The 232,660-nt window shown below is 38.2% G+C and overlaps 2 protein-coding genes and 1 long non-coding RNA gene across 6 annotated transcripts; 1 reads left to right on the forward strand and 2 right to left on the reverse strand.

Moving 5' to 3' along the window:
• Nucleotides 1–12,430: 12,430 nt before the first annotated feature.
• Nucleotides 12,431–59,675, reverse strand: WNT2 (Wnt family member 2). Of its 2 annotated transcripts, none has more exons than XM_055283786.2 (5): nucleotides 59,113–59,675; nucleotides 56,766–56,992; nucleotides 51,276–51,553; nucleotides 33,873–34,137; nucleotides 12,431–14,187 (listed from the first exon to the last, which is right to left on the reverse strand). In XM_055283786.2, the coding sequence occupies exons 1-5, from the start codon at nucleotides 59,193–59,195 to the stop codon at nucleotides 13,958–13,960; spliced, it is 1,083 nt and encodes a 360-aa protein (XP_055139761.1). In that variant the 5' UTR covers nucleotides 59,196–59,675; the 3' UTR covers nucleotides 12,431–13,957. The 2 variants fall into 2 exon arrangements, with proteins under 2 accessions (XP_055139761.1, XP_063498234.1); XM_063642164.1 differs by lacking the exon at nucleotides 59,113–59,675 and adding an exon at nucleotides 57,138–57,170.
• Nucleotides 59,164–224,831, forward strand: LOC134737038 (uncharacterized). Its single transcript, XR_010121586.1, has 3 exons — nucleotides 59,164–59,220; nucleotides 218,814–218,898; nucleotides 224,766–224,831. It is a non-coding gene; the product is annotated as an uncharacterized lncRNA (long non-coding RNA).
• ASZ1 (ankyrin repeat, SAM and basic leucine zipper domain containing 1) lies at nucleotides 105,798–170,914 on the reverse strand. Of its 3 annotated transcripts, none has more exons than XM_055283783.2 (13): nucleotides 170,674–170,914; nucleotides 170,155–170,254; nucleotides 165,562–165,684; nucleotides 163,473–163,584; nucleotides 128,804–128,915; nucleotides 127,829–127,963; nucleotides 126,082–126,206; nucleotides 125,160–125,235; nucleotides 124,105–124,161; nucleotides 123,031–123,140; nucleotides 111,073–111,178; nucleotides 109,813–109,926; nucleotides 105,798–106,238 (listed from the first exon to the last, which is right to left on the reverse strand). In XM_055283783.2, the coding sequence occupies exons 1-13, from the start codon at nucleotides 170,776–170,778 to the stop codon at nucleotides 106,086–106,088; spliced, it is 1,428 nt and encodes a 475-aa protein (XP_055139758.1). In that variant the 5' UTR covers nucleotides 170,779–170,914; the 3' UTR covers nucleotides 105,798–106,085. The 3 variants fall into 3 exon arrangements, with proteins under 3 accessions (XP_055139758.1, XP_055139759.1, XP_055139760.1); XM_055283784.2 differs by having other exon boundaries at nucleotides 109,813–109,914; nucleotides 170,674–170,821; XM_055283785.2 differs by lacking the exon at nucleotides 165,562–165,684 and having other exon boundaries at nucleotides 170,674–170,821.
• Nucleotides 224,832–232,660: the final 7,829 nt, after the last annotated feature.

Raw genomic sequence — 232,660 nt, forward strand, 5'->3', positions numbered from 1 at the left:
AGAATAGAGAATAGAAGGGCCAGTATAACTCCTAGTTTATTAGGAATGGATTGTAAGATTGCATGATCTTCCTATACTGCTCAAAATAATCTCTTACATGTTGTTCTTCAATGTCTTCCTTAATGCCACAAAGATCTTTTTCATAGGTAACTGGGCACCTGGTCTTTGGTAAAATTTTAAAAAAATATCCCTCTTTGATTTCACAACTCTTCCACCACTTTGTGTGGACTTCCAATCATGACTGAATCTGCTTGCACCACCGTGGCATATATGGCAAACCTAAAGATTCTGGAGTGCTTAGTGTGTGCAACTTTCATTACCACACAATCTGTGTGCATTTCCCATTACTGAAAATGGCTCTTCCGTCTCTTATGATTATTTTAATGAAGAGCTTCTGCAGTTCTTCGGGCTCTTTAGGACACTGACTAAGACATGACTGCAACAGGAGGAGACTTTAACTGTGTTTACTCCGTTGTGGCCACAGGCAGAAAATCACAGAGTTTTTCATATCAGTGGTTATATTTTTAATTTCTGGGTAATTCCTTCCTTCCCTCCCTCCCTTCCTCCCTCCCTCCGTCCCTCCCTTCCTTCCCTCCCTCCTCCCTCCCTCCTGCCTCCCTCCCTCCCTCCCTTTTTTTTTTTTTTCAAGGTCTTGCTCTGTCACCCAGGCTAGAGTGTAGTAGTGCAAACATAGCTCACTGCAGCCTTGACCTCCAGGGCTCAAGCAATCCTTCTGCCTCAGCCCCCTCAAGGAGCTGGTACTACAGGTGCATGCCAAAACACCTGGCTGATTTTTGTACTTTTTTTTTTTTTATAGAAATGGGGTGTCGCCATGTTGCCCAGGTTGGTCTTGACTCTTGAGCTCAAGCGATTTGCCTGTCTCAACTTCCCGAAGTTCTGGGATTACAGGCGTGAGCCACCACACCTGGCCCTGGGTGTTCTCTTTCAAACATCTTTTAGCTTAATCTTTTTTCTTTTTCTTTTTCTTTTCTTTTCTTATATTTTTATTTTTTTATTTTTTTTTGAGACTGAGTCTTGCTCTGTTGCCCAGGCTGGAGTGCAGTGGCGGGATCTCGGCTCATTACAACCTCTGCCTTCTGAGTTCAAGCAATTCTCCTGTCTCAGCCCGGCTAATTTTTGTATTCTTGTTAATTCGACCTGTGTAATCAAGTATTAGGCAGCGGCTTGGAGAAAATTCTTAAATTATGACTCATACCATGTCTAAGTTGATACATAATATTTTAGAACCATCATCAACTGTGGATGGATTCTCTACATGACAGAGAAAGCAGATTTTTCGTGACCAGAAGTCTCATATTTTCTGCAAGAATCTAAAAACTATTTTATTTCATTTTTTGAGACTGAGTTTCACTCTTGTCACCCAGGCTGGAGTGGAATGGTGCCATCTTGGATCACTGCAACCTCTGCCTCCTGGGTTCAAGCAATTCTCTTGCCTCAGTCTCTCAAGTAGCTGGGATTGCAGGCACCTGCTACCATGCCCAGCTAATTTTTGCATTTTTAATAGAGATGCCATTTTGCCATGTTGGCCAGGCTGGTCTTGAACTCCTGACCTCAGGTGATTTGCACACCTCAGCTCCCAAAGTGCTGGAATTACAGGTGTGAGCCACCACGCCTGGCCAATCTTTTTTCTTTAAATATTATGTACGTTATTTATGTATTGTTCATTTTTAATTTTATGGTTCTAAACAGATTTATTTATATAATCTGTCTGTAATAATTTTATTATCTAATATTCTTGGGAGTCTAAGTTTATGATTTGTTTGTTCTATGACTGTTCATCATGGTGGCTTATTTTGTGGTGTGTTTTGTAATTTTGAATTATGAACTCAGGTTTGGTGAAATTTTTATCTGTGGGAATCCCCTTCAACCTGGTTAAAAATGTGAGCTTCAGGGAGGTTTTGCCTTTGCATCTGCTCAATCTAGAAAGTATTTAAAGGTTGATTTCTTAACTAAACAATTCCTGGCATATACAAATTATGTAAATTCTAACATCAGAATAAGGTGAGAAGAGGATGTCAGCTGTAAATGGTCAGAGGACACATTTTCTCTACTACAATTCTATTTTACAACAGACTAGTTCCTTGCTGATTCCCTGTGGTTGTGGTCAGGTTTTTCCTTTATTAAATACATAGCTCTTTGAAGAGTCTGACTTTAACCTTATTTCCTACACCAGCATAGTCTTCAAAACCCAAACATCTAAACAGAAACATTAGTCAACTTCTATTGGGGTACCGAATCTTGGGTTTTCAGCTTTCTCTTCATTTTGGTCTTTGGAGCTTTCCTATATTAGAGACTGAAGGTTGGGAGACTTCACTTATACATTTCAAAAGATGTTTATTTTACTTTATGCAAAATTTCTAGGCATTTGTAGCCAGGGGCTTTTTTGAGAAATATTTGGTTTGCCGTATTACCAGAAATATTTATGTCTCATTTATTTCATTTATCTTATCCTATGGTGTTTCCCAAACACTAGGGAAAAATGTTTGGCAGATTGTAAATTGTACCAGATATTTGTTGAATAAATAATTGTTGAATTAAGGAATAAAGCTGGATAACATCCACATATTTTAGAAGAAATTTTCAGAAGATAGATTCTTAACTCCAGGCAGCAGCAGTAAGGATGGGAATTTTAGGCACTGTTCAAGGACAATGAAAGGAAAACGATATTTGGAGATGAGTTGTTCCCTGTCATGGGTGTTAATATATTCTACCTAGGGGTCTGATTCTGCTGTAGTTGCTATTAGGAAAAAGGCTTACATGTCCAAGGAATAGAAAAATTTCCTTTGGCCATCATCTCACTCTATTTATTGCTCCAAAAGAATGAATCATTTGAATACAATAAAAGTTGATTAAAAAAAAAGAAAGAATCAAATTCTAGGAAGGATTAAACTCCCTAGATTTTATTTACTTATTTGAAGTACCACCTTCTTCATGATCTCACATTCCTTAACAGCTTTCTCACAGATTAAAATGCATATCTAGGGACAGTTTTTTTCCCCATGATGAATAAACGTGAGTGTAAATCTATTCCATATACTTTTAGAATAATTACAATAAAAACTCTCCACCCTCTCCTCTGACCCCTTGTTTAAGATTTCATTTATACAAAGATTCCCTCACTTGCCTTCACCCCTCAGATATTCATGTGAGGACTTGTCCTTGGTTCCCCTACTTTCTGAACAGGTTTCCCTTTCATTAATTTGGCCACCATCAGAAACAACCCCAATCACAAGTTTAGACTAAGTGACCAGTCAATTGGAGATCAATTGGACGTCAGTGCTGGGAACCTATGTTCATCCCTGCTGGACTGTTTCTAGATTAGAAGGTGTATTAGTCTGTTTTCACTCTGTTGATAAAGACATACCTGAGACTGGGTAATTCATAAAGAAAAAGAGGTTTAATGGACTTACAGTTCCACATGGCTGGGGAGGCCTCATAATCATGGTGGAAGGCAAAAGGCAAGTCTTACATGATGGCAGGCAAGAGAGAATGAGAACCAAGTGAAAAGGGAAACCCCTTATAAAACCATCAGATTTCATGAGACTTATTCACTACCATGAGAACAGTATGGGGGAAACCGCCCCCACAATTCAATTATCTCCCACAGGGTACCTCCCACAACACATGGGAATTATGGGAGCTGTAATTCAAGATGAGATTTGGGTGAGGACACAGCCAAATCATATCAGAAGGGGAGAGTTACCTTTTGTTTCTAGAAGCATTATCCAATAATCTAGTATTGTATAAATCTTCCCAGTTTGCTTTATGAAGAGAAAGAACACCCATACTTCATGTTAAAGGAGGCAAAAATCTTATCATTAATAGATGCCAATATCATATTTGTATGTACTTTTTGCCTTTAAAATATTTTAAAATACATCGTTCCATTTGAAAGCAATTCTGAAAAATATTTCTTAGACATTGTTGCTAAGAAAATTCTTCCTTCTTCAATGAGAGGGCAAGATTACTATGAAAAATATTTTTTAAATTATTGACATGTTAATTCAACCTGAGTAATCAAGCATTAGGCAGAGGCTTGGAGAAAACTCTTAAATTATGATTCATACCATGTCTAAATTGACACATAATATTTTAGAACCATCATCAACTATGGACTGACTCTCTACATGACAGAGAAAGCAGGTTTCTCATGACCAGAAATCTCAGATTTTCTGCAAGAATCTAAAAACTATTTTATTTTATTTTTTAAGACTGAGTTTCACTCTTGTCATCTAGGCTAGAGTAGAATGGTGCCATCTTGGCTCACTGCAACCTCTGCCTCCCGGGTTCAAGTGATTCTCTTGCCTCAGCCCCTTGAGTAGCTGGGATTGCAGCACCTGCTACTATTCCCAGCTAATTTTTGTATTTTTAGTAGAGATAGTGTTTCACCATGTTGGCCAGGCTGGTCTTGAACTCCTGACCTCAGGTGATCTGCCCACCTTGGCCTCCCAAAGTGCTGGGATTACAGGCGTGAGCCACTGTGCCTGGCTTATTTTATTTTAAGGAAAAATGCTTGTTGTGTACAATTCAAAGTTACTTTCTGGTAGAGTTATGTTCAGTATGTACCTACATGTGATTTGCTATCTAAATGTCATATAAATTAAATAAAAATCATAGAAATATTTTGGCCATCCATGCATCCTCTTTTTTGCTTAGAGAATATGATCATTGCCGGGCGCGGTGGCTCACGCTTGTAATCCCAGCACTTTGGGAGGCCGAGGCGGGCGGATCACGAGGTCAGGAGATCGAGACCACGGTGAAACCCCGTCTCTACTAAAAATACGAAAAGTTAGCCGGGCGTGGTGGCGGGCGCCTGTAGTCCCAGCTACTCGGAGAGGCTGAGGCAGGAGAATGGCGTGAACCCAGGAGGCGGAGCTTGCAGTGAGCCGAGATCGCGCCACTGCACTCCAGCCTGGGCAACAGAGCGAGACTCCGTCTCAAAAAAAAAAAAAAAAAAAAAAAAAAAAAAAGAGAATATGATCATTGAACTGGTCAATAGCCAGTTGGACGAATACTCATTGAGTTCTAATCACAGGGAGCTCTGGTATACTAGAAAGGACACTGGAGTGAGAGTTAGAAGACAAATACTTGAGTTCAGGCTGTGCCTCTTATATGCTTATAAGTCTTTTATTACCTGGAGCAAATTACCATATCTGAAACTTGCCTCATCTCAATATCCATATCTAAGGGTGGTTCTAAGCACCAAATCCAATCCAAGTACTTTACGAAGTGCTTGTCAAGTAAAAGGAAAGGTGTTTGGTGTTAGTCCTTCCAGAAGGTTCTGAGCAAGTGTATGTCTGTCTTAGTCACCATTACATTTCCAGTACATAGCACAGTGGTTGACTCACAGGAGATGCTCAATACAGCCTTACTGAATGAATAATAACTGTTCTTCCCTGAAGATGATTCAGAGTGTCTTGCTCATATCACAGTTTGAATAATGAAGTTTCTTTTGTTTTCCCATGAATAACATCCGGAGGTTGGAATAAATAATCTGCAAAGTTCCTTCCAAATGTGACATTCTGTGATGCCAGGAATTTTCACTCTCGGGATCCTGAAGTGTCATGTAAACTCACTGCTCTGTTGAAGTCCCATATCCGTATGACAGAACAATAATAATTTTCAGAAACTGTTTAATTATCTGTCTACAATATGTAGACCAGAGAAATCATCTTGACTTGCTCATTCTGTTGGTTCAGAAAAATTAAAAGAAATTTGCCAATGAATAGTTAATAGCCAAAGGAAATATTCAAATTCATTTGTCTGTATAGACAGTCTGCTGAGTAATTCTTACTCCAGTTACTAAATCCTGTAGAAGAGGAAAATTTCTCATCTGTGAATCATGATTCTCATAAAATCTCCAAGGGCTGGTGTAAATACTTTTAAAAACACAAGTGCTTATTATTTCATGAGAGTTGCTGAGAAGATAAGGTATTGTTTATAGTTACAGCAATATATAGGAAAATTAAACCCGTACTCCCTTCTCCTTCTACTTGTACTCTTAGGCTGGGAATATTTGTCTTGATTAAGCACGATTCCAAAATGACAATTCAGGGTTCAAGGCCTTTCATGAAGCCTTCATTACTATTGGAGAATAATGATCCCGGGGCAGATGCCAAAGATTATATGGGTGGGTAGACTTTTGGAGACACCGAGTCAGATTTTGTTTTCTGTTTTTCCTGCTATTTCTTCGGCTGGTGGGCGACCTCCACCTGTAACCTGAAGCACCTAAACATTTACAGATGGTTTTGCGATGCTCCCCAGCCTCTGCTTAAGTCACCAGTGTGAGCAGTCCATCTGAGTGAATCCTGGTTGCATCTTCGTCATTTAATTATTTGAACTGGGTTTACGGGCAGTAATGTGATTCCTCTCGTCTGTGGAACTTAGGAAAGCCTACAATGCTATTAAAAGAGGACTGGGTGAACTGCCTGGGGAAATCCAGGGCCTATGATTCAATTACAGGGGCTTTCACGGGGTCAGTCACTACCCGGAAATTACAAAATCAAGTTAAGGGTCCAAAAATAGTCTGCATGTTAAATTGATCATGTTGATCAGATTTTAATCATGCTCTTATCTAGAACTAGATAATACCATGAAGGAACAGATCACAAGCTCTTTGTTCATCCAAGCGGTTCTTGTCTGGTCGTTACTTCATTGGGCAGCATAAAATATAAATTCAGTTTTGCCCATGAATTGTCATGGCAAAGACAAGCTTTCTGATTACTTCTGTCAGTCAGTTGTCAACTGCCCCAAATTCTCCAGCCAGCTGGGGTTACCCTTCTTTTTTTCTTTGAGACAGTGTCTCCCCCAGTTACCCAAGCTGGAGTGCAGTGGTGCAATCTCGGCTCACTGCAACCTCTGCCTCCCAGGTTCAAACGACTCTTCTGTCTCAGCCTCCTGAATAGCTGGGATTACAGGCTTGTGCTACCATGTCCGGTTAATTTTTGTATTTTTAGTAGAGACAGGATTTCACCATGTTGGCCAGGCTGGTCTCAAACTTCTGACATCAAGTGATCTGCCTGCCTTGTCCTCTCAAAGTGCTGGGATTACAGGCATGAGCCACTGTGCCCAGCCTAGGGTTACCCTTCTTGTTGTCCACCACCCACACTGTTGTTTTTTTTTTTTCTGCACTCTACTTCATTTTACCTCCGGCGTGTGCTGCCCCTTTCCCACCCTTTACTGGCACACATTAGACAGTATTTCAGTTTGTTCTCTGCTAAAATATCAGGTGGACCACACCAAGGGTACATGTGGTGGGGCAACTGGCAGTGAGGAGGGGGGTTTCAATGAACAAACTGCAAATGAGACCCATCCTGACCTTAAACTTGAAATTCTCTCTCTTCACTTGAAACCCAGACTTTCCTCATTTTGCAGGGTCTCCTCCTCATTATTACTCTCCCTGCCGATTATCTTGAGCAACTCAAAAGTGTTTAATTATTTGCTGCAGAGGTCTACTGTTCTCACTCCTCCACCTTTCCGGGCATATGTATCTTGGGGATTTGGGGTTTTCTGTTTTTGTTTTTCCCACTGAGAGTATTGTGAAACTGAAGAATTCCTAAGGACTCTGCCTCCAGCTTCTAAAACCACATTATTGTTTCTCCTTGTTACCCTTCCATGCTTTGTCTGATTCCCCACAGTTAATGCCCATCCTAGAAACCCAGGAGCCTCACGCTTGCACAGACTCCAGGGACACACAGTGCGGGTCTACAGGAGCTTCCAGTCAAGTCTTAGCCTTTCTTATTCTGCCCCATGATGCTGAGGGGTTTCACAACTACCCCTTTTCCTAAAGATTCCTTCCTAGCAAGCCTGACACATTAATACTAAGAAGGAATCCCGTTCAACTAATGTTCCTGATGAGGTGTTCCTAACCGAAAGTGGCTTGCATTTTAATAGAGGGCTTAACCCAAAGTGTTAGACCAGTGGTTCTCAACTGGGAACAATTTCACTCTCACCCCTCCTTCCTTTCCTGGGGAACATTTGGCAATGTCTGGAGACATTTTTGGTTGTCACAGCAGAGTCAAGGGAGTTACTTCTGGCATATAGTGGTGGGGGTAGAGACTAGGGTTGCTTCTAAACATCCTACAATGTGTAGGACAGCCCTCTCACTCAAGAAGTTAGCAAACAGGAAAATTTCATTGACAATTTCATTGACAATTTCAGGGCAAAAATATTTGGGGGGAGATGTCCTTTGAAAAACACACACAGACACATGAATCATTACCCCTTTTTATTTTAATTTTTTAAGATATAGGGTCTTTCTGTATTGCCCAGGCTTGAGAGAAATGGCACCATCATAGCCCTCTGTAGCCTCGAACACCTGGGCTCAAGTCATCCTCCCACCTCAGCCTCCTAAGTAGCTAGAACTACAGGTGTGTGCCATCACGCCCAGCTAATTTTATTTTATTTGTATTTTATTTTGTAAAATTTTATTTTATTTTATTTTAATAGCAAGACAGGGGTCTTGCTATTTTGCCCAGGCTGGTCTTAAACTCCTGGCCTTAAGTGATCCTCCTGCTTTGGTCTCCTAAAGTGCTAGCATTACAGACATGAGCCACCACACCCGGCCACTCTCTCTTTTTCAGATCATCTAAGTAGGTGTGGTAGTTTTCAGATGGGTGGATGGAATCCTAGAGGGACAGCATGCAGTCTAACCACGGGGCTACAATACGGTGCTTGAAGTGCAGAACCCGTGCCTTAGTCAGCCAGGTCGCCCCAAAATATAGCTCATCCGGGAGGAAAAAGTGGGGAGGGTGGACTTCCTTTTCAGAGGAGAGTTTATTCCCATTTTCTGAGCTTTTACTGCTTGATAGAAGTAGCCCCCAAAATCAGGATGCACAGACAAGGGATGCTCCATGTTTCTCACCAAGCAGAGAAAATGCTATTTCAGCCCAGAGTCAGCACTTACAGGGAACGCAATAATTTGAGAAGTTGATGGGAGTGAGTTAGCTGCTAAGGAAAGACATCAAATGTATTAACACTGACAAAACATGCTAACATCAAGAGAGGGCAAGCACTCAGATTGGTGCACACAGGAAAACACAGGGCGAAAATGTGGCATAATTTCTCAATTTTTAACCTAAGTCTTACCCATCAACTCACAAGAATAGCTATCAGTGAGGCAAGTCAATTGCCTTCCCTGAACATCTTTACAAACTTGAAAGATGCCTCTTGATTGAGTTGTTTGAAGTATGGTCCTGAGAAAAGACAAGGGAATAGTTCCCATAACCTGCAGGGACTTCTTTTCACCAGTGGGTTTGGCAAGACTACCATGAGTTTAAAATAACAGAGTTAACACTGAAAATTCACTTTATTATGTTTACAGAAAATGTAGACTTGTAAATAACAATAGTTCTTTGTAACAATCTGCACGACACTTTTATTAGCTAGTGGAAGTGGGAGGTTTGGTTAAACAGGAATCCACGTGAATATTGGGGGGAAGAAAGCTAGAGCTGGAACAACTATGATTTAAAAAAATAATAACCATGTTGGGTTTTGCAAACCACCTGTCACCTTGCTGATCCCCAGAAAAATGTAAAGAACAATCTCATGGATGAGTGAAAATTTTCTCTGCCTAGATAAGGAGAAGGTCAAAAGACGCACAGCTTAGCTGTCAGCTCGCACCAGCAGATTGCTTTTCAGAGGTTCAGTGTGGACCTGACAAAAGCTATTTACCAGCTTTGGAACTGGCAAGGTTTATTTGTTGAGTACAACTCTTGCTCTTAAGATAAGGAAACCCATGTTGAAGTACAGTAAATAGACACAAAAGAATGGTTCTGGTCCACTGGACACCCCTCTGAGCCTTTATTTTGAGAGTCGGCAAGAGGAGAGATGAATGTTTTTCAGCTGAGCGAGACAACAGCCCCGGGCCAGCTTTTAATAACCCAGAAGTAATAACAATACCCCAGCCTGAACAAGCCGGCCAGGAGAGCGCATGCACGGTCATGTTGTCCGCTTCGGAGACAGCCCTGCTTTAGGTCTGTTAGAGTTGATGTGAGGTTCCTTCATAAATTAATATGGCCTAGAAACGTCGATGTGAAACTGGATTTTCTGACTTTAAAGCTACCTTCTTTGAAAAAGAAATGTAATGCCTGATTTTTTTTTCAGACTTTGTAATAATTCTAGTTAAAAAAAGAATACAGTTGTGACCATTTCAAAACACCTCTTGAAATTAATATTGGCTGCCTGGAACAGAGCTACACAATAGGTGTGGACAATCTGAGCCATGGCTTCGGTCCCTGAGCCCAGTGGGCCTCATGATGGCTCAGGAAGTAGGTGCTGAATGTAGGGACAGGGAAATGACAGCAGGAAGAAATGTGGGGGTTACCAACAAAAGCAGAAAAAGCCACCGGCCCCCACCCCCCATTTTGTTTAAGAGACATAGTCTCACTCTGTCACCCAGGCTGGAGTGCGATGGCGCTATCTCTGCTCACTGCAACCTCCACCTCCTGGGTTCAAGTGATTCTCCTGCCTCAGCCTCCTGAGTAGCTGGGATTACAGGCGCCCACCACCATGCCCGGGTAATTTTTGTATTTTTAGTAGAGACGGGGTTTCACCATGTTGGTCAGGCTAGTCTCAAACTCCTGACCTCAAGTGATCCACTCGCCTTGGCCTCCCAAAGTGCTGGGGTTACAGGCGTGAGCCACTGTGCCCGGCCTGGAAAAAGCCACTGCCCTTGATCACCAAGCTTGGCCAGTCACCTGGCAAAAGTTAGCAAGTTCTTTCCCTCTCACGTCCTCTCCCATCATCTGGTCCCACCCAGATGCCACATGATAGATCCCTCTTTTCAGGTGTTTATTTCAATCTGGTGATACCTGGAGAAGGGAGAGCAGATAGCATTCTGGGGTGCCCTACGCCTCTCCTGCTTCCATTCTGAGACATCTGTAGTCCAGTAACATGCCAGAGCTCTCTCTCATCCCTGAGGGGCACAGAGCCAGAGCTTAGTGTGGTCACGGCACTGGGGACTAGTGTGCTTGAGCTTAAGCCACTTGAGTGGATAAATCGATCTCTTAAGGCAGAGCATTAACTCTTTCAGGCCTTGGGGGGCTACCCAAGATGCTGAAACTGAATGCACATTGACAAAGTGTGTTCCGAGAATACAGACAAATATCAGTCAGCACCATGAACCAACTTATAGAACCAAATCTGTTGAAGAAAACAACTCATATGCTCAGTCTCAGGGTCACGTGCAGATTATATCTTTATTGTAGAAAACTCCAGTGAACTAGTCTATGTCCTATTGTGGGAACTTTTTCAGATAGTGTAGAAAATTAATGGACATTATCTTGGACCTAGAAAACTTCAATTTATAATAAGATTTTAATAAAGAGGGAATTTATAAGGGGATTTCCCAATTATTTCGTTTTGGCTAATTTGTGCCATATATTCCCCTTAAAAGCCTCAGATAATTCAGAGTTTCAGTGTATTTCAGGTTCCTGGAATACTGATCCTTTACCAAGCTCTAAGGCAAAGGAGTTTAAAATTATCTTCATTTGTTTTGTAATTTTTTCCCCAAACAATAGACATTTCCTTTTTCAGAAGTAAATGCCAGTATCAATATTTCATTCTCTTTTTTTTCCCTCCTCAGTGGCAGGACCCACTGCCACTTGGTGATGGTTGCCATAATCTCCCTTATGGATTAGGACAATTTATGTAGGTTCCTACGTGGATATGCCTTGTCCCCTTGCTACTTACCAGGAGGGATATATGTCAGCATAAAAACAATGTCAGATCTAAACATCCTGGGCATAAAAAAAGCAGCAAACACCCCATTGGAAGCTAAAATTATTTAAAATCCACTGAGTTAATTCTGGGAGAAACTAGTTTCATTTAATGGATAAAGTCCTACACTATCTCAAACACTCAGAGTGTGGTCCTATTTATGATGGAGCATTGGGCACTGCCTGATATGTGCACTGATCCCTTCGCCTCTCTTGGTCTCAATTTCCCAAACTGAAGGAAGCTGAGATGTCTCCTAAGATACTTTCCAATTTGAAACACAGCCTGGATTGATGATTTCACAGTTCATCTAGCAGGAGGAAGGGCTGATGGCTGTGGGACCCCCATGGAAGTGCCTTCGCACTCTCCTGAATTCACACCAACCTTCAGTGTGACTGAAGACTGAGCAGCTGCCCACGTGCCTGGCCTTCTTCACACCAAGCTCAGAGCAGCTACTGTCATTCCACTGTTCCCACCATCCAAATCCATAGAATAAAAGGAGGAAAGAGAAACTTTGAAAAAGTTAGACAACAATTTGGGGGTTTGGGAATGAGGGAAAGGGGATGAATTCTGACATTTTTAAGAGGGCTGGAGGCAAATGTCAACTATGACAAAGTACTCTGGTGGGTTGTTTCCCACGAGTCTCAGTCTAAATGGCCTTACTGTACAGTATTAAAGAATGAGGAAGCACCAATAATTTGATACCAGATGCATGTAATGAAATATCCTGTTAATGTAGCACTGTAAGGAAGTCATATACAGAATAAGAACCAAATTTTTCAAGAAGACGAGAAGTAGCTATTTCACCTTTCTTTCATTTAATATAAAAAAATGGTGCAGGCAGCCTCTCCATTTTCCCTGAATGTCATCTTTTGGCTGATGGCAGAAGCCAACCACTATTTGCATACTGATGCTCCCATAATTACAGTTGAGTCCCTTAAACATAGTCTCCAAGTTATGACTTGTTTGCAATATAATATAGCAGGGTTACCAACTTTATAAGCAATGCTATGTGTCATTTGCTTTAGGCTACAGTAGCACATCATCTTGTAAGCATCAAATAAATACAATTAAATATGACAGGTCTTTAAACTGGGCTTGAAGGGTGATGGGCATTAGCAGACGGCGGACATGGCCGACTTCTTTCAGGCATCTGCTTATTGTAAGGTCGCCCAGGCATGAGTTAGCTCTGGAAACCTCTCTGTCAGCATTTTAGTTCACCAATCTTGTATCCCCAAAATTTTCATCCTTCAAGTCATTTCAGTTATGAGATTCCATGGGTCACATGCATAATATGAGATAGGAATTTTATTCTCCCTTTTTTTCTTGATCTGTACAGATATATTTCTGATATTCCATCCACTACATTATTTTCCACCACATTCACCCAATAGTTACAGAATATTGCCAGACCATTCATCTTCTTTTTAATTCCCTTCAGATTCTAAGTGAGAAGGAACTCTCATTCCCTAAAGATTTTTTTATATCAAGGGGACAGTAATGCAAAGCAATCCCTTTCTGAGGCTTTTGCTCTTACAAAGATACAACACACCACAGTACCAAAGGACACATGTCCCCACCTTGTTACATCAGATTTTAATATGGCAATAAATGCCTTGAAAAATACACATTTTAAACTTAAAAGGGTATTGAAAGCCATTCTTCTCCAGGTAATTACCAATTACCCCTAGGAGTGGTAGCTGTAAAATCACTTCATCAGACAAAAGTCTTGGTCTTTTCAAAAATTAAAGTTAAGTCAGGGGCAGTTGATTCTGCTTTCTTTACTGTTCCCATCTGAGAGAAGTATGGAATTTCTTAATTGGGACCATTTGTGGGAAGACATTGAGAAAGCTCCTTTGAGACACTTTTTTTTCTGCTTGGCCAACTGCTCTAGAAAGAAGAAAAGTCGAGGTGGGTAGAGACAGTGGTCTGGGCCCACCACCCTCCCGGTTGAACAGCCTGTCATGCTATTTCCAAAGAGAACTCACCAGGAAGGGAGATGACTGCAAAACACCAGGAGATGGATAGAATAGGGTAGGCTTTAGGTGCAGCATGTGGCCCCCCATCCTGGGGCCCCCAGGGAGGAAGAGGGGGCTTCTGTTGAGACAAAGGCCACATGCCTTAGGAAATATCCCCCCAGAAAGAACCCGAAGGTCCAGTGTTCTTGCAGATCCAATGGAGTCCTTGTAGAAGGGAAGGTGGATGGTGACGTCTGCTGGGGTCATGTAGGGGTTGTCCAGTCAGCGTTCTTGGGGGCCTTGCATGTGTGCACGTCCAGAGCTTCCAGGCAGTCCTGACAGCGCACAGCGCAGCACCAGTGGAACTTACACCCACACTTCGTCATCCGGGTAACATGGGAGGTGTCGTAGCCTCTCCCACAGCACATGACTTCGCAGCTGTCCATGCCCCGGGAAGTCAGGTTGCACACACGGCCTGCTGTACCCAGGGAGCCTGGAAGACAAGCCAGGGAGTGTTACTGAAAAGGTCTGGGTGGAATCCAATATGCCTCCAGAGGAGGAGTCACGAGGTCCATCCTCTAGGACAGAGCCCTGACCCTCTCTCCCTACAGCCTCATGCCATGTGTGCAAATCCCATTATGCCAGCTGCAGAGAGTGCAGTGGTGCTGAGAGGGCCGAGTCCCAAAAAGGTGATCATGAAACTTTGGATTTCCTTAGACACCCTGAATCCAGCTCTCCCACTTCTGAGTTGGATCGACTTTTCAGATTATCCTTACCCAGCCTTGAATTTAAGGATCCTTGATCGAGCAGAGCCAGATCAGAATAAAAGAAGGATCTATCCTGGCTCCGTCTCCCTGCGTCAAACCACATTAAGGAAGCAGTGTCCAAGGTTAGCTCTCTTGAAATTTGTCAGGGCATGGAGCCCTCAAAGGGAGGGAATTTTATCTCCCTAGACCTGATTACACTGGCTTATTAGAAAGGGAATAGAACTCTGGTTCTGAAGAGGAGACGTGGGCATCATTTGTGTGAGACCCTGGGGAAGGAGAAAGGCCCCACCAGGTTTATCATATTAACTGTCTCTCCTGCTACAGTTTAGCAGGACATGTAGATGTGTGTGAGGTCCCGGGTGAAGCCAGGATTCAAGGCCTTCAATAAACAAAATTGGCATAGAAAATCTGCTAGGAATTACCAATGGAACATTGTCTTAGTTAATCAGGGTGATGTTTGCTAAATGGCAATCCATATTTAGGTATTTGTTTCTGAAAAATAATTTTAAAGCTAGAAAGCCTATTCATTTACTCTACTCTTGAGGACGCACTTAATAATTTTAAAGCTAGAAAGCCTATTCATTTACTCTACTTTGGGGACGCACTCAGAATTCTTTTATAAGCACATTATCAGACAACAGAACAAAGCGTGGTAGACATTTTGGGAGAGTATGCTTGGCTTAGCATGATCCTTTCTACTTCCTCCCCCACATAGATGGGCACCTGGCAGCCATGTTGTATAACATCACCCTGCTCACTGGTGACCAATGATTGGACCAGGGGCAGTCACCTGACTTATGCTGGGCCAATCAGGTAAATTGCCTGTTGATTTGTGATTTTGACAGAGATGGTCACTATTGCCACTTAAAAACTCAGTTGCTGTTGGCAGCTGTACACCATGGTGAGGTCTGTGGACGCGAGGAGGTCCACAGAAAAATAGAAATGAAGCAAATGTACAGTGACAGTGAAGATAAGACATGGAAAGAAATGCTGCCCAGATCCTGAACTATTTTCTGGTTCTGCTTCCATTTCTTCCTGAGGCATGACTGCATTCCAACATTTGAGTTCCTAGAGACTCTGTATCCTTATAAGAAGCTTCCCCTTGTGGCTTAAACTGTCCCAGTTTTATTGCTTGCTATCAACAATCCTACCTAATTGATAAACCTAGAGAAGCTAAACTCTTATTTAAAAAACAAAACAAAACAACTTATATCAGGATGAAAAAGACAGTGACTTAATTCATTTTTAGTTTCTCCATCATTTAACTAGGAATGTCTTCCTTTTGATATCTCGACAATGCCTCGTGACTGTCTCTCTGTTTATCACAGTCTGCTCTGTGTTGGAATTATCTACAGAAATGTCATGTTGCCCTGCCTGTTCAGGATGACCAGGGAAGCAGCAAGGTTCAAGCAGGGCACGGGGTCAAGAAGAGGAGAGGGTGGGGCAGCGCTTGGTCAGAATGATTGGCGGCAGAGAGCAGGAAGACTGGCCGGGGAACTTCATGAGGACAGGAAGGATGGCAAAAGGCCGGGGTCAGGGTGGAGGGTGGGTCAGCCAGGGATGGCTCCGAGCCTGCATCGTGCTGAAGAAGCATGGGGTTAGAAGAGGCAGCAGCTCAGCTTGGATTCCAGGCAGCCATCAGGACAGTCCTCAAAATTTACTGATTATGCAGAAAAGACTCACTGCCAAATGCTGCCTCTTCACAGCACACCCATTATTTCATTCAGTAAACATTTAGTGAACACAAACATGTGTAAGACACTGTGCCAGCTGCTTGGGGCTTGGGGGACAAGGGAGAATAAAATAAATAGGACCAAGTTCCTATTCTCAGTGAACCCTCTATATGGCGCAGAGTTAAATATGTAAAGAGATACTTCCACTACTTTGGGTTGTTTGATTTGCTAAGGACCTACTGTAACCCACAGTACAGTCATGTGCAAAGCACCACAGCAAAGAGAGCTCAAAGGCAGTCAAATGAGGTTATTTGGAGCTTGGACAATCAGGGTTCAAATCCTAGATTTGCCATGTATCAACTGTGTGGCCTTGGGCAAGTTACTTAAACTTGTTAAGCTTCAGTTTCCTCCTGTGCAAAACTGGAATAAAAATAGTTCTTTCATCATAGAGCTTTTGGTGAGAACATAATGAGATAATGCATGAAAGTTCCTGGCATAAAATAAGCTCAATAAATGTTAACTATCCATGTCTTCATCTAGCAAGTGTTTATTGAGTGACTACTATGTGCTAGGCACAGTTCTGTGAACATGGGATATATCAGAGAACAAAAATGAAGATCCTGCCCTCAGGAGCTTATGTTCTAAGGGCATGAGCCAAGCATATTATAATAATGATATTTCTTGGTATTAATAGTAGCAAATAGGATCCATCAACTGCAGTTTTACAGAGGAGGTAGCATTAGAGATAGGTGTAAAGGATGTAGAAGATTTGCAGGTAAAGAACGGGGTAAACAGCAACCTGGGCAAGATAGAACCTTCTGGCAGAAATTCTGAGGGCAAGTTCACAAAAGACTGCTGATTCAGGGAGGGTATTAGGGACAATGAGCACAGAAAGGGAGGCCGGAGCAACAGGTTAAAGGGTCTGTTGTTGTTGTTTGAGACAAGGTCTCCTTCTGTCACCCAGGCTCGAGGGCAGTGGCACGAACACGGCTCACTAGAGCCTCGACCTCCTGGGCTCAAGGGATTCTCCCACGTGAGCCTCTCAAGTAGCTGGGACTACAGGCACACATGACCCCATCCGGCTAATTTTTGTATCTTCTATGGAGACAGGGTCTTGCCATGTTGCCCAGGCTGGTCTCAAACGCCTCGACTCAAGTGATCCTCCTGTTTGACCCCCACCAAAGTGCTGGGATTACAGGCGTGCCTCACACGCCTGGCCTAAAGGGTCTTTATGCCATGCCGCAGTTTGCTTTTTATTACAAGGTGGGTGGTGGACCTGTCTAGACCTTTAATTCTGAAAACTATGTCGCGAAGGTAAGTCTGGAAGAGCAGCTTAGGGCAGGGAGGAGGGCTGTTGGAACAGTCTAGACAAGAGACATTGAGTGAAGAAACAAGCAGGACAAATACATGATTGGCTGAAGAGGGTAAACCACTAGAACTTGATGACTCATCGAATTAAGGAGTAGAGGGAGTGTCAAGTAGGAAAAGACTAAAAAAAAAGTTAATTTGGCTGCTCACCGAGGAGGTAACTGGCGCCCTCGATGACAGTAGTTTCAGTGGATGATATAGATGAATGTGGTGGAGGAGAGGACATGGGGACAGCGAGTGTAGGTAAAGTTTTCAAGAGGCTTGGTGATGAAGAGGACGAAAGACAGCAGGGCCGAGAGTGGTGATGAGAGCAAGGGTGGGACTTTAAGATTGTTTTAGGCCATTAAGTTTTCTGGTGGTAGGTTTTGCAGCAGTAGATATCTGCACAAGGTTTTCATTTCAGATTAGGTTTTCATGTACATAAAGTACAAAAATGGGAAAAACTAGTCATTGCTATTAAAGTCAGGGAGCTGATTTTCCTTGGGGAATAGAGAAAAAGAGCGTGCAACATGCCTCTGGAATAGTGGGCCCCTTCAGTTTCTTGATCTGGGCACAGGTCATGTGGGTGTGTCCATTTGTGAAAATTCATTGTGCTGTACACATGGAATGTGGGCACTTTTCTGCATTTCACATTTCAATAACAAGAAGAAGGTGGTAGAGGAAGAAGAGAAGGGGAGGGAGGAGAAGGAAGAAGGGGAAGAGGAAGAAGGGAAAGAGGAAGAGGAGGAGGAAGACAAAGAGGAGGAGGAAGAGGAGAAAGAGGAGGAGAAGGAGGAGAAAGAGGAGGAGAGGGAGGAGGGGGAGGAGGAGAAAGAAGAAAAAGGAGGAGGGGGAGGAGGAGAAAGAAGAAAAAGGAAGAGGAGGAGGAAGAGAAGGAGGAAGCAATGGTGGCATGTGCCAAGGCCAGGAAACAAGCAAAGCTCCGCAACTTGTGAGGAGCAGGAAAGTGTTCCCTGTGGCTGGTATACAGTACTCAAAGGGGAGAGTGTCAGGAGATGAGGCTGGAGTGGTGAGGGGAAGCTGTGTTGGGAATGGTCAAGGGGTTTAAACTTGAACTTGAGGGCAACAGAATGCAATTAAGGGCTTTCACACAAAAGGGCAACATGTTCTGATTTGTGTTTCAGAAGGATCTCCAAGGGTGTGGGGCTGGAATGAAGTGGAGGGGGCTGGAGTGAGGACAAGAAGACAAGTTAGAGACCAATGCAGACTCTGGGCAGGACATGAGCGGCCTGGATTAAGACAGTGGTAGTGGGAATTGGAGCGGTTACTAGAGTCAAGAGAAGGTGAGGAGGCAGGACCTGTGGGACACGGTGACTGAGTGGAGACTGGGGGAGGATGAGAAAAGTCAAGAAGGTTTCTCAGGTTCTGGCCTGAGTGACTGTTGGTGCTATTAATTCCCTGACGTGGGGGACACTTGGTTAGGGGTCAGCTTAGAGAAAAGGTAATGAATTCAGTTTTCAACAGGTTTAGTTCGCTGTGACTGTGGGGCATTCAGGTAGAAATGTTTGCTGAAAATACTCTCTGGGACTCTGGAGAGAGGTGGGCATGAAAACTCAGGTTTAGAAATCTTTTGCACAGTGGTGGTAACTGAAGCCACGGGTGTGAATTAGACCCCCAGTGGGTGTGAAAAGTGCTCTCACTTGGCATCCCAGAAGTGACTCTTAATTTTTACTTTTTTGTTATTGTCCATATGCCCTGAGCAGCAGTAAACATTCTTCCCTTCTATTGATCTGTATTTATCAAAATGAGAATACCGTACCATGCATTAGAATTCTTTATCTGCCGTAGGGCTTTGGGCTTAAGGGGGCCAGGATAAGGAGGTGAAGTGCCTCGTTCCTGACTCAGACTGTCGGTCTTTCACTGAAATCTAACGTGGTGGTCTTTCTTTCCTGAGTGGCTTACAGCCTAACGAGGTTTGAGCTTGTGGTCTGACTCAGCCTTCTGTACTGGTCATGGTGTCTTTTGTCCCCCATATGCAGAAAACCGAACCAGACTGTCTGAACAGAAGGATTGCTCAGTGTAGTGACCTCAACACCATCAGAACTCAGAGAGAGGAGCAGACAAAGCTATGACAATTGACAAAAGCTGAACTCAGAAGTGGTTTCAGTAAAGGGAACAAAGATTCTGGCAATGAGATGTCTCAGTAGTTCCATGTTCGGTTATAAAATGCTGGAAAACACAATCTGAACATGCCACTCTCCACCAGCTGCCCAAACAGGGCATAATGAGGGCCCAGAAGATGGAAAATGAGAGAGGGTTTTTGAGGATTGAGAGCCACTGATGAGAGAACAGCAGGGAGGTCGCAGCCTGGGGCTGTGACGGGCCCCCCTGAGGCATCAGGGGCACCAAGGAATGGGCCAACTGGGAGGGGAAGGGTGGTCCCTGCAGCTGGAAGGGAGGATGAGGCTGCCTAGTGATGGATGACAAATTGGCCCTGTTTGGGGGTTTGGATCTAATTAGATTTAATGACAGGCTGTAGGGCAGAAGGGCAGTTTTGACACTTGCTGTCATTTTAGCAGAACATAGAGCCATTTCATAAAAACCCTGAAAAGAGCATTTCCAGAGTGTAGAATCTATACAAAATCGCTGGCATTACTTCCCCTTAACGAATTACAATAAAGACTCATTATTATCAATAGCAGTAGGGCCATACTGTTCCATTGGTCTTTCCAAAACAGAAAGCATCACCATTATGTTTCCAATAAAATATAAGAACCAAGAGTATGCAGGCCGGGCGTGGTGGCTCACGCCTGTAATCCTAGCACTTTGGGAGGCCAAGGTGGGTGGATCATGAGGTCAGGAGTTCAAGACTAGCCTGACAAAGAATGTGAAATCCCATCTCTACTAAAAAAAAATACAAAAAAATTAGCCGGGTGTGGTGACGCGTGCCTGTAATCCCAGCTACTTGAGAGGCTGAGGCAGAAGAATTGCTTGAACCCAGGAGGCAGAGGTTGCAGTGAGCTGAGAACGCGCCACTGCACTCCAGCCTGGCAACAGAGCGAGACTCCTTCTCAAAAAAAAAAAAAAAAAAAAAAGAAAGAAAGAACCAAGAGTATGTGTGTGTGTGTTTTAGTGAAAAGGAGCCACTGACTTTTACCATCTGCCTATTTGTTTAGTTCTAAATCTTTGGGACACATACTTTTAGATGTTTTTTCTCAAATAATATACCAACTTGTTAACTGAGTCACTCACCCTTGCTTGGGCCACAACAGGAACCACTGGGGAAACAAACCCAGCTACATCTATCAGCCTTAATCCCATAAGGGTGAGTTTTCACATTTTCCAAGCTGAATGGAGTGAAAGTTCATTCATCCTTTCTCACTTTTTTTTTTTCTCATTCCTTCTTCTTCTTTCTTCCTTTCCCTCTATCTTCTTTTCACTCTCTTTCTTTTCTTTCTGTTCACAACTGGAGCCAATATTTATGGAGCACTTATGTGAGCTAGGCCCCATGCTAAGCATTTTGCCTACATTATCTAATTTAATTCTCATAAGCTTATAAGGAAGGTACTATTATTATCACCATTTTGGAAATGAGGAAATGGAGATTCAGGAAGATTAAGTAACTTGCCCAAGATCACACAGGCAGCTGGTGGCAAGGACAAGATTTGCAAGCAGGCTTGCCTGACTCTAGAGCTCAAGCTCTTGACAGTTGTGACATTCTGCCCCTTTGCTGAGTGCCCAGTCCTGGTGCCCGGCCAGGCACCAGAAAGCAGCCTGCTTTATAACATTATGTGACCAGTGCAGCAGCATCTTTCCCGTACTCTCTTCTAATTCTTTTATCAAATGAGTAACTTGCAAAGGTCCTGACTTGTAACTTTTTGGGGAGAGGGCCTTTTTCTTCAGCTCGTGATATACTGTAGACAATTAAAACACATAAAGTTATATAAGAAACTGAAAAAAGGCTGGGTTAACATGGTGTCAGTTGCTCATGCTGCATGTTTCCTATACTAATATTCCTACTGGATGCCTGTAACCTTTAAGAGAAATGAGAATAATTTGTTTGCAATGCCAGGATGTATGTCTCCAAATTATGTGTGCCCTCAAGGTGGTTTTAATATATCACTCATGTGGCCAAGGCCGAGGACATTGAGCCCTCTCTAGGCAGAACCTTCTGGTTCAGGGAAGCCAATAGCATCAATTTGTATCTCATCAAGAGTATAATTACTCAGTCTGATCATCTACCTAACTCTTCATACTTCATTTGAAGATTCTCTGAGCCATTTCCAACAACCATCTTGATCTTCATAGGACAAATATTTGTACCACGCTGTATCTACAAAACAAGTGTAGCTGGCTCTTAAAAATACTCCAAAAGAGACATTTTAAAAATAGTTTCAATTACTGATCCTATCATTAGAGTCTCCCAAATTGATACTTTAAAAGGATAAACATATATTTGGATGCTTCACATTTAACATGTTTGTTCTACAAATTCATTCATATTGGTTTATAATGTTATTTCTTATTGCAGTTTGATTTACATAGTTCACCTAAGAGGAAAGTGACAAGTTGGAAATTCATTTCTCTGACTTCCTTTTGCTTTATATTTGTGAAGTGTCCCCAGGATGTGTGGCCTGCCTGAGTCCAGAGCCCAACCCCCAGACACAGAAGGTTGCAGACTAGAAACTTCTTGTCATCTTTATACCAAACAATTGTGAGATCATCGTCCTAAACCCAGTGTCTGTAAGATCCAGGCAGAGTCGTTAAGGTTTGGCAATGTCTGTGCTGTGGGAAGGAGCTGCTTCCAGCCAGATGGAACTTTTGCTTGCCCATATGTATTGTCCTCTTCCCGACTCTCACAAGAGCTCACAAATGCATAAGATTAAAAAAAGGACAAAGAATTGGAGTTTCTAAATCACATAAGTTTGGGACCATGTAACACTTTTGGTGGGGCAATGCCAAGGGAACTTTACAGAATTGAGCATCCCATCTCTAGAGCTATAAAATTAATAATGGAGTCAGGGTTCCCAGTGTAAAAACATTTCTGTCTCCACTAACATGCATTTTGCTGACAGCAGAGGAGGAACAGAGGGGTTTTTGCTAATAGTTCCCAGACCTATACCTCTGGGACCTGGAGGAAGGGCTCCCTCCTCTCTCAGTCTCCCTCTCTCTCTCTCTCTCTCCACCCTTCTCTCCCTACTCTCTCTCTGTCTCTATCTCTCCCTCTCCTCCTCACCTCCTTCTCCCCCCATCCCCTCTCTCTGGATAGGCCTGTGTCTGGAAATTCCTGCCACTCCAGGATGACAGAGGCCCATATGTTGACTATTAGGGCATAAAGCAAGATTCACTTAAGCCTGTCATCCAATAGGCTGTTTCTCCTCTGGTTGACTTACATGTTGTCATTAATGACACAGATTTATTGAGGGAACAAAAGTATGTTAAAGAGCAAATGTTAGAGACCGCACATTCATCCACTGGTCAGGCTCACCCCTTCCTCACATTTGGACTGCACAGCTTAAGCTACATAGGAAAGACAGTATCTTCACTTAGATGATTTTATTCAGTGTTTTCATAAGTTAGAAAAGTTTGACTGGCACAGGAAAGCATGTCCCATTAAATTAGCAAATCTTATAATGGAATTAAAGTTGTTGTGGTCAGACTCTGTGAGGCTTTCCATAGCCTACTCAAAGCTATTTCCCACTGTCCTCCACCTGTGCCTGCTAACTAGGGTATCTCTTCACTGTCCCACTGAGGTGACTTTCTGATGTCACAGTCATGTAGACCGTTTCCTCATAAGAGTTACTCTCGGCCAGGCACGGTGGCTCATGGCTCATGCCTGTAATCCCAGCACTTTGGGAGGCCAAGGCAGGCGAATCACAAGGTCACGAGATCGAGACCATCTTGGCCAACATGGTGAAACCCTGTCCCTACTAAAAATACAAAAATTAGCTGGGCGTGGTGGCGTGCCTGTAGTCCCAGCTACTCGGGAGGCTGAGGCAGGAGAATCGCTTGAACCCAGGAGGGGGAGGTTGCAGTGAGCCAAGGTCGTGCCACTGTACTCCAGCCTGGGCAACAGAGCGAGACTCTGTTTCAAAACAAAAACAAAAACAAAAAGTTACTCTCATCTGCTGCATTGGCCTTTCCTGTAACTCCTTCCATCAGAAGTCTTCCCATCCTTCCAGATTCAGGCCTACTTCAGCATTTTCTGTACAGCACTTTCGGTCTGCCAGCCCAGCTAACCTCCTTCATTAGGCCTGTAATGCACATCATGCCACAGGGCTCATGCACTGTTTGGAAATATTTGATCATTTTTCATGCATCTTGTCTCCCCAGGGACAGGGGTTGGGTCTTATGCTTTCTTCTATATACTGTGTAGTGCTCAGGTGGTCAACACATACGTGCTGATTTATTAAATATTACATTAAAAATAGTGTCTTAAAAATTTAGATCAGGGCTGGGTGTGGTGGCTCATGCTTGTAATATCAGCACTTTGGGAGGTCAAGGTGGGCAGATCACTTGAGGTCAGGAGTTCAAGACCAGCCTGGCCAACATGGTGAAACCCCATCTCTACTAAAAATACAAAAATTAGTTGGCTGTGGTGGTGGGCACCTGTAATCCCAGCTACTTGGGAGGCTGAGGCAGGAGAATCGTTTGAACCCAGAAGGCAGAGGTTACAGTGAGCTGAGATTGGGCCATTGTACTCCAGCCTAGGTGACAGAGCAAGACTCCGTCTCAGGGAAAAGAAAAAAAAAAAATTAAGATCAGCCTTCCTTTTGCCTGATGAGGGCACATTTCTCCAGGGACTGGTCACCCAGTCTTCAGGCACCATGGTGGCAGCAGACCAGCTAAACCTTGGCTCTGTTCAAATGATCTTGCTTGGTATATGGAAAACACATACCAAAAACGTGGCGCATTTTTAAATGATAGAAATTAAAAATGACAAGAAAGTTTGTGGTATCAATTTAAGGTTCTGTTATTGCAAACTTAATTAAATTTAGTTAATAATTAATTCATTCACTTACTGAATCAAAGGAACCTAAGAAATTGTTAGATGAAACAGCCATTTCTTAAGGGACCCAGAGAAGTTAATTTGCCCATTAGTCCAATTGGAGAAATAGTAATATGCAGCAATCTGTAGCACCAAAGTCTCCTTATAGATCACACAGGCCTCTTTCCCTAATAATATGAAATTTGCATATCTTTAAAAAAGAGATTTACCAGTACAAAATAGGTGTCATGGGGAAAGCTTAAATGGAGTAAGCAAATTTGTTATTTTAAAGTATTTTAACGTCATCCTTTTGTTTGCAACACATTTAATTGGTAATTCGAAATAAGTAGTTTCTATTTCCAAAATACAAAGATAAAAGGACATTTATTTGGTAAAGTATTTGTCAGTAGTTCAAACTATGTCAAAAAATTAGAAATAAGAAAATAAACTTTTTTTCCTGAAAAAAAGTATCTTTTTTTAAGAAAAAGAATCATTTTTTCAGTATTCACAATTCAATCTGATTACCACTGTCAATTCAAATTAGGGCACATTCTAGTGTATCCTAAAAATATAGTAATTCTACTAAGTTTGTATTTTAAAAATAACACAGATTTATAGATTATGCCTACAACATCAAAGAGCATTGGATGTGAAAACTATTTTTGCTGTGTTAATATGAGAATTAGGAACTACTCAGGGAGGCCACTGATAGTAGTGAGTGAAAAATGCCCCTCCAAGAGTAAAAGAACTGAGTCTCTGCTGCCAGCTGCCAGTTAAAAGTGATAGATATAGTCTGCTGATGCATTTGTTCACTTGAGACTTTTTTTTCTTTTTTCTTTTTTTTTGAGACAGAGTCTCGCTCTGTCGCCCAGGCTGGAGTGCAGTGGCGCAATCTCGGCTCACTGCAAGCTCCGCCTCCCAGGTTCACGCCATTCTCCTGCCTCAGCCTCCCAAGTAGCTGGGACTACAGGCGCCCACCACTACGCCCGGCTAATTTTTTTGTATTTTTAGTAGAGACAGGGTTTCACTGTGTTAGCCAGGATGGTCTCGATCTCCTGACCTCGTGATCCTCCTGCCTCGGCCTCTCAAAGTGCTGGTATTACAGGCGTGAGCCACCGTGCCCGGCCCACTTGAAACTTTTTATCTCCAGGGGAATAGCTAGGCAAGCAACATCTGAAGCTCCATAAATGCCTCATGAATGTGCCTGAATATGAGGAAAAATTCCATTGGACACTTAAGCTTAAATGGGAATTTTCATAGGCTGTGAGTTAAAAGCTAAGCAGTGCTGGGTGGAGACGTGCTTAGTAATCCCCTTCAAAGGAACCACGTTATCTTTAAGCTATGAAGCAGCACTAACACACAGAAGAATGCAGCTAATCTTATGAAACTATTTTATGTTTTTTTATAATTTGCCATTCAATTCACTTCAACACATGTTTGTGTACTAGGAGTTGGGGAACTAGTGAGCAAGGCAGATACAGTTCCTGCCGTCACAGGATCCTCAGTGGACTCCAATGGTACAGGCAGGTCACAAACACATGTTTATACAAATTCCCTATACACACTGTGGCACATGCTGTGCACAAAAGAACATAGCTCTGTTTGGATCTAGCAGTTGGTAGTGAGGATGGAGAAGCAGATAGGTCCTTGACACATTTAAGAGGTCCCAGTGGTACCCGGGATGATGGAGGTGACAAGGAAGGAGTGTAAGGAATGACTCGCAGGTTTATGCTTGACCCCGGAAGTGCGTGGCAGGCAGTACCATTTTCTGAGATGAGGAGGGCTGGGGGAAAACAAGTTTCAGGGAACGGGGCAAATCAGGAGTCTAGTTTTGAGCAGAAGCAGGTTGATATAATTGTATGAAATCTGGGTGAAGCTGTCAAGCAGGGAATTGGATACAGGATGATGGTACAGAAGGCAGACTAGGACAGGGACAGCATTTAAAACCATAGAAACGGAGAGACCAAACCAGGGAGAAGGTACAGAGAGAGAGCAAAGAGGGTTCAGACAGCCTGGAAGATCTTCAAAATTTGGAGAAGGAGAAACTAGCAACTGAAATCAGAAAGGACCAGTTAAGAGTTTGAAAAGAGGGCTCAATGGATGGTAATTAATACTAATTCTACAGCATCATCAATAACTACCCATGAAAATGGTGACTTATAAGCCTCAGTGAAACATTTTTTTCTACAATTCTCTTCTGGTCTAGCTATCTTAGCACCTTTTAGATATCAATTCATGAATTTCTATAAGTCTCAAAGCAGAGGGAGATGAATAACTTATTCTTTACCTTGTCAAAATGACATATGTAAGATAAGACCTTGTAACAGAGCAATGCAACAAGGACTGAAACCTAAACACCACCACTTTCCTGCCCCAGTGTGAGGGTTCTCCAGCACCTAGACCGTGTCCCAGTGCCTGGCTACTGCTTCAAGGACCACGAAGTCGATGGCACCATGAGAGTAAGGACTGAGTCTGTTTTCCTCAACCCCGCATTCCCAGTGATTATAGGAGGGTCTGGCACATAGGAGGATCTCAATGAATGTGCAGTGAAGAAATGAGGGAACTGCACATATTAGTATCTAAGTAAGATCCACCCATTGCTATTGGCTGACATATTTTTAATCATGTTTAATCATTAAAAACATGTTCCCTTGCTTTTAATCAGCTGGTGGGACACAATCCCAGCATTCATGAGCTTCTGCAAAGTAGGCCACACCACTGGGCATGAGAGAACACCAGTCTCTGAAAACCATGATTGGGATTGTGTACCCATGGGTTCTGAGTTCTGTTTGCCAAATATGATTTATGTGCGGGAAAAATGTGATACCTCGGTGCTTACACCATTCACAGCCTGGAGTTGTCAACTGGGCTTTTGGGTTTTTTGCAGGCAACAAATTAAACAATGAGCTCCGTTTGTTTTTTGAACTTGACTGGAGAAGAGGTGGAGGGTGGCTTGTTTCCTGCAGTGTGAGAGGAGACCTCAGGGTGACCTCTGGCCCAGGTCAGGGTTTTTACATCATAACTAGTGAAAGTGGCCTGTGATTAGGTGCAGACGCATTCTCTGGAGGGGAGAGCGGCAGCATTCCTTAGTTACAGATGAACCTATCTCTACCTTAAGGGCTTCTTTGATTTACAGATGCCTGGAGCAGTAACCAGAGTAGATAACTATAGAGCCACCAGGATACTCATCCCAGACAGTCCAGCTTCCAAGATCTAGCCTCCAATTTGGCCTGCAAAATGTCACATGCACAACATCACACGGTTGTACGTACTCTTCAATTCTGAGCTGCATGGGGGGAGTAATTATAGTTGAACCTCAGAGCACTCACTTTCTTCAATTGAAGACTAAAGGAAAATGTCTTTTGCTGTTGTTCTTGCCATAATAATATCTTCCTTAATTGGTTTTTAAGCTTACTATTTCTTTTCTCTTTTTTTTTGAGATAGTTTCACTCTTGTTGCCCAGGCTGGAGTGCAATGGTGCAATCTTGGCTCACCACAACCTCCGCCTCCCAGGTTCAAGCAGTTCTCCTGACTCAGCCTCCCGAGTAGCTGGGATTACAGGCATGCGCCACCACGCCTGGCTAATTTTGTATTTTTAGTAGAGACGGGGTTTGTCCATGTTGGTCAGGTTGGTCTCGAACTCCCAAACTCAGGTGAGCCGCCCTCCTCGGCCTCCCAAAGTGCTGGGATTACAGGCATGAGCCACTGCACCCGGCCAGTTTACTATTTCTTAGGAGCAATCAAAGGCATTGACACTTTTGAAAATCTGAGGGGCTTGTAATTGAAAAGGGCTTCAAGGCAACCTAACCAAAATGTGAGTGAAGCTTTATTCTGATTACTTTTGACCTCCCTTCTTTGTGGGCACCTCACCCCATAAAGTTCCCATGTCCTCATGCTGCCTCTTCATCACACAGGACCTACTCCTAACCACACTCACACACACACACACACACACTGGGACGTAAGTGGCACAGTGAGAAAGGTATGGATTTTTGTTGTTTTGTTTTTATTCTAACTTACAGGCCATGCCATCTTGGGCAAGTTAAGTAACTTTTTGGAACCTCACTTTCCTTCTCTATAAATGAGGTAATTGCCTTGAAGAGTCAGAGAATATGCACATAAGGTGTGTAGCACAGGGCCTGACTCGCAGCAGGAACTCAACAAATGTTCTCGCATCCTTCTCCAGCTAGGTCTGTCCCCATCCAGGAATAACCTGGGGTCTCAACTCTGCAATTTTTCTCATCAAAGTTCACTAGCCTGGTAGCGTTATTTCAGGACTTCTCTAGAGGCTGACTTGGTAACTGCTGTCAGCAAAAGCTTTGATGGCTGAAATAATTTTGTTTATTTGCAGTCAAAGAGGGTTCCTGAGGATGCTGGCCTAGAAGTGAAAGAATGACTCTCTTACACTGGGCAAGCCATGGTGGGAGATGTTTTTTGGGAGAGGTTTATTTAGAGTTATCTAGTTTTCCTTAGCAAGAAATCAGGTACTCAAAAAAAAACAAAAAAACAACAACAAAAAAAACTCATGTCTCCCTGAATTTCTTCTTGCCTAATAATTAGGGAAAATTAGGAATCATAGGCTACCTAAATCACTGATTTTTCAAACTTTGAGGTGTTTAAGTTTGAAAAGCTTGCAGAGGCAGCACCAGTGGACTCAGCCACTTGGGAGGCTGAGGTGGGAGGATCACCTGAGTTCAGGAGTCAGAGCCTGCAGTGAGCCATGATGGTGCCACTGCAGTCTGGGCAACAGAGCAATAAAAAAATTAAAATGATGAAAAACAGAAAAACTTATATAATTTCGGGAACAGCTCCCTAAGATGCTGGTTCAATAGGTTTCTGAAGAGCCATTTCCTTTGGAAAAAAGTAGACCAGACCTGTAGACTGCATCAGTTGCACAAACCTAATTGATAAAACAAGCCAGCTCACATCAGTCAACAAGCTACCTTGGACAGGAAGCAGTTGCTGACCAGCAAGAGTAAAGCCAGTCAGTTCCAAATACTGATTCCCTAATAATGTTCAACCTGCTCACCACCATCGCTTCCCCAGTGCTGGCAAGTAGAAGGCGCCCACTAAGTTGAATATTAAATGTGCATGATTTAAAAACAAAAGCAATGATGGAAAGCAAAGAAAGAGGCAAAACCAAACAAAACAACCGCAACAAAGTAGAGTGAGCAGTATGCGATGTAATGTCAGGAAGGGTTAATGCTGATTTTAAAAGAGAAAATGAAAAACAAGAAATTCTATATTAATTACTTGATTTAAATTTGACTGCAAACTTTTGACTTGTTTTGGAGCCTGGCTATCCCAGGATGATAGCCCATTTTGAACATCTGAGAGTTTCGTTTACCAGAAAACAGGCCTTTCCTAATGCAATAGGATTTTTAGCACGGTGGGGTTGGGGGGCCTTGGTAGTGTCCTTCCTCAATAATGTGTGCATGCTGGTGGCTCTTCAGTGCAGACTGAGAAGATGACACACTGACCCAACACCTTCATTTGGAGAAGAGAGAGGCTCCCACATCCCACTGAGTTAAAGGCAGAAAGCCCCCTTCTTACAGGTCTTAGATTCTCTGTTACACCCCCTGCCTCTACTAACCAGAGGTTAGAGGACACTCCAGGATGACTCTGTTCTCTCCAGGATGACTGACTTGCTAGAGCACATGCTACAGAAGTTTCTAGTAGAAAATGGCCAGGATAAAACCTCAACTTCATTTATTTTTTATTTTTTAGAGATGGGGTCTCTCACTATGTTACCCAGGCTGAGTTTGAACTCCTGGCCTCAAGTGATCCTCCCGCCTCAGTCTCCCAAGGTGCTGAGATTATAGGCGTGAGCCATCGTGCCTGGCCAAGCCTCATCTTTAAAAAGCCGTTGGTCACATAACCAAGAGCAAGACCCTCAGCAGCCATATGGGTGGAAGCGGGTTTTCTCAGATAAAACCTGCATCTCATACATCTCATACATGTGGCTAATTGCATATGACTCCAAATATATACACTAAAAAATTTTTTAACTATCTGGACTTGTGCTTACATAATATCAAATATCCTAAACCATATTTTTACTAAAATAATCATCTGATGGTCAACAGAATTAAAAAGAAATATTGCAAGGTTTGCATCAACCACTTTGGCATTTTCTTAGGCTCAGCCAAAAAGGACATTAACTAAGTACAGTTCAAATAATTTATAAATAATCTAGGAATCTTACTGGAAATCTGATCCAATACATTGGAACTGGCAACTAAAAAAAAAAAAAGATTAGGGTAGATCTTGGTTAATCAACACCAACTGAGAACTAATTTCATATTTTTTAAAGTCAGATAAGCTAAAATTTGTCTAAGACAGAAGATAGATAAGAGAGAAAATAAGTTATATAGCTTCCTTCAGAAAGCCAGTACCTGCAGCTGTGTGCAGCGAGAGGCAGAGTAAAATGGTTGTTGAAAAGACAGCCACAGCCATGTGCGGTGGCTCACGCCTGTAATCCCAGCACTTTGGGAGGCTGAGGCAGGTGGATCACTTGAGGTCAGGAGTTCGAGACCAGCCTGGCCAACATGGTGAAACCCCGTTTCTACTGAAAATACAAAAATTACCCAGTCGTGGTGGCTCATGCCTGTAATCCCAGCTATTCAGGAGGCTGAGGCAGGAGAATCGCTTGAACCTGGGAGGTGGAGGTTGCAGTGAGCCAAGATCGTGCCACTGCACTCCAGCCTTGGTGACAGAGCAAGACTCTCAAAAAAAGAAAAAAGAAAGAAAGATAAGACAGCCAGGGCTGGGTACAGTGGCTCACGCCTGTAATCCCAGCACTTTGAAGGCTGAGGCAGGTGGATTACCTGAGGTCAGGAGTTTGAGACCAGCCTGGCCAACATGGTGAAACCCCATCTCTACTAAAAATACAAAAATTAGCCGGGCGTGGTGACACATGCCTGTAATCCCAGCTACTCAGGAGGCTGAGGCAGGAGAATTGCTTGAGCCCAGGAGGCAGAGGTTGCAGTGAGCCAAAATTGTGCCACTGCACTCCAGCCTGGCCAACAGAGCGAGACTGTCTCAAAAAAAGAAAAGAGAAGAGAAGAGGAGACGAAACGAGACAAGACAAGACAGTCAGGCTCAGGTTTAAGTCCCTGCTCTGCCTCTTACTAACCACAAGTGGGTAGGGAAAATCTTTAACCTCTTAGAGCTTCAGTTTCTGAAAGAGTTGAAAAAGCAGAGTACGCAAGAATAACTTAGTAACTTGAAGAAGCAGCAGGGATTAGATTCAGAATCACCTCTGTGGGGTAAAAAAAATATATGGTCTATATTTCATTGACAAAAAATGTCATACCTGTTATACCTAAGGCAGTACATATTCCTCAGGTACACCAGCCTGCTTCCCTGTGCAAACTGCTTCAATCCAAAGAACCAGAAAAGACATGCTGGGGAAGAGGGTCCTCTTATATTTGAAATAAGGTTTTTGCTCCCCAAGGCCTTTTCACATATGTGTTCTTGGAGGCAGGCAGGGGCAAGTGTCTAATGGGTCAAAGCACAGGCCAAGGGATCAGACATCCACCCTCTCCTACTAGTGAGATCGTGAGCAGATCATTCACTTTTCTATCTGTACAATGGAGAAGGTGATATCTAGGGTTGCTTATCTGACTTAAAAATAAGATGTGAATGTGGTTCTTGGTTGATGTTGATCATCTAGGAGCCACCTCTTATTCAATTTTTTTTGGTTAGTAACAAGTTTCAATGTATTGCTGTCATAGGGCTGCTGTAAGGATCCTACTGTGAGGATAAAATAAGACCATGTGTGCAAGGATCTCAGCCCAGTACCCAGTGCACAGGAGTCAATGCATAGGACTTCAATGATCAAGACAGCAGCACCTCCATGCTCAGTGTGAGGAGGCTGAGGTTAAACAGCTAGTGACTGGTAGAGGGGGGTCAGACCCCTGGGACAATCCTGTATCCAAGCACAGGTTTCATGGTGATTTGGCTATAACTTTGGCCTGACAGGTAGGATGACTTGTTAGAGGTCCCAAAGTGTGTCAGGAATGCAGTGAGGCACAGCATCTGGTCCTCTGTTCAGTTGTCATTAATCCCTGGGCTGCATGTAGCAACCTGGTCAAATGCTGCAGAGAACTAGCTCATCAAACCATGAAGGCAATTCAACCACTCAGGGGCAAAAAAAGGCTTTGGCTTCCTTGTGACATTCCCTGGTAACCTTGCCTCTTGGTCAATCTAATTGACAGCTGGCTGCCATCCATACCATTTTATTGGTGCCTCTGCAATTGTTTTGAAATTTAAAAAAATCAGACACTAAGAGGATTTTTTTTCTGATAATGAATTCCTTTGCATTCTACCAGGTCTTAGAAATTGACTTGGGCTGTGGACTCCCATCACCTCTTATGAATTTAGACTTGTACTCATTCTTATTTTGCACTAGAATCTTTACAAAGAATGAGCTAAACCTGGAGCTCAGGGTTGATCAGGAGGAGTGAGAGGTAGAGCATGAACATGTGTAAACCAGATAGGTGGGACAGCTGCGGTGTTGAGGCTGACAGCTGTTCTTTGAGGGATGGAGAAGGTACCATCTGGAAGGGAATGGTGTGGCTTTAATAAATGAAGGGCCTCTGACACAGCCTTTATTATACACTGCCCACCTATAGCCAAGAGAGTGGGGATAAATTCTTGCTTTTTATCTTTGGCAATTTCTAAGGCATATTGAAAAGGGCAGGGAAGGTGAAGTAGGGCGGATTTCAGAAGAGTCTAAATTTAAAGCCCTGGGACCATTTTCCACAGTCACAGTGGTGGAATTTAATGTATCGTGCTCTCAGCTTCAGGATCACATGAAAGATGCTGGGCTGCTCTCCCTAGTGTGCATAGTCCACTAACTAGGAATCTGCCGAAGCTGAAGAATTTTGCTAATCTGCATATCTTGTCTTTTTGCCCCGTACATTGTGGGGTTTCAATTTCTCCAGAATCTGTGCACTGTCAATCCATTTCTCCAGCTGCTTAGGAGAGCTCTCTGTGCAGTTTCTTTTCTTTTCTTTATTCTTTTTTGGAGATGGAGTTCACTCTGTCACCCAGGCTGGAGTGCAGTGGTGCGATCTCAGCTCACTGCAACCTCTGTCTCCTGGGCTCAAGCGATCCTCCCACCTCAGCCTCCTGAGGAGCTGGACCACAGATGCGCACTCAGCTAATTTTTTGCATTTTTGGTAGAGATAGAGTTTCACCATGTTGCCCAGGCTTTTCTCGAACTCCTGAGCTCAAGCAATCTGACCGTCGCGGCCTCCCAAAGTGCTGGGATTACAGGCGCCACCGCGCCCGGCCCTGTGCAGTTTCAATAAGAATGATAAGGATCATGAGCTTCGAACCTAAAGAGAGCAGGCTGAAAATACAGAACCTCATTTAAATTGTGGAGTATCAACTGTTGAAAGAATTAGGTGCTATGAAGAAAGTCTTTGGAACTTACCTGCCTCTCGGTCCCTGATACAGTAGTCTGGAGAATTCTCGAAGTACACGAGGTCATTTTTTGTTGGCTTCTTAAACCTCTCGTTAGCCACAGTGAAACCTGTGCCATCCTGGTTCATGACCACCTGGATGGCCCCATTGTACTTCCTCCAGAGATAATCGCCCGTTTTCCTGAAGTCGGCCATGGCCAGCCAGCATGTCCTGAGAGTACATGAGCCGCTCACCCCGTGGCACTTGCACTCTTGTTTCAAGAACCGCTTTACAGCCTGCCGAAAAAGACAGGGGCAAGTTCAGTGAGGTGGCTTCGAGCAGGTGACACATGCTACAACTCTCCTTACCTCCCAGCAATCCAGAAATGACTCTCAGGATGCTGGATCCTGGGGCGAGTGACTGGGAGATGTTGAAGCATTGCTTGTCACTTGTTAGCCACATTAGCCACCTGCCTTGACTGCAGCAGGCAGGGACAGTGGGTGGAGAGGGGAGGGATATCACCTAACTGTGTACCCCCCTGGCTATCAGTATAACAGAAACCTCACTATTTAACAGGGCATGTGGCCAGTTAGAAGAGTGAGAGATTGAATTATTTTCTAAATAAATAGAGCTTTATTATATTAAAAATGTATACTATCCGATTAATGCTGTCCAGTTTAAAATAAAATAATATAAAAATGTATGCTATTATGCAAATTAAATTAACAAAATAACTGCTAAGTCCGAATCCTTCAATAAACCAATCATAGTAATTGTACTACAGCAATCCTGTGCTACTGTATTTATTTTGCAGATGGCCAAGAAGCAAGGCTGAGAGAGGTGGCAGCACTCGCCCAAAGTTACCCAGCCAGGAAAAGACAGAGCCAGGCTGTACTGCAAAGTCAGTTAGTGACCCTGAGGCTGACAGTAACTTGGGGAGATTCAACTTAGTTGACAGGGGTGGGTTTGCTCTGATCTTTCTTAGAGAAGAAGCAAAGGAAACTGGGACAAGCTCATCTCGGCTGGCTCCCAATACGGAGACCCCTTTTCTGTGGGTGCGAGGCATGTGGAGAGGAGAGGGGACAGGTGGGCCTGAAACTTCCAGGGAAGCTTCTGTTTTGTTTTCATGAGCCAGCAGAGCTGCACTTTCCCCAAAGCAATTTGGTGAGAGTTATCCTGCCCTGGCCCATTTTCTCCTTTGCTCACCCAAGTGAACAGATTATTAGCACTCATGGTCCTCACAACTTTGATCTACTGCTCTTCCCATGGTATAGGTGAGGAACCAGGGATGGGGAAGGCAGGTGACTTGCCCAAGCTCAGTAATAGGAATTCACTCCCACTCTCCCCAGGTCGGGCCTTGACACTAGGTGTTTTTCCCACTTTACCCCCACCTCCGTTGTGGATGGGGCACCCACTGCATTTGAAATCTATCCTCCTCAGCACGAGCCAGCCCTGGAGGGCAAGGATGGAGAAGTGAGCAGGAAGCATGTGCTTAGCTTGGCTCTCCCAGTTACAGGGACCTGGGCATCTTTAAAGGATGTCTTAGAATGAACTTCCTCTTCGGAATTACACTGCCCCATGCACCCCACCCCCATCTTTATATTATGAGTGTTTGGTAGGAGGCTCACAGGATGGCCTGGATGGCAGACCTCTGCCACAGACACAACCCTGGGAGTGCCATCTGGGCTCCACCACTCTGCCCCATGTGGCTCTCACCTGTCCAGGAGCTGTCCCTCCTAAGATCTTGGAAAGCACCACACAAAACTCACTCCACATCAAGTACTTAGGAATTAAATATGAATGCTCATTCTTCCAAGTTTATTCTTTTTAAATCTAGGTTATTTAATCATAAGTAATATTCCTAGCTATTAAAATGACAGGAAATATTACAGCTCCTCCTCTTCTTTCTTTCTTTCTTTTTTTTTTTGAGACAGAATCTCACCCTGCTGTCCAGGCTGGAGTGCAGTGGTGTGACTGTAGCTCACTGCAGCCTTGAACTCCTGGGCTCAGGTGATCCTCCTGCCTCAGCCTCCTGCATAGCTAGGACTACAGGTGCATGCCACCATGCCCAGCTAATTTTTAAAAATGTTTTGTAGAGATAGGGGGTCTCACTGTGTTGCTGGGGCTGGTCCCTAAGTCTTGAGTTCAAGTAATCTTCCCATCTCAGCCTCTCAAAATGGTGAGGGATGATAGCTGTGAGCCAATGCATCTGGTCTGCCCTCCCTTTCTAGTATTGAATTTCCAGATAGTAAACTTCAAAACTGATATTTTTACATAATTAATTGGAGAATTTGCATATCAATTTAAAAATGGATCTTAAAAATAACATTATAAATCCTTAAAAAAATATGGTGGTAACAGACAGGATCATCTGTGCAACCTCCTCCCTTCCTTGCTAACAGTTTTTGTTCAGGTGTTGGGCAGCCTTGTGTTACGAAGGACTCCTGACCCCAGAGTAGTCTAAATCGCTAATAGTAATTTCACCGTCTTGCCACTAATTTTTTTCCAGCTTGGAGCATGTGCTGACTCAGTTTGGGCCAATCCTATGATAGGAGAAATCTCTTAGGAGTCTTGTAAAAAATGTTTTTTCACTCTTTATTTTTTATTTATCTATTTTGTTTTTGAGACTGTGTCTTGCTCTGTCGCCAGGCTGGAGTGCAGTGGTGCGATCTTAGCTCACTGCAACCTCTGCCTCCCTGGTTCAAGCGATTCTCCTGCCTCAGCCTCCTGAGTAGCTGGGACTACAGGTGCGGGTCACCACGACTGGCTAAGTTTTGTATTTTTAGTAGAGATGAGGTTTCACCATGTTGGCCAGGATGGTCTCAATCTCTTGATCTTGTGATCCGCCTGCCTCGGCCTCCCAAAGTGCTGGGATTACAGGCGTGAGCCACCGCACCTGGCCATGTTTCTTCACTCTTTGAAAGAGACACGTGACGGGGGAGCATGGTGGCTTATGCCTGTAATCCCAGCACTTTGGGAGGCTGAGGCAGGAGGATCACTTGATCCCAGGAGTTCAAGAACAGCCTGGGCAACATAGAGAGACTCCGTTTTTACAAAAAAAGAAAAAACTAGCCAGAGGTGGTGGCACATGCCTATGGTCTCAGCTACTCGGGAGGCTGAGGTGGGAGGATCGCTTGAGTCTGGTGTTAGAGGCTGCAGTAAGCGATGATTGCATCACTGTACTCCAGCCTGGGTGACAGAGTGAGACCTTGTCTCAAAAATAACATAATAAAATAAAAAAGGCACATAAGGAGAAATACCTCGTTTCTGTCTCTAGATGCTGGTTTCTGTAGCAGCCTCTCTGCAAAATGAGGGCAGCAATGCCGACAGGCAGCAAGCTGCAGGCACACTTGACAGATGTGAAGATCTGGGTCCTGAGGATGCTGCTGAGCTGCTTGATGAGCCCGCTTTGGACCTGCCCTACGCCAGACTTTTTGTGATCCAAGTTAGTAAACTTTCCTCTTTTTTTTTAGTGCCTTTGGGATCTGTTACTTGTAGCAGAAAGTATTTCAACAGGTACCATGGTCACTTCTTGGTTGTGGATTAATGACAGGCTTTATCTGACAATTAACCTGGGAGGAAACTGAGACAGCGTCTCTAGTATTGGGCTTGCTCACGTCTGCAGCACCCACTGTTAACGCATAGCGCGTTCAGTGCTCAATCGGAGTTTGGGGCTACCTTCATCTCTTCTATGTACTGGGTTTGCAGACTTGAAATTCAAACCCTTAACCTCGAAGTGGACAAAACTGTACTCAATCAGAGAGGCAGAGGGAAGGGGATGTAAGCTGACGCAGCATGTTTTCAAGAGTTAACTGAGGTAAGAGTAAGGATATGAGGGCAAGAAACTCACAACGAGGATTCCTAGTTTAGAACAACTCCAGTATTCAAATGTTATATAGCATGATAACAATAACAACCACGTATTGAGTGAGTGCTTAACTATGTGTCAGGCTCCACACCGAGTGGTTTACACACATTATTTAATTATCACCATCAGGCAAAGTAAGTTATCATTCCCATTCTATGCTTATGAAAACCAGGGCTCTGCAAGGAAAGGAAAATCCCTGGTCACCCAGCTATTTAGAGGTAGAACAAAGATGTGAATCTCAGATCTGTGCTATTTCTAAAAACACTTAAAATTCTACTATAAATCACATTGTGATTTTGAATTATGATTTGAATTGTGATTTTGAATTATGCATTCTGTTTCCCTCCATTCTTTTTTTTTTTTTTTTGAGACAGAGTCTCCCTCTTGTCGCCCAGGCTGGAGTGCAATGGTGCGATCTCAGCTCACTGCAACCTCCACCTCCTGGGTTCAAGTGATTCTTCTGCCTCAGCCTCCTGAGTAGCTGGGATTACAGGTGCATGCCACCATGCCTCGCTATTTTTTTGTATTTTTAGTAGAGACAGGGTTTCTCCATGTTGGTCAGGCTGGTCCTCAGGTGATCCATCCGCCTCGGCCTCCCAAAGTGCTAGAATTACAGGCGTGAGCCACCGTGCCCGTCCGCCTCCATTCTTTTGAGTAATCAAGAATTGACTTAAAATATTACATACCTATTATAATAGGGCAGAGGAGGAAGAAGAAGTAGAGAGAGAAATAATGGGGGATTACATTGCATCTTCCAAACTAATCATTAAAAATTTATTAGACAATTCACAGAAGAAATACAAAGTACTAACAAAAGGACAAAAAGGTGTTCCACTTATTAGTAATTGGAGAAATGCAAACTGAAATAATACACCTTTTTTTGCCTAGCAAAAATAGTAAAAATGTCAATTTTTTAAATTTTAAGAATAAAAAAATAGTAAAATAGTAAAAAGACTTTGGTGTTAGTAAGAGTCCAGGGGAAGAGATGCTTTAACAAACCATTGGTGGTGGAGTATAGCGATCCATCATTTAAATGAAGAGTGTTTTTGCAATACCTGCAAAAATGTTAAATGTACGTATCCTTGACCTGGTGATTCCACCCTGGAAACATCTGCACAAGCTTGGAAGGATACACACCCACATGGATCTTCATGCAGCTATTGCATAATTAGTAACAGCAAAATATGAGGAAAAACCCAAATGACATCAGTAGGAAAACGGCTAAGCAAATTATGGTATATGCTTAATAATGGAATATTATGTGGTCTCTGAACAATGAAGTAGGTCAGTCTTATAGGTAGGAAAGAAAGTCAAGTGATAAAAGCAAAATGCAGAACAATATATGTGGTATGATCCACTTTTTAAAGGCCTGCATATGTATGTATAGCTGGCAGAAAAAGGGAAAAAAAGTTCTTTTACAATCTGGCTACAGTTTGAGGGATTTCATGGTCTTGAAAGAGGGGGGAAACAAAAAGGGCGAAATTACTCCACATAGTAAAATAACAGGAATTTGAGGCTTTCTTCCTGGCAGCTGGAGAGGGCAGGTCAGTGGGTGTCACTCCTGGCTACATATTCAAATCACCTGGGGATCATTTCCAGCCTCTCCCCAGACTGGGTGAATCAGAACCTAGGGTGGATGTGAAGCCTGGGCCTTGAAGGTACTTGTGGTTCCTCAGTTGATTGATTCTAATATGCAGTCAGGGTTCAGAATCATCCAGACCCAGGGATGCAGAGGAGAAGGTGAGAAACCCCTGCACCGTGGCGGGAGTCTGGGGCCTATGGAGGGTTACAGCGGTGAAGAATTCCTGCGGCAGAAGCTGGCATTACATTTCTAAGAACGGGGAAATCGTTATTCAATTAGAGATTGTTTCCTACCCTATGCCACCAAGACATCAGAATCTCGAGGAAAATGTGTCACCAGTGACAATCTCTGCTAGTGCTGCTTTGGAGGGAATGAAAGATGGGTGGTGGCCAGTGTCCAACCCAAATACCAATGGATCAATGGATAGCCACACCAGAGCAACAGGCTATAGCGGCAGGATACTCCCCCTGGGGTCTTCGGAGGCACTGGGCAAGGAGCTTGGTTGGGGTGGGAGGGCGGTTTCCCATGCACAGCCGCTGATGGTGGGACTGGAGACATTTTATTTGGATGATAAAAGAGTGAGTGACTAAAGTCGAGGACCTCTGTTCTGTAACTGTAAGTAAATTTTGATTCTAAAATTTTAAAACAATAAACATCTACATAATATTATTAACTGCACAGCCAAGAACTGTGCCAGGATTGCAGTTCATTATCTCTGATCCAAGATCACAAACCTTCGTATCAATGAAGGATGTTCTTAAAGTGAAGTTGGGTGTTTTCTCGTTCTATTTGCTACCAATTGCATTGGCTATCACCTCATGTTTTCCACCCTCACCATTGTTCCACCTGCTCGTCACTTCTCCTCATTTCCTGGGGGCAGCCACAGTCTTCCGTCCTCTTGTGCCAGCCAGGACTGGCTGCACAGCTCAGACCTAATGTCATGCACTGCTAGCCTGGACACGCTGTATCCTAGATGCCATGTTTTCTCTTTGGATGTATTCCTCTGAATAACTCCTTTAAGGTGGATGCATTTTCTGAATTCTTGCATGTCTGACATGTCTTCAGTCAGCCTTCACACTTGATTAATAGCTTGGCTGGGTATAGAATTCTGGATTTAAGACTTTGAAAGTATATCTCCACAGGCTTTTGGCTTCTAATGTTGCAGATGGGAAGTCTGATATGGGAAGTCTGGTGGATTCTTTGAAAATGGATTTGTTCTTATTTTCATTTTACTTTGTATTTTTTCCCCTATGAAAGCTCCCAGAATCATTCCCTTATTCTTGGGTTCTGAAATATCACAATATTATTCACTATTAATCTTGTTCAGCACTCAGCAGGCCCTTTCAATCCTCTCCTCCATATATATATATATATTTTTTGAGACAGAGTTTCACTCTTGTTGGCCAGGCTGGAGTGCAATGGCGAGATCTCTGCTCACTGCAACTCCACCCGCCGGGTTCAAGCGACTCTCCTGCCTCAGCCTCCCAAGTAGCTGGGATTACAGGCGTCCGCCACCAGGCCCAGCTAATTTTTGTATTTTTAGTAAAGACAGGGTTTCACCATGTTGTCCAGGCTGATCTTGAACTCCTGACCTCAGGTGATCCACCCGCCTCGGCTTCCCAAAGTGCTGGGATTACAGGCGTGAGCCACTGCACCTGGTCATTTTTTTCTTTTTTAATGGCATTCTAATTAGCCGGTTGCCAAATTTTGGAATTGGTCCTCTATGTCACTTATGTTTTCTCTCATCTGTTTTCAATACTTTCTTCCCAATTTCTTGAGGAAGAAATTCCATCAGAGTAACACTCCTTGCTCTTTCCACCCCCTTACTCATGTCTCCCCAGAGGAAGATAAATGATTCGTCCAACTGGTAAGTTTAGAGGAAGGAGCAGGGCTTGTGTGCCTGGGTTCTTTCTCTTTGGGGATCTGGTAGCCTGTGGAAATGAGCTGTGATAAGCTCCTACCATCTAGCATGTGGCTCCCTTGCTGCAGGGGCTCTGAGGGCCAGCCTGTGGCAGGTGAGTCTGCCTGGCTCAGGGTTGGGCTGCTCGGGAGCTCTTTGCTTCCAGGCCGCGTCTTCTAGGGCGCATTTTCTTCAATCACGAAACTGACACTTTTAGTCCATCCATTTGTCCATTTTTCAGTTGGTTTCAAACTCAAGTGGAAAAGAGCGGGGGACGTTTATGGACCTCCTTAAACATTTATCTTTTGGGCTTTTTGATGTACTTTCTGAGAGGTTTATTTGGCTTTCTCTTCCAGATTCTTTCTTTTTCTCTAATCGTCACTTTTTTAAAGCTTCCATTCTTATTTGTGGGTGTCAATATCATGTTTCTGTGAGGAGACTGATTAGGCTATAAAAAAGTTCTTTTATCCTTGAATTACTGCTTTTTCTCCTGGAGTAATTTTCCTGCAATTTATTTGTCTTTTTCTTTCACGCTGCTGTATTGAATCTAATATATGATAATCCTTGGACAGTCTCTTCATATTTAAGAATGAAGTAGTAAAAAGGCATTTAGGAACTCTGGTTGTAGAGGTGGGGCTTGTGGACCAAAAAATGTTGCTTTCTGGTGAGTTGGCAGGGCAATGACTATTTTTTTGAGATGAGCTCTTGCTGTATTGCCCAGGCTGGAGTGCAGTGACTATTCATAGGCACCATAATAGGGCACTACAGCCTTGAACTCCTGGGCTCAAGTGATCCTCCTACCTCCACTTCCCAAATAGTTGGGACTACAGGCAGGTGCCACTGCACCCAGGACACTGGCTCTTATGCTGAGGACTCTTACTCCAGAAAGCCTGGGATGTTAAATGCCAGACTTCCCCGGAGTTCTGCTCATGGGGAGAAGGGAGGGGTTGGGGTTTCCTATTCCATCGATGGAATTTTCAGTTATTCCCAATTTTCAGGCCTATGTGTCTCTCCAGGGCTTAGTTATATCTGAGGCATTCTCAGGGCTTCTTCCCTCCCATGTTGGCAGTTGCCCCATTTGCTTTTATTCTTCTAGACTGTGGCTTGTCCATCCTTCTTTATGAGCTACAATCTATTCATTTGCTTTCCACTTTCCAGAAATTCATTAAGCTCTTTCATTTCTTTTACTATTCTTATTATTGTCAATTTAAACCATTTTTTTCTATTACTATAATTTTAATGAAATTTGGGAGGAAGAGGGGAAACAGTACATGTCCCATTCACATCCTTGAGTCAGTTTGCACTTTGAAATGTTCTGGAAGGAGACAAGGACTGTGAGGGGAGAAAACGGTCCCAATTTCTGATACACGTTTCTGCACTGCTCAAGCTGTTGCTTTTGATACTATGTGCAAGCAATGCTTTTACAATGGGAAGAGAAAGAACTAGAATAAGAATCAACTACAATGACTTGCTGCCTCTCGCTAATGTGGGATACTGAAAGCTTCCTTCAGAACCTCAAGGCCATAGCCCATGACACAGTCACATCCTGGTTTCTATTTTGTCTCTTGAATCTTTCCTGAAAAGTCTCTTGTTCTACTTCCTTCTTCTTTGATTCTTAATGCAGGTCGCTGTCAAGATTCCATTTTCAGCCTTCTCGTATGCTCCTGTTCTCAATTCTCCCAGCCCCCATGGTTCTTAATATCACCAACTGGCCAGCACAATTCTTAATCAGTCCCCACTCCTCCCCATGTGCCTTAATCCCATCTAAGTTTTACTCCGTGGCATCCTGTCAATAAATAAATACTTGTTCATGTGACATGGCTATGCTAAAAAAGTAGTTTTTTGATAACTTCTACCTATGGACAGCAGGACTCTTTTGGTATTTAGCTTCATAGAAACCATTTTTAGCTTAATATATAACTATTCTCGACAAAAACTCTTCAATAGGCTCATAACTGCTTCAGTGCTAAAATCTTAGCAGATTTTTTTATGTGGCCCTTCATTTTTTATTTATTTTGAGCATTTTAAGCCTTTGACCTGCAGAGGCTATTTTCTAATTTTAAAATTTAAGAAACTTCTATTTTTTAATGTTCTTTTTTTCTTTTAAACAAACTTCTAGATATTAGCATTCTATACCAGATGCAGAAGTCTGTTTAAAAAAAAGAGCTATGGAAGAAGAAATTACATGCATTGTGTAAGCTAGAACAATTCTATTTTATATTTCTCTGCTCTAACTTTGTGTCAGAGTATAATACTGAGGCATCACATTCTTTAAGTTCTTACCATATATCAAACCATGCTAAACACTTTATATTCACTATTTTATTTAGTCCGCACTACCACGTAAGGTATATACTATTATTATCCCATTTTATAGATAAGGATATTGAAACACCCAGGAGTAGAGGAGCTTGCCCTAGATCTCACAGGCTGTAAGTGAGATAACCCAGGCAGGCACGATATAAGCCAAGCCTGTCTGACACCAAAGTCGACATCACTCTGCTGGTGTTTTTCATATTAGGGTTTGCCAATCTCTGGGGCTCATGTTCCTTGGATTCGGTGAGTTCTATAAGCTTTTACACTTAGTGTTTGCATATCTAATTATAGTCTAAAAGGAATTATATTGCCAGTTATAAAGACAAACTTCTCCTAAGGAAGTTTTGGTTTCTTAAGTCAGTTCTTCTGAAGACTGAGCCCAAGCAGCCCTTACAGTGTCTTTGTAAAACTTCTTTGCAGAACATGAGAATTTTTTTCTTGTAGGTACCTGCATTTTGCAAAGTTTATGAACCCTGTGTCATGTCATATTGATTTTCTTCCTATCAGAAAGAAGGCAGTCCATTTTATGCTGTGTGAAATATTTGCCAACTTAACAACTTGTCTGAGAAATCCTAGTTAGAATTTATTTTAGGTACCCATATACTGTGTTTTCACTAAATTATTTAGTTAAACTTGAGCATTTGAAGAAGTGTTAGTACTTCACTTTTTAGTTGGGTATATTCTACAAAGTCACTAATATATTTCTGGTTCTATATCAGTTTTCCTGAGGGAAACTCTCATTAAAAACATATTATTTAATTTTCAGCTGCTGGCTTGAAGCCAAGTACATTTATTAACAATTGAATCCTTTTGACAGGTCCACATCTCTAAGATACAAGTTACTGAAAATTGGGCCAACTCATACCTTTTAAACATACACACTCTGGAACTAAGAAAAAAATATTTGTTAAAAACTGTGCAGCTGATTTGCTTATGCAAACATTTATGAACTGAAATAAGACATTGCGATTTCTTGAGCACTGTCATTCTTTAAAAACAGTGACTGTGGGTGGGCTTAGCTAGAAAATATAAGGTGTGGAATTCACATATGTGGAATTCAAGAACATTACCATTGACTAACCATATATATAATAATTCTTATTGACTAATGAGGCAAGTCTAAAAAACATTTTCCACTAATAATAGAACTTTACATGGAACTGTAACAATTTTGTTAAGAGTTATTCCCTGTCTTGGGACTTGACTTCTGGTTAGTTTTTGATTCATATGATAAATAAAGATCTCTAATATCAAGCACATATTATTTTGGGGTCCAACAAGACAGAGGTGAGGTTGGCAGAACTGATATAACTTTTAAAAATGCTTTCCATTTTATGAACTAAGGAGACCAGTAAGTATAGAAATACCTACTAAGTGAAATTTATGCCCCATAAAGATGCTCAGGATTGTTGAAGGGAGGGTCAGGATGAATAGAAGGTTAAAGCAACGTGGCTCTGCAGTTCAGTATGGCTTTGGCATTTTCTTTCCTATTGATACTCCCTGCTTTCTAAGAGTGTGATTTCTTTGTCATCATGCCCCAGTTCTCTTAGGTCAGACCCATTATTTGTTTACTATTATTTATTTTAAGTGGCATCAAGGGATCAATTTTTTAAAGTCTTGGCCAGGCACAGTGGCTCATGCCTGTAATCCTAGCGCTTTGGGAGGCCATGGCAGGAGGATCACTTGGGCCCAGGAGTTTCAGACCACCCTGGGCAACATAGTAAGACCCTGTCTCTACGAAACGTAAAAAAAAAAAAAATTAGTCAAGCACAGTGGCATATGCCTGTAGTCTGAGCTGCTTGGGAGGCTGAGGTGGGAGGATCACTTGAGCCCTGTGCAGTGAGTCATGATTGGACTACTGCACACTCCAGCTTGGGTGACAGGGTGAGACCCTGTCTCAAAAAAAATTTTTTTTAAAGTCTTTGTTAGAATTTAGATTTGCTTGCTTGTAAAGTTTTACTTACATGTACTACAATATCCACTTCTGTTTACTTTGAAGGCACTTTCTGTAGGTGGAACTTAGAAGTATCTGGTCTGTCCCAGCGCCCAGGTAGGCCATGCTCAGGGGCAGGCCCTAGTGCTCCACAGCACTGACCTTCGGTGGTGCTTGTTTAGATAGCAAGTGAAACTAGAAATTTTGGACCCCCTCACCCTCTGAGCTTCTCCATAGAAAATACAGGATGCCAAGTCAAGTTTGAATTTTAGATGATTTCAGTGAGCAAACATATTCAATTTAGTTGCTGATTCTGGCCACCCTGCTAAACCTCAGTCTCCTCATATGCAAACTGTGTATAATAATGATACCTACCCCTGAGGCTTGCTTACCACCTGGTGTATATGCATAAGTATTTTATTTTATATGGCAACCCTAGTTTGGTAACTTGTGCAAGATTTTGCTCAAGTATTAGAGCCAGTTTTCTGATGCCAGGGCCTCATCCTCCATAATGCCTTAATCAAGAACTCCTAAACTAAGAGCTCCCAATGAGTAGAGGAGCCAATAATAACATTAACTATCGTGTTGAAAATGTAAATATCAACAGTTGCCATATGCTAATTTTTTAATATTAATAAATACCCAGAAGCTTACCATATCAGTACTTATATGTATATTTAAGGCTAAAAATAAAATTCAAAGAGATGCAAATTTCTCACAATTTTCCTAGTAAATCTATTTTTTTTGATATGGGATCTCACTATGTTGCCCAAGCTGGTCTCAAACTCCTGAGCTGAAGTGATCCTCCCACCTCAGCCTCCCCAGTAGCTGGGATTACAGTTGCATGCCACCTTGCCCAGTTAATTTTTTAAGTCATGAACTCAAACATATTACAGAAGGTTTGAACTTTGATAGCTATCACTCTTTCAAAGTGGACTCTAGAGAAATTAACAAATGCATGAAAATTAAACTTAAATATTTAATTTTCTCTCCCACTGTTCAATGCCTTCCTCTTGTCTTCCCAGTGGCAGCCAAATGTCTCTGCACAGTATTTGAGACTCTCCAGGCCGGGTGCCGTGGCTCAAGGCCTGTAATCCTAGCACTTTGAGAGGACAAGTTGGGCAGATCCCTTGAGCCCGGGAGTTCAACACCAGCCTGGGCAACATGGCGAAAGCTCATCTCTACCAAAAAACAAACAAACAAGAAACACCCCAAATTAGTCAGGCATGGTGGCATGTGCCTGTAGTCCCGGCTACTGAGACAGGTGGGAGGATTGCTTGAGCCCAGGAGGTCCAGGCTGCAGTGAGCCGAGATTGCGCCATGGCACTCCAGCCTGGGTAACAAAGCGAGACCCTGTCTCAAAAAAAAAAAAAAAAAAAAAGGACTCCCCAGATCTGGCTGGGACTCAAATTTCAAATTTTCAGCCTCAGTTCCTATTAACTCTCAGTCTTGAACTCCACCCTAGAGTTCTTGTATTCCTCAACTTTATGATACACTTCCTGCTCCAATATCTGTCTTTGTCTTGAAGTCCCTTCATCCTGGAAAGTGCTTTCCCTATCTCAACCATGGGAAATCTTTTATCTCCAGCTCAAACACCCAGTTCTTTTTATGATACAACCATTATCTCCTCAGCTAACTGGCCCTGTGGCTGATTATGTTATTATACCACATAGCATTGCTTGCCTTGCAATTGTATTAGTCTTGTCTCCTTGACTAAAATTTAGTTTCTTATGGTCAGGGGCTGCTTTGTTTTATTCTTTTCCACATTGATTTAGTACCAAAACCGATGCCTTTCCCAAAGTAATTCCTTAATAAAATAACTGTTGAACCAAAGTTAGTCCCAAAATACAAGAACAGAACTCTGAAAGTTGCAGTGCCATTTGTTGAAATTTTGCAAATCCTCCAAAAAGAAGAATAAGTTGGTTTGGGTGTGCTCACAATGGCTGGCAGTTAGGTTTTCGGCACTTAAAACAACTTTTCCTTGTTGTTAAAAACCGATACACATTCATTTTAGAGAATGTGTGAAGACACACACAAAGAAAAAAAAAATCATCAGTAAACTACCTTCCAAAGGTAGTAGCTGCTGGTTTTTCCCCTGTACATATAGAAATATTGTTTGTTTTCTCAGAAATTCTCAACAAAGGCAATATGGAAATGTAGACGAGGGCACATGGGACAACAGGAGCGGATGTGAACTCCCAGGATCTAGTACTTCATGATTCTATGACCCTGCTTTAGTCTCTCCATCCCTCTCAGGCCCAGTTGCTCATCTGAAAAGTAGAAATATGAATACTATTTTTTATTCCTACAGGGGTTTTGGAAATATCAAATTATAAAACATTTGACAGTATTTCATAAATTAAAAAATACTATATGCCTGGTTTTATTAGTGTGTTAACTGAATAGAAGATGACTCTGTAGATAGATGGAGTGATCAGATTGAATCCTAAATAATAATTTCAGCTGGATGGACTTCTGCCTAGCTCCGTTACCTGAGTTACGAATAATCTTAACTTCACAAAAGGGAAAGGAACTTTTATTAAGCATCTATTACTGCCAGGTTCTGTGCTATGTGCCTTACACTTGTCTTCCCGTAGCACCACAAAATGCCCTTTCATACATGAGAAAAACCGAGATTCAATGAGCAAAGCCACTGGTAATGTAAGGTTAAAACAAAGGTGCATCTGATTTGAAGTCCCGTGTTCTTTTCTACTTTTAAGTTAGAGGCACCTTTTAGGGAAAGTATTTTCATGAAATGCCTCTTATTCTTATGGAAATTGCTACTCTTATAGAAACTTTCAGAGTGATGGAAGGGCAGTAAGATTGGAAACATGAGTTATTTTGATACAAATTCCTTAGGAACATTTAAAGAAGTTGTGATTATTTCATTATTTCATCTTAGAAGAAACAGTGAACTAACTTTTTTGTTTGTTTGTTTGTTTTGTTTTTTTGAGACAGGGTCTCGTGCTGTGACCCAGGCTGGAATGCTGTGGTGTGATCAAGACTCACTGCAGCCTCAACCTCCCTGGCTCACGTGATCCTCCCACCTCAGCCTCTTGAGTATAGCTGGGAATAGTAGCTGAATAGCTGTGGTAGTAGCACTGCCACACTTGGCTAATTTTTTGTATTTTTCTGTAGAGACAGGGTTTCACCATGTTGCCCAGGCTGGAAGAGTGGACAAATTTAAAAGGTGCTTGTTTGCAAGCTCATCAAAGGAAATAAATGGCAGATATTGACCTTTTGCATGTAATTTACCTAAAAGTATCTTAAAATGTAATTTGGAAGTTTTTATAGCATGGCTTCTTTAGACCTAAACAGAGCTGCTGAAGGATGCTATAGAATTTCCTTCTTGATAGAATATTTGTTTTGAACAACACAGGCTTATCTTTTTAGTACTTATTCATAGTCCTAATTCGAGGTGGAAAACTAGACTCGATCAAGGACGAGCACTTAAGTAAACATGGAAGAAAAAAATCATTATAAATTCTGCTGAAACTGTGATTAAATGATATAGCACAGAGGATCTAAAATGACATTACAGTACAGAGACACATGAGGGTGCTCTAACCAACTGCTATAGTAAATAAATTGTTCAAATATTGGGGAAAAATTAAGGCCCGTTGTGAATGGCAGTGATGAATTCTGACTTTTAACATTAGCTTAACAGAGCAATCTTAGAATAGATGGTTTTAAAAAAAATGAAACATATTGCTCTCCCCTACCCCTCCCAGTTTAAAAAGTAGATGTTCATATTGGCCAATTTGGAAAATGCTGAAAAGCACAAAGAAGAAGAAAAAAAGTGGACTGATGTTACCATCAGCCCTGGGAAGTGGGGGCTTTCTAGAGCCTTAGAGCCAAGCCAGTTGGAGGCTTAGCTCAGGAGGCCTGCCTTCAAACAAGCCCAGCCTGTTCTCATTTTGATTCCACAGACCTTCTGCTAGTACAAAGGGGGAGTAGAGACTGGGGGTCTAATGACCGCAAGAAGAGAATTAGAGACGCATGTTTATCTCAATACATTTACTCTCATTAAAGTTCATATTCACTGACATCATGCATCTCCTTGAAAAAGTCTGCCCACCCACCATTAATTAAAGCCACATTTTAAAAAGTCAGTGTGTGCACTTTTATTCCAATCAAAAGTAGCCTCCTAAGTTTTGCAGAGCAGGCAGGAGAATATCTGAGGCCTGACAGCTGTTCACCTCTACATGGTGAAGAATCATGTGATTTACATTAAAAGTTGTGTTTATTCAGGGCCTAAAATATAATAGCTATGATCTATTGTCTTGAAGAGTTGAAACATTCGACATCTAATGACCTATTTAGTGAAATTAACATTTATTTTGATAAGTCAATATTCTTTTGGATACAATATCTTTCATCTTTCCAAATAGAGAAATCTAACTATATACCCTGTTTGAACAATTAAGCAGCACACTCCTATCAAAGTCACCACACTTTATAACTTATACATGCACTATCAATGTTAGGACAAAGGTCAGTGTAAATTTTTTTATCCAAATCATTGCACAAACAGTAATTACCAATAGTTGTAGGATTGCACAACCATCGTCTATTTTCTTGGCAGTCGTGACTGTAAGTTCATAAATTCATGAAAATTAGGAATGTTGATTTTTAAAGTTCAAGAAAGGTACTATTTGTAAACAGTTCAGGTCACACTCATGTTATACCATGTGCTAAGCAAGAGTTCTTTCCTTCCAACTTCCTTTAAATGAGATTTGTTCTCTCCAGGAGCCTAGTAAAGGGGTTTTCATCCATTCTTTTCTATTATTTTTCCTATTAAAGCCCCCCCAGGGACCTTTCAATTTTATGCTGATCTTTCTTTATATATTAATATCAAACACATTTTTATGTTGTGTTGATAAAAGACAAATTATGGTTATCTCTTCCTACTGGCAATTAGATTATTCTAGAATAGTTCAGAACAAATATTTGATTCACCCAGCCAGTTAATGCTTTCCACACAAAAGCATCAAGTACAGCATTAAATTATCTAGTTATTCTGGTCATACCACCGTACCAAAAGACATGGGTCATCAATGGGTCTGAACATTGGCATTGAAATGGTTTAATCCTAGGGTAAAGCACCCCTGGACTAGGTGTTGAAACCTAACTTTCTAGTCCTTTCTACTAACTTCCTTGTGACCTTGAGTACCTTGAGGGCTTCAATTTCCTCATTTAACAAATGGTGGTTAGAGGGTGTACACTGAGTGGAGCCCAAGAAGTTAATGAGGTCTAGAGGAGAAGGGCCCAGAATATCCTTTGGGGATCATGTCTTCCCCTCGTCCACTTACTTATCCAGCATCAGAAACAACAAGGTGGGGCTTTTATGAGTGAGACTTGGGTCAGGTTCCCAAAGAGGGCATCCCTAAATCTAGAGGAAGCCAACAAACCATGCTTGGTGAGTTGTTTTCATGATACATGTAAGAAAAGATGCTCTGGGTCTTTATATCCCTTGGATATAAGCATTCAGTGTACCATTGCTATGTGGGATGAAGCACTATCCTAACCCACAGATCATATCTTCTGCTTAAATGATAGTGTCCAGAGAGACCATAAAAGACTTGAATCAACACAATGCCAAACACAATGGGTGGACTCCTTCAACTAGCTGTAGGAAGGAAGATGGAGTGTGGTTGGGAATATTTCAACCTAGTTGTTAGTATTCTTCAGAGCCAACAGCTAATGGCTGGGGGACAGTAGGAAGTTATGACTACACAGCATTTTATCAATTCTAGGAAAGTTTAAGAGAAACTCTGCCTAAGTGGTTTATAAAGCCATGCAGCCTACAAAATGAGCACCGTTGCATTTCCATACCTTCCTGCCAGCTCTGTTGTTGTGAAGATTCATCAGGGCTCTGGCATCCTTTCCTTTCCTTTCCTTTGCATCCACAAATGCGCGGGCAAACTTGATCCCATAGTCAATGTTATCACTGCAGCCACCCCAATCAAAAATGCCCTTGCTGTCCTTGGCGCTTCCCATCTTCTTTGGATCACAGGAACAGGATTTTACTTCTCCTTGGCTACAGGCCCTGGTGATGGCAAATACAACTCCAGCTGAGGAGATGGCATAAACAAAGGCAGATTCCCGACTACCTGAAACAAAAATGCTTTTCTTAAAAGTGGTCCGGTAGCACTATTTCTGAATAACTTTCATATGATAATTGTTTAATACTTGCTCTGTTTCAGACAACCTTTGCCACTAGACAACAAGGTACTGATATTCTTGAAGGGTTCTTTCCTAGAGCCCAGGCTCTTTCTTTAATATGAACCATCTCCATCTAATATAGGTTTTTGTCAATTTAGATATCTGTGTGGCAGCTCTTCTTAAATAAGCAGTATCAAAGAAAAAGATGGCCTTGCCCAGCTCCTGGCTTCACATTAGTCTCAAACACAGGCTTGCCCTGTTTCAACAGAGAGCTCTAGATATCCTAGAAGAGAGGAGCAGAGCATCTCTAGGCCTTTTTCTTTACAGTCTGAATGCTACAATTCTATCATTCCACAATATAGTTGGGTACTCATGACACCACAGCTTTCCTCAAAAAATCCTTCCAAACCTCCAGGACTTACTGAAGATACTCATATGCATTTAAATTATTGAGAATGAAATACTGAATTCAAAGAAATCTAGGGACTAAGGTGGGAAGAGAATTCTGGCAGTAACCAGCCCCTTGCATTAACACTGGCGAGCTTGGGCTTGGCATTGACTTTCATAAGTAATTGAGAGATTGCTGAAGGCAATATGCAATATCCTTGAGTTACATACTATATGTCTAACTATTAAGGTGAATTTACTTTCTTCTGGAACACCTGCACTAATCACTGGTATTGGGTAAAAGACAGTGAAAAGTTTTTCTTTGGTTTTTCTGGAAGGAAACAAATTTACCGCCTATAATTAGACTTGGGCAAGAACCCTTTGGGGTGCTTTCTTAGAATTGTTCTTTATTAGAGCACAGGCTACTTTCACTTACAGGCTGAAAGGTACATATTTCAGTGCAATAACTACATTAAATTATTTTAATAATCTGTAGTAACTCATAACACGGTGTCGTGGTATAGTGACAGATATAAGGCTCTTTAGGGTCCATGTGCACCTCATTTTTCAAGTGGAGCTGTATTTCATTGTTATTAGCATGCCCTTTTATTAATGGTGCTGCGGCAAATATATTAACAATCAAAATAGAAGCTGGATAACCTAATGCCAATGCAAGGCAGAAAACAGAGAACCATTCGGTGATTCAATATGTCAAGAGGAGTGTGACTTTTTGAACCACACAGCTGGGAGAGCAAACCACCTTTTCGCACTGAAGCCCTGCTTGTTTCCGTTTGTCATTCAGTGTTAAAATTTATTATACATCCCTTGCAATATTTGCTCTGCTAGTCTCATTATTAAAAATCAGGAAATCATATCTGCACCATATTAAATGGCACTTACCTCAGCCTTCAGAAAATATTTACCCCCCAAACCTCTAACCATCAAAAAAGGAATCAATCATGCCCTGTAGTTAGGTAAAATCAATTATATGACTATTTGCCACAGGTAGCAGATAGTGCTCTCCAGAGGGAAATATGATGGTTATAAGAGCTGTTTTAAAGAGTCCCAGCTTATACTATATAGATCACAGATATTCTAAATGGAATTGAGAAGTTTTGTAAAAGAAGGCGACTGATACATGCTAATGTGACTTAATCTCAGGTAGTGGCTTTCAGATAAATAAAACTTTTATTATATCCATTTTACAATTTAAGAAAATACCTTTTCCATAGTTACCCCATTTATCTTCTAAAGCTTGGTTTGGGATTTAGAAGCCAGCGCCCATGTTTAGAGAGATCACATAGGGGAGGAAATTCCCAAAAGCTTAAGGATGTAGCACTAGTCTTATTTTTTAAGAAGAAAGAAGAGACATTTTATGAGGTGGTCTATTATAGGAAAGGCATGGAAGATGGGGATGATAGCATATCAGGTAACCAGACAGTATTTTTGAAAGCAACAAGAGAAATAAATTGTCTAGGTGCAGAATTCATCCTGGTATAACTTGGAAACAATTACATTAACTTGTTGACTGAAAGAAAACAAATCACAATCTGCTTCATTTCAGAAATAATTTCCAAAGCAAAAATACAACTTTTCTAAATATTTGTCATTTATTATTCAAACACATTACTAAATAGCTAGATGTTCCTTTATTTAAATTAAAAATTTAGCACATTGACTGGTTTTTCATTTTAACTCCAGATGGTTTGGTACCGTGTAGATATAGCCCTAAAATGTTTTCAGTTAAGTGTTTAGATGAATCACTAAAATGTTATGTGTGAAGTAGTAGCACATTTCAAGAGCTGGCTTTGTAACAAAACAAATTTTGATCTTGGGCCTCTTCTTAGAAAGATCCTTTTTAAAGCTATCACAAAATGAAACAAAATCCAGATCTAAGTGGTGACATCTATATTTCCTAATGTGTTGCTATTGAAGTTTCTCTAATTTTTGTATGTAGATAAATCAAGCAATGTCTATTAAGTACATAGGCACAGTTTTTATTTGGGGTAGAGAGACTGTTACTTAGGAAGGCAAAACTCTAGAAGCTAGGGTTTCTTGAAGGTTGTGGATTGTTCAATTCTCTTTAAAGTATTTGCTTTATAACAAATATTTATAAGGATGAGAGCTAATTACCTTTGTGTTTTCTAAGGCTAATTCTAGAATTTTGGAGGTGTATTCTTGCAGGAATATTTTTAGATTTGCTAGTTCTGTCCTTGTTTCTCTGCCTGTGACTGGTAACTGTCTGTTGAATGAGTAAATTACAAATGTTTCTAAAAATTGTACTGTCTTACTCTGACTCTCTAAAGCCAAACAGACAAATGTTCTCCATTTCTCTATGACCATGGGACATTTTGGTAATTTTATGTTCTTCTTATAAATGGTCTTGCCCTTTGCCTTTCCTATTCATCTATGAGCATATTTAGGTATCCACAACTCTAAGATGTAACTTTTTCTCCAAGCAACTAATTGTAGAAATCTTTGGATAGCTTCATTGGAATTTCTTGATTATTTCCAGGATAAGCTGCTTTAGGCCAAATTCAGCCCTCCCATAACCAACACAAAATCATCACTGACAGTCACAAGAGTTTGCATAAATGTCTGAGCAGGAACCTGGCCTTCTGTGAAGAATGGAAAGAAATGATGTAGCATGAGTGGTTTAAGTTCTGAGTACTTTGGCAAAGTATTCTGCTTCATCTGAAAAAAATCTGAAGGAAGTACAAGTTAGAATCTCTTATTTACCTGAGGCCTAGACTAATTTAAACTAGTTCTGTTTCCTCCAGTCCTGTCATCCAGGCTGGAGTGCAGTGGCAATATGTTGGCTCGCTGCAACCTCCTCCTCCCAGGTTCAAGTGATTTTCATGCCTCAGCCTCCCAAGTAGCTAGGATTAAGGGCATGTACCACCACGCCCATGGGGTTTCGCCATGTTGGCCAGGCTGGTCTCGAACTCCTGGCCTCAAGTGATCTGCCCACCTCAGTCTCCCAAAGTGCTGGGATTATAGGAGTGAGCCTGGCTGTTACCTCTAGTTCTAACCTCCTTCCTGTCAGCAATTCTACAGCTCTGAAGAAAATAATAGTGTCAAGATTAAGTTACAGTATTTTATAAATGAATCCCCAGCTTTGGTGGATATATTTTCTTTAGGATCAGTGGTCAATATTGCTTCCTTTCATATGTGATCTAAAGGTTTTATTCAAATATGTAGACATCTTAATAGATCCAGAGATGATTATTTCATAAATGAGATGTACATCTAATTTGAAATCATTGCAAAATGGTTGTAAGCACTTTGAAAAAAATCCCGATATGTTTTAAACACTGAGAGCCATGCATAATATATCCAAAGATTACTCGTGCTAGATATTTGCAAACTCTCTTTAACAAGGTCCAGTTTCTTTAATTGATTCACTGGCAAGATAATCTAGGTGAAGTCTTAAAATTCCATGAAGCTGAAATTTATTATTAACCTTTCAAAAATTTGCGATGTCATATCGAAACTCCAAAAGGAATGCAGAAGAATATAGTTCTTAAACTAGAGAATAAAATTGCAGAATATCGCAGTAAATTAACTTTAGGGATACTCTAAGAATGAGAGTACTACGCCCTTGGGGGATTTTAAAGACATTCAGTTATGCATTTGGCCTCATAAAACCCTAGGGCTGTGATGATTACATGATAGAAACACCCTCTGTTAAGCATTACCAAGTGCACAGTCCGGATGATTTTCTTAGGAATTGGGGGGGTAGGCAAAAACAAGTATAAAGTTTCCTATTTTGGGGGTTTGCACATAAACTGCTGTGTTTTCAGTCAGATTTTCTAATAGCAAATGGACTGTGGTGTTTCTTGGAGAGTGCTAATAATGCCAGGTTAGCAGATGGGTATTATTTGAAAATGAAATATGATTTTCAATTAATTTGCTTTGATTGTGTCCTAGCTAGTGAGCTACTTTCCATATTCAGAACTTTTAAGAAGTTTACTATGTAATTAGAAAATGTTTACGGTTCCTGCTAAGGAAGAAAAAATCCTCTATGTATTCATGTTTCCCACCTCTATCCTCCATAGCTATCCTTATTGCTTAAAATGTAGCTGGAAAATAATAGGTACCCACTACAAGTTTATCCACTCATTCATCATAATGAATGAACAGGGCCTGCAATGCACAAGGCACCAAGCAAGGTGCAGGGAATATAGATTAGTTTCTGCCCTTATAGAACTTACAATCTGTTGGTAGGAAAAATGTTGAATTTAGACACAGAGTGACCCAAGGCTGAGTAGCTGAATGGAAGGTGAAAAGTGGTGAGTAGAGATTTGTCTCTGCTTCTTAATATCACTTACGTGGTGTTTTTGCAATACTGATAATCCTTTGCTGAGAAAAGATTTGAAGATTCTATCCTGATGATCTGCTCAAATTCTTCTGGGGGAAGCCCCAGAAAGCCAAGGAAAAAGTCAAAAGAGACTTGTGGCTCCTCCCTCTCGTCTCTTAGAGACGAAATCTGAACCTGGAGGATGTGCCCTATTGGAATGATGGACAGAGCAAAGAATGAAAAGACAATAGGCTGGGGTTCTACTTCTTCCTTTTAATTCACCTCTTACGGCCTCTAGACATGTTCCTTGATTTCTCTAGTCCTCACCTGTAAAACAGGGACAATGACGCCCAACAGAACAAACTTCTGATGGAATAAAATGCAATAGAAGATAAGCAGGGTCTCTGAAGATGGAGTGAGGGAGCTGTGCATGAGTGGAGAGCCACAGGGCTGGGTGAAGGCAGGAGACTTACTTCGGAGTAGGACCCTGCCAAAGAGGCTGTGATCCCTGTCCAGGGTGTTGCAATTCCAGCGGTGCTGGCGGAACTGGTACTGGCATTCCGCTGTCCACTCGGCCACGCCCTGGCTAATGGCACGCATCACATCTGGATGTCGGTGACACAGCTGCCGCTGGCTGCTCACCAGGCCTGGCACATTATCGCACATCACCCTGGAGGAGCCACCTGTAGCTCTCATGTACCTATAAGGGACCAACCAACACAGAGGTGAGGGCAACGTGAACAGGGAGGCCTGGCTCGGTGTTCCTGGGAGACTAAGGGTTCAAAGCACTTTTCAAATATGAATTCTTTATCCTTCTGGTGATATTAGAAAGCAAGGGTATTTACTTTTTATTTTAGTGGAGAAACAGGCAAGGCAGGCAGGCATAGTGAGTGATCTTGCAGAAGTCATCCCCAAAATGCTGTGATGACTGTCTGTTGGACACGAAGCTAGGTCCACCAGATGATGCTCTGGGCAGGGGGACAGAGGCAAGGTTGGCATTTGGGGAAGTGAATGACGGGTAAGAAGCAACGTGTCTTGCGGAGAATGTGTGGAAGACTGTTCTCAAGAAGGCTCAGATCTCAGTGACACAATGTGTCTGGACTTGGCTTTGAGGGAAGCTGACCTTAGAAGCTCTTCATTCCCATTATTTGACAGAATGTCTTAAAAACTGTCTGTATCTGTCTAATCAACACCTGCTGGTATCTGATGTTACACTCTCCTCACAGACAGGCTGTTCTTTCCTTACTGAAGAGCCTTTTAAATATTTCCATTTTGTAGCTCGTTTTGGCTTTTATAAAGATCCTTTGGAAAAAATTCTTTCTATTGTTATTAAGGACACTAAATGTTTGGAAGAATCAAACAGTGTTATAGCTCCATAAAGTACTTTTTGAAAAGAAACTTTAACAAAAAATTACATCATCATCTCTACCCAGATGTTCTCTATTAGTCGTGAAATGTTTAGAAAGGTACCTTTTATATAACCCAAGCTGCCATAGGTGTCTTTTGAAGCGATCAAACAAGGAGAATGTCTTTTTCTTGTATTTTCATTATTTTATATGATCATAAAATCGTTACAGCTGTGACTTCCAAAAAATATATTTAAGTGACAGCTGAGAGACAATGTGACAAAAAGCCTGAGCAATAAATAATGTTTATACACCCATGGAAACAGAAATAGTCATTTTATTGAAAAATGGTCAGTCTGATAAATCAATCTTTGATCCTGTGTCAGCAATGTCAAGGCTAAACGCCTCCCTGTTCAAAGCCGGCTTAGGAAGGAATTGAACTACTCTTCCCATCAGCACATTGCCTTGCTCCTTTGAAGAGCTCCAGTGTCTTCCTTAAAATTTCTCTGCTCTAGTCTGTACTTTAGCTGAGACCCCTTACCAGATTCTTTAAAAATTAGCCCACGATAACGGGTCTCTCTGAATCAATATTTTAATATCTGTTCTGAAACTTTTAGGTGCAAGGAAATTACAGGGCTATCAACTCTATCTCTTTCCAAGACCAGAAAGTTAGCAGACGGAGAAGAGTTTCTAGATAGGGAGGGAATCTGCCTTTGGAACTTTTAGCGACCTGGTATGGTTCAACATTCCATCACTATGCAAAAATAAATAAATAAATTGCAGACCAACGTACAAAGGAAAGCAGCAAAGTTACTCTTTGCGGGGACGGCTGTGAACAAGGTAACATCTTAGAGACAGACCCCAGGGTCTGTAGCTTTGCATTAAAGCCATAGTCTCTAACTGGAGGCAGCAAAATGTTCTTCCGCCCCACTGGGGTGAACCTGGAATGTGGAAGGACGGGAAATAATACAAAATCACACGCTTTAGGTTCTACAACTCCTGACTGGCTGAGTTGGCCCGTCGACTTACCTTGAGGCAGTTTTGGCTAGGTGGGGGCTTGGGGCAGGGGAGGCGGTTGTAGTTTTCAAGGTGAATTTACACACACACACACACACACACACACACACACACACACACACGTCTGTGCTAGAGCTGGAGACCAGGCTAGCACGTCTCTCAACAGGATAAGAAATTGGCTGATTTTGCTGTCGCTCAGCTGGATCCAAATAAACCAAACATCGGAGCTCTCATTTGAGGGGGAATGTGGTTTTATCGAGTTGTCAAAGCTGAAATGATCTTCTGGGAAAAGAGAAGGGGCTCACCATGGGGCGATAAGAGGGCAGTAGCCAGGGTTCGGGCCCGAATCCGAGACTGCTGCGGCCGCGGGGGAACGCAGCCAGGAAGGGTCTATGTGGCCAATGCGGTCCCCACTCCGATCTCCAAAATCCCCCCGCGCCCGTGCGCGTGGACTTACCACCATGAAGAGTTGACCTCGGGGGTGAGCCAGGTCAAGAGCAGAGGGAGCCAGAGCCAGATTCCACCGAGAGGGGCGTTCATATTAACCCCCTTGCGTCTGCATCAGGTCAGACTCCGTGTGCGGGCGCCATGCGTGCCCAGAGCAGAAGCGCTCAGCTCCGGGAGCGCCTCGTCACGGCCGCCGGCGCCTCGCCGCGCCCCCGCCCCCCGCTCGCGTCTGCGGCGAGTGGCGAGACTCGCTGATAAAGTTTCAAACGATGGGCCCGGCGAGCGATAAAGGCCAGCCCGGGCCGCCTCGCCCACAGCCCAATTCCCCAGGCGCAGCGAGCGCCTGCAGCCCGAAAGCTCTGCGCGCCTCCCGCGCGCCCCTGGCCGCTGTGCTCCGCTCCGGGCGCAGCCGAGGGAGGGGGTGCTGCGCCTGACGGGGGTGGGGAGAAACGCGGGGTTTTAGACACGGGTGCATGAAATGATGGCAAGAGATGTCTGGGGATGAGGTGAGGCGGCGAAGGGGGAACACCTCTGCATGGTTACGAGCACACGAGAATACAGGAACCTTTAGGGAAGCTCCAGGCCAAAAAGCATCCGTGGGCTCTAGGAGCGCGCGTTCCGGATTGCGGAGGCCGTCCGTTGGCAAACAAGTCCCTGAGCGTGCAGTGTGGGGAAACGAGGAAGGGGGCCGGGGGATAAGAAGATTACTATGCATGGGATACAAGAATCCAGAGATGATTCTCAACTCATTGCTTCGCTTCTCTCCCTGACGCTGGGATGAAGAGCTAGCACTTGTAAATTTGGAGCTGCCGCGTCTATGCAGGGCAAGGTTAGGGAGGGGCCAGGCCTCTGCGAAATGACCTGTTGGCTTTGATTCCTTGGTGCAGGGCTTAAATACAGAGCCCATAGGGAGGGGAACTTGGAGGGTCCATGACCCTGGGGACCTAACCCAGCAGTATCTGCCAAAGCACCCAGGAAAGATGCAGTTTTTACGCACACTCAGCTCCTCTCCCGAGCTGCGGAGCGCAAAAGATCACATAGAGAGGAACCGAGGCAGCCAGGCGTTCGCCGGGGGTGTGCGCCCTTGCACCTCCTGCCGCCCGGGCGCTTAGCCTGGGCGCCTTGTGTAGGTTAAGGGACCCTCGGTCCTGGACCTGGGCCCCCGCCCAGCCAAGAGAGAGGTGCTCGGGCCCGCGGGTGGAGCATTTTGAGCAGTAGCTGGCTTGTAGCCGCGCCGTTTATCACCGGAAAGGAAGGAAGACCAGGAACTCGTGGCGGCCGTGAACTGTTCCATTGCTCTTTTCCTGGGGCGGAGGGACTCGCTGCCCGCCCGAGGAGCGTGCTCTGGGGAATAGAGTGTGCGCCTGTGTGTATGTGTGGGAGGCGAATTGTTCGCAGGGCGTGGGGGAGGGGGTGCCGCCCAGATTGGAAGGACGGGCTCTCCCTCTCTCCAGCCCACCCTCGGGCCTGGGCTGGCCAGAGCGTCAGCTCTCGCCGGCAGCGAGCGCGGTGAGAGGCTGGACGAGGCGAAGCTCAGAGACGCCAAAAACCTGAAAGATGCTGTCATCGCCACCCCCTTCCCCCACGCTGGTCCCTGGCAGGTCCAGCCCCTCCCAGGCTGACCCAGATACATCCCCGTTTGGGTCCGGAAAGGGAGGGGAGGGAAACAAGCACCGCGCCACCCACGACTCGGGAAGAGCAGGGCTCCTCGCCAGGGCCGCTCCGTATCGCTGGGCCGCGACCCAGGGAAGTTCTGCTTGGTCTGCGTCGGTCGGGCGGGAGGTGCAGGGAGGGCGCGTGGGGCGGCAGGCGGCGGGGCGGGGGAGCGTTTCTGCTCGCCGTGTGTGCACGCCGGCCATGGGGAAGGTATGATAGGCACCAAAGAGCAACACGTCTCTCATGTACTTCCATGCTTATGCTCACAAACCTCCTTCCCCCGTGAAGCAGGGGAATAAACTAAAGCTTACCTCCACCCTTCTTTGTCTGGCATTTTCCTGAAGTAAATCCAGACACTTGGGAAAGAAAAGGTGGTTGGCTCCGAGGAACCATAAACATTGCCAAAATTTAACTTCTACCTGAATAAAGTAGGAGTGTGGATGTGCATGTTGGGAAAGGTAGGCAGTTGTATGATTCTTTCATGGAGATTACGATGTGAAACCACCTAAAAAACTCCAACTCAAGTTCCACCCATCTCAGCACATCGTGTCCTCACAGCTAAGGGGTGTTAGAAGTACGTGGAATGTGACCATCAGCTTACAGGCCCTTGCTCTCCGCCCAGGGAATTAGTGAGTGGCCAGGAGACCTGCCCTTCAGTTGATGGTGAGGCCAGTGGAATGACCTAAACCTGAAACAGACCTCCTGGAAAAGAAATGGACCATCCCCAAAAGCTAATTAAATCCACGCCAGAGAACTTCATCCTGGGGCAGGAGGAGGAGGAGTGCCACATGTCTCGCAGAGAAGAAATTGGTTTTGGTGAAAGGCAAAAGGCTGAAAATGTTCGAGTGAAGCTAAATCCAGATGTGAAAAAGGGGTCCACACAAACACCCCTTCCTGACCTGTCTAGAGGCCATCTGGACTCAATGACTTGTCTCTTCCAGATCTATGATTCCATTTCCCTCCCATTCTCTACCCCTTTCACTTATGAACCATTACTTAGCCCCAGCATAACTTATTTTCCTGCTAAGAAGGCCTTTACTCCCTCCTTGTCTGTACCTATTCTCTCGATGGACCCCTTCACTTTGAAGATAAGGTGTTCACTAGTAGACGTAGTTAGGAAATGCTCAAGAAAATTAGGAGGAAAGAAGGTTACAGCAAACCTTACTTCTTTTACAATCAAAACCACCATCCTAAAGAAGAGTTAATAAATAATGAAGTAAATTGCATATGACTTCAGCCTAGCTATAGCAGATGATGAGGTAAGGAAAGAAAGGGTCAGAGTGTCTTTAGATTTATTAATTTAAACATCTGATTTTTGATTTATTCAATGAGATATCTCAGAATTGACTGTAAAATTCATTTACAGTATACAGAACCCAATTCTCTTTCTGGAGCTTAATGTTAGTTTGCTTGTAACTTCGGTATAGCACTGTAGCCAAATGAGTCAGTCTATTTTCTTAGTTAGATCCATTGTTTGTCTAATCTCCCAGGGCAGTCAGTGTAAGAGAACTCATTTACAACTGAGCCATCTCCACCCTTTAAAAATGGAGAGTTACTTCTCAACCAAATAGTCATTTGTCTTCCAGTCTGAACTGGCTTCCTCCTTAGGCAATGACTCCTAAGATAGCCACTCACTAACCAAAGGATAAGTTATAGTATCAATCATTTAAATCTCAGTGTGCCTTTAAATTAATGTGCACCAAAGTCTTTTGCTTCCAGCCATGAGTGAGTAACAAGTATCTGAGTAGCTCTCCTTTTCAGGTATTGGACAGTAGGCCCCACATGGCTGTGGTCCTTGAGAGAAGGGAAACACATTAGGTTTGCTCCACAACTATCCTACAATTGTCCAGGTTTTTCTGCTGAAGAGAAAAACATTTTTCTAGAATGTAGGAAGGTAGAACACAGGCAAGGCAGTAGTTTCAGTTAAGGAGGAAGAGACTGGAGTTCTGGGCTGTTGAAGCAGCTGAAATTTCTGAAGATAGGTAGCTATGGAACAGGGACTCCCCCACAAGTCTACGTGGAGATTCACCACAGTCCTTGGCCAACAGCTAGGCTGAATATGACATGACAAAACTCTGCAAGGCCTAACAGAGATTACATGCTGCATGTAGTGCATTGTTGAGAGACATTGGAGTTCCATCACCGCAGGGCAGAGCGACCTCACTGAGCACATCAGGGATTCAACTGAGATGCTGAAAAGGTCTTACCTTAAAAGCAATAGTCAGGCTAAAAAGCATGTCTTAGAGCAAAAATCAAAATGTTGTTTCTCCATAGCACATACTATAACAAAGAATAATAAGAAATCAGACAGGACCAGGGAAATTTATAAGAATGAAACAATACCCATTAAAAAAAAACATGATACAGACTCCCTACAGTGGATAATTAACAATAAAAAATTTAATAGGCTGGACACGATGGTACATGTCTAGAGTCCCAGCCACTTGGGAAGCTGGGAGGATCGCTTGAGTCCAGGAGTTCAAAACCAGCACAGAGAAACATAGCAAGACTCTGTTTCTAAACAAATCAATGAACAAACCCAACAAACAAATATGGACAAGTGAAAAACACACAAAAGTGACCTATACTTAAGAGAAAGCAGTCAATAGAAACTGATCCTGAGATGGCCCAGATATAGGAGGAATTGGTAGGAAAGAAATTTTTAAAATAACTATTATAAATATGTTCAGGTATTTAAAGGAAAATAGAATGAATAAGTGGACAATGAACAAATAGAGAATCTCAGCAGAAAAATGGAAGCCAAAAGAAAGAAATGAAAATTTGAAACCCATTAGTACAGTTATCTAATCTGCAAAATTTGTGCTTCCTGAAATGGAATTCCAGAAAGAAAGCAGAAAGAAAATGGGGCAAAAAAATATTTTGGAAATAATGCCCCAAATTTGGCCCAGATGATGGAAAACATAAATTTACCAATCTAAGAAAGGTGGAAAATCCTCAAAAGAATAAATGCTCAGCATATCACACTGGCACACATCAAACTATTTAAAGCCATAGATGAAAAATCTCTAAAGCAGTCAAAGGAAAAAGATACATTAAATATAGGAGAACAAGAATATTAATTACATCTGGCTTCTTATCAGCAACAATGGAAGTCAGAAGACAATGGAATGACATCTACAGCATGCTAAAAGAAAAAAAAAAGTCCACATAGAAATCTATAATCAGTGAAAATACCTTCTGAAAATGAAGTGGAACTCTTCTCTTGCTTTTTCTTCACTTAATCTTAGGAATAAGAGCCACATTGCATGAATAAGAGCAAAATGAAAACAGAGCAGCCTGAATAAAGCCTAAAGCCATCCCTAGAAAGGATCAAGATTTCCCAGTGGTACTTTTTTGCTATCCAAAAGAAAACTCCACCCCCCTCCCTTTTTTTTTGTTAGAGTCTTGCTCTGTTGCCCAGGCTGGAGTGCAGTGGCATGATCTCAGCTCACTGCAACCTCTGCCTCCCTGGTTCAAGCAATTCTCCCTGCCTCAGCCTCCTGAGCAGCTTGGGATGACAGGTGTCCACCACCATGCCTGGCTAATATTTTTATTTTTCAGTAGAGACGTGGTTTCGCCATGTTGGCCAGGCTGGTCTTCAACTCCTGACCTCAGGTGATCTGCCCACCTTGGCCTCCCAAAGTGGTGGGATTACAGGTGTGAGCCACCACACCCGGCCAACTCCACCTTCCTTAAAGAAACATAATATCATTCAGGATCTCCACAAGTTTTCAGCAAATTAAAAATTATTTTTTAAAACCCCAAACAAAACAAAACCTAGGAAAAAAAAGCAACAGAAAATAGAAATGGACCCACAGGTAATTTAGAGTTCTGATTTATCTGAGAGGGACTCCAAAATAATTAAAAAAATTTAAAAAAAAAAAAAAACAGACAATTTTAAGAGAGAGTTGGAATCCAGGCAGAAGACTTAACTAAAAATCCAGGACTAGAGAGAGGAGAACAGAAGCAGTGACTGCAAGTAAGAATTAGATAGATGGGTTGAGGATCCATCTATAATCAGCAGAACAGTAGATTAGTAAGCCAGAAGAGAGGTCGATATGAAATATCCAGATTAATGCACAGAGAGTATTAAAAGGATAGAAAATATATAAAAGAAAAAGATAAATATGATAGAGTGAAAAGGTCTAAACTAACTGCAATTGGAGATCTAGATGAAGAAGAGAGAATGGGACTAAAGAAATATTTGAATAACTACCAATTGAGAATTTTCCAAAACTGATGGAAGAAATCAAACTACATATTCAAAAAAACCCTACAAACTTGTAGCAGGTTAAATACAGAGAAAACTATGTTCAGGCACATCACGCATACATTTCTGACAAAGGCAAAAAGAAAATATTAAAAGCTGCCAGATGGGGAAAAACATTAATTTGAGGGGAGAAATCACAAGATATGGCTGACTTTTCAACAGAAACTATGGAAATCAGAAGATGGTAGAATGGCATCTTTAGAAAAGAGGTGGAGTGGAGAAGGATACTCTCAACTTGGAATTCTATAGTCATTGCAAAGATTCTTAAAAAATTAAGACAAGATAAAGATGCTTTCAAATAAAAGATAAGAAAATCCCTTATTAGCAGAGTTGATGATAAATATTAAGCCAGTTATTTAAGCTGAAGGACAATGATCCCAGATGGAATTATGGAATCAGAGTCCCCTGCTGGTTTTTGTGTTAGTGATGTCATATATTTTCTTCTACATATTTTAAACTTTTAAAAGATATCATAATCATTGTTTTAATTATCAATACTATTTTATATTTTTCTATTAATTTACCTTTCTCAATATTCATATCCCTTTTTGCAATTCCATAATTCCATCTGGGCTCATTTTAAGTACTACTGAATGGTGGTGAGTTTCCCATTTTGCTTTTCTTCTGCTATCCTGAAGCCTGGACACAAGGCAGCAAAACCGTGAAGTGGGAGCTGGCATGGACAAAGAGGCATACAGGAAAGGTATTCAAGTAGTGTGGAAGAGATTTCTAACATACTCATAGTGTGTGGGAGAAGTTCCCTGGGCTCCTCCCTTTTAATTCTTTCACATTCCACACCCCTAGCAAACCTATGTCAATGTTGGCAGCAGTGACAACAGCAGCAGTGAGAGCCCATAGGTGCTTAAAACTCTGAGAGATGGGGAACTTTCTCTCCAGAGGAACTGTGTTCCCAAAAAGATGAGATGAAATTCCATAGCTTTTTTTTCCCCCTCTTTCCTTCTGCTGTGTGGTCCTAGACATGGGTGTAGTACATACAGGAAATGTATGGCAGAGTGAGACAACTAAAGCCGAAGTTTCTGGCCAGAGGACCAAAAAGAGGAATCCTTGAAAATCAGAAAGTACTTAGGTAGTCAGGGGGAATGAGAATCTTGGGAAAGCCATCATATAAAGTTGTATGTGAAGTACTGTGCTTACCCTCTAAGTTATGTACATGTGGATTTGCCCCTAATAATCGTATCAAAAACTTTGAGAATGGAACTATGGGATAGACCACAATCCAGGTCCAAGACAAGACAATGGGTTTTACACATGAGACAGGCATGAATAGCATTACAAAGCCTTTGAAAACTGAACTAACATCAGAACCAGAACCCACACAAGGCTGGTCGGAATTTGTGGCCTGAACCCAATTAGGTTGATCAATCATATGTTGAAACAAGAATATCAACATTCCACATAGATGGGATTTAAACAAGACGCAGAGTCTCTTAACATTCTATTCTGGATGTCCAGGATACAAGAAAAATTACTTAGTATACAAAGAACTAGGAAAATTGCAACTCAAATAGAAAAAGACAATCAGGAGACACTACTGCCTAGATGACAAAGATGTTGAAATTATCAAAGACTTAAAATCAGCTATTATAAAAATTCTTCAAGAAGTAAGGATGAATACTCTTGAAACAAATGGATAATATAATGTCTCAGTAAATAAACAAAAAATTTAAAGAGGAAATACATGGAAATTTTAGAACTGAAAAATTTATTTACTGAAAAATCTATCTCAGTGGATAGGGGTGATAATAAAATGGAGATGACAGAGAAAGGTGTGAACGAACTTGAAAATAGATCAGTGGAAGTTATCTAATCTTAACAGCAGAGGAAAAAAATATTGAAAAGAAATGAAGAGATCCTCGGGAAATCTCTGGAATAATACTCCAAGTTGCCACACTGTGTCACTGGAATCCAAGAAAGAGAGGGGAAACAGTCCACTGCAGCAAAAAATATTTGCAGAAATGGTTAAATACTTAATAAATTTGGCCAAAGGTATAGACCTAGAGATTCAAAAAGCTCAGCAAATCCAAAGAGGATACCTCCAAATAAATTAATGCTGAGATACATAAAAATAAAATTGCTGAAAACTAAAGGCAAAGACAAAGTCTCGTAAACAGACAAATACAAATGATGCACTACTTATGGAGAACAAAGGGGAATGATGATTTAAATGACTTTAGATTTCTCATCACAAATTATGAAAGCAGAAGAAAGTGGAACATTTTTTTAAAGCACTGATAAAAAGAACCATCAGCCCAGAATTCTATAATAACAAAGAAAATATCCTTAGTGAAAGTGAAATAAAGACATTCTCAGATGAAGGAAAACAAAGACAATTCATTGTCAGTAGACCTGTTCTAAAAGGCTTGCTAAAGGAATTTCTTCAGACAAAAAAGAAATGATATAAAAAGGAAACCTGTAAAATATGAAGGAAAGAGAAATGGTAAATATTGAATGAAAGTTACAGACTCTTCTAGTCCTCTCCAGTTCTTTAAGAGGCAGAAAAGAGGAAACAGGATTGAAAAACCAAGATAACACACAGAAAACAAATAATTAAATGATACACTTAAATCCAAACATACCCATAATTATATAAAACATGCATGGTCCAAACACAATTTTTTTCAAAATTGATGTATTCATTATAATAAACATAAAATTCAGGAACAACAATAGTAGGTGGTATTTGGTAATAGAAATGAGACTTAAAAAATAGAAGTGGTATAAACAGGAAAATGGGCAATAATGCAGTTAGAACCATGAGACATCATTAATACTAAACCACAATCTATGAAGAGAGGAGGTAAATGAAAGAGTGATAGCTGAGTTTAAAATGAGATATTACCACCTACCAACCAGAATAACTAAAATTTTATCAATCAATCTGACAATTCCAACAGTTAAGATATGGAACAAATGAAACTGTCACTCCTTGCTAGTTGAAGTAAAAGTGGTAAAACCACTTCGGAAAACTGACAGAATCTACAAACTCTGACTACATGCATTCATATTGTTTAACAAGTCCACTCTAATTATATACTCAACCAAAATGCAAACACAACAATTTTAATACAGAGATTTTCTGAATGGATAAAAACACAAGTATATGCTGTCTACAAGACATTCACTTCAAATACAATTATACAGGTAGGTAAAAAGGAGAAGTACACAAAAAGATAAATGACACACACACTAATTAAAAGGAAGGCAAAGTTGATATATCAATATCAAAGCAGATATCTAAGCAAAATAAAAGTTACCTAGGATAATGAGGAAACAAACATAATGATAAAATGGTCAATTCACCAAGAAGACATACTGTCCCTAAATGTGTATAGACCAAACAACAGACCTTCAAAACATACGAAGCAAAAATTTGACAGAACTGAGAGAAAAAATCAGACAAATGCACAATTACAGTTAGAGATGTCAACATTCCTCACTCAGTAATTGATAGAACAAATAGAAAAATCAGGAAGCTACAGAGAAACTCAACAACACCATCAACCAATTGCTTGGAAACTAAGCAATATATTTCTAATAATCTTTAGATCATAAAAGATGTCTCAAGGGGTGTTAGAAAATATTTAAACTGAATAAAAATGCATTATTGTAAAACTATATTTAATATAGATTCTAATAAGTCAAGAATACATATTGTAATCTCCTGGGTAACCACTAAAAACTAACAAAATATATAACTATTCCAGTTTTCTGTTGCTGTATAACAAACCACTCCAAAACTTAGCACTTCAAAACATCAATTTATTACTGTATTTCATAGTTCTGTGCGTTGACCATACTTAGCTTGGTGGTTCATGCTTGGGATCCTTGATATCATTTCAGGGGTTGCAGCTGGGACTGGATTCATCTGAAAGATTGACTGGGCGGGAGGTCCCATGAGGCTTTTTAACTCATATATCTTGCAGCTGTCATCCTCTTGATGGCCTGGACTTCTTACGTGCTGGCATAGGACTCCAGGATGAAGGAGGTAAAAGTTGCCAAACTAGTTAAGAACTACACCTGGATCTCATCAAAGCCATTGCAGGACCTGCCCAGATGCAAGAGATTGAGAAGTAAACTCTGCTTCTTGATAGGAGAGTAACAAAGTAACACTAAAGGAGAACATGTAGCAATAGAAAATGTTATTGTTGCCGTCTCTGGAAAACAGTCTTCTACAGTCTTCCCTTTGGACACAACAATTCACATTCCTTCCATGGGCAAAATAAACCCACTCTCTCTCCCAAGTCCCCTAAAGTCTTATTCCAATATGGCATTGGCTTGAAGTCCAGGACCTTGTCATCTAAATCAATTACAAATGCAGCTAAGGCTCCTCAGGTGCTGATCCTAAAATCTTTATGAAAATGCAATAGGCATAGAACAGTCATCACAGTTTTGGAGAAAAACAACTTGGGAGATTAACATTATGAGATATCAAGCTTACTTACTATAAACTGTAATAATTAGGGGAAGGTGATATGGCACAAGAATAGTCAAATAGGCAAATGAAACCTAATAAGAGTGCAAAAATAGACCCATATACAGGACCAACTTCATTTTCAGCAAAAGTGCCAAGCAATTTAATGAGGAAGAAAGGAGAATGATTAAAGTTTTCCCATTTCTAATTTTAAGGGAAAAAGTTAGAGCTACTACTTCCCTTTAGACTTTCCATCTGGTATTATGTTAAAATTTTAAGGATCATCACTAAAAAGAATTTAAAAAGGATGTAAATGTATAATCTAACAAAAAAAATGGAGGGGGAATAAAAAAACAAACTCCATACATTCAGTGGAAAGAAAGTAGGAAAGGAGAAGAGCTTAAAAGGAGGGCAGAAGGGATGGTAGAGATAAACGCAAATATACCAATAATCAAAATAAATGTAAATGAGTTGAACTTTCCATCTCTATTCAAAGACAGGGATTGGAATATTGGTTTCCCTTTAAACCAAGTTATATGTTATTCAAAGAGATATTAGAACTTAAGGACACAGAAAGGATGAAAGTATAACTATCTTAGAATCAGACAAATTAGATATTAAGGCAAAAACATTAGTAGAGATAAAAAGATTGATGATATCATGATACAGATACAATTCACCTGGAAGACAACAATAATTTTAATTTCACCTAACAATACAGTCTCAAATATTCATACCAAAAATGAACAGAAATATTAGGTTAAACAGACAAATCCATTACCTTAGTGAGAATTTTAACTCATCTTTCTCAGTAATTGACTGTATCAGTTTGCTTTTGGTAAGTAATACACCACCCCAAAATTTAGATACTTAAAACAGCAATCACTTGTTAGCTCATTATATTGTGGGTCAGAAATTTAAACTGGGTTCATCTGGGTAATTCCTCTGTTGATCTTCACTAGGGCCATGTATGTTTGATGGCATTGCTCACATGTCTATGAGTTTACTGGAGTGATAGATATCTGGCCCATATTTATCCCATTATCTGTTAAGTTAATGGACCTTGTTCATGTGGTGGAAGATCAGAAAAGTAGCAAGGAAACAAATGTTAATGCACAAGCATTTTGCAAGCCTTTGCTTGCATCACATTTGCTAACGTCCCACTGGCTGAAAAAGGTCACATGACCAACCTGGATGCAAAGTGTGGAAGAAGAGTTTCCATTTTTTTTTGATGCACCTGCTATCTCATTTCAAGGGTATAGATTCAGGTGGGAAAAGATTTTGTAACCATTTTTATAGTCTACATATTGATAGAGCAAGAAGACAAAAAAATTAGTAAGGCTCTAAGAAGTTTTGAACTATACAAAAAGTTTTGTATGCTTTATATATAAAACTTGTACTCTACAATTAGAAAATATAAAATCTTTTAAAATGGACATAATACACCTATAAAAAATTAATAATATACAAAGCTACAAAACTATTCTCAGCAAAAAAACAAAGAACTGCTCTTTTATAAACCCCATTTTCAGGCCAAAACTCAGTTAAGCTAGGAATTAGTTACAAGATAACTTTTTAAAAAGTGTATTTAGAAATTTTTTAATGTTTCTTAAAAATTAATTGATCAAAACAGAATTCATAATAGGAATTATAAAATATTTTGAATACAAAATATTGGGAAGACTGTGTCATAATTTATGAGATATAGCTAAAGTGATATTTAGATAAAAATTCTAGCTTTAAATGTTTACATTAGAAAACATGGACAACGTAAACTAATGAGTTGTGCACATTAAGTTAGAAAAAGAACAACGGAATAAACTCAGGAAAGCAGAAGGAAGAAAGTGAAAAAGAACATAAAGTAATGAAATAGGAAACACAGATTCATTAGAAAGTTTCTATAAAAACAAATGCTAGTCTTTGAAAAGATTAATAGACATGTCTCTTACAAGACGAATACAGAAACAATGACAAAGGCATACACGGTTAAGAAAAAAGGAGAAGAATTACAGATTCAGTAAGATTTGTAAATTAGAGACCCTGAACTCATTTAAACAAAACCAAATAAAGACAATATAAGAAAAAAATATTTATGAATCTAGCTGCAACTATAAGAAATAAAATATGATAAAACCATGTGTGTATATAAATCATGGTCAAGGAATTAAAGAATACTTCAACAGTTTAAAAAATCTGCCAATAAAACACCATAGTGTCTGCAGGGAAAAAAATTGAAAATCTTTCAATGTCATTTAATACATAAATACTTTTGAAAGGGAAAAATATGATTATTCCAAAATATGCAGAAAAAATGTTTGATAAAATTCAACAGTTGACATGAATTGTATTTTTTTTAAGAAAAACTTTTTACACAACAGCAATATAGGAGAATAATTTTTTTTTGTGTGTGTGAAGTTTTGCTCTTGTCGCCCAGGCTGGAGTGCAGTGGCACGTTCTTGGCTTACTGCAATCTCTGCCTGTTGGGTTCCACGATTTTCCTGTCTCAGCCTCCCGAGTAGCTGGGATTACAGGCGCCCGCCTCTCGGCCTAGCTAATTTTTGTATTTTTTAGTAGAGGTGGGGTTTCACCATGTAGGCCATGGCTGGTCTCAAACTCCTGACCTCAGGTGATCCACCCGCCTTGGCCTCCCAAAGTGCTGGGATTACAGGTGTGAGCCACCGTGCCCAGCCAAAAACTTTTTTAATAATTGAAAGAAAAGTAACAGACTTACAGCAAATGTATCTTATTTAATAATGAAATATTATAAGTATCTTCAAAGTTACAAAACATGAACATCCATTATCACCACTATTATGAACTATGGTACTGAGATTCTAAAACGTTATGATAATAAAGAAATATGAATTACAAGAAATGCAAAAGGAAAATTTTTATTATTTGCAGATGATGTGAACATGTACATGAAAAACCTAAAAGTATTAAAGAACAAGACTATTAGAATAAACTAGTCATGGTACTATGCACCTGGAGTCTCAGCTACTCAGGAGGTTGAGGTGGGTGGCTTGCTTGAGCCCAGAAGTTCAAGGCCAGCCTGGGCAACACAATGAGACCCTATCTCTTCATAAACTCTTAATATATTGGCAGCAAATAGATGAATGGAATAGAATGTGAAATTCAGAAACAGATCCACAAGTACATTAGAAATTAGGTGTAGGAAATAGGCACCACTTCAAATCAAGGGGAAATGATGGATTATTCAATAATGGTGCTATGAAAATTGGCTCACAATAAGGAAAGAAATGCTATTAGATGACTTTCATACTGTGCACAAAAATAATTTTCAGATATATTAAGGACCAAAATATGAAAAGTAAAACTTTAATACAGGAGAAAATATAGGTAGATATTTTAAAGGTTTTAGTAACAAAAAACACCAATGGCAAAAGGTAAGCAGTAGATAGGAGATATTTCAACATATGTAACAGATGCAGATAAGTATTTCAAATATTTAAAGTACTGAAAGTCAACAAGAAAAAGACAATCCAGTAGAAAAATAGGCAAATGATAGTAAAAAGCAATTTCTAGGGGAAAAAGTTTATATAGAGAGATGCTCAATCTCACTTGTAATCAGAAAAGTACAAAATGAAGCAAAAAAATCAACTATGTTGAATCCATCAGATAGAAGAAAATTTAAGTCAGTTAATATTATGTGTTGGCAGGTGTGGGGGTAGTGAACACTCTTGTGCACTGCTAGTAAGTCTGTAAATTAATATAGCCTCCTTGAAGAGGAATATAGTGGTGATGCAGTCAAGCTCTCCTCTGGAAACAGATGGAGGATAATTCAAGGAGGTTTGATTTACAAAGAGACTATGAAGATGTGAGCAGAGGAACTGTTACCACCTCCAGACCCAAAGGGACAAGGAGAAGGAGTAAAGGTTCATGGAACCCAGAAAGGGAAAATCCTGTAGAGATTGCTTTGAGAGGAGCAGTGCTCTTTGGTTGAGGCACACAGCACAAGAAATCTTGTAGGAGGGAGCTGGTGAATAAATACCTAGACTGCACTCTCCCTCAGATATTCTGCTGGGGTTCCTCATTGGATAAACCCAACCAGGAGCTGAAGGGCCCATTGATATAGTTCATAGAGTCAGCCTCCCAGGGCGGGGTAGGATGGAGAAACGAAGACTCTGAAGGGGCAAACAGAAGATAACTGGCAACATCAGTAGGTAACGAATTGAAAATATTTGTGCCCTACAACTAGCTATTCCATTGCTAAATATAGTTAAAGATATTTTGTTATGCAAAAGGACACATGTACGTATGCATAGTACAATACTGTTGAGAAGAATAAGTGAAAAATAACTCAAAATTTTATCAGTGAGGGAATAGAGAGGTAAAATATGGGATAAACATGTGATGGCTTACTGTGGAGCAGTTACATGGAATTAATTACATCTTCACTTTTTACATGAATGAATCTGAAAACATGTTGATGGAAAAAGTAAAGAACAGAATGAAGCAACATTAGTATAACCCCATATTAGTTGGGAGTGTCTTTAGCACCACTGACAGAAAACTTAGCCACAGTTGCCTAATCATATAGGGGTTTACTCTTCTCATGCTAAATGAAGTCCAGAGGTAGACTATCCAGAGCTGGTGCAGCTGCTCTAGGATATATACAAGGAGGGTTCTTTCTGTCTCACTGTTCTTAGTGTATGGCTCCATCTTATGGCTTTGAGGTATTTAGTAACAGCCCCAATGCTTAAAATGGAACATTTCAGTTTATTTAGCAATTCTATTAACCTGGGCGTTTCCATGTCTTTAGTATTAGTTTTCAAATAGACTTGAAGTAAGTAAATACTTTTAAAATCAGGTGAATTCAAATCAAGAAGAAGCTGAGAAAATATGTATATCTCAAGTGCATAACCTCTGGTGCCCATGATGGTATGTAAAATGTCTCAGGAAGATGAGGTCCTCTGTGTGACTTGGGGGGGTGAAAGTGTAGGTAGGTGTTAGGATAAGTACCAAGTAGACAATCTGAACAAGATTGAGTCACGTACATTTCCACACCGCCACCAATCTTCATCTATGGAACAATAACAATGTAATTTCTAGTTCTCTCCATTATCACAAGAGGGTTTAATAAGTTTGGCTTTATATACAGTGGTTTCTGCTTCTAACCTGCAACTGAGTGCACATCTTTGCATTTGAGTAGGTACAGTTTGTTGAAGAGGAAGAAGAGAAATAGAGGGAGTCTTCTGATAATTTATTCTCTATTTGACTATTATCTTGTGGATTCTGAATATGTCTGTGCCAGTTTAGATAATTTAAGTATTTTTAATTATGTCACTATATAATAGAAAATATTTCTTTCAAACAAAAATATGGCAATTTGAAAAATCTGACTCCTTTTCTCACACAGAGTATCACTTTTGGTGCAAGGCACTATAACATATGCTTTATTATGAATAACAACAGTAGAAATTATACTGACTACCATTTATTCAGTTTATACCATGTAGCAGGTATTGTAGAAAATCATTTATATGGCTTAGTTCACTTAATCCTTATAGCAACTTTATTTATTTTATTTAATAAGCTTATTATTATTATTATTATTGAGATGGAGTTTCGCTCTCATTGCCCAGGCTGGAGTGCAATGGCATGATCTTGGCTCACTGCAACCTCCGCCTTCTGGGTTCAAGTGATTCTCCTGCCTCAACCTCCTGAGTAGCTGGGATTACAGGCATGCACCACCACGCCCGGCTGATTTTGTATTTTTAGTAGAGATGGGGTTTCTCCATGTTGGTCAGGCTGGTCTCGAACTCCCAACCTCAGGTGATCCGCCCACCTCAGCCTCCCAAAGTGCTGGGATTACAGGTGTGAGCCACCGCACCCAGCCTAAATAAGCTTATTAAAATATAGGTTTGATTACATTAGCTAAATGACTGGCATATAGTAAATGTCCAATTAAAAGTGTTATTTTTAGTATAATTATTGCTATTTTATAGATGACATGGTAGATACATAAAGGGCTTAGGTAGTTTTCTGAAACCTGCATAGCTAGTAAGTGGTAGAGCTGAAATTGGTACTTGGATCTGTCTGGCTCCAAGTCTACATTAACTATAAAACTCTACAACAGCTTCTGTGACATCGCATTTAACACTTGAACAAAAACCCTAGCTCAGGATGATATTTATGTTTTGGATTAGGAAACTAGGTGTCATAGAAAATAATTATTAATAATAATCATTTTCTTCATGAACTATTCAAGGGCACTTCTGGTTGGTGACAGAGTTGGGTTCCCTGAGAAGAAAATCCTGGTGGAGATTAGTATATGGGACACATTAGGAAGTGCTCTGGAAAGCAATACTTGTGCAAGGAAAGGCAAGGAAATAGGATTAGGCAGAGGGAGAATATGGGGTGTGATGTCCTCTCAGTGAAGGCCTCAGCCCTCCCCACTGGGAGTTCTAAAGTGGGATTGTCTTTCAGAGTTGTCTTGAGTTGGGATGAGGGCCCCTGAAATTGGGGCCTTTCTATCCCTAAGTTGATCAGTCATTTCTGGGAATAGGAAATGCTATAGGGAACTCAGCTATCTTTGTCAGAGGAAACTCTCATAGAAAGCTGAGGGCTTAGGGCTGTCTGCTAACTGCACTCCAGCCCCTGGAGATAAGTCACTTATTCTTAAATGGAGATTTGGGAGCCACATCACACATCCACTTCAGTAAACAAAACTTTATTAAGAAAATAAATCTACTATTTTTCTTTCATCCTATGCTGGTATTCCCATTTTATTTAGAAAATGATGTGAGGACTTTGTATAATAACTAACCTTTTGTTTCCATATTTTAAATTCAATCTTGGTACAGCAGAGCTAACCATGTATGTTAATTGTAATATTACCACTAATATGACAGTTAATTATAATATTACCACCAACGTAACAGTTAATTATAATAACACAGCTAACTTAATAGTTTGTTTATTTATTTATTTATTTATTTATTTTATTTTTTTTTTTTGAGACAGAATCTTGCTCTGTTGCCCAGGCTGGAGTGCAGTGGCGCGATGTCGGCTCACTGCAAGCTCCGCCTCCCGGGTTCACGCCATTCTCCTGCCTCAGCCTCCCGAGTAGCTGGGACTACAGGCGCCCGCCACCATGCCCGGCTAATTTTTTTGTATTCTTAGTAGAGACGGGGCTTCACCGTGTTAGCCAGGATGGTCTCGATCTCCTGACCTCTTGATCTGCCCTCCTCGGCCTCCCAAAGTGCTGGGATTACAGGCGTGAGCTACCACGCCCAGCCTAACTTAATAGTTAATTGTAGTATTACCACTGAAAATTCTAGGTGTTTTCATACTCTGTATTGGGGTTATGAACTCCATATGCAACACCAAAAATTGTTTTAATTGAATGAATCTTGAATCCATGATGAGAAGTTGGTTTAAATCTGGCTTAACTCTCTTCTAAAATATTTCACAGATAGGGAACTTTGCCAGTTTTTCATTTGTAGCTGTTTACTTTGTAGGAGTGTTTGGTGGGAAGGTTATAGGTTGAGGTTTACCCCTACTCCTATAGGGAAAAGTAAGTGAATCCATCACTACACTCTCAACTGTAAAAAAAATTGTTAAAAAACAAAAACAAAAAAAATTTGACCACTCTCTCCAATGAAACAAAGTGTGTTTTTCTTTTTACAAAAGTTTACATCTTTAAATGATGCTAATCCTACCATTTCTCTTAATAGCAAAAATATTAAAAAAAATTTTTTTTTTTTTAGAGATTGGGTCTTACTCTGTTCCCCAGGATGGAGGGCAGTGGTGCAATCATAGCACACTGCAGCCTTGAACTCCTGGACTAAAGTAGTCCTCCCAGCTCAGCCTCCCGAATAGCTGGGACTACAGGCATGCACCACCATGTCTGGCTAATGTTTTTAATTTTTTTTTTTTAAAGAGATGAGGTCTTGATTATGTTGTTGCCCAGGCTGGTCTCTAATGCCTCGCCTCAAGGGATCCTCCTGCCTTTGTCTCCCAAACATTGGATTATAGGTATAAGCTACATGCCTGGCCTAAGTATTTAAATTTTCTGATCTCTGATCTCATATAAAAAATGTAATATATGGTTATAGTGCTTGCACATACTAAGCACTCAGTGATTGTTTAATGAATTAAAATGTCTTTATAAGTCAGCTTCCCAAAACTATTATTGCTGGCAACAGCCAAATATTAAGAATAACTCTCATAATAGGAATCTCTAAATGTGAGCTCAACAGGAAAATCACTTATGAGGGGTTCAGTTTTGTCTAAGCATCGATTCATGTACATAAAGCTCCTAATGGCTTTGTTCTAATTTTAAGAATTCCAAATCAGATCCATTTCTGAGGATGGCATTATTCTGATTAATTTAGTCAGGCTGATCATCTATTTTACAGATGAGGAAACCAAGACCCAGAGAATGCACAGCTAAAAACAACAGGGCTAGAATCTAGGATACCTCTGTTCTATCTCTAAATTTAGAGATAAGAGAGAAATTAGGGGTTGAGAAGGGACAGCATACAACAGCAGACATGGAACTCACAAAAGAAAAATAATAAAGAAGATTAAAGTGTTAGAAAGATACCAGAAAGGAAGCAAATTCATGGAAACAATCATAAAATATCTGTTGAGAAGAAGGTGAAAAATACTGTCTACTGAAATAAGTTCAGAGATAGTGCCATTCTTGAAAATGTCTTCATTTACTCTCCCTCCAAAAATGTTATACAGTATTAAAAACTTGTTAATTTAATATAAAATATTGAGAAGATAATCTGAATTCACAGGTAAAGAAATATAATATAGCATTGCTCAAATGGTTTAAAATTAGTTTTTCTAATAACTAATGAATGGTGTCACGTAAGTGCAGTATAACATTTTTATTGGCACTTAAAATAAATTTATTACTCACTAGTGGGTATGCCGAAAAGAAAATATCCACCAAAATTCCACCCCCACAGAGATAAAAACGATTATATATTAATCAGTGACAGAGTGACTTGGAGTGCAAAACAGAAATCATCATGGCTATCTGTGTTCTGAAAGATTAACTATCATCATAGTGTTAAGATCAAAAAAAGGTTGGCACAAAACTTCCCCCCCCAAAAAAAAAAACCTCAGTTTTGATTCCATTCCTTGAAATTGTGGCTGGATTCATTTTTTTCTCATTCTACTTTCTTAGTATTTTTTTAATTTTAATTTTTTATTTCAGTAGGTTTTTTGGGAACAGGTGGTATTTGGTTACATGGATGAGTTCTTTAGTGGTGATTTCTGAGACTTTGGTGCACCCATCACTTGAGCAGTGTACACTGTACCCAATGTATAGTCTTTTATTCCTCATCCCCCTTCCACCCTTTTCCCTGAGTCCCCAAAGTCCACCTTTGTGTCCTCATAGCTTAGCTACCACTTATGAGTGAGAATATATGATGTTTGGTTTTCCATTCCTGAGTTACTTCACTTAGAACAATGGTCTCCAGTTCCATCCAGGTTGCTGCGAAGGCCATTATTTCATTCCTTTTTATGGCTGAGTAGTATTCCATGGTATATCTATACCACATTTCCTTTATCCATTTGTTGATTGATGGGCATTTGGGCTGGTTCCATGATTTTGAAATTGCAGATTTTCACACTGCTATAAACATGCATGTGCAAGTATCTTTTTCATATGACTTCTTTTTCTCTGGGTAGACACCCAGTAGTGGGATTGCTGGATCAAATGGTAGATCTACTTTTAGTTCTTTAAAGAATCTCCACACTGTTTTCCATAGTGGTTGTACTAGTTTACATTCCCACCAGCAGTGTAAAAGTGTTCACTTTTCACCACATCCACGTCAGCATCTATTTTTTTTATTTTTTGATTATGGCCATTCTTGCAGGAGTAAGATGGTATTGCATGTGGTTTTGATTTGCATTTCCTTAATCATTAGTGATATTGAGCATTTTTTCATGTTTGTTGGCCATTTGTACATCTTCTCTTGAGAATTGTCTATTCATATCCATAGCCCACTTTTTGATGTGATTGTTTGTTTTTCTCTTGCTAATTTGTGAGTTCCTTGTAGATTCTGGATATTAGTCCTTTGTCAGATGCATAGTTTGCAAAGATTTTCGTTAACTCTATGGGTTGTCTGTTTACTCTGCTGGTTATTTATTCTGCTGTGCAGAAGCTTTTTAGTTTAATTAAGTCCCATCTGTTTATCTTTGTTTTTGTTGCATTTGCCTTTGGGTTCTTGGTCATGAAGCCTTTGCCTATGCCAATGTCTAGAAGGGTTTTTCTGATGTTATCTTCCAAAATTTTTATGGTTTCAGGTATTAGATTTAAGTTTTTCATCCATTTTGAGTTAATTTTTGTATAAGATGAGAGATGAGGATCCAGTTTTATTCTTTCACATGTGGCTTGCCAATTATCCCAGCACCATTTGTTGAATAGGGTGTCCTTTCCACACTTTATGGTTTTGTTTGCTTTGTCGAAGATCAGTTGGCTGTAAGTATTTGGCTTTATTTCTGGGTTCTCTATTCTGTTCCACTGGTCTATGTGACTATTTTTATACCAGTACCATGCTATTTTGGTAACTATAGCCTTATAGTATAAAGTTAAGTGATGCCTCCAGATTTGTTCTTTTTGCTTAGTCTTGCTTTGACTATGTGGGCTCTTTTTTGGTTCCATATGCATTTTTGGATTGTTTTTTCTAGTTCTGTAAGAATGATGGTGGTATTTTGATGGGAATTGCTCTGAATTTTTGGTTGCTTTTGGCAGTACGCTCATTTTCACATGAGCATGGAATATGTTTCCATTTGTTTGTGTCATCTATGATTTCTTTCAGCAGTATTCTGTAGTTTTCCTTGCAGAGGTCTTTTTACCTCCTTGGTTAGGTATATTCATAAGTATTTTATTTTTTTTTCCGGTAAAAAGGGTTGAGTTTTTTATTTGATTCTCAGCTTGGTCACTGCTGGTGTATAGCAGTGCTACTGATTTCCGTACATTCATTTTGTATCCCAAAACTTTACTGAACTCATTTATCAGTTCTAGGAGATTTTTTGATGAGCCTTTAGGATTTTCTAGATATGCAGTCATATCATTGGCAAACAGTAACAGTCTGACTTCCTCTTTACCAATTTGGATGCCCTTTATTTCTTTCTGTTGTCTGATTGCTCTGGCTAGGACTTTCAGTAGTTGGTTGAATAGAAGTGGTGAAAGTGAGTATCCTTGTCTTGTTCCAGTTCTCAGGGGGAAAGCTTTCAACTTTTCCCCATTCAGTATAATGTTGGCTGTGGTTTTGTCATAGATGGCTTTTATTACCTGAAGGCATGTGTCTTCTATGTTGATTTTACTGAAGGTTTTAATCATAAAAAGATGCTGGATTTTGTCAACTGCCTTTTCTGCATCTATTAAGGTTTTCTTTTTTAATTCTCTTTATGTGGTGTATCACATTTACTGACTTGTGTATGTTAAACCATCCCTGCATCCCTGGTATGAAATCCACTTGAACATGGTGGATTATCTTTTGGATATACTGTTGGATTCCATAGCTAGTATTTTGTTAAGCATTTTTACATCTATCTTCATCAGGGATATTGGTCTGTAGTTTTCTTTTTTTGTTATGTCCTTTCCTGGTTTTGGTATGAGGTTGATACTGGCTTCGTAGAATGATTTAGGGAAGATTCCCTCTTTCTCTATCTTTTCAAATAGTGTCAATAGGATTGGTACTTCATTGGATGAGGAGTGTCTTTGAATTTCTAATAGAATTCAGCTGTGAATCCATCTGGTCCTGGATTTTTTTTTTTGTTGGCAATTTTGTAATTACCATTTCAATCTTGCTGCTTGTTATTGGTCTGTTCAGAGTTTTTATTTCTTCCTGGTTTAATCTAGGAGGGTTGTATATTTCCAGTTATTTATCCTGGAAGGTGTTCAGTTTAGCCTCGAATGATATTTTGTATTTCTGTGATACTGGTTGTAATATCTCCTATTTCATTTCTAATTGAGCTTATTTGGATCTTCTCTCTTTTTTCTTGGTTAATCTCACGAATGGCCTATCAATTTTATTTATCTTTTCAAAGAACCAGCTTTTTGTTTCATTTATCTTTTGCATTTTTTTGTCTGTTTCAACTTCATTTAGTTCTGCTCTGATCTTGGATATTTCTTTTCTTTTGCTGGATTTGGGTTTGTTTGTTGATGAATAGAATGTATATTCTGCAGTTGTTGGTTAGAATGTTCTGTAAATATCTGTGAAATCCATTTATTCTAGGGTATAGTTTAAGTCCATTGTTTCTGTGTTGACTTTCTGTCTTGATGACCTGTCTAGTGCTGTCAGTGGAGTATTGAATTCTCCCACTATTATTGTATTGCTGTCTATCTAATTTCTTAGATCTGGTAGTAATTGTTTCATAAATTTGGGAGCTCCAGTGTTAGGTGCATATATATTTAGGATGTGATATTTTCCTGTTGGACTAGTCCATTTATTATTATATAATGTCCTTCATTGTCTTTTTAAACTATTGTTGCTTTAAGGCCTGTTTTGTCTAAGAATGGCTACTCCTGCTTGTTTTTGGTGTCAGTTGCGTGGAATGTCTTTTTCCACCCCTTTACCTTAAGTTTATGTGAGTCTTCGTGTGTCAGGTGAGTCTCTTGAAGATAGCAGATACTTGGTTGGTGAATTCTTATGCATTCTACCATTCTGTATCTTTTAAGTGGAGCATTTGGGCCATTTACATTCAATGTTAGTTTTGAGAAGTGAAGTACTATTCTATTCATCATACTAGTTGGTGCCTCAGTACCTTGTTTTTGTTTTCATTGTGTTATTGTTTTATAGGTCCTGTGAGATTTATGCTTTAAGGAGGTTCTATTTTGGTGCAGTATGAGGATTGGTTTCATGATTTAGAGCTCCTTTTAGCAGTTCTTGTAGTGCTGGCTTGGTAGTGGTGAATTCTCTCAGCATATGTTCATCTGAAAAAAAAAAAAACTATCTTTCCTTTATTTATGAAGCTTAATTTCCCTGTATGCAAAATTCTTGGCTGATAATTGTTTTGTTTAAGGAGGCTAAAGACAGTATCCCAATTCCTTTAGCTTCTAGGGTTTCTGCTGAGAAATCTACGTTAATCTGATAGGTTTTCCTTTCTAGGTTACCTGATGCTTTTGCCTCACAGCTCTTAAGATTATTTCCTTCGTTTGACTTTTGATAACCTGATGACTATGTGCCTAGCTGATGATCTTTTTGTGATGAATTTCCTGGGTGTTTTTGAACTTATTGTATTTAGATGTCTAGATCTCTGCAAGGCCAGGGAAATTTTCCTCGATTATTCCTTCAAATATGTTTTCCAAACTATTAGATTTCTCTTCTTCCTCAGGAATACCAGTTATTCTTAGGTTTGGTTGTTTAACATAATCCCAACTTCTTGGAGGCCTTTGTCGATTTTTTGTCTTTGTTTTTGTCAGATTGGGTTAATTCAAAATCCTTGTCTTTGAGCTCTGAAGTTCTTTCTTCTACTTGTTTGATTCTATTACTGAGATTTTCCAGTGTGTTTTGCATTTCTCTGAGTGTGTCCTTCATTTCCAGAAGTTGTGATTGATTTTTATGATGTTATCTGTTTCTCTGGAGATTTTTTCTGTCCATATCCTGTATTAATTTTTTGATTTAAGTTAGTACTCACTTTTCTCTAGTGTCTCCTTGAATAGCTTAATAATTGACCTTCTGAATTGTTTTTCTGGCAATTCAGAGACTTATTCTTGGTTTGGATCCATTGCTGTTGAGCTAGTGTGATCTTTTGGGGATGTTAAAGAATTATTTTTCTGGTTCCTTTTCATTTGGGTAGACAATGTCAGAGGGAAGATCCGGGGCTCAAGGGCTATTGTTCAGATTCTTTTGTCCTACGGGGTGCTCCCTTGATGTGGCACTCTCCCTCTTCCCCTGGATATGGGGCTACCTGAGAGCTGAACTGCAGCTCTAGCCACCCAGTGGAGCTACTGGGCTCCAGGCTTGTACCGAGGAGTGTCTGCAAAGAGTCCTGTGACGTGATCTGTCTTCAGGTCTTTCAGCAGTGAATACAACACCTGCTCCGGTGGATGTAGCAGGGGAGTGACATGGACTCTGTGTGGGTCCGTGATTGTAGTTTTGTTTAGTGCCCTGGTTTTGTGTTGGTTGGCCTCTAGCCAGGAGGTGGTGCTTTCAAGACAGCATCAGCTGCCATAGTATAAGGAGGATATAAGCTTGCCCTAGGGTGACCTGGATAAGTATTTGGGTTTCTCAGGTGGTGGGCCGAGCCATAGAACTCCCAAGAGATTATGCCCTTTGTCTTCGGCTAGCAGGACAGGTAGAGAAAGACCATTAGGAGACCATAAGGGTTAGGTGTGTCTGAGCTCAGACTCTTTGGGTGGGGCTTGCTGTGGCTGCTGTAAGGGATGGGGGTGTGTTTTTCAGGCTGATGTAGTTACATTCCCAGGGCGATTATGGCTGCCTCTGCTGCATCATATAAATTGCCAGGGAAGTGGGGGAAAGCCGGTAGTGACAGGCCTTACCCAGCTCCCATGCAGCCTGAAAGGCCAGTCTCACTCCCACTGTGCCCCTCCAACAGCACCAAGTTTATTTCCAGGCAGTCAGTGAGCAGGGCTGAGAACTTGCCCCAAGCTACAAGCCTCCCTGCTGAAAAAGCAAGCGGGACTTTCAGATTTCACACCTCTCCACCTGCTGTGGTTTCTGTGCTCATATCTGCACTCCCCATGCACCCCCTCCCCCAGATTCTATCCAGGAAACTTTGTGTTTTGTCAAAATTGTTACAAAGTTCAGCTGGAAGTTTCCTTCTCCCTGTGGTCTTTCCCCAGTGCCACTGGGAGTCCTCCCCAAGGACCCCTGTGAGACAGTCAGGAATGGCTTCCCTGGGAACTGAGAGTGCCCACAGGGCTCTTCCTGCTGCTTCCTCTACCCCTATATTTCGCTCGGTTCCCTAAATTAGTCTCAGCTCCACGTAAGGTCAAATCCTTCTCCTGTGATCTGGACCTTCAAGCTCCCCAGTAAGGACGTGTGTTCTGGGGAAGACATCCCCTTCTCACACTTCGGGCACTCACAGTTTTTTTGGACATTTCACAGAGCCTGCAGCAGCAAGCTGCTTCCTTAAGAGGGTCTGTGGATTCTCTTGGCTTTCTTGGTATGTTCCTGTGGTAGTTCTTGGAGCAAAAGTTTATGATGTGTGTCTCCACATGCTGCTATGTCCATCCAAGAGGAAGCTGCAATTTAGCCCTGCCTCCTACCTGCCATTTTTCCCTGCTATCCCCTGGATTCATTTTGGACTGATACCCTTTTAGACATTTAAATCTTGTTTCCTATATTTAATAAATATAATTCATCTAAATTAGGTATTACTGGAAATACCTTCCACAGGAAAGCCTTCAAAATTAACAGTGTAGCCTTGCTTTATGTATCATTTATCTAGCCCTAATGTAATCTTGTCAAACCTAGATGGTCTTTTCCTTTTGCTTCAAATAGACTTTAGGTGCTCTTAAAATTTTCAGCATCCTAGAGTACTAACCTAAATTTTCAGCATCCTATAATGTTAACTTAAAGCTTATAGAAAAGATACATAGCTGGTGTTTCTGGCTTTTAAAAAAGAATCGTGCACAGCATTCTGGGGTAAGCTCTATACTAAGAACAAAGCAGATACCCCAGAAATACTGATTAAAGAGTTTTACTGCCAGGATGGTAGTATGATGAATGTCATAAATGCACTCCCCAGAGAAACAAGCAAAGCTGGAGAAAACTATAAAAATGCAACCATTTAAAGTCTTTGGAAAATGTCCCAAGGACACAGAGCAAATGCGGAAACATTTATTCAAGAAAATCTACTAAAACTCAGCACAAACAATGAGACTGTAGCACTTGAAGCCATGATCCACTGTCACCATATCCCCAGCCCCAAGCCAAAACAGCTTAGCAGAAGCTCCACTCTGGATGGATATGGTCCAGAAGATGAGCTCCCTCTCCTCCTCAGCTCCCAAACAAGTGCTACCATATCTCACCTGAAGCAGCAGCCTACCAGCATTTCTTATCCCCTTTGACTCAAATGTGAAGTGACCACATTCTGGTGAGTATGGCTGAGAGGTTGAGGGATCTCTCCTTTCACTGAGCCCCATAGGATGGGGACTCTTCCCCCAGACAAAGAAGGCTGAGAATACTAAGGCCCAGGATATTAAGACCCTGAATTCCTTCACCCCGCTTGCTGAAAGGCAGAGGTTCCATGCTGTGAGAAGCAAACCAAGAAGACCAGAGGCTACTGCTCCACCCAGCACCTGGAATAGTGGCTCAGAGATTCTGCCCATGATAAGAAGCAGTCCCTAAGAAAAAAGTGGCTCAAAAGCTCTCCCCAAAGGAACTGACTTTATGTAAAACAGAATGTGTGGAAATTCAAGCCTAAGGACACTCTGGAAAACAATAGCTCCTCTTAATTAGGAACAAGTTAAATTCTAGGCCAGCTAGTTTACCATAGAGAACCCCAGGGAAAGAGACAACTAAGAAGGGTCCCCTTGGGGTCAGAATACACCTCAGAGGCTGGCCTTAAAAACTACTTCTGTCCAGTTTTAATTCTATCAGAATACAGAGTAATTTATTCCCTAAGCTATGTCAAAAACAATAGAGCAATTTTCCAGTAATTAGTGGAGCCTAAGGGCTGGGTGTAACACACAGTGAGCCACACAGCCTAGAAGGAAGATTAGAGAAACAAGCAGTTTAAAAGAGCCCTGCTAAAAACCACTGTCATCCCAGGGTCACTATATATGCCCAAGACTGCTCTCTCTGAGAAGAAACATCAAGGACTTCACAATTTGGGGTAAGTAGACTTCACTAATATAGTCCAGCCAAATCACTAAACAAAGAAACAAGCAAACAACTCCTTGTGGGGAGGGAAAGAATAATCAGTATCTAGAATTGCTAGAATATATAACCTAAATATCCAGTTTTCAACAAAAATTATGAGACATGCGAAGAAATAGGAAAGACTGATCCACACATAAGAAAAAGAGTAGGCAACAGAAACTAACTGTGAGAGGGGCTAAATGTCATATTTAACAAAGACTTCAATGAAGCCATTATAAATATGTTCAAAGAACTGAACGAAACCATGGTTAAGGAAGTAAAGAAAGGTATGAAGAAAATGTCTTATCATAGAGAATATCAATAAAAAGAAATCATAAAAAAACCCAAAAGGGAATTCTGAAATTGAAAAAAGTACAATAAATGAAATGTAAAAATTCGTTACAATGGCTCAACAGTCAGTTTGAACTGGCAGAAAAAAGAATCAGTGAACTCGAAGATAAATGAAAAGATAATATAATCTGAAAAGGAGAGTGAAAATAGAATGACGAGAAATAAAAAGAGTCTCAGAGAAACCTGGGACACTTTTGGGTATACCAACATTGGTATAATGGAATGACCAGAAGGTGAGGAGAAAGAAGAAGAAAGAGAAAAAAACATTAAAAAAAAAATGGCTGCAAAGTTCCCACATTTGATGAAAAACATTAATCTACACATCCAAAAAGCTCTGTGAACTCCAGCTAGGATACATGCACAGGTCCATGTGGGGGCTAAAAAGCAGTGGGATGGCATATTTAAAGTGCTGAAAAGAAAACTCTAAAGACCTGTCAATCAAGAATCCTATATCTAGCAAAACTTTCTTTCAACAACAAAAACAAAGTCATTTCCAGATAAACAAAAACTGGAAGAATTCATTGTTAGCAGACCTACCTTATCAGAAATATTAAACAAAGTTTTTAAGAGAAAGTAAACCCAGATAGTTCTCTAAATCTGTTACTTGTGGCAGGTATCTGAGTTACCAGCAGCATATCCATATGTGTCCACGGTAACTTCAAGTCTTGCCTCCTTGGAAGACAGAATTTGATTGAGGAGCATAAAGCGGAAAAAGGGACTGAGGCAAGTTTCAGAGCAGGAGTGGAATTTTATTAAAAAGGCTTTAGAACAGGAAAGAAATGAAAGAACACTTGGGAGAGATCCAAGTGGGTGTCTTGGAGAACAAGTGCAGTGCCTAACCATGATCCTAGGACTTTATAGGCTGCCATCTTGCACCCTTTTCCTGTGATTCTGCCCTTAGTATAGGCTGCCCACATGTGCAGTGCCCCCCCCACCCCCTTACCTCTAGGAAGTGAGCACGTACAGTGTGTTCAGGAAATTATATGCATGCCCATCTGAGGCCTTCCTCCCATTTCTGGTGTAGTGCCCCCAAAGGTCATACTTCACCATTTTGTCTTTTAATATGCATGCCCAGGAAGTTGCTTTTCCTTGGTGTCTGCATTCAATTAACACTTTAATGTTAACAGCTGTAGATCATCAGGAGATTGTCTCTCCCTGGAGCCCTGGTGCCAGCTGCCAAATTAGAATTATTGTTTTCAGAGAGGCAGTGTGGTAATTGTCAAACCATCACCTGACTTTCCTAGTGGGTCAGGGAGAAGAGCCTTCTCTTGTCTCGCTAATGTCTATATAACTACTGTAACAAATCCACACAAAAAATACAAAATGGTAAAGGTATCTATGTAATTATAAAAGATAGCATAACTGCTTATTTCTTTCTTCTCTTAATGGTTTGAAAAGCTATTGTATATATCAATGTGTATACAATTGCATTGTTGAGCCTATGATGGATAGAAGTGTATTATATTTGAAAATAAGAGAACAGCAGAAGTCAGAGGGAGCAGGGTTGTATTAGAGTAAGAAAATAACAACAGATGGTAACTTGAACCCACAGGAACAAAAGAAGAGAACCAGAAATGGCAAATATGAGTGTAAATATAACAAATTCTAAATACAAATTTGCTCATATTTCTGTTCTCAACTTCTTTAGTAACGTGAAATTATGTAAAGTAATAATTACAATACTATAATATTGGGTCAGTAACTTAAATAATTGTAATAGACATTATAATAATTCAAGATGAAGGACGGAAGAGAGCTATACAAGAGTAACATTTCTATATCTCACTCAAATTAAGTTAGTATAAATCTAAAGTAGATTGTTATAAGATGTATATGGTAAGTCCTAAAGCAACTTCCAAGAAAATAACTTGAAATATAGTTCTAAAAAATCACCAGAGGAACTAAAATGTTACATTGGAAAATATTCACTTAATGTAAAAGAAAGCTGTAAAAGAGAAATAAAGAAACAGAAAATATAACAAACATATAGAAAACAAAAAGTATAATGGCATGTGAATCCAACTATGCCGATAATAACATTAAATGTGAGTAGATTAAAAAATTTAATTAACAAGCAGATTGTCAGACTGGATTAAAAAAACCCTCAATATCTACTAATATGTTCTTTATAGAAGACACACCAGAAATTCAAAGATATAAACAGGTTGAAAGAAAAAGGATGATAAAAGATACACCATGATGCAAATAGCAACCATAAGAAATCAATAGTGTCTATACTATCAGACAAAATAGACTTAAAGACAAAAAAAAGTCACTACTAATAAAGAGGATCTTTTTATAATGATAAAAGGATCAATCCATCCAGAAGACATAGCAATTATATATAAAAATAACAACAGAGTCCCAAAATAACGTGAGACAAATGATGACAGAAATGAAGGAAGGAATAGTTAACTGAACAATAATAGCTGAAAACTTCAATGCCCCATTTTCAATAATGAACAGAACAACTGGGCGGAAGATCAACTTCTATCTGGAAATAGAAGACTTGAACAACACTATATACAACTATATACAAACTGGACCTAACAGACATTTACAGAATATGTCATCCAACAATAGCAGAACACACATTCTTCTCAAGCACACATGGACTATTCTACAAGATAGACCATACGTATGCTAGGTCATAAAACAAGTTTCAATAAATTTAAAAGGATGGCAATCAGACAAAACACGTTTTCTGATCACAATAAAGTAAAACTCGAAATTAATATCTATAAGGAAGTTTGGGAAATTAACAAATATGTGGAAGTTAACATACTCTTAAAAGTACCAGGCGTGGTGGTCCACACCTGTAATCCCAGCACTTTGGGAGGCCAAGGCGGATGGATCAGAAGGTCAGGAGATCGAGACCATCCTGGCCAACATGGTGAAACCTCGTCTCTACTAAAAATACAAAAATTAGCTGGGCATGGTGGAGCATGCCTGTAATCCCAGCTACTTGGGAGGCTGAGGCAGAAGAATCGCTTGAACCTGGGAGTCGGAAGTTGCAGTGAGCTGAGATCGTGCCACTGCACTGCAGCCTAGTGACAGAGCAAGACTCCATCTCCAAAAAAAAAAAAAGAAAAAGAAAAAAAAAGAACCAATGGGTCAAGGAAGAAATCACTGGAAAAATTAGAAAATAAGATGAATAGAAATGAACACATAATATACAAATACAGGATGCTTCTAAAGCAGTGCTTACAAGGAGATTTATAGTGTTAAACATAAATGTTGAAAAAGATCAAATGTCCCAAGTCAACAACTTAACTTTTTATCTTGAGACAATGGAAAAAAGAATATATAATAAGGATTAAAGCAGTAATTAAATAAATGAATAATAAGAATAAAGCAAGTCTCCATAGCCAAATGTTGTTCTTTAAAAAGATCAACAAAATAGAAAAACTGTTAGCTAGACTGACCTAAACAAAGGAAGAGAAAAGACTCAAAATATTAAAATCAGAAATGAAAGATGTTACTATCAACCTTACAGAAAGAATTACAAGGAAATACTATGAACCTTATGCCAACAAATTAGATAATGTAGATGAAACAGAAAAACTCCCAGAAAGACAAAAACTTCTGAAATTGACTCAAGAAGAAATGAAATGCTGAAATAGACATAAGAAATTGAATTAGTAACAAAAAACTTCCCACACAGAAAAACGCAGGCCTAGATGGCCTTACTGGTAAATACTATCAAATGTTTAAAGAAGAATGAATACCAATTTCTTCATGAACTCTTCCAAAAAACAAGAGGGAACATTTTTTTTAACTCATTCTATTAGTTATTATCCTGATAAAACCAGATAAAGACATTATAAGAAAACTACAGATTAGTATTACTTGTGAATATAGATGGAAAAATCCTCAACAAAATACCAGAAAATCAAATCCAGCAATATTTAGAAAGAATTAAACACCATGGCCAAGAGGGATTTCTCCCAAGAATGCAAGACTGGTAACACCAAATCGATAGACTAAAGGACAAAACTGCATGATTATGGGAATAGATGTAAAAACATTTGGCAAAATTCAACATGCATTCATGATAAAAGCACTCAACAAATTAGCAACAGAGAGGGATTTCCTCAAACTTATAAAAAGCATTTATGAAAAACCCACGGCTCACATAATACTTGATGGTGAAAGACTGAATCCTTTCCCTCTAAGATCAGGTATAAGACAAGGATGTTTGCTTTTGTTACTTCTATCTATTTAACATTGTACTGCAGGGTCTAGCCAGGGCAATTAGGCCTTAATGAAAGGCATGGAGATTGTAAAAGAAGAAGTAAAATTATGTCTATTTGCAGAGAATGTGATTTTTTTTTTTTTTTTTTTTTTGAGACGGAGTCTCGCTCTGTCGCCCAGGCTGGAGTGCAATGGCGCGATCTCGGCTCACTGCAAGCTTCGCCTCCCGGGTTCACGCCATTCTCCTGCCTCAGCCTCTCCGAGTAGCTGGGACTACAGGCGCCCGCCACCACGCCCGGCTAATTTTTTGTATTTTTTAGTAGAGACGGGGTTTCACGGTGGTCTCGATCTCCTGACCTCGTGATCCGCCCGCCTCGGCCTCCCAAAGTCCTGGGATTACAAGCATGAGCCACCGCGCCCGGCCAGAGAATGTGATTTTGCATACAGAAAATCCTAATAAGTCTGCCAAAAAACTATTAGAAATAATAAGTTCAACAGGGCTGCAGGAATCAAGACAAATATACAATAATTAATTGTATTTCTGTATAGTAGCAATGAGCAAACTGAACATGAGCTTAAGAAAACAATAGCATAAGAAAAACATGCTTAGGAATACATTTGACATAAGAAGAGCAAAATTTATACCCTGGAAAGTATAAAACATTGCTGAAAGAAATTAAAGATCTAAATAAATGGACAGACATCCATGTTCATGGATCAGATGATTTAATATTAAGATGGCAATGCTCCCCAAATTGATCTACAAATTCAATGCACTCTTTATCAAAATCCCACATTTATGTAATGTCAACTAATCTTCAGTGAAGGGTGCCAAGACAGTTCAATGGGGAAAAGTACAGTCTCTGCAACAAATGATGCTGGGACAACTGAATATCTACCTGCCAAAGAACGAAGTTGAACCTCTTCTTCATACCGTATTTAAAAATTAACTCTAAATGGATCAGTGATCTAAATATAAGAGCTAAAACTATAAAAATCTTAGAAGACAACACGTATAAATCTCGTGGTCTTAGATCTGGCAATGGATTCTAACATATGACATAAGAAGCTCAAACAACAGGAGAAAACAAATTAGACATCTTCCAAAGAAAATAATTTCTCATCAAAAGACATTATTAAGAAAGTGAAAGGAAAGCCTACGGAATGGGAGAAAATATTTGCAAATCATATGAGGGTCTAGTATCCAGAATAAAGAACACTTATAACTAAATAAGACAACGCAACTAAAAAATGGGCATAGGACTTGAATCGACATTTCTCCAAAGAAGATATACAACTGGCCAATACGCACAGGAAAAAATGCTCATTAGCCACCAGAAAAATGCAAATCAAAACCACAGTGAGAGAACACTTCACATCCACTAGGACGGAAATAATAAAAAAGACAGATAAATGGCAAGGATGTGGAAAAATTAGAACCTTCACACACAGTGGGTAAAAAATGTAACATAGTGCAGCTACTTTGGAAAAGTTCTGCAGTTTCTCAAATGGTCTTATAGAGTCATCATATGAGCCCACAATTCTACTCCTAGGTATATATCTAAGAGAAATGAAGACATGTTCACAGGGCAAAATGGAAAACAACCCAAATGTTCATCAATTGATGAATGGATAAATGTAATATATGCGTACAATGAAATACTCAGCATAAAAATTAATGAAGTACTGATACATACTAAAACAGGGATGAAGTTTGAAAACATTATACTCAGTGAAAAAAGTCAGTCACAAAGGACCACATATTGTATGATTCCATTTATATGAAATGGCCAGAAATGACAAATCCATAAACAGAAAGTATATTAGTGGTTTCCTAGGGCTGGGTGGGGTTGGGGATGATGGATAAGGAGTAAGGGGTTTCTTTTTGGGGTACTGAAAATGTTCTAAAATTGATTTTGGTTATGGATAGAAAACTGTAATAGATCAGAATCCATTGACTTGTATGCTTTCAATGAATGAATTATCTCAAGAAAGCTTTTAAAACAAAACATCAAATGTGAACAAATACAAGATCAAATGTACATTTTTTTTTTAAGACAGGGTCTCACTCTGTTGCCCAGGCTGGAGTGCAGTGGCACAATCTCACCTCACTGCAACCTCTGCCTCCTAAATTCAAGTGATTCTCCTGCCTCAGCCTCCTGAGTAGCTAGGATTACAGGTGTGCACCACCACACCTGGCTAATTTTTGTAGTTTTAGTAGACACGGTTTCACCATGCTGCCCCAGTTGGTCTCAAACTCCTGACCTCAAGTGATCCATCTGCCTTGGCATCCCAAAGTGCTGGGATTACAGGCATGAGCCACTGCCCAGCCAAGTGTACAGTTTTATAGTGTAGTCACAGGGCACACTGCACTATGAAATATGATGTTTCAGTCAATGATGCAGGAATATCTGATGGTGGTCCCATAACATTATAATGGAACTGAAAAATTCTTATCGCCTAGTGGAATCATGGCCATTGTAACACTCTAGTGCAATGCATTACTCACGTGTTTGTGGTGGTGATGGTGTAAACAAACCTACTATGCTGCCAGTCATATAAAAGTCTAGCACATACATTATGTACAGGACATAATACTTGATAATAATAAACTATGTTAATGGTTTATGTATTTACTAAACTTTAAATCATTATTTAAGTGTACTCCTTTTACTTATTAAAAAATAACTGTAAAATAGCTCAGGCAGATCCTTCAGGAATTATTTCAGAAGGCACTGTTATTACAGATGACAGCTGCATGCATGTAATTACCCTTGAAGACCTTCCAGTGGGACAGAATGTGGAGGTAGAAGACAGTGATATTGATGGTCCTGACTTTGTGTAGGCCTAGGCTAATGTGTGTATGTTTGTGTCTTAGGTTTTAACAAAGAAGTTTAAAAATTAAAAAAACAAATGCATACTTTTAAAAATAGAGAAGAGCTCATAGAATAAGAATATAAAGAAAATACTTTTGTACAATTGTACAATATGTTTTGTGTTTCAAGTTGAATGTTTTACAAATAACCTGTTTTAAAAAATTAAGTTTATAAAGTAAAAATGTTACAGTAAGCTAAGGTTTATTTATTATTGAAGAAAAGTATTTAAAAATAAATTTAGTGTAGCCTAAGTGCACAGTGTTTATAATGTCTACAGTAGTATACAGCGATGTCTTAGGCTTTAATATTTACTAGCCACTTACTCACTGACTCACCCAGAGCAACTTCCAGTCCTGCAAGCTTCATTCATGGTAAGTACCCTATACAGGTGTACCATTTTTATCTTTTTTTAAAAATTATTATTATACTTTAAGTTTTAGGGTACATGTGCACAATCTGCAGGTTTGTTACATATGTATCCATGTGCCATGTTGGTGTGCTGCACCCATTAATTCGTCATTTAGCATTAGGTATATCTCCTAATGCTGTCCCTCCCCGCTCCCCACACCCCACAACAGTCTCTGGAGTGTGATGTTCCCCTTCCTGTGTCCATGTGTTCTCATTGTTCAATTCCCACCTATGAGTGAGAACATGCAGTGTTTGGTTTTTTGTCCTTGCGATAGTTTACTGAGAATGATGGTTTCCAGTTTCATCCATGTCCCTACAAAGGATATGAACTCATCATTTTTTATGGTTTCATAATATTCCATGGTGTATATGTGCCACATTTTCTTAATCCAGTCTATGGTTGTTGGACATTTGGGTTGGTTCCAAGTCTTTGCTATTGTGAATAGTGCCGCAATGAACATACGTGTGCATATGTCTTTATAGCAGCATGATTTATAGTTCTTTGGGTATATACCCAGTAATGGGATTGCTGGGTCAAATGGTATTTCTAGTTCTAGATCCCTGAGGAATCACAACACTGACTTCCACAATGGTTGAACTAGTTTACAGTCCCACCAACAGTGTAAAAGTGTTCCTATTTCTCCACATCCTCTCCAGCACCTGTTGTTTCCCGACTTTTTAATGATGGCCATTCTAACTGGTGTGAGATGGTATCTCATTGTGGTTTTGATTTGCATTTCTCTGATGGCCAGTGATGATGAGCAGTTTTTCATGTGTTTTTTGGCTGCATAAATGTCTTCTTTTGAGAGTGTCTGTTCATGTCCTTTGCCCACTTTTTGATGGGGTTGTTTGTTTTTTTCTTGTAAATTTGTTTGAGTTCATTGTAGATTCTGGATATTAGCCCTTTGTCAGATGAGTAGGTTGCAAAATTTTCTCCCATTTTGTAGGTTGCCTGTTCACTCTGATGGTAGTTTCTTTTGCCGTGCAGAAGCTCTTTAGTTTAATTAGATCCCATTTGTCAATTTTGGCTTTTGTTGCCATTGCTTTTGGTGTTTTAGACATGAAGTCCTCGCCCATGCCTATGTCCTGAATGGTATTGCCTAGGTTTTCTTCTAGGGTTTTTATGGTTTTAGGTCTAACATGTAAGTCTTTAATCCATCTTGAATTAGTTTTTGTATAAGGTGTAAGGAAGGGATCCAGTTTCAGCTTTCTACATATGGCTAGCCAGTTTTCCCAGCACCATTTATTAAATAGGGAATCCTTATCCCATTGCTTGTTTCTGTCAGGTTTGTCAAAGATCAGATAGTTGTAGATATGCAGCATTATTTCTGAGGGCTCTGTTCTGTTCCATTGATCTATATCTCTGTTTTGGTACCAGTACCATGCTGTTTTGGTTACTGTAGCCTTGTAGTATAGTTTGCAATCAGGTAGCATGATGCCTCCAGCTTTGTTCTTTTGGCTTAGGATTGACTTGGTGATGCGGGTTCTTTTTTGGTTCCATATGAACTTTAAAGTAGTTTTTTTCCAATTCTGTGAAGAAAGTCATTGGTAGCTTGATGGGGATGGCATTGAATCTATAAATTACCTTGGGCAGTATGGCCATTTTCACGATATTGATTCTTCCTACCCATGAGCATGGAATGTTCTTCCATTTTTTTGTATCGTCTTTTATTTCATTGAGCAGTGGTTTGTAGTTCTCCTTGAAGAGCTCCTTCACATCCCTTGTAAGTTGGATTCCTAGGTATTTTATTCTCTTTGAAGCAATTGTGAATGGGAGTTCACTCATGACTTGGCTCTCTGTTTGTCTGTTATTGGTGTACAAGAATGCTTGTGATTTTTGTACATTGATTTTGTATCCTGAGACTTTGCTGAAGTTGCTTATCAGCTTAAGGAGATTTTGGGATGAGACGATGGGGTTTTCTAGTTATACAATCATGTCATCTGCAAACAGGGACAATTTGACTTCCTCTTTTCCTAATTGAATACCCTTTATTTCCTTCTCCTGCCTGATTGCCCTGGCCAGAACTTCCAACACTATGTTGAATAGGAGTGGTGAGAGAGGGCATCCCTGTCTTGTGCCAGTTTTCAAAGGGAATGCTTCCAGTTTTTGCCCATTCAGTATGATATTGGCTGTGGGTTTGTCATAGATAGCTCTTATTATTTTGAGATACGTCCCATCAATACCTAATTTATTGAGAGTTTTTAGCATGAAGTGTTGTTAAATTTTGTCAAAGGCCTTTTCTGCATCTAGTGAGATAATCATGTGGTTTTTGTCTTTGGTTTTGTTTATATGCTGGATTACATTTACTGATTTGCATATGTTGAACCAGCCTTGCATCCCAGGGATGAAGCCCACTTGATCATGGTGGATAAGCTTTTTGATGTGCTGCTGGATTCAGTTTGCCAGTATTTTATTGAGGATTTTTGCATCAATGTTCATCAAGGATATTGATCTGAAATTCTCTTTTATGGTTGTGTCTCTGCCAGGCTTTGGTATCAGGATGATGCTGGCCTCATAAAATGTGTTAGGGAGGATTCCCTCTTTTTCTATCAATTGGAATAGTTTCAGAAGGAATGCTACCAGCTCCTTCTTGTACCTCTTGTAGAATTCAGCTGTGAATCCGTCAGGTCCTGGACTCTTTTTGGTTGGTAAGCTGTTGATTATTGCCACAATTTCAGAGCTTGTTACTGGTCTATTCAGAGATTCAACTTCTTCCTGGTTTAGTCTTGGGAGGGTGTATTTGTCGAGAAATTTATCCGTTTCTTCTAGACTTTCTAGTTTATTTGCATAGAGGTGTTTGTAGTATTCTCTGATGGTAGATTGTATTTCTGTGGAATCGGTGGTGATATCCCCTTTATCATTTTTTATTGCATCTATTTGATTCTTCTCTCTTTTCTTCATTAGTCTTGCTAGTGGTCTATCAATTTTGTTGATCTTTTCAAAAAACCAGCTCCTGGATTCATTAATTTTTTGAAGGGTTTTTTGTGTCTCTATTTCCTTCAGTTCTGCTCTGATTTTAGTTATTTCTTGCCTTCTGGTAGCTTTCAAATGTGTTTGCTCTTGCTTTTCTAGTTCTTTTAATTGTGATGTTAGGGTGTCAATTTTGGATCTTTCCTGCTTTCTCTTGTGGGCATTTAGTGCTATAAATTTCCCTCTACACACTGCTTTGAATGTGTCCCAGAGATTCTGGTATGTTGTGTCTTTGTTCTCATTGATTTCAAAGAACATCTTTATTTCTGCCTTCATTTCATTATGTACCCAGTAGTCATTCTGGAGCAGGTTGTTCAGTTTCCATGTAGTTGAGTGGTTTTGAGTGAGTTTCTTAATCCTGAGTTCTACTTTGATTGCACTGTGGTCTGAGAGACAGTCTGTTATAATTTCTGTTCTTTTACATTTGCTGAGGAGAGCTTTACTTCCAACTATGTGGTCAATTTTGGAATAGGTGTGGTGTGGTGCTGAAAAAAATATATATTCTGTTGATTTGGGGTGGAGAGTTCTGTAGATGTCTATTAGGTCCACTTGGTGCAGAGCTGAGTTCAATTCCTGGGTATCCTTGTTAACTTTCTGTCTCATTGATCTGTCTAATGTTGACAGTGGGGTGTTAAAATCTCCCATTATTATTGTGTGGGAGTCTAAGTCTCTTTGTAGGTCACTCAGGACTTGCTTTATGAATCTGGGTGCTCCTGTATTGGGTGCATATATATTTAGGATACTTAGCTCTTCTTGTTGAATTGATCCCTTTACCATTATGTAATGGCCTTCTTGGCCTTTTTTGATCTTTGTTGGTTTAAAGTCTATTTTATCAGAGACTAGGATTGCAAACCCTGTCTTTTTTTGTTTTCCATTTGCTTGGTAGATCTTCCTCCATCCCTGTATTTTGACTCTATGTGTGTCTCTGCACATGAGATGGGTTTCCTGAATAGAGCACACTGATGGGTCTTGACTCCTTATCCAATTTGCCAGTCTGTGTCTTTTAATTGGAGCATTTAGCCCATTTACATTTAAAGTTAATATTGTTATGTGTGAATTTGATCCTGTCATTATGATGTTAGCTGGTTATTTTGCTCATTAGTTGATGCAGTTTCTTCCTAGCCTCAATGGCCTTTACAACTTGGCATGTTTTTGCAGTGGCTGGTACTAGTTGTTCCTTTCTATGTTTAGTGCTTCCTTCAGGAGCTCTTTTAGGGCAGGCCTGGTGGTAACAAAATCTCTCAGCATTTGCTTGTCTGTAAAGTATTTTATTTCTCCTCCACTTATGAAGCTTAGTTTGGCTGGATATGAAATTCTGGGTTGAAAATTCTTTTCTTTAAGAATTTTGAATATTGGCCCCCACTCTCTTCTGACTTGTAGAGTTTCTTCCGAGAGATCAGCTGTTAGTCTGATGGGCTTCCGTTTGTGGGTAACCCGACCTTTGTCTCTGGCTGCCCTTAACATTTTTTCCTTCATTTCAACTTTGGTGAATGTGACAATTATGTGTCTTGGGGTTGCTCTTCTCAAGGAGTATCTTTCTGGCATTCTCTGTATATCCTGAATCTGAATGTTGGCTTGCCTTGCTAGATTGGGGAAGTTCTCCTGGATAATATTTTGCAGAGTGTTTTCCAACTTGGTTCCATTCTCCCCGTCACTTTCAGGTACACCAATCAGATGTAGGTTTGGTCTTTTCACATAGTCCCATATTTCTTGGAAGCTTTGTTCATTTCTTTTTATTCTTTTTTCTCTAAACTTCCCTTCTCTCTTCATTTCATTCATTTCATCTTCCATCGCTGATACCCTTTCTTCCAGTTGATCGCATCGGCTACTGAGGCTTCTGTATTCTTCACGTAGTTCTCGAAACTTGGCTTTCAGCTCCATCAGCTCCTTTAAGCACTTCTCTGCATTGGTCATTTCAGTTATACATTTGTCCAATTTTTTTTCAAAGTTTTTAACTTCTTTGCCATTGGTTTGAATTTCCTCCTGTAGCTCGGAGTAGTTTGATCATCTGAAGCCTCCTTTTCTCAACTCATCAAAGTCATTCTCTGTCCAGCTTTGTTCCATTGCTGGTGAGGAACTGCGTTCCTTTGGAGGAGGAGGGGCACTCTGCTTTTTAGAGTTTCCAGTTTTTCTGCTCTGTTTTCTCCCCATCTTTGTAATTTTTTCTACTTTTGATCTTTGATGATGGTGATGTACAGATGGGTTTTTGGTGTGGGTGTCCTTTGTGTTTGTTAGTTTTCCTTCTAACAGACAGGACCCTCAGCTGCAGGTCTGTTGGAGTTTGCTAGAGGTCCACTCCAGACCCTGTTTGCCTGGGTGTCAGCAGCGGTGGCTGCAGAACAGCAGATTTTCGTGAACCGCAAATTCAGCTGTCTGATTGTTCCTCTGGAAGTTTTGTCTCAGAGGACTACCCAGCTGTGTGAGGTGTCAGTCTGCCCCTACTAGGGGGTGCCTCCCAATTAGGCTGCTCGGGGGTCAGGGACCCACTTTAGGAGGCAGTCTGCCCATTCTGAGATCTCCAGCTGGGTGCTGGGAGAACTACTGCTCTCTTCAAAGCTGTCAGACAGGGATATTGAAGTCTGCAGAGGTTACTGCTGACTTTTTGTTTGCCTGTGCCCTGCCCCCAGAGGTGGAGCCTACAGAGGCAGGCAGGCCTCCTTGAGCTGTGCTGGTCTCCACCCAGTTCAAGCTTCCTGGCTGCTTTGTTTACCTAAGCAAGCCTGGGCAATAGTGGGCACCCCTCCCCCAGCCTCGCTGCCGCCTTGCAGTTTGATCTCAGACTGCTGTACTAGCAATCAGTGAGACTCCCTGGGCATAGGACCCTCTGAGCCAGGTGCAGGACACAATCTCCTGATGTTCCGTTTTCCAAGCCTGTTGGAAAAGTGCAGTATTAGGGTGGGAGTGATCCAATTTTCCAGGTGCCGTCTGTCACCCCTTTCTTTGACTAGGAAAGGGAACTCCCTGACCCCTTGCGCTTCCCGAGTGAGACAATGCCTCGCCCTGCTTTGGCTGGGCTTACGCAGGGTGCGCTAAACCGACTGTCCTGCACCCACCATTTGGCACTCCCTAGTGAGATGAACCCAGTACCTCAGATGGAAATGCAGAAATCACCCGTCTTCTGCGTCGCTCAGGCTGGGAGCTATAGACAGGAGCTGTTCCTATTCGGCCATCTTGGCTCCACCCCCCATTTTTATCTTTTATATTGTATTTTTACTGTACCTTTTGTATGTTTAGATATGTTTTGATACAAATACCATTGTCTTACTTGCCCAAAATATTCAGTACAGTAACATGCTGTACAGGGTAGTCTAGGAGCACCATAAAGCCTAGATGTGTAGCAGGCTATACCTCTAGGTTTGTTTAAATACACTCTATGATGTTTGCACAATGACAGAATTGCCTAACGATGCATTCTCAGAATGTATCCCCATCTTTAAGTGATGTATGATTGCATTTACTATTTTTAAATATTTTAATTTGCAAATCTTTATAAAGTATTCTTTATTCTTACACTTTATAACCTTGTTTGCTGTTTATCAAAAATGTGATAAACTTGCTCATATTAATGGTCTTCTAATTCCAAATTTACTATCTTACATGAAAACTATCCTTACTAATACCAGATTTTAAAACTCTCTTAATTTCTCTTTAAATTTATTTTAAAGAGTTTTTTTTCAATAATATCTACAATTAAACTTGTTTTCAAACTTAGGTTGTAGAGTAGGCATTTTATAGTTGGTTTTTTCATAATATACTTTTGTTAATATGCCAATTTTTTACCTCTTGAAATCTTGGAATTTTGGGGCTTGAAATTGTACATATCATTGAATTTTTATGTATATACTCAAGCAACTCCTGGACAGATCAAGAAAAAATATTTCCAGTATCCTTCTTTCCCAGTCAATACCTACTTCTCAGACCTAGCTACTACCATCACTTCTATAAGTTTTGCCATAAATAACATTTCCCTATTTTGAACTTATGTATAAATTCATAATATGTATGAAATTTTGTGTTTGGCTTCTTTTGCTCAGTGTTATATCTGTCCGATTTGCCCATGTTTTTGTGTGTAGTCATAGTTTGTTCTTTTTTATTACTATGCAGTATTCCATTGTCCAACTATTGTGTTATTTATCTGTTGCAGTTTTGGGCTATTAATAAACCTAATGTGAACATTCCTGTACATGTCTTTCTGGGGAAGTGTGAACTCATTTCTCTAGGGCATATATTCAGAAGAACTGCTGGGTCATCAAGAAAACATGTTTAGTTTTAATAGATACTGCCAAATGGTTTTCCAAAATGGTTTTTCCACTCTGTGGTTTAAACTAGTAATGTATGAGTTTCAAGTACTTTATCCCTACTACCACTTGGTGTCATTCTTTTTAAATTTTAGTCTTTTTGATGAGTGTGTAATGGTATATTTCATGGTGGTTTTAATTTACATTTCCCTGCTGACTAATGCTGTTGACCATCCTCTGGGCCAAATTTGGCCCATGGGTTGAAGGATGCTGACCCGTGCTCTTGCCTAGCCTCACTGGCCACTCTTTAATTTCCTTTCCTGATTTTTCCTGTCTCCCTTCCTTGGAATTTTGGTATCCTAGGATTTACTCTTCTTTGTCTACATTATTCCCTTAGGGATCCAGTCAGGTCTTCTTATCTCTAAAGTGACAACACCCAAGTTTTTATCTTCTGCCTGTGTCTCTCTCCTCTGAATTTCTGACTAAAATACTCTGATTATTATAAATTACTCCCTTCTCATCTCTCCTAATTGTTTTTGTCTTCTCAGAGACTTCCTTATTTCGGTAAATGGCAACTCCATTCTTCTGGTTGCTCAAGCCAAAAAGCTTGAAGTTATCTTTGACTATTGCTTTTCACTTAGAACTCACATTCAACCTGTTAAGTAAATCCTATTGGTTCTATCTTAAAAATGTGTCTTGAATTCAACTGCTTTCACTTTCCAATGTTAATTCAAGCTACCATCCTCTTGCACCTGGAATATTGCAGCAGCTTCCTAACTAGTCTCACAGCATCCACACTGGTGCCTCTAGTCCATTTAAAAATAACAGTACAGGCCGGGTGCAGTGGCTCATGCGTGTAATCCCAGCACTTTGGGAGGCCGAGGTGGGCGGATCACAAGGTCAGGAGTTCAAGACCAGCCTGGTCAATATGGTGAAACCCTGTCTCTACTAAAAATATGAAAAAAAATAGCCAGGTGTGGTGGCGGGCACCTGCAATCCCAGCTACTTGGGAGGCTGAGGCAGGAGAATTGCTGAACTCGGGAGGCGGAGGTTTCAGTGAGCCAAGATCATGCCACTGCACTCCAGCCTGGGTAACACAGCGAGACTCCATTTCAAAAATAAATAAATACATAAAAATAAAAAAAAAAACAGCACATTTTATTGCTATAGTGATATTTGTACCTCATGGTTTTTGTTCTGGAATAGTTTTCCCCCAGATATCTGTATGGCTTACTCTCTAATCCTTTATGTTCTCAAAAGTTCTGAAGTTTGAGACATCTTCTCTGACCACTCAAAGTACTACTTCTACCCTGAACTTCCTATTTCCTTTTGTCTTGTCTTCATAGCACTTATCACATCTAATATCTTATGCTTTATCTGTTGGCTTATTTCCATTAGAAGGTAAGTTCCACGAGGGCAGGGATAATCGATTTCCCAACATCTAGAAAAATGCCTGACGCATAAGTGCTCAGTAAATATGTGAGTGGATGAATGGATGAGTGCTGGAAAGAGCATGGGACTTGAAGTTAAACTGACTGGATTAAAATCCCAGCTTTCTTATTAGCAGTGTGAATTTCAACAATTTACTTCAACTGTCTCTGAAACTAATTTTCTGTAAAATAGGAATATATACCTCATGGCCCTGGCCTATGAATTAAATGTACCATTTATGAAGTGTTTGCCATATATTAGGCATTCAAATGGTAATCTGTCCATCTCTGTCCTGAGACTAAGAAACCATAATAGTTCTTTACAGTATAATCAGTTTATTTTTGAACACTTCTTTTTTTCAAAAGAAAAAGTTGCAGAAATGTAAGTTTGAAGTCACAATGCAGTTTTTTTTTTCAAAAGCAACTTGGAAAAAATAATCTATGAAATAAATATCAATATATAAATACTGTAATAACCCAATAGAGAAAAATAATGTATTTTAAAATGAACTGTGAAACTACAGTACGCAGAATACAGGGCTTTTAATTCTTTTTTTTTTTATTTTATTTTAATTTTATTATTATTATACTTTAAGTTTTAGGGTACCTGTGCACAACGTGCAGGTTTGTTACATATGTATACATGTGCCATGTTTGTGTGCTGCACCCATTAACTCATCAGAAAGCAAAAAATATTTCAAGTGTGTTTAAAATAATTGAGTAAAAAAAAAAAAGAACCCAATTAAGATAGGAAATAATAAAGGTGGAAATGAAATAAAAATTTTAAAATGTAGTTGACCAATAAACCCAAAAGCTGATTATTTGAAAATATTAACAAAATTAATAAATCTCTACCTAGATTATCAGGATTAAAAGAGCCTCACATTTGTAACTCTGTGACATTAGACTGAGGTCTGTAAACTATAGGTTGGTGGGCCAAATCCAGGCAACACCTGTTTTTGTAAATAAAGTTCTATTGTACCAAAGCCACATTCATTCATTTATGTACTGTATATGTATATAGCTGCTTTTGTGCTATAACAGCAGAGTTAAGAAATTTTGACAGAGACCACATGTCTTGCAAAGTCTAAAATATTTACTATCTGGACCTTTACAAAAAAATGTTTGCTGACCTCTTAACTAGAGGAAACCCAGTATGCAAGTTCTTTTTAAAAAAATGATTCTATTTCCCAGGGAAATAAGAAGCATGGCCATTATTTTAAGAACGAGATGTGGAGGTCTCAGAAGTTTGAGGAAAGAGCAGCGCAAAATAGTTATCTGGTAAAAAGGTTACTGAATGTATCAGAGAAATGTAATAAGTGTACCAGAGAAATGTAGTAAGATTGACAAAGAGCACTAAACACATCACTTAAGAATAGTGGCAAGATGGAACAAGTAAGCATGCTTCTCTTTGAAAGATACTTACATCCTTAAAATACATTATTTGTGTTCCAGAGTTGGTTCTAAAGATATAGGAGCATTTTCTAACTCAGATTAATTTAAAATTAAACACCAACTAATTTTAAAAAAGGTTTACTACTTTCAAGTGCATAGAATTAAAACTCAGTTGACAACATTTGTATCTGTGGTTCAGGGAAGTCTCTAAGGGAGACTTACTTTAAATCCTCTTCTTGTTTGAAGAAGAGAAGAAAAATGATTTATACTGAGTTATGTGTTACAAAAGAATGGATATTCCAGAAGCAATAAATGCCTCCTTTCCCGCAAAAAGCACTGTAATCAGGTGAAATAATCAGAGTAGGAAGAGACTTATGCTCTAGATGAAATAACCAATTTTAAATTACATGAAAAATAATAATTCTATTGATACTTTACCCATAGAATTAACTTCACTAATCACAACAATGCTGCTGTACTTATTCTCAATCTGTAATCTAAAAATAACACTGTATTTATCATGGAAATAAAAAATCACCATTTTATGGACTTCTGTGACAAATCCTTTTGGAAAGCAAATATTTTATAAATTCACATCTTCACAGTTTGTCCTAATATTTGCGAGATGGTTTGGTTTTGTCAGAAGAAAAAAAATAGTGACCTACCCAGCCAATAGAAGAAATATCATTATCTTTAAGATGAACTGAGGTGAAAAAGACCATCTAAATAGATAATCTGATAGTATGTCATTTTCTGACAGTGCTTTTTTATTTTTAAAAAAAGGAAACTAAAACTAAGATTTATTAAATGTTTTCTGTTTACCCAAGCACTGTGCTGGCTGGGAGTGAAACACCGTATGTGTTAAAAGAAGTACCTTTAGAACTTCTAAGACTCATTTAAATGAGGAAATATCAGCAAAAAAATATGCCTTGCTATTTAGCAGTTAGGTTAAAATATGGCCAATTCTCAAGAAAAGAATGATTGAAATCTTGTGGTTTTGGTATAAGCAAGAGCAGAAACTGCTACTAATTATAGGTCCTTATAATGTTCTTCCTTTCCACAATTCTTTATCTTTGCTTTGTGTACTTCTCAAAGAACTGTAGATCAACTGCATCTGTTTAAGTATGGCACTAAGTCAGGCAAGATTTAAATACTATATTCTCTGCTAAATTGGGCCTGCCTTTTTATTAACTTCACTTTAAAAATCTGAATATCATGTTTGATTTTGAAAAATAAATCTTACTTTAGATATGCTAAATGATATGTCAAATGCCATTCACTTTTATAACATTCCTAAGAATGTTATATAGTATGTATGTTCCCCAAAGTGTTTTACATAAAAAATTCCAATGTATTTTGTACTTTCAACACTAGTCTCTAATTTTTTGCTGTTTTAATTTGTATTTAAAATACTTTTCCTAAGGATTTAATCCACATTCAAAACTTTAACATTTTACCTTTATCCTTTGTATTCTCTCAGATACTTTCAAAATTAACAATTTCCTCATAATGTAATATAACAAAAAAATCCAATAAAAATCCTTATTATGTAATAATGGAGGGGGGAAAAAAGAAATAAAAGAAAGCTCAATTTATGAACACTTTACAAATTCTGTACGATTCACTATGACAAATGAACACACTTTAAAAAATGTCAAGGTATTAGTTCTAACTTTAATTTTGAATGTGATTTACATACGATCAAGCCAAAAAATTACTTATACTTTACTGCCTAATCACAATTAATATAAACATAACAAATTGTATTTATAAGTCAAAGTAACAAACCACTTTTTTAAAAAAAATCTCCACATTGTCAAAATTTTTCCTATGGAATATTGGCAAAGAATGTAAAGTTATATTGTGCCGCAAATAGTTAAAAGCAATGATTTTTGGATGGTTCAATAAGATGTGTATATATAACTTAAAACAAATATTTGGGTTATTTTCTCTGGAAAGTTAGCTTGCAGATGAAAAGAAGAAAACCGAATCCGCATACTGTAATAGCTGTCCTCTTCAAAATTCTACTATTCCATGTAGATACTTCTTCCCTTAATTGTATATGAGTTGGATCATTTTCCCGTTCATTTTGCAACTAATATTTAGTATGGAAAAAGAAAAGAGTTACTGTACAATACATTAATAAAACATTTTGATTTAAAAAATATCATAATATCCATGTTAATTCAATTCACTTGATTTAGACGTAGGCAACTCAAGATTCCCATGGGAGATTTAAAGTAAACATACATGTCTGAAAGACAGTCTTTCATTAGCATACCATTACTGTAAATTATTAGTTTTACATTAAAAATACATACTTTCATAGATGATCACATTTTAAAATGGTGTTTTTATGTCATGAGACAAAGTAAATTTAAAGTTTCTGTTATACGGAATGACAATTGATATTGATTTGCTTGTGCATTAAATATTAACATCTTATAAAAAAGTGAATCATTATTATAGCAAACCTAAAACATGAAATTTAGCAAAAACGAGAAGATCAGATGCTACTGGTAGAAACTTAATAATTTATTTAAATATAATTGTAGTAACAAATGTCAACAAAAACTTAAGTGGCTCTTTTAGTAATTCTCAGCAATGAAAGTATAGTACCCAGTCAGTTTATAAATTCCCACAAATACAAATTTCTTGCTTAAGAAGCTCCCTTCTCCCCTACCTACTGTGTGTGTGTGCTCAGTCTGTGTGTATCTGTGTGTGTGTGTTTCTGTGAGAGACAGAGAGAGAGAGACAGAGAGAGAAGGGGGAAGTGAGAGAGAGAGAAAAGGCTTAAAGAGGGAGGGCTGAGAGGAGAGGGATGGCTTTTGGGGGTGGGGCAGGAGAGAAAATAAGCAGAAACCAAAGATCCTTGAAAGATAAAAAGAATCAGGCACATTTATAGAGTGATATTTACTAGAAACATCCTGTGCTGGAGTGATGACATAAATACTTTCAACATCAGCAGGAATAATGAATTCCAAATTCTACAGTGTAAATATTTAATTAAAAAGCTTGCAAAATTAATTTTAAATTTATAGCAGAAAACCAGACTCCAATGCCAATCTCATTAATACCATATTCTTGGTCTAACTTCCAAATGGCTTCATTCAGCAACAGATTCCTTTTTGACACTGATGCTCCATTTACTGAATCCTGAGACAGTCATTCCTTTTATTAACCAATTACTTAGAATGACCCTTTCTGACAGGAGCCTGTCAGTGTGTTGGCTTGAAAGAGAGTGATGTGGTGTTAAAGTCTAGTCTTGACCTCTCCCACCCTCTCTCTTTGTTACCTCCATACACTTATCTGTGATAACTCATGTTTCTTAAAAAAAAAAAAATCCCTTCAATTATTATTGGTAAACTCTGAAATAATACAAGCTTAACAGGCGTGATGGTGTATTTCCAAATCTGGAAGCCTTCATAATTCCCTAAATCAAATCTCATTATGATGATTACTACTTGTACAAGACTAATCTGGAAAAACCAACCCACTAGCTTGCTCCAAAATTAAGACTTCCTTGCCCAAAGAACTGTATTTGCCATTATTATAAACTAATACATGTTTTCAAGGGTAGTTCTTATATAGAAATGCATAAATTCTAAATAGAGAAGGGTCACAGGAAAAAGGTCTTCTATTTAGCTAAAGAACAATGAAAATTCTCTTAACAGGTATGCATTATTAAAATAAATATTATGGTACCTGATTGAATTGTGTATACTTTAGAGTCAGTCAGTTTCTATAGCAAAGTTTCTTAATTTCACTCATTTAAAAAAATATGGTTTTCTAATTTCATTTTAATTCTATACACACACCCTTACCCCTCACCCCCATGTTTTTAGTTCATCTTGGAGAAACCAAATTAGTAAATAACCCTGAAGCAAATATGTTTTAGGAAATTTCCTACACTAAACATTAAAGGGTGATGTTTTGCAAGAAGTATCTTTATACATATGCTTCTAAACTTCCCTGGGATACCCATGAAAAATAGCATGTTTAAGTAGAATCAGTTCCTTTCCTTTGATTCTTCTAGATGAGATATAATTTTTGGGTCGTCAGCAAGTTCAGGATGTAGCTTGTGTAGCACAGGTGCCTGACATATAGCAGGCAGTCTTATGTTTGTTGAATGAATAAATGTCAGAGACAATACAATTTCTAAGATGCCTTTTTTCTTTGGAAATAAATTATTTTCTACAAGAATTCTGAAATATAGTGCTCATTTCCCCATTTAAAATGCCCTTTCCCAGCTATTATTTTGTATAATAGAATTTGCTTCACAACTTTCTTCTCACTTTAAAAGACTCCTTTTGGGCCAGGCGCAATGGCGCACACCTGTAATCTCAGCACACTCGGAGGCCGAGGCAGGCGGATCACTTGACATCAGGAGTTTGAGACCAGCCTGGCCAACATGGTGAAACCTCATCTCTATTAAAAATACAAAAATTAGCTGGGTGTGGTGGTGCATGCCTGTAGTCCCAGCTACTCAGGAGGCTGAGGCAGGAGAATTGCTTGAATCTGGAAGGCAGAGGTTGCAGTGAGCCAAGATCGCACCACTGCACTCCAGCCTGGGCAATGGAATGAGACTCAGTATCAAAAAAGAAAAAAAAAAGACTCCTTTTAACACATTAATAGCTAGAATGACAATTTATTAATACTTGGAACATGTATAAAATCTATTTTGAAGAAAAGAATTTTTTTGATAAAATATTAATGAAAATGTTCAATGAATTTATGGGTTGAGGCTATATAAATAATGTATAATCTAACCTTCAAATCAGATATTTCACAGAAGCTTTACAGACATCAAATTTATTTATTAAACAGATAAAGAGCTCGTGAGCTCTTTGGTCGACTGGAAGTGTTTTTCTTTATTATCCACCTCCAACAAAGGTTCCCATTCCAACAGCTTAGATTTTGTTATAGCCAATTTTTTTAAAGTGGAAAAATCACCTGTCCTTAAATACAGATACATATTTTTTATATATTGTAAAAAACCAGAACCAAAGAAGTCCATACTCTTTAGAAAACAGTTAAATTATAAAAATATTACAGAGAGTCTGAACAATTACAGGGGTATTTCATCCACAATCGTGTCTCTTTAACAGAACCAATAAATACTTCATTTATTTTATCTGTAAATTTACATGTAAGTAATAACGTACAAATATAATTTCATATATTTAGCTGATATTGAATTTTCATTATTTTTTAACTGCCTATTATTATAACAATTGGTATAGCATAATTTATTAAGTTATTATCCCAGTATAGAATACTTATGGTACATATAATTTGGGATAAAATACTATCAAAAGATACAAATTTTTAATAGTACTTGGCACATCCTGCCAAACTGTTTTTGAAAGGGCTTGTGTTCTCACATAAGAATATCAGTTTGGTGAACTCTAACTAGAAATTGGTAGTGATACATTTTTCCCTGCTAATTGAAAAGATAAAAATGACATATTCTTCTTTTAGTATGCATTTCTTTAATGGCCAACAAAGTCTGTTTCCTATGTATATTTCTTCCTTTGGAAACTGTCCTTTTTCCCACTTGTCTAAGTGTTCCATTTGTTGCTCTTACCAGAATTGCTTCATTGTCTAACACCTTTTGCTGTAAATCATTTCCCGTCGTTTTTCCCCTCCTTTTAATGTTAAATACATACCTTTTGAATTAGGTCTTTTAGTTTGCAGACCTCTTCACTCAAATCTTCAACATTATTAACTAATTCTTCACAAACTGAAGTAAAATTCCGGGGAGAAGCCCACTCCAGTGTTATCTGTTAATATTTTCAAAAGTTCAACATTAAATAATGGAAATAACTTTCTACAACTTCATATCCACAAAGATTATACAACATTCTTAAACATTAGATTATATAATTGAAAGGCATTTTTTTGTTTAGGATAAATACTGACACCAAAAATAAGTAATTTTATAAAACTATAATCAAATGGGCTTGCCAAATGCATTTCCTGAATATATGTATATATAACTTTCTATATGGAGATTAATATTAGTAATAACATTTATGATGAACAAATCAGTTCATGAAGGTTTTAAAAATGATGATTCTCATATTAATTGATGTTATATAAAAATCACTGGAAAACAAGTGCATCAAAAAATTTTCACTAAGACAAACAGCTAAAACCTAATCACATGAAATAAGCTGCTTTTGCAGGCCACTTACACTTTTTCTTTCTTTTTTTTGAGAAAGTGTCTTGTTCCACTGCCCAGGCTGGAGTGCAGTGGTGCAATCATGGCTCACTGCTGCCTCAACCTCTTGGGCTCAAGTGATCCTCCTGCCTCAGCCTCCTGAATAGCTAGGACCACAGGTGCATGCCATCATGCCCAGCTAATTTTCAGCTAGGACTAGAGGCACATGCTATCATGCGCAGCTAATTTTTAAAAATTCTTTGTAGAGACAGGGTATCACCATGTTGCTTAGGCTGGTCTCAAACTCCTGGCCTCAAGCAATTCTCCCACCTGGGCCTCCCAAAGTGTTGGGATGACAGATATGAGCCACCATGCCTGGCCACTTACACTCTTCCTATTCTAAATTTATTAAAAAATATTTTATTGATACGCTTTTTAAATAACACACTGTTTTGTTTCCATTTTCACTTGGGTCTCCTGTCACTTTATATTTTAAACAAGAACACATGGTAAATTCAATACATGGATCAGTTTAATTTTTGGTCTGACTTATTTTCTTTTTCTTGAGGGCAAGAATACAAAGTTTTAAAATTAGTATGTAAAGGAGTAATATTAAACAAATTGACTTATTTAGATCTTATGTGATTTTGCAGAACAAACGATATAATTTCAGCAAATCCGTACTATTTATTGAATTATCATGAACTTATCTGGAATGTTCTTCAGTGTTCATACTTTTCTTCACTTAATAACTTTTGTAGAATACCTTTTGAGAATTTACAGGTAACTCAGTAATAACATTCTGTACAGCTGTTATTAAATGGCCACACTGTTTATTTAATTTGAGAAGAAAGTTGAGGAACTCATCACCACTAAAGAAAGGAAACAAACAAACAAGCAGGAATTACTAATAAGAGCAATTTATTTCATTCTACTAAGCTAGTTACTGAAAATCTAGTCATAAAATTAGATTCTTCCAAAAGAATTCATGGAATAGCTAATACAGATTAGGTACTGAAACAGGCACTGATTATAAAAGAAAAACAAACCTCCAATCCCGAGGATCTTAAAGTTCAGGATAAGATGCAGATATACAATTACAGCTTTATTATTTACAGGAACACATGAAAGAGGAAGATAAAATAACCAATATTTGAGTAGCTACTATGTGAAGACACTGCACTAGTTATTTTACATTTGTTATTTCTTTTGATTTTTCCTAACAACCCCTATAGGATAGATGTTGTTAATACTATTTTATAGTGGAGACATCTAAAATTCAGGGGGAATGAATTTAATATCACATGAGAAGGAGGGAGTAGGGAATTAGAAATGCTTTACAGAGATAATACTTGAATTGAGTCTGTGGTTGAAGAAAAAGTTTGCCAAGTAGGTAAGGAAGAGATTCTGGATAAAGAGAATAGCAGGTGCAAGAGTACAGGGGTAAAGGTCATTAAAGTGTAATTAAAACACAAATTATTGAAAAGTAGTAAGAGAAAAGGCTGGATATAACCATTTATTAAAAGAACTTTTGTGTCAGCATAAGGAATTGAATTTTACCTTTCTGATGATGTAGAGTTACTAGGAGATTTTTAACAGGAAATTTGAACATTAGACTTTTAGACTTTTAAATGAGAATGTTTATTTGGAGAGTGGTGTGGATAAAAGGAACACAAAAATAGAAGCAGAATAATCAGGCAACTAACAGAGAAATGCATCCAAGAGATGATGAAGGAAAACTTAAACTAAGGATCTGGCAGTGGCAGTCTTACTGTGGGAAGGAGGTAGAGCAATGGCTTGAGAAACCTTTAGGAGAATAAACTGAAAAACTTGGTGATGGATTGTACGTAATGGAAGAATCTACGATGATTCTCAGTTTTTCTTGGTTTCTATGGAAGGCAGTGCCGCCAAGCAAGGAATTGAATTTGGTGGTGCATGGTGGGGAAAACAGTGGGATAAAAGAAAACATTATGGCATAATAATTAAGAACACAGGCTCTTGAGTCAAGAGTCAATGTGAGTTTGGATTCAGCTTCCACACTTATTAACTTTAGGATTTTGGGCAAGAATAATCTTTTTTTTTTTTTTTTTTTTTTTTTGGAGATGGAGTCTTGCTCTGTCACCCAGGCTGGAGTGCAGTGGCGCAATCTCGGCTCACTGCAAGCTCCGCCTCCCAGGTTCACGCCATTCTCCTGCCTCAGCCTCCCCAGTAGCTGGGACTACAGGCACCCGCCACCATGCCCAGCTAATTTTTTATATTTTTAGTAGAGACGGGGTTTCTCTGTGTCAGCCAGGATGGTCTTGATCTCCTGACCTCGTGATCCGCCTGCCTTGGCCTCCCAAAGTGCTGGGATTACAGGCGTGAGCCACCGTGCCCGGCCAAGAATAATCTTAAGCCAAATATTTCCATATCTCTAGAATGGAGACAGTAGGACTCAAGAAGACAATGTACATAAAGTACCTAGGATCGTGCCTAGTACATAGCTGGTGTTCAAGCAAACATAATTATGATGACTGCAATGGTGAGGAGACATGCGGGTGGCAACAACCAGTAAGTGGTAGAAAATGGGGGTCTTGCAAGGGCATTTATTCTGGGCTCTAAAGACTCATGAAGATAGATACAATTCAGAGTTGGTGAACCTCAATGTGAAAAATATACATCTTTATTTTCACTAACCTCTAACCAAGATTCAGTCTTTCCTTCAATTGTGAAGGTAGCACAAACACAGTAGTATTAGAGATGTCACCAACAGAAATCAAAACTATGATCATGAAGAAGACCATAGGACATACCATGAAGAAGGGAGTGTTGATAGGGGTGGAACAGAAAAGCCACTAAAGGAAATATAGCCTGAGAAGTAGAAGAAAATCAGTAGTTAAGAGTTGTTATGAATGGCAATGAAGGGGATGGATTCAAAGGAGAAAAGATTAAGCACATTAAGTATACTGATTTTGGCAATGAGAAAACATTGGTGACTAGATTAGCTTCAGTGGCAGAAGCCAGTTTACAGTAGAAACAACGAAGAAACTTAACCCAACAGAAAAGTTGGTCAAGGCTATTTGAACAGAGAATTCAGAGAAAAAGAAAGAAACAAAATTTGAATGGATAACAAATATGGGAATACAATAACCATAAGATGCCACATCCTAGCAGAATGACAAAAATTAAGTAGATCATTAATATCAAGAGTTGACAAGTGTATTAGATGACCTTTCTGGGGAGTCCTTTAACAGTATCTACTGAAATAAAAATACAACAAAAACTACTATTATTGGACCAAAGGTAATTGTGTGTGTGTGTGTGTGTGTGTGTGTGTGCGTGTATGTGTTTGTGTGTGTGTGAGACAGAGTCTTGCTCTGTTGCCCAGGCTGGAGTGCAGTGGTGCGAGGCTCACTGTAACCTCTGCTCCTGAGTTCAAGTGATTCTCGTGCCTCAGCCACCTGTGTAGTTGGGATTACAGGTGTGCACCACCACGCCCAGCTAATTTTTGTATTTTTAGTAGAGATGGGGTTTCACCATGTTGGCCTGGCTCGCCTCGAACTCCTGGCCTCATGTGATCAACCTGCCTCAGCCTCCCAAAGTGCTAAGATTATAGGTGTGAGCCACCATCCTAGCCCCCAAAGGATACTTCTAAGCCCATACAGAAATTCTTATTTGTAGAAGTTTTGACTACATACTATACAAAGTTTCTTACACCATTTCTAGAAGGAAAGGTTATGAAAAGCAAGCAATGTCAGCCTCCAGTGAAAATAATAGCAAACTTCTAAGATACATTACTGGGATGTATATAGTATTTTCATTAAAGACAAGTCTATTCTCTTAGCTATTAGGCTGAAAAAAATGAACGATTTCACTTTAACAGTTTTATAAAATATAAACTTTATATACATAATACATATAATCAAGTGACTTAGAATAAAAAGTACCTGATGGTTGCTTTCAACAAGCAAACCTAAAATTAAAAAATGTAGGAAAACTCTTGTTCTATTTAGCAATAAGTATTCATAGAACCATTTTCAAAAAAGATGTAATTCTTCTTTATTCTATTTTCTTTCTGATCTTTACTCTAGAAAACACAGAACTTAGGGTATATGACACATTTCTGCCAAAGCAACAGCAGTGATTACTTGTATTTTGTTTCCATGTACTATTTATATAAGTACACTTGTAACTTAGATTTCAGTGTTCTTTAAATATTCAAATTTTATTTATCAAGAAAAAGAATAACTACTGAATGAGTAATTCACTAATGACATATATATTTAATTTATGACCTCAAGGAAATTAAGATCCATTGAGAATTATCATTTGAAGTATCAACTGATAGCAGGTATGTAATTTTAGACAGGTGATTCACAAATATATATGCAGAATATAAATTTATCAGCTCTTAAGATAGTAAGACTGAGTTCAAAATAAGCAAATTTTATTAGTAGCAAAATTAGTCTTAATGAATGAAAGGAAAATATATACCTTTCTTGTGACATATAATTTTCAGAGACACTGAATATGGATGGACAAGTTGTACAAAACAAAACTCTACAGTGTGTCATTTACACTATGTGAATGGTGCCTCTCCATCACAGCTGTACAGTATACAACCTACACAACTTTCTATGGCAGGCCTGATAACTTTGTGCTTATTTAAAAAATTCAAAATAAGCAGATATGACATAGGTATAGTAGACTGCATTATTTGATCAAATTCTCATGTCTTTTCTACTGAGCTAACTAGTACCAGTCCCCCGATCCCTGTCAGGGGACTATAATTCATGCCCCAGTGACATGAGGCCTGACCACATGACTTGCTTTAGCAAATAAAATATGATTGGAAGTTACTGTGTAACTTTTGAACAGAAGCTTCAAGAGCCACTGAATGATCCTGCCGTCTCTCTCTTCCCTTTCCCATGAGAGCAGTATGTCCCAGGTTGAGACTGTTCCTCCAGCCTACTCTCAGAATGACAAGATCACTGTTGCTGACCCATGATATAGATGATCAGGAAATTAAGTCTGTTATTATAAGTGACTGACATTTAGAAATTATTTGTTACTACAGCATAACATAGTATAAGCGAACTAAAACAACAGGCCATTTAAAAAATTTGAAGTCAAGTACTAAGATAAAATTTACACTTTAAATAAAGGTATTATAAGCAAAGGTATTATGTGCTCACTGTAGAATATCTGAAAAAAATTAAAATCATCAACAATCTTACTACTCACAGACAATTGACTGGTACTATTTTCTCTCAGAATATTTTCTTAAAATACACATTTTCTTCCAGTGTTTTTCCTATGGATATATATAACTGACATTGTGCTTCACATGACCTTGTATATTGTGCCTTTTATAATTATCATGAGTATTTTCCCATGACATTAAGTTTCAAAATAATTTTAATGATAAAACAATAATTATATTGATGCAATGGAATTTAACCATTTTCCTGATGTTCAGTATTTAGGGTTTCCAATTTTAGAATGTCTATAAATAACAGGGGTGAACAATACACTTTTACATAACATCTTAACAACTATATAGATTTTTTGGGGTGGAGCAGTTTCCTTGATGGACATAGTTTTGAGATGTTTCTGACACCTTCAAGTGGATGTCAGTTAGCTCAGACAAAGAGTCTAAACAGGAACAGTTAAAAATTTCAAATGTGAATGAAAATTTATTATTTCTGTTCAAAATATCTAAAATTAGCAACAGAATGGATATTAACATTTTAAATTGCACTCTTTATTTTTTTAAGAGAGTCTTGCTATGTTGCCGAGGCTGGCCTTGAACTCCTGGGTTCAAGTTACCCTCTTGTCTCAGCCTCTCAAGTAGATGGGACTACAGGCATACCCCACTGCACTGGCTTTAAATTGCATACTTTAATTCTGCAAACATACTAAGGCAGAAAAAAGTAAATGCAGTGTGTGTATGCATTGTTGTAACAGATTATTTTAGAAGATTTTGACACATAGAAGAAAACTATCTTAAAATAAATCAGTAAATTGTTGAAGTCACATTACCAGGAGATTATAATCAATCAGTTCAACTTTTCCTGCTGTTAGTTTTCTTATGACTTAGTGACTAATTTCTTCTTTAAAGAATGACTTTGAACAAATGGCAAGTAAAACCTTTTCCATAACAGCATGTAAACAAAGTCTGTGATTTAATAACAAGGTCAAATTCCTGGAATATATGTCTGCCAGTTTCATTTTTTTAAAAAAATTCAGTAGCTTTTAATAAGTGAACCGTTCAGGATTCTGCACATTCTTTACATTTATTAAATCCCATAAAGTAAATTCATATAGGCAACCCTGCCATCATACAAATAAGTTATATAAAAACATTTAATTTGCAAGTCAGTCATTTAGAACTTAGAATATTCCTTCATAGAAACAATAATAAAAAAAAGCAAGAAAATGAACAATGATATTTAAGAAGGTGTGCTGATTTTTAAGTCCTCTCAATTGAAATCCTTCACAATGCATTTAAATATTTAAGAGCTATTATGTTATTCTGAAACAATGATGAGACATTATTTTAAATATAGATCTTGCTGTAATATGGAGATATATTAAGGAAGAAGAATGGACAAATGGGAATAGGGAATTTTAATATGGGGAATGTTTATAATTTAAGCTGTGTAATAAAGTTTTTAAGAAATTAGGATCATCTATATTATTTCCTGGAATACTTCTCTGAACTCCAAAATAATGTGGAAATCTATTGTTTGTATGTTTAATTAATGTTTATCATAATTACAATATTAGTTTTAGTCTACTAGTGATAATACCATTGCATTTGCAAGTATAGGATATAATTCATTAACTCATTTATCCACATATTCAATAAAATTTGTCTACACAGTCATGTCCCAGGCAATGGATAACATGGTTAATATATACACCAAGCTCCTTAGGTCATTCTGATAACTTAGCCAGGTAAGGGAACCACTAGCATAAATCATGGTTACGAACCATAATATGTTTTAAAAGCATATATGTAGAAACCAAGTCTCTACTAACATGTAAGGTACTTTTATGTTAGATATATAATCCTCATTTGTAAAATTATTTTAGGGAAAAAATCAAACTGGAATACATTGAAATAAAAAACAGTATTTGTATTAGTAGAAAAATAAAATGATCGTGATACTCTTAAATCAACTAAAAAAAGAAAACTTAGAAAATAATACTAAGCTGGTATTAAAAGTAAGATTAGAGGAAATTGAGGAAATAGAAAAATATTTGTGAAGATTTCTTACAGGGAACTTCTATGTACTTTTAAAAGCTCTAGAGGCAAAAAATTTGATTTGTCCTCTGTACAGGTATTATTCCTATTCTTAGTCCCTGTGATAATGGTTACTTTCGGACTCATATGAAACTAAAAGAAGAAAGGAAGAGAGTTTCCTAAGCAATAAAAGAACAGAAAAACTGAGTTAAAAGAAGCTTACATAAGCAAGAGACTGGGTAAAATTTGTAATTAACCGGACCAAGTGCAATGAGAGGTAGAAAGTGGGGAAAAACATTTGGTGCACAAATCCTCAAAGTTGGGGAGAGAAAACCATTGTAAAAGAAAAAAGAATTTCATAGGCTGGTTATAAGGTGGTGTTGCTAAGTGACATAATTTCAAAATTATCTAGTTGGTGGAATGAAAACAATTATTATAGGTTATTTCGGATTATAACATCTAGGTGAAAATTACTGAAAAGACAATCATATAATCAAAAAGGTGGAAGAGGCCTTACAGGGTTTGTATTCTATGATATGGTTAAATTCTTTCCATAAGCAAAAATCTCTAGAAGTAGGTATTATATACAATAAAACTGTTATCTTATTTATTCCAGACATTATATTTCTATTAATGCAGCCTAACAGTGCAAGCTTTCCATAACTAGTCATGTGACACTGTTAACCTAAACTAAATTAATAATAAACTTAAAAACTCTTAATGATTCTTCATGTATATTAAGTCCCATCCTATAGTAATACAGTTAATCTTAGACTTTCCATTTATCCTTATTAAAGTTAACTCTATTAATTTTTGGGGGATTTGCTTCAACATGCCAAAGCCTTTAAAATCTTAATTCTCTGTATCTCCATCTAGCCACCAGTCACATGTAGCTACCGAACCCTTGAAATCATCCAGTGTATATTCTCTGACCATAACAGAATCAAACTGGAAATTGATAACAGAAAAATCTCCAAACATGTGGACATTAAACACCATACACCATGGGTTGTTTAGATAATCCATGGGTCAAAGAGGAAGTCTCAAAGAAAATAAAAATATACATAGAAGTGAATGAAAATGATACACACAATGTATCACAATTTGTGGAATGCAACTAAAGCAGTGCTGAGAGGGAAATGTAAAAGACTAAATGTTTACATAAGAAAAAAGTCTCAAAAATGATCTAGATTTCTGCCTCAAGAATCTAGAAAAAGAGCAAAATAAATTCAAAGTGAGCAGAAGGAAGAAAATAGTAAGAATAACAGCAGAAATCAATGACACTAAAAGCAAAAACAATAGAGAAAAGTTACTGAAACAATAAGAGCAGGTTCTTTGAAAAAAAATGCATAAACCTCTAGCAAGACTAACAGAGATAAAAAGAGAAAAGACAGAAATCACCAATATAAAGAATGAAAAGGGGTATTATAACAGATCCCACAGCCATCCAAAGAGTAGCTGGAAATACTAGGGGCAACTTTTGGCTAAATTAGAAAAAATGAACCAAGTCCTTGAAAAACCACACATTACCAAAACTCAGCTAAAGTAAAACAGATATAACTTGAATAATCCTATGACCATTAAATAAATCAAATTGTAATTTAAAAGCTTCCCCCACAAAATATCCAGGTTCAGATGGTTTCACTGGAGAAATCTACAGAATGTTTAAAGAAAAGTTAACGTCAATTCTACACAATCTCTTACAGAAAATAAAAGGAGACGGAATACATTCCAATACATTTTGTGAGGCCAGTATTGTCCTGATACCAAAACCAGACAAAATACAAAACAGAAACTTACAGAGCAATATTTATCATGAGCTTAGATACAAAAATTCTTAGCAAAATACTGGCAAATCAAATCCAACAATGCATAAAAAGAATAATAACCCACAACCATATGGGATGAATCCAGGTATGCAAGGTTGGTTCAATAGTTAAAAATCTAACAAAGTAACCATATCAACAGGCTAAAGAAAAAAGTCATATGGTCATACCAGTTGGGATAGAAAAAGCATTTGAAAAAATTCCACAACCATTCATGATAAAAACTTTTAGAAAAATGAATAGCACATAACTTCCCCAATCTCATAAAAAGAATCTTCAAAAAACCTATAGCTAACATCACAGTTAATTAATAGTAAAAAAGTGCATGGTTTTCTTCTGAGATTGGGAAGAAGGCAAGAATGTCCACTATCTACCACTCTTATCCAACATAATACTGGAAGTCTTACCCACTGCCATGAGGGAAGAAAAAAGGTATACAAATGTGAAAGGAAAAAATTAACCTCTTTTTGCAGACTACATGATTATCTAAATAGGAAATCTCAAATGATCTACAAAAAGCCTCCTAGAACTAATAACTGAGTTCAGTAAGGTGGAAATGTACAGTCGAGACACAAAAATCAATTGCACATGGAAACAAATAAAAAGAGAAATACCATTGGCAATTGTGCCAAAGAAAATGAAATACTTAGGTATAAATCTAATGAAATATGCATGAGATCTGTATGATGAAAATGACAAAACGCTGATGAAAGAAAACAAAGAAGGTCAGAAATGGTGGCTCGGGTTTGTAATCCCAGTACTTAGGGAGCCAAGGTGGGAGGATCACTTGAACCTAGGAGTTTGAGACCAACTGTGGCAACAAAGTGGAGACTCTGTTTCTACAAAAAATTTTAAAAATTAGCCAGGCATGGTGGTGCATGCCAGTGGTCTCCCCTACTCAGGAGGCTCAGGTGGGAGGATCACCTGAGCCCAGGAATTTGAGGTTGCAGTGAGCCCTCATTGTGCCATTGTTCTCCAACCTGGGTGACAGGGTGAGACCCGGTCTCAAAAAATATATTTAAAAAAAATAAAACCTAAAACTTTTAGAGATATCTGTGTTTATGAATTAGTAGAATTAACATAGCTAAATGTCAATTATACCTAAATTAATCAATAGGATTCATGGAATTACCACCACAATCTCATAAAGGTTTTTTGTAGACATAGAAAAGCTTTATCTAAAATGTATATGGAAAGAAAAAGGCTCTAGCATAGCCAAGATGATTTTGAAAAAGAACAAAATGAGAGGAATCACTCTTTCTGATATTAAGGCTTACCATATAGTTAGAGTAATCAAGACGTGGTACTTTCAGAGGGATAGACACATAAAGAACCCAGAATAGAGAACCCAGATTATACCCACACAAATATGCCCAATTAATTTTTGACATACAATCAAAAGCAATTCAATGGGGGAGGAACACCATTTTCAATAAATAGTGCTGGAGGAATTAGCCATCCCCAGGTGAAAAAAAAAATGAACCTCAGCCTAAACCTCATAACTTTACAAAAATGAACTCAAAATGTATCATGGACTTAACTGTAAAACTATAAAACTTCCAGGAAAAAAGCATAGGAGAAAATCTTTGAGACCTAATTTCTTTAAGAAAATTTCTGTTCTTTAACTTGATACTAAAAATATGCCAAAAGTACTGTTCTGTAAAGGGAAAATTTGGTAACTTAGACCTCATCAAAATAAAAGTTTTTGCTCTGTGAAAGACACCATTAAGAGGATGAAAAGAAAAATTACAGAGTTGGGAAAAATATTTACAAATCACATATCCAACAAAATATTTGAATGTAGATAACTCCCAAAACTCAACATTAAAAAACAATTAATCCAACATAAAATGGGCAAAAGATATTGTTAGAATTTCACCACAAAAAGTACACATACGGCAAATAAGATATAAAAGGCTGTTTGACATCATTAGCTATTAGTAAGTGCAAATAAAAACACAACAAGCTATTACTGTATACCCATCAGAAATGGCTAAAAAAAATCATGCTAACACCAAATGCTTGTGAGGATGGAGAGCAAACTGGATCACTCATACACTTGCTAGAAATATAAAACAGTACTGCCATTCTGGAAAACAGTTGGGCAGTTTTAAAATATACTAAATATGCAACCACTGTACAACCTAACAATTGTCCTCTTTGGCATTTATCCCAGAGAAAGAAAATGTATTTTCTAACAGAATCTTGTAGATGAATGTTCATAGCAGTTTTATTTGGAATAGCTAAAAACTAAAATCTACTCAAATGTTCTTCAATGGATAAATGGTTAAACAAACTGTGGTATATACATACCATGGAATACTACTCAGCAATAAAAAGGAATTAACTATTGTACTGATACATGCAACAACTTTGATGAACCTCAAGAAAATTAGGATGATTGAAAAAAGTTAATCTCAAAAGGATATATACTGTATGATTCTATTTATATAATATTCATGAAATAACATCATTAAAAAGATGGAGAACAAATTATTGGCTGCTAGGAGTTGGGATGGGGAGAAGGTTAGATGTGGCTATAAAGGGGTATTATGAGAGAGCCCTGTGTTAAGTACATTGAACACGGAAGTAGTTACATGAAGCTATAAATGTGATAAAATTATATATATATACACACACAAATGAGTGCATAACACATGAAATATGAGTAAGCCTTATGGGTCGTACCAATGTAAATTTTCTGGTTTTGATATTGTCCTACAGTTATAAAAGATACTAATACTGGGAAACACTAGGTAAAAAATGCATAGGACTTCCCTGTGTCTCTCTTTGAAATGTCCCAAGAATCTATATTTCAAAAAATTAAAAAAAATCATTTATTGCTCTATAATATATTAATAAAATCAAATATTATTTTCAAAATAGATTTGGGATTTTTTTTTTTTTTTTTTATTTGAGACGGAGTCTCGCTCTGTCGCCCAGGCTGGAGTGCAGTGGCGCGATCTCGGCTCACTGCAAGCTCCGCCTCCTGGGTTCACGCCATTCTCCTGCCTCAGCCTCTCCGAGTAGCTGGGACTACAGGCACCCGCCACCACGCCCGGCTAATTTTTTTGTATTTTTAGTAGAGACGGGGTTTCACCGTGGTCTCGATCTCCTGACCTCGTGATCCGCCCACCTCGGCCTCCCAAAGTGCTGGGATTACAAGCGTGAGCCACCGCGCCCGGCTAGATTTGGGATTATTAATCATTGCTTGACAAGTTTATAATATTGGAAATGAAGTTTACATCTCATACAGTAAAGCTGAAAATAGAACTGAGCTACATGAGACATGTTTTCTTATTGCCCTAAGTGAAAATATTACTACTTTGAATTTTCAGTTTAACCTCTAAAATGATTTTTAAAGGTATACTATAAAAAGCATGGGATTGTTTGTAAGGTTCAATTTAGCAAGACGCAATGAAAAAAATAAAACAAAAATATTTCTATGTGAGTTAACAAGAAGACATATTGTTTGCTTCTTGGTAAATGACTTTATAAAAATTGACTTTACAAAGCACATCTAATTTCAGAACATAGTATCTTCCAAAATCTATTACCCTGGGAAAATGATGGTATCAAGTAAAATGACTCAGACATTATGAAAATTAAACTAAAAAGAACAATTGGTTCTTAACACTATTAATAATGTGAACAAATAAGTTAATTTTACCTGATTTCCAACTTTGTCTCTTCAGATAGCTCTCCAAATTGTATCTCTTCTACCTGTAGTTCTTTAAGAGCAGCCAGAATTTTCTGCTGGTCTTTACTGGTAATTCCATTCTAAGCAGAAACAATTTTAAGGTACAGTAAGTTAGTTATACTTGAGTAATTTAAAACTCAAAATCGCTAAAGATATTTTCTTGATGAATTCACATCTTGAAAAAATAGGCATCTATTGGAAAAATAACACATTTCTAAAAAATATATGTTTTTCTTATAACTGTGATTGATGTTAGTTACAGCATTAGAATATTGAGATATATAATAATTATACTCAATTTTTTTGCAATACATAACTATGATGGACTCCCAAAACAAATTACTAGAACTTAATATGTAATATTTCAAAAAAACACAGTAAAACAAAATTTCCTTCGAATTTTTATTTAAAATATTATCAGTGATAAATGAGAATTAAGCCCTATCTTTGTTTGTATTCTACCTTTAGTGTTAAACTAAATTTTCTATACTGAATTTAGTTTTGTAGTATGCTTACTGATTTTTAGTGATATTAAAAATGTCAAGTTTCCAATGTGGTCATGCAGTCAGATCACTGCTTTTTACATATCCTATTTATAAAAGTGTCTCTAATACATCCTGCAGCTATATGTTATTAGATAATACTAGACTGCAAAATAAAAGGTCTCAGTTCTGAGAACCAAACAAAAGGCTTGGGAGACATGTGTTAATACCCATATACATAAAAAAACCATCTCTTATTTGTAAGTGCCCCATTTTACAAATCTATTTCACATTTGAAACTGAAGGATCACTTTTAGCTGAGATGTCATGACAATCTGAAAAAAAAAAAACACCCAAACTGTAAGTCATTACATGTTCTTAAAGTAACTTAACACTAACACAAGATTTTAGATATGGTTATCCATAATCATATCTAATCAAGGACACAGTAAAAGATCAATCTTTTGTCTGTAGCCCTAGCATTTTAAAAAGAGAGAAGAAAAGGATGCACAATTTTAAAAACATCAAACAATATATTGGAATTTTTGAAATTGATACTAACCTTTGTAAATTCATCTTCCCTCATGGTCAAAAGGTGTCTTAACGTTATATCCCTTTCCTGTATAAAAGGAAAAAAAAGGCCACCTTTCCATATAATTAAAATGGTAGAAGGAGAAGTAGGCAAACGTTCATAAGTTAGTTACTTGCTTCACTCTCAAGCAAATTCCAATTTTCTAGAGGGGACAGGATATATAGATATAGAATTATGCTATTGAGTAGAGAGTAGTGAGTATCATAATAACTATATTCACCTAAAAAGTATAAATATAGCTAGTTTTCCAGATTCAAATGATTACCATTCATATTTGCTTACAAGAAAAGCAGTTCTATAAAATTTAGCAGAAATTATGTTTTATGAATATTTTAAATTTCTGACTGTATCACATTAAACCATCATGTAGTTTTACTCAAGATTTCTCCAAATAGGGAGACATTTCAAGATTATACAATGAAGCACAACTCTGAAATATTTTAACAGAATGTGCACACTCCCAAGAGGAGTCTATCTTAAATAGTGCTTTACTGCTTCAGTATCCCCGCCTAGCTGATAACAACTGTCATGGACTCAAACCCTATAATGTATGCTTAAAACACCCAGACAGTGCTTGGCATATGATCTGATTTAACCTTCATGACAACCCTACACTAGGTATTATTATCCTTATGAAGAAAATGAGATATTTAAGTCACACATTTCAGTGATTAAACATTAGAGCAAGAATCTGATACCAGGTGTGTTTGGTTTAAAATCATGCCCCTCCAAAATTCTACTCAAGAAGATGAGCAACTACAGAAACAAACTAAGGGCTCAGGTGTATATGAAGGTTAGACAGTGGGTAAAAACTGTTTAATCTCAGATTCTAATTTATGTAAATTTCTAGAATAATACATTTTTGAAATGTTTTTCAGAAATTTGAAATCGGGATGTACTACAAATTATGGTGAAAAGTAAATTGGCAGTTATTCATAGACATGTTTATGAATTAATATCTAATGTTATATAACCAACAAATTAACATATATGCATAACTCACTGTAGGTTATATAAGATCTTACCTTTAGTAAATCTGTCATATGTTCAAGTCCAAGACCATGTAAAAATACTTCCAGATCTCCAAATGCTGTATATGAACTGTATACATTTATAGCAATGTCAATTTCAGAGCAGAGTATAAATGCACAAATGATAAATATATATTTATATTGCAAGAGAATATGAATAATAATGAATTTATGTAGAATATATTTTCAATCTGCACACCAGACCTATGCTATATCAAAGGAATAAGTAAGGTTTTGTGATTGAAGATATATGAGAAGTATAACTCATCTTTCCCCAAAATGAAAATATATGCCAGTATGTACTCCTTGCGAAATTTCTGCACATAAAAATCTCCTCAGCCTGGTACAGTAACATACACCTACATGTAGTCCCAGCTACTTGGGAGGCTGTGGCAGAAGAACTGCTTGAGCCCAGGTGTTTGAGGCAAAAACACCCACAAAAAACAAAAAACGAAAAAAACCCACATCTCTTTAATTGCAGTAAGTAAAATGTAAGTAACTTTAAATGGGGTAAGGAGAGAATTATTTTTGGCCGTGTACTGAACAGCGGTGTTCTGGGGGGAAAAGTGTATCTTTAATTTTAGCTTATAAAATTAGACCTGTACTAAAAATAATTAGAAAACAAGGTGTTACACTGTTTGAACACTAATATAATTCCAGAACCTTTTAAAAATAGATTTTATTGTTGATCTCTTACTTAAAGTTTACATTTAAAGTTATTAGCATTAGTGTTAGTATATAAAAACGAATAAAAATTTTCTAAAATTCTGGAGAACACTAAAAACCCAGACATTTAAAAATGCTTGTAAACATTTAAAATATCATATATTTTAAATAAGTCACCACATTTACTACAATAAAATATACACAAATTTTACTTATAGGTATTCTGTTGAACTAAAACATGCTATATTACCTAAAAATGTGATCTTTTTCTCTATCAGAATCTGTTGTCAATATTTTACAAATAGTGTCTTCTTTAGTTAGCTGTTGAAGTTTTCCTTCCAATGGATTTAAAGTAAAAGAAAGTAAGTTGAAGATCTGAAAAAAGTTAACATCATTCAAATATAATTAACATTGCATACTGTAACTTACACTTAAAAGAAACCGAACATACGATTATCTCATATCCAGAAAAGAAATTTTAGCAACTAAGTGGGACAGATGTTTCCCAATTTACTACCCTGACAACAACTTTTAAAAAAATGATATATCACAGTTGTATGTATTTTGGGGGGTACATGCGATATTTTGATACACATATACAATGTATAATAAACAAATCAGGATAATTGGGATATCAAGTAAGTGCTTCCTTGACCTATAATAATCAGAAAAGAAAAAAGTACATCTAATTCAAAATAGTAATAATTAAAGGAAGACAGTAATTAATATTTTTGGTAAGATATATAGCAAAACTAAAAATTCCATTTGGATAAATGACTCAGATTAAATATTAAGATAGTACTTTAAAAACATTGCTAAGTGGGAAGAGAGTAATGAGCATGACTAAATGTATACAAATCCTAACTGAACACCTCAAAAAGATATGGTGAAATTCCTGAGTTTTAAAATCTAACCTCTTAGGAAGTCAAGGTTATATCGCATAATCAGCCAAAATACAAGATCAAATCTCATTTCAATAAATGATTTATGATTCAAAATAACCTTTGATGTTCATAAACTTCTTATGTCAAGTTTGGTGTCACCTACTCTACATTTAACAATGTAATAACATAATTTTAAGTTTTTAAATTTTCAAAGTTTAGAAGAAAAATGGTAGATTCCTTTTTGAAGTTCTACAAGGCTGTAGTGATTACTGTTTACCCTGTAATAATTCTGAAAATATTAGAATAATATTTGGAAAATGATAGCCATGTTTATCAGGTTGCTTAAAAGGTTAGAGGAAGTTACTTTATATGCAGTAAAAGTGGCGTGGTTTGAAGATTACATGACGGAATCTTTGGAATTTTACATGCTTTCAAATTCGGGAACTCAGTGTTACAAACTCTTGAACTAAACAACTTAGTTTTATAATTGTACTATACTTGATCCTTGCTTAGAAGTTACAGACTTGTGGCTAAAGCTTTAATCTTCAGACCAAAAGTTTATATTGGTAAAGTAATTTAATGTATGGCAAGTATTTATTATTGAGTTTAACATCTGAATGACAGATTATACATCCAGGTATATTATCACTTTATCGTAAGCCCCGTCACACATATAAGAGTAAATGTTGCTTAAAGAATTTAATTTTTAATTGTTTAATACATTAATTAAACTTACAAAAGAATGTTTGAGTTACATGTTCAAACCGGCATTTTACTAGCTTTCACTAAATTACTTTTAAAATTTGGGACCAGTTTAAAATGTTTAAATAGTATATTACAATTTTATTCCTGGGCCCAGAATAAGATTTTATTACTCTTTCATAGAGCTTTTAAATTACTATATTATAAGTGCCTCTTGTTTTGTAGAAGATGAATACTCTAGCAAAATAAAGTTCTCATTACCTGGCTGAAGGAAAGATACATATTTAAACATTTAATAATTGCCAGATACACTATAATTACACTTTTAATTCTAACAAAATAATACAAACGTTCTACAAATGATAATGTGATATGCTACAAAAAATAAGTTTAATATGTACAGAAGGATACCTCATGATGTTTGTTTCTTTTTGCAATCTCACTTGGCATCTTTCCATCTTTGGTTTGTAGCATTTTATTAGCTCCAAGTTCAAGCAACTTCAAAACTATATTTTTATGACCCTGACGTGCTGCCCACGTTAAAGCCTGTAAGTAGGGGGAAAAAGAAGATTGTTTAAAGAGAAGGAGTGTATATAAGACAGACAGGAAAAGTTTTCAACAGTATTTATGACACAATAAAAAAGAGAACAGTTAATTAATGGAATGATGCAATCTCTTCATTTTACAATATAATGTAAATATATTTCCAAAGCTGTAATTGCAAAGCTGACTGCAAAGCTCATTGATTTTTTAAAACCAGTGTTTTATACAATTAACTGATGTTATGGAATAAAATTATTTATTTGCCAATCACTGAAGGGTTTTCTACAAAAAGAATTCTTATGTATATTTTAGAGCCCAGATTTTGCTGTGTGTTACAATTTTTTTTTTTTTTTTAATCAAGAGTAAGGACTACAAGAGTCAGTTAATTCCTCATTTCTATTTCTTTTCTTTTTTTTTTTTGAGACGGAGTTTCGCTCTTGTTGCCCAGGCTGAAGTGCAGTGGTGCAATCCTGGCTCACTGCAACCTCTGCCTCTCGGGTTCAAGCGATTCTCTTGCCTCAGCCTCCTGAGTAGCTGGGATTAAAGGCACGTGCCACTATGCCTGGCTAATTTTTTGTATTTTTTAGTAGAGACGGGGTTTCACCATGTTGGCCAGGCTGGTCTCAAATTCCTAACCTTAAGTGATCCGCCCGCCTTGGCCTCCCAAAGTGCAGGGATTACAGGTGTGAGCCACCATGCCCTTCTATTTCAACTGTTGCTTTTTTTCCACCAGAGAGCAATTATATTCCAGGCCTTTTGTAATTATTACTTCTTAAAATTCTTTTTTCGTAGATTACTGATAATAACAGAAACAAAAAGAAACATTGTAAAAATGTTTCTCACAGTGTAACCATTCTCATCCTGGGTATTAACTTCTGCTCCATGAGCAACAAGGAGAGCAACAACCTGGGTGTGACCATCTCGAGCAGCATACATGATTGGGGTCATAAGTCTCCTAAGGAGGAGGAAGAAAGGAAACATTTGTGTTAATGCTGCTGTTAATCTCTCATTTTCATTAATTTAACCATACACAATACCACCAGTACTGCTTTGAAAACAAAAAGAAATGAAAGCTTTTGCTAAATCAGGTGATTTAAAAATCCAATCTTCCTGCAAATAAGTACAAGTGAAAGAGATGACACTTTTAAAGTGCTGAATGCTTACACAGCACCCTCTAGTGAAGAAATGTATTAAAAAATACATGAAATAAGCCATGCTTTCTACTATGAAGTTTCACTAATATACATATTCATCTAGAAAATTATCAGAGTACCCACACTATGCTTATGCTAGGAATATAGTAATGAATGACACAAATAAGATCCCTGCCCTCAAAGGATTTGCTAATACTAAATGCTTATTACATTTTATTTAGAGGATTGCTGAAACAAAAACGTAAATTTAAAAACTTTATTCCTTAATGTATTCTATTATGATTCTACTTTGGTCTGAGACTGAAAGAATTTTATTCTGACTGGGAGACTTACTATATATAATCAGAAAAGAGGTAAGTCCAATAGATTAACCAGCTTAATATTCTCCTAAGAGTACTTTCTGGGAGAGGATAGTGATTTGTCTGTAGTTTACCATTTCCCAAAATTAGAGATTCAATCCTTCTACTCCTGGAAGTTAGTCAGCTTCTGGGCCTGTTCCAAGGACACCAGATTTTATCAGCTCTACTTGGGCTGAACATAATAACATCATGGTCTGCTTTAAAGGAGGTATGAGACTCTGAGCCCAATTTTCCTGAGTTGTCCTCAAGATCTGATTTATACACAAAGAACTTTGGAAAAGAAAAATAAATAATTTCAGAGTTCCATGTTTTGATCTTACCAAGAAAGTTTTTATTGGTTATTCACATTACATATACAACCTACAAATAGACTATTTCTCTGTAAGGTTTGTTAGCATAAGGTATACCCTGAAATCTGATCACTTCACACCTATGTCCTTATTAGCACAATTCATATATATCTGTTTCTTCTATTTCATGGTATAATTTGAATGTTTTATGTGAAATTATATGCTAATGCAGTTGTAAAACATTGCCTCCTCTACCTTGAATATCTCTTATGTAGTGGCTTCATTAGATAGACAATCTTTATGAAGTAAAGATTGAATTTCCTGGATAACTTAAGCAAACATAAAAAATATATACAACTGGCCAGGTGTGGTGGCTCAGGCCTGTAATCTTACCACTTGGGGGACTGAGGCAGGTGGATTGCTTGAATCCAGGAGTTCGAGACCAGCCTGGGCAACAGAGGAAAGCCCTGCCTCTACCTCTACTTAAAATACAAAAAAAAAAAAAAAAAAAAAAAAAAATTAGCTGGGTGTGGTTGTGCACAACTGTAATCCCAGCTACTTCAGATGTGGGAGAATCACCTGAGCCTGGGGGGTCAAGGCTTCAGTGAGTCGAAATCGTGCCACTGCACTCCAGCCTAGGCAACCAGAGTGAGACCCTGTCTCAACAACAACAACAACAACAAAGCCATAAGAAACCCCTACATACACACACACGTGGCAACAACAAATTATTTGAATTAACTAACCATTCGAATTCAAATTCTTCATTACATCTAAATCCGAACTGTTGATGTCTCATCTCCACTGCACTTACCCCCATAATAACCCAAATCGGCTCCTCTCAGTCTTCCCTATTTCATAAAGCCACCATTAACCACATTACTCAGGCTTAAGACTAGGCATAATTCATGACTCTTCTCTGTCATTCCAAGTACAAGTCACTGGCAGCTCCTATTAGCCCTACCTTCATAATCTGCTTCTGATCACTTCTCATCACCTCATTAGCCACTGCAGTCGTCCAAGACAACATCATCTTTCTCTGACTTATATTACTGCCATAGTCTCATAACTGCTCTCCTCCATGCTTCCATTCTTGGCCACTTACAGTTTATTGTCTTTGAAAATGCCAAGATCTCCCCTTTGCAGGAACTGTGCAAGTGCTCTTCCCTGTCCCAAGATTTTCATATTGCTAACTCCTTATTTTTATACAGATCCTTATGATGAGAAGATCAATAAAATTTTCAAACCTCTAGCTAGACTGATTAAGCAAAAAAGAGAGAAGAAACAAGTTACTAGTATCAGGAACAAGAGAAGTAACATCAGTACAGATTATCCAGATTTTAGAAGTATGAGGAAGTATTATGAACAAATTTATGCCAATAAATTAGTTTAGATGAAATGGATACATTTCTCAAAATACACAAACTACCACAGCTCACTCAAAAAGAAATAACCTGAATAGCCCTAGACGTATTTTTTAAAAACTTAATTAGTAATTATAAATTAAATTAAATTTTCCACAAAGAAAACAGCCGGCCAGATGGCTTCACTGGTGAATTCTACAAAACAGTTAATGAAAACAACATCAATTCTAAACAAACTCAACCAGTAAACTGAAGAGGAGAAGACGCTTCCCAACTCATTCTATGAAGCACAAATTACTCTTATACCAAAACCAGAGGGTGCCATTATAAGGAAAGAAAACTATAAACCAATAATCTTCACTGAAAATAAAAATGTTTTTAACAAATTTTAACAGAATCCAAAAACACATAAAAAGGTTAATACATCATGACTACGGGCAATTATCCTAGGAATGCAAGGCTGGTTTGATATTTGAAACATCAATCAATATAATGTACCATATTAACAAACTAAAAATGAAAAAAATCCTCAACAAATGCAGAATGAGTATTTTACAAAATCCAACATTTATTTCTAACAAAAACACTCAGCAACGTAGGAATAGATGAGAACTTCCTCAACCTGACAAAAGCATCTATGGAAAATTTACAGTTAACATCATATTTAATGGTGAAAGAGTACTTTCCCCCAACATCAGAAACAAGACAAGGATGTCTGCTCTCACATTTCTACCTAACATTGTATTGGAAGTTCTAGCCAGTGGAATAAGACAAGGAAAAAAAGAAAAATGGTAGGCCTCCAGATGGGAAAAAAAGCAAAATTGTCTATTCACAGACAGCATGATGTATATAGAAAACCTGATGGACTCCACAAAAAAAGTACTAGAATGAATGAATTTGGCAAGGTTATCGCATTCAAGAGAAATATTTAAAAAATCAATTGTATTTCTTCATACTAGCAATGAACAACATGAAATGAAAATAAAACAATACAACTTATAGTAAAAATACAAAAGCCAGGAAATCTATTGCTGTTTATTAGAAATGCACCCAATATTTGCATATATGCATACATAAATACACAGTGATGGTGATGTACTTGAATATATCTGACTTACAGTTGTCTAAGTAACAATTTGGATCCAGAAGTCTTTTTTTTTTTTTTTTTTTAAGATTCAGGAGGTACACGTTAAGGTTGGTTAATGGGTATATTGTGTGTTGCTGAGGATGAGGTTTGGTCTTCTATTAATCCCACCACCCAAGTAGTGAACATAGTACCTAATAGGTAGTTTTTCAACCCTTGACCCCTCCTTGCCTCCTCCCTTTTGGATTCCCTAGTGTCTATTTTTAACTGAGCATCCCAGCCTCAAAATGCATTTTAAAACTTTTTTTCCTTTCTTGTTTTCAGCTTTGAAACATATTTTGAAATGCTTTGTTTCTACTTTTCCCACCAGGCACTTCAATGAACAGTGCTTCTTATGTAATTATGTGCTTGCTCAGGTAATCCAGGGGCCAATTTTGAAACAAACCAGGCAGAGAGATACAGCTCCCACTTAGGGGTAGTTATGAACAGTTAGCCTACCACTACCAGGCCAAAGTCAGGATGAAGCAAACCAGACCTTTGGGACAGACAATTTCTCAAGATAACCATTGAAACAAGTCATGTAGACCTACACCCTTGGGCAACACTCTTGCATATTTCCCACACCTTTTCCGTCTTAAACCCCTTTATTTAGCCCAAAAAGTTGGAATGGTCTTTTGAAGGCATGAGCCTGGCCATCCTCCAATTGCTAGCATTTGATAAATAAACTTACTTTCCTTTCACCACATCTCATTTCTCCTATTCTTGGTTTATGGGCAGCCAGCAGCTGGACTTGAGCAAGTTACCTATTGTTTTCATCTTTATATGCATGTGTACCCAATGGGTAGCTCCGACTGATAAGTGAGAACATGTGGTATTCGGTTTCCTTTTTTCTTTAGTTTTCTATTTCTACATTAATTCATTTAGGATAATGGCTTCCAGCTGCATGTGTGCTGCTGCAAAGGACATGGTTTCTTTTTTATGGCTGTATAGTATTCCATGGTCTATATGTGGCATATTTTCTTTATCCACTCTTGAGTTGATGGGCACATAGGCTGGTTCTATATCTTTGTAACAGTGGGTTTTTTTTTTTTTTTTTGAGACAGGGTTGTACTGTCACACAGGCTGTAGTGCAGTGGTACAATCATGGCTCACCGCAGCCTCAACCTCCCAAGCCCAAGCAATTCTTCCACCTTAGCCTCCCAGGTAGCTGAGACCACAGGCATGTGTCACCACACCTGGCTAAATTTTTTATTTTTGTAGAGATGGAGCCTCTGTATGTTGTCCGGCTGGTCTCGAACTCTTGGCCTCTAGCGAGCCTCCCAGCTAGGCCTCCCAAAGGGCTGGGATTATAGGCATGAGCCACCATGCCCAGCTGCTATTGTGAATAGTGCTGTGATAAACATAATGAGTGCAGTGTCTTTTTGGTAGAATGGTTTATTTTCCTTTGGGTATATACTCAGTAATGGGATGGCTGGGTCAAGTGGTAATTCTAGTTTTAGTTCTTTGAGAAATCTCCAAACTGTTTTCCACAGTGGTTTAACTAATTTACATTCTGCCAGCAGTGTACATGTTTCCCTTATCTCTGCAGCTTCACCAACATGTTATTTTTTGACTTTAAATTAATTTATTTTTTTGAGAAGAAGCCTCACTCTGTCACCTAGGCTGGAGTGCAGTGGCGCAATCTTGGCTCACTGCAACATCTGCCTCCTGGGTTCAAGCGATTCTCCTGCCTCAGCCTCCCAAGTAGCTGGGATTACAGGCGCCTGCCACTGCACCTGGCTAATTTTTGTATTTTTAGTAGACACTGGGTTTCACCATCTTGGCCAGGCTGGTCTTGACCTCCTAACTTTGGAATCCACCTGCCTTGGCCTCCCAAAGTGCTGGGATTACAGGTGTGAGCCACTGTGCCCGGCCTGACTTTTTAATAATAGCCATTCTGATGGGTGTGAGATGGTATCTCATTGTGGTTTTGATTTGCATCTCTGATGAGTAGTGATGTTGAGTACTTTTTCATGTTTCTTGACTGCTTGTATGTCTTTTTTTTTTTTTTTTTTTTTTTTTGAGAAGTGACTGTTTATGTCCTTTGCCTACTTTTTAATGAGGTTATTTTTCTTATGGATTTAAGTTCCTTATAGAGCCTGGATATTCATTTAGTCCTTTGTTGGATGCATAGTTTGCAAATATTTTCTCCCATTCTGCTGATAGTTTCTTTTGCTGTGAAGAAGCTCTTTAGTTTAATTAGGCTCCACTTGTCAGATTTTGTTTTTGTTGCATTTGCTTTTGAGAACTTAGTCATAAATTATTTGCATAGGCTAAGGTCCAGAAGAGCATTTCCTAGTTTTTCTTCTAGGATTTTTGTAGTTTGAAGTCTTGCATTTAAGTCTTTAATCCATCTTGAATTGATTTCTGCATATGGTAAGAGGTAGGGATCCAGTTTCATTCTTCTCCATATGGGTATCCAGTTTTCCCAGTGCCATTTACTGAATAGGGTATCATTTCCCCATTGTTTATTTTTGTTGACTTTGTTGAAGATCAGTTGGTTGTTGGTGTGGGTTCTCTATTATGTTCCGTTGGTCTACATGTCTATGTCTGTACCTGTACAATACTGTTTTGATTACTGCAGCCTTTTAGTATAGCTTGAAGTCAAGTAATGTGATGCCTTTGTTCTTTTTGCTTAGAATTGCTTTGGCTATTCAGGTTCTTTTTCGGTTTCATATTTTTTTTTCTTATTTTTTGAGACAGAGTCTCACTCTGTTGCCAGGCCGGAGTGCAGTGGCATGATCTCGGGTCAATGCAACATCCGCCTCCTGGGTTGAAGTGATTTTCCCGCCTCAGCCTCCCGAGTAGCTGGGAGTACAGGCGTGCACCAAGGCCCAGCAAATTTTTGTATTTTTAGTAGAGACAGAGTTTCACCATGTTTGTCAGGCTGGTCTCCAACTCCTGCCGTCAGGTGATCTGTCTGCCCTCTGCCTCCCAAAGTGCTGGGGTTACAGGCGTGAGCCACTGTGCCCGGCCTCATATGACTTTTAGAATAGTTTTTCCTAATTCTGTGAAAAATGACATTGGTCATTTGATAGGAATCACACTGAATCTGTAGATTGCTTTGGGCAATACAGATATTTTAGTGATAATGCATGCAGTTTTCCAATCTGTGATCACGGAATTCTTTTTCATTTGTTTGTCATTTATAATTTCTTTCAGCAGTGCTTTTCAGTTCTCCTGTAGAGATCTTTTACCTTCTTTTTACCTAGATGTATTCCTAGGTATTTTAATTATTTTATTTTTTGCAGTTCTTGTAAATGGAATTGCATTCTTGATTTGGTTCTTAGCTTGAACATTATTGGTATAGAGAAATGCTTCTGATTTTTGTGCATTGATTTAGTATCCCGAGACTTTACTAAAGTCATTTAACAGAGGTCTATGGAGTCTTCCGGGGGAAATCTTTAGGGTTTTCTAGGTATAGAATAATACAATAAGCAAAGGCATTTTTAAACATTAATAATACCATACTGTTCATACAATGTTTTAATTTGCCAATAAATGAATTTAAAATTATTTTTCTTCTGAGGAAATTTCCTCTGTGCTTTGTTTGAATCACACAAGTTCTGATATAAAGGCCTTGTATTGTCACTTTTACCAGTTCTATTTTAATTAATCCAGAAATTACCAGAAATTATTAAGATATGTCTTTATTTTTTTTTTTTTTTGAGATGGAGTCTCACTCTGTCGCCCAGGCTGGAGTGCAGTGGCACAATCTCTGCTTACTGCAACCTCTGCCTCCCAGGTTCAAGCAATTCTCCTGCCTCAGCCTTCTGAGTAGCTGGAACTACAGGCGCATGCCACCATGCCTGGCTAATTTTTTTGTATTTTTAGTAGAGATGGATTTCACCACGCTGGCCAGGTTGGTCTCAAACTCCTAACCTCAGGTGATCCGCGCAGCTCAGTCTCCCAAAGTGCTGGAATTACAAGCATAAACAACTGTGCCTAGCCGGGTATCATAAAAAAAAAATTCTTGAAAGACTTTCTTTGTGGTCTACAACATAACTTCTGTTGAAAATAATCCATGCATGTAAATTATGTTAAAGTCAGAATTCTAGGTAAATAGCAACTAGATAATCTTGTTGATTGTATTATTCTGTATCTTTATTTTTTGTCTAATCTGTTTTTCTAAGAGATATACTAAAGTCTTCAAATATGATTATGGATTTTCCATTCCTTTTTTTAGTTCTACTGGTTTTTGTTCTGTGTATTTAAAAGCCATATATATTAAAACTATCTTGTTAAATTGTTGCTTCTATCAATATCATTTTCTCTTTGGTCCCTTAAGTAATGTTTGCCTTGCATTTTATTTACTACCCTAGGGGTATTTTTTTGTCTTGATATTTACCAGGTATAAATATTTGCTGAATAAATGGCATTTAAAAAATCATTTTATTTATTTTCCACTCTAATGTAATGTTTTATTTTTAGGTGTGACTTCACTGGATTTTGCTTTTAGCCAACATGAGAGTTACTATTACTTTAATAAGTGAATTTAACCGATTATATTACTTTTCTTATGGACTTATTTCTGACATTTTTGCACTTTCTGTTTATCATGCGTCCATAATAAATACATGTTTCCATGTCTCCTTGGACATGGAATCACCTTGTTAGATTGATCAAGTTCCCTTAGTTTCACTCCCACCCACTCGATCTGAAAGCTTTTAATTTCATTATTTTCTTCAAGTACAGTACTTACTTTTAAGTCCTCTCCTCTCCAACACGCTTATCCTTACTATTCAACAGAGAGAAAAGTTAATAAATAACTATACATAGTTTCATGAGAAAAGAGATGTTTACTTTTATGTTGCTTCATTCTCTCCTCAGCTACTAGAACACCAAACTTATTATATGATGGAAATTTAATACAAATTTATCATAAATACTCTCCCCCACCCTGGCCCCCCCCTTTTTAGGAGACAGGGTCTTGCTCTGTCACTTGGGCTACAGTGCAATGGCATCATCATAGCTCATTGCAGCCTTGACCTCCTGGGCTCAAGCCATCCTTCCACCTCAGCCTCCTGAGTAGCTAGGACTACAGGTGTGCACCACCATGCCTGGCTAATTTTTAAAATTTCTGTTGCCCAGGTTGGTCTCAAACTCCTGTGCTCAAGCAGTCCTCCTACCTTGGCCTCCCAAAGTACTGGGATTACAGTGGTGAGCCAAGCCTGGCCAAGATGGTCATTTCTTGATAGGAATTTTCTTGATATGTAAATAATCTCTTCTGTAGTTAACTTTTAGGATTTTTGCCTTCATTCTTAATGTTCTGAAGTTTATTGTGATGTGTCTACATATTTTAATTAAAAATATATATATATTTATCTATTTGTATATAAATCTTTTATTCAGTGATTCTTTCAATCCTATCAATTTGTCTTCAGTTGGGAAACACTCTTGGTCTTTATTGCTTCAAATATAGTCTATCTTCCATTTTCTCCTGTGGAATTATTGTTTGACAGATGTTAGGACTTCTGGAAAGGTTCTCCATGTCTCTACCTTTCCTTTATACTTTCCATTTCTTTAGCCCTTTGTGTTGTATTCTTGGACATTTCCTCACCTCTATCTTCTAGTCCACTACTCAGCTCTTCAGATGAGTCCCATCTACTCTTCTACCTCTTCTACACAAATACTTAGTTTTAATATTCAATAGTTCCTTTTTTCATAATTCACTGTGCTTGTTTTTTCATTTATATTGTTATTTTGTGAAGGCAAATCCCTCTTTTATTGTTCAGGAATAAAGGCCTTTTTAGATTCCTCTATTTTTCCCACTTTCTCTAGTTTGAGTCACTCTTTTGTTGAATTTGTTGTCCCTGTTTCATGACACCTAAATTCCTCAGACTTTGGTGATTTTTGGTTGTGCACCTACCTTCTGGTCTATGGCAAAGGCCCCCAAACACAGAAGACAAAATAACCTTGTCTATCAGTAATGCAGATTTTAGGTATTGCTAGAGTTTCTCATCTGTTTCTTTCTTTGGCGAGTTACTCTTTTTCCATTCCAGATATAACTTTTTTGTTTCAAAAATAACTTTATCAAAATATTTTAATACTTTTATATCTAAAGCTTTCTGTGGAAGGGCAAGACTTTAGCATATTCTCAGTTTAAGAGCTTGAATTCATAAGCCTATTTTTCCAAAAATTCTTTTTTTGGTCATGATTTTCTTCCAGAATTTTTAGAATAATTTCATCAAGTTAAAACAATCTGTTTGGCACTCTGAATACGATGTTTAATTCTATATATTTAGATTTTTAAAAATGTCTTTTTAAATACTGATTTATCCTAGTCAAGATGACAACCAACATCCAGCCAACATGACGTGTCTATTCAATCTTCTTTTATTTTACTTGGTGTAGTTTTACATTTTTCTTCATTTAGATCTTTCACATTTTTAAATCAAATTGTAATCTCAAGCTTTTCGTTTCTTGTGAGTTGGAAACCAAATGAAGTTTGCACATTAGTTTTCTAAAAACTACTACACTTTATGATTGTTATTTCTGAGTTGACTATTTTCAGTTTACCAAGCATATATTAATATAATTTAAAAATTATGATTTTGTTCTCCTTTTCCTAATAAAGAAGATGTAATAGTTTAATTAGAGGCATAGTTCAAAGGTTTACATCAGCAGTCAGCACATTTTTTCTGTAAAGGGCAAGGCAGTAAATATTTTGGGCTTTGTGATGCATACAGGGATTTGTCACAACCACTCAACTCTGCTGTTGTATCATGAACATAGCCATAGACAACACATAAACAAATGAGCACAGCTGTGTTCCAGTGAAACTTAAGAGGTCTGCCAACCTCTGATTTAGAATGTTAAGCTGTGGAGTCAGAATGCCTAGGTCAAATCTAGCCTTCAACATTTACTGGCTTAGACAAGTTTCTTAAACTCTCACTGTCTCAGTTTCTACAACTTTATATGAGCATAAAATAGTTTCTATATTTGTGACACCTATTTGTGTCAGTATCACAATCTGTGATGAGATAATATTCAGTAACAAAGAACAATACCATGCACAAAGTAAATTCTCAGTCATTAATAGGTATTTTTATTATTAACTACATCTTGTATTTTTCTTGCATAACTGAATTGCCTTACAGTTCCCAAAACAATAGTAAAACTAAAAGTGCTTATAACAAGCATCCTTGCCTTGTTGCTGACATTAATGCAAATGCTGCTAATGCTTCTCCATTAAACATGTAATTTGTTTAGTCTTCAGATATATGTTTGTGAAATTAAGGAGCTACTCATCTAATCAAAATTTACTAAGGTTATAAAAATCAGAGATTTTTAACTTTTATAAAATATCTTTCTGGCATCTATTATAATGATAACCACCTTAAAAATCTTCTGACCTATTTATGTAATTGTTTCCCTAATATTGAACCATTTTTGTATAGTTGACATGAATCAATTTGATCACAGTGTATTATTCATTTACTTTGCTGATAACATTAAATTTGCTAATACTTCATTAAGTGTTAACCACTTACACATTTGTGTATCCATGTTCATAACTAAGATTGATTTATAAGATTTCTTTAAGTGGATCTTTTTTAAATTGGATTTCAGAATCAGTGTTATGTTTGCTTGATAAACAAGAAATGAAAGGCTTTTTTTCCCCTTAGGTTTTGATAGTATTAATGTAATCTATTCCTTGGAAGTTTAAAATAAGTAACCTATTAAAATCTCTGAGCCTAACACTTTTTTTGGAAGTTATTTTTCTGACATTTTTTCTCAAAAAATGCATTCAAAATCAAAACATAAAAAATTTTAAAGCATAAACAAAAACCAAACTAGAAATAGCATCTACATGTATTAAAATAATTAAATTAAAAATAAAATTATTTAATTAATAAAATAATTAAAATACCTAAAAGAATTAAAAAATACCTACCAGACATGGTGGCACACACCTATAGTCCAACTTCTTGGGATGCTGAGGCAGGAGGATCTCTTGAGCCCAGGAGTTCAAAACCAGCCTGGGCAACATAGTGAGACTCTGTCTCCAAACAAACCAAACCAAACCAAACCAAACCGAACCGAACAGAACCGAACCGAACTGAACCAAACCGAACCGAACCGAATCAAACCAAACCAAACCAAACGCAATAAAAAACCAAAGTAAAAGATCCAATATACAAAAGATTCTTCTTAATCAGTAAGAAACATGTGAACCACCAAACAGCAAAACTACAAAGTACACAGGCAATTAGTAGACAAAGAAATACAAACAACTTACAAAAATGTGCAAGACTAATCAATTGAGTATTATTAAAAAGCATGCAAACTAAAACGAGGCGTCATTACTTGCAAATCAAACTGTAAAGCTGAGAACATAAAAAATATCTAGTGCTGTCACTATGTATGTCCTCTCAAGTACTGCTGGAGATAGTGTAAAGGTTTTCAATTTTTTCAGAAGATGATTTGGTAACACCTATTGAGGCAGGAGAATAGGGTCTGAAGGCAGGGAATTTAAGGCCAATTTGTGCTAATTTCCTAAAGCTGGAGGAAAACACCTGGGTCTGAAGGCAGAGAACATAAGGCCAATTCATGCTAACTTCCTAAAGCTGGATCAAAAGAAAAATCCCCATCTCTCCACAGCCTAGTAACAAAGGATCAGAGGCTACTCCCTCTACAAGCCTCTCCATTCCACTAAGTCTCAGGTGGAAAGGGAAAGTGCCACCAATTGGCCGTGGGCCAAGCGTGGGCTATCTCTTTATCTGCACAGGATACCAGTCCACTCTGGCCTCTGGTTGGCTACAGGCGAACTCACCTCAGCTATTAATCGGCCACAGGCCAAATCCTTCATCCACATAGTGGGTAGCCAATAGAGACCTCAAAAAGGGTACTTAAACCCCAGAAAACTTTGTGAGCAGGGCCCCTGAACCACAAATGATGTATTGTCGTTTCTCTGTACTAAAGGTAAAATGGTTGGTCTTCATGTCATATTTTTATATACAGTTCAGTATTATCTGATCTTTTTTAATCTGCTTAAAACACTCCCATCCTATGGAGTGTTATCTCGCTTCAATATATCCCTACTTTCGCTGTTTTGTCGTACCTTTCTTACTTTGTGCATTTTGCTCAACTCTGTTCAACATGCCAAGAACCTGGACGTCTCACGCTCAAGGCCTACCTTCCCATAACACTATCACAATTCTAAATACACATCTACCTTTGTCTCAGCAACTCCACTTTAGGAATGTGTTCTATCAAAAAATCTATTCAAGTTGCCAAAGATGTTCACTGTAGTATTTTTTTGTGAAACTAAAAAAATGGAAACAATCCAAGTGTTCTTCAGTGAAATACTGGATTAAGGTATCACATCCATACAGTGGAATATTGTACAGCCGCTATAAAGACAGAAGTATCTCTATACATACTGGCAGGTATAGTGCTGATGAAGCACTGTTTAGTTGCTCTTGCAATAATCTTTTAACTGGATTTCTTGATTCCAATTTATCCTCAATCTGCTGTCAGAATAATCTTAGTATGTTCATTCTTCTTATTCAATAGCTTTCATGATAAAATTCATATCTCTCAGTAGGATTACACAAGTTATTATCTAGCCTCTGCCAAAGTGGGTCAATTCTGACCCACTTTCTACTTTAATATCTCATGAGCTGGTTAAAATATTTCTAGATACACTATTTACAACTGCCTAAATGAAACAGGCTCTTTCATCCTTCTCCACTTACACGTGCACCTACCTCTAAACTGAATATTCATTTTTACGATCTTCAGTTGGCTAACTCCTACTTATCCTTCAAAACAAAGTTTGAGGCTGGGCGCAGTGGCTCAAACCTGTAATATCAGCATTTTGGGAGGTCAAGGCAAGAGGATCATTTGAGCCCAGGAGTTTGAGACCAGACTGGGCAACATAGTGAGACTCTGTCTTTACAAAAAATTTAAAAAATTAGCCAGGCACGGTGGTATGCACCTGTAGTCCAAGCTACTTAGGAGGCTGAGGCAGGAGGATGGCCTGAGCCCAGGAGGTCGAGGCTGCAGTGAGCCAGGATCACACCATTGCACTCCACCCTGGGCGCAGAGCAAGACTGTGTCTCAAAACTGAACGAAGCTGAAACTAAATGCTAAAAAAATACAAAACAAAACAAAACCCCCCAAAACCAAACAATAAAAAACAACTAAGTTTGAGGAACGAACCTCTCGGAAGGTTTCACTTGTCATCTGCATCTCAGTTAAGTTTTCCCAGTTTTTGTTCCTAGAGACACTTTCTACTACCTCTAATCTTCCTATATTGTAAATGCCTATAGCCTTGGAATCTCTTCTGTACTGTCAAATTCTTGAGGCAAGGACTGGATCTTTCATCTCCTAACTCTTAACGTTTAGCATGTATTAATTGTGTAACAGAAACCAATTTTAAAAACCAATGACATTAAGTGATTTTTTTTCTTCATCTACCAGGCTTCCTCAAAATTTTTTATAGTCAAGAGTTGGCTACATGTAAAGTGTCCAGAACAGGCGAACCTATAGAGTTATAAACTAGATTAGTGGTTGCTAAGGGGTGGGGGTTGGGAGGTTTGGGTGGGAATCAATGACAGCCAATGCATATTAAGTTTCCTTTGGGAATGATAAAATTGTTCCAAAATTAGATAATGGTGATGGTTTCAGAATGCCGTAAATATATTTCAACCATCGAATTCTACACTTTAAGCTTTACAATATGTAACTGTATTTTAATAAAACTTACAAAAATAAGAGTTGGTTACAAAGAATAAAGTTTACGTACATTATGTAACCATAATTAAACTTTATTTCTGGATGATACAGAACCTTTTGTTAGTCTCAATTTCTGGTTATTTCATTTCAATAAAATTTCCACTAGAGGGCATTCAAAGAAAAGCAGAAAGCAAAACTCAATCTGACAGAAAAATAATATATTTTCACAGTGATGTATTTGTCACTTCTCTGTACTAAGGGTAAAATGGCTGGTCTTCATGTCATATTTTTGCATATAGTTCGGTATTATCTGATCTTTTTAATCTGCTTAAAACAGTTTATACTTGAGAGATCAATGAAACAACTATGATAAAGGAAATTTTGACAATGATAAAATGCTAGGAATTATATATCCATTTCCAGCTATCAGAAGAGTTTTGTTAGCTCAAACCTCCCACTGAAAAAGACTGTAAAAGCTGATAAAATACAAATATGCCTGGAGACACAGTAGAAAAACTAAGGCTGCCAGAACAGGAGAAGCCAGGCTTCTGGAGAGAAAAGCAGCATTTGGTGAATTGAGTTTTATATCCTCTTCCACTTTTTCCCTTTAGACATTTGCCAATTAGCATTGGCAAATGCTAATGGGTAGCATTATCAGAAAGCAGTACCTTTAGACCTTCTTATGGTGATGGGGAACTCCAACACAAAAACTGGAGTTCAGGTCTACTAAAGCACTGAGAACTTCAAGAATCAAGAATCTGGAAAAGGGGGAATAACAGAAAGGTGACCCTGCAGAGAAGTGATCTTCTCTTGGACTTCTGCCTTCAAAGTATTTTCAGGGGCTGAAGAAGACTACAACCACCAAGCTAAAACTAGATGCTAAGAGGGCTTTGAGCATTCCCACAAAGAGCAGAGGAAATAAAAATTGTCATTCATGATCCTCAAAGGGAGAGTGGCTCAGATAAACACCCCAAGTTTGAATTGAGACTGTGGAAAATATGGGAAATAACTGATCCTGAAATCCAGCCTTGAACTATCTTAATCCCTGATTTAATTGAGGTGATCTGCCCTTATTCCAACTATCAATCAGAAGAAAATTAAATATTTTCTGGAAGCAAACAGACCTGTAGCAAAGTTTTATATAATATCCAGCATTCAACCAAAAGTTACCAGGCATCGTAAATCGTATAACTAAGAAACAAGATTAATGAAATCAAAAAGCTAACAGATGGGTTTAATAGTAGATTAGCTACAGAAGATAGACCAAAAGAAAATACCCAGTGTGAATATGGAGAAGAGAAGGGAAGAAAAGAGTGTTAAGAAACAAATGGGATATAGATGTAATGGTTTAAATCTCAATTGGAGAGGAGAGAGACTGAAGAAAAAGCAGTATCTTAAGACATACTGCCTGAAAAATTTCCCAAACTAATGAAATACATCAAACAACAGATTTAAGAATTCCTGTGGGACAAAAACAAAACCCCACTATACGTATGGATATCATAGCAAAGCTGTTTGTTTTTTTTTTTTTTTAAAAAGACCAACAGAAAATATTAAAAACAACCAGAGGATAAAATCTAATACCTTCAAAGAATCAACAGTAAGAGTAACAGCTGACTTTTGTTGTGCTGGACCCCTACTGGCTCCAATAGGGATGGCACTGTGTTTAAGGGGTCGAAGGAGAGACCCAGAATCAACAAATGAGACATAGAGTTTACTGAGAACTTACAGGGCAGTCCATGAGTGACAGGCTGGACAGGAAAATTGCTACCATTTGTAAAAAGCATTTATGTTACATAGCATTTTTACTTTGTAATTTCCACCTAGCAACCTTCACCTAGCAACCTCCACTTAACCCCAAAGGGTCTCTGATCCCCTGTACAGCCTGCATTCCAAGAAATGGGCCAGGGGTTCAGATGTCCTTCATAGATAAGGAGTGAATCTTCGGGTTGGCCACTCCCGGATTCCTTAGCTTGGAAGCTCGAACACAAACACACATTCTACTTAGACCATACGGCCGTTCTTAGGGTTTGCTGGAGTTACTGCTGTAAAGTGCATCTGCCATACACTCCATCTCAGCATATTCTTGAATGGCCCTCATATTTTTATCACGTTTTTTTTGTGTGTGATTTTTGGGGGCCAGGTATGTGGAAGAGCAGTATGTGCAGCCAAATGCTGTGGCAGCAATACAAACTATAACAAAAGAGAATAACGAACGCAATAGAAATCATACTGTACTGAAGGTTTTTCTAAGCACTTGAGAGTTGATTAAACCAGGCTCAGTGACCTCAATCAAAGACTGTCCTTCAGTTGTCAAACAGGTGACAGGGCTGAGCACCAAATGGAACTCTGCACTTAAGGAACTATTGATGTGCTCCCTTTGTTTAGAGCCTAATGTTGCAAGTATATATGCTATTTGGCCACATCTGTCTCCGGGAATTCCCAGACTTTGGTTTCCGGAAGGTATCCTTTAGCCAAACTGCTATGGGATACTGAGTGCATACCAGCACTGGGAGCCCCTTTGTCATGTTGTCATGTTGTAAGAGATGATATTTAGCATTGAGTTGTTGCTCCATGATGATATATTTAGCTTCAGCCCCCTTCCATAGTTGGGACTAGAACCCCGATGGCACACCCCGCAGGGTAACTGGCTATGTCCAATTCACAAGGTTGTCCCTGTACTAGAGTTTCCAGAATTTATATTTGTTTCATTATGACTTTAGTTTGTTTAAAGGCCTCATCTTTCTCTGTGGACCAGTTCCAGTGAGCCCCCATCTTGACTAACTGATATAGGGCCTGGGGAGTTGGGCCAAATGGGGAATAAAAGGACACTAATACCCTATAAAGCTTAAGAAGGTCTGCAACTGCTTTGGTGTGGTAGGATGCGGGTAGTCCTACACCTTATCTATAATGGCAGAAAGAACGACTTGACTTTAGTCTTACCCAACCAGATGACACCGAATATTTGATAAACCTGGACCCTTAACTGTCTGTGCTGCCCATACTCCATTTGCCAAGCGAGACAGCAAGGTAGGGACTAGCAACCTCCATTACTAACCCAAAGGTGGGGCTGCAGTTTGTAAGGTAGAAAAAGACTTAGTTAGCATGATATCATCAATTTAATAGAAAACATGTACCCTCTCCAGGGTAGTCCATCGATTGACAATTGACGTCTGTGGTCATTAGACCCTCACAGATAGTGGGGCTATGTAAATATCCTTGGGGCAAGATGGTAAAGGCCCATTGTTCTCCTTTCTAGGTGAATGTAAATTGGTCTTGTCTTTGGGGCAATGGGGATGCTGAAGAAGGCTTGGTTAAATTAATAAGAAATTAATTAAATTAAATTAATAAGGTGCCAAGCACCTGTCCTATTTTCATCAGAAAGGAAGTGATATTTTAATTTCTGGTAATGTATTGTTATTTTCCAAGTCCTGTCAGGTTTTTGCACAGGCCATACAGGGTTGTTTTGTGGGCTGTGCACTACTGGCCTTATAATGCCCACCTGGGCTAACTCCTTAATAGTTTCTGTGATTTTATCATGCCCCCACCCCCCACTCACAAGTGGTATTGCTTGCTTCAGCACTACTATTTGCTATAGGGCTGGGCAACTGTATTGGTGTCCATTTTGTGTTACCGTGATTATGTTTTGTCATCCTAACTCTCAGTTGGAATTTTTTGGCAGTTTGGAGGGTCAAGCCTGACAAGATACCCATTCCCAAGATGTATTTTGGGATAGGAGCTATATATACTAAATAAGGTCATCGTGACAGTCTCCCAACTTGTAATACTAGTTCAACTTTTATACCTCATTCCCCATCGCCCTTTACTATCTATTGCTGTTACAGGCCCTTGGAACTGATAGGTGTTACCATATATGAGTGCATTTGGCTCCAGTATCCACTATAGCAGGGGTCCCCAACCCCCAGGCAGCAGACTGGCACTGGTCTGTGGCCTGTTAGCAACTGAGCCGCAGAGCAGGAGGTGAGTGGCAGGTGAGCGAGCATTACCATCTGAGCTCCACCTCCTGTCAGATCAGTGGTGGCATTAGATTCTCACAGGAGTACGAACCCTATTGTAAACTGCGCATGCAAGAGATCTACGTTGCATGCTCCTGATGAGAATCTAACGCCTGACGATCTGAGGTGGAACAGTTTCATCCCGAAACATCCCCCCACCCCTTAGGAAAAACTGTCTTCCACAAAACTGGTCCCTGATGCCAAAAAAGGTGAGGGACCACTGCACTAGGGCAAGCACAGTCTGTTTATTTTTAGGTGACCTATATATAGTTTTACGTGAGGCCTCTGGTCCCTGGCCATCATTGTTTTTAGTGGGATTCTGAGGCCTTGGCCTTTATCTTAGGCTAAAGGGGTTAGTGCCTGCCATCTCTCTGTGGGAGGGCTGGTGGGCTGAGCCTGAGGCTCCTTAGTGAAGTGCTGTTCCGGCTTGAGATTTTATTACAGTCTAACCAAAACAGTATTAGGCTTTTTGTCTTTTTTTTTTTTTTTCAGTAGGTATCCCTGCCATTAACAGGTTGCCTACATCTATCGGCAAATCACTCTGACAAGCCCCTTGACTGTTTCCTTTTTTTTTTTTTTTTTGGCTCCTTTGTCTTTCATCCAGCACTGCATACCTCTTACTTATGCAGTTTTTCTGTTTCCCTTAAGTCAGTGGCCACTTGGGCTGCCCAGGATACTGGCTGCCATATTAGGGTGCTTAAGACGGAAACCGGCATCCTATATCACTACTTAGGTCTGTCAATTGCAGAATTATCTCTTTTATTCTGGCAGTAACCAATTCACTGTTGGGATCGTGATGATTTTTAGCATAAATATTAATAGCATGTTTCAGCCCCAACTCCCAGAGGACGTCACGCAACTTGTTCATAGTCTGCCATTGCAAAGGAGATGTGGAGATGTCTCCCTCATTTGGCCAGGGCCCCTTGAAGCTCACAACCACTCAGCTAAGGAGGGGGATGGTCTGATCCCCATTATTGGTGCCATAGAAATGCTGCCTCAGGACAAGGTGCTTTGTGATGGATGCCATTTTATTCATCTCGAATCTAGAGAGTATAGTATTCTCTTCCCCTACATCCCATAGACAGAGAAACCACCCTATGATGATTGACTCTCTCCCCTTCTGTTTGAACCTATTTCCCAGTTCCACGGTGGTATAATCCCACATTGTGGTGTGCTGCCCTCTTTCAGGCAGGGCAAGTCTTGAGGGGCTTCCTTTTGTGGGGTCCACTTTCACCTTGGTGGTGGCCAATGTACATGCAGACAGTATGGGAACCTCTGTGGACTCATCCCAGTCCTCTTCCTCCTTCCTACTAGAGCTCTCTATGGGGTCCCAGGACTTAGCGTTCCAGGATGATTTATTCATGACAGCCCTAACTTGTCGGCCTGACAGTTGATGACTCTTCAAATGAGTTATGTGGCAAGCCAGAGTGTCCATTCTGTCATTCTGTTTGCATAGGCAGAACAGTTAGGTCTCCAACATTTTAGTCTGAGCTAACTAAGCATTTCTTTCTAATCACAGCTCGTCTTGTAACTGATGCACCCTTGCCTGTGCAGTGCAGTGCCGTGGCTCCTCAACACACAGGAGCTGCCAATGAACTATGGCTGTCATAGCTTGGGCATGTGACTTTCACTTAGTTGGATCTACCCCTTGCACTAGCTCTTCCAAACCTTTTGGTGTTATGCGGGCATCCCCACACTCATGCAGTGGGCCTCATCCATCAAGGATAACAGTCATTGGGCCCCACACAGATGTGGATGGCCATCCCAGCGTTTCCCTTGTGGATTTCCTTTTCCCTGATCGCATCGTCTTGGTGCTCACAGGATTCTTTCCAACTTCCTGGCTGGATTGCCAATTGTTGTGTGGGACCTCTACTGACTCAAATAGGGATAGCACCATGTTTGAAAGGCTGAAGAGGAAACCCCAAGCCAGTGAACGAGCCATAGGGTTTATTAAAGACATACATAAGGTGGTCCAGGAGCAATGGGCTGATTAGGAAAACTGCAACTATTTCTAAAAAGTGTACAAGTTACATAGCATTTTTACTTATCAATCTCCACCTAGCAACCTCCATTTAACCCAAAACAAAGGGTCTCAATCCCCTGTATGGCCTGTATTCCAAGGAATGGGCCAGAGGTTCAGATGCCCTTCTTAGATAAGAAGTGAATCTCTAGGTTGGTTACTCCCAGATTCTTTAGCTCAGAACTCCAAACACATACTCTCCTTAGACGATAGGTTCATTATAAGAGTATGCTTGAGTTAATGCTGTCGGGCATACAAGCTTTCAGTAAAATTAAGAGACAACAAAATGACAGCTTTAAAGTACCAAAAGAAAGTAATGCTAACCTAGAATTCTATACCCAGTGAAAATAACTTTCAAAAATGAAAAGCAAAATGAAAATACATTCAAAATAAAAATGCCTCGGTGGATCACGAGGTCAGGAGATCGAGACCACGGTGAAACCCCGTCTCTACTAAAAATACAAAAAAATTAGCCGGGCGTGGTGGCGGGCGCCTGTAGTCCCAGCTACTCAGAGAGGCTGAGGCAGGAGAATGGCGTGAACCCGGGAGGCGGAGCTTGCAGTGAGCCGAGATTGCGCCACTGCACTCCAGCCTGGGTGACAGAGCAAGACTCCGTCTCAAAAAAAAAAAAAAAAAAAAAAATGCCTTGAAACAAAAACACAGTCACCAGCAGATGTATTTAAAAAAGGTTTTCAGAAGAAAAATGATCCCTGATTAAATCCCTGTTTAAAATATAAAAATAGAGGATGGAATGAAGAGAGCCATAAAGGATGATTATGTGGGTAAATCCAAATAAAAGTTGGTAATAATAACATAATTGATAGCAATACTAAAATGCTAATAATAAATTGTGAGGTTTAAATAGAGATAGATTTCTATAATCCCAGCACTTTGGGAGGCCAAGGCGGGCAGATCACCTAAGCCTGGCAGTTCAAGACCAGCCTGACCAACATGGTGAAACCCCGTCTCTACTAAAAATACACAATTAGCCAGGTGTGGTGGTGCATGCCTATAATCCCAGCAACTTGGGAGGTTGAGGTAGGAGAATCTCTTGAACCCGGGGGGCGGAGGTTGTGGTGAGCCAAGATTGCGCCACTGCACTCCACCCCAGGCAACAAAGAGCAAAACACTATCTCAAAAAAAAAAAAAGAGATAGATTTAAAACATATGACAACAATAGCACAAATACAGGGGTGGAATGGGCACAACTGAGGTTAAAATATTCTAAGATTCCTGCATTGTCCAGGAATTGTTAAAAGTACTAATTTAGAGTAGACTCTAATAAGTAAAGAATGTACGTTATAATCTCTAGGGTAGCCACTCAAAGAATAATAAAAGAATGAATAACTATAGCAAGATAGAAAATGGAATAAAAAATAATGTTTGATTAATCAAAAAATAACCAGAACTGGGAAAAAAGGGCACTGATTAATGAAACACTGATCAGTGTGCACATTAAAGGCAGGTAGACTAAATACTTCAATGAAAAGAAAACTACTGTCAATCAATCTGGATTAAAAAAGGAGAACTATATATTACTTACTTTAAATAAAAGCACATAGAAAGGCTGAAAGCAAAAATATGGAAAAACACTATACACATGCTCAAGAAAGCTGATATACCTATACCAATACTAGATTAAGTATATTATAATGAAGTAAGAATTACTACATACAAAGGGGTACACTTCATAAAAGTAAAAGGTCAATGCATCAGGGATATGGTAGGCTTAAAAGATGTAAGGAAAAGTTGACCAAAATGCAAATCTCAGTAACTGATAGAACACGGAAGTAAAAAAAAATCAGGACAGTAGTCCCTCCTGCTTTATCCATGGGGGATACGCTCCAATACCCCCAGTGGATGCCTGAGGCCACAGATAGTAGTGAACCCTTTAAATACTATGTTTTTTTCCTACACATATGTGCCTATGAAAAAATTTAATTTACAAATCAGGAGCAGTAAGAGATAACAGGAACTAAGAATAAAACAATTGCAATAATATACTCAATAAAAGTTATGTAAATGTGATCTTTCTCTCAAAATATCATATTGTACTATATTCACCCTTTTTCTTCTTGTGATGATATGTAATGATAAAATGCCTATGTGAAGAGATGAAGCAGGGTGAATGAATGACAGGCATCGTGATGTAGTGTTAAGCTACTTTGACCTTCTGTAATGTATACACAATACATTAGAAGGAGGATCATCTGCTTCTGGTGATCCTGCATTATCAAGCCACGACAATGTCAACGGTTGGATGTCAGAAGATAATGTAGATGACTAACGGGCAGGTAGTGTGTATACAGTCTTCGTCCAGATACACTGGACAAAGAGATAATTTACCTCCCAGGTGGGAAGGAGAGGGATGGTGTGAGATTTCACCATGCTACTCTGCCAGTACTTTCTCATATTCACCAACTCAAAAGCTCTCTACAAATCCTAAAGTTTAGGGTTTTTTATGAAGGGATAGTTAAATCATTGGCCATTGGTAATTAGCTCAATCTCCAGCCTCTCTCCTCTCTCTGTGGAGGTCAGGGGGTAGTGTTAAAAATTTCTACCCTTTAATCATGTCTTGGTCTTTCTGCCTCCCACCCCCACAACCAGTCATCTCATTAGTATGAGATGTCTAAAGACTCTTATTTGGGAGATTCCAAGGGTTCCAGAAGTTCTAGTGTCAGGAACCAGTGGTTAAAACCAAATATTTTAACCAAACATGCTCTATATCATTCAAAAGATCACCCTTGTCATTCAATAAATTACAAGGCATGAAGGAGCTGTGCCAGGAACCAGAGGACAAAGACCAAATATATATTTATTATATCACAGTATCACAGTAGACCATTACACCCAACCATTGCCAAATCACATTATTTTATAGTGCAAAAATTGACCATAGGTTGGGTTATAAAGAACATCTCAAAAAATTTCAAAGATCTGAAATAATATAGATTATGTTCCTTCACCATAGTGGAATTCAGCTAGATATTAATAATGAAAAGCAAAGTAGGAGAATAAACAAACTGTAATATATCCAAACATTAGAACATTTCTCAGCAATAAAAAGAAATGAACTATGGATACACAAAACATAGGTTCTCAAAAACATGCTGAGCAAAAGAATTTAGACATTAAGAAGTACAATACTGCATAATGTAGTAAACAGCACTAATGCAGGGTAGGAAAAGAAAATGAGTGGTTGCCTTCTGGTTTCAGGGGATTATCTTGGAAGGGCCTAAGGGAGCTTCCTAGGGTAAGGAAGAATGTTCTACATTTTGAAAGAGATGTGGGTTACATGGGTATATGTATTTGTCACAATAAAAACTCTACACTGAAGATCTGTGCATTTCATTTTGTAAATTAGAGCTCAATAAGAAAGTGGAATAAAAAGTAGGTCAAGTGGCATTATATAATGTTTATGGATGATTATATATACACGCACAGATGGATGATCATATGTGTAATTTAACTTGGGCAGAAAAAATACACACAAATTACAAGACTGTGGTTGCTTCTATAAGAAAGAAAGAAGGAAAGGGAATATGATTGGGGAGGATACAAAGGGTCCTTTAACCACATTATATTATTTTATTTAAAACATATTTAAAGCAAAATTACAATAATTAGACAAAACATGGCTTTTCAAAGACTGTATGAACCACAGTTTTGATACGCTAACAGCTCTAATAAGAACAGGTAAAACAAGGAAAGAATTTATTTTAAAAAATTATTCAGAATTCTAATAGTTAAAAGTTAAACATATTAGCAAAAAAGAAATCTGCTTTAAGTCAGTGTTCCTTTACAGTCTGTCACTGGAAATATAAATAAGGTGTCAGAAAAGTCCCTTGCTTTATTTTAAATAAAATATTTTAGCCAGCCAAAAGGGGATAAAGAAAAATGAATTCAACTATATGTTCAGGAAGAACACATTCAAACATGGAATGTTAGTTATAAGATACTCCAAGATTTAATGACACTGTTATCTGTTTAATAAAAATGAATAACATACAAATTAAGGAGGACCTTGTCAGTTATTTGAAAAACTACCAGGATGCATAAAATTTAGCAAAATTTGAAAACAAATTATGTATACAAGCTAAAACACTCATATGAAAACATATTTTTATTATGTGAAAGAAGAAACTTCACTACCTCCTCTCCATAAAAGATTAAAAAGAAGAGTTAAACAAATCCAAGTAAGGCTTCCAAGAAAGAAAAATATTGTTCTCTCTCACCTAGAAAATGTATGTTTAACTAGCTTACAATTAAGGAATGGATGAGGACCATATTTATGACTTTGCTTGTTAATCATCCTACTGCTTGCTTTAGGAACATGCAAAATTTTCATTAATTCTTTTGGGATTACACATTTATTATAAATACTTCTATAATTTTGTGTAACATATCCCTTATGCATAAACTTTTTATGTAGATAATTTATTTTTTACTATTTCCTTGAAAACATACTATCCCTAATTATTAATAGATACTCCTGGTATCTGCTTAGTAGTACAGTCATAACTAAAGTGTGATTCTTTAATGGCATCAGCCATTTTTTTAGAAACTTGTTATATTTATATGCGACACTTTTTACAAAACAATTTTACATGATATTGCATCTGACTGTCACAAGAATCCAGCAAAATCAGTGAGACAAATTTTCTTATCTTATTCCATAAATGAAAAATAAAAGTTCAGTTTCAAAAGTTAGCAAGGTCATGAAGCTTATAGTAACAGGACTTGAGACATAAATTCTGAGTCCAAGATCATTCACGAATAAGTAATTTTCAATTTTTCGTAATAGCATAACTCAAAATACATTTTTGCTTAATTTTAACAATGAAAATTATGACTATTTTGCCATTATAATACAATTTTACGATAAAATGGCAGATGAAACAATGTCAAAAATTACAAAGAAGGATAGCAGGGTTTTTACTCAAGCATAGCAGGGTTTTTTTTGGAGGGACTCTTGTTGAGAATTTCTGGTCATCATTATACTGTTGAAAACCAATACACTAAAGTTATACAATTTATAAACAATAAATTATAAACTCATACACTAGTTCCCCGATATCGCTATTAGTACTTCAGGACAGGGTATGGAAAGCTTTATTCCTAAAAGATGTAAGAGGAAAAAAAATCACATTTTTAAATGAAAGCAATTAAGCTGTCATTTCAAATTTAGAATTTAAAGTATAGGAAAAGACAAAAAAGCTAAATTCTCAAACAAACTAATTTTATAAGGAGGTAGTGGTATAATTTTATTATACCTACTTTATTTTTGTAGTGTATAACTTATTATACACTACCAATCAATGTGTATTAACATTATTATAATCAATAAGACTTATCAAAGGGTAGTCTATTTGATGGAGAATTGAGTTCAATTTAGAAATAGTAATTTCCTACCACATACCAGACACTAATAAGATAAAAGTCAAGTCAATTTGAAAGGTGTTTGTGTGTGATCTTGGTTTAAGTGCATGTGTTTTGAAAAATTAGTGCCAAGGGCTTTTCATCAACTAGCTTTCTTCACCTCTATCCTATTTTTGCTTTCAAAAGGTCCAAGTAGATTTCCAGGTATCTGAGTAGCAATATTAACATATGCCTTAAATATGCAAGATAACCCTAAGATATCTATCACTGTTTGCATACAGGTAAAACTGCTAACAAAGGTAAAATCAGCTCCTATATGTAGATAAGAGATAAATTTTAAAATGATAATGGGGCAATTTATTAAAAATATATAAAAGGCTAAAAACATAAGGAATGATGTTCAAACTAATTAAAAATCAGAAAAATAACAAAACTATAACATGCTCACTTTTATCCATGATATTGTTCAAACCACAAAGCCCAACAATATGTTAGCAAGAATGCCAAAAACAAAATGGATACTTTCACATGGTTTACAAATGTAAAGTGGAAAAAACTTTTTGGAGGACAGTTTGTATATAACTTGCAAGATTTTAAATGTGCAAACCTCTTGAGCAATTCTACTTCTGGAAGTCTTCTACAGAATTAACGCGTACCAAGGATATTATCATCATTGTTATGGCAAACAAACATCTGATGCTTACTCTGTGGCTAGGCACTGTTCTAAACACAAAGCAACTTTATGATGTGAGTGGTATTTTTATCCCCTACTATAAGAACGAAACTGAAAAGATGAATAACTTGCCCAATTACAGAGCTAGTAAATGACAAAGTTGGGATTCAAACCTTGGCAGTCTGGTTCATAAGACAGTACTCTTAACCACCATATAACATAAGAATAAAAATTATAAACAACTTAAATGCTGTCAACATGATAATGGTTCAATAAATTACAGTACATTAATAATAAGGAATATTAAGCAGCTAAAAAACGAGAGGTAAACTTATTATGTACTGACAAGGAAAGACCCCAAACAAGTGAAAAGAAGTGTGTGTGTGTGTGCATTTGTATGAAAATGTATACTTTTAAAAAGGATTAGGGACATTTACCAAACTACTTAAAATAGCCATCCTGGGGCAGAGAATTTAAGGAATTTCTTTAGTCAACAAAGACTCATGATTTACTACATGGACTTCCATATTATTTTAATATCTTATGACAAAATGTCTTGATTATTTACAGGTTTAAAAAGGCTACAAAGAAAAACTACAACATAAATGACAATTTATAGTAATGTTTTCTAAATAAGATATTTCTAAGAATTCTTTATGAAATAATATTTTTGTAATTCCAGTCTATGCTTTCAGAGCAAAGATGTCACACATTTACTTACAACTAGAAAACAAGTTACTATTGTAAGCCAAAATTACATTTTTATCTACCAAACTGTTCCTGTGACATTTACAACTAAATTTATGTTCTGAGAAAGTAGGCAACATTTTTTCCAAAGGTATCTTCTGTTTATTAAAACATGCAATAACATTCAACAAGTTAACAATTACACAATGACTACGTCAAAACCTAGGGCATTAATTAATGTGTTCTGCCTTATCAATGGTAATAAAAGCATCTATTTAAATTAAAATTCCACATCACTTTACAAAAGCCTTATCTTATGACTGAGCAATCTTAATGTAACAAAAATGTATGATAGAAAAATTGCCTTCTAAATGTAAAAAAAAAAATCTTTTTTTTTTTTTAATATAAGAAAGGGTTTCAGCAAACTAGGGGGAAAACGCACAATTTCTAAAAACAAAAATGTCAATTGCATATATTTTTTAAAGGCTTATTCTAACAATAAAAATATCAACTCCAAATTTAAGGTTAAATTGAAGATTTACTATGCCAAGTTTCAATTCATTTGACTGAAGGCCACCTTGTTTTCAGACCTACAGGTGATTAAGCTAAATTAAAGTGATAACATTGTTCTGTTCCCATACTTTTGTAGTTTGTAGAGTTTTTAAGTGAAAATATTCAACTATAATTTAGGGAACAAGATAGAAAAAAGAAAAAACCCAAATCCAAAGATACAGGAAGTTTAACACAAACATATGTTTTGCAACAATGTAAAAAGTCATGCTGTTTAAACTGTTGTGAAAACATCCTAAATATATACAAGATGAGGAATATAAATACATTCTACTGGTGGATCCTGTTCAGATTAAACTGTTGTAAATACCCTTATCAAATCTCTGTTACATTCAAAGGCACTTAAATACTTGAGTACCAATTTTCTGTTCTGTGAAAAATAACATACCATTTATCAGTAAGTTGTAAAGATTATTTAGACAATGTATTAACACAGACAAGCAATTAACACAGTGCCTATTACACAGCAAATATTCAATAAATGTTTCATTTACAAATCATAAAGCCCCCAAATTCTAAAGCCAAAATAAACCAGTATTAAATTTCCATATTTGCCAGATACTGTACACTGTGTTAAATATTGTCAGTATCAAGATCCAAGAGATGCATAAGATGTAATTTGTGTCTTAGAGGCTTAATTTTAAAAACGGCTTTCAAGTTGTCAGTTTTTACCATAAGTCCCATAGATGGAAAATGAAAAAATAAAAGAAAATAAAGAAAAAATAATAAAAGAACAAAGTGGATCTATCATATGGAAAGCTGTCCATGAATTAAATCAATGCTATTTCCAAAGCTATTTTAAATAAGATTTTAAAAAAGAAGTTTGCATGGGAAGGAAAGAATTACAGAGCTGACACAAAAATAGTTATAAATAAACTTTAAAAATCTAGAAGATGCTGATTTCTATTTCTAGTAATTGCAAGTTAGATAATTTGGACCAAAATTGTGAGGAAATCTAGAAGTTTTTTAAAATTTCTTAAAAACTGAGGAACTAAATCCATTATTTTAACAACAGATTAGAAGGTGAAGTGAGATTTAGTGACCTAGAGGGAGGATCAGAAGCTATAACCCAGAATATGGCACAATGAGACTGAAAAATGGAAAATGAAAGATATTGAGGATACAGTGAGAAGATCTAACGGATATATAATCAGAGGCTCAGAAGGAGGATGTAATATTTGAAGAAACGATAGATGAGAGATTTTTCTAGAACTGCAACATTTAGAAGATGCTTGTCATGGTATCATGATGGAGATACCTTAATAATATCACATTAAAGGGATGTTTTTTCTTTTTCAAGAAGCCACTTTCAAGATGAAAGAGAAGAAATGTTGGAAGAAGCTACAAAATTTTTGCAAAAATCACTGACACCCAGGAATCCAAATAATATTAGCAAATTTAAATGTTTACTTAAAACAAAATTTCGGTGCAATATAAACTTTAAAGCAGATGAGAATTACTCCTTTAATGGTCTATTTAGTTAATAAGTTTGGAAATGTTCACCATCAAATGATAAAAATTTATTTATTTTTATTATACTTTAAGTTCTGGGATACATGTGTAGAGCATGCAGGTTTGTTCCATTGGTATACACGTGCCATGGTGGTTTGTGCACCCATAAACCCGTCACCTACATTAAGTATTTCTCCTAATGCTATCCCTCTCCCAGCCCCCGAGCCCCTGATAGGCCCTGGTGTATGATGTTCCCCTCCCTGTGTCCATGTGTTCTCACTGTTCAACTCCCACTCATAAGTGAGAACATGCAGTGTTTGGTTTTCTGTTCTTGTGTTAGTTTGCTGAGAATGATGGTTTCCAGTTTCATCCATGTCCCTGCAAGGACATGAACTCATCCTTTTTTATGGCTGCATAGTATTCCATGGTGTATATGTGTCACATTTTCTTTATCTAGTCTGTCATTGATGGGCATTTGGGTTGGTTCCAAGTCTTTGCTATTGTGAACGGTGCCGCAATAAACGTATGTGTGCACATGTCTTTATAGCAGAATGATTTATAATCCTTTGAGTATATACCTAGTAATGGGATTGCTGGGTCAAATGATATTTCTAGTTCTAGATCCTTGAGGAATCGCCACACTGTCTTTCACAATGACTGAACTAATTTACACTCCCACCAACAGTGTAAAAGCATTCCTATTTCTCCACATCCTCTCTAGCATCTGTTGTTTCCTGACTTTTTAATGATCGCCATTCTAACTGGCATGAGATGGTATCTCTTTATCTGTGGTTTTGCTGTCTGCAGTAACCTGAGGACCAAAAATATTAAATAAAGAATTCATAACTTTTGAATTGAACACTATCCTGAATAGTGTGATGAGATTTTGTACTGTCTCACTTGAGACATGAATCATCTTTTGCCCAGTATATCCACGCTATATATACTACACACCCAATTATCACATTGACGGATCTGTCTCAATTATCAGATTGACAGATCTTTTCCGATCATTTCAGGTCACCAAGAAAGGTGAGTACAGTACAATAAGATATTTTGAGAGAAACCATATTCACATAATTTTTATTACAGTATATTGTTATAATTGTTCTATTTTATTATTAGTTATTGTTAGTCTCTTACTATGCCTAATTTATAAATTATCACATATATGTATGCATAGGAAAAAACACAGTATTTATAGGGTTTGGTAGTATCAATGTTTTCAGGCGTCTACTAGGGGGTCTTGGAATGTATCCCCGGCACATAAAGGGGAACTCTGAAAGAAAACTGAAAAAAATGAAATGAAATTAAGGAATGAAAACTGAAAAAAAAGAAATATAAAACAATAAAAAAAGGTATTTAGTGATATTAACATTTAGTACACATACACAAATGGCTTGCTGAAGCAAAACAAATGGAAACAACCATAGCATACACCAAACATGATTCCCAGTAAGCAATTCAGTAGGTAAAATAAAGGAGTGGGCCAGGCGCAGTGACTCATGCCTGTAGTCCTAACACTTTGGGAAGCCAAGGCAGGTGGATCACTTAAGGTTAGAAGTTCGAGACCAGCCTGGCCAACATGGTGAAACCCCATCTCTACTACAAATACCAAAATTAGCTAGGAGTGGTGGCATACCTGTAGGCCTAGCTACTTGGGAGGCTGAGGCAAGAATCACTTGAACCCAGCAGCTGGAGGTTGCAGTGAGCAGAGATCCGCCACTGCACTCCAGCCTGAGTGACAGAGCGAGACTCCATCTCAAAATAAATAAATAAATAATAAAATAAAAAATAATGGAGTGGATAGTCAGTGCTTGCTACTTGAAGCATTGATGCAAGGCGCTTGTCTCTGTTTAGGGACTTAGAAAAACGTACTATATTGTCAGCACTCATGCTGCCTTAGCACAGAGCCTAAATACTTTAAAATTCTGCCTACTGAAATCTTGTTAACAACTTTGTGGCTTTTTTGTCTTTTCTTTTAAATTCTAAGCCAATTGATTTTCTGTCTTACTGGAACACCTGTTTTTCTCAGGCCATAAAGAAAATAGCAAACTACTAATACACAGAGCATAGATGAGTCTTAAAATTTATTATATTCAGTTAATCACAAAAATACTGTATAATTCTAGAACAGAAAAAATTTATAGTGGTACAAACAAGATCCGAATCACATGGTTGCTTCTGGTGGAGAAGGAACCGGACTGGCAAGAGACACAATGGAACTTTCTGCAGTGATAGAAATATCCCATCTTGTGGTGTAAGTTACACAAATGTATGCATTTATCAAAACTGATCCAACTGTACACTGAAAATCTGAGTATTTTAATTATGTGTATGTAAGTTATACACAAGTTAAAAAATTCAAACTATTACAGAATTCCCTCAGTACCATTCAGCGAGATTTCTAATTAGTTAAGTAGAGGAAATTCAACAGTTTCTTCTTAATCTTTATTCTTCTATCTACTCGCAGTGTAGTGCAAACAGAACCAAGTAATTCAAGTGACTTACTTTCATTTTAAGATCTACAACCCCCCAGAAATTATCTTCCTGCTCCTAATACAAATCAGTAACTCATTTTTCCCCATTTTATCTAAAAACTAAGATCCTGTCTTTTGAGGTATTTCCACAGAATGGAGAAGAGTTCATGTTACTGTTCACATGGAAACTAAGACTTCAGTCTCAAGCTTAGAGGCTGATCTCCAAGACTTTGCTATTAATTTCACTTCATGAGACAAGACTACTGATCCCATATTAGTTAAAAAAAAAAAAGTTACAAGCCAACTTTCTTTGCACCTATCAAGTATGTGACCATCTATCTAGCTTTCGCAAAATCTAGCCATTTATGTTTTATGGCTGACTCTTTCCTTGTGCTCTTTTTCTTGAGAGGTAATTTTTCTCAGCAATGGCATTGCTCAACAAAAGAGGCTACATCAACAACTTGAAAGTAAATTCATCTGAAAATCTGTTTTTCTCCTTGACATCTGAAGAGTGGTTCCCAGATGTATTGCTAGTATCTTCTGGCACTTTTTACAAGAATCTAAAGCTCCCAATCTTCTAAGAGGTTTTGATTTTTGTCACTGCTAATGAGTTAGCTATAAAATTCTCTTCAAATTTCATTGTACTTCCCATATGTCCTGATATGTTTTGTCTTTCACATTGACAGCATGCTATCCCCCCATGTCCGCTAATGCTATCCTTCTTATAAAATTTGCAGCCTAAAAGCACCATTTGCCATAACTTACCCTCTTTTCAGCTCTATCAAGAAAACACAATTCAATTTTATTGCTTTATGCTTTGAGCATTAAAAAAGAAGCAGCTGAATAGTTTTCTTCAGGTTATTTCTCACATCTATTAATTAAATGCATATTGCTTTATTTTCTTCAACCATTCTATAAATTCTCTAATTATTTTACAGAGTTGATCACATACCAATCTAAATCTTGTACTCTTTCAAATTCATCTGCACATTTAGGATTTTCAGTTTTGAAACTGCCTTATAGTGTGATTGCCTTATAGTTTTTAGCATAAGATGCTAACCTTGTGTCCTTTTAATTCAAATGGAATCTGTTTTTCCCAATACATCTTATGTACCTAAAGGATATCTTCTAGTTCTTGAGGAGAAAGAATAGTCTAGAACCTATGACACTGGCTTGACTGACTTCTGTGTGTTTACATTTTAGGTGATTAGGAGGGTAAAGACTTCACTACCTACAAAATCTCATAGAGGCAGTCAGAAAAAAAGAAAGTGAAGAGCACCAAGCAAAAGTTTTATCTCATGCCACTTCTAAAGGTATACATCAAAATACAACACTCATGGAAGTTTACTTCAGCGAGGAGTACTAAAGCACATGTCCTAATTCCAAGGTATAACCAGATCCAAAAGTTACATTTTACTAAGGATTGTACCATATATGACAGGATAAAAGTTTCTGTTAAAAGTTGGAGGCTGGGTGTGGTGGCTCATGCCTCTAATCCCAACACGTTGGGAGGCCGAGGTGGGAGGATCACGAGGTCAGGAGTTTGAGATCAGTCTGGCCAACATGGTGAAACCCCATCTCTACTAAAAATACAAAAAAATCAGCCAGGCATGGTGGCGCGCGTCTCTAATCCTAGCTACTCAGAAGGCTAAGGCAGGAGAATCATTTGAACCCAGAAGGCAGAGGTTGCAGTGAGCCAAGATTGCGCCACTGCACTCCAGCCTGAGCGACAGAGCAAGACTCTGTCTCAAAAAAAAAAAAAAAAAAAAAGTTTGCAGGTAGGCCAGTTACGGTGGCTTACATTTTTAATCCCAGCACTTTGGGAGGTGGAGGCAGGCAGATTGCTTGAGCCGTGGAGTTCAAGACCAGCCTGGGCAACGTAGTGAAACCCCGTCTCTACAAAGAATACAAAAATCAGCCATGTGTGGTAGTGTGTGCCTGTAGTCCCAGCTACTCTGGAGGCTGAGGTGGGAGGATCACCTGAGACTGGGAGGCAGAAGTTACAGCGAGCCACGATGGTGCCACTGCACTCCAGCATGGGTGACAGAGCGAGACCCTGTCTTAAACAAAATACAAGTTTGCAGGTAATTTCTCTGCCAGTTCTTTTTTATCTTTGTTTGAATATTAATTATCCACTCAATACATCTTGGCCCTTCTCACACTAGATCAGGGTTTCTCAACCATGGCACCACTGACATTTGGGGATTTGTAATTCTTTGTTTTGAGGGGTTGTTCTATGCATTTTGGGATGTTCAGCAGCATCCCTGGCTTCTATCCACTAGGTACCAGTAGTATCTCTCAGGTATAACAATCAAAAATGTCTCTAGACATTGCCAAATATTCCCTGAAAGGCCAAATAGACCTTGCTTGAGAACCACTACAACTAGACCAAAATATTATTTTTTTAATCTCGACAAAGATTTAGGAATTATCTAAAGCTGTCAAGTACCTTCCAAGGTTGCTGTCCAGGTATCATAGAAACTGAACCAATTTAGAAAAAAACTTCCAGAGTCAAGCATAATTATTTCTGTATATCAGGTACTAGATGATCATTATCTGAACTAATGAATTATGAATAATAATTCTATTTGTGCTAGACACTTTTGTTAGATGGGCTACTTCCTACTCATTTTAAAGATTAAATGAAACACAAAGAGAGATTTAATAGGAAGACGAAATAGAAGATGGAGTCAGAAAGGAAGCCAATGTGATAGAAATTTTAAGCAATCTGATTCATTTTTATTACTGACATTTCAAAAGATGCAAGATACATTTACTGCTTGTCTTCTATGCATCTAGGCACTATTACACACATGTTATTACCTAGTTAATTCGTTAAGTCTTAAGAAAATGGAAACAATTAGGAAAGTAGAAAATGGATATATTTTCTTAGTATTTTTGTAAAATTGTTTAGTTGTTAAATGTTATACAGAGAGAACATTAAGAGGCTTTACTCTTACAGGTCAATCGTCATATTCTTTAGAGTAGTATGATTCACAAGAAAAGATACTATAGTTTATTGTCCTCCTTTTCCTCTCATTCTAAATTCTTATGACATTCCTCTCAAAATGTAGAGTTGAAAGACTACTTTCATGATATCCCCTTCCTCTGATAATCTTATAGAATTGGAACCATGACCTTATGAACTATTTTCATTCATCAACTATTTGGCCAAGTAAACATTGTTCATGATTTTTAAAAGGCTGATACCAAAGAAAAATTCTAATTTGACTTGAATTTTGAAAGATATAAAGGCTCTTACCTACAAGCAACATTTGGATCAGCATTTCTTGAAAGTAGTAGTTCTACACACTTCAAGATCGGTTCCTCTGAGCCATGAGCAGAACATGCAGTTATCAAAATACTTTGCTTATCTGTAGTAAATAGAAAAGTGAGGAAAAACCCCCATACATCAAGAGCATCTATTTGATGTCTTTACCACTCAAAACATTCTATTACTGCACTCTAAAACTCTATAACCTCTTCCCAAATCTCCCACTCTTAGCAGGTAACTTTGTCTTCCTTCATCAAAAGATGAGATTAGACATGAATCCCTTCAGTCTCCAAAGTTTATCTATAATTCATTTAACTTCCTTCCCCTCTTACTCCCATTACTTCAAGAGAACAGAAAGTGGTTAAGGACATGGACATAGCCACATTGTCTGGATTTGAATAGTTTTTGGTTGATTAAAATTTGCCTTGCTAAACTCATGTTTGGGAAACAATGATCTATATTCTCTGATTTCACTTCTTATCCATTTGAAAACTCCTGAAATCTGGCTTATAAACTACCCCACTGAAACTGCTGTAACTGCCACATCCATTGGTTTGGTTTCTTCTCAGTCCTTTTGTACTTGATCTTTCTGAACTCACTGTTTCCTAAAACTCTTCTTCTCTTGGCTCTCATGGTGCCAGCAAAGATCAGAGTAAATTAAACACAAAAAACACCTATTTTGAATTAAGACTTCTTCAAAATAAGTCACGACAGCTATGATTCACATTAGTGGCTCAATACTGACAGAGCATATTCTAGTCCCAGTCCTGCCACTGAGAAACTGTAACTCTTGTGATATCTTAATAGCTCATTAGATCTAACATACAGATAAGAACCTAATACCTGCCCTTCGTATGTGACAGGGCTATTGTGGGACACATAAAAGAACTTATGTGTACATTCTGTGAAAAATATATTTCATAGCTCTAACTATCCCTCTGATTACAAGGAGGGAGAAGTATAAAAAGAATAATTATTAATTAATTTTTTGAGCAGAATATTTTATACACTTTTGAAAACCTCATTCCTAAGCATAGCTTTCACTGAGTAATTTTTTTTTTTGAGACAGTGTCTCACTCTGTTGTCCAGGCTGGAGTGCAGTAGCATGATCATAACTCACTGCAACTTTGAACTCCTGGGTTCAAGCAGTCCTCCTGCCTCAGCCTTCTGAGTAGTTGAGACTATAAGTGTGTGCCACCACCCCTGGCTAATATTTTTTTATTGTTAGTAGAGACAAAGTCTCACTATGTTGTCCAGGCTGATCTTGAACTCCTGGGCTCAAGTGATCCTCCTGCCTTAGACTCCCAAAGTGCTATTGCTAGGATTATAAGCATGAGCCACCATGCCTGGCCAAGTGATATTTTTCAATGATACAATAAAAAGAAAAACCTAACAGAAAAGATTAAACATGAAACTGTTGCTAAGACAGAAATTTATGTAAAATATATAAGTGAGAAAAAAGAATAAAATTGTAGGTATAAAATGTAAAAATCAATTCTAAAATGAAACCTATACCTGAAATTATGAAGCAAATTTAATTGTCTATTGAAAATATGTTAAAAATAAGTAATCAGGAATTCAATGTAATAATTAAACTGGATTTGCTCATATACTCTTGTTCTTCTTACACTCAAAGCACTTCTGAATGGAAATTATTTAGTAACAAGGACAAAGATGGATTTCATGAACTATCTTTGAAACAACTTTAAGTGATGTAATTTGGAGTTTAGTTTAAAATTCCACAGACTGATTTTCAAGTAATTTGCCACTAAATTATAAACTTTTTAATGTTTCTTTCAAAGAATTTTTCCTTTAAAAACAACCAAAACCTTAAAGTTAAAGGTATATAATAACAACCAGTTATAAAGATACTATAACTGGAATTTATGTTTTTAGAAAGAGAGTTTTTCAGAATATGTATGGTTCCTAATTTGATTTTGTATATTATTTACATAGTATAATGAACAGAAAGGTTACTTCAGACTGCTTTAGTTTTTTTTCCACTTTATGTAATAGCTACTTGGAAACCAAGGAATCACAGTAAGCATAATCATTTAAGTTATCTGAAACATCTTACCCTTCTCAAAGCTTGCATTAGCACCTCTGTCCAAAAGGACCCGAACCAGCTCTGCATTGGCAACACTAGCAGCATACATAAGGGGAGTCCATCCATACTGAAAGGTGGAATCTACACTAATGCCTGTCAATATAAAAACAAGCTTTTAAAAGCACACTACCACCAAAGAAAAAAGTCAGTCACCTTATATGCTTAAAGTACTGTGTAAAGTGACGTACATCATGTACTTTATTCCACCATGGGAAGTTTTTAATGGCTTCCAAAAAAATAGAAAATAGTTATATCGGGACGTTAACACAATTTGCTAACTTCAGTTTCACTACAGGCACTATGTTCCAAGAGACTGATCTGACTGATGTTTTATCATATATGTAACTGAGTATGTATATTATAACAGGTTTTTACATGCTACCTTTTTTTTCTCTAGGGGAGCTGGAAAGGTTTCACAGGGGTAAAATGTCTTTTACATTAGAATATTATCCCTGGGCAATATCAGTTATCTCTATGGCTGAAAATACCACATATATCCCTCAAAAACCTTTAACTTTATTCCTAACACTAAACTTACCCATGGGTGACTGATAAAACATGAAGCTAAAAAGATAGGTTAAGGTTAGATTATGAAAACTCCCTTAAGAAATGCAGACTCTGTTTTGTGATCCAGGAATTGACATCATTACATATGTATTATAAAGAAAACACAGATACCACTATTGAGAATGGGACAGGAGGCAAGGAAACTAGTTACAATGCAGGAAGTTTATACGAAAATCAGAGCAAGAGCAGTGGAGAGAGAAAGGAAGGAAAACAAAAGGACATTTCAAAGGCAGGGTCATCAGAATTTAAAATTACTTTGAGGAGGAGGTATGATGGAAAAGAACAAATTAAAAATGACTATCAAGTTCTGTCTTGGACAATCGAATGACAAGCAGTGAGCTAAAATAAAGGGAGATATCAGGTATTGAAAGTAAGTTTTTTTTGTTTGTTTTTTGTTTTTTTTTTAGACAAGATCTCACTCTGTCACTTTTTTGGCTGTATAAACACTGGGTCACTGAAAGACTACATATGTCTAATTTCTAACTGTCTAATTTTAATTGATATAAGGTACATAATAATCGCTGGGAGAAAACATTAAACCATCTTAGTATAGACATCTACTGCTAGCCCTACTTGTCTTCTCTAACAAATCTTCCTCTTTAAACTGCTTCAATTGAAAGCATATCAATGAGATCAGAGAAAAGATCACTGTTTTCTCAATTTATTGAGAGTACTGCTCAAACTGTGATAGCAAAGATAGAAAGGAAAAGATGCAACGAAAAAGAAGCAAAGGCCGGGCACAGTGGCTCACGCCTGTAATCCCAGCACTTTGGGATACCAAGGTGGGTGGATCACGAGGTCAGGTGATCGAGACCATCTTGGCTAGCACAGTGAAACCCTGTCTCTACTAAAAATACAAAAAAAAAAAAAAAAAAAATTAGCCAGGCGTGGTGGGGGGTGCCTGTAGTCTCAGCTACTCAGGAGGCCAAGGCAGGAGAACGGCGTGAACATGCGAGGCGGAGCTTGCAGTGAGCTGAGATCATGCCACTGCACTCCAGCCTGGGCGACAGAGTGAGACTCCAACTCAAAAAAAAAAAAAAAAAGAAGCAAATGTGGCATTTTAGTATAAAAATTCTTACTAAAATTCTAACTTAATATTTAACATAAATTACTAAGCACATATTATGTTCCAGGCATAGTGCAAAAAAAGGTAAGTTTCGAAAGGATGAACACAGTATATATATAGAGCTCAAAAACATTCAAAATGATACTATATTGTTTAGGGATATAGTAAAAGTATAAAGATACACATAAGAATGATAAACATCAACTATAGAAAAGTAGTTATCGCCAGAGGGGGGCACCTTACTTTCCTGAATGTCTAAAATATGTCACACTTTAAAGAAAATTGAAAATGATAGTACACAGAATAACAAAAACTGGAGACATCTTCAAATGGTTAAAAGTGGCTGACTCAAAATGTGCTTTTATTTTTAGAGTTTCCAATTGGTGCAGAAGCATGTTTCAAGAACAATAATGACTTTGAAAGGCAAAAAATTAACAATATTTTTAAAAAGAGTTACATAATGACATCTGGAAGGAAATATCCTAAAACAGGAGTTAACCTGTGAAAGTGAGGCATCAGCAGTAAGGGGAATGACAGTGAGGACAATGGTAAAGAAATCTTTCTACTTCTACCTATATCTCTACTACTGCCTTTTAAAAATGAACTTTAAAAATCTTTGTAACTAAAAACAAATTTCAAATGGTTGACTAAATACTTAGCAGCAGGCTCTGTTCAAGAGACTGAAAAGCTCACACCTGCCCATCAATCATATCAAGTCTTAATCCTTCAAAAGCCTCTATCACATTCACTGTACCTAGTCCCACTACTCTTAAGGCAAATTTTCTTTTCTAAAACAAATCTCTGCCTATTCCACCCCATGCTGTGTACACTATACATATATTAATATTAGGTATTCGGGCCTCTTTCTACTTATTCAGAGTTTATTCAATTTCGTTTTTCAATTCCAAACTCAAGTTCCAGTGTCCAAAAAGTCATACAGATCCTTCTCATTTCTTGTAAGAATAACAGCTAATGTTTACATAATTCCTATGTGTTCTAAGTCCTTTAAAAGTGTATTTTAATTCTCCCCCTTGCCAACAACCCTTTGATATAATAATCCTCATTTTAAAACAGGAACAAATTGAAGCTTAGAAAGATTTGGTAACTTAGTCAAGGTTACAAAGCCATCAAGTGGCACGGTTAGTAATCAAACCCAGATCTGTCTTGTTTTCAAAATTATTTACTTTTCAGTAAACTATGCATTGATTCTAGCATAGAAGAAAAACATTATGCTATATATAATCACATCTAGCTACCTTGAGTGTGAATGTTTTGTATCTACAATGGCAAAAACCACAATTACTTTTGCACCAACCTAACGTAAATGCTTGTTATTCCTTTGAGTAATTTCAATCATTATAATCAATAATTTAATTTCTACGTGAAGGTAATTTAAAGTTTTTTTTTTCATTTAATCCACAAAAAAAAGTCACGAAGCCCAGGACAGAATTATGACGCTTTACATAAAGAAACTGATGCTTTCTGGCTGGGGGCGGTGGCTCTTGCCTGTAATCTCAGCACTTCGGGAGGCTGAGGTGGTTGATTACTTGAGGTCAGTAGTTCCAGACCAGCCTGGCCGACATGGTGAAACCCCCGTGTCTACTAAAATTACCAAAATTAGCTGGGCTTGGTGACCGGTGCTTTTAGTCCCGGCTACTCGGGAGGCTGAGGTGGGAGAATCACTTGAATCCCGGCCCCCAGATGGAGGTTGCAGTGAGCCAAGATGGTGCCACTGCACTCCAGCAGGGCTATAGAGAGACACTCCATCCCCTTCCTTCAACCCCCCAAAAATGCAATCTGATGCTCTCAAAGTTTAAATGCCTCTTCCAAGAAACCAGAGTGGGCAATAAGCTGGAAGAAATTATCCATATATTTATTCTGATTCCTAGCTCAGGCCTCATTCCACCAGTACAAAACAAAAAACTGTAACGAGAAAGAACTAAAATGTAGTAGAAGCAATTCTTTTTTTTTTTTTTTTTTTTTTTTTTGAGACGGAGTCTCACTCTGTCTCTCAGGCTGGAGTGCAGTGGCGCAATCTCGGCTCACTGCAAGCTCCGCCTCCCAGGTTCAGGCCATTCTCCTGCCTCAGCCTCCCGAGCAGCTGGGACTACAGGCGCCCGCCACCACGCCCAGCTAATTTTTTTGTGTGTTTTTAGTAGAGACGGGGTTTCACCATGGTCTCGATCTCCTGACCTCGTGATCCGCCCGCCTCGGCCTCCCAAAGTGCTGGGATTACAGGCGTGAGCCACCACGCCCGGCCAAGTAGAACCAATTCTTAAGAAACATACAACAGGCAGGGCACGGGGCTCATGCCTGTAATCCCAGCACTTTGGGAGGCTGAGGCAGGCAGATCACGAGGTCAGGGGATCGAGACCATCCTGCCTAACACGGCGAAACCCTCTATTAAAAATACAAAAAAAAAAAAAAATTAGCCGGGTGTGGTGGCACGTGCTTGTGGTCCCAGCTACTCAGGAGGCTGAGGCAGGAGAATCGCTTGAACCCGGGAGGTGGAGGTTGCAGTGAGCCAAGATCGCGCCACTGCACTCCAGCCTGGGCCACAAAGCAAGACAACATCTCAAAAAAAAAAAAAAAAAAAAAAAAGAAAAAAAAGAAAAAAGAAACATACAACATTACAGCAAAGTAAATGAAGAGAGAATTAAGAATGATCAGAGTGGGATAATGATTAGAGTAGGCCTCTTGCTTGAAGGAGAGGGAAGAACTGATGGAAGACAAACAGGGTGGCATTCCAAATGTAAGGAGAGAGGAAGAAAATAAGGCAGACAGGACTCAGTCAACGAAATTATGCAGGATAACTGATATATTAACATGTTGCGTTTCCATTAGAAAAGCAACATAAACCTTTTAAAAGTAAGGAATCCTTGCGAACTTAAGACAGTTGTGTTCAGATGAAACTGTCCCTTATCTCTCACCAGAATCTAGGAGCTCCTGGACCAATGAAACATCTCCGATGGTCATTGCTTTCTTAAATTTTTCTTTCTTTTCTTCAATGGGTAACAGCCCTTTCAATTTCTAGAAAAGTAAACATTTAAAAAAATTCTTGTTATATATATTTTTGTTTCCACCTCATCAGGAAACAATAATGTTTGGTTAAGTACACAGGTTTTTTTTTTCTTGGCTTTATTTTGACTGAGATACAAAGTTTGAAAAGAATTCGTGTCGAAAATTATCTTTCAAGGGAATAGGTAATGATGGATCCAAACCCAACTGAGGAGCTACCATGACCTAAAGTAGCGTATTTGGTGGTAACCACAGTTGGGGAACAGGAGGAAATTTGTGCGGGTTTGCTTAAGTACAAACGACCGTATTTCCACTAGGGAAAAAGGGAAATACATGCGAGGAAGTGAGAGGTTTCACCAGGCTGGGCCTCGCCTTGGAGGGCCAGGGGAGGCCGAAACCAGGTGTGGTCAAGACAAGGCCTCCTCCGCTACCTGAGACGTCCGGTCGAGATACCCAATCTCCCAGCCGTCATCTTCGCTCTCGCTACTCTCGCCTCCGCCAGCCACTGGCAAGCCGCGTAGCGCGCCCGCCGCCATGCTAGCCAAGGCAGCTCCCTGTGAGCACCGCGCGCCCTTCAGCTCTCCGGGCGCATGCGCACGGGGTGGGGCGTGCGTAGGGATGCGCGGGAAGGAGCGACGTGGAAGCGCTCCGGTCTGGAGCCCTCCAGCGCAGGCGCACAGCGGCGCGCTGCTCACCTCCCTGCCCCGTCCCTAACCCTGAGGCTTCTTGAGTTGAAAACCTGGCGTGTCTAACACTGGTGACGAAGTTCGTGCGCCAGGCTTCCTGCTGGCGCTTCCAGTTCCTCTCAGGGACTTACCTTTCGACCTCTTTAAAGTATTTGCTTGATGAAATTCTTGCTCTGCAAGGAATGCCTTACTTGTGGCAGGAGCACACTAGGATTTAACGGGGAAAGTAAGACTAGACTTTCCCCGCCATCGTTTTCATCTGGCCCGTGCCAAACGTCTGTTAAATCTGTATCCCCTGGGAGACGGACTCTTCGTCGGAACACCTCTCTCAGGAGCACCACTCAGACATTCAAGAAGCCCTCACACAAATAGGAGCCGTCGAAGGAGCCAGGAGAAAATACTGCCCCAAAGAATTCTTCCTTTACATTTCATGTGATCTTAGATTTAGAAGCTTCAGACCATCAAAACACTTCCCTGCTATGAAGTGTAGATGTCTTAAGAGGAAAATATGAAAGGAGTGGGTTTCCGGGTACAGTGGATCCAAAGAGCCAGAAAGAAAGAAATGACTTAAACGTCCAGAGAGCAAATAATACAAACAACTCCAGGTGGAAGTGGCCCAAGCTCGAACTCACTTTTCTACATGGTTCTAGATGGCAGAACTTCTAGATGTTGGTAACACAGTGATTTTCTTTGCCACCACAGAAAAGTAGATCCACCAAGAAACAGGGCATATTATATGTATCTCAAGATAATAGCCATGCACTATTATTTGAAAGCTTTTGCGTTTTTCTTCTTGCAGATTCTTTGATAAAAGATTTTGAAATTATTTACTTCAGAGGCTCAGAGGTAAGTATTTTTAAGTAGTTTAGCTATTTGGGGGCCACATCTGTCTTTCTAAATGCATTCATTCAATAAATGCTAGGGATTACTTAGTACAGCCAAGTGCAACTAGGTTTGGGGAGACAACGTCAAAGATAAACCATGGAGCCTCATGGAGCTCACTTTAATAAGTAGAGAGAGACAATATGCAAGGAAACAAAAACACTATTGCAGATTGTAAGTGCTTCAAAAGAAACAAGTGTGCTCAGTTTCTGGAATCAAACCACTTTTTTGTTTCCTGGGGGAATCATTAGCTGTAGCTGTGTGCCCTTGGGCAATTTACTTAGCATATATCTGGGTACCAGCTAACTTATCTGTAGAATGGAGGTAATGATAGTACCCACCAAATAGAATTGTTATGAGGACTAAATGAAGTAATAGGCTTGGAATAAGGTCTTTCTCAATGTAAGAGGTAGATTTTAGATAGGATAGTCAGAACTGTGCGGAGTCCTAAATAACAAGCCATATAAGAGTGGGAGAACAGAGCTTTCCTGGCAGTGGAGAGGAATAGTACCAAGGTCCTAAGGCAAGAAAAAAGCTAGGACTCAGGACCAGGATGGGGCGAGTGAGGTCCCTAAGAAGCAAAGTTTAAGGAAGTACTGTCAGGGTCCTGCAAATTCAGTGAGTGCCTTTTTAAATTTTGCTCCTGGGTTACCTCACTTACCTTAGTTCTTGTCCTGCTTGGACCAGAAAGAAGGCCTGAGGCTACAGCTTCATAAGGATAGGGGTGTGTGATGAGAGGTCCTTGTGGGCCTTAAGTAGGAATCTGGATTTTACTGAAAGCAATTGAACAGTGAAATGTTTTTAAGCTAATGAAAGACATGTTCTGATGTGTGTGTGTGTATTTAAAGACACTCTAGGTCTATTGTAGAGAAGGTTTTTGGTTTGAGCAACTGCTAAGTAGTCGTTGCATTTACTGAGATGGGGGAAGACCAGTGGATAAACGTGAAGATTTAATAAGCATCCCAAAATTAACATATTCAAAACCAAGCAGCCAAGTGTAGCTGTTAAGTGGCTAGTTGGATATTCATGTGTGGACCTTGAGGAAGCCTGGTCTTGGATATATAAACGTGGGAGTTACCCACATACAATTGGTTTCTAAAAACCTTAGGATTTACCAAACAAATTTTTTTGTAAATATAGATAAGATTATTCCAAATTGTATGTGGAAAGGCAAAGGAAGTAAAATAGTTAAAACAATTCCGAAAAAGAATAAAGAAGGAAGAATTGCTCTCGATTTCAAGACTCGTGTAGCCTTGATTTCAGGATTTTGTGATATAGACCAATAGAACAGAATAGAAAACCTAGACATAGCACCACACAAGTACATATAGTATGACAAATTAATTTTTGATAAAGGTGCAAGATCAATTCAATGGAGGAAGGATAGTCTTTTCAACAAATAGTTGTGAAGCAGGTGAATATCTTTAGGTAAAAAATGAACTTCAACCTAAGCCTCATGCCTTTTACAAAATTAATTCCAAATACATAATGTACTTGTACATGAATATCCATAGTAGCATTATTCATATTAACCAAAAGTAGAAACAACCCAAATATCCATCAACTGATGATTGGATAAACAAAATTGGTATGTCTATACCGTCTGAATTGGTTTCCTAGGACTACCAAAACAAATTACCACAAATTGGGAGGCTTATAACAACAAGTTTTTTCTCTCACGGTTCTGGAGGCTAGAAGTCTAACATCGAGTTGTCAGCAGGACCATGATTCCTCTGAAGGCTCTAGGGGAGGATCTTTCCTTGCCTCTTCCCAGCTTCTGGTAGTTGCTGGTGGTAGAATGTACTAGTCATACTGGATTTAGGGTCCATGGTAATCCAGTATGACTTCTTCTTAATGTGATTACGTATGCCATGACCTTATTTCTAAATAAGGTCACATTTACAGGTTCAGGTGGACATGAAATTTTGGGGGACACCATTCAACTCAGTACACTGTATATATATCACTTAGCATGATGTTTTCAACACCCAATTGTAGCATGTATTTGTACTTCATTCCTTTTTGTCCTAAGTAATGTGTGATATTGATATCAGAGGGTAATTTCAGGAGGTAGCTTGACCCATTAGGAGGTTACTGTAATTGTGAACTAGAGAAGTGGCAGGGAAAATGGAGAGGAGGAGATATTTTCAAAATTTATTGTGAATTGTAATCAATAAATTTTCCTCTTAACACTGCTTTAGGTGCATCCCAGAGATTCTGGTACATTGTCTCTTTGTTCTCATTAGTTTCAAAGAACTTCTTGATTTCTGCCTTAATTTCATTATTTGTCCAAAGTCATTCAGGAGCAGGTTGTTCAATTTCTATGTAGTTCTGTTGTTTTGAGTGAATGTTTTAATCTTGAGTTCTAATTTGATTGTGCTGTGCTCTGAGAGACTGTTATGATTTCAGTTCTTTCACATTTTCTGAGGAGTGTTTTACTTCTGATTATGTGATCAATTTTAGAGTAAGTGACATGTGGTGATGAGAAGAATGTATCTTCTGTTGTATTTGGGTGGAGAGTTCTGTAGATATTTATCAGATTCACTTGATCCAGAGCTGAGTTCAGGCCCTGAATATCTGTTAATTTTCTTTCTTGATGATCTAATATTGTCAGTGGGGTGTTAAAATCTCCCACTATTATTGTGTGTAAGTTTAAGTCTTTTTGAAGGCTTTTAAGAATTTACTTTATGAATCTGATTGTTCCGGTATTGGGTACGTATATATTTAGGATAGTTAGCCTCCTTGTTGAATTGAACACTAAGATTATGTAATGCCCTTTTTTTGTTTTTTTGATCTTTGTTGGTTTAAAGTCTGTTTTATAAGAAACCAGAATTGCAAACCCTGCTTTTTTCTGTTTTCCATTTGCTTGGTAAATTTTCCTCCATCACTTTGTTTTGAGCCTGTGTGTGTCTTTGCATGTGAGATGCTTCTCTTGAAGACAGTATACTGATGGGTCTTGGTTCTTTATCCAGCTGGCCATTCTGTGTCTTTTAATTGGGGCATTTAGTCCATTTACATTTAAAGTTAGTATTGTTATGTGTAGATTTGATCATGTCATCATGATCCCAGCTGGTTATTTTGCAGACTTGTTTTTGTGGTTGCTTCATAGTTTCACTGGTCTGTGCACTTTAGTGTGTTTTTGTAGTGATTGGTAGTGGTTTTGCCTTTCCTTATTTAGTGCTTTCTTCAGGAGCTCTTGCGAGGCAAGTGTGGGGGTAACAAATACCCTCAGCATTTGCTTGTCTGAAAAGGATATTATTGCTTCTTCACTTATGAAGTTCAGTTTGGCCAGTTATGAAATTCTGGCTTGGAAATTCTTTTCTTTAAGAATGTTGAGGGGGTCGAGTCAAGATGGCCGAATAGGAACAGCTCCGGTATACAGCTCCCAGCATGAGCGATGCAGAAGACGGGTGATTTCTGCATTTCCATCTGAGATACCGGGTTCATCTCACTAGGGAGTGCCAGACAGTGGGCACAGGACAGTGGGTGCAGCGCACCGAGCGCGAGCCGAAGTAGGGTGAGGCATTGCCTCACTCGGGAAGCGCAAGGGGTCAGGGAGTTCCCTTTCCTAGTCAAAGAAAGGGGTGACAGACGGCACCTGGAAAATCGGGTCACTCCCACCCTAATACTGCGCTTTTCTGATGGGCTTAAAAAACGGCACCCCAGGAGATTATATCCCGCATCTGGCTCGGAGGGTCCTATGCCCACGGAGTCTCACTGATTGCTAGCACAGCAGTCTGAGATTAAACTGCAAGGTGGCAGTGAGGCTGTGGGAGGGGCGCCCACCATTGCCCAGGCTTGATTAGGTAAAGCAGCTGGGAAGCTCAAACTGGGTGGAGCCCACCACAGCTCAAGGAGGCCTGCATACCTCTGTAGGTTCCACCTCTGGGGGCAGGGCACAGGCAAACAAAAAGAGAGCAGTAACCTCTGCAGAGTTAAATGTCCCTGTATGACAGCTTTGAAGAGAGTAGTGGTTCTCCCAGCACGCAGCTGGAGATCTGAGAACAGGCAGACTGCCTCCAAAAGTGGGTCCCTGACCCCCAAGCAGCCTAACTGGGAGGCACCCCCTAGAAGGGGCAGACTGACACCTCACACGGCCGGGTACTCCTCTGAGACAAAACTTCCAGAGGAACGATCAGGCAGCAGCATTCGCGGTTAATGAAAATCCGCTGTTCTGCAGCCACTGCTGCTGACACCCAGGCAAACAGGGTCTGGAGTGGACCTCTAGCAAACTCCAACTGACCTGCAGCTGAGAGTCCTGTCTGTTAGAAGGAAAACTAACAAACAGAAAGGACATCCACACCAAAAACCCATCTGTACATCACCATCATCAAAGACCAAAAGTAGATAAACCCACAAAGATGGGGAAAAAACAGAGCAGAAAAACTGGAAACTCTAAAAAGCAGAGTGCCTCTCCTTCCCCAAAGGAACGCAGTTCCTCACCAGCAACGGAACAAAGCTGGACGGAGAATGACTTTGACGAGTTGAGAGAAGAAGGCTTCAGACAATCAAACTACTCCGAGCTACAGGAGGAAATTTAAGCCAAAGGCAAAGAAGTTAAAAACTTTGAAAAAGAATTAGACAAATGTATAACTAGAATAACCAATACAGAGAAGTGCTTAAAGGAGCTGATGGAGCTGAAAGCCAAGGCTCGAGAACTACGTGAAGAATGCAGAAGCCTCAGTAGCTGATGCGATCAACTGGAAGAAAGGGTATCAGTGATGGAAGATGAAATGAATGAAATGAAGTGAGAAGGGAAGTCTAGAGAAAAAAGAATAAAAAGAAACGAACAAAGCCTCCAAGAAATATGGAACTATGTGAAAAGACCAAACCTACGTCTGATTGGTGTACCTGAAAGTGACGGGGAGAATGGAACCAAGTTGGAAAACACTCTGCAAGATATTATCCAGGAGAACTTCCCCAATCTAGCAAGGCAGGCCAACATTCAGATTCAGGAAATCCAGAGAATGCCTCAAAGATACTCCTTGAGAAGAGCAACTCCAAGACACATAACTGTCAGATTCACCAAAGTTGAAATGAAGGAAAAAATGTTAAGAGCAGCCAGAGAGAAAGGTCAGGTTACCCACAAAGGGAAGCCCATTAGACTAACAGCGGATCTCTCGGCAGAAACTCTACAAACCAGAAGAGAGTGGGGTCCAATATTCAACATTCTTAAAGAGAAGAATTTTTCAACCCAGAATTTCATATCTAGCCAAACTAAGCTTTGTAAGTGAAGGAGAAATAAAATACTTTACAGACAATCAAATGCTGAGAGATTTTGTCACCACCAGGCCTGCCCTAAAAGAGCTCCTGAAGGAAGCACTAAACATGGAAAGGAACAACCGGTACCAGCCACTGGACAATCATGCCAAATTGTAAAGACCATTGAGGCTAGGAAGAAACTGCATCAATTAATGAGCAAAATAACCAGCTAACATCATAATGACAGGATCAAATTCACACATAACAATACTAACTTTATATGTAAATGGACTAAATGCTCCAATTAAAAGACACAGACTGGCAAATTGGATAAAGATTCAAGACCCATCAGTGTGCTGTATTCAAGAAACCTATCTCACATGCAGAGACACACATAGGCTCAAAATAAAACGATAGAGGAAGATCTACCAAGTAAATGGAAAACCAAAAAAGGCAGGGGTTGCAATCCTAGTCTCTGATAAAACAGACTTTAAACCAACAAAGATCAAAAGAGACAAGGCCATTACATAATGGTAAAGGGATCAATTAAGCAAGAAGCGCTAACTGTCCTAAATATATATGCACCCAATACAGGAGCACCCAGATTCATAAAGCAAGTCCTGAGTGACCTACAAAGAGACTTAGACTCCCACACAATAATAATGGGAGACTTTAACAACCCACTGTCAACATTAGACAGATCAATGAGACAGAAAGTTAACAAGGATACCCAGGAATTGAACTCAGCTCTGCACCAAGTGGACCTAATAGACATCTACAGAACTCTCCACCCCAAATCAACAGAATATACATTTTTTTTCAGCACCACAGCACACCTGTTCCAAAATTGACCACATAGTTGGAAGTAAAGCTCTCCTCAGCAAATGTAAAAGAACAGAAATTATAACAAACTGTTTCTCAGACCACAGTGCAATCAAAGTAGAACTCAGGATTAAGAAACTCACTCAAAACTGCTCAACTACATGGAAACTGAACAACCTGCTCCTGAATGACTACCGGGTACATAACGAAATGAAGGCAGAAATAAAGATGTTCTTTGAAACCAATGAGAAAAAAGACACAACATACCAGAATCTCTGGGACACATTCAAAGCAGTGTGTAGAGGGAAATTTATAGCACTAAATGCCCACAAGAGAAAGCAGGAAAGATCCAAAATTGACACCCTAACATCACAATTAAAAGAACTAGAAAAGCAAGAGCAAACAGATTCAAAAGCTAACAGAAGTCCAGAAATAACTAAAATCAGAGCAGAACTGAAGGAAATAGAGACACAAAAAACCCTTCAAAAATTAATGAATCCAAGTGGTGGTTCTTTGAGAAGACCAACAAAATTGATAGACCGCTAGCAAGACTAATGAAGAAAAGAGAGAAGAATCAAATAGATGCAACAAAAAATGAAAAAGGGGATATCACCACCGATCCCACAGAAATACGATCTACCATCAGAGAATACTACAAACACCTCTATGCAAATAAACTAGAAAATCTAGAAGAAATGGATAAATTCCTTGACACATACACCCTCCCAAGACTAAACCAGGAAGAAATTGAATCTCTGAATAGACCAATAACAGGCTCTGAAATTGTGGCAATAATCAATAGCTTACCAACCAAAAAGAGTCCAGAACCTCATGGATTCCCAGCTGAATTCTACCAGAGGTACAAGGAGGAGCTGGTACCATTCCTTCTGAAACTATTCAAATCAATAGAAAAAGAGGGAATCTTCCCTAACTCATTTTATGAGGCCAGCATCATCCTGATACCAATGCCTGGCAGAGATACAACCAAAAAAGAGAATTTTAGACCAATATCCTTGATGAACATTGATGCAAAAATCCTCAATAAAATACTGGCAAACCAAATCCAGCAACACATCAAAAAGCTTATCCACCATGATCAAGTGGGCTTCATCCCTGGGATGCAAGGCTGGTTCAACATATGCAAATCAATAAATGTAATCCAGAATATAAACAGAACCAAAGACAAAAACCACATGATTATCTCAATAGATGCAGAAAAGGCCTTGACAAAATTCAACAACACTTCATGCTAAAAACTCTCAATAAATTAGGTATTGATGGGACGTATCTCAAAATAATAAGAGCTATCTATGACAAACCCACAGCCAATATCATACTGAATGGGCAAAAACTGGAAGCATTCCCTTTGAAAACTGGCACAAGACAGGGATGCCCTCTCTCACCACTCCCGTTCAGCATAGTGCTGGAAGTTCTGGCCAGGGCAATCAGGCAGGAGAAGGAAATAAAGGGTATTCAATTAGGAAAAGAGGAAGTCAAATTGTCCCTGTTTGCAGATGACATGATTGTATATCTAGAAAACCCCATTGTCTCAGCCCAAAATTTCCTTAAGCTGATAAGCAACTTCAGCAAAGTCTCAGGATACAAAATCAATGTACAAAAATCACAAGCATTCTTGTACACCAATAACAGACAGAGACCCAAGTCATGAGTGAACTCCCATTCACAATTGCTTCAAAGAGAATCAAATACCTAGGAATCCAACTTACAAGGGATGTGAAGGACCTCTTCAAGGAGAACTACAAACCACTGCTCAATGAAATAAGAGAGGATACAAACAAATGGAAGAACATTCCATGCTCATGGGTTGGAAGAATCAATATCGTGAAAATGGCCATGCTGCCCAAGGTAATTTATAGATTCAATGCCATCCCCATCAAGCTACCAATGACTTTCTTCACAGAATTGGAAAAAACTACTTTAAAGTTCATATGGAACCAAAAAAGAGCCCTCATCGCCAAGTCAATCCTAAGCCAAAAGAACAAAGCTGGAGGCATCACGCTACCTGATTTCAAACTATACTACAAGGCTACAGTAATCAAAACAGCATGGTACTGGTACCAAAACAGAGACATAGATAATGGAACAGAACAGAACCCCCAGAAATAATACCGCATATCTACGAATGTCTGATATTTGACAAACCTGACAAAAACAAGCAATGGGGAAAGGATTCCCTATTTAATAAATGGTGCTGGGAAAACTGGCTAGCCACATGTAGAAAGCTGAAACTGGATCCCTTCCTTACACCTTCTACAAAAATTAATTCAAGATGGATTAAAGACTTACATGTTAGACCTAAAACCATAAAAAGTCTAGAAGAAAACCTAGGCATTACCATTCAGGACATAGGCATGGGCAAGGACTTCATGTCTGAAACACCAAAAGCAATGGCAACAAAAGCCAAAATTGACAAATGGGATCTAATTAACCTAAAGAGCTTCTGCACAGCAAAAGAAACTACCATCAGAGTGAACAGGCAACCTACAGAATGGGAGAAAATTTTTGCAACCTACTCATCTGACAAAGGGATAATATCCAGAATCTACAATGAACTCAAACAAATTTACAAGAAAAAAACAAACAACCCCATCAAAAGGTGGGCGAAGGACATGAACAGACACTTCTCAAAAGAAGACATTTATGCAGCCAAAAAACACATGCAAAAATGCTCATCATCACTGGCCATCAGAGAAATGCAAATCAAAACCACAATGAGATACCATCTCACACCAGTTAGAATGGCCATCATTAAAAAGTCAGGAAACAACAGGTGCTGGAGAAGATGTGGAGAAATAGGAACGCTTTTACACTGTTGGTGGGACTGTAAACTAATTCAACCATTGTGGAAGTCAGTGTGGTGATTCCTCAGGGATCTAGAACTAGAAATACCATTTGACCCAGCCATCCCATTACTGGGTATATACCCAAAGGACTACAAATCATGCTGCTATAAAGACACATGCACACATATGTTTATTGCGGCAATATTCACAATAGCAAAGACTTGGAACCAACCCAAATGTCCAACAATGATAGACTGGATTAAGAAAATGTGGCACATATACACCATGGAATACTATGCAGCCATAAAAATGATGAGTTCATGTCCTTTGTAGGGACATGGATGAAACTGGAAATCATCCTTCTCAGTAAGCTATCGCAAGGACAAAAAACCAAACACCGCATGTTCTCACTCATAGGTGGGAATTGAACAATGAGAACACGTGGACACAGGAAGGGGAACATCACACTCCGGGGACTGTTGTGGGGTGGGGGCAGGGGGGAGGGATAGCATTACTAGATATACCTAATGCTAAATGACGAGTTAATGGGTGCAGCACACCAACATGGCACATGTATACCTATGTAATAAACCGGCACATTGTGCACATGTACCCTAAAACTTAAAGTACAAAAAAAAAAAAAAAAAAGAAACCTGAGTTGAGAAAGGCTGAATGGTGTCTGAAAGGGCTTCACATCAGGTGAGCTTTTATAGTTGGTAAATACAGTAGTATGATGGGTAGAAAAAAATAGAATGAATAAGACCTACTGTTTGATAGCACAATAGGATGACTACAGTCAACAATAACTTTATTACATATTTTAAAATAATTTAAAGAATGTAACTGAATTATTTGTAACTCAAAGGATAAATGCTTGAGGGGATGACTACCCCATTCTCCAGGTTGTGCTTATTTCACAGTGCATGTCTGTATCAAAACATCTTATGTACCCCACAAATGTATATACCTACTATGTACCCACAAACATTTTTCAAAATTAAAAATAAAAAAAAGAATGTTGAATATTGGCCCCCAATCTCTTCTGGCTTGCAGGGTTTTTTTCTGAGAGGTCTGCTAATAGTCTGATGGGCTTCCCTTTGTTGGTGACCTGGCCTTTCTCTCTGGCTGCCCTTAATTTTTTTTCTTTCATTTCGACCTTGGAGAATCTGATGATTTTGTGTCTTGGGGATGATCTTCTCGTGGAGTATCTTACTGGGGTTCTCTGCATTTACTGAATTTGAATGTTGGCCTGTCTTGCTAGGTTGGGGAGGTTCTCCTGCATGATATTCTGAAGTATGATTTCCATCTTGGTTCCATTCTCACTATGTCTTTCAGGTACCCCAATCAGTCATAGATTCTGTCGCTTTACATAATCCCATACTTCTCAGAGGTTTTGTTCATTCCTTTTCATTCTTTTTTCTCTATTCCTGTCTGCCTGTCTTATTTCAGAATGATAGTCTTCAAGCTCTGAGATTCTTTCCTCCACTTGGTCTAGTCTGCTATTAATACTTATGATTCCATTGTAAAGTTCTTGTAGTATGTTTTTCATCTCTAAGAGATTGATTGTGTTCCTGCGTAAACTGGCTATTTTGGCTGTCAGCTCCTGTTTTGTTTTGCCATGATTCATAGCTTCTTTGCATTAGGTTAAACATGTTCCTTTAGCTCAGCAAAGTTCATTATTACCTACCTTCTGAAGTTTACTTCTGCCATTTCAGCCATCTCAGCCTCAGCCTAGTTCTGAGCCCTTGCTGGAGAGCACACCCACAACCATCTAATCTTTGACAATCCTGAGAAAAACAAGCAATGGGGAAAGGATTCCCTATTTAGTAAATGGTGCTGGGAGAACTGGCTAGCCATATATGAAAATTGAAACTGGACCCTTTGCTTACATCACATACAAAAATCAACTGAAGATGGATTATTGACTTAAATGTAAAACCTAAAATTATAAAAACCCTAGAAGAAAATCTAGGCAATACCATTCAGGACATAGGCATGGGCAAATATTTCATGATGAAGACACCAAAAGCAATTGCAACAATAAGAAATTTACAACTGGGATCTAATTAAACTAAAGAGCTTCTGCACAGCAAGAGAAACTGTCTTCAGAGTGAACAGACAGCCTACAAAATGGGAGACAATTTTTGCAATCTATCCATCTGACCAAAGTCTTAATATTCAGCATCTACAAGGAATTTAAATTTACAAGAAAAAAATTCCCATTAAAAAGTGGGCCAAAGGACATAAACAGACACTTCTGAAAAGAAGACATACATGTGGCCAAAAAACAGATGGAAAAAAGCTCATCACTGACCATTAGAGAAATGCAAATCAAAACTACAATGAGATATCATCTCAGCCAGTCAGAATGGCAGTTATTAAAAAGTCAAAAACAACAGATGCTGGTGAGGTTATGGGGAAAAATAAATGCTTTTACACTGTTGGTGGGAGTGTAAATTAGTTTGACCATTGTGGAAGACACTATGGTGATTCCTCAAATATCTAGAGGCAGAAATATGATTTGACCCAGCAATCCCATTACTGGATATACACCCAAAGGAGCATAAATCATTCTGTTATAAAGATATGGGCACGTGTATGTTCATTGCAGCAGTGTTCACAATAGCAAAGACATGGAATCAACCTAAATGCCCATCAATGATAGACTGGATAAAGAAAATGTGGTACATATATACCATGGAGTATTATGCAGTCATAAAAAGGAATGAGATCATGTCCTTTTCAGGGACATGGATGGAGATGGAAGCCATTATCCTCAGCAAACTAATACAAAAACAGGAAACCAAATACTGCATATTCTTACTTATAAGTGGGAGCTGAATGATGAGAATACATGGACACAAGGTGGGGAACAACATACACTGGGTCCTGTCAAGAGGGTGAGGGTTGGGAGGAGGGAAAGCATCAGGAAGACTAGCTAATGGATGCTGAGCTTAATACCTAGGTGATGAGATGATCTGTGTAGCAAACCACTATGGCACATGTTTACCTCTGTAACCTGCACATCTTGGACATGTAGCCCTGGACTTAAAATGAAAGTTATAAATAAAAAAAAAAAAACATTTCTAGGCACCAAGCAAAGGATTCAACATTCAGCAAGCCTCCAGGAACAAGCCTGGACTGGCATGCATTTTTGAACTCAAAAATATATTTTGTCTCTCTTTGGCTTTTTACATGCCTTGCCCTCTTGCTGAATACTTATTTTCTCTGTTTCCAAATCCAAATAGTGGATAATACTAAGCAATTAACTACTCTCAAGTTTATATATTGTGTGTTCAAAAGACCAGCCAACATTTCTCATTTCCATGTTACAGTGATGTAATCTAACCCCAAGGGTACACTTACTCTTGAATGAACTGAATAAATTAAAATTTTAAGCTGAAAAAAATAGGATTTGGTGACTGGATATAAAGGATGAGCGGGAGAGAGGAGTCAAAGCTGGTAAGACAAGAACAAGAAGGAGGAAAAGTTTTTGAGGAAACAGGCAAATTTTGTTCTGCAGAGACACATCTAAAAAGCTAAGGAACATCCATGTCCAGTTGAGGTCCAAAGTTCCCCAGAGAGGCCTGGGCTATCCAGCTTTAGAAGTCATCTTCCTAAGAAGTAATAATGGACATATTAAAGTAATAATGTTATCAAAGGAGAAGGGATAGGATGAGATGAGAGGGCCAAGAATATATTCTTAGGGATTGACTATTTCTTTAGGAAGCCACCAAAGGAAAGGGATCACTTCAGGGGCCTAAGAAATAGTAACCAAAGAAGCAGGAGACATGGAAGAGATCAATGCTTCAAAAATCTTTCACTGAATTATAATATAAGACCATAACAATCACAGCAATAATAATGATAATAAATTCATTTTGTGGGCTTTTCTTATATTAAGTCACGTAATACACAATCCTATTTAGGTATATCCTATCTCAATTTTACAGAAGGAATTATAGGCACAGAAAGGTAATGTTATCTGCCCAATGTTATCTATCCAGGAGGGCAGGAAACAGCTGGCTCTGCAGTCCATGCTCTTAGTAATTTTTGTTTTTTTTTTTGACAGGGTCTCACTCGGCTGCCCAGGCTGGAATGCAGTGGCATGAACACTGTTCACTGCAGCCTCGACCTCCTGAGTTCAAGCAATCCTCCCACCTCAGACCCCTGAGTAGCTGGGACTACAGATGCATGCCACTATGCAGGCTAATTTTAAAATTTATTGAGATGGAGTCTCGTTGCATTGCCCAGGCTGATCTCAAACTTCTGGTCTAAAATGAACCTCCTGCCTCAGCCTCCCGAAGTGGTGGGATTATAGGCATAAGCCACTGCACCAGGCTAGTGATTACTAACACTTAAATAGCACTTCCACGTGCCTTGACACTTTTCTAAACACTTTGTATTCACTAATTCATATAATTCTCACTATAGCTTTTTAAGGTAAATACTATCGTTATCTCCATTTTATAGATGAGGAAACTGCGGAACAGGAAGATCATATAAACTGCCCAAGGTCATAGACGTGGAACATTCTAAACTAACACCAGACTATTGGGCCCTATAGTGGTGCTCAGATGTTACTTGGAAAGTATAATACTCACAGAAGCACTCTCTCTCTAGGGGAATACTTGTTTCCACCATTTGTTTTACTCTCTGTAGAGGGAAACATTCCTTTCCAAAGGAGATTTCATCTTCTGATTAGTAAATCAGACTCAGAATGAGCTATGATTCATTTACAGGTAAGTCACAAGCTTTATTCCTGGCCAGATAAGAAATCAGTAATCTGGTTTTGTCTGAAGAGACTTGGGAATTCCCCCAAGATGATTTCCTGGAGTGGGTCAGAATGCCACCTACACACTGGGTTAATGACTTCAGTGTTCTGCTTGGTTCACTGATGACAGGAAACTGGTAAAACAAAGAGGATGAGAAACCAGCTGTATCACAGTAATAAATATTACTCAGATTTAGGCTCTTCTTCCTAGTTCCTGAGTTTTTTTTAGCTTTCAAGCTTTCACTCAGACAATATGCAATGATTAGCTAATACAGTTTGTTTTAATATTACAAATGATGCTGGCGGATTTTGCGGGGAATTTGTTTTAAAGTTAATGTTATCATATTTTTACAATTCTTATTTTCAATAGTTTGAAAAAGTTCTGTTGGGATCCTGAATTCTTAATTTTGACTGAGATCTAGTGAGATTAGTTGTCTGTTTTGGAGATAATTTTAGAGGCATAAAAATGGTAAATCAATTTTTTTTTCAATTATTAGAAACCATGTGCACAAAATAGTCAAGGAGAAAGATTAGCAACTGCTTTTTTAATACAGCATTAATTGATTTCACAAATAGTTACTATGCTGCTACTGTATTTTTTAGGCATCAGGGATAGAGTTGTGAGGAAGACAAGGCAAGATCCTTGACCTCCACTATCAAGATAAATTAATAAATATATAATTAAATACTGGGTAATGATAAATTCTATAAAGAATAATTAACCAGGTGAAGGGGATAGACAATAATGGAAGCAAATCAGAATTAAAATAGGAATTTCAGAGAAGGCCTCTTTGAGGTTTTATTGTTATTGTGATAGAAAGTTTCATGGCTCTGATTTTACCATTTTAAAAGATAACTCTAGCTACAAGGAAAAAAGACTGTATTTATGGGAGCAAGTGTAGAATCAGGAACACCAGTTAAGAGTCTATTATAATAGTCTAGGTTCTCAACCTTGTCTGCTGCTTAGAATTCCCTGGAGATAATTTTAGCCAGCCCCAGTTGAAACCAGTTACTGTATGTCAAAATCTTTGAGAGTAGAGTCCAGGAGTTGATATTTCTCAAGGTTCCTCTGATGATTTTAATATATAGCCAAGGTTGGAAAAGGTTGTGGAAGAAAGATATCAGACAACAAGTCTAGGGCAGTTTTCTAAATCTAGTAGGAACACGGAAGCTGTTAAAACAGGACTGGCTTCTTTTCTGGATTTATTTTCTTCTTTAAGGAATATGGTTAGGTCAGAGAACAAAGCAAATTCTTAAAGAGGAAAAAATTTATCAGAAAGTGATGAAGATGGATTTTGGCTAAGAAGCATTAACTAATATACTACAAGGAAGTAGTGGTAAATGAAAATGTTTGTCATGTTTGTTTCTTCAAATATTCTAGTATGGAGTCCATGGATGAAAATGTTTGTGAAAGGATGATGTAGGAGACTGGGTCTCTGGCAGTTATCTATGGAGGTGGCTAGATGTCAGATTCAGGATTTGTACATTTTGTAGAGATAGCAGTTAAGATTCACTGATAGATTGGAAGTGGGATGACAGGGAAAGCGGGTCAGGGATGACATCCAAATTTTAGGCCTGAGCAATTGGGTGAATTGTTGCATTTACTTCGTTGGGGGAAACTGGGTGGAAAAGTAGGGAGTATCTGTGTGGGGGAGGAGGTCGAATATTGAAATTAAGAGTATCAGTTTGGACTTCATAATGTAAAGAGTGCTAATTAAACTCTAAAATGAATGTAAGTAGAGCGTGAGATATAGATTCACAATTTGAATGATTTGTTTCCTGGAATAATTTTCTTTGATTTTATGTCTGTTTATTGTTTGAATAACTAGGGAACTTATTTACTTTTATTTCATTTATTTTTTTTCTGCCTAGATTTTTAATGTATACCCTGCTACATTGCATATAGGTATGGTAGACGAGTGTTTTAAGACTATGCTAACCTTTACTCCAACAAAACATTATAATTTTGTAAACTGTAGTCCTAGTAGACTGCTGGGGAAGAACAATAACACATAAATGCATGAACGTTTTAGTGTTAAAAACATTGCAAAATTATAAGTTTTAAAAAATGGATTAAAAGATAACTAATGAAATTTTAGAACATCATTTCCAAAACTTTCCTCACTATAGAACAGTTTAAAATTCTAATATATTGATGAAAACCAAAAAGAACTCAACAGATTTAATGGGCTCTTGAATTAAAGTAGATAGCAAAAAATGGGCTTTTAGACAGATTAGTCACTACAAGAGAGAATCATTTATCATGTGTATAAAATACAGTGAATTTTAAATAACATAGCTCTATGTTGAAATTATAAGAAAGAATACATAAATTAGACAAATATATATCGCTTATTCAAATTCAATTGTAATCTCAAGTATAATATCAATTGTAATATCAAAATGTCATTAATTGGAAAATAATACTAATAGCTAAAATGTATTGAGCATTTACAATGACTAAGAACAATTCCAAGCATTTTACAAAATATGTTAACTCAGTTAAGGAATACTCTTAGCTACAAGTGACAGTATTTAATATTGGTCACTTAAAAACTATGGTTCATTACTTTTCATGTTAAAAGGAGTCTGGAAACTGGCATTGGTTCAGTGGCACAATGGTTTCTAATAGCATCTACATTGCTCTCTTGGCCTCATCCTCTTGGTTGCAAGATGTCACTCCCAGGTCCAGGAAGCATGTTTGTGTTAAAGACAAGAAAAAGGTAGGAAAGGATAGACCTGGGTACATCTGTCTCTTTTTATCAGGAAAGCCAAAGCTTTCCTAGAAGCTCCAACAGATTTCTGCTTAGGTCTCCTCTGCTGGCACTATTACTTAGCACCCCTAGTTGCAAGGGAGGCTAGGAAATCAGGTATGACATTTTTTTCCTGCCTTTATAGAGGAACAGGAGAAAGGAAAAGAAGGTTGAGAATGGGTTTTGAATTAGGCAGCCAACAGTGACTGCCACAAATTCATGTCTTTCTTATGAAAACCCTATCAAAGTGGTACTTTTGTTTATTACCATTTTGCAAATGAAGAACTAAGAGTGAGAAGTTAAGAAATTTGCCCATGGTCACACAACTAAATAATGTAGAACCAGAAATCAAGTCAGGTGGTCTGTCTCCAGAATCTACTCTCTTCTCAGCCACTCTACTATAGTATAGAAATAAAGCCACAGACAGATTTAACACTGAGCCTTCTCATGTGAGTGATCTTCCATATAACTTCCTTACATTCTCATGAATGATACATTTATTATAATAGGCACTACATTACCTAATGATAAAACTAAATAAATGTGTGCTATTGCTCTTATTCTCTCTAATTATACCAATAATAATAAACCACATGGTTAATTCGCATTTGTAAAGTCATCCTTTCAAAAAATTCTAAGTATTTTCATACATATTATATACTTCTGATTTCCTCTTAAATCTTCTGAGAAATAGAGAGGTAGATGTGATTATTTGCATTTGATAATTGGGAATACGAGATCAAGCTTGTGTCAAAAAGCTCTGGGACTTAAACCTAGATTTACGTAGAGCCAGGCCATTTGTACTTCATTAGATACCTGCCATTATAGATGTCTTTACTTTAAGATAAATGTTAATTAAATTGCAGAAGAATTGAAACAAATGTTAACATTACAAATTTTCTCATCAAGGCAAAGGTTTGAAACTTTAAAATTCAACATTTAATGCTTCTTAATGTCTTAACAATGTTTTCTGAGATACCATATTTTATGAAAGCTAGTTCCCTTGGTTACTAGAAATTCTGACACATTTTATTTTATTTTATTTTATTTTATTTTATTTTATTTTATTTTATTTTGTTTTATTATTATACTTTAGGTTTTAGGGTACATGTGCACAGTGTGCAGGTTTGTTACATATGTATCCATGTGCCATGTTGTTTTGCTGCACCCATTAACTCGTGATTTAGCATTAGGTATATCTCCTAATGTGTCCCTCCCCCCTCCCCCCACCCCACAACGGTCCCTGGAGTGTGATGTTGCCCTTCCTGTGTCCATGAGTTCTCATTGTTCAATTCCCACCTGTGAGTGAGAACATGCGGTGTTTGGTTTTTTGTCCTTGCGATAGTTTACTGAGAATGATGTTTTCCAGTTTCATCCATGTCCCTACAAAGGGCATGAACTCATCATTTTTTATGGCTGCATAGTATTCCATGGTGTATATGTGCCACATTTTCTTAATCCAGTCTATCGTTGTTGGACATTTGGGTTGGTTCCAAGTCTTTGCTATTGTGAATAGTGCCGCAATAAACATATGTGTGCATGTGTCTTTATAGCAGCATGATTTATAGTCCTTTGGGTATATACCCAGTAATGGGATGGCTGGGTCAAATGGTATTTCTAGTTCTAGATCCCTGAGGAATTGCCACACTGACTTCCACAATGGTTGAACTAGTTTACAGTCCCACCAACAGTGTAAAAGTGTTCCTATTTCTCCACATCCTCTCCAGCACCTGTTGTTTCCTGACTTTTTAATGATGGCCATTCTAACTGGTGTGAGATGGTATCTCACTGTGGTTTTGATTTGCATTTCTCTGATGGCCAGTGATGATGACCATTTTTTCATGTGTTTTCTGGCTGCATAAATGTCTTCTTTTGAGAAGTGTCTGTTCATGTCCTTTGCCCACTTTTTGATGGGGTTGTTTGTTTTTTTCTTGTAAATTTGTTTGAGTTCATTGTAGATTCTGGATATTAGCCCCTTGTCAGATGAGTAGGTTGCGAAAATTTTCTCCCATTCTGTAGGTTGCCTGTTCACTCTGATGGTAGTTTCTTTTGCTGTGCAGAAGCTCTTTAGTTTAATTAGATCCCATTTGTCAATTTTGCCTTTTGTTGCCATTGCTTTTGGTGTTTTAGACATGAAGTCCTTGCCCACGCCTATGTCCTGAATGGTATTGCCTAGGTTTTCTTGTAGGATTTTAATGGTTTTAGGTCTAACATGTAAGTCTTTAATCCATCTTGAATTAATTTTTGTATAAGGTGTAAGGAAGGGATCCAGTTTCAGCTTTCTACATGTGACTAGCCAGTTTTCCCAGCACCATTTATTAAATAGGGAATCCTTTCCCCATTGCTTGTTTTTGTCAGGTTTGTCAAATATCAGATAGTTGTAGATATGCGGCATCATTTCTGAGGGCTCTGTTCTGTTCCATTTATCTATGTCTCTGTTTTGGTACCAGTACCATGCTGTTTTGGTTACTGTAGCCTTGTAGTATAGTTTGAAATCAGGTAGCGTGATGCCTCCAGCTTTGTTCTTTTGGCTTAGGATTGACTTGGCGATGCGGGCTCTTTTTTGGTTCCATATGAACTTTAAAGTAGTTTTTTCCAATTCTGTGAAGAAAGTCATTGGTAGCTTGATGGGGATGGCATTGAATCTATAAATTACCTTGGGCAGTATGGCCATTTTCACGATATTGATTCTTCCAACCCAAGAGCAGGGAATGTTCTTCCATTTGTTTGTATCCTCTCTTATTTCATTGAGCAGTGGTTTGTAGTTCTCCTTGAAGAGGTCCTTCACATCCCTTGTGAGTTGGATTCTTAGGTATTTTATTCTCTTTGAAGCAATTGTGAATGGGAGTTCACTCATGATTTGGCTCTCTGTTTGTCTGTTATTGGTGTACAAGAATGCTTGTGATTTTTGTACATTGATTTTGTATCCTGAGACTTTGCTGAAGTTGCTAATCAGCTTAAGGAGATTTTGGGCTGAGACGATGGGGTTTTCTAGATATACAATCATGTCATCTGCAAACAGGGACAATTTGACTTCCTCTTTTCCTAATTGAATACCCTTTATTTCCTTCTCCTGCCTGATTGCCCTGGCCAGAACTTCCAGCACTATGTTGAATGGGAGTGGTGAGAGAGGGCATCCCTGTCTTGTGCCAGTTTTCAAAGGGAATGCTTCCAGTTTTTGCCCATTCAGTATGATATTGGCTGTGGGTTTGTCATAGATAGCTCTTATTATTTTGAGATACGTCCCATCAATACCTAATTTATTGAGAGTTTTTAGCATGAAGTGTTGTTGAATTTTGTCAAAGGCTTTTTCTGCGTCTATTGAGATAATCATGTGGTTTTTGTCTTTGGTTCTGTTTATATGCTGGATTACATTTATTGATTTGCATATGTTGAACCAGCCTTGCATCCCAGGGATGAAGCCCACTTGATCATGGTGGATAAGCTTTTTGATGTGCTGCTGGATTCGGTTTGCTAGTATTTTATTGAGGATTTTTGCATCAATGTTCATCAAGGATATTGGTCTGAAATTCTCTTTTTCAGTTATGTCTCTGCCAGGCTTTGGTATCAGGACGATGCTGGCTTCATAAAATGTGTTAGGGAGGATTCCCTCTTTTTCTATCGATTGGAATAGTTTCAGAAGGAATGGTACCAGTTCCTCCTTGTACTTCTTGTAGAATTCGGCTGTGAATCCATCAGGTCCTGGACTCTTGTTGGTTTATAAGCTATTGATTATTGCCACAATTTCAGAACCTGTTATTGGTCTATTCAGAGATTCAACTTCTTCCTGGTTTAGTCTTGGGAGGGTGTATTTGTTGAGGAATTTATCTGTTTCTTCTAGACTTTCTAGTTTATTTGCATAGAGGTGTTTGTAGTATTCTCTGATGGTAGATTGTATTTCTGTGGGATCGGTGGTGATATCCCCTTTTTCCTTTTTTATTGCATCTATTTGATTCTTCTCTCTTTTCTTCTTTATTAGTGTTACTAGCGATCTATCAATTTTGTTGATCTCTTCAAAAAACCAGCTCCTGGATTCATTAATTTTTTGAAGGGTTTTTTGTGTCTCTATTTCCTTCAGTTCTGCTCTGATTTTAGTTATTTCTTGCCTTCTGCTAGCTTTTGAATGTGTTTGCTCTTGCTTTTCTAGTTCTTTTAATTGTGATGTTAGGGTGTCAATTTTGGATCTTTCCTGCTTTCTTTTGTGGGCATTTAGTACTATAAATTTCCCTCTACACACTGCTTTGAATGTGTCCCAGAGATTCTGGTATTTTGGAAATTCTGACACATTTTTATAGCTCTATTTTATAAAATGCATTACCCTGAGTAATTAGAAATTATATGCAGGAAGTAATGTACATTTTGTTTTTATATTTTGAAATTAAAACTCACATATATTATTCATGTCAAGTATTTTTCTGTTGAAATTAATTTATTATTTTGTTTCTTATAATAAAATTAAGTCATTTTTTATTAAGTTTTTTCATATTATAATAGGCAACATTGATTTTTTAAAATTTATTTTTTGCTATACTTCATTTTTCTTGAGTTTTATATTTATGCTTTTTCTTTCTATCCACACTGTTTTTTTTTTCCTTTAATTTTTCAACTTTTATTTTAGTTCAGGGGTACATGTGCAGGTTTGTTATATGGGTAAATTGCATGTCACTGGGGTTTGATATACAGATAATTTTGTCACCTAGTTATTGAATGTAGTCATACCTGATAGGTAGTTTTCAACCCTCACCCTCCTCTCACCCTCCACCCTCAAGTAGGCTTGACTTTGCATAATGGGAATATTTTACATCTCACACAAAGGAGGCACTGGCACTCACAAATTTATGAAAATTACTAGAACTGTAAAGATTGAGGTGAAAAATTTGTACAGCTTTCCACAGTTGTAAAGAGATAGTAATAGATACTTTTCCTCTTGGTGATATCAAATATTATTTCTTCCAAGTTGTTTTTCAGGCCTGGTTTGATGTAAGGGTTCATCAGGAGGAGGTCTAGGGTATCTTTGCTATCTTTGTTCCCAGAAGCAAGATGCAACAGAGTTCAGAGGCCTTTTGTTTGGGCATGCATAGCTGCGTCATGTGGAAGGAAGAAAGAAGCCACTCTGGTGTTATTACACTTACAGGTGTTGTACAGGGGTATCCAGCTATACACAGTCACTGCATGAACATCTGCCCCTTGTGCAGTTACCTCATGGATGATATCTAAGTGTCCCATTGTAGACTGCTCGATGAAGAAGGGTATATTCATCTTTGTCCCTAGTGTTCACATGATTGGCTTTCTCAGAAAGTAAGCCTAGAAACATGCCTTCAGTTCATGATTTTCAGTTTTTTCTACGGACATCTGGTGGGTTATGGTGTGCTCCTGTTAAAAATTGGATTTATTTCAGTAGCCCAAATAAGCAATTTACTTAGATCTTTTCACACATTTTTTCTTGCAATTCATATCACTCTTTGTTTTTTTCATCTTGCTCCTCATCTTCATCAGAATTGCCTATTCAGAGACTTTGAGTACCAGTAGGAATAAGGTATTCTTGTATTTCTAACAATTCAATTTGATTAAGGTATTCATAAAAGTCCAAGTAATTCTCTTGGTCTGGTTTTCCATCATCATTCACTTTCTTTATCCATTTTTACTACCGTTCTAAATAAAAAGTACTTCAAATACCAGGGTATAAATAGTATAAGTAATCTATCTAGAGATGTGTTATATCTACTTTATTTTATTCATCAAGATTTGATGATATTCCTGATATTCTGTCAGTAATAGGATGCCTTTCCCAACTTAAAGGGCATATTCCATTTTGGGAGAGATGTGAACTATGTCAATTTATCACAAACAACTCAGTGACAGGTGGGGCTATAAACTCCATTTTATAGATGTATTAGTTCATTTTCATGCAGCTGATAAAGACATACCTGAGACAGGGCAGAAAAAGAGGTTTAATGGACTTACGGTTCCACATGGCTGAGGAGGCCTCACATTCATGGCGGAAGGCAAGGAGGAGCAAGTCACATCTTACATGGATGGCAGCAGGCAAAGAGCTTATGCAGGGAAATTCCTGTTTTTAAAACCATCAGGTCTGTGGTTATTACTTATTACTTATTACTATCATGAAACTTACTACTATCATGAGACTTATTACTATCATGAAAACAGCATGGGAAAAACCCACCCCCATGATTCAGTTATCTCCCACAGGGTCCCTTCCACAATATGTGGGAATTATGAGAGCTACAAGATGATATGTGGATGGGGACACAGAGCTAAACCATATCAACAGGTGAAGGCACTGAAGTTTGGATAGATTAAAACAACTTGCCCTAAATCAAGGACCCTTCAATGGAACTGAAAGGCCAGATATTCTAATTCAAAGTTTCCACATTATTTTTCACTACACAATATTGTACTGCTCTAAGCACAAAGCAGTAGAGATGTTCTGAACCCAAGGATCCAGGGGCAACAGTAAGGGGAAGTAGGTAATAAAAACCTGTAAACTACAGGGTCTGGTGAGCAGGAGCAAGGGAAAAGGGCATCCAGTTCCAGTCTTGTGCCACTAGCTGGTCACTCATAGGCCTAGGAGTTCTGCCTGCAGCCTTCCTAACAGCCAAGATTGGAGAAGCCACTTCCACCCATTCTGGGACCCATGATGGAGTCTGACCTGCAGGGCTTGGCCTGAGGTCACTTGCCTATACAGACCCAGGAGTTGTTAGATGGTGAGGGTCTACCAGGAAGTGAGGCACCAATTTTAACATTTCTACAATGTTTTATAAATAAACAAAATGAGATGATTATTTCTCTTTAGTAGACTTGATTGTTTACTACCATGTCAAAATAGCTTTCATTTTTCAGTGTTTCAAGGTTGTAGAAAATGTCAGCTTAACTCTAGAAAATAGATTTTTGCAGTTATTGCTGCCATAGAATGCTCTTAAAACAGTTTTTATGAACCTGAAGAAAATGACCTCTGGCACATATCATTTTTATTTAGAATAGTTTATGTTTATTTATATGTACACAGTAATTTAAGCTAATTATAACCTGCATGTATTTGGTTTAAAACCATGTTTGGAATTGTCACATTAAAATAAAACAGTAATATAGATAGGGTGTTTTTGACATCCAAGAAAAATTTTAGAAACATGTCTCTCATAATTTGTTATATGGATAACAAACATCTTCAAAAAGGGGATAATTGAATGGTATTTATTACATTTTGGGAAAGAGGAGCAGCTATCTCCTTGCTCTGACTTGACTTTATGGCCAACACTTTTCTTATGTTCTTGTAGCCAGGTTGAACAGACTTATGTGATTTATTAAACTGTAATGAGCTAAAGAATAGATTTTCTGAAGCTTCATAGGTTCTTGCTGAGTATTGTGAGCAAGGTAAACTGAAGTAGCAACACGAAGAGGAAAGCATATTCAAGATGGAAATGGAACGATCATTAAGCACCTATAAAATGTGGGGCCTTTTCATGCTATTTTATTTAAGTCTGAAAATCACCCTGAGAATTACGTGTTAGGCTGATTTTGCAGCCTAACAGGTTCAGGAAGTTTGATTACCTTGCCAAGAATCACTAAGTTTGACTTGGATTTGCAACCAGGTCTCTTTTGTTCCACAATTGTTCAACAAATATTTCTTGACACCAAACTAGGCTTTGAGAAAGACAAAGAAGGAATATTGTGTTGTAAATGTCTTTACTATGCTTTAAACATTGTCTTTCAGAATATAGTCATACCATAAAATTCTCTATTTTTTTAGATAACAAAGCTGAGTTGTTATGTGCTGGTTGAAGATACCTATAAGAAACATAAAAGCCTTGTTAAGCTGAATTACATTTTAATGGGAATGGCCTCAAGAGTCAGATGGCAGGATCCACTCAGTAGCATGGGAATGCATACAACAGAAGAAGACTCTTGGGGCTGGATGCGGTGGCTTACGTCTGTAATCTCAGCCCACTGGGAGGCTGAGGCAGAAGGATCACTTTAGCTCTGGAATTCGAGGTTACAGTAAGCTATGATTGTGCCACTGCACTACAGCCTGAGTGACAGAGCTAGATCCTGTCTCTTAAAAAAAAAAGCCTCTTGGATCAGAGGAGGATGCGAGGGTGGTAGTGGTCATGGTGATGAAGGTGAGGTAGAAAGGGGTGAGGTGAAAAGGCTAAGAAGAATAATATCCTAGTTGTAGGAAAATCCTAAGAATATCCCAAAGTTAAGTAGGAGTTAGCACTAGGAGATGGGGGAGAGAGTGCTAAGTTTATTCCAGGAAAGGCACAACAAAAGGTAATTGCAGGCAATAGATGACACTCAAGAAGTGAACAGTGGTGGCTTCTTCCAATCTGGCAGGTATGGAGAGCAGGAGCCAGGCCGCAAAAGGAGGGTCAGCAACAACCATGCAAAGCATTCCTCTACTTTTAATCCCCCTATTTCACTCATTCCTCCTCTTCTTGTTACCCTTGTGACCTCATTTCATACCACTCTCCACCTTGCTCACTCCTCTTTCTCTTTTCCTTAAACATGGTAGATTCTCTCCTATTTTAAGTCCTTTGGTGTAGCTGTTCCTTCTGTCTGAAATGCTCTCCCAGTGATCTTCACTAGACTAATTGGTGTACCTTCTCCATGTGTCTGCTTAACTCTTACCTTCTCAGTAAGGCCTATCATGCCCATCCTATTTAATACAGCAAAGTGCTCCTTTACCCTCTGGCATGCCTTACCCTACTCTATATACTTTCAAAATTCATAGTGGTTACCACCTTCACTCTCCAGCACGCCTTACCCTACTCTACATACTTTCAAAATTCATAGTGGTTACGACCTTCTAACATATTACAGTGTATTATTTGCTTATATATTATGTGTATTTTCTGCTAAGTATAAGCTCGTGTAGCAGGCATTTGTGTTTTATTCCCTGATATATTTTAATACCATAGAATAGTGCTCTAGGCAAGCTGGCCCAAGTTAATGCCAATCACAGATGTCAACCCTGAACCTGTACTTGTATCTTTAACCTAGTCTAATATACATCACATGAATAAAAATGACAAAGCTGTGGTCCTTAGGTACCTATTGCTATTCTCCTTTAGCTCACCACCAACCCTCTTTACTGTTACAGGATCTGAGTCTTGTGTATTAACCCTCTACTGCCTGCCCAACCACCACCACCAAGTGTCTCATATCCTCACAAACAAGTTTGGTCAGCTACTGCAAGGGTTCAACCATTTTTCTCTTTCTTTCCATTCTAGTTCCCTTATGCTAAATGATATGACTTCTGCAAGTTCTTCCATATCTTCTTGGCAAGGCTGCTGCTCTCATGAGAATCACATACTCACCCCACCACTTGGGCTTTTTCACTAAGTGCCACCACTGAGTTGCTGGAGACTAGGCAATTGCACAGACATCTGTAAAAACAGGCAACAATGTCTTTATTGTGTCATGCTCTGCTGGAAGGGGACCCAAAAATAATTTCCTTACTTGTGGAGTTTTGCCAAGGACAATGTCTTATTGAAAGAAATCATATCATTCATTAAATCATTCTTGCCTTCTAGCCATTTAGCATTTTTTAAAGCATCTATTTACTGAGCACATTTATCAGCACCAGCCTTAGTGCTATATATGCATTATTTTCTTTTTATCCTGGAAATAACCTTGAGAAATAAGGGTTATTCTCCTCAATTTTATAGATAAGGAACCCAAGAGCAGAGAACTTAAATACTCGCCGGGTGTCACATAGGTAATAGCTATGTGGTGATTAAAAGCCAGAACAATGAAACTCTGTAGAAGATGATGTGCGGCTATATCTACCTTACCCTGCTGTCCATTTCATCCTCCAGCTCATATGACTGTGGGCTGATAATTCAGAGAGTTACTCTGTTCTGAAAGACTGTTTCTTCCAATTCCTACCAGCAGATCCTGACCAATGACTCAATGATAGAGAGTTACAAAGGGCTAGCCACTTGCTTCAAGGTAGGGCTAATTCTGTGGTGCAATTTGTGCTCCAGAGCATTCCTGTGGGATCAAACTGAAACTAGTCTCTAACTGAGCCACATTCTTGCCTCTCCTGACCTATCCTATTTCCTTCACTTTTCTTCTTTTGAGAGTACAGCCCAGTAAATCACTTGGACAAGAAAACTCATCTCATGCTTTCCCAGGAAACCTGACTTAAACCAGACCCATGATCCAATTTTTTAACTACTACAGTACACTGCTGTCTTTTTTTTTTATAAGACCAAGAGGATTTACTCAGTTATTTCTTTCCTTGCTATAAAGTGCCTCAATTGCTCACATAAATGGATAGTACAATACAGTAAATCTGTATGATGAATGCATCTTGTGATCGGGTTTGGTTGTTCTTACACTCTATTCTTTTCATGGACAGTATTCTAAAGTTGAACATAGATAAATATTTGTAATCAGTCTTGTGAACTTCTGGCCCAAGGATTTCTAGTGGAAATTTTAGATTGTATTCCTTTGGATAGAATTAAGTTTAATGCTTCACATTTTTTTCTGATGGTAAAAATTGCAAAATTAGAAAATTTGAATACTTTTTGATAACAGAATACTAGGTTCCATGAAAGAGCATGTATTTTCTCTATTCCAGAGTATTATGGGTTTTACCTCTAGCTTTTCAGGAGCTCTTTAAGTACTGGAAGTAATATGTAGTTTTTGTGAAACAAATTACATGTACATCCAGGATTAAAAATATATACTCTACAGTAATAAGAATGTACTATAAAATGCCTGGGTAGAAATTGGAAACACAAAAGAAGATTAAGAAATAAAATTATTTAAAAAGAGTATATTCATAAATAACTTTATTTTTCCAAGCACACATTAATATTGTACCATTGACTGAGTGAAATGTACATCTTATCATTACAAATAACTTCTGTGTAATCAATCCACACAAGGCATTCCAGTGGAGGTCCTTGTTGATTACAGATTGCCCATTTTTACTTCAAGGTCAGGGAAGTGGATAGAATTTGTAATGAATGGTATAATTGTTGAACATTTAAACAAACACAGTCTATTTGGAGGTGAACAGTATGATTTACGTAATGGGAAATCATGCCAACCGATCAGGTTTGGTTTAATAAAATGATAAATAGCTATTTGAAAAAATAAGAGGAACAATTAGATGTAACTTATTAACATTAGAAAAAATACCTTTGACAAAGTCTTCCTTTTTCCCTGCTGTACCCTATCATCCCCACACACATCCCAGCACACACACATCCCCCGCAAACTGTGTCTTAAAAAGATACACTATAAGATTGGAGGAAATGCTTTATTTTATCTAGAAATTCACTAAGAAACCAGGAATGAAGAGTTGGAGCAGTTGATTTTTAAAAAAGAAAACTAGTAGTTGGCTTCCTCAGTAAGAGATACTGACATTAATCTAAAATGTTTACAAATCGAGCACTTATATTAAATCTCTGAGTTCACAATTGTATTAAACAAGTGATTTTTATATGTGAAAAAAGTTAACAAAAAGGTTTTAAAAGCCTGAGATGCCAGGAGAGAGAACAGAAAGAAGAGAGTTGAACTTTGGTATGGCTAAGTATAAGATAAGGTGTATGGCTAGAAATAATTCAAATTATAATTGTGGGGACATGATCTTATGAGAGCATAGACCTTCCCTACAGATTTTTGGAAGTTAAAAATGATGATTCACATTTAAAACATTTTTAATTTTATCTTTATTATGGTGAAATATACATAACATAAAATTTACCATTATAACAATTCTAGTGGCATTAAATATATTTCAGTGGTATTAAGTATATTCATAATATTGTACAGCCATCAGTGTCATCCATTTCCAGAACTTTTTCATCATGCCAAACAGAAACTTTGTATCTGTTGAACAGAAACTCCCCATTCCCCTTTACTCCTTATCCCCTGGTAACCTCTACTCTCTCTGTCTCTATGAATTTGCCTGTTGTAGGTACTCCTATAGGTGGAATCATATAATATTTGTCCTTTCATGTCTGATCTGTGTCACTTAGCATAATGTTTTCAAGGTTCATCTATATTGTAGCATGTATCAGAACCTGATTCCTTTTTATGGCTGAATAATATTCCATTGTATGTATGTTTTATTTTTCTTTTTGTAGACAGGATCTTGCTCTGTTGGCCAAGCTATAATAGTGCAGTGGCACTCTGGTAGCTCACTGTAACCTTAAACTCCTAGGCTTAGTTGATCCTCCTGCCTTGGCTTTTCACAGCACAGGAATTACAGATGTGAGCCACCGTGCCTGGCTTATATGTTTTCTTTAAAAAGAAAGTATATACTATCAGCCACGCACTATGTTAAATATTTTATGGCCAATATCTCATTTAATCCTCACAACAGTGAATAGAGTAGATAATATTATTATCTCCAATTTATAGATGAGAACACTTTGCCCTAGAAAGTTTAAATAACATATTTTAGTAAGTGGTAGAGATGGGATTTAAACTAGGTCTGTTTATCTCTACTGTTCCGTTGCCAATCCTGAACTTAAAAAACCATGTGAGGGCACAGGAAGATGGTAGAATAGAAGCCTATGCCATTCGTCCCCCTCACTGGAATACCAAATTTTAACAACAATCTTTACACAGAAAAGCACCATCACAAGAACTGAAAATCAGGTGAGCAATCACAGTACCTGATTTTAACTTCGTATTGTGGAAAGACACATTGAGGAAGGCAGTCTTGAATCGCTGATGCCACCCCTCCCTCATCCCCCAGCAGCAGCCAGTGTGGTGCAGGGAGAGAATTTGTGCACTTTGGGGAGGGAAGAGCACAGCGAATGGGGAACTTTACATTGAACTCAGTGCTGCCCTGTCACAGCAGAGAATAAAGCCACGCTGGGCTCAGCCAATGCCCGCACAGGGAGGGAGCATTTGGACCAGCCCTAGCCAGAGGCGAATCACCATCCCAGCTTTTGGAATGTGAGTTTCTTGGCAAGCCTTGCCACTGTGGGCTTAAGTGCCCTGGGGTCTAGGTATACTAGAAAGGCTGTCTAGGGCACAGGACTACAATTCCTAGGCAACTCCTAGTGCTAGGCTGGGCTTAGAGCCAGTGAACTAGGGTGGCACCTGACCTAGGAAGACACCAGCTGGTGCAGTTAAGGGAGTGCTTGAGCCATCCCTTCCCCAACCCCAGGCCACACAGCTCACAGCAACAAAAGCGACTCCTTCCTTCTGCTTAGAGGAGAGGAGAGCAAAGAGTAAAAGGGACTTTGTTTTGCATCTTGGATACCAGCTCCACCACAGTAGGATAGGGCACCAGGGAGAGTTGTGAGGCCCCCCATTCCAGGCCCTAACTCCTGGATGATATTTCTTGATATTTCAAGGGAATTGCTGCCTTGAAGGGAAGGATCAGCCCTGGTAGGATTCATCACTTGCTGACTAAAAAGCCCTTGGGCCATGAATAACCACCAGTGATAACCTGGGAGAATGCCATGGGCCTTGGGCTGTGAGACGTGCTGGCTTCAGGGGTGACTCAACACATTCTTGGCTGTGGTGGGAATGGTGAAAGACTCTTTCTGTTTGAGAAAAGCAGAGGGGGAAGGTAAAGGGGACTTTGTCTTGCACCCTAGGCAACAGGTCAGTCACAGCAGGGGCAGAGCAACAAGCAGGGGTCCCTGAGTCCAGGCCTAGGCTCTTGGGCAGCATTTATAGACCTGCCCTGGGTCAGAAGAGGAGCTTACTGACCTGAAGGAGAAGTCCCAGACCTGGCAACATTCACCACAAGCTGGGTGGAAGAGTCCTTGGGCTTTAAACATTGCGGTGGCCTGGCAGAACTCCCTGGGACCGATGGTGCTAGTGGCCACAGGGAGAGTCTCCTCTGTCTATAGAAAGAGAAGAGAAAGGTGGGAAGAACTTTGTATTATGGTTTGAGTGCCAGCTTAGCCACAGTACAATAGAAGATTAGGTAAATTGCCAAGGTTTTTTGACTCCAATCCCTAGCTCCCAGACAGCATCTCTGGACTTGCACACAGCCTGGGAGAACTCACTACTCTGAAGGGAAAGGCCTTAGGCAAGGACAAACAGCTGTGCTGGCTTTATCTGACCCCACACAGTTCCAGTGGTGGTGGTCACAGGGATGCTTATATCACCACATTCCCAGTTCCAGGTGGCTCAGCACAGAGAGAGATATTCCATTTGTTTGGGAGAAAGGGAAAAGATTAAGAGTCTCTGCCTGGTAATCCAGACACTTCTTCCAGATCTTATCAAAGACCACCAAGGTGGTACCTCTATGAGTCTGCAAAAACCACAGCATTATTGGGCTTTGGGCCCAACTCCCTCAAAATACCTGGAAAGCCTTCACAAGAAGGACAGGCATAAACAAGCCCAGACAATGAGGACTGCAATATATATACCTAACTCTTCAATACCCAAATGCTGACAAACATCTATAAGCATCAACAACATCCAGGAAAACATGACCTCACCAAATGAACTAAATAAGACACTAGAGACCAATCCTAGTGCCTTATTTATGCATCTATAAGCATCAACAACATCCAGGAAACATATAAACATCTGTAAGCATCAACAACATCCTAGAAAACATGACCTCACCAAATGAACTAAATAAGGCACTAGAGACCAATCCTAGTGCCTAGAAACAGACATGTAACCTTTCAGACAATTCAAAAGGGCTGTTTAGAGGAAACTCAAAGAAATTCAAGATAGCACAGAGAAGGAATTCAGAATTGTATCAGATAAATTTAACAAAAAGATTAAAAAGAATCAAGAAAATTTTGAGTTGAAAAATACAATCGACATGCTGAAGAATGCATCAGAGTCTCTTAATAGCAAAAAGGATCAAGCAGAAGAAAGAATGAGTGAGCCTGAAGACAGGTTATTTGAAAATACACAGTCAGAGGAGACAAAAGAAAAATAGAATATAAAAAAATGAAGCATGCCCATAGGATCTAGAAAATAGCCTCAAAAGGGCAAATCTAAGAGTTAATGGCCTTAAAGATGAGGTAGAGAAAGAGATAGAAGTAGAAAGTTTATTCAATTAGATAATATCAGAGATTTTCTGAAACCTAGAGAAACATATCAACATTCAAGTACAATAAAGTTATAGAACACCAAGCAGATTTAACCCAAAGAAGACTAGCTCAAGGCATTTAATAATCAAACTCCCAAAGGTCAAGGATAAAAAAGGATCCTAAAAGCAGCAAGAGAAAAGAAGTGAATTACATATAATGGAGCTCCAATATGTTTGGCAGCAGACTTTTCAGTGGAAATCTTATAGGCCAGGAGAGCATGGCACAACATATTTAAAGTGCTGAAGGAACAAAACTTTTATCCTAAATAGTATATCTAGCGAAAATATCCTTTAAGCATGAAGGAGAAATAAAGACCTTCCCAGACAAACACAAGCTGAGAGATATCACCAACACCAGACCTGTCCTACAAGAAATGCTAAAGGGGGTTCTTCAGTCTGTAAAAAAAAGGATGTTAATAAGCAAGAAGAAATCACCAAAAGGTACAAAACTCACTGGTAATAGCAAGCACACAGAAACACAAAGAATAGTATGACATATAATTGTGGTATGTAAACTTCTCTTGACTTCAATGAAACAAAAGTTGGTTTATTGAAAAGATAAACAAAATTGACAGAACTTTAGCCAGACTAAGAAAAATAGAGGACCCAAATAAATAAAATAGATGAATAAATAAAATAAGAGACATTACAGCTGATACTATAGAAATTCAATGATCATTAGTGGCTACTATGAGCAACTATGTTCCAATAAATTGGAAAATCTGGAAGAAATGAATAAATTCCTAGACACATACAGCCTACCAAGATTGAACCATGAAGAAATCCAAATAGAAAGACTAAATGATGAACTAATGGAAACTAATAATGACAACTACTTTTCAAGGCCTAGACAGTACAATAAGACATAAAGAAACAACTAAAAGTTAAAAGGCAGGGTTTTTTTTATGCAATCAGTGTTAAGTTGTCATCAATTTAAAATAACGGACAATGGGCTATAAGATAGTATTGGCAAGCCTTATGGTAACTTCAAATAGAAAAACATACGACAATACACAAAAAATAAAAGGAAGAAATTAAAGCATACCACTAGAGAAAATCACCTTCACTGAAAGGAAGACAGGAAGGAAAGAAGGAAGAGAAGACTGTAAAACAACCAGAAAACAAATAATGAAATTGCAAGTGTAAGTCCCTACATATCAATAATAACATTGAATGTAAATGGACTAAATTCTCCAATCAATAGACATAGAGTGGCTGAAAAAAACAAGACCCAATGATCTGTTGTCTACAAGAAACACACTTCACCTATAAAGATACACATAGACTGAAAATAAAGGAATGGAAAAAGATATTCCATACCAATGGAAACCAAAATAGAGCAGGAGTAGCCATACTTATATCAGACAAAAATAGATTTCAAGACAAAAACTGTAAGAGGAGACAAGATCATTATATGATGATAAAGGGATTAATTCAGCAAGAGGACATAATGATTGTAAATATATATGCACCTAACACGTGCATATATATTTACAATATATAAATAGCATTGCTGCTGAAATCTACCAAATTACCCAGATATATAAAGCAAATATTATTAGAGCTAGAGAGAGAGATAGATATACCCCAATATAGTAATAGCTAGAGACTTCAACACCCCACTTTCAGCATTGGACAGATCTCCCACACAGAAAATCAACAAAGAAACATTGGACTTAATTTGCACTGTAGAACAAATGGACCGAATAGATATTTACAGAACATTTCATCCAATGTCTGCAGAATACACATTTTTCTCCTCAGTACACGGATCATTCTTAATAATAGACCATATGTTAGGTCGCAAAGCAAGCCTCAAAACATTGAAAAAAATTGAAGTAATATCAAGCATCTTCTCTGACCACAATGGAATAAAACTAGAAATCAATAATAAAAGGAATTTTGGACTATAAAAACACTTGGAAATTAAACAATATGCTCCTGAATGCCCAGTGGGTCAGTGAAGAAATTAAGAAGGAAGTTGAAAAATTTATTGAAACAAATAACAATGGAAACACAACATACCAAAACCTATGGAATACAGCAAAAGTAGTACTAAGAGGGAAATTTATAGCTACAAGTGCCTACATCAAAAATGAATAAAAATTCAAATAAATAACCCAATGATGCATCTTAGAGAACTAGAAAAGCTAAAGCAAACCAAACTCAAAATTAGAAGAAGAAAAGAAATAATAAGAAACAGAGCAGAAATAAATGGATTTGAAATAAAACAATACAAAAGATCAATGACACAAAAGTTGGTTTATTGAAAAGATAAACAAAATTGACAAAATGTTAGCCAAACTAAGAAAAATAGAGGACCCAAATAAATATAATAGATGAATAGGTAAAATAAGAGACATTACAGCTGACACCATAGAAATTCAATGATTGTTAGTGGCTACTAGGAGCAACTATGTTCCAATAAATTGGAAAATCTGGAAGAAATGAATAAATTCCTAGACACATACAGCCTACCAAGACTGAACCATGAAGAAATCCAAAACCTGAACAGACCAATAACAAGTAAAGAGATGGAAGCCGTAATGAGAAGTCTCCCAGTAAGGAAAAGCCTGGGACCCAATAGCATCACTGCTGAAATCTACCGAACATTTAAAGAAGAACTAATACCAATCCTACTCAAACTGCTCCAAAAAATGGACAAAGAGAAAATACTTCTAAACTAATTCTGTGAGGCCAGTATTACCCTGATACCAAAACCAGACAAAGACACATCAAAAAAGAAAACTACAGGCTAATATCTCTTACAAATATTGCTGCAAATATCCTCAATAAACCAGCAACCAAATTCAATGATACATTAAAAGCTCACTCATTATGACCAAGTGGAATTTATCCCAGGGATGCAAAGATGGTTCAACATAGGCAAATCAATCAATGTGATACATCATATCAACAGAATGAAGGACAAAAAGCATATGATCATTTCAATTGATGCTGAAAAAGCATTTGATAAAATTCAACATCCCTTTATAACAAAAACTCTAAAAATCTTGGTATAGAAAGAACATACCTCAACATAATAAAAGCCACATACAACAGACCGACAGGTAGTGTCAAACTGAATGGAGAAAAACTTAAAGCCTCTTCTCTTAGATCTGGAACATGACAAGGATGCCCACTTTCACCACTGTTATTCAAAATAGTACTGGAAGTCTTAGAGCAATCAGGCAAAAGAAAGAAAGTAAGGGCATCCACATAGGAAAGGAAGAAGTCAAATAATCCTTGTTTGTAGAGGATATGATCTTATATTTGGAAAAACCTAAAGACTCCACCAAAAAACTATTAGAACTGATAAACAAATTCAGTAAAATTGCAGCATACAAAAATCAATAACATTTCTATATGTCATCAGTGAACAATCTGAAAAAGAATTCAAAAAAGTAATCCCATTTAAAATAGCCACAAAAAAGTACCTAGGAATTAACCAGAGAAGTTAAAGATCTCTACAGTGAAAACTATAAAACACTGATGAAATTGAACAAGACACCAAAAAATGGAAAGATATTCCATGTTTATGGATTGGAAGAATCCTAAAATTTATGTGGAATCACAAAAGACCCAAAATAGCCAAGGCTATCCTGAGCAAACAGAACAAAACTGGAGGAATCACATTACCTGACTTCAAATTATACTACAGAGCTATAGTAACCAAAACAGCATGATACTGGCATAAAAACAGACACATAGACCAATGGAACAGAAAACTCAGAAAAGAGAACTCACAAACAAATCCACACATCTACAGTGAACTCATTTTTGACAAGGTTATAGGAACGTACACTGGGGAAAAGACAGTCTATTCAATAATTGGTACTGGGAAAACTGTATAAGCATATGCAAAAGAATGAAACTAAACCCGTATCTCTTGCCATTTACAAGAATCAAATAAAAATGGATTAAATACTTAAATCTAAGCCCTCAAACTATGAAACTACTCCAAGAAAACTTTGGGGAAAATCTCCAGGAGTTTGGTCTGGTCAAAAATTTCTTGAGCAATACCCCACAAGCATAGGCAACCAAAGCAAAAATGGACAAATGGGATCACATCAAGTTACAAGGCTTCTGCAGAGCAAAGGAAGCAACCAACAAAGTGAAGAGATGAGACAACCCACAGAATGGGAGAAAATATTTACAAAATATTCATCTGACAAAAAATTAATAACCATAATATGTACGGAGCTTAACTCTATAGGAAAAAATCTAATCTGATTTAAAAATGGGCAAAATTTGAATAGACATTTCTCAAAAGAAGACATACAAATGGCAAACAGGCATATGAAAAAGTGCTCAGCATCACTGATCACCAGTGAAATGCAATAAAAATTACAGTGAGATATCATCTCACCCCAGTTAAAATGGCTTTTATCCAAAAGACAGGCAGTAACAAATGCTGGCAAGGATGTGGAGAAAAGGGAACTCTTGTATTCTATCAGTTGGAATGAAAATTAGTAAAACCACTATGGAGAATGGTTTGGAGGTTCCTCAAAAAACTTAAAACTAACATGTGATCCAGCAATCCCACTGGTACGTATATACCCAAAAGAAAGGAAATTAGTGTATCAAAGAGATAGCTAGCTGCACTCCTATATTTGTTGCATCATTGTTCACAATAGCTAAGATTTGGAAGCAACCTAAGTGTCCATCAACAGATGAATGGATAAAGAAATTGTGTTACTTATTCACAATGGAGCACTATTCAGCTGTAAAAAACAAGATTCAGTCATTTGTGACAACATTGTTGGAACTAAAGGTCATTATGTTAAGTGAAATAAGTCAGGCACAGAAAGACAAACATCACATTCTCACTTATTTGTGGCATCTAAAAATCAAAACGATTGAACTCAGGGAGATGGAGAATAGAATAGCAGTTACCAGAGGCTGGGAAGTGGGAAGGTGGCAATGGTTAATGGGTGCAAAGAAAAAAATTAGAAAGAATGAATAAGACCTACCATTTGATAGCACAACAGGGAGACTATAGTCAATAATAATTTAATTGTACATTTTAAAATAACTAAGGGCGTAATTGGATTGTTTGTAACACAAAGGATAAATGCTTGAGAGGATCGATACCCTATTTTCCATAATATGATTATTACACATTCCACACCTGTACCAAAATATCTAATGTACTCTATAAGTATTTACACTTACTATGTACCCACAAAAAAATTTTTAAAAAGAAATATATAAAGCTATAGGAGAACATGTAGGGAATGAAATTTTAGAGTAAACAGAATTGAAGGATTTTGCTGTTGCAGTAACTAACAAATACAGAATTTTTCGTCGAATAGATGAAGGTAGAAAGGCAAAATGATTGGAGTTAAATCTTGAAGGATGTGTTTAGGGTAAACAGAATCTTTTTTGATAAATCCTGGAATATTAGAAATAGAGATCTTCCCTTAAAAATTTTCAAAAGAAAAATTTTAAGAGAATTACTGTATTATTTAAGAAGTAGAAGTCATGGAGACTGAAAATATAGATAGTTGTAAATAAGGGTTTATATAGGTTCACGTATTCTACTAAGAAAAAATAAGGATATTATGAGACTTCAACCCTAACTTGTTTTTAATTAATTCATTGATTTGTTTGTAAAGCCAGGGTCTTCCCATCTTGCCCAGGCTGGTCTTGAATTCCTGGCCTCAAGCAATCCTTAAGCTGATGGCATGTAAGGCAACTATACTGTCTCACATCACATGCTGTAGTCACATCTTTAAAGCCAGATGAATTAGCTTAAAGGTTTTCTGATAAACTTTCAATCTCCAACAAACTGTTCATTAATCTGTACTTTACCACTTCCAATGTTAGGAAGAATACAATTTCATTTCATCATTGGACTATTCAGACACTCTGTTTTTGTTTGTTTGTTTGTTTTCTTGAGACGGAGTCTCGCCCTGTCTCCAGGCTGGAGTGCAGTGGCACCATCTTGGCTCACTGGAACCTCCGACTCCCTGGTTCAAGCGATTCTCCTGCTTCAGCCTCCCTAGTAGCTGGGATTACAGGCATGCACCATCATGCCCAGCTAATTTTTTTTTTTTTTTTTTTTTTTTTTTAGTAGAGACAGGGTTTCACTGTGTTGGCTAGGATGGTCTCCATCTCCTGACCTCATGGTCCGCCTGCTTCAGCCTCCCAAAGTGCTGGGATTACAGGCGTGAGCCACTGCGGCCAGCCGGACATACTGTTTTATGTTGAGAGTATATCTTCATCCTTTTACTTTCCAGCCTAGGGTCTTATTCTTTTCACGAGATTTTGCAGAGCAAGTCTAATGTTTTCACCCCTATGAGCATTTCAAATATTCGAAGACAATGTCAAATATTTCCTACTTTCTTCCTCTTAATCTTAATCATGGCTCAAGATTAGTAGCCACGACTAGAGGGGCCAAGATACTAGAGAATAAAGTTCAGATTTTGCTCTTAAGATGGTTATGGATTTCTAACAGGCGACAAAAGCACTTAACTATAAAGGAAAATATGAATAAATCAGACTTCATTAAAATTAAGAACTTCTTTTCATCAAATGATACTATTAATATAAGTGAAAATTCAACTTACAGAGAGAAAGAAGATATTTGCAATATACTATGTCTGATGAAGAACTTATATCCAGAATATATGAAGAACTCCTAAAAATCAATGAGGTAACATACGAGATAACAGAAAAATGAGCAGATGAATTAAACTGGTATTTCACAAATGAATACATTCAGTTGGCCAATAAACGTATGAAAATGTACTCAAAATTATTAATTATCAGAAAATATAATTTTAAACTACAAAATACTTCTACTTACCACAAGGACTGACATTAAAACAAACTCCCTGATAATACATACTATTGTCTTAGAGGTGGAACAACTAGAACTCCCATATGCTCTTGGTAGATTGTAAATTATGAATTGGTACTAACACTTTGGAAAATGATGGAAATAGTTACTAAAATTGAACCTATGTAAATCCTATGACACAGATTTTTTCCTCCTTGCATATTCCTTAAAATGCAAAAACAAAACAATCCAAATATTCATTAACAGTAGAATGATATATTTATCAAGAGTACACATACAATGGAACACTATGTAGTAAGGAAATAACTACCTTTATGTACAATAACATGAATGAATCCCACAAACATGAATTTAGTGACAGAATGAATGAATGTACAATAACATGAATGAATCTCACGAATTTAGTGACAGAAGTCAGACACTAGATAGTACATACTGCAATTTCACTTACCTGAAATTATGCAAAACAAATTGATAGTGGTAGAAGTCAGAATAGTTTCTTTTGGGAGGAGATAATCATTGAAAGATGATGAGAGGGAGTCTTCTGTTTTGCTGATTTTGTACTCTATTTCTTGATCCAGTGGTAGCTACTTGGATGTATTCACTTTGTAAAAGTTTGTTGAGATATCTATGTATATCTATGTATCTGTCTCTCTCTATATGTATATATGGCTCATATATACATATGTAGCTCATATATATATGAATTGTATACTTTTCTGTATGTATATTAAATTTCAAAAAAACTAACTTTAGAAGGAAAAATTGTCCCTAGGTGGGTCTAAAAATTCCAGTTACCTAAAATATAAGACTGCCATATTGTGTAATTGGTGAGTCTGTACTTTCATAATAGGCACAATATAAAAATACTGAAACTCATGCTGCACTTGAAAAATTAAGTTTTGTATTGGGACAATCTGAAAAATACACAAAGATAGTCATTTCCTAATCCTTTTCCCCCAGTAAAAGAATTCTAGCTCATCCCTTTTTTAGCATGAAAGCTGGGCAGTAAATGAGTCAATCGCTGATCCAAATTTGTTTTAGACTGGGGTTTTAGAACATATATGAACTGCTCAGCATAGGTTTGGCACATATCAAGCACCTAAGATATAAATTATTATCAATTTTTTGATATTTGCATCCCACTTAACTCTTGAGTTTGCTACTGACTGAAATATCAGAGTCTCTTTCACAAATGGTACCACTACAAACCTCATACTTGTGCAAATTTTGAACCTATGTAGTAATTCCTGTTTTATTTTGGTACAATTTGTTCAATTTCCAGTCTGTTGAAATCTTTATGGATTGGGATTTACTTAATTTTATATTCAACATTGGTGAAAATGTTGGTCAGGGAGGACTAAAGATAAAGCCCTGTAGACCATCCTTATTAACTTCTATCTTGGCTCGCAGTGATCCATTAGACTCTTTTGGACATGGTCATTCAGTCAGTTATGACTACTGCTAATGGAACTCACATCTAGTCCATGCTTATTTGGTCAGTAAGAATGTAAAGATAGAAATGACATAAAATGGCTGGGCCCAGTGGCTCACGCCTGTAATCCCAGCACTTTGAGAGGCCAAGGTGGGTGGATCACCTGAGGTGAGGATTTCGAGACCAGCCTGGCCAACATGGTGAAACCCCATCTCTACTAAAAATACAAAAATTAGCCAGGCCTCGTGGTGGGCTCCCGTAATCCCAGCTACTCGGGAGGCTGAGACAGGAGAATCGCTTGAACGCAGGAGGCGGAGGTTGCAGTGAGCCGAGATTGCGCCACTGCACTTCAGCCTGGGCAACAAAGAGTGAGACTCCGTCTCAAAAAAGAAAAAAAAAAAAAGAAATGACATAAAATATCTTTCATATATCTTTCATAATATTTTTAGATGTCTGTTAGATGTTTGTACTCTTATTTTAGCATGGTCATTTACCTAAACTTTGTTAAAATAGTGAAATATTTCCAAAGCCTCCTAATTATTTTTACTCCAATCCTAATCACAGGCAACATTTAATGTATGAATATTGCTTCCAAGAAGAGTGGTGGGATAATATGATGGCAAATTAATCTGGTATAATGAAAAATTTTATAACACTAAATTTTTTTTGTATAAAAGTGTGCTTTTCTGGGATGTTGTTTGAAGCTTCTTTACTTTTCACTTTTCTCTTCTCACCAGCAGAGGGCAGGTAAGGGAGAAGAAAATACTGTAAAAGTATCTCGTCCTCTGTTCAACTATTTAAAACACTTCTCTGATATATTTACAAAGTGAGCTATTTTGTTTTCTCTTTAGTTATGCTATTTTGAAAATAATTGATCTAACTATAAATTTTAATTTCTAATATATATTTGGTTTAATGAATCTCCAATGAAATTAGTACTTTGAATTTGTAATTGTTTATAAACCAATTATAAATTCAGACTTGAAAAGTCTGAATATTCTTTATATTTTGAAGTGATAAAAAATGTCCCCTTTTATTTTGGGTAATTCAATTAATTAGACTTTTTCCTTTTATGGTTTTCTAATTCAATTATTAGTAAGTTTATGTGAATATTTTCCATAGACATCTTAATATAGCCATTTGGTCATTTCCTTCAACATGCAGAGTTGTTAAGCATGGTTTTCAGTTTTATTAATCAAGTAATGTATCTTATAAACATAATTGAAGGAAGCTCAAATGGGATGTGATGGAGTTTTGTTTTTTGTTTTGTTTTTTTTTTCAATAATATACCTTACAGGAATGCTTAAATATAGTTTTAGTAGGTATATTAGGATGTTTTCTCTTGAAACTTTAAATTTAATTAATAATAAAACATCTTTTTTAAAACATTAGATGATATGATAAACTATGTAATTCAACAGTTCAGAACAGCTTGCACGTAACCTTTGTTAAATCAAAGTCAGGTGGCAACCTGGATTTTTGCCTTTTCAGCTTGAATAATGGCATTGTTCTGGAAGTACAGTAGTGGAGAGAGATTGAGTAATTCCTGGGAAGATAAATCCCCATATTGCTTATTCCAAGTACTAGAAATTACTTCTTTCCTTTGCTTATTGAGAACCTCATCTTTAAGAATCTTTTTTTAACTGTCAAGCAAGGTTATGTATGAGGACTCCCCTTGGTCATACTAAGGAATATTTCCAAATACTGGACAAAAATGAACTTCCTCAGGTTACCTAATGAATACAAGCTTACAGTTATTATAGCTTAGAACATAGGTGTAGGGGAGAAAACAAAGAAAGAATCCCCGGGACTAAGCAAAAAGGAAATTCTTCCAATTAGGCAGAGTGATGAAACTTCAGGCCTAGGGTTGCTGTGACAGCCTCTTTACTGATTGCCCATACAATGTCTTCCTTTTCCACTAGGCCACCATGTGTATTTATTCAACTTTTTTCTTTCTAAAATGCAGCACGTTGATGTTATTTCCTTACTTAAAACCCCATACTAACTCCCTTTTGCCAATGATAGTAGGTGTGGGACTTCTTTTTCTGCCATTTCAGACTCTGAACAAGGTCTCAATCTGATTTTCCACATTTACTCCTTCCTCTGCTTTTCACAAACCATGCAAACAGTGCTATTTCAAAAGTATGTCCCTTTCCACTCATATCTTTCTCAGTCATCTCTGCCTGTCAGAGGCCCCTTGTCTTTCTTTTAATTAAATTAAATTAAATTAATTAATTAATTATTATTATTATACTTTAAGTTCTAGGGTACATGTGCACAACGTGCAGGTTTGTTACATATGTATACATGTGCCATGTTGGTGTGCCCATTAACTCATCATTTACATTAGGTATATCTCCTAATGCTATCCCTCCCCCCTCCCCCAACCCCACCACAGGCCACAGTGTGTGATGTTCCCCATCTTGTGTCCAAGTGTTCTCATTGTTCAATTCCCACCTATGAATGAGAACATGCGGTGTTTGGTTTTCTGTCCTTGCGACAGTCAGCTTAGAATGATGGTTTCCAGCTTCATCCATGTCCCTACAAAGGACACGAACTCATCCTTTTATATGGCTGCATAGTATTCCATGGTGTGTATGTGCAGTGGCCCCTTGTCTTTCAAAATCCATTGTCAATGACATTTTCTCCTGAAGACACATCTTATTCTTAACTGGATGATCTTTGGTGCCCTTAAGTCTCATGGCTATTTGCATCTCTAGAGTGGCCCTCATCATATTTTATTATCTATTATTGGTATTTGTATATTTGTTTCTCTTTATATGGCAACTATAAACTCCTCGATAGTAGGGACTGTGTCTTGGTGTCCCCAGGGATTAGCATGATGTCCTGCAACTGGCAGAGTCATTCAGAGACACCAGGGCTCTTTGTATTTTTTCAGGCCCTCAGTATATTAAAAACTGAAAAATGCCAGGGTTACAAAATTGTGGCATGTTTTAAATGTTGTGTCAAAAAATGGATGTGATGAAAACACGTACAAGCCCACAATAATCCCCAATGTAATTGTGTGCTGCGTAAGATAATTATAGGATTTCTAAAATATTTAACTCATGGTATTTTTCAGTTGGCATAGTCTGATAACTGTACACAAGTGTAGTGTTGTATGTTTTGCGTGTTTTCTTCTTTCTGTCTTGTCAGTTCACCTCTAGGACTGTTAATCTGAGGCCTTTGCCAACGGACCCTCTGGACTCTCTATGAGGGGCCCTCACATGTAGATCTCTGATAAATGTTCACTGAAATGAGTTCAGTTTAATTACACACCAAAACGATGCTATATATAAATATTATGCAATAAATTTCTATTTTCGTGTAATCATATTATTCAGAAATAAGGTTGAAAGTTATTAAAGTCTGATTTAATATCTAAATTTAACTTTCAGTTTGTTTTACACTTTGAAGGTCAGAGAACTAGATATTGAGGAAGAGTTCTGGGATACATGTGCAGAAGCTGCAAGTTTGTTACACAGGTATACATGTGTCATGGTGGTTTGCTGCAACCATCAACCCGTCATCTACATTAGGTATTAGGTATTTCTCCTAATGCTATCCCTCTCCTTGCCCCCCACCCCCCGACAGGCCCTGGTGTGTGATGTCCCCCTCCCTGTGCCCATATGTTCTCATTGTTCAACTCCCACTATGAGTGAGAACATGCAGTGTCTGGTTTTCTGTTCCTGTGTTAGTTTGCCAAGAATGATGGTTTCCAGCTTTATCCATTCCCTGCAAAGGACATGAGCTCATTTTTTTTTATGGCTGCATAGTATTCCATGGTGTATATGTGTCACATTTTCTTTATCCAGTCTATCATTGATGGGCATTTGGGTTGGTTCCAAGTCTTTGTTATCGTGAATAGTGCTGCAATAAATATACGTCTGCATGTGTCTTTATAGTAGAATGATTTATAATCCTTTGGATATATATCCAGTAATGGGATTGCTGGGTCAAATGGTATTTCTAGTTCTAGATCCTTGAGGAATCGCCACACTGTCTTCCATAATGGTTGAACTAATTTACACTCCCACCAACAGTGTAAAAGTGTTCCTATTTCTCCACATACTCTCTAGCATCTGTTGTTTCCTGACTTGTTAATAATCGCCATTCTAACTGGCATGAGATGGTATCTCATTGTGGTTTTGATTTGCATTTCTCTAATGACCAATGATGATGAGGTTTTTTTCCATGTTTGTTCTCTGCATAATGATGAGTATTCAAATAGGAAGAAAGGAAGTCAAATTGTCTCTGTTTGCAGATGACATGATTGTATATTTAGAAAACCCCATCGTCTCAGCCACAAAACTCCTTAAGCTGATAAGCAACTTCAGCAAAGTCTCAGAATACAAAATCAATGCACAAAAATCACAAGCATTCCTATACACCAGTAATAGACAAACAGCCAAATCATGAGTGAACTCCCATTCACGATTGCTCCAAAGAGAATAAAATACCTAGGAATACAACTTACAAGGGATGTGAAGGACCTCTTCAAGGAGAACTACAAATCACTGCTGAAGGAAATAAAAGAGGACACAAACAAACGGAAAAATATTATGCTCATGGATAGGAAGAATCAATATCCTGAAAATGGCCATACTGCCCAAAGTAATTTGTAGATTCAATGATATTCCCATCAAGCTATCATTGACTTTCTTTACAGAATTAGGAAAAACTAGTTTAAATTTCATATGGAAACAAAAGAGAGCCCATCTAGCCAAGACAATCCTTAGCAAAAAGAACAAAGCTGGAGGCATCATGCTATCTGACTTCAAACTATACTACAAGGCTACAGTAACCAAAACAGCATGGTACTGGTACCAAAATGGATATATAGACCCATGGAACAGGACAGAGGCCTCAGAAATAACACCACACATCCACAACCATCTGATCTTTGACAAACCTGAGAAAAGCAATGCGGAAAGGATTCCCTCTTTAATAAATGGTGTTGGGAAGACTGGCTAGCTATATGCAGAAAACTGAAACTGGACCCCTTCCTTACACCTTATAAAAAAATTAAGTCAAGATGGATTAAAGACTTAAACGTAAGACCTGAAACCATAAAAACCCTAGAAGATAACCTAGGCAATACCATTCAAGACATAGGCATGGGCAAAGACTTCATGACTAAAACACCAAAAGCAATGGCAACAAAAGCCAAAATTGACAAATGGGATCAAATTAAGATCTTCTTTACAGCAAAAGAAACTATCATCAGAGTGAACAGGCAACCTACAGAATGGGAGAAAATTTTTGCAATCTGTCTGTCTTGGCAAAGGGCTAACATCCAGAATCTACAAGGAACTTAAACAAATTTACAAGAAAAAAACAAACGGCCCCATCAAAAAGTGGGTGAAGGATATGAACAGACACTTTTCAAAAAAAGGTACACATTTTTACTACCTGATTAACTAATTAAGTATTTCCCTGCACTATGAGGCATATGAAGAATCAAATTGTATTCTCCATGACTCTCCTGAGTTAGTAACAAAGATGAATGCTTCATGAGAATTAGTATAATTTATTTTTCAAAACTAGCCTACAGATGGAAAATAATGAAGAATTCTGTCACTTCAATGTATTTAGAAATCATTACCATAAGAGTGCAAACTGATATGAATACTCAATCATTCTTTGTTATTGGACAATATAGCTTAATTTTGCATAGTTAGAGGTATGGGATACCTGAGGAGCATAAATACATGAATTATGTATATTTGTAATTCTCTTTCTAGTATAGATCATATAAATTAGGCACACCTGGGAGTAAGAACTCATCATAAGAATTACCATTGTTTATTTTTTTGACATGTATGTATTTAGATTTTTTTATGATATAATCTCATTCCCTTAGACTAGTTAGTAGAATGATCTGTTTTAAGCCCTACTTTGCTAAATTAACATGAACCCAACCTTTCCTATAAAATTATTTTATAGTGAAAAGGAGAACAAGAAATGAGTTGTTGTAATTCAGCAATAAGAAAGGAAATTTGGTTGTTTAAACATTAGGCATCAAGTTTTTCTCCTACCTCCATGCAACTGAGAGATCTGATGCTTTTTCAAGGAGCAGGGTTGATTTAAGGAGCAAGGATAGAGATGGATTGGACCTAAGGGGTGATGCAGTTTGAACTAATTAACTTATACTAAATGCAGGTGCTTCTGAAATGTCCTCTGCAAGAATCACTTGTAAGAGATACATAATTTAATACAGAAAAACTTGAAAGATGAAGTTATTTGTGGTGCTCGCTTCGGCAGCACATATACTAAAATTGGAACGAAGTTATTTGTGAAATTTATTATTTTAAATGTTAATTTATTTACATTTATTTAAAATGTATCACATGTTAAAAACATTTAAAAATCCATAATAGCACTAAAGGTTTTTCTATGACTGGAAGTAAGTTGTAATTTGAATAACCCATCCTCACACCTCTTTCATATTCTCATTTTTACCCAAAAATTTTTATATTCACCAAAAGTAAAAAGCATTTTGTTAACCTACAATTTGTTTTTAACTAAAGCACACAAAAGCATTTTAAATAAATCACAATAGAACTTAACCTTGGGAAAACTGAATATCAATATGCAGAAGTGATAAAAATAGGATTTTATGGGAAAAGGTGAGGACAGTTTCATAAAACCTAAGGAAAAATTTCAAGAGGACAGTTTGTACATACAAAAATATGCCTGAGGCTGGGCACGGTGGCCCATTCTTGTACTCCCAGCACTTTGGGAGGCCGAGGTGGGAAGATCACTGGAGCCCAGGAGTTTGAGACCAGCCTGAGCAACATTGAGAGACCTCATCTCTGCAAAAAATAAACAAAATTAGCTGGGTGTGGTGGCACATGCCTGTAGTCCCAGCTACCCAGGAGACTTAGGTGGGAGGATTGCTTGAGCCAGGGAAGTCGAGGTTCCAGTGGCCTGAGATCACACCACTACACTCCAGCCTGCACGATAGAGTGAGACCCTGTCTCAAAAAACAAACAAAAAATATGCCTGAAAGGATAGTTTTAATACTGCCCAGTACTTTTCAGTTGAGTAGGCATGTATATGTCCAACAGGCATCTGAAAATACACACTTATTTATGGACAAAATGCTGTTAATTATATAATTGTGAAACATGCAACATAGTCCCAACCATGTCAAAGTCTCCAGTGAAAATTTAAAATTTATCTTATTTGGAAGGACTATAAATTTTAATATTTCTGTGCAATATTATAAAACAAAACCCACTACATGGCTTGATTTATATATATAACCACATGGAATTTCATACTGAAGCCCAGCAAAACTTCCATTACCCTCCACATCCATAATTTATCCTTCACTCTTTCTGCCAACCACAGGTGTTGGACAATGATTTCAGGTCTTAGCCTGAACTTTTGAATGAGAGGTGCCCCATCAACTGGACTTCTCCTGAGTGTTGAAAAGGTAAGAGGGTTTTGCTTCTTTATTCACTCCTTTCTTACTATTTGCATTATAACATAACTCTCTCGGGACTCAAGGGAACAAACCATACTGTCTCTTTTGCTAAATGCCAAAAATCAAGAAGCCAGTTGAAATTTTCAGTCCAAATTATTTCACAAGTGTTACACAGTAGAAAACTTTTCTGGTGGTTCACACCTGTAATCCCAACACTTTGGGAGGCCGAGGTGGGTGGATCACGAGGTCAGGAGTTTAAGACCAGCCTGGCCAAGATGGTGAAACTCCATCTCTACAAAAAATACAAAAATTAGCCAGGAGTGGTGGCGGGCACCTGTAATCCCAACTACTGGGGAGGCTGAAGTAGGGAACTGCTTGAACCTAGGAGGCAGAGATTGCAGTGAGCCGAGATCGCGCCACTACTGCATTCTAGCCTGGGCAACAGACCGAGACTCCATCTCCAAAAAAAAAAAAAAAGAACAACAATAATAAAAAAACCAAAACAAAAAACATTTTTTTTGTCTCAGTTTGAGGTTTCTTGTTACAAATTTAAAGAAAATTAATTTTACAATTTCCTATTTTTGATTTACTGACATTTTACCCTAAAACAATATAGTGAAAAAGTGTGGTCATTGGATTGGTTAGACCTAATTCAGGACTACCAATACTAGATGTGAGGCTATAGGCAGGTGTGTTAAAGATTCTTTGGAATCTTATTTTACTCAAGAGTAAAATAGTATGTGTAGTAATAATTATTTCATAAGTACATTTAGGCATTAAATGGGAGAATAACAACCACATAAAAGGCTTAGCATATTAGAGACTTAATACAAATCAATTTCTTGCATTTTGCTTATCCTGGATATATCGTGGGTTTGCTTCAGATTGGAAAACAAGACAGCAACAAAGATCCATGTTTCATGCTTCAATGACTTAAAATATTAGTTGTTCTGGCCAGGTGCAGTGGCTCACGCCTGTAATCCCAGCACTTTGGGATGCTGAGGTAGGATGATTGCTTGAGCCCAGGAGTTTGGGACCAGACTGGGCAACAAAGTGAGGCCATGTATCTACAAAAAATAAAAAACGTAGCCAGGCATGGTGGTGTGTACTTGTGATCCCAGATACACGAGAGGCTGAAGCAGGAAGATTGCTTGACCTTAGAAGGTTGAAGCTGTAGTGAGCCTTGTTTATGCCACTGCATTCCATGTATTAGTTGTTCTACAAATACAAATATTTTATTTTCAAAACATATTTTACTAAAAGTTTTTCAATAAGGATGTAAAAACTATTAATGGTCAACTTTGACTACTTCTAAAATGCTTTTTTTGAGTGAAATGTTACACCTCTTTGTTAGTTCATTGCAATAATACTTAAATATTTAAAATTGAAAGTCAGTAATGGTAAATATAGAAGAATTAGAGGATAAAATGAGTGGAGATACGGAAAGGCACAGATTGAATAATTATTTAAGTAAAATACTTTCCTAGAGAAAATAGAAAATAGAACTTTGAGGTTGAATCTCTTTTACTGTAATGTTTTTCTCGAATCCAAGTGTTTTTACACTATACAATAGGAGTAGAAATTTGTCACCACTCTGTGGCCAAACTCACTTTTTCTTTCTTTTTTTATTTTTACATTAAAAAAATTTTACTTTAAGTTCCAGGATACATGTGCAGGATGTGCAGGTTTGTTACATAGGTAAATGTGTTATTTTAAATTTAACACTTTTTATTTTTAAGTCATACAACTCTCATAGCCAGTAGTTAATATTACCTTGAAAGTTTGGTATGGTTGATGAATTGCATCCTGTTAATAATTGCTACAGATTTTTGAATAACTGCGGACCAGTTTGATGGTCCTGGGTTGGCATAAGAACATGAAGATTTACTTTTTCCTGTGAGCTTTCTTGGGATGAAGAAATTTAGTGTTTTTTTTTAATGTTTAAGAAATATTTATTGACTATTTTTTACATGATTTATTTCCCACTGAAAAATAAATCCCACTGGGCATAAAATGTATTTTTTTAAGTCACAGAGTAACCCAACTTGAAGCTAGTTTTTCAGACTTAGGCAGTTCATGCTGTAAGCCCTAGATCTCATGGTCACCCTTGCAAGAGAAATATCTAACTGAAAAAAAAATATGAAGAGTATTAATTTTGAAAGTGCTAAAATGACAAAGGGATCTCACTGGGCTTGAGATATTAAGTATTAAAATTGTTAAAGGTTTAAATTGTTAGTAACTTGTTATTGCATAGAAAATGTGCCAAATGTCAGTAAATAAAAAACCTTTTTTTAAAATAAAAATTTACAGAAAAATTATGACGATACTACAAAGAGGTTCTGTACAACCCCCACCCAGTTTCTCTTACTATTAACTTCTTAAATTAGTATGTTACATTTGTCACAATTAGTGAACCCATATTGATACATTACTATTAACTAAAGTCAGGGTTCCTTTTATTGGAGAATGGTGTTAGAAACTGAGGTCTGGGCACTGTGGTATGGTGGTTGCTATTGAGATGTCATTACTTTTAGGTTCTCTCTCAGCTGACAGAGCAAAGAAATATATGTGTGTATATTAACCTATGTGTACACATACATCTATGATTATTTCGATATGTAACATCTGTATCTTTATTAAGCTAAATATGAGTTCATATGGTGTCTTCAATTCTAATCAATTACTGCATAGATTATTCTAGCCTCTTCCTCTTGCTTATCTGTAACTTCCTATTTCAAACAGTGAAAAATCTGTCTTCCACCATCTACTATCTGCTTACCTAATTTCTCATTTCCAGTTTATGTATCCAGTGGTTTCAGAATTATTACATATAGCCCTGTGGGATACAACTTTGTCAACTAGAGTGGTGCTTATGTAGGTTCTTTTATCTTTAGTTTTACTGACTCTACTCATTTCCAAAGTTGCTCAGTCCAGAACATTTCACTCATACCCCTCCTAGTGAAGTTGTTTCATAAGTTAGTAACGCAGATTCCTTTTTGCAGTCTGCATTCCATTTTAGGGTTCCCTCCTCTCCAATCTTCTAAATTATTATTTTTTTAATCCATATACATCAAGGTTTATTCTTTGTGCTGTAAAGTTCTATAGGTTTTGACAAATACAAAGGGTCATGTACCCATCATTACAATGTCATACAGAATCGTTTCACTGCCCTAAAAATATCCCTTGTCCTTTGCCTATTCAACCCTTCCCCTCCTTTCCCAAACTCCTGGCAACCACCAGTCTGTTCATCGTAGAGCTGTGCCTCTTCCAGAATGCATATAATTGAAATCATACAATATGTAGACTTTTCACCCTGGTTTCTTTCGTTAGCAATATGCATTTAACATTCATCCATGTCCTTATGTGGCTTGTAGTTCATTACTTTTTACTGCTGGGTAGTATTCTATCATAGAAATGTACCACAGTTTGTTTATCCATTCGCTGATTGAAGTATATCAATATACCTAGGAACATGACCGCTAGATAGTATAGTAAGACTATATTTAGCTTTGCAAGAAACTGCCAAACTGTATTTTAAAGTGGCTGTACCATTGTGCCACCAGCAACTGTTGCCAGTGATCCAGTATTGTCAGTTTTTTGGATTTTAGCCATTCTAAAAGGTGAGTGATGGTATCTCATTGTTGTTTTAATTTGTAATACTCTAATGACAAATGATGGTGGGTTTCTTTTCATGTTTGTTTTCCATTTGTATATCTTCTTTAGTATGGTGTCTGTTCGGATGTTTTGCTTACTTTTTTAAAACTGAGTTGATTGTTTTCTTTTTCTTTTTCTTTTTTTCTTTTGAGATGGAGTCTCGCTCTTTCACCCAGGCTGGAGTGCAGTGGCGCCATCTTGGCTCACTGCAAGCTCCGCCTTCTGGGTTCAAGCAATTTTCCTGCCTCAGCCTCCTGAGTAGCTGGGACTACAGGTGCCCGCCACCATGCCTGGCTAATTTTTTTGTATTTTTGGTAGAGACAAGGTTTCACCATATTGGTCAGGCTGGTCTTGAACCCCTGACCGTAGATGATCCGCCTGTCTTGGCCTCCTAAAGCTAGGATTACAGGCTAGGATTACAAGTAGGATAGGCGTGAGCCACTATGCCTGGCTGATTGTTTTCTTATTGTTGAGTTTTATATTCCTTTATTTTTGAATGGAGTAAATAAGCACAATAAAACTAGTTGAGAAGATATGCATTTAAAAAAATCATAATGAATTCTATGATACACATTCTATTATTTTATGAGAAAAATCATGGAAGAGTCAGTTCAATATTCAGTGAATCATTAATGTGAGGATGTAAAATTTGATACACATGCAATTATCGAGCACTTATCCTATGTCAATCAGTGCCATAAATTTTTTTCTTATATATTAACTCATTTAATTCCCACTACAGCCCTGTGAAATGGAAGCTGTTCTTCCTACCATTTTATAAATGATGAAACCTTAGATCACACTCCATGAAAGAGTTCTAAACCCCTATGTGATGCTGTCTGATAGAAAATATATTTTAAAATGAGATGATCTAAGGTTTGTTTACCTATAGAGCTAAAGGACAGTATGTCTTAAATTTAATAATGAGTGATTATAGAAACAGATTACAGGAAATAGTCCATCTTTCTTGAATTATCCAAATTGTTACAAGCCTCAAATACATTGTTGTTTGTATGAGAACACATTTAGGTGATCGGGTAGAAGTATGTAGTTTTTCCCAGATGTTTAAGTTTATTTCACATCAACTTTTTTTCATCTTTACTTTCTTCAAGGCAAGTAGGATAGAATGTAATAATCAAATAGGCTTTTCCCCCACCCCATTTTAGAGCAGATAAATAATTCCAAGAGGCATTTGCTTTGTTATTGGATAAGTAATTAACAAAAAGAATTCCTAAAGACAATTAGAATCATGACCAAACTGGGTCTTGAAAACATAGCAGTGCAATCACAGCCGATGGCTGGCTTGGTGGCTGGCGATGAGCCTGCAGCATGGGACTGGGTGTTCCACCACAGCTTGGCTGTTGTCCAGGGAGCTTTCAGTCGCTGGGGTTCCCACAGTGCCAAGCATGAGGCAGGTGCAGAAAGGATGAAGGTTTCTGTTCCCCATTAGTGTTGAGGGCATGCAGGTTGTCTGACATGAGGGGCATGAGAAGTGAAGTTCCTGCTTTGCTTTGGGTAAGGAATCTGCATTGACAGGGGCTCAAGAACCTGCTCTTATACCTCACATGTCTTAGCCTGGCCTTTGAGATGAGTAGGGAGTTTGAGTGGGAGTTTGAGTTTCCTCTTAGAGAAACAGAACTGAGTGAGGCACTTTCATTTTTTAGTTTCCTAGTACCTTTTGTTAAGAAAAAAAAGCCAAAATGAGTGTTAAAAATTTAAAATTTTTAGATTTTAAATTTGCATTTAAAAAAATTAATGCTTTTTTTTTAGATGGGGTTTTGCTCCTGTTGCCCAGGTTGGAGTGCAATGGCGCGATCTTGGCTCACTGCAACCTCTGCCTCCCAGGTTCAAGCGATTCTCCTGCCTCAGCCTCCTGAATAGCTGGGATTACAGGCACCCGCCACCACACCCAGCTAATTTTTGTATTTTTAGTAGAGACGAGGTTTCACCGTGTTGGCCAGGCTGGCTTCGAACTCCTGACCTCAGGTGATCCACCTGCCTCGGCCTCCCAAAGTGCTGGGATTACAGGCGTGAGCCACTGCACCCAGCCAAAATTAATGCTCTTAACACGTAAAAAGTAAAGTGCAGTGGAACTTTGGCACTTATGCAAGATAATACAACTTAAAAGATTTATAAGAATATTAACTGCTAATGAACAGTAGAGGGATCTAATTAACATTGAAAGTTACATGAAGGAAGTGTTTGTCTTCTATTCCCAACAGGGCATCTTTGTAACTATAATGACTCCAGAGAAGATTTTGTTTTCAGTTGTAAAACAGGAATGGGGGAAAAATGTAGGCCTGGGTGAGTACAAAAAAGGGAAATCGAAGGAGACTAGGGAGTTACTGTAGATTTTGCAGGGCTGAGGAAAGTCAGAATAAATACAAGAGACAATGATGCTGGTAATTTTATTTGGGCTCAGAGAAGTAACGCTTTGCTTTGTCAGAGTTGTAGTAAAATTTAGATCTAAGAAGCTCGTTGGAAGTTGTAGCAGAATCCTGTCTTGTTTACTATGTCCACTGCCTGGCACAGAGATGGAACACTATAAGCTTTCCAAAAACATTTGTGGAATGGAATCAGAAAGTCACTTTACTTTCCAAGATGCAATTCTTTATTTTGAAAGATGAATATTTAAGAAGTTTATAAATTTTTGACATAATTATGACATACATCCTTCCAGGCTTTTTTCAATGCTTATGCAAACATGTATATGTGACCTGTAGGTCTCCTTTTACCCAGTTTTTGGAGTACAAATAAGGTCACATCTCTTCTTAACTTTAAATGTTTAAAACATTGAAGTTAGCAAGAAGCCCAGAAACTTTTTCTAAAGAACTTTTTCTACCCCTAATTGTCCAAGAACTCCAAGTTTTCTTGGTTCAAAGAGGTAATTTCTGTTTCTAAACACTAGAAAAAGGAGAATATGAAGATCTGACTATTGTCACATGCCCCACCCCATTTTCTGCTGCAAGAGCCTCTGTCACCACAGCATTGTGTCACTGATGAAAATAGGTCCTCCCACAGAGTCAGATGCATCCCAGTCTATTGCTACTATTATCACCCTGTTGGAACAGATCCCTGCACAGGTCACAGCAGTTCCTGGAAGATGAAACTCATTCTCCCAGCCTTAATATCAGCCAGGAATACTTTATTCTTGGACTTCCAAAGTTGCTACAGTAGTTTCCAAAGCCCACCTAGCACTTAAGGATGGGTGAGTAAAGACAAGCTTCCAGTTTCAGCTGCAGAAACAAGAACCCATCTCCCACCACATAGTAGGTGTTGGCATTAAAGTTCTCTCTTATGATGTAATGTGTTCTCCTTGGGATCTTTGGTATTTCTGTTTGCATACTTCAGTTGGGGTCATCTCAACGCACCAAACAGATTCTAACTACACTGAATCTCAGAGGAAATAGAAGTAGTCTTTGTCAAGCCATAGAAAAGAGCTTGTTCTTTCTTTTCCTCCTAGACACCTACATACTTTTTATTCCTCTAATGAAGAGGGTCCATTCAATAAATTCAGAAGAAATGAAGAAAAAAATACAAGTCTAGTTTGTAATAAGTCCTTGTTTTCACCTAAACAGAGAAGCAAGAACATAAATTATATAAGGCACCTTCTCTTAATTAAATAAACAAAAGAGTTCTATGTGGTCTAGTTACACAGAGATCACAGTGATTAACTACTCAGCTCTGGAGACGGACAACTGGGTTTGTTCAGATTCTGGCACTCTTTCTTGAATTTGAGCATGGCATTTGACCTTCTGTACCTCAGTTTCTTCATTTTTAAATTGGGATGTTAATAATAAAATGTACTAACTTTATAGGGTCTTTCCTGAGGCACATAATGTAATTTAAACAACAAACAAGTATATATAACAGACATATTTTTCTTACAAAGATGGTACCATACTAAACTTAATTTGCTTTTTTGAAAAATTATATTTTTAGGTAAAACTCTGTAAGTTAATTTTTTTGGGTGAAAAACATGATACAAATTTATCAATTTGATTTTGCTTCATTAGCATGATACACTTTGTTCTAGAAACGACTTAGGCAATTTCATACATGTCTTTAAATATAATTTTTGCACATGTAAATAAGAGTTCCAAAGTATTTTGCCATCACTTCATCAGTATTGCCTCTCAACAGCCTTTGAAGTGAGGAGATGCCAGTCACTGTCTCAGACACAAGGATACAGGCTGTGGAGGCCACTAGGCCATAGTCACCGAACTGGGAATTGGCTGTCCTTTTTTTGACCATACAGATTAATCACTGTAGTTTCACCAATCACACTGAACTTGAAGATCAATAAATGACCCTAAAACAATGAGATTTCATAGACTCTTTCTATATAGTGGAAGTTAAAGCAAATCAGAAAGGAGTCCCTAAACCTGTGAATTCTTGAATTTCAGTTTTCTAGGTCAACAAGCCTTTTTTAAGTGATTTCATGTCCTGTCCTTGGTTTTTGATCATAGACTGGTATAAGAAATGACCATAAAATAAATGTTTTTGAGAAAATTATAGCTGAAAATACTGTCCATGATGCCACTCAGTGATATAAGTCTCTAAACAGCAAACTCTTCCATGAATGGGGGTGGAGGGAGGATGGTTTTTCTTTCCAGGTGAACTTACATACTGCCTTTTCTCAGATATCAGATTATGAGAATAATACAATGGACTGGGCTTTGACAGCCAAGACTTTCAGAATTGCTGTTAGTGCCCATGTGCAATAAAATTTTTCTATCATGTTTCTCTTATTATTATTTCAAATGCCCTGTTTTACCTGTTTTGATTACTAATTATCTATTTAGAGGGAGACAGTTATAAATAAATAATTCACTGTTCTATTTACTGTGCACCCCTGCCTTTCTAAATATAACCCTTCTATGTAGCGTGTAAATTATCACAGAACTCATCTCAGAAAAAATATCACTACTTTTCTTTTTAGAATTCAAATTTATAATATCTAATTCTATAGATGGCATCTTGCCTTTAGCATGATATCACCAATGAAAATTTAATCTGTGTTATGAATTCCCTTGTTTCTAGGAAAGCTTCAGCAGGAAAATGAGAAGAGAACCCATAAGAACCATAACACATTTCATGAATGGTAGCTTTAGAAAATCTTACAGGATTTGGTAGCTTTTACATTTATGACAAAGTTGTATTTTTGATATTGTTCATAATTATTTCAGTTCATTAGCAGCATTAATAAGCTCCCATTTTGTACAGCTTGAAGATCTTTAAGACTTCCTTAATGAGAAACTACCTTTAAGTTACAGAAGACCCATCAGGGTGCCAAATTCCATCTGGACACAGTTACAAATACACCACTGTTGATGAGCTGAAAATTAGCGCAACCAAACAACAGAGCTTTAAAATGTTATTTCAATACAAAGGGACATTTTCACCATATAAAAATAGAAGTTTGCCTCTAAATAAAAATGATTTGGTATAATTGCAAGAGTACTTGATTTACCCCTTTTCATTTAGTTCAAATACCAACAATTTCTTAAGGAATGAGAAATTCCAATGTTCCTGAGAGTTCTGATAGCTTTTAGAGAGTTCAGTTTTCTGTAGCATTCCATTTTGCAATCCTACACAAATTTCTAATTTATAACCAGTGGTATATAATGATAATTTCTAATATTTATTAAGTGTTTATTGGGTTCTAAGCACTTTATGTCTGATATATGTATCACATTTAATTTATTTCATCCAGTGGTTCTCAACTGGGGACAATTTTGTACCTCTCTCCCCAAGATATTTGGCAATTTCTGGAGATAGTCCTGGATCTCCAGATCTATCTGTCACAACCTAGGATGTATGTGGTCCTACGAGCATCCAGTGAGTAGAAGCTAGAGATACTGCTGAACATTCTACAGTACAAGGGCAACCCCCACATCAAAGAATTATCCACACCCAAATGTCAATAGTACTGAGGTAGAGAGACCCTAACTTAATCTGTTCAACAATCCTATGAGGTGGTTTTTTTTTTTTTTTTTTTTTTTTTTTTTGAGATAAGGTCTCACTCTGTTGCCTGAGCTGGAGTGCAGTGGCATGATCACAGCTCACTGCAGCCTCAATCTCCCAGGCTCAAGCCATCCACCTGCCTCAGCATCCCAAGTAGCTGAGATCAGAAGCATGCACCACCACACCTGGCTTTTTTTTTATTTTTTGTAGAGACAAGGTCTTACTGTGTTGCCCAGGCTGATCTGAAACGCCTGAGCTCAAACAATCCTCCTGCCTCAGCTTCTCAAAGTGCTGGGATTACAGGCATGAACCGTGGCACCTGACCAAGGTGGGTGTATTTAACCTCATTTTCAGGCAAGGAAACAAAACACAGAAAGGTTAAGTAGCTTACTTAAGGTCACAGAGCTAAGTGTGGTGCCAGGATTGAAAACCTAGTTCTTTATTGCTTTAGCACAAGCTATTTCCACTATACTCTGTCATGTTCAGAGAATGTTGATGTCCATCAGTAGATTCTGAACTTTGAAGGATGGAGATACTGCCTTATTCTGTATATCTGCTTTAGCACCCAAGCTCTTGCTTGGTGAAAAATTGATAGTAAACATTCATCTCTTGAGCATCTTCAAATATCCCCTTTAGAATGACATTCAACTATTAGGTCAGTAACCCCAAGAGAAAATGGTTGTTTGAGTGTATATACTGTATTACAAAATAAGGGGTGAATTCAAAGGAAAACATAAGATGCAATTCGTGCCTCCAAGGAGGTTGTAGGGAAGAGGGGTTATGAACGTATGTAAATAGAAGTTGGTGTGCGTGTGTGTTTATAAACAGAATTGTCAGACCAGACATTATTTTGGAAGCAGTAAAAGTAAACTAGAATCTGGTCTAGTCATGTCCGAGGACACCTCTTTCAAGTCCTGAAACATCTTTGTAAGACTGTAATGTGTGTTTACATCCTAGGTAATCACTGTGGCCCACTGTTGAAGAGCTGTGGCTGTTCTTACTCTTCTAGCTTAGATAAACTTACAAGCACAACCAGACTACATATATGATGCTGAAGAGACCTTGTCTTTTTTTTTAATGAGCTTTTCTTCCCAATAGGAGTGACTATTTCTTTTCTTCTTCCACATTTTCAGGTTTTAGTGTACTTGTGATTGCTACCCACATCACTATTAAAGTCTACTCAGGAGAGAATCTGAGAAACACTCTCAAATTAAGTTGAACATGATGGATAAGTAAAGTATTGTGAAAGTTCACTCTCATGATTTCTAATGGTGAAACCTGGCAGGGTGAGTAATCTTTGATGAGAAGGTTATCACTTGTAATCTTTCATATATTGAGATCATTTGTAAGAAGCACCCAGCACATTGCTGAACACAAAGTAGGTATTAAATAAATGTTGGCTTCCTTTTCTCCTACTCCTCCTTGCTCTTCTTTTTAATATACGTTTAAAATGATGCCACGGAAATGGCCACCCAGTCTTCTATATTTAAGGTCAGTTCTTGCATTAGGAAATTCTATACGGGAAGTATGTGTAGTCATTAAATGCTTGGGCTCTGGTCACAGATTGTTTAGGTTTGAATCCCAGTTTCCTCTTTTATTATTAATTGTGCAACTTGCTTGGGAAAACATGAAACTTGCTTTTCCTCAGGTTCATTATCTGTAATATATAGTGAATGAAGAAGTTTCCTGTCCCATGAAGGTGTTGTAAAGATTAAAAAAGGCAAATTAGGCTGTGTATTTGTCATTATAATTGGCATATATGGTAAGTGCCCAACAACCATAAGGTATTATAAAATTGTTATAAAATGATATGAGCTATCATTGAGCAGCACGAAAGAAGAGCTTCACTGTTTCACCTCCTCTCACCCTGGCCCATTAATCTCTTTCCTGTTCCTGACATTTCAAAGATACGTTTAGGATTTCAATCATGACCTTAAGCCACATTTGAACAGTTTTCTGGTGGATAAGTCCTCATTCCCACATTATGTATGTACCTAGATGCAAATCCTGAATATCATGTCGCAATTAGTGCATTTGGACATGCTTGCTAACTGTGTTAAAGCTCTGAATAATGGTAAAGTTTTATTTCTGCCAAAACAAATTTGGGCTGTAATGTTTTATGATAAAAAATCTATGGTCTTCCTATGTACACGTATGTGTACATGCTTAAAATGGAATGTTATAGTTAAATGTAATTCATTAAAAGTATGTAACTCCAGTGGCTACTTAGTTTGGCTACTTGGTTTGTAGATTTCTGCTTTCCTGTTTCATTGTTAAACAGGTCTAGAAGTTATTATTTCATGAAACTAATGTGAGGAAAAAGACTATGTTAATGTATAAGTGACATTATATAAATACATGAGGGATGATTTGATTAGAAGCAGTATTACACAGTGATAGGAGTAATGGTTTACAACTAGACTCAGGTTTGAATCTTAGCTCTATCATTATAGGCATTTACTTAACTTTTCTTGTTTGCTTACTCAACTGAAAACTGAAGATAATAACACCTATTTACATGGTTGTTGTAAGGGTTATATGAATAATGTCTGGCAAATAGTAAGATCTCAAGTAACTGTTTCACTCTTTCCAGAAGGAGATTGACTGAAAAATATTTGGAGTCTCCTCCAGCCATATTCCTTGGTCAGCTTCTGTGATCCTCTTTGGAGCTTAATTCTTAATCCCTTTATTTTCACTTGCTTGTTGATAACAAAGAAGAACTAATTATTAATTTATTTCAAAATACATGTATTATATTTGATGGACCACACTAATAGTTATAAACCAAACAACAGATTGGGAATGGGGAAGTAGATGGAGTGAGTTCAATCACATGTCTGGGAAAAGTCAATAGTGAAGACAGAGTCTCACTATTTTTTGTCATAATGGAGAGATGAAAACACAGAGGATTTCAAACAAGAGTGGATGGTGAGTTAAAAATGCTGAAGTTCTTTCCTGGTGTCTAACTTAATGCAATGTGGTTTATGTCTTTGCTCTTTTCTCTACTATTCAAATGTAGGATAATAAAGATTAAATGTTTCTAAATCTTACTTTACAATATCAAGAAAAAAAGGTATGCTTTTGCCCACTGAAGGGCAAAGCAGAGCTATGAAAACCTGCTGAACACATTCTTTATTTTCAACACAGGTTCTTGTCTTTCCATCATGAAATGCACGTTTTATTTGTACCGTATTTGGGTGACCACAAGTCAACAATAAGATAATTCACAAGACCCTTGCCTTAAATGTGTCAGCAATAAAGTAATCAGGCCAAAATTTTTACTTTCCTCTGAATTTTTCAATTCAAATACAATGTGTGCTTGCTTTTACACAGTAGGGTTCAGGGATTAGAGGGTTGGCTCTTTAAAAACCGTCAGAGACACAGGCAACCCTACACCAAATTCTAAGAAGGAAGGCGCCTACGCCTGGGAATGCCCAGATGCCCTCAGAGAGTTGAAGATGGCGTTTCTCTGAGTCAGGTCAAAGTTAACACATTACCTTCGCTTCAAAGACTGCTTGGATTCCTTTCGGTGGATTAGTCAAGATGTTTTGCTGACTGAGACTAGGAAATCTATAGGAGGGCGGGTTAGTTTACATTGTTCCTTGTCATTATCGCTAAAACACTCCAAAGCCTTCCTTAAAAATGCACACTGGACTAAAAAGGATAGACAAGGAACAAATCCTGGGCCGGTAATTAGGCAAAGCATTATCTCCTCTTACCTCCTTGTAGATTTTTTTTCCCTTTAAGTACGTGTCCTAAGATTTCTGAGCCACCCTTGGAGTTCACTCACCTAAACCTGAAACTAATAAAGCTTGGTTCTTTTCTCCGACACGCAAAGGAAGCGCTAAGGTAAATGCATCAGACCCACACTGCCGCGGAACTTTTCGGCTCTCTAAGGCTGTATTTTGATACACGAAAGGCACATTTTCCTTCCCTTTTCAAAATGCACCTTGCAGACGTAACAGGAACCCAGCTAGGATCATCAGGAAAAGGAGGAAGAGGAGGAAGGCAGGCTCCGGGGAAGCTGGCGGCAGCGGGTCCTGGGTCTGGCGGACCCTGACGCGAAGGAGGGTCCAGGAGGCTCTCCGGAGAGCCAGTTCTCCTGCTGGTGACTTCTTCTGTCCTCCAGCGTTGCCAACTGGACCTAAAG

This window comes from Symphalangus syndactylus, chromosome 6, assembly GCF_028878055.3.
Source record: "Symphalangus syndactylus isolate Jambi chromosome 6, NHGRI_mSymSyn1-v2.1_pri, whole genome shotgun sequence".
In the NCBI taxonomy this organism is placed as follows: Eukaryota; Metazoa; Chordata; class Mammalia; order Primates; family Hylobatidae; genus Symphalangus; species Symphalangus syndactylus.

Excerpts from the sequence above, each read along its gene's own strand:
- ASZ1 (XM_055283783.2), bottom strand. The coding sequence starts at position 170,778 with ATGGCGGCGGGCGCGCTACGCGGCTTGCCAGTGGCTGGCGGAGGCGAG. Across the intron at positions 128,916-163,472 it reads GATCCAAATGTTGCTTGTAG|GAGACTTATGACCCCAATCA; the intron begins GTAAGAGCCTTT and ends CCTCCTCCTTAG. Across the intron at positions 124,162-125,159 it reads ATATGACAGATTTACTAAAG|GAAAGGGATATAACGTTAAG; the intron begins GTAAGATCTTAT and ends CCTTTTATACAG.
- WNT2 (XM_055283786.2), bottom strand. The coding sequence starts at position 59,195 with ATGAACGCCCCTCTCGGTGGAATCTGGCTCTGGCTCCCTCTGCTCTTG. Across the intron at positions 56,993-59,112 it reads GAGGTCAACTCTTCATGGTG|GTACATGAGAGCTACAGGTG; the intron begins GTAAGTCCACGC and ends GGTCCCTTATAG. Across the intron at positions 51,554-56,765 it reads TGGCAGGGTCCTACTCCGAA|GTAGTCGGGAATCTGCCTTT; the intron begins GTAAGTCTCCTG and ends TTTTTGTTTCAG.